A 246,432-nucleotide genomic window follows, 5' to 3' on the forward strand; every position below is an offset into this window, starting at 1 on the left:
ACAAGGGTATTTATACAGGACTCTTGTCTCTCTTCTGATTTCATGGCTTTTAAACTGGCTTAAGGGGATAGCGGCTTTTCACACACATCATTTTCTCTTGGTAATAACTAGGATTTTCGTTCCCATTTTGCAGAGGAAAGAAATTGAAACCCAGAGATTTTTTTTAAATCCACTTGTGAAAATTAGCAATGCCAGGAATCAAATCTATAACTTCTATCCCCAAATTCTGTGTATTCATGAGGAAGAGACTAAAATACAAGCTGCCTTTTGGGAAGAATTTGACATCAATGAAGGTTGTAAGGCCTGGGGATGAAGAGCAGATGTGTGTTGTCTTTTAGGCCCACATGTTAATATCTGAGAAGTGACAGAATAAGAGAAAGCTGGGCATAAATCCTGGTGTTTGTGGCAAAAAAGGAGGCAGAGGGCAGTGGGGATATGACCCAACCACATCTCAGAAATTAAACTGACACTTGGAGAGCAGAGTGTACGCACAGTTCAACATCACTAGAGTCTGACTGCACCATGGGGCTGAGATGGGGGGCGCTGAGAAGGGGACTGACGGGCTGTCGGATCCTTGTCTGCTCCTCCTCTGGGTCCACTGAGGGCTGGAGTTGGGGTTAAGACTGTGAGAAGCTTAAGAGGCATCTCAGCTAGTGGTTCAGAGCTAAGACTATTGTGGAGATTGTAAAAATAGCCTTTAATTCTTCCCCTCCTGCAGTCCATGCCCTTGGGGGTCTCCTCCCATCCTGATTCTGGGCTGCTTTGACACTGGCAAACGTAACACAATCGGACACCCAAAAGTCCATTTCTCGTTGAGTCGTCCAGTCTCTTTCGTCTTGGTCCCTGTGACCACCTTCGTGAGACATCTGGGGGAGCTTCCAGCTGACTGTGGAGATCAGTCGAGGAGCCCAGACTGGGAGAGCCAGCTGCCAGCCCATGCAGTCACGAGGAACAGCCGTGTGTGCTGTTCAAAGCTGTTCTATTTCTGGATGGTTTGTTAGGTAGCACGAGCTAATTGATGCCATTATGGTGCACATTTGTTTAAGGGTGAAATTTCAGCCTCACTATTTGACTGTTTAACCTAAGAAAAGTTGCTTAACCTCCTTGTACCTTAGTTTCCTCACCTGTAAAATGAAGATAAAAATAGATCATGTAATTTAAAATTTTAAAGCACTAAATTAGTTAATATTTTAATATTGAAATTAATATTAAATTTTATTTAATTTTATTAAATAATAGTAATAATAATATTAATATTATTTAATAATATATAAATAATTTCATAATATGGCCTGGTAGGCAGTAAGCCCTACACACAAGCATAGCCAGTATAAAAGATTATATTTTTACCACTTATCCCATATGTAATGAAAACAAAAAATTAATTATGTAAGGATGCCTACAAAGCATGTTTGGAGCTACTGAATGCTAGGTGCCATCAGCACTCCCCCTGCTCTCATTTTGTCTATACCCCCATGATTTCGTCCTGTGGTCCAAGCCTGGGGGAGCCCCAGCTGAGACCCCCTGGGTGGAAAGCTTCTCCTCTGTCTCCTAGCTAACCTGACAAAGGCTTGAGCAGCCCTTCCAGCAGCACCACTGTGGCTCAGAGGCCTCATCTGTGTTCAGGCAGGGGAGCCACAGGCCAGAGCAAGAAATTCCAAGGCTGATCTGAGACCCTGGGGGTCTGTTCTCTGGACCTTGACCTGTAAAGAAGGCAGAACCCTTCCCTCTAACCTGAGTCTGTTCCCTCCCTCCATAGGGTTTTGCTCAGTTAGTGGGGTGCTCCTCCAGCTGGCTGAGCCCTGGCGCATGCTCTGGATGCATAGACTTGCAGGGACCAGTCTCTGACACTTCTCCACCTGCATGAGCTGATGCAGGGCTGTCCCTTCAACACATTTCCACTGAACATTATTAATAGAGATAGAGTTGACTCCCAGCTTTCATGTGATATCATAAAGCTGCCTGCTGGGGGGAGGGTGCCATTGCGAGCAGTCATCTCTCCTTCAGGCCCTCAGTTCACATCCAGCTCACTACTTACCAGGCCCCTAACATCCCAAAATGCTTAACAGACAGATGCAAGATGATAAGATAGAAAGAGAGAGGTGGACTGAAAACCCCTACTGGGAGCTGGGCAGGCAAAGGGTTCACTAGAATGTCTTTTAATCAAACCCACTAAGCCCAGGCTGCTGAAACGGCCCACACAGAAAAGGCAACAGGCTGAAATCAATCTGAAGGTGCAGCAAGACAGAGCCTGGGGACCTAGAATCAGAGGACAGGGTAGGGACTGAGGAGCTGGTGGTGGAGCAGAGTCTAACTCCCACAGAGTGAGCGCCTGACAGCGACACCTCTAAGGGGAGTGACACCCTGAGCTACACTAGCCACCCTGCACCCTAAAGACTCTACAGAAGACTCTGGAGCAACACCAGGAAACTACAAGTTTGCAAAATAGCTGACAAGAAGAGATGGTCCATGGAGAGCCTCAGATCAACTGTCTACCTAAGGACACCAGAGCCAAACCTGGATGCTCCTCACATTGGCTGATACACAAGCACCTCCCAGGAGAACGGAAATCAGCCCACAAAACAGTGAGCCTCAGATGACATAAGCTGCCCAGAAGAAACTCGCCTAATTGACTGTTTTTCTCTGTTTTGTTTTGTTTTTGTTTATATATTTGTTTGTTTGTTTTTTCTCTTTTTCTCTTAGGAAGAAGGGAAAGGGAAAAAATTATTTGTTTTTTTTTCTTTTTAAATTTTATAATTTTTTAAAAACATTTTTTAACTAAATTTTTTTCTTTTTTTATAAAAGAACTGTTTTGCTTAGCTTCTTTTTGTTTTATTTTGATGTTTTGTTTATTTGCTTTGTTTTATCCTTGCTTCTTCTATCAAGACTTTATTGATATCCCTGCTTAACGACTGGGACTTTATCATTATAGCCAACAAGTTTACTGCTTTCCTCTATAGTTTCCCCCAAATCTCTTATCAGACTCCCTCCCTGCCTGGGCTTTATCTCTCTCTCTCTCCTCTGGATCCATTGGCAGAACTTTTCTTCTTCTTCTTCTTTTCCTTTTTTCTTTTCTTATCTTACCTCCTGTCTTCTTGTCTTTTTGTTCAATTGTTAGATTCTCTTATTCTCTTTATTACATTTTTATTTTCTCATCTTCAACTATTATCCTATTCCTATTCTCTCCCTTAATTTTTTGCTGGCCCTTCTTTTAGAATCTTTTCTCTGCCTCTATTATCTCCTAGTAGCTTCTCTATTTTTTACACTTTAGTTTATTATTTTTTAAAAAGAATTTTCATCACTATTAACAACAATATACTAGTCTCTCTCTAAGCATTACTTTTCTTTCTCTTTTTTAAAAGCTTTGTGTGTGTGTGTGTGTGTGTGTGTGTGTGTGTGTGTTCTCCCTTCACTCTCCCAGTTCTGTTTTCACTTGGGTTGTTCTCATTGTGAATATCAAGATATTTTGTAAGATACCCCTTCCTTCCTAGAAGTTTAGTTGTGTATTGTCTTGCCTTGCCAGCACCCGTACAACAGCTTACACTGCGAGGTTGGGGCTGAGACACACACTTAGCCAACCTGAGAGGATAATCCTCCCAAGAACTGGTCAACAATAATCTAGACCCAACTACAATAGGAGAACATAAACCACAAAATGGACACTCACAAGAGGGACATGCCTAGAACAAAGAGCTCAGAGGTATAAGGAAAACACACCTCTGGGCTCCACTGGACTCACAAGACAAAATCTCAACCCACAAGACTGAGAGACAGAAAAATATATCTAATATATAGATACAAACACTAAAAGCCAACAAAATAGGGAGACAAAGAGACAGCCCCCAAATTTTAAAAAAGGAAAAATCTCCAGAAAAAGTGGTTGATGAGATGGAGTTAAGCAAGTTATCAGAAACAGAGTTCAGAGTATTGATTATGAAGATGTTCAAGAAACTTAAGGAGAAAAACAAGGCAATAAAGGATAAGATCGAAGACCTTAGTGAAAATATGAAAAAAGAGATACATAACAAATAAAAATCAGACAGAAATAAAGAATGCTGTATCTGATATCAGGAATACACTGGAAGGAATTAAAAGCAGGCTCAATGAAGCAGAGGATAGGATAAGTGACTTAGAAGACAAGGTAGAAAAATCACTCTATCAGAGAAGCAAAAAGAAAAAACACTTAAAAAGCATGAGGACAGTTTAAGGGAGCTTTGGGAGAACATGTAATGAAACATTCGCATTATAGGGGTGTCAGAGGGGGAGGAAAGAGAGCAATGAATAGAGAACTTGGTGGAGGAAATAATGACAGAAAACTTCACCATGCTGATGAGGGAGAAAGCCACACAAGTTCAGGAAGCACAGAGGGTTCAACATAAGAGGGACCCAAAGAGACCCACTCTAAGACACATCATAATTATAATGGCAAATGTCAAGGACAAAGAGAGAATATTAAAGGCTGCAAGAGAGAGACAAGCAGTGACTTACAAGGAAACCCCAATAAGGCTAACACTGATTTCTCAACAGAATCTCTTCAGGCCAGAAAGGAGTGGCATGAAGTTCTCTAAGTAATGAAAGCAAGAACATGCAACCAAAACTGCTTCATCCAGCAAGGCTATCATTTAAAATTGAAGGTGAAATAAAGAGCTTCCCAGACAAAAAAAGGCTAATGGAGTTCAGTACCACCAAACCAGCATTGCAAGAAATGTTAAAAGGACTGCTCTAAGAAGGAGGAAGAGTGAGAGAAAGGTACATCAGCATAAAGAGGGAAAATGATATTAAATAAGTATATATCAATAGTAACCTTAAATGTAAATGGAAAAAAATGGTCCAATCAAAAGAAATAGGGTAGCTGAATGAATAAGAAAACAGGACACAAATATATTCTGTCTACAAGGGACCCACGTGAGAGCAAAACACTCACACAGGCTAAAAGTGAAGGGATGGAGTAAAATATTCCATGCAAATGGAAAGGAAAAGAAAGCTGGAGAAGCAATTCTTACTTCTGACAAAATAGACTTCAAAATAAAGACCATAACAAGAGACAAAGACGGTCACTACAGAATACTAAAGGGATCAATCCAACAGGAGGAAATAACCCTTATAAACATTTATGCACGCAATACAGGAGCACCTAATATATAAAAAACTCTTGGTGGACCTTAAGGAGATCGACAGTAACATAATCATAGTGGGGGACTTTAACACCCCACTGTCAGCACTGGACAGATCATCAAAACAAAAAATCAGCAGGAAAACACAGACCTTAAATGACTCACTAGACCTAAGGGATTTAATTGACATTTACAGAACATTTCACCCCAAAGCAGCAGAATACACATTTTTCTCAAGTGCACATGGAACATTCTCAAAAATAGACCACATGTTAGGGCATAAGGCAAGTCTCTACAAATACAAGAAGACTGAAATCATATCAAGCATCTTCTCAGATCACAATGCCATGAAACTAGAAATCAACCACTATAAAAAACCTCAAAAATATTCAAACACATGGAGGCTAAATAACATGTTGTTAAACAATGAATGGGTTACCAATGAGATCAAGGAAGAAATCAAACATTTCTTAAAAAAAAATGAAAATGAACAAACAATAACACAAAAACTATGGGACACAGGGAAAGCAGTCCTGAGAGGAAAATTCATACCATTACAGGCCTATCTCAGGGAACAAGAAAAAGCTGTAATGAACCATCTACCACCACAACAAAAAGAACTAGAACAAGAACAGCAAGAAAAGCCCCAAGGAAGTAGGAAGAAGGAAATAATAAAGATCAGAGCAGAAATTAATGGGCCAAGGATGTATCTGACAAGGGGCTAATTTCCAAAGTGTACAAAGAACTCATACTACTCAGCAAGAAGAAGACAAACAACCCAATTAAGAAATGGGCAAAGGACCTGAATAGACACTTCTCCAAAGAGGACACACAGATGGCCAAGAGACATATGAGAAAATGCTCAACGTAGCTAATTATCAGAGATGCAAATTAAAACCACAATGAGGTGTCACCTCTCACCTGTCAGAATGGCTCCATCAACAAATCAACAACCGACTTGTGCTGATGAGGGTGTGGAGAAGGGAAACCCTTGTGCACTGCTGGTCAGAATGCAGACTGGGGCAGCCACCATGGAAAACATTATGGAGGTTCCTCAAAAATTAGAAATGGAGCTGCTTTTTGACCCAGTGATTCCACTCCCAGGAATGTATCCTAAGAACCTGAAACACTAATCAGAAAGAACTTATGCACCCCTATGTTCATAGCAGCACAGTTTACAATAGCTAAGATCTGGAAACAGCCCAAGTGCCCATCAGTAGATGAGTGGATAAAAAGCTGTGGGACATTCACAGCATGGAATACTACGCAGCTGTAAAGAAGAAGAATCTCAGACCTTTTGGGACCGTATGGAGGGACCTGGAGAATATTATGCTGAGTGAAATAAGCCAGGCAGAGAAAGACAAACATCACATGATCTCGCTTATACCTGGAATCTAAAGAACTTAATAAACTGATGAACACAATAGATTCAATGACATGGAAGCATGGATGAGACTGACGAATGTCAGAGGGATGGAGGAGGGCGGGTGGGTGGAGGGGAAGAGAGTAACCAAAGAATTTATATGTAGAACCCAAGGACACGGACAATGGTGGGGAGAGGGACTGGGGAGGGGGATGGGACGGGGTGGAACGGGCCATTGGGGAGAAAAAGGGACATCCGTAATATTTTAAACAAAAATTAAATTAAAAAAAAAAAAAACCCCTCAATCTAAAGAGTAGTAATTGCTTACTTTAGAGGGGTCACTAATAGTAAAAGGTTTTAATGAGTTAAGGATTTTAATTAATTGGAAAGAAATTGTATGCTTTGGATAATAGAAAGTATAAGGTATGGAAACATATTTTGAAGGGAAAAATGAAGTGTGTTGTTCAAAGCTGGCTATTTCTGAACGCAGCGCCTTAGACCGCTTGGCCATCCTGACTACAAAGCTGGCTGTTTCTGAACGGGTGAAAGGTTTGAACTTAATAACAAACTCAAAAAATATAAAAAAGTCTTACAAGGGAAAATAGACAATTTTATAATCATAATAGATTTAATCGTAACACACCTCTCATTCAGGGGCAGAGCCTATCTCTTTCAGAACCAATAGATTCCCACTAAAAACAGAATAAGGTTGTAAGAAACTTCAATAACATGACCTGCAAGTGGGGTTCAACATTCCCAGATAATCCACTCTAGGCGGCAGCCTCTCCGAGCTCCTGCGCCCGGCCGGGTGTCATTCCCCAGGCGCCCAGGAGAGGGCAGCAGAGAAACACGCCTGGAATCCCCTGGGCAGTGGCGCGGCCAGGGCGCCTCACCGAGGCCCGCACGCTCTGCGCCGAGGTCCGGCGGGAGCTGAATCTGCCGGGCCGGGCAGACGCGCAGGGGATGCTGCTGTCCAGGGGCTCCCCGACTCTCCCCCCGCTTCACAGACGAATGCCATGAGGGCAGTCAGCAGCCAGCGCCCTCCCGAACCGCGGTGTCCGTCCTACGGGCGGCAGGCCAGGGGTCAACCAGCATCACGTGGGCTAAGAAATCACTGGGAGCAGAGGTGTGGATCAGACTGTTAACCGTGACTGTGAAATGGCGAGGGCTGGCTGAGGGCCATGGGAGAAGATGGAATGATGATTGAGGCGAACAAGGAATTTCCCAGATAATAAAGAAAACTCCCACCTTGAGATGGGAATGACTCTGGGAGAGAAAGGAAAGCACCATCTGCAGGTTCAGATGGGAAGGCTTCACTGGCCGGACTGGAGACAGACCAAAGCGTCCTGATGAGGAGGCAGAAGCAGATTAGCCATGGGAAGCACACCATGGCCTACGACCGCAGCACTAGAGGTCCCGAGGCACCTTCCAAACATGGCTGGGCCACCGAGCCCACAGCATTTATCAGCAGAACCCCCGGGGAACTCAGGAAATCTCCCCTTTTCATCAGGATATAGCTGTGTAACTTGTGCTGAATGGCTGAAGGTCCACACCTGCTTCCCCAGGACACTAGGCTGACTCTGAGAGGCGGCTCAGCCCAGGCTTCCCCCTGAAAGCTCAAGGAGCATCCTGACTCCCCAAAAGGCATCGTTGCAAACCTGGCAGCCCCCTGGAAAACCAACACGGCATTACACAGGCAGATGTCCCCTGCCTGACTCCCCCTCCCCCTTGGACATCCCTGTCCCCCACTGCACGCCCCTCAACTCCCATTTCAGTGACATCCAGCCTTGAGACCTCCACAGCCTGTGTTCATCTTTGGCCTGCTAATTCATTCCAAAGCCATGAGCTAATCCAGGAGTTAGGAAGGAAACCCATAGTACTTCCTAGGAAAGCCTCACCTGGCTGGATGGCAGGGGCTTGCTCAGCTCCACAGCAGTCACAGGGCTGGGAAAGGTAGACGGGGCAGGTGTGGGCATTCCTCAGCACACCCCTCGGTTCCTCCTGTCTGCAGGTTCCTGGACTGTTGTCCTGGCCCCAGGGCCAGTCCACAGCACCCACGATACCCATGGCCCTTCCAAGCCCCTTTAAGACTACAATTTAGGTATGAATCCAGGATCTTTATGCTGCTAAAAAACTGACAGCCCTTATCTGGGGAAAGAAAATGGCAGAAAGAGGCTGCAGGAAAATCCCAGGACAATCTCAGGGAAGAGGCCTGAGCACCATCCACGGGACATATCCTGTCTGCCCTCACGTTTCTGGATCCTCATTTGTCTGAGGGAAAAACCACCCTCTTCTTTTTGGGAAATGCTGGCTGGGGAAAGCTGTGGTTCCCAGCAATATGTAAGCAAAGGGCTTTATGGGCACCGTCTTGGTGGGCGTCTATAAACCAGGTGACACTCCCCACATAGCCTGTGGATAGTGTCGCCTGAGCCATGAGGTTTTGCTGCCTTACCTCTGAGGGAGGACCAATTCCAGAGCCTGCGGTGAGGGCTGTTTCACCAAAAATCTGCCCACCTGTCTGCCTGCCTGTCTAACACCAGTGCCCGGACCCTCCTCCCGGTATGTGCCCTGGGGGCTGTTGCTGGGTGGGTCTGAGAACACTGCACAAAAGGAAAGTCCACAGCCCGGGGGGGGGGGGGGGGGGGGGGCAGCTCACATGCAGCACAACCAAGGCAGAGCTTGGAATTCTCTTAAAATACAGAGAAATATGTCCAAAGAAAATATTGGAAGACAGATTTTAAGAAACACCCTCAAAAGCATGTCCAATAACAAAGAAAAGAAGACCTAAGATACAAGGTAATCATTTTGGAAGATTGGTCCAGGATTTCCAACATCCACATCACATCTGTGCTCCAGAGAGAGACCTGAGAACATGGAGGGAAGAAATTATCGAGGAGACTATCGAGTCAGATGACCAAAAACTGCCCAGAGCTTAAAGGAGACCTTGATGTCTTATTTAAACTCAAAGGCTTAGCACCAAGGTGAGTTAAAAGGCCTCTTACCTAGGACTCAAAAATCAAAACAAAACCCTGTTTTTCAGCCTTAGCCATTTACTGTGGATGGAGTATTAAACAAAATGAGTAACTAATGAACTGACAGTAACAATCCAACTCATAGATCCAAATCCCATAATGGTGGTTACCAGGAGAAGTGGGAAGTGGAGGGAAAACTGCGTAAAGGGCTCAAAATATACGATAACAGCCCAGGGGGGGGTGACTCAGTGGTTGAGCAACAACCTATGAACCAGGAGGTCCCAGTTCAATGCCTGGTTAAGGCAACATGCCTGGGTTTCGGGCACGATTCCCAGTTACGGCATGCAGGGGGCAGCCCATCAGTGACTTTCTTTCATCACCGATGTTTCTCTATCTCTCACCCTCCCACCCTCTTTCCTTCCTTCTCCATTCCTCTCTATGAAATCAATAAAAACATATTAAAATACATATATACAGTCATAGAAGGTAAAGCACACAACTGAGTATAAAGATACCAAATTATGATGAATAGTACCTGCTAATTATGTGATGTTAGTAAGCAATGTTACCTCCATAATTTTAATCTTTTCAAAAGCTCCAATAAAGGAATCACAGGTGAGCTTCAGTGAAGGAAATGTCAGAGCGACCTGTGACTTCTCAAGGATCCTGGCTGCCTCAGTGATATGAGGCCTTCAGGTTTTTAGTGGTAAAAGTATTTTAAACTCTTGAAGCATGTAGCTCTCATTTTTCAATCATGAAGCATGTAATCCTCATTTTTAATCTGTCAACCCTATTCTATAGCTAGGAACACACAGTTACAAGCTACTGCCAGAAAATAGCCAACTGTAAAGGTTAAACAGTGCTCACCTTGGCTTCTGTATATTGCTTATCTAAGTTCCCACCCCTCTCAATGCCAACCAGGATGCATTTTTGCCTTTAAATTCTCCCTGTGAAGACTGTTCAGGGCTGCAAGCCTGTTGAGGACAGGAGTCCTCTTACAGCGCCAGCTAATGAATTTCCAAATGCTCAATTTGGTCTCTGAGTGAATTAATCTTGGGAACACTGGGTATAACATTTGGAGGCCCCAGCAAGATCAGTTATAAATTTATCCAGACTGCTGGGCCTCCATGACTGACCTGCCATGGAACTTCCCCTCATTGGGGGTACCCCTGATGATGTTCCAGGGTCCTGCAGCTAGGACTTCTCCCCTTCAGGTCAAAAGCTGACACCCTTTGGCCCATCTATCAGTTTGGAACCTCTCATGACACCTCTGAAGGTAAGAAATAATTTTAAATTATTTCCTGGTTATACTAGTCTCTGGATTCTCACCAATGAGGGCCAGACGTGGCCGTTTTACTTTTTATTTTTTTATTTTTCTTAAACATGAAAGGTGATAGGATACACCTTTCTGAATGTAGTTGGAACTTTTTTCTTTATTTTTAAATATATCTTTATTGATTACAGAGAGAGGAAAGGAGAGGGAGAGAGAGGGAGAGACATCAATGATGCCCCTGACTGGGGATGGAGCCCTCAACCTGGGCATGTGCCCTCACCGGGAATCAAACCCCGATTTCGTGGATCCTAGGTTGACGCTCAACCGCTGAGCCACGCCCGGCCAGGCAACATGGCCGTTTTAATTGGGTGGGGTCCCTCTTCCCATCGGGATGTGGACGGAGGGATTTACCTGGTTCTGTAAATCTGTTTAAGGGGGACACTGGTCACCTCCCCGGACCTATAGAGGTCCCATTCAGATTTTGTTGGGTGGGAATGTGATTACCTCTGAGTGAGTGTTATGGGAATTTGTCTGTAGTCTCACGGCTTTGACTATGGGACTTGAGTGGGCCCTAATCTGCTTCCTTAGTCAGCCACAACGATATAATGGTGACTGAGATTTAGCTGACCGGGCCCAGGGATTATACAGGTGCACCTTAGTCTAGGCCGAACAATGTTGCTGTGAAGCATCGGACAGACAGGCATCAGACTGGGTCCCTTTGGTGGCTTTCTTTCTTTTTGTCTGTCCTCAGCACCAACCACAAAAGACACACAGGGAAAAGGAGTACAATCCAGTTTAGTTCACACTGCCTAGATTAAATGTCTTGTCTCCTACTCCAGGACTTTTTGTTTTGTTTCACTTCATTTGTCTCAGGTATATTAAAGGACATTTCTAGGTTTGGTCCTACTTTGTTCTCTGTTGAATCTATCTTCTCTGGATCACGGACTTAGTATTCCAGGGAAGCCTCAGTCTCTACTTTCCGTTTGAGACTCAATTCTTTACCTTCCTTCAGATCCTCTGTCTTACACTCCCTCCCTCCTAATCACAGGACGATGAGACTGCCTTAGTCTTCTTCTAGACGACATCAAGCATCCTTCTCATTCTCTTTCCCTGGACCACACTAACTGTTTCACTCAGTTTCGCCATGACTGGAGGCGGCTCAAAGACTAATACTCCACTCCAATGCGTATTAGATTATTAGGAGGAAGCTGGATTTGGCACTGGAGGATATGGGGAACCCCTCTCAAAGGGTGTTCTCAGAACACTCTGAGTTAGAATGGCCAACCTTTGGAGTAGGGTGGCCTGACATTGGCTCCTTTGACCCAAGGATGACAAAACAGGTTTAGAATGTTGTGACAGGTCACCCAGGCCACCCGGACCAGTTCCCATATATTGACATTTGGCTATATCTGACCCAGAACCCACCTCCTTGGTTCATAAAGTGTGCCAAGGACATGGGTATAAAAATTCCAGTCACACAAACTCTTTTTCAAAAGACAAAAACAAAGAAAGAAAAGTCTCCCCCTATCCTCCAAGACCCCAAGCCAGAAGACCCTCTGCCCTATAACCTGCGGCTCCTCCCTCTCTGGCCTCTACCTTCCTCCTCAACCGACCCTTCAGTGCCACTGCCTTTCTCACCTTCTCAGACGCATAGCTCCACATTAAGGGCCATGCAGGAGGCACCTTCTTTCTCTAGCACTGTCCTCCCCTTAAGGGAAGCCCCTCTGGCTGATGGGGATCAGGAGGGAGGCCTCCTTTACTAGTCTATGTCCCTTTCTCATCTAGTGATTTATAAACTGGAAAGCCCAGAATCCCCCGTTTTCAGAAAAACCACAGCTCCTCTTATGACTCCTAGAGTCCGTCTTTCATACCCACCGTTTCACATGGGATGATTGTCACCTGAGAGGAACTCAAAAGAATTAAGCAGGAGGCCCAAAGGCAATCCTAGGTCCTGGGGGAGGTTCCCTAGAAGAAAATAGAAACTGAATAGAACAATCTTTTCCCACAAACAGGCCAGAGTGGAACCTGAATACTTCCGCAGGTAGGGATGCATTGAACAGTTTTTATCCCTACTTCCTAGCAGGCCTAAAAAGGGTGTCTAGAAAACCAATTAACCTATCCAAAGTAACTGCGGTTTCCCAAAGCCCTAGAAATCGCCCACAGCATTTCTGGATATGTTACAGGAAGCCTATCAAGTCTACACTCCAATAGATCCTGCCACCCCAGAGAAGAGCAGGGCAGTCAATCTAGGTTTTGTCACACAATCAGCACCTGATATTAGGAGGAAATTACAAAAATTAGAAGGATTTTTGGGAGTGAACTTAACTAGTAGAGGTAGCTCAGAAAGTTACCTCTGAAAAACAAGAAAAGAGACTTGCGAGAGGAGTAGTAGTGGCCCTAAAGGAGTCTAGTAATCAGCAACCAAGAGAACTAAAGGAAGAGGGAAGCCAGGGCCTATAAGCCAGAAAAAGAGCCCTCATAGCCAAGGGAGTCCACAACTAGGGGAAAAACAGTGTGCTGATTGTAAGGAAGAGGGACTCTGGAAAAACGAGTGCCCGGACAAGCCAGAGAAAAAACAAAAGATCCTAAACCTGAACACCGATTGAAGAGGCCAGGTGTGCATTCCACTAAGCCCCAAGGAACCGATGGTAACTCTTAGCACAGGGGGCAACCCGGTAGAGCTCCTAGTAGATTCTGGAGCTACACACTCTGTTCTCACCACTCCCCTAGGGCCCCTTTCCAAACTCTGCACAATACCTTGGACCTCCCAACCGAGTGTTGACCTAGGAAAAAGTACTGTTACCCAGTCTTTTCTTATAATCCCAGACTGTCCCTACCCACCTCTAGGAAGAGACCTCCTCCCAAAAACTCCAGGCCACTATATCTTTCACAGAGGATTCAGCTACCCTAAACCTTCCAGAACAACAGGCTACCCGAATCATGGTTTCTCTTCCCCTTTCTGAGGACTCTTTTCTACAAGGTAATTCTCTTACTCAGACTAACACTGATCCTTATCTGTTAGAGCGTAGCAGCACTACCCTAAAGTCTGGGCCGAGACAGACGCCCCGGGGTTAGCTACACATCAACCCCCAGTACTCGTTCAGTTCCAGGCAAATGCCACACAAGTCAGGATACATCAGTATCCTATGAGTCAGGAGGCAAGGCAGGGAATAGCCTCACACATCAACCACCTGAGGCTGGCCGGAATCCTAGTTCCTTGCCAATACCCATGGAACCCCCATTACTACTGATACCCAAACCTGGGATGAATGACTATCAGCCAGTACAAGACTTACGGGAGGTAAACCTTTGGGTTGAAACCATACACCCCACTGTACCCAACCCATATGCCCTCCTCAGCCTCTCACCGCCTAACCAGCATCATTATTCCGTTTTTTACCTCAAGGACCCTTTCTTCACTGTCGCAACCTCCTGTCAGCCAACCAATCTTTGCTTTCCAATGGTTAGACCGTGTTTCTGGATTCTCTGGTCAGCTTACTTGGACAGGGCTACACTAGGGATTCAAAAATTCCCCTATGTAATTTGACAACACACTAAGCCAGGACCTCATTGATTTCAGGGAGAACAATTCTCCCTGTACCTTACTACAGTATGTAGATGATCTACTCCTAGCTGCAGACTCGAGAAAAGGGTACAAAACAGCAACGGAGGATTTGCTACAACACCTACAGTCTCTTGGATATCGTGTCCCAGCCAAGAAGGCCCAACTCTGCACCGCATCAGTAACAAACCTTGGCTACCAGCTCCAGGGAGGTAAGCGAACACTTTTGGACAGCCGAAAGCAAACCATCCTCCAAATTCCTACACCTACCACCAAACAACAGGTACGGGAATTCTTAGGAGCTAACAAATATTGCCGACTCTGGATTCCTGGATTTGCAGAGTTAGCAAAACCCCTTTATACCCTAACTGGAGGGGAAAAGCATCTAGACTGGACTGAGACTGAACAAAAAGCTTTGGAAAACCTAAAGCAGGCCCTTATATCAGCACCAGCCTTGGCCTTACCGGATTTATCTAAGGCATTCCAATTGTTCATTCATGAGTCAAAAGGAATTGTTAAAGGGGTCTTACGGTAGACTCAAGGACTGTGGAGAAGGCCTGTTGCTTACCTGTCAAAGAGGCTTGATCCCGTAGCATCAGGACAGGCGGCTTGCTTAAGGGCAATAGCAGCTACAGCTATTCTAATTAAGGAGGCTGATAAACTGACTCTTGGGCAACAACTCACCCTCACTGCCCCACATGCAGTTGAAACTCTTCTAAAAGGAAGCCCGGAGAAATGGATATCCAACTCACGGGTAGCCCAGTACCAGGCTCTCTTCAATCAGCTGTTCATCCACTTTAGTAAGACGCAGGTTCTGAACCCAGCAACCCTGATGATAATCCAGTACCCCCGATACAAAACTGTGAGGATCTCCTAGATTTCACTCAGCAGGTCAGGCCAGATGTTACAGATGTAGCATTCACCAATCCTGACACAGAATTATATACAGATGGAAGCAGTTTTATAGAAAAGGGAATTCGGTTTGCCGGGGCTGCTGTAGTCACACAGGAAGAAACCATATGGGCCCAGGCCCTACCTCATGACACCTCTGCCCAAAAAGCCAAATTAATTGCCCTAACACAGGCGCTCAGATGAGCAATGGACAAAACTGTCAATATCTACACAGACAGTTGGTTTGCTTTTGCTACAGCCCACAATCATGCTAATATTTACAAGGAAAGAGAACTATTAACTTCAGGGGGAAAGGAAATTAAAAACAAGACTGAATTCTAGCCCTCCTATAAGCTATATGGCTCCCTAAAAGGTTAGCCTTAATACACTGCCCAGGGTATCAGAAAGGACAATCCAAAGAAGCAAGGGGAAAGAGAGCCACTGACCTGGCAGCAAAGAAGCTGCAAAACTCCCCATCCTGTCACTAGACATCATTCTAACCTTACCAGACCCAGTCCTACCTGAATGCCCCCATTATTCTCCAGAGGAAGTAAAACTAGCCTCAACTAGGCAGGCCACTAAACACAGAGGATGGTTTCACTAACCTTCAGACCAGGTATTTCTATCAGAAGCTCTAGGAAAAACACCTTTATCCCAATTATAACAGAGCTCTCACCTACGGCAGTTTAAGTTATCAGAGCTCCTCAGAGATAGATACTTCTTTACTAACCAGAAGTCCATAACTGTGTCTACCACTTCCAGGTGCCTAGCCTGCACTCAAGACAATGCTAGACAAGGAAAGCCTCCCCGGTTAGGAATACGGTCACGAGGATCCACATCAGAAGAACACTGGGAGCTTGACTTTACTGAAGTCAACCCCCCGTCCGACAGGAATAAGTACCACCTAGTACTTGTAGAAAACTTTCTGGGCTGGGTCAATGCTTTCCCCACCCGAAATGAAACCACCATCACAGTACTCCAGAAACTCCTATCTGAAATAATTCCGAGATTTGGCTTACCCTCTTCCCTCAGGTCAGACAACAGATCAGCCTTCACAGCCAAAATATCCCAACTCATAACAAAGGCCTTACAAATTAATTGCAAACTCCAATGCTCCTACCGACCTCAGAGCTCAAGGTAGGTTGAACACATGAATAAGACTCTAAAAGAGACCCTAACTAAGCTCATTCTAGAAACCAGTGAAAACTGGACCAGTCTTTTACCCCTAGCTCTCCTATGAGTCAGATGTACTCCCTACAAAGCGGGCTTTACCCCCTTTGAGATTATGTTTGGGAGATCACCCCCTCTTCTCCCTAGGCTACAGGCAGAGCTGTTAGCTGAAATCCATAACACCTCTCTACTCAAGTTTCTCCAATCCTTACAGGATACACAGACTAAAGTACATCGTTAAGTTTGCCAGTTCCTCCCCCTACGTTCCTTGGACCCTGTACACCCGTTCCAATGCTGGGACTTGGTGTGGGTTAAAACTCACCTAAAGGACAAACTACAACCTACCTGGAAAAGGCCCTTCCTCATCATTTTAACCACGCCTACAGCAGTCAAGGTCGAACACCTCTCCACCTGGATCCATCACTCCTGCCTCAAGGCAGCAGATTCCAGATGGACATCCCAGCCGACTGGCAACCTACAAAAAATAAGGCTCAAGAAAGGGGGTTCTCCTTCTTAATATCTATAACCATCGTTTGTCTCACTTGGTCCTCGGTACCTACATCTGGAATATCCTATTATTGGGAAGTTTGAAATGGAATTTCGGGAGCAATTCTAGCTAACCAGACAGATCCTAACCCCAGCACAAACCTCACCATTCAGATTGAGCTATATGCCCTTTTCAAAAATTTTCTCCCCTCAGATACCCTTAGCAACCCATAGTACTAGTACTCCTGGGTGTGGGCACCCCTTCCCAGAGTGAAATTTACAATCTATTGATTAATCCCTCACAGTACTGCTGCCCTAGCTGGGGTTGGGAAACTGTTGCTCCCTGGAGTAAAGACATGGACAAGTTTCTAAAACTTAGGAGAACCTCAAGACCCACCAAATGCATGCTAGGACAATGTAAACCTCTTTCCCTCCATCCCCAGGATAGAAGCCACTCCTTTTGGCTCACAGACCGGACATGGGGAATCTGGTTCTGTTGAACTGGTTATGATATTGGGTCCCTTCTTACCATCCAGAAGAGACCATGTCTCTGACCGAAAAGGTCCATAGGTCCCATAGGCGAGCTATAGCATGACCAAAACCTACTACCCTAAACCATCTAAGTCAACAGTATAGGGCTACTAATCCAGCACCTGCAGAGGTGCCTCTACACTCCCTCTTGACACCTATACACCACATAATCAGTTCTACACACCCTGACTTAGCATCCAACTGTTGGCTATGTTTAGCCTCTAAACCCACTTACTATTCAGGCATAGGGGTATCTTTCCCTCTTACCTTGACTTCAGATCAGTCCAATTTCCATCAAGAGCCCTATCGACTTACATTAGGAGATACACAAGGCCCAGGACTATGCCTCCTCACTGGAAACAGTGATATTTCCAAACCGTATTCTAGCCTCTGCAACACATTATACGTCAACTCCTCTTTCCCCTCCTCTAGACAGCATTTTCCGGCCCCAAACAATACATGGTTTGCATGCACCATGGGCCTAACTTGCTGTCTCAATTCTGAGGAACTACAAGACCCCCGTAATCCTGTTTCTTTGTCTCCTTCTGTATGTCTTACCACAGGTCTCTATTTACAGTGAGTAGGAAGGGTCCACCCTTAATTTTCCACCTGAAAGTTTAACTCTTTGGATACTAGTGATGCTCCTCCTCCTGCCTGTTCTAGCTGGACTCAGCATAGGTGGATCCACAGCCATAAGTTCAGCTGCCAGAGTGACCTCTGATCTCCACATCTGCAAACTAATTGAACAGGTTAATACAGATCTTAGCCACTTAGAAGCCTCAATATCTGCCCTTAATGACCAGATAGAATCCTTAGCAGAAGCAGCCCTCCAAAACTGCAGGGGGCTAGACATTCTGTTCCTATAGCAAGGCCGCCTCTGTGCCGCCCTAGGGGAAACATGTTGCTTCTACGCCAACAACACTGGTATCATCCAGAAATCTCTGTCCCTTGTCTGGAAAAATACTGAGGAACACAGAAGGCAGCTCGAGAGCTCGCAATCTTGGCATCACCGTGTATTGAACGGTCCCCTTGGATCACAACCCTTTTATCTGAAACAGCTGGAACCCTAGTCCTCCACATACTCACCCTTATCATAGGTCCCTGCCTCCTTAATTGTCTGGCTTCTTGCGTTAGAGATAGAATCAACTCTGTAAAATTAATGCTTCTTAGAGCTGAGTTTAATTCTCTACCCCCCAAAGAAGAATCAAGGATTTAATTCTCATCAAAATTTAGAAACAGGACTGGGGAATGAAGCATGTAACTGTCATTTTTCAATCATGAAGCATGGAACCCTCATTTTTAATCTGTCAACCCTGTTCTATAGCCCTGAACAGAGTTACAAGCTTGTGCCAGGAAATAGCCAACCGTAAAGGTTAAACAATGCTCACCTTGGCTTCTGTATGTTGCTTTGCTATGTTCGTACCCCTCTCCATGCCAACCAGGGTGCAGTTTTGCCTTTAAATTATCCCTGTGAAGACAGTTTGGGGCTGCGAGTTTGTTTACGGCAGGAGCCCACTCGCAGCCACCAGCTAATATATTTCCAACACTCAATATGGTCTCTGTGAATTAATCTCTCGAAAACTGGGAATAAAAAAACTATAGAAAAACTATCCTGAATAACCAACTGCAACTGAAGACAAGCTGGAGAGCACCCTCATAACCAAGGGGGTGAAGGAGAGACCACATAGAGAAGTGTAGGAAGTGCGGAGGCAAGAGAGGGCTGGCTGGGCTCTCACAGGCAGCAGCTGAAAGTCCGCAGGGAGATCTCAGCTGTGGGGGATTCCCACTGAGGACTCTGGGGCCTAAACCCATGGTGAGGATCACCAGACCTGAGACAGGGGCCCACATAACATCTGGCCCTGACAAGCACCTGGGTTTCTATCTGCTAGGGAGAGATGGCTGGAAATGCAGGCACCCTCTTAAAGAGCCAACACACAAAGTTTCATGTGCAGCCACTCACCTTGGGTTCCAGAAGAGGGAGGGAAAAGTGGACTGGACCTGTGTGAGGAGAACCTATGGCTGTGGGCCCTGGACATGGAGCTCAAAGCGCACCCCTCTGGATTTCTGTGCTGAGTCACTCCCTCATACTGCAGAGGCACATTTTCCTTCCCAGCAGCTTTTGCCTGAGGAGGAAGCAATTGCCCCACCCTGCAAGAAAACCTCTAGTCCTACCCCCTGGACTTTCTACAACCTGAGGCTCAATAAGAGAATCAGGTTAATCAACGTGTAGGCAGAGGCAGAGCTCAGAGTGCTTTGAGTCTTTGCCTGATCTGCTTCTGGATGAGGGCCTTGGAAAAGCAGACTTTGGTGTGCATCTCTGTCCTGTCCAAGCACACTCAGCTCCAACAGAGGGGACTTCAAGCTGTGGGTTGCCGATAGCTCCAAACAGGACACTCAAGGCCACTCACAAACAGCGTCTAGCATTGGCCTACGTTATAGACCCTCCACAAGGACAGCTTGCCCTAGGAGGCCAACCTAATGAATAGAAACAAATAGGCAGCTATTACGGCAAGCTTCAGTGGCTAACTGACCCTGACATGGACCCTAACACAAAACCTAAACCAAACTTTTATCCTAACACTAAACTAACCTTACCCTAAACACTATCCCTAAACCAAAACTTACCCCTAGACGTAAACCTAATTCCAACTCTAACCTTAAACCTAACCCTAACGCTAGAAATAACCATAACACTAATCCTAACCCTAAACCTAGCCCTGACTCTAACCCTCACACTAGACAAGCATATAGCCCTAGCCCTATCCCTATCCCTAAACCTAACCCTAGCCCAGGACTGCAGTATACCTAACCTTAAAACCTACCCCTAACCTTACTCCTACCCTTAAGTCTACCCCTACCCCTGACCTTAAACATACCTCTAACCCTAACCCTAGCCCTAACCCTAACCCTAAACCTAACCCCTGAACTTAGCCCTAGCCCTAACCACAATAGCCCTAACCCTAACAAAAACCCTAACCCTAACACTACCCTAACCCTAATCCTAACCCTAATACTAACCCTAACCTATCCATAACCTTAACCCTAATCCTGACCCTAGCCATAACCCTAAGCCTAAGCCTAGCCCTAACTCACATTATAGCCCTACCCCAAGCCCTAGCCCTAGCCCTATCCTTGGTCGTAGCCCTTATGGTTGTCTTAACCCCAAAAATTCTAACCCTTATGGTTGTCTTAATCCAAACACCTAGCCCTAGCCCTTGCTCTAGCCCAAACCCTAGCCCTAGCTCTGGCCCTAGCCCTAACTAACCCTAATGCTAGCCTTACTCCAAACACCTAGTCCAAACCCTAATCCTAGCCATAACCATAACCCTAACCCTAACGCAAACTGTAGTCCTCACTCTAACCCTAACCCTAACTTTATCCCCAGCCCTAACCCTAACCCTAACCCTAACTCTAGCCATAACCCTAGGCCTAAACCTAGCCTTAACTCAAACTATAGCCTTAACACAAGCCCTAGCCCTAGTCCTATCCTTGGCTGTAGCCCTAATTATAACCCTTACAGTAGTATTAATTCAATCACCTAGCCCTAGCCCTTGCCCTAGCCCAAACGCTAGCCCTTAGACCTAGACCTAGCTCTGGCCCTAGCCTTAACTCTAAACCTAATGCTAGCCTTAGCCATAATCATAACCTTAACCCAAACTATAGTCCTAACTCTAACCCTAACTTTAGCCCTAACCTTAACCCTAACCCTAACCCTAACCCTAACCCTAACCCTAACCCTAGATGTAGCCATAGCCCTCATCTTAGTCCTAACTCTAACCTAAACTTACTCCAGCATGGGGCCTAAAACCAAGCAGGGGGTGAACAGATTCATGTTCAACATCAGAGAACCATTGAATACCCTGCCTTCCATTCAACTGTTACCCTTCACATCTATTCCTTATGCTTATCTATGCCACTCGATTGGAAAATAGGCTCCCCAGACTTCACTGGCCTCTAGCTTTCAGCTAAGTTTGTCCAACAGGAGGCATTGGCAGGGGTCTCCTAAACAGGAGGATGGGATGACGTGGAACATTTCTTCCCTGCTCTACTTTAGAGGATTCTCTGGAAGCTTCTGGGCCCCCTTTGGTCTACTTTGGTGCATTCTCTGGAAGCTGAAGGGGACTAGAATCTTCCAGAGAATCCACCAAACCTGCAGTGGCTCCTGCTTCCAGGAGTGGCTTCAAGTTCCCCAGAAAGAACATGTCCTGTGCCTCCTTCCCCCCTCAGTCCCTCCAGCCCCAGGGTCACTAGCAATCCCTTCATTGTGTAGATATCTGCCTTCAGTCACATCCTTTGTCTAATTTTCAGCTCTTTCCTCTCATGTACCATTATCTGTGCTAAATTTACTGGTGAAAACCACATAAAATTGCTGGTACTAAATTGAATGTTTTCAAAAATTACAATCACGGCTGTTTGAGTAGACATCCAGGGAGATGGGGAGGGCTCTCTCTCAAAGAGGAAACAAGGGAGAAAACAAGTTCACTGTAATTTTGAGATAGGTATTGTTTGAGAGATAGGAATGAAAGGTAACACACTTCTTGGGTTTTGATAACTGGAATTTGGAAGCCCATGCAGAGCACATCCCTGGAGATCTCCAGGAGACCCTGAGAACATGGGGTTTGAGCTCAGAGGGTAGATTTCCTGTGAACCACTCCCATCTCATTTTCCACTGTGACTTAGGGTGAAGTACTTGGCTTTCTCAGCTGCAGGTTTCTTATCTGTAAGATGTGGTGGTCAGAAAGTTTCCATGGCTTGTTGGAGGATGAAAGATAGAAGCCATGTAAAAGAGCTTAGTGTCTGGTGCTAAAATTATTTACTATCTGGTGTTTGTCATCATGGTTACTGCAGCTGTCCTGAGCAAGTCATGTAAAACGTGAGGTGGGATTCTTCACTTCCTCCCTAAATGTTCTCCTTATTCAGGTGTGCGGCAAAGAAATCCTCAGAAAAATGAGGGCAGGAAAACAATTCTCAGCAAAAGGATTTAAAGGGTATAGAAAATTTAACTTCAAAATAAAAATCTAAGGCCCTGGCTGGGTGCTCGGATGCTTAGAGCCACACCAATCGTCAGGGCACATACAAGAATCAACCAGTGACCTCGTAAATAAGTGGAACAACAAATGTATGTTTCCCTGTCTCTCCTTCTCTCCCTTGCTCTGTCTCCCTAGATCTGACTTGCTCTCTATCTAAAAATTAATAAAAACATATCCTCGGATGGGAATTAAAACAATAAATAAAATAAAAGTCTAAGAATAAAAGGGATTTTTGAGTAAAGAACTTGATGAAGGGTAAATGACAACTTCTGTACATTATTAATTTGTTGCTAGAGTTGAATTGATACATGAGCTAGAATGGTTTCTACTCCTTCACAATGGTCCAGTCCTGAGAGAGTGCTCTTAGACGGATGCGTGAGATCGTTGAGTTCAACACTGCGCTCTTTGGACTATAATGCTGAATCTTGAATGAATATTTTGAATATTGCAAGAAAGTCAAGATATTTCTGTAATTTTTTTGGTGTGGTTTTATTTGTTTTTCAATTTATTTTCCTTCCTTTTCTTGAAAGTGTAATCGAGAATATCTAGCTATTCTGTTCTTCTGGATCATAACATTTTCTCAATAATCGGTGCTATTTTAATCCTCAGACTTGGTACATTTGTTCTTGTGCAAATACACACTAATTATAAATAATTAATGTGCCCTTGCCTCAAAATGTACCTATGTGTAATATGATAAGTATTTGGCACTGTGAAATCCAAACCTCACATTTCTGTATTTCCTCTCTACAAGGAGATGAATGGGGTGCTCTCCCCTGCCATCTCCACTGAAAACAAATTCTCTAATGGCAGTATACAGGAAATAGCTGTCCCAACAAGGACCAAAATGGTACCCAGAGAGGCCGAACCCATGGACATGCACTTTCCCCATCATCAACAGCATCTTGCTACCCAACAGAGATTTAGTGATGTGTGCTCCCTTGTCCTGCCTTGAGCGTGTTCACCAGCCAGCCTCTGGTCAACCCATCCACTATGTCTGTCTTCTGTGGGGAGAGTGTGGGCCACCTTCCATTGTGTCCCAAGAGGGGTTCATATAGGCCAATGGCCCTGTGTGAGCCTACAGGTGGGTCCAGCTGGTCAGGAGGATCCTCTACCCATTATTGATAGTGTGTTCACTTCTGAAAACACCTTGGAACCGCATGTGGGTTAACTCTCTCTCTCTTTTTGAGTTTGTTTTTTGTGTGGATGTGTTTATTTTTCTCCTCAATCACTCATTCCACCCCTTCCTACCCCCCTCCCCAGTCCCTTTCCACACCATTCTCTATGTCCTTGGGTTGTGCATATATGCATATAAATTCTTTGGTTAATCTCTCCCCCTCCACCCATCCACCCTCCTCTGTCGCTCTGAGATTTGTCAGTCTGATCCATGCTTCCATGTCATTGAATCTATTCTGTTCATCAGTTTATTAAGTTCTTTAGATTCCACATATAATTGAGATCATGTGATGTTTTTCTTTCTCTGCCTAGTTTATTTTGCTTAGCATAATATTCTCCAAGTCTATCCATATTGTGCCAAAGGGTTTGAGGTCCTTCTTCTTTACAGCTGCGTAGTATTCCATGGTGTAAATGTCCCACAGCTTTTTATCTACTCGTCTACTGTTGGGCACTAGGGCTGTTTCCAGATCTTGCTGCTATGAACATAGGGGTGCATATATTCTTTCTGATTAGTGTTTTAGGATTCTTGGGATATATTCCTAGAAGTGGGATCAGTGGGTCAAAAGGCAACTCCATTTCTAATTTCTTGAGGAACCTCCATACTGTTTTCCATAGTGGCTGCCCCAGTCTGCATTCCCACCAGCAGTGTACCAGGGCTCCCCCTTCTCCACACCCTCTCCAGCACAAGTTGGTTGTTGATTTGCTGATGGAGCCATTCTGACAGGTGTGAGATGACACCTCATTGTGGTTTTAATTTGCATCTCTGATGATTAGCGACGTTGAGCATTTTCTCATGTGTCTCTTGGCATCTGTATGTCCTCTTTGGAGAAGTGTCTATTTCAGTCTTTTGCCCATTTCTTAATTGGGTTGTTTGTCTTCCTCTTGCTGAGTAGTATGAGTTCTTTGTACACTTGGAAATTAGCCCCTTATCAGATACATCCTGGGCAAATATGTTATCCCAGACCATGCGGTTCCTTTGTATTTTGAGGCTGGTTTTTTTGTTTGTTTTTTTGCTGTGCAGAGCTTTTTAGTTTCATGTAGTCCCATTTGTTTATTTTTCCTTTGTTTCTCTTGCCCTAGGAGATGTATCAGTGAAAATTCCACTGCGTAGGGTGTCTGTGACTTTACTGCCTATGTTTTCTTCCAGAAATTTTATGGTTTCATGACTTACGTTTAAGTCTTTTATCCATTTGGTTTATTTTTCTGTATGGTGAAAGTTGGTGGTCTAGTTTCATTTTTCTACATGTATCTGTCCAATTTTCCCAGCACCACATATTGAAGAGACTGTCTTTACTCCATTGTATGCTCTTGCCTCCTTTGTCAAATATTAACTGACCATAGCGGCGTGGGTCTATTTCTGGGGTCTCTGTTCTGTTCCATTGATCTATGTCTTTTGTTGTACAATACCAGGCTGTTTTGATTATATGATGGCTTTGTAGTACAGCTTGAGGTCCAGTGAAGTTATCCCTCCCACTCTGTTCTTTTTCTCAAGATGGCTGAAGCTATTCGGCGTTGGTTTTGGTTCCATATAAATGTTCAAAATGTTTGTTCTAGGTCTGTGAAATATGCTGTTGGTATTTTAATAGGAATTGTATTGAATCTATAAATTGCTTTATGTAGTATGGACATTTTAATGGTATTAATTCTTCCAATCCATGAGCATGGTATATTCTTCCACTTGTTTATATCTTCCTCTATTTTTTTTTTTTCAGTGTCCTATAGTTTTCCAAGTACAGGCCTTTCACATCCTTGGTTAAGTTTATTCCTAGGTGTCTTAATTTTTTAGTTACAATGGTAAATGGTATTATTTTTTTAGTTTCTCTCTCTGAAAGTTCATTGTTGGTGTATAAGAACGCCATTGATTTCCAGATGTTGATTTTGTATCCAGCTACCTTGCCAAATTCGTTTATCAAATCTAGAAGTACTTTGAGGGAGTCTTTAGGGTTTTCTATGTACAATATCATGTCATCTGCAAATAATGACAGTTTTACCTTCTCCTTTCCAATTTGGATACCTTTTATGTTTTCTTCCTGTCTGATGGCTGTGTCGAGGACTTCCAGTACTATGTTGAATAAGAGGGTGAAAGTGGACATCCCTATCTTGTTCCTGTTTTTAATGGAAATGGTTTTAGTTTTTGCCCATTGAGTATGATGTTGGCTGTAAGGTTGTCATATATGGCCTTTATTATGTTGAGGTATGATCCCTCTATTCCCACTTTGCTGAGAGTTTTTATCAGAAACGGGTGCTTGATTTTGTCAAATGCTTTTTCTGCATCTATTGATATAATAATATGATTTTTGTCCTTCATTTTGTTTATGTGATGTATCACGTTTATTGATTTGCAGATGTTGTACCAGCCTTGCATCCCTGGAATAAATCCCACTTGGTCGTGGTATATGATCTTTTTAATATATTGCTATATCCGGTTTGCTAGTATTTTAGTGAGGATTTTAGCATCTATGTTCATCAGGGATATTGGCCTGTAATTTTCTTTCTTTGTAGTACCTTTATCTGGTTTTGGGATTAGGATGATGCTGGCCTCAAAAAGAGTTTGGGAGCCTTCCCTCCTCTTGAATTTTCTGGAACAGTTTGAATAGAATAGGTGTTAAATCTTCTTTGAATGTTTGGTAAAACTCTCTTGTAAATCCATCTGGTCCAGGACTTTTGTTTGCTGGGCGTCTTTTGATTACTGCTTCAATTTCATTAGTTGTTATCAGCCTATTCAGGTTTTCTGCCTCTTCTTGACTCAGCTTTGGAAGGTTGTATGCTTCTAGGAATTTGTCCATTTCACCCAGGGTGTTCAGTTTGCTGGCATATAGTTGCCCATAGTATTTTCTTACAACCCTTCATATTTCTGTTGGGTCGGTTGTTATATGAAATTCATTTCTGATTTTATTTATTTGGGTCCTTTCTCTTTGTTTCTTAGTGAGTCTGGCTAAAGGTGTATCAATCTTATTTATCTTTTCAAAGAACCAGCTCTTGGTTTCATTGATTTTTTGTATTGTGGTGTGTATTTTTTTTTTGTTTGTTTTTGTTGTTGTTGTTGTTGTTTTTAGTCTCTATGTCATTAATTTCTGCTCTGATTTTTATTATTTCCTTCCTTCCACTTCCTCAGGGATTTTCTTGCTGTTCTCGTTCCAGTTCTTTTTGTTGTGGTGGTAGATGGTTCATTACAGCTTTTTCTTGTTTCCTGAGATAGGCCTGTAATGGTATGAATTTTCCTCTCAGGACTGCTTTCCCTGTGTCCCATAGTTTTTGTGTTATTGTTTGTTCATTTTCATTTTTTTCGAAGAAGTGTTTGATTTCTTCCTTGATCTCATTGGTAACCCATTCATTGTTTAACAACATGCTATTTAGCCTCCATTTGTTTGAATATTTTTGAGTTTTCTATAGTGGTTGATTTCTAGTTTCATGGCATTGTGATCTGAAAAGATGCTTGATATGATTTCAGTCTTCTTGAATTTGTAGAGGCTTGCCCTGTTCCCTAACATGTGGTTTATTTGTGAGAATGTTCCACATGCACTGGAGAAGAATGTGTATTCTGCTGCTTTGGGGTGAAATGTTCTGTAAATGTCAATTAAATCCCTTAGGTCTAGTGAGTCATTTAAGGTCTGTGTTTCCCTGTTGACTTTTTGTCTTGATGATCTGTCCAGTACTGACAGTGGGGTGTTAAAGTCTCCCACTATGATTGTGTTGTTGTCAATCTCCCCCTTAAAGTCACCCGAGAAATATTTTAAATACTTAGGTGTTTCTATATTGGGTGCATAAATGTTTATAGGGTTATTTCCTCCTGTTGGATTGATCCCTTTAGTATTCTGTAGTGACCATCTTTGTCTCTTGTTATGGTCTTTGTTTTGAAGTCTATTTTGTCAGAAATGAGAATTGCTTCTCCAGCTTTCTTTTCCTTTCCATTTGCATGGAATATTTTACTCCATCCCTTCATTTTTAGCCTGTGTGTTTTGCTCTCACGTGGGTCTCTTGTAGACAGCATATATTTGGGTCCTGTTTTCTTATCCATTCAGCTACTCTATGTCTCTTGATTGGACCATTTATTCTGTTTACATTTAAGGTTACTATTGATATCAACTTATTTAATGCCATTTTCCCCCATATGCTAACATACCTTTCACTATTCCTTCCTTTTGTTTAGAGCAGTCCTTTTAGCATTTCTTGCAGTGCTGGTTTGGTGGTACTGAACTCCTTTAGTCTTTTTTTGTCTGGGAAGCTCTTTATTTCACCTTCAATTTTAAATGATAGCCTTGCTGGATAAAGCAACCTTGGTTGCATGTTCTTGCTTTTCATTACTTTGAGAACTTCATGCCACTCCCTTCTGGCCGGAATAGTCTCTGTTGAGAAATCAGCTGTCAGCCTTATGGGGGTTCCCTTGTAGGTAACTGCTTGTCTCTCTCTTGCAGCCCTTAATGTTTTCTCTTTGTCCTTGACACTTGCCATTTTAATTATGATGTGTCTTGGAGTGGGTGTCTTTGGGTCCCTTTTGTTTGGAACCCTCTGTGCTTCCTGAACTTGTGTGGCTTTGTGTGTCGCCAGCCTAGGGAAGTTTTCTGTCATTATTTCCTCCAAGTTCTCTATCCCTTGCTCTCTTTACTGCCCCTCTGGCATTGCTATAATGCGAATGTTTTTTCACTTCATGTTGTCCCAAAGCTCCCTTAGACTGTCCTCATGCTTTTTTCAGTGGGGGGTTGGGGGCTGGTGTGTGTTTTTGCTGCTCTGATTGAGCAATTTTTTCTATCTTGTCGTCTAAGTCATTTATTCTCCCCTCTGCTTCATTGAGCCTGCTTTTAATTCCTTCCAGTGTATTCTTGATATCAGATACAGCATTCTTTATTTCTGTCTGATGTTTACATTATGTATCTATTTTTTCATGTTTTCACTAAGTTCCTTGATCTTACCATTTTTTGCCTTGTTTTTCTCATTAATTTCCTTGAACATCTTTATAATCATTATTCTGAATTTTGTTTCTGATAACTTGCTTAACTCCATCTCATCAAAGTCTTTTTCTGGCGATTTTTGTTTTTCTTTAATTTGGGGGTTGTTTCTTTGTCTCCCCATTTTGGTGGCTCTTAGTGTTTGTATCTATATATTAGATATGTTTGCTGTCTCCCAGTATTATGGGGAGGGATTTTGTATTGTGAGTCCAGTGGAGCTCAGAGACGTGTTTTTCTTATACTTCTGAGCTCTTTGTTCTAGGTGTGTCCCTCTTGTGGGTGTCCCTTTTGTGGGTTCTTTGGGCTCTCCTGTTGTAGTCGGGTGTAGATTGTTATTGACCATCCTTGGGAGGACTCTTCTCTCAGGTTGGCTAACTGTGTCTCAACCTCAACCTCGTCGTGTAAGCTGTTGTACAGGTGCTGGCAAGGCAGGACAATACACAACTAAACTTCCAGGAAACAAGGAGTATCTTACAAAATATCTTGACAATCACAATGAAGGCAACCCAAGAGAAAACAGAACTGGATGAAGGGAGAACACAAACTCTCCAGTACAAAAAAAAAAAAAGGTTAAAAAAAAAGAGAGTAAGAAAAGTAAAGCTTAGAGAGCGAAAAGTATATTGTTGCTAATAGTGATGAAAATTTAGAAAATAATAATAAACTAAAATGTAAAAAATAGAGAAGCTAATGGGAGATAATAGAGGCAGAGAAAAGATTCTGAAAGAAGGGCCAGCAAAAAATTAAGGGAGAGAATAAGAATAGGATAAAAGTTGAAAATGAAAAAATAAAAATACAATAAAGAGAGTAAGAGAAACTAACAATTGAACAAAAAGACTGGAAGACAGAAGGTAGAAAAACAAAAGAAAGAAAGAAAGAAAGGAAAAGAAAGAAAGAAAGAAAGAAAGAAAGAAAGAAAGAAAGAAAGAAAGAAAGAAAGAAAGGTTAAAAAATAATTAAAAATTATACCAATGGATTGAGAGAAAAGAGAGAGAGATGATGCCCAGGCAGGGAGGGAGTCCAATAAAAGATTTGGGAGAAACTATATAGGAAAGCTGTAAACTTGGTTATAAAGTCCCAGCAATTAAGCAGGGATATCAAGAAAGTCTTGATAGTAGAAGCAAGGGTAAAACAAAACAAAACATAGAAACAAAACCAAACAAAGAAACAAAACAAAAAAAGGTAAGCAAAATAAAAATCTTTAAAAAAAAAAAAAAAGGAAAGAATGTTAAAAATTTTTTTTTATTATAAAATTAAAAAAAAAATAAATTCCCCCTTTCTCTTCTTCCTAAGGGAAAAGGAGAAAATAATTTAAAAGATTAATAAAAATAAAAATAAAATAAAAAATAGGAAAAAAAAGACAGTCAATCAGGTGAGTCTTTTCTGGGCAGCTTGTGTTGTCTGCAAGTCACTGTTTTGTGGGCTGATTTCTGTTCTCCTGGGAGGTGCTTGTGTATCAGCCAATGTGAGGAGCATCCAGGTTTGGCTCTGGTGTCCTTAGGTAGATGGTTGATCTGAGGCTCTCTGTGGACCATCTCCTCTTGTCAGCTATTTTGCAACCTTGTAGTTGCCTGGTGTTGCTCCAGAGTCTTCTGTAGAGTCTTTAGGGTGCAGGGTGGCTAGTGTAGCCCAGGGTGTCACTCCCCTTAGAGGTGTCGCTGTCAGGCGCTCGCTCTGTGGGAGTTAGTCTCTGCTCCAGCGCCAGCTCCTCAGTCCCTACCCTCTCCTCTGGTTCTAGTTCCCCAGGCTCTGGCCTGCTGCAGCTTCAGATTGATTTCCGCCTGTTGCCTCTTCTGTCTGGGCCGTTTCAGCAGCCAGGGCCCAGTGAGTTGGATTAAGAACACATTCCAGTGAGCCCTTTGCCTGCCCAGCCCCCAGCAGGGTTTTCAGCTTTTCCTCCAGCCCCCAAACAACAGTCCCTGAGAGTCTTATTCTTGTGATGTCCTCCTGTGAGCTGCTCTCCTTCCCCTTCAGGACTGTGCCCTGCGGGTGATGTGGGGCCTCAGTGAGTGGGACCCGCCCCTTTCCTGTTGGGGGCGGGGCTCCCGGGTGCAGGAGAGGCCCGCAGGCTCCGCCCCTCCCTGCTCAGCTCTGGTTGGCTGGTCGCACCAGGCCCGCCCCTCAGATCGTCTACTGTGCAGCCCCCAACCCCAGCATCCGCTGGTCTGTGCGCAGTGCACCCCGGGAAGGTGGGAGCCAGTTCCACGATCAGACTCACAAATGCCCAAAGCAACACACAGGCAGAGACTCCGCCCTGCAGGGTCCCACCCTCCGCGTGCCAAGGCCCCCAGCGGAGGGGACGCGCAGTCAGCTCCACGCAGCTCCCTGCATCACAGGTCTCAGCAAAGCTCAGGCGGCTTCACGCGCCATCATGGCATCCTCAGGGCTGGTCACAGATCCCAGACTCTCCGCACTGGGAGCTCAGGGCGGGAGGGCTTCTCCCCTCCCCCGCGCCATGCAGGTTCAGTGCTTCCTGGGGCTCAACACAGTGCCTTATGGGGGCAGAGGGTCCCCGTGTGCGGCTGCTCAGTGCACCTCTGGTTCTTTACTACCAGGGTGCCACATGCTTTGGCACAGCCTTTCCTATCGGCAGCCTGAGTGTAAGATGCCGATCCTGGCCACCATGAGAAGCTTTGTTTCCTAGGAAGGTGCCGTCCCCTCCTCAGGGACACCCTGCTGCCCTTGGTCGCTCTGCGCTCCGCAGGGCGCTCCTTCCCCCTCCTGCGCTTGGGGTGTGAGATCCCTGCTTGGATGCCCGTCCGCCCTCCCGAAGGGGAGGGAACTTTTCAGCCTCCAAAGCCTTGGGGCTCAGAGCCCGGCATAGGCTTCAGGGGAGGACTCCCCCTTCCTACGCCCCCCCCTTTACCAGACTCTATGATGTTTCTTCAGTGCACCCCACTTGCAATATGTCCACTCACGTATGTTTCTCTATAGTTTTTCCAAGCTGGTTATGCAGTATTTTAGGAGTCAATCGAGTCCGTGGCTGGGAGCAGGGCGGGGCGCTCTGCTTCTCACAGTGCTGCCATCCTCCCTCTTCCATGGACTATTTTTAGCTCCATTTTATGGCCTCTGTTGACCTATTAGCAATAGTTTTATTAGGAGTATTTATATTGTTTTTAGGAATATTATTCAGTCATTGGTCTAAGGTTTATCATATTTGTCTTTAACTTATTGAAGCCTATCTTCACATAATAATATGCTACTTCACATACACTATTAAAAACTTATAATACCGTACTTCTGTTTTCTCCTGCATTGTCCTTTTTGCTGTATCTTACATCTATATATGTGATAACACCATGATTTGTAGTTATTTTAAATTTAATCAGCCAATTTTCACTGAAAGATATTTAAAAAAAATAATTTTTAGTTTCCACATTTTACTATTTTTAGTGATTCATATTTTATCATTTATGGCACTTTTATTTTAAAATTTTTTTCAGTTTAGACTTTTTGTCAGAATATAATAGTTAATGTACTTCACATTGTGTTGTGACAAGAGGGATGCCGAGTTTGATAACTTCATTAGGTGGCTCCGTCCAGATTTATACATTAAAAAATACCTTGAGTTTATTAATATTTCTGTTCCCCAATTAACTTGTATCCACTGGCTATAGCACCCACTGATGATTCTTGCCTGAATAAATTATGATATCAGTGATTGCAAAAGGGTGATTTTGTAATATCATTAATTACATCTTTTTTCACCCAACATTCTTCTGGAGCAAAACATGTTCCCTTCTCCCTCCCTTCTCTCTGTTGGTGGGTTCCTAAACTTATTGTTATTCACTGTGTTAAAATTCATTGTAACTAGGTTGTTTTTATATTTAAATTCATTTTCTCCATTTTCTGCATTCTCCGATCTCTCCTCATTCTCTCAGTGCAGTGTTAGAATTAGGGTTAGGACTAGGTTTCAGGCTGTGGTTAGGTTTAGAGTTAGATTTAGTGTTAGGATTAGGGTTATGGAATGGTTAGTGTTAGGTTTTGAGTTAGGGCTAAGGCTAGTGTTACTGTTAAGGTTAGGTGGTTAGGTATAGTGTTAGGGCTAAGGCTATTGTAAAGGTTAAGATTAATGCTAGGCCTAGGATTTGAATGAAGGTTAGGGCTAGAGCTAGGTTGTGTTCAGATTAAGGTTAGGGTTAAGGCTAGGGTTAGGGATAGGTTTAGAGTTAAGAGTAGATTTGGTGTTAAGATTAGGACAAGGTTTAGGGTAGGGTTAAGGTGAGGGCTAGGGCAAGCTCTATGCCTAAGGCTAGAGTTAGAGTTAGGGTTAGGGCTAGGGTTAGGTTTAGTGTTAGGGTTACAGCTAGGGTTAGGTTTAGGTATAGGGTGAGGGCTAGGACTAGGACTAGGGTTTGATTTAGAGTTAGAGCTAGAGTTAAGGCTGGGCCTACATTTTAAGTCTACGGATAGTGTTAAGAGTTAGGGTTAGTGTTAGTGTTAGGGCTAGGGCTAGGCTAGTATTAAGTTTGCAGTTATGTTTAGGTTTGGGGTTAGGTCTAGCATTAGTGTTAGGATTATGGTTAAAATTAGGCCTAGGCTTTAGGTTATAGTTAGAGCTGGAACTAGTTTTAGGTTTAGTGTTAGTGTTAGGATTAGGTTTAATGTTAGGTCTGGGGATAGGTTAAGGGCAAAAGCTAGGGCCATGGTTAGATTTAGGGTTAGGTTTATACATAAGGATAGTGTTAAGAATGGGGTGTTAGGGTTAGGTATAAGGTTGTTAGGATTAAGGTTAGGTTTATGGCTAGTGTTAGGGGTATTGTTATTGTTAGGGGTATTGTTGGGTAGGGTTAGGTCTAGGGCAGGGTTAGTGTTAAGGTTAGGGTTAATTTTAAGGCTAGGGCGGGAGCTAATGTTTGGTCTTGGGTTAGGTCAAGGTTAGGACTAGGTCTACATTTAAGATTAGTGTTAGATTAAGGCTAGGGCTAAATTTAGGGTTAGTGTTAGGGTTAGAATTTGGGTCAGGGTTAGGTTTTGGGTTAGCCCTAGGTATAAGGCTAGGACTAGGGCTACGATTAGGGTTAGTTTTAGGGTTAAGGTTTGGTTTGGGTCTATGGCTAGGGTTAGTGTTAAGATTAGGGTTAGGCCTAAGGATAAGGATAGGGTTAGGGTTAGGGTTAGGTTTTTGCTAGGTCTGTGGTTAGGTTAGGGTTAGTGTTAGCAATAGGGTTAGACATAGGGTAATGGTTGTTAGATTTATGTTTATGGCTAGGTCTATGGCTATGGCCAGGGTTAGGGCTGGAACAGGGTTTAGGGTTAGTGCTCAGTTTTCGGTTAGGGTTAGGTTTGTATTAGGACTAGGGCTAGGGCTAAATCTAGGATTAGGGTTAGGGTTAGGTATAGTGTTAAGGTTAGGCCTAGGGCTGGTGTTAGGTCTATGTCTAGTGCTATGGATAGGGTTTTAATTAGATTTAGGTTTAAGACTAGGTCTAGTGTTAGAGTTAGGGTTAAAGTTAGACCTTAGAGCTTGAGCTAGTTCTAGGGTTAGGTTAGAGTTAGGATTAGTGTTTGTGTTAGCATTAGAGTTAGGGAATAATTTGGTTAGAGTTTGTATAGTGTGAGGGCTAGGGTTAGGGTCATGTTAAAGTTAGGTTAAATTTTAGTGTTAGTGTTAGGTTATGGCTATGACTGGGACTAGGGTTAGGTTTAGAATTAGGGTTAGGTTTTGGTGTAGAGTTATGGTTAGGTTTAGGGCTAGGATTAGGATTTGTTTCAGGTCTAGGGCTATAGCTTGGGCTTGGGTTAGCATTAAGGTTAGAGATAAGTTTAGGAATAAATCTAGGGCTTGTGCTAGGGATGGGGTTAAATTTAGGGTTAGGGTTAGGTATTGGGTATAGTGTTAGGGCTAGGACTAGGTCTCAGATTATGATTAGGCCTAGGGTTAGGGTGAGGGCTAGGGGTAGGTTGTGATTAGGGATAGAGATAGGGCTACAGGTAGTGCTAGGGTTATGGTTAGGTTTAGGGTTAGGGCTAAGGTTAAGGTTAGGTTTAGAGTTATAACTAGGGTTACAGTTAGGGTAAAGTTTATGGTTAGGAATACAGCTAGGGCTAGGTCTAGAATTAGTGTTATGTTTATGGTTAATTTATACCAAATGGGATGTGTGTTTATTTTTATTAATTCTCACCTGAGGATTTTTATTTTATAGAGATTTTAGAGAGAGAAAAACATCTATGTGAGAAACATTGGTCTGTTGCCTCCTATACATGCTCCCAGCAACCTGGGCATGTGCCCTCAACCTGGGCATGTGCCCTGACCAGGATTTTGCAAACCATTTCAAGCACAGAATATAATCACTTAAAGAAACCTCTGCTAATTATGTAATACATATCCCAACATGCTCCCTCATTAAATGGCATTATATTGTAATATTTCAAAAGATTCCATACACTAGGTTTAGCAGAGTATTCTTTCACAGTGTGAAACACATTCCCACTAGGGAATGCATGTGGTAGTCTATGACACAATGTATAATCAATACTTTTATAAATGCTATGAGCTAACTGTGTCTAGAACAGTTTACCTTTAGTATTAAATCTGTTTTGCATTGTGTAAAATCTGTAGTGAATTGTTTGAACACTCTTAAAATTAATCCATACCAAATGAGATGTTGGCAAACTGTTTCCAGCCCAGAATACAGTCACTGAATGAAAGTCCTACTAATTACGTAATGAATGCTCTAAAATGCTCCCCCAGTAATTGGCATTACATTATAATATTTCAAGGAAGCTAACAGCATTTCAACATTAAGTTCAGTTGTGTATTCTTCTGATGCAAAAATCCCCAACAAAGTATTAGCAAACTAAATTCAGCAATACATTAAAAAGATTACACACCACAATCAAGTGGTTTTTATTCCTGAGATGCAAGGTTGGTATAATATCTTTGAATCAATGTGACACACCTCATTAATGAAATAAAAAATAGAAATCATATGATTCTGTCCATAGCTGCAAAAAAAGCATTTGACAAAATCCAGCACCTATTTATTATTAAAAATCTCAGCAAAGTGAGAATAGAGAGGACATACCTCAACATAATAAAGACCATGTACAACAAACCCACAGTTAATATACTCAAGGGGTAAAAACTAAAATCATTTCCCTAAGATGAGGAAGACAGGGGTGTCCACTCTCACCACTCTCACTCACACTGGAAGGCCTATCCACAACAAGCAGACAAGAAGAGAAATAAAAGGCAACCAAATTGGAAAGAAGTAGAATTTTCATTATTTGCAGATGAGATAGTACTGTATATAAAGGACCCTAAAGATTCCACCTAAAAACTACTAAAACTGACGAAATTTAATAAAGTATCAAGATACAAAATAAATATTCAGAAATAGGTTGCACTTTTATACACCTATAATGAACTATCAGAAAGGGAAATTAAGAAAATGATCCCATTTATAATTGCCTACAACAAACAAACAAAAAACGTGGAATAAATTTAACCAAGAAGGTAAAAGATATGCCCTCAGAATATTATAAGACACTGAGGAAAGAAATTAAAGAAGATATAAATAAATGGAAGCATATATCATGCTCATGGATATAAATTAACATAATTAAAATGTCCACACTACCCAAAGCAATCTATAGATTCAACACAATTCTTATAAAAATACCAATGGTGTATTTCACAGAACTAAAACAAACAATCCAAAAACTGACATGGAATCACAACAGACCCCAAATAGACACAACAATCTTTAGAAAGAACAAAGTTAGAGGAATCATGCTACCTGATATCAAAATATACTACTAGTCTGCAGTAATCAAAACAGCATGGTACAGGCATAAAAAACAGACACGTAGATCAATGGAACAGAATGGACATCCCCAAAATAAACCAACAACTATATGGTCAATTAATATTTGACAAAGAAGGCATAAACATACAATATGGTAAAGACACTCTATTCAATAAACTGTTTTGGGAAAGTTGGACAGGTACATGTAAAAAACTGGAACTAGACCACCTTCTTACAATAATAAATGCAAAATGAATTAAAAACTTAAATGCAATACCTCAAACCATAAAACTGCTAAAAGAAAACAGGCAGTAAAATCTCAGACATTTCTCTTAGCTATATTTTTCTGACATATCTCCTCTAGCAAAAAAAAAAAAGAAGAAGAAGAAACAAACAAATGGGACATCAAACTAAAAAGTTATTTGACAGCAAGGAAACCATCAGCAAAACAAAAAGACAGCCTACCAAATGGGAGAACATATTTGTCAATGATACATCTGATATCAGGTTAATATCCAAAATTTATAAAGAACTCAGAAAACTCTACACCAGAAAAACAACCCAATTAAAAATGGGCAGAAGACCTGAATAGACACTTCTCCAAAGAGGACATACAGATGCCAAGAGACATATGAAAAGTTGGTCAACATCACTAATTATCAGAGAGATGCAAATCAAAACCACAATGAGATGCCTTTTCACACGTCTCAGAAAAGCAATCATTGGTAAATCAACAAACAAGTGTTGGCAAGAACATGAATAAAAGTGAGCCTTTGTGCACTGCTGGTGGGAATGCAGACTGGTGCAGCCACTGTGGAAAACAGTGTTGAGGTTCCTCAAAAATGAAAAATGGAGCTTCCATTTGACCCAGCAATTCCACTTCTGGGTATGTTTGAAGAAGCCCAAAACACTAATTTGAAAGTGCACTCCCATGTTCATACTAGATATAGAATCAACCCAAGTGTCCATCAATAGACCACGAATAGACAAGTGGATGAAAATGTTGTGGTACATAAATACGATGGAATTTTACTCAGCCATAAAAAGAATAGAACCTTACCACTTGCAACAGCTTGGATGGACCATACAGGGTATTATGCTAAGTGAAATAAACCAGACAAAGTTAAATACCATATAATATCACTTACATGTGGGATCCAAAAAAATAAACCAACAAACAAAATAGAAAGAGTTACAGATACAGAGAACAACTGATGGCCAGGGGAAAGGGGTGTTGGGGGAACACCACCACCACCACCACCACATGTTGGAATTGAGAAGTAGTAATTGATAGTTACAAAATAGGCATGGGGATGTAAGGTAAAGCTAGGAAATGTAGTTAACAGTATTGTAATAACTACCTGTGGTGCCAGGTGGGCACCTGAATTATTGGAGGGACCCCTTTGTAACTTAAATGAATATCTGTGCACCTGAAGCCAATAGAAAAAGGTGTTGAATACAAACTGTAATAAAAAATAGAATTAAAACAATTATATAATTGGATTTTTTTTTGCTACACACACAGAACAGTATTAGAAGAAAAAACATTTACATCTATGGAAGTATCAGAATCATACTCAGATTTACAAAGAAACAATAATCTGTTTATTGTGTAACTAGCCATTTGTGAAATTTTAACAGTTAATAGAACAAAATTTTTATGAACATAGTACTAATGTGTAGCAAATTACACCAATTAAATAAGCAGCTCAGATTTATAAAGGGTAAAAACCCAACATCCCTGAATTTCCAAGCATTTGCCTGAATGTTAACTTTGTTTCATCTAAATGTTATGTGTTTAGAAGAGATGCTTAAACATTGCTCCCCTTACATTGCCATACTTTCAGAAGTGGAAAGGGAACAATCCAGTTTCCCTATCATTTTTACCATTTCCATGAATCTGATATTAGTTTTATTGCCATTTAGGCAAAATTAAGTCCTCTAAAGTATCCCGTGAATTTAATATCTTGGTTCTGAAATTAAGCCTGTCTATCAGAAATCCATGTCCCTGGTTGAAACATTTCCTGGATCATTGATTGAGAAGCTAAGGCCAGCGGCCAATGAAGACAGTCTCCTGTCAGCTGAGAGAGAGAACTTTTCTATCACATTAAAATTTCTTAGTGAACAGGATTATGTCTCATTTTTTCCTGTATCCTCTGTAGCACCTACTAAAGTGTTGTGGGCCTGAGGACCACTTGGTGGACAATATCTGGAAAAGGATTTTTCTTTTTGCTTCAAAGAAAACACCAATCCACCATATGAGATACTTTAACTCCAATAACACAACTTACAGATTCATTAAAAATCAAATTAAATAGTATCCATAATGATTCTCTCTGACATCACTTGAAATTCATTTCAATATTCAAACATTGGCATGAGGTATAAAATAATCCACAAAGGGAAGTATCCTCAAAATACTGAACTCAGTTTAAAGCCATTAGCCGGGAGGGAAGTGAAAAGATACAGCTTAATGTATTCTGAAAAAGGAGAATACATATTGTAAAATATTCATAAAGATTATGTAACAGATGTTTTGTTTTAGCCATCAAGTTTATGTTGCCATTTTCCCTAAATCACCTCGATGGGAATATAGGGCCTCTTCACTTGAATAACTGATCGAATATGAATACAGGGTTTAAAACTCTAGCAAGATAAAAGAAATTATCCACACTTAAAATAATGTACTTTTCATAAACTAGCAGCACTCCACTGTACCAAAACATACAGATTTTGCTTCATGGACAAGGGAAAATGTGTATAGGTCCAAAACAGCTCACTGCACAAGGGAAATGTGAGGCTACAATTTTTCCTTAATAACTCTCTCAGGTGATGTGAAATTACTGGGACGTTAACTTGCTGGTAGAGAGGCGGGAGCGTGCTGAGGAGGGCTGTTTCCTGCCACAGTGGCTTTACAGAGGGGATTTTGTAAAGTGAACAGTAAAATTAGGGACAGTTGGAAAATGCTGACAGGAATAACTATGGCATCACCAGTTTTCCCAGCGGTGGAGGCAGGCATCGGACGGCACTCCAGCACACGATGGTTCCTGTGCAGACTAAGATTTGAAAGCATTGCATCATAACACTTTTATGCCAAGGTGTCCCGGTTAGAAATGTTAAAACAGCAAAAATTAGGAAGTGCTATATAGTTGAGGGCTAATAATATGAAATCTTTAGTACAATCTAAACATAGGGAAGGTAACCAACTTGTCACAAGAGAATTAGGAACTTTAACACACTTAGGAATATGACAACTATGAAATAAACATAAGGCTCACACAGCTTGAGCTGAGTTTACTAGTTTGGTCCCAGGTCTTAGGAAAGGCTGTCTGCCATGAATGCCATCTGTTTTGCCCAAGCAGTTGTATGCTCTGGACTTCAATTTGAGGTATTCTATAGGCTGGGATGTCCAGTCAGGCAAATGAGGTGCAAGTTTTTTAAGTGAAAAACATAAATCCATGAATCAATTCTGTTTAACTTTGCAATGCAGGGATTTTTTTAAACATTGCTCATTGTGTTCCCTTCTAGGGAGACGGGGGTGAGCCCTTGTGGAGATATTCCTCTCCATGGGCCATATCTCCAGATTTGGGGATGCACTGTTTGGTGTCCTTGTTTACCAGGAGTATGCTGTGAAAGGATTGCTCTATAAACTTTGAATTAATTTCCAGAGCTTTTCTAAAAAGTTCTTCACAAAGTCAAAAGTTATTAATAAGGCAGATTTGTACATTCCCTGATCTAGCTTCATAGTTGTTACAGTAACAATTTCAAAATGGACATTTGATGTTTACCTAAAGGAGTAGATTTTAAGTTAAGCAATACCAAGGGAAGGACTTTAGGATAAGGCAAAGTAAGAGTTAACAAGTTTTGCCCATTGTATTTTAACTACCTTGTTGGTTTGCTCTATAAAACCAAAGGACTGGGGATGATAAGTGCAACAGAAATGTTGCAATTTTGGCCAAAGTTTGCCTACCTGGTTTAGAATTTGTCATTTAAAGTGGGTCCGCTGATTGCTATGGGGCTCTGAAATTTTCAAGCAGGAAGAATCCTTTCTGAAGTATTTTAGCGATGCTGTGGATGTGCCCTTTGACATGGGAATGCCTCTATCCAACATGAATACTTGTACATGCAAATCACCACCAGTACATCTTTATTCTTGAAAGGGTGGAAAATGAATTGAAATCCACTTTCCAAACCTCAAATAGGCCGACTTATCTTATTTCACCCTTTTGTAGAGAGAGATTCCTTCTTTTATCCATTTAATCATGGTGACAAACACATGAAAGCAATTATAAACTTTTAAATGGTTAGAAGAAAAATTTAGTTCTTTTGGAATTAGAAAGGTTTGGTTTACCCAAGCAAAGATCTGATGAGACAGAGCATAAGAAATATTCAGACAAACACAAAATCCTTACTTTTCCCTTACCCAGAACACACCATTAGTACAGGAAAACTTTGTCCTTTTAACAGAGAAATAAACTCAAATTGTATCTGTACCAGTGTATTTTTTGAAATTACAATCTTGGCCAGTCTGACCATACCCAGTATTTCTTCCATCAAGACCCTTCCCCACGGACCTGCAACTCGCACAAACCTTTCAACTGCTGTCCATTTTCCTTTCTCATCGTAGAGCAATCATTTTACTCTAGAACAAAATCATTCTCTGTTCCTTTAACGAATGCACATCTGTATTCATTATACCTTCTCTTACCAAGCACACTGCTTATTTTCCATATGCCATTTTTTTCACTCACCATAACACCTCAATCAGGTCTCATCACTAGTATCTGGATCTTAATGAGACATTTTGTGGCCCCATAGCCTTGCAAGATGACACACAGTTTCCAAACTTATTATCCCACTTCTCATCTTGTCTGCCAGCTAGCAGAGCAGTGGACAACCAATATTTTTAAGCTTGTTTTTATTTACTAAAGACTAATCGTAGATGACATGCACTTGAAAAGCAACTGGGTTAGTTTCTGTTATTTCTCCAATTTGTATGAGCACTAATTTGTTTTAAGCCAACTGAACAGGGCTCCTTTAAAACCTCATTTTGAAATTACAATTTTGGCAATGCCATTCAGCATCATAAATGTACCTTACCTATTACATGCATACATAGACACACATAAACACAGACAGCACAATAATACAAAACTCAAAAGAAAATTAGATCTAAATTATATTTTCTGGTTGATTAAGTTAAGGTTTTGCTGAGATGAAAGTTTTTGTATGTTATGAGAATTCCTTTAAAGATATTTTAAAATAAAAATGCATTATACTGTCTGAGAGGCCTGAGCCTCTTGTTCAAAAGTGCCCCTTAACAGGTAGGTGGGGGGAAGTGTTGGGCAGGTTCAAGTGTTGTTGGGTGCAGAAGGGCTATAGAAACTTGCTAGAGCAAGAACACCCACAGACAATACTTAAGGTTAGAAAGAATATTAAATCCTTCTATACCTGTCACACTATCATGAGGACAGAAAAAGGCTGTGAAGATGGCAGCAGATTAAGTGGAAGCTACTCTGACACTCTTCCAGGACCAAACTGAATTACAACTAAAATAGAGAAAAAACATTCTGAATAATCAACTGAAGACGAGCTAGGGAGCACACTCATAATAGAGGACCTAAAGCAGAAACCATATAGAGGCTAGTAGAAAGTGCGGAGGCACGAGAGGGCTGGCTGGGCTCCCAAAGGCAGCAGCTGAAGGTCCAGAGGGATATCTCAGCTGTGGACTCTGGGGTCTAAACCACAGGCTGGGTTCCCCAGCCCAGAGCAACAGAACTGAGAAAAGTACCCACATAATACCTGATTGTGAAAAACAGTGGGGGTTTCTGTCTGCCACGGAGAGATGGCTGGAAATGCAGGCACCCTCTTAAAAAGCCAATGCACAAAGTTTCATTTGCAGCCACTTACCTTGGGCTCCAGAAGAGGGAGGGTAGAATGCACTAGAGCTGTGTGAGAAGAATCCATGTTAGGGGGCCCTGGGGACAGAGCTCGGATTTCTGTGCTGGGTCATTCCCCAAGACTGCAGAGGACATCTTTCTCAGTCAGACTTATACCATCCAGGAAGCTTTTGCCTGGGGTGTGTGTGTGGGGGAGTAAATGCCACACCCTGTTGGAAAACCTCTTGCCCTACCCTGTGGAGTTTATTCCTTGCTGTGGTCTACAGCATGGGGCTCATTCAGAGACTGAGAATAACAATCAGCCTGCAAAAAAGTGTGGATCTGTGGGTGCTCTGAATCTTTGCTTAATCTGCTTCTGGACCCGGGGCTAGGAAAAGCAGACCTTGGTGCACATACTGGTCCTTTCCAAATGCACACAGCCACAGCAGAGGGAGCCACAAGCTATGGATCACGGACAGCTCCAAACAGGGTATTCAAGGCCAGTCAGAAACAGCATCTGACAATGACCCGCACCACAGATCACCCAAAAACACTGGGAGGCCTACAATCCCTACCTAATACATATAAACAAACCCAAACTTGCAGCCAAAATGGGGAGGCAAAAAACAATCCATAAATGAAAGAACAAAAGAATTCTCCAGGAGAAGAGCTAAATGAAATGGAGATAAGCAATCTATCAGATATAGAGTTTGGAATGCTGATCATAAGGATGCTCAACAGCATGAGAAAAGATATGGAAACTATGAAGGAATTAAGATTCACATAGAAAAAATAAAGAATACAAATTAGAAGACAGGGTAGGGAAAAAAAAAATCACTCAATCAGAGACTCAAAAAGAAAAAAAATTAAAAACAGGTGGACAGCTTAAGGGAGGTGTGGGACAACATAAATCATAAAAATATTCACATAATAAGAAACCAGAAGGTGAAGAAAGTGAGCAAGGTATAGAGAACCTGTTTGAACAAATAATGGCAGAAAACTTCCCTAATCTGGTGAAGGAAAAAGTCACATGAGTTCAAGAGACACAGAGAGTCCCAAGCAAGAAGAATCCAAACAGGCCCACACCCAGATATATCATAATTAAAATGCCAAAAATTCAAGACAAAGAGAGAATATTAAAGGCAGCAAGAGAAAAGCAATCTGTTACCTACAAAGGAGTTCCCATAAGGCTGTCAGCTGACTTCTCATCAGAAACTCTACAGGCCAGAAGGGAATGGAATGAAGTATTCAAGGTAATGCAAAACAGGATCTGAAACCAAGACTACTCTATCCAGCAAAGCTATCAGGCAAAATAGATGTGAAATAAAGAGCTTCCCAGACAAAAAAAAAAAAAGGCTAAAAGAGTTTATTACCACCAAACCAGCATTGCAGGAAATGTTAAAGGGACTGCTGTAGTAATAAGAAGAAGAAATAGAGAAACATAGGCATAAAGAATTAAAATGGCAATAAATAAGGACCTATCAATAACAACCATAAATGTAAATGGATTAAATTTTCTAATCAGAAGACATAGGGTAGTTGAATGGATTAGAAAACATGACCCAAATATATGCTGTCTACAAGAGACCCCCTCAGAACAAAAGACACACAGGATGAAAGTGAAGGGATGGGAAAAATTTTTCCATGCAAATGGAAACCAATAAATAAATAAATAAATAAAGCTGGGGTATCAACACTCATATCTGACAAAATAGATTTCAAAATGAAGGCTATAAGAAGATACAAGAAAGGTCACTATATAATACTAAACAGATCAATCCAACAAGAGGATGTAACTCTGATAAACATACAGGTACCCAATATAGATGCAGTGAAATATATGAAAAAACTTCTGGAGGACTTTAACAGAGAGATCGACAGCAATAAAGTCATAGTCGTGGACTTTAACACCTGCTGACTTCACTGGGTAGATATTCCAGACAAAAATCAACAAGAAAACAGTAACTCTAAATGGCACACTAATCAGATGGATTTAACTGACATTTACAGAACATTCCTCTGTAGCAACAGAATATACATTCCTCTCAAGTGCATATAGAACATTCTCAAAGACAGACCACATGTTAGGGCACAAAACAAGTCTCTACAAGTTCAAGAAGATTGAAATCATATCAAGCATCTCAGATCAAAAGGGCATTAAATTAGAAATCAACTACAGTAAAAACACACAAAAACATTCAAACACAGGGAAGCTAAATAACATGCTTTTAAACAATGAAAGGGTTATCTAAGAGATCAAGGAAGAAATAAAAAACTTCCTGGAAACCAATGAAAATGAACACAAAACAACCCAGAATCTATGGGACATAGCAAAAGCAGTCCTGAGACGGAAGTTCATAGCACTGCAGGCCTATCTCAAAAAGCAAGAAGAGCCCTAGTCAGTTTGGTTCAGTGGCTAAAGCATTGGCCTGCAGGCTGAAGGATCCCGGCTTCAATTTCAGCCAAGGGCATGTACCTTGGTTGCAGGCTCAATTCCTGGCCCTGGTTGGGAGGCAACCAATTGATGTTTCTCTCTCACATCGGTGTTTCTCTCTTTCTCCCCCTTCCACTCTCTCTGAAAAGCAATGGAAAAAATATCCTCAGGTGAATATTTAAAAAAAAGCAAGAACAATTTTTTAAAAACTACTGAACTCTACAACTTAAAGACTTAGAAAGAGAACAACAAGAAAGAAAGTCACAGAGTATGTAGAAGGAAGGAAATAATAAAGATAAGAGCAGAAATAAGTTACATACAGACTAAAAATCAATATAAAAGATCAATGAATCCAAGAGCTGGTTCTTTGAAAAGATAAACAAGACTGATGAACCTTTAGCCAGATTCATCAAGAAACAAAGGGAGAGGACGCAAATAAACAAAATCAGAAATGAAAGAGGCAATATAACAACCAACCCAACAGAAATACAAAGAATTGTTAGAAAATACCATGAACAGCTATACGCCACCAAGTTGGAAACCTGGATGAAATGGACAAATTCCTAGAAAAATACAACCTTCAAAAACTCAGTCAGGAAGAGTCAGAAAACCTGAATAGTCTGACAAATGCTGATGAGGTTGATGCAGTAATCAAAGGGCTCCCAGCACACGAAAGCCCTGGTATGGATAGCTTCACAGTGGAGTTCTACCAAACATTCACACAACGAACACCTGTCCTCCTCAAACTATTTCAAAAAATCTAAGAGGAAGGGACACTTCCAAGCTCTTTTTATGAGGCCAGCATTACCCTAATTCCAAAATCAGATAAAGACACTACATAAAAACACAATTCCAGACCAATATCCCTGATAAACATAGATGCTAAAGTCCTCAACAAATATTAGCAAATCGAATCCAGCAATACATTAAAAAGGTCATACACCATAACCAAGTGAAATTTACTCCAGGGATGCAAGGCTGGTACAATATTCACAAATCAATAAATGTGATAGATCACATAAGTAAATTGAAAAACAAATATCACATAAAGATATCAATAGACTCAGGAAAACCACTGACAAAAACCAGGCCCCATTTTTGATAAAAACTCTCAGCTAAGTGGGAATAGATGGAACATACCTCAACATAATAAAGGCCATATATGACAAACCTACAGCCAATATCATACTCAATGGTCAAAAACTAAAACCATTTCCCCTAAGAACAGGAACAAGACAGGGTTGTCTGCTTTCACATAGTAAATTCAACATAGTACTGGAAGTCCTTGCCACAGCCATCAGACAGGAAGAAAACATAAAAGGCATCTAAATTGGAAAGGAGGAAGCAAAACTGTCGTTATTTGCAGATAACATGATATTCTACATGGAGAACCCTAAAGACTCCACCAAAAAACTACTAGATTTAATAAATGAATTTGGCAATGTAGCAGGATACAAAATTAACAACCAGAAATCAAAGGAATTTTTATACACCAATAATAAACTCTCAGAAAGTGAAGCTAAAAAAACAACCCCATTTACCACTGCAACAGCAAAAAAATTAAGATACTTAGGAATAAACTTAAACAAGGAGGTAAAAGGCCTCAGAAAACTTCATGATGTTGCAAAAAGAGATAGAAGAAGGTATAATCAAGTGGAAGAATATACCATGTTCATGGATTGGAAGAATTAACATCATTAAAATGTCCATCCTCCCCAAAGTAATCTATAGATTCAATGTAACTCCTATCAAAATACCAATGGCATATTTCACAGAACTAGAACAAATATTCCTAAAATTTATATGGAACCAAAAACAACCCCGAATAGTCTCCACAATCTTGAAAAAGAAGAACAAAGTTGGAGGGGGTCACAATACTGGATATCAATTTATACTACAAAGCCACTGTCATCAAAACAGCCTGGTACTGGCACAAGAACAGACACATAGGTCAGGAGAACAGAACAGAGAACCCAGAAATCAACCCAAGCCATTATGGTCAATTAATATTTTACAAAGGAGGCAAGAGCATCCAATGGAGTAAAGACAGTCTCTTCAATAAGTGGTGCTGGGAAAATTGGACAGATACATGCAAAAAAATGAAACTAGACCACCAACTTTCACCATACACAAGAACAAATTCAAAATGGATAAAAGACTTAAATGTAAAACATGAAACCATGAAAATATTAGAAGAAAATGTAGGCAGCAAAATCTCAGGCATCTCTCATAGCGATATATTTGCTGATATATCTCCTAGGGCAAGGAAAACAAAGGAGAAAATAAACAAATGGGACTGCATCAAAACAAAAAGCTTCTGCACAGCAAAAGAAACCATCAACAAAACGGAAAGGGAGCCCACTGTTGGGAGAACATATTTACCAATGACACATCTGATAAGGGGTTAATTTCCAAAATATATAAAGAGCTCATATAACTTAACAAAAAGAAAACAAACAATCCAATTAAAAAATGGGCAAAGGACCTGAATAGACACTTCTCCAAAGAGGACATACAGGTGGCCAAGAGACATATGAAAAGATGCTCAGTCACTAATCATCAGGGAGGTGCAAATTAAAACCACAATGAGGTATCACTTCACACCTGTCAGAATGGCTCCATCAACAAGTCAACAAATGACATGTGCTGGCGAGGATGTGGAGAAAGGGGAAGCCTAGTGCACTGCTGGTGGGGTGCAGACTGGTGCAGCCACTATGGAAAACAGTAATGGAGGGTCCTCAAAAAATTAAAAATGGAGCTGCCTTTTGACCCAGTGATCCCACTTCTAGGAATATATCCTAAGAATCCCGAAACACCAACCGGAAAGAATATATGCACCCCGATGTTCATAGCAGCACAGTTTACAATAGCTAAGATCAGGAAACAGCCCAAGTGCCCATCATTAGCTGAGTGGATAAAAAGCTGTGGGACATTTACACACATGGAATACTATGCAGCTGTAAAGGATTTCTTACCCTTTGGGACAGCATGGAAGGGACCTGCAGGATATTATGCTAAGTGAAATAAGCCAGTTACAAAACGACAAGTATCACATGATCTCACTCATAGGTGGAATCTAAAGAACAAAATAAACTGATATAAACTGATGAACAAAATAGATCCAGAGACACAGAAGCATGGAACAGACTGAGAGATCTCAGAGGGAAGACAGGGGGTGGGGTGGGGTGGGAAGAGAGTAACCAAAGAAAGTTACATGCATATATGCATAACTCAGACACAGACAATAGTGTGGTGAAGGCCTGGGGTGGGGTGGGTATGAGGTGGAGGGGGTCAATGGGGGAAAATGGGGGACATCTGTAATACTTTCAGTAATAAATTTAAAAAAACAAAAAATAAACAAAAGTGCCCCTTAAGGTAGACTTTTCAACAAACACAAACAAAATAATATGGACAGCAAGTGTGCGTAATAAAGTTAGAAAGCTCAGAATGCAGAGAGCGGCATCAGGAGGCTTGAATTTAAAAGGGGGACTTCCCTCAAGGAAGGAAGGTGGCACTCGGGGCAGAGCCTGAGCACAAACAGCTGCTGCTAACCTCCCCCTCTGAGAGGTAAAGAATATGGGGGGGGGCGCCCAGAAGCCATTTAAAATATGCATAACACTTTGTTTTACTTTAGAGCTCTGGAAGTACTAGTTTAAAAAGACTTCTCATTGTTTTGGGAGATACAGTATTTCCTTTGTTATGATTGAGAATGCAAATAAACAAGCTCTGGGTTTCAAAAGGAGCCTCATTTTGACCAACAAAGCTTAAGATTGTTCCATATAGTTTTCCCAGAGGTCTAGCCAATTACAATTCTCTGGACTTAATTTTTGCTGTACATGTAATCAGCCAAATACCCCACTGCTGCCAACAGGAGGCAGCTGACTAACATGAGAATTTTAAAGCATGTGTACCCATTTGGCAGCTCTCCTTATGGGTGGCATCCCCACCCCTTGGTGCTCCTCAGCATGAGAGTCCCACAAACCTTATGGACAAGGCCGAATCTTAATCTTCAGAAACCCTCCCAGGTACCAAACAAAACTGGAGGATACCCTCTCTAGGCACCAAATGCAATGGAATAAAGGTGAACCTGAATCTTATGGAGGGGCCTTCTTTGTTCAAACATATGAACCACGTCGCCAAATGAGGGTCCCCTACCTAAACTGAACAGAATCTCTAAGACTTCAACCAAAAGCATGGGAGATCCTGGATCTGAGAGGACTTATCCAAAACCCTCCCGGTGCTCCTGGGAATATAACTGAGCTCAAGGGGCCATGCAGATGCCAAAGCACCGCTTTAAGGTGGCCCTGAGATGAAAGTCTAGCTGTCACTTCAGATCCCACCACTGCCACCTTGTAATGTCAACAGATGGTCCTTGGTGCCAACTCAGTGCCAACAAGAATCCCCAATTTGGAATGTGGTGAAGGGGGAGATATATTCAGTGCAAAGAGCTCAGTTGTGATACAGCTCAGTTGTAGAACAGCATGGCTATGAGGCAGCCCTGGGCATGAGGTGGTCCTCATGGAAGGCGGCCCTTGAGCAAGGCAGCCCTGGTGTTGCAACTCGGCCCCTCTGGTGAGCTTCCCTCTGCCCCACTCCAGTGAGAGAGTTTTGGTGTCACAGCTCCAGCAAGGGTTCCCACAGTAGAAAGGAGGGCTGACTTAGATGTCCTCACCCTGGTAGAAATTCGGTATTAGGAGCTCTCTTATAAAGGTTGTCTCAGGTGGTGGGAGCACAGTGCAGGAGGCAGGCAGCCTGCTCTGTGGCTCCACCCTGAAATGCAGCCTGCATGAGGGACCTCTGTAATCAATGGCTGGTAGACTCCAGTTATGAATTTGAGCCCCGTTAACCACAATGAGTTCTTTTTGACAGATAATTTTTCGCTGGGTCAACAGAAAGTAACCTACTTAGTAGTAAATTATGAACCTTCAAGTTGTATTTTCGGATATAGGCCAGAAAATTACCCTCCTGCTGTGGCTATGTTTAACAACCACTCTGCCATTCTGTTTTTGTTTTTTGTTTTTTAATTTATCGTTATTGTTGAGAGTATTACAGGTGTCCCATTTTTCCCCCCCCAATTGACCTCCTCCACTTCACTCCCACTCCCTCCCCAGGCCTTCACCCCGTTATTGACTGTGTCCCTGGGTTATGCATATATGCATATAACTTCTTTGGTTAATCTCTTCCCACCCTCCACCCCCCTTCCCTCTTTCCTCTGAAATACGATTGTCTGTTGCCTGTGTCAATGTCTCTGGATCTATTTAGTCTGTCAGATTCTTTTGTTCATTAGCTTCTTCTTAAAGAAGACCCTTCAACTTTTCCTGTAGTGCTGCTCTGGTGGTGATGAACTCCTTTGGCTTTTCCTTGTCTGAGAAGCTCTTTATCTGACCTTCAATTCTAAATGATAGCTTTGCTGGGTAGAGCAATGTTGGTCATAGTTCCATGTTTTTCATCACTTTGAATATTTCTTGCCCCTCCCTTCTGGCCTGCAAAGTTTGTTGAGAAATCAGCTGACAGTCTTATGGGAGCTCCCTTGTAGGTAACTAACTGCTTTTCTCTTGCTGCTTTTAAGATTCTCTCTTTGTCTTTAACCTTTGGCATTTTAATTACAATGTGTCTTGCTCTGAGCCTCTTTGGGCTCCTCTTGTTTGGGACCCTCTGTGCTTCCTGCACTTGTAAGTCTATTTCTTTCCCCAGGTAGGGGAACTTTTCTGTAATTATTTTTTCAAACAGGTTCTCAATTTCTTGGTCTCTTCCTTCCCCTTCTGACACCCCAATAATACAAATGTTGGGCCTCTTGAAGTTGTCCCAGAAGCTCCTTATGCTATCTTCATATTTCTGAATTCTTTTTTCTTTTTGCTCTTCTGGTTGGGTGTTTTTTGTTTCCTCATGTTCCAAATTGCTGATTTGATTCTCAGCGTCCTCTACTCTACTGTTGATTCCATGTAAATTATTCATTTCAGTTCATGTAACCTTCATTTCAAATTGGTACTTTATTATGTTATTGATTTTCTCAGTTATTTCCCTAATAGTCTGCTTAAACATCCTTATAAACAAAATTCTGAACTCTGTATCTGTTAGCTTGCTTGGATCTATTTCATTTAGTTCCTTTTCTAGAGATTTCTTATTTCCTTTGTGACATGTTTCTTTGCCTCCACATTTTGGCTTCCAGGTGTTTGTTTCTAGGTATTAGGTAGAGCTGCTATGTCTCCTGGAATTTGTAGAATGGCTTTGTGTAGTAGGTGTCCCGTAGGGTCCAGTGGCTCAGCCTCCTCCGTCCCCTGAGCTGGGCCTTCTAGGTGCTCCCCTATGTGGGCTGTGTGCACTGTCCTGTTGTAGTTGAGCCTTGGTTGCTGCTGGTGTCACTGGGAGGAATTGACCCCCTGGCCAATCAGTCGTGAGGACCAGCTGCAACTACAGCCAGAGAGCTGCTGTGCTGGAGACACCCCTATGGAGCAGGATTTACTTCAGTGGAGCTTTGGTTCACCAAGTGTGCCCCTTGAGTGTGTCACTCATGGATGTGGTAGGGTTGTAATCCGTCGTGGTCAAGTCTGACCACCGGGTGCACTGTCTCTGGGGCCTCCTGGGAGGTGCAAAGACAGCCTGTGCCAATGCCTTGCCCAGGGCCACCCAGCACGAGCTACACAGCAAACCGTAGTTGGCAGCTACTTGTGCTGGGCTTGGCGGTGTCCAGGAGAGGCCAAGCTATGAGCCAGTGCAGGCTGCCGCTAGTGCCAGGCCTGGGGCCGCTTATCAAGCTGTATGGGGCCTGCTGCTGCTTGTTTGAGAGATTTTAGGAAAGTCCTAAGCAGGACGCTGGAGAGGCCACTTGCACAGAAAAGCCCCTGGAAACAGCCTTGGTGAGACTGCAGGTGGGGAGGGGAGGGGCCTCCGAATCACGGGAGCGGGGCCAAAGGTGAGAGTCAGGTGCTGGAGACTCAAATATGACGCCTGCCTGCCAGCTGTGTGCGGGCAGGGCTCGCCAAAGGAGCCAGGGCCTCTGCCAGCTCCTCTGTCTGGGAGGAAGCTACCCCTCCGCCTCTTATCCCAATTTCAGGCAGGTTAGTTCCTCCACAAGTGTCCCAGGTCCTTTTAAGCTGCTGGCCGGTGCTGGGCTCAAAGGCAGCGTGTCCTAGTGAGTCCGTGAGCGAGCCCTTAAGAAAGCCTGGGGATCCAGCAGCCTCTGCAACCCTCAGCCACAGTCCCCACTGGTTTCACAGCCCGGAGTTGTGGGGACCTCTCTTCCCGGCCCTGGAGCCCGGGGCTGGGATCCCTCCCTCCTCCGGGAAACCTCCACCCCTGAGATTCCCTCCCGGGTTTAACCCCGGCACTGCATGTGGGCCCGGGGTGAGTCTCCAGGATTCAGCCCTGATCCGCCTGCGTCTCCACCCCTCCTACCGGTCTTGGTGCTTCTTCAGTTCCCTGGTTGTAGGGCTTCTGCGCAGCCAGATTTCAGGAGGTTCTGAGTGGTGGAGGTTCTGTATTTTAGTTCTAATTCTGATGTGGTTGCGGGAGGGGGCGGGTGCAGCTGTTACCTACGCAGCCAGCTTGTTTCTCCCCCGCCATTCTGTTTTACTACATGTATAACCTCAGGTACAAAGTATTTAACTTAACAAAACTATGCCATTTCTTGTCTAAGCTACAATCCAAACTCGTGCTCCTTCAAGTTCAAGGCTTTTTCCTTGTAATGCAGCCAAGTCACTCACTTTCCCTTGGGCCAAATAAGATCTGAACATTTTTTTGGGAATGAAACACATAGGTGAAACCAAAATAGCTGAAAAATTCAACCTAATAGCAAAATTCAATCTAAGAGTAAAAATTAAACCTTCTAAATCTTACCTTTAAAGTAAATTCCAGTGCATTTTAGTTATCTCCCTTATTTAATGCCTTGTTTTAAGTCTCCTCTAGGTGCAGAGTTTAATGTTTATTAATTTAACAGAAAATATCTGGAAACATCCCCTAGGATGGCACACACTGCATACACTACAGTTTTCAATCACTATGGCTGGAACTAAACTCACGTGCATCCTAGATTCTTAACTGAGGCAGAACCATGCTATTCTTTGTGTTTAGCAGAGCATATGGTTGATATTTAATAAGTGTTAGATAAAATAAAAATAGAAGCAGTACTTCAAAGTAACTATTTTAAGAATCTCATTAATCACAAAGTAAGGTAAACCAGCTACCATCGCCCATTTGGATTTGTAGACAGGGACATTCCTCCAGCTATTACAGGAGCTGGAATCCTACCAGACATGCTGGACAGTATTTCTTACCCAATAACATGGAGGGAAAAAGAAAACATAGGCTCTTTTGTTCAGGTCTCTTTCCTAATTATACCCTGGATATAAAAAAACACAGTATACATAATCAAAAATAATTTAGAAATGAAAAGCAATGCAGTGGAGGGTTTAATTACATTATCAGTGGCAGGGTTGGAGGAAATGACAGAAGGGAGTGTCAAATTATGTACAATGACATGAAACAGAGACAGGGATTAAATATCAGAGATGAGTCAAGAAATTAAGCTTGGTTTTCATGTTAATTCAGAACTGTTTGTGGGCTGAAGCAGCCCTGAAAATTCCAGCAGGAAACCTGCTTATTAATATCCTAGCAAAAACAATAACCTTACAAAGTGGGAAATAGTATGATGTCTCCAGAGAACAGAAAGAAATTCATGTTTACCCTCCCTCCATGGAGTTCAGTTAATAGAGCATACTCAACAGAGCTGAATAAATACCAACAAGGTTAAAACACTGATTAGGGGAAGTACTTCCCACTGGACATTTGGAAAAACACGAACCAGCTGAAAAAGCCAGCGGGAGATTTAGGTTGTTCTACTCCTGATTTGTGGCTGCAGCTGCCCAGGGGGGAAATGAGCTCTGGGTGGGAAGCAGAATCGGAGGGAGGGAGAGAGGAGGGGACACTCCTCTGCTGCAGAGCTAAGAGGCTGCCACTGTTGGGTCAGTGTTTATGCAGCAATACAAGAGACTCCCCAGGCACCGTCAGCTAACACCAGGAGTGCACTAGACACTTAATGTAACAGACAGCTTACAGAAGGTTACCACATCATATAGGTAAATGAACCTAAATAAACCGCCTCCTGTCCAGGACTTGGGTAACCACATTATGATACTTGTCTAACCTTAGCTGAAGCAAGGATAATACATCTGCGGTGAGGACAAGAGTCTAGGAAAGAACTCCTCCTTACTTTAACACACTTTACAAACTATCTGTTTATATCTTTTAGTAACCAAAGAGCATTGAGATATTAGAAAAGTTTGGGTCAGCTGCCTTTGCTAAATGAGGCTGCTCTCATCTCTCCACATCCCTGTATCTGTTGTGGATGGGGAGACACTGATGCTGAATGCAAAGGCGTCTCTCAACTATCATGCTGCTGTGGAGATCCAACATCACCCGCCTCTGGCCACACTGCGCACATGCCTCAGGAGGGAAGAAAATTCGGGCAAGTTGACCTCACTAACAGTAAAACATCAGTAGGTTCTATCAAGATTCTTAAAAAACAAAACTACTAACAAACCCTGTATTTTCACAGCTTATTCAAAAAGTGCCATTGCCCTATGCTTCTTAGCTTGGTGCTGTACTTTTTGGGCGATGGGACAATGGAAACACAAAGCAGTCATTGAGCTCTCACTAGGGACTGGGTGCTGTATGTAGTAAAGGGCAGGCAAGCAACTGCAAAAAACTCAGTTACCACTTACCCAGGGTTTACGATGTGCTAGACACTACGTGCTGCACACACATCGTTTCATCAGTAAAACCCCAGGAGGGAATGACTGTGATTACCCTCATTCTGCAGATGATAACACTGAGCCTTGGTGAAGTTAACTAACTTGCTCAGTGTCACAGGAGTGAGTGGCAGAGCCAGGGCTCTCTAATGTCTGAAATCCATGTTCTTTATCCGCTATGCCGAATGACACCAACCAGAGCCCAAGTGGAGCTGGTTACTGTGGGAGACAGCTCCCTACAAGAGATGTTCAAGCATTTTCAGTGTACGGGTGGGCAAAGGCATTGTACCACTGGCATGGGGACAGAGTGGGTGATCTCTTGGGGTAATTTTTTATTCCGTTTTAAAGATGTAATCTACATGCCAACATTCACTCTTTTAGACTACACAGGTCAATGGATTTTAGAATATCTGCAAGGCTGTGTAATGACCTAATTCCAGAACATTTCCATCACTACCAAACATTCCAGACTATTTTAACCCCTTATATCCATTAGCGTTCTCTCTTGTCTGTACTCAGTCTGAACGGATTTACCTGAGGGCATCTCACGTAAGCGAGCATGGAACACGGGGTCCACCCTGTAAGGAAGTGCCCCCCTCCCTGTAAGGACCTGCCACACTTGTTGACCCCCCCATCAGTTGGTGCACTCTAAGCACTTTCAGCTCTTGAGGTTTTTATGAATACGGTCTCCTGTCCTCACACTGTATGACCCAACTCAATTCAGCTCCAGGACCCCGTGTGCAACTTCTTGGACACCCTTAAGTTGATATACTATTGCCTGACACTCAGCATGGCCAAATTAAAGGAATCCTCCCCTCAAAGTCGATCTGTCTTCTGTGTTTCCCCACTTCCATTGTCAGGTTCATCAAAGTCATTTTTTTCTACTCCTCCCTCTCCTGTATGTTGCATATTAACTTACATGCAAACATCTGTAAATTCTACTTCAACAATATCATTTTCCCCCAATTTTTCACTTTACCAATTCTTAAAAGTTTTTACTTTTAGTTTAGAGAGGAAGGGAGGGATTGACGGAGGGAAGGAGGCAGAGGGAGAGGGGGAGAGAGGGAGAGAGGGAGAGAGGGAGAGGGGGAGAGGGGGAGACGGGGAGGGGGGCATCAATCAGTTGCCTCCCTTAGGCACCCTGCCCCAGAATCTAACCCACCACCCTTCTGGTGTAGAGGACGACTCTCAACTGAACCACACGGGCAAGGGCTCGCCTTACCATTTTAAGCCTCATATTGGACGTTACAGTAGCCTTCCATTAGTCTACCTTCTGACTGTCCCTTTATGCTCTATCCTACTCATGATAATTCAGTTGCAGAATTAATCTTTTCTTATGTTCGGCTGTGTCCAAACCACTCCCAAGATCAAACACCTTAAATAAAGAGCAAATTTCTGCCTTAGTCCAATGTAACTGCTATTTAGAAAGGAATGAAGGAAGAAGAGTGATGATATTCATGTAATTGTTTTCTCCATTTGAATTGTAAATACTTTTAAGGGCAGAAACGATTTTCACAGCAGGGTAATAAAGACAAAGCTCTGGTGGAGGTTAGACGTTGTCTTAAATTCTGGCTGTTCCACGAAGGGCATCGTAATCCCCACTAGCTTCACTTGTTACCTAATCTGCAAAGAAAGGAGAAAAGCCACTTACATCAGAGGTGATGTACATAAAGGGTGCAGCCCCCGACATGCTGCTCACACTCCATAAACGGCAGCTACCACCTTTCATACTCATCGCTGAAACCTCCACAAGGTACTAACCTGCACAAAGCGTGTCCTCAAAAATACTTACATTGCTAAGTGGAAATGCAAGTCAGGTGTGGTGTGAGGGAAACCACAGCTGCAGGGGCATTAGGCAAAGAGGCCAGTAACTAGCGGTTCAGGAGCTGAAAAGGTGAACTTGAAAAGATGAGTAGAATATGCACAGACAGGGCAGGAGGAGGTCACTTTAACAGACATAAGAAGCAAAGGCTGAGGCAGAACCTGGAATGCCAGGCGGGGGAGCCGTGGAGGGAGCTGAGGCCCACGGGAGGACAGCTGGAGATGCCTAGCAGAGGGAAACAAAGCTGGTTAAACCATCTCCAGCAGCAATGACCTTAAAGCCATTGTAAGTTCTTGGGCAGCAAGTGACATGAGGGGTCGTGCTTCTGGAAAACCAGACGGGCAGCGTGTGCGTAACGGGAGGATGGGGGCGTGAGGAGGCTGTCCCAGGCCCACGCGAGGCAGCAGGCCCGGCTCCAGTAACAGAGGAAGGCTAGAGCAGGCAGGCACTTTTTGGGGAGAAAAACCCCACAAAACCATATGCCCTGGTACGAACACTGTAAATGCTCCTAACCTTTAGCCTCCTTTCCCTAAGGCCTACATTTTATTTTTTCTCAAACCACCTTCGAACACCGTTTCTCCAAGTCTTTGTTTTTCTAAACCAAACTGGAAATAAGTTAACCAATTACTTAAACAACTTTTTAGCCACTGCTGCCAATGTATTCTGGTGCAAGACAGAGAGGTTCCTGCTGATTTTACTCTGCCTAGGTGAGCCTAGTCTTAATTGTAGTTTGGCTCACACTTTCTCTGGAGAGGAAGAAAGCTGAGAACGTAAGCAAACCAATCATAGCCCATGTTTAAAGAATCTTCCCTACTTGGTCCTATGAATATTGCTAAAATAGTCCCACGGGAAGCAAACTCTGTATGTAATGCAGCTAAATGTCACTAACTCAGGTCAGAATCTGTCCCAGAGGCCCACTTCTAAGAGGAAAGCAGCAGGATACTGGGATGTGCCGTCTTCTACTATCAGGAGGCAGCAGAGCAGCACCTCGCCCCGCCTGCTGGCCTTTCACTTGAGCTGTTGGCTGATAAAAGCTTTGGAGTTCGCTGGGATTCATTCTTGCTGGCTAGACAAGTGTTTCTGATGGTGCATTTGCTTGCTAAGTAATGGACCCAGCTAGCTCATGTTCTGGGCACTCAGCTTTTGTGAATTCCCTAAACTTCATAAACCTTTCGGAACAGGCCATTGCTCAGGACATGAGCTGGAATGGAGATAAAAGCTGTCAGTCTCTCCTCAGCCAACATTCAAGTCTCTTCTGAACCAGAAATGTAAAATCTTCTTGCACAAAAGCCCCCATTTCTTGTAAACTGGTAGTGAGATCAGGATAAAAGAAAAAGTTGAAAATAATGCTGTCATTAGACTGTAGGTAATAATGAACTAGAGAAAACTATCAAAAGAAAGAGATTCCACAGAAGAATATGAGACATTTCCAGGGACAAACTTTAGCAAATGATATTAACATTATACCCTTATTTGGAGCAAGCGCCAAGGTTGATTAGCGCTTACCTGACACTACCCAGTGAGCAGGAGGTAAACTCCACCTTGATGTCCCTGTTGTCTCAGAGAGAATCGCCACCCAATCTCTTCAGGAGGCCCAGATAAAGTAAATGGCTGGTTCTAAGTGTGATGGCCAGCTAGTCTCAGAACAGAGAGCTCAAAGGCTCATTTCATTTCGTCTTGTTCCCTTGTTCCTGTCGACGGCCCTCTCCCAGCGGGCAAGAAGGGAAGATGGAGAAACCCCAGAAACCCTGCCACACCCCACTTCAGGCCATGATGTCTGGGCTGTAGGGCTCGGGGTCTTCGGAAACAGTCTCAAAGTGCAACCGGGATTTGAATATGAAAACTGCTTAGATCTCTAGTGCAGAAGACATGTAGTCAATGCATTTTTACTAAGTAAAATACAACGCTCACCAGTAACCACGCTGTGACTCAGTCTCCTATTAATTAAAAAGAATGAAAGCAGTTCATATACTTTGAGAATAAAAATTGTTTCAAAACTGCCAAGATCTAGCTTTGACTGGAAGATAAACCCATATTAGCACAGAAGTTTCTGGAACATTTCCTACCACCACACTCCCCCCTATAACAGTAGCCCCCAAACAGCACAAATCCAATGTACAGGTTTCTCAAAAGCCGATGTTCTTACTGAACCATATAGTTTTTTCTGTTACATTTTAAAGAACAGTTAGGTTAGTATGTTATTACAGGTCAGGATAACTTTTTACAAAATGCACACACCACATACATCCACACCCCGAGCCCACAGTTTAGACACATAAAACCATTATAAAACATGAAATATGACTGCATTAGTAAAAGATATTTACATATTCTACATTCACTAACCATTTTTCACCTTTCCTAAGTACTCAGATCCCAGGATGGAAAATAAACTTTGGAGACACACCAATCACATCCTTGGTAATTTATTCCACACAACTCTAGTGGATTAAGTATTATTTACCCTAATTTATAGAGGAGAACACGAAAATCGAGAGGGTAACCTTCTCAAGGTCACGCAGCAAGAAAAACTGGAGCTAAATTAGTCTTTCTTTGCCACATCAACAGTTTCCAATGTGGTCCGCAAAGCCCTGGGATTTCCGACTCTTGAGGGGACCCAAGGAGTCAAATCTATTTTCATAAGGCTACTAAGACACCATCTGCCTCTCACCGTGTTAACAACTGTACTAACAGTGAAAGGGCAACGGAAGGCGAGGCTGAGGGGCTGAGCCGGAATCAGGCAGTGGCACCAAACCTCAGGGACAGTCTTCACTGCTCCTCACTTGCAGTGTAGACAGGGCCAGGTTCAGTTAGGGATGCCCTTGATCCAGCAGCAAACATTAACAGTAATTCTATTAAAGCTGAACCCCGGGCTACATGTCTTTTTACTACTTTGTGACTGAGAAGCATGTGTAAGGTACCTTGGTTGTGCCTGGAGGAAAAGACTGTGCAGTAGTTAGAGCCAAGAGCTAAGCTGGCTTTTTTGGTATTTCAAACGACACTTTACAGAACGGTAAGCGATGGCTACTCAGACTTTCTCAAAAGTGAAGTGAGCCTGTTCTTGAAGGAAAATAACTGTATTTGTTGCCAATGATAAAATCTGAGCTTTCAAGCAACACTTAGTTGTTTTAGAAATATGCATCCAACACCAGTAGACTTTTCTGATGAGCTAGATTGCTGGTATTAACAAATGTGATTTTTTTGGTATTATAAACAGAAGTGTGCCAACATTTGGAAGACCTGCATGATTCAGTAAACCAACAATACAGGTATTACAGAACCATGCATGGGCAAAGGATTCCATTCTCCACACACGTACAGCATGAAAGGGACGGGTGAATTTTAGAGGGGCCCAGCACAAACGTTTCATTGATGTGGCTGCTGATCCTACTGCAGCAACAGGACCTACCATGTGTCAAGTTTCAGTGTAGCATCAAGAGTAACATCCATAATGACCGGAAAAGGTTATTAACATTCATTCCCTTTTTAAAAATGTGTTTGTGTGAGGCTGGATTTTCTTCACAGACTTCAACCAAAACAACATTATCACACCAGACTGCAAGCAGGAGAAATGGGAGGGAGGATCCACTTGTCTTCTGTGATGCGAGACAGTAAAGAGACTTGAAAAACTATAAAACACTCGTCTCAACAAACATTTTGATTGTGGAAAATAGAGTAATTTTTCATAAAAACATGCAATGGGTTTACCATTATTTTTAAATTAATTCATATTTTTATAAATTTTCTTTTTAATGTCTAATAAATATACAGATACAACTCACATGAAGATTAGCTTCACCATATGGTCCCCAATAATTCTTAAGATGCAATGCTGTCCTAGATGAAAAAAGATTTGGAACTGATGCATTGCGTCATACTATCTGCCTTTAATATGTATTTAAAATAACAGTGGACATTAAAAAAATACTCTCCATATAGATAGTTCTCCAAAAACTTTTAAAAGATTACCAAGATGTAACCTAATTATTGTTACTGTTCATAACGTGTTAAGGCAGCCCCAATCCTGTGGTCACATGTACAAAGAAAGGGATTCCCTGAAATAAAATGCTATAAAGGAAGCCTTAAATTGTAGGCGGATCCAAAAACACTCTCATCAAATCAGGAGAAAAGACCAGAATAGAGAGAGAGCTAGACCTACCTTACATGATTTCAAACCAAGGCCTCAGCTGACATCCAGGGAATGATTTCTCACTAGAAATAACAGGCGGCCAAGCAAACATATTTCCTAACAGCTAAAATCGAGGAAGTGTTTTCAATTAGTAACTAGAACTATACCTGACACTACAGAAAAAATGAGAACACTTACATCTAACTGTTTATCTGTAATGTTCTATGACATTCATCATAGTAGGGAGACGTCAAGTTCAACTGAAAAGCAACTTCATCAGGATAGATCCTCTTATCTTTCAAGTCGGTATTAACCTTTGGTGAACCAGTCACTTGGAAGCAACTGCTCACATGCAGACACTTACCTCCTCCATTCCTAGTACACACGGCCATCTAGGAGCAAGAAGAGATGATATAGGTCTTTATTTGTTCTACTAGTTATATCTGTAAACAGAGAACTAAGAGTATAAACAGGTTAATTCTGCAAAGTACATCTGAATAATACTTAATTTTTAAAAGTTCAAACTAAAAGACCACACAAAATACTAAGCATTTTTGTTATGCTTATTAGATCTATCAGCCAAATGTGCCCGAGTGACTGAAAACTAAAATATCATCCCACAGTAAGTCAAGTTATCCCTCTATGTCAGAACCAACAAAAAAGCTTCAGCTCAGCGAGTCATCTGAGCTGGAATGAAATCCATAACAGGATCCAGCCCTGGGGATAAGAGTGGCAACAGACATCATGCTTTCATTCAGGGGAGCACCAAACAAAAGTTACCTTCAAGTGAGTCATAAAGACTGCCCCATTAGCCCCACTGAATTGTACACTTACAAATAACTCAAAGGACAAATTTTATATTACATATATTTCACCACAATTTAAAACACATAATGTAATATACCCAAAGTCATTGCATTGTACACTTTAGCCGAGTGAATTTTATACATGAATTATATCTCAATAAAGCTGTTTTAAGAAAACAACAAAGTTGCAAAGATGGTGAGGCAGTCCCAGCTCCTGGTGTCCTCACCGAAGCTTACACACTGCGGGAGCCTCACTAGTAAAGATGCTCTAATAAGCTGGAAGATGCTGAATCACCACTGCCAGGCAGGTTAATTAAGACCTCCTTTGCACCTAAACTTTTCTGGAATTTGTGTAAGACAAATCAAGAATGCAAATAAAAAGTCACATACTTGGTTCCTTTAAGCATATTTAATATTTGAACTTTCATTTTCTATTTTCCCAAACCCCAGAAAAAAAGTTTTTAGATGACCAGTATTTTGTTCCAGAAACATACAGCCTTATCAGCTAATTCATAAAAGAGCTATTTTACAAAGGTACATCTGGACAATTAGAACAATAAAGTCTTTTAGGTATTTCAAAATATGATGAGTAAAAATACATGATTATTAATAAAGTTTTTTTGAAGATAGTTCCAGATTTTTACAAGTAATTTCTGTTAAGAGCACATGATTGTAGGCTGAACAAGGAGAACCAATGTTCTGGGAGGAAGAGGAGCACTGGCCACCAGCACGGCACCTCTGCCTAGGTGTGGGCCTGGAGCCCGCAGGCAGCGCTTCCTTGTAGGTCCACTTTTCCCGCCCAGTTATTATCAACACCATCAGAACCAGTGGGGAGGCATAAGGAATGAAGCAAAGGAACTCTTCTCGAGGAAAGAACAATTTTGCAGAACGTTTTGAAAAGGGGCAGGAAAGTGTGAACAAAACATGATTTACAAAACAAAAATTGTAATATTAGGAAGGAAAGCCAGCAGAGATGATAGAATGCCCTGTGATTGTCTGTTTCCAGGTCCTCTGTGCTCAGTTTCAATGGTGCCTCAGTGACCTCCAGGGACGGAAATACTGACCAGAGCTCCAGCAGTTCAGAGTAACACCGCACCACCCACCATCAGAGCTTCAGGCCGCCACACAGGAGCTCGTGTAGCACACCAAATGTACCAACATCAAAAAGGAAAAAGTATACAAACTAAAGACAACCCATAAAACGTATTTTCTTTAGCTTCTAAAAATAAGAAAAAACAGATTTTCCTCCTCTGCTCTCACCTTAGTTCCCTACCCTCGCCTCCAAAATCAAATAAAAACTTCTTTCCCTTTGTGCCGAAATTGTAACTGTTTATTACTCTGCAAGAGAGGTACATTTCATAAAAAAGCAAAAAGCTTATGAGATATACCTCCCCTGCCGGGCAATAGTTACAGCTTAGGCTCGACAAGCCAAGGTGACTGGAGCAGTGCAGGGGAGCGGGCGTCCAGGTCTGTAAGGCGCCGGCGCCCAGGGCAGTCGTCGCATCTTCAATTAGAGCACCGAGTGCTGACGGGCCTGCTTTGATTAACTCTTGTTCTCTGTCCTCACTTAAAATGTAACTTGCCGCTTAACAGCAAAGGAGCCGCTAGGCCCTGACCTGAGCGCACAGGCCACAGCAGCCCGCCAGGCGCTGAGCCCCTCTCCTGCCTGGGGACGTGGCTCTGCCCTACCCTGGGATTCTTCTGTGTGGAAGCGATTCCAACTGCTAGTCTTGTGACTTTGAGAAAATGACTCTGATTACCATTTCCACTCAAGGACAGGATGAACCCCATCATCCTGAAAGGCAGATATAATGTCAAAGTAAAATGGATGTGATTACAGTGGCCAAAATAAAATGGAAGGTGCGGGCGGCCAGGCTAGAGAGAAGGAGGGAAGAAATTCAGCTGGTAAGATGAAAAGAACACTCAAAATTGTGGGATCTTTTCAAAATTAGACTTCACTTTGGGACTTTGTTTGAAAATCTAGATATAAATTTATTTGGAAGTACTAGAGCTGTGGTCAAAGTATGTTCCCAGTGAGCCCTGTTATGGTTCCAAGGAAAGGCTAAACTGCAGGGAAAGGAAAGCAAACCGTTGCAAAAGACAAGATATTGGTCGAGCCAGAAGAGAAACCAAAACTTTGCTAACCTACAAAGTTTCTTAAACGCGTGCTAGGGAATTATGTAATTTCCCTGTAGTGTCTGAAGGTAAGATGAAAGTTCTATTTATATTTACCTTTCTCCTGATTAACTGTCCATTGATGGCATTAGTGTCAAGTGGCGAAGGTGGAACCCTTTAAGTTGGGAGTGAATGCATTATCTCCAGCAGCACAACATAACCATTTAGTTTCTACTTGCTTCTCTTAAGAGATCAGAAAGTTCAAGTTCCACTTACATAGGAGTTTCTGCTTCTAAAATTTTAAATCCCACTCTGATGTAATTTATACTTGGTCTACAATCCAAAATATGATTCTAATTTATAAATGAGGGTCCAACAATTCAAGCTGGTCAGTCTACTTAAAAACAGATCAGTTTTGAAAAGATAAAAGCAGGAATCTGGACACTGATGAGCCTATTATAAGTTGTAGTGGTGTTTATAAAAGTAATGGGAATCCTTACCATTTGTGATGAGTACACACACACATACACACACATTTGGACTGCAGAGAATAATAAAATTACATCCTGACTACCTGGAGTTCAGAGGGCACAACTGAGAGATAAGAGCAGTAAATGAACTCCCTGCATATTAACTGAATTTTAAGATTTGATGAATGATTTAGTTTTAGTTGGCAAAACTACTCCAAAACATATATACCTGATGCACCAAGAAAGTCACAGAAAACCAATATAATTGAAGGAGTTCTTGAGTTACAAATCTGAAACATTTATCCCCTGTAGGGCGGTTACCAACACCCTGCCTGCAGGGTCCAGTGTGTCTGGTTTGCAATGTTCACCGTTGGTCAGGCACCAGTGTGGACACAGTTCCAGCAGCAAAGGCAGAGGAGGTGCTTCTGAGCTGGTCTGAGCAGCACTGCTTTCTCCCCACATCTCTCCACTCCACTCTTGGCTCTCCTTCTAACTCAAAGAGCCCTTTGGCACCATCAGTGCAAAAATTAGAGTCAAACCTCCAGGTACTAAAATTTTACTGGCCATATAATCAGCAGTACCTGTGGCTAATGACAGCCATTGTTCAACTCAGTAGTGATTCAGTTACATCAGCTTCCCAAACTCTTTTACCTGCTCCCACCCCACCCTTCCTCGGCAACGCCCCCCCCCCCCCCCCGCCACCATCTGAAACATCTCTATTTGCTTTTTATTTTTACTTCCTGCACAATCTGCAGGAATAATTGTACACAAGTGCTGAAGTCCAATGTATAATTATAAAAAATGAAACAATGTTAAGAAAAACAAATTTACAGTCAAGAAAATAAAATTTGCTTTCCTTTCCCTCCCAAATCTCAACCCTCAATAGAAAAGAAAACAACAGAAGAAAACACCCATTTTCAAGTGTCTGCTGTTTAGTACATTTGAGGATTCTTGTCACTGGGGGCTGATTCCAGCTAGAGAAGAGGTGCTTGCCTCAGATGGGAGGAAACCACCTACTCTCCGCCCACCTGGGCGGCAGACAGCTCAAGGCCCCTGCACACACGAGCCACAGGCACTACCACGCCTTTGAGGTCAGGGTCAGCAAGCAGCCTCCGGGACAGCAGAGGGCATGGGGTACAGTGCAGAAGGCTGCTGCTCCTCCCTTCTCACTGCCTTCCCTTCTCTTCCTCTCTAGTCAACCTCCTAGTATCCTGTCCTGAACTCTCTGCTTCAGGCGCGACTGATTCTTGGGTGTACTAAATATAAAGGGCTAAAATTCTCACTATGCAATTAAAACAAAACACAGCAAAATTAAAATTAAAATGTGCCTTCAAATATGGAATGAAGTCAAATAAATACATCTGATTTTATCATTTTCTTAAGTCTAAATAAAATTTCATATCCTACACCCAAAAATCTATACATTTGGTTTTTGTTCTGAATCAAAATGAATTTCTGATAGTGAGGAGAGCAGAGTAGGGAATGGACTCCCTCAGTGACAGAGCAGTGCACCTGCCAGGCTGTGAAGAACTAGTCCTGCTTGGGCCCCTGGGCATGGCCAACCCCAGGGGCTTCACAGGCAGATGCTCTGTCATGCTCTCTGTTCATCCACGCTGGGGCCAGGATGTGCTGGTACATGGCCGATGCGCAAAATCCGACAGCTTCTAGGACACGCAGCTCTAGCTTTTTTCTGGGAAGAATAAAGATACATGGGGATAAAATTAAGAAGAAACAAATCAACACTCAGAGAATACCTATGAAATCTGTGGGCGGGTTATATCCTCGTTTCTGGATCACAGCAGCCTCATCCAAGAGCAAATGAATACAAATGGCTACACTGGACACATCCCCCTGCAGTCCTGGGGAGACAAACGGGCAGCAAGGCCTGAGGAGGCCAAGCTCCCACCGCCAGGCAGTGACCGGAGCACTGGCAAACCTCATGGGGAGTTAGCGTCACCAGGCTCACTGCCACTCTGCCTTCTGCTTTGCCAACGAGAAGAGGGGGTGGTTTTTGATGTTTGGAAACAAAGTTTTTAAAGACAAAAAAGAAAAGGAATCTCATAAGGCTTCTGCTTTAAAGAGAAATCATTTCATCCAATGTATTGGTTCAGGCAGAACAATCCTAGAGTTGGAATCGGCAACTTCCACGTACCTGAGTGTTTGTCTGTGAGGGCTGATCCTGCGAGCCTTTGGCAAAGAATGGTATAACTTTCCTCCACCTTCTGCAAAATAAAATGCCATAAAAAATTATTTTTGAAAATAATAAAAATGTTTTTTAATATTACAGGTACGTATGCTTCCAAATTTTAACATAAACACATATAAAATTTTGTTAGTGGAGGAAAAAAGTAAATTTCTTTCCTTTTCCCTGTTTATGCCTTAAACGAGTAACCTAAAAAGAAAGTAGAGGAGAGAGCAACTGGTAGAAGTGACCAGTGACTCTCCCACCCCCAGGAGTTGCATGGCCTTTTTAGATGCCCCCTCTCATCAGCCCCAGGATGGCACTCCCACATGAAGAAGGGGAACCTATCGCTGGAAGTTAAAAGAAATACTAACAGAGACCAGCCTTTAGCTACAGGCTAAGAACATTTTTAACACTGTCCCTCAAGCCTACAACTGAATGATGTGATGAAAAGACAGATGGGCTCTGGCAGCTGTCCTCCTGACGCACACTTTAAATGAAGTCCTTTCCTCAGAAGTCACCAAGTCTGTCAATTTTGAAAAGGAGGCTAGTGCATTGACAACTTCAACTACAAATTTACAAAAATCTCATTCATGCCCAGGTCTTTAGATGACGGGAGCCACAGGGGCTGGTTGCTATTTTTACAGCCTCTGGGAAACCAGCACTATCACCTGATAACTCAGCCTAGACTCGCAGCTGCACAACCCACAGATCTCAGCTATTTGTTCACCTCTTCTCACCGTGGCCGGCCAACAACCTCAAAAGCACTTAGGTTCTTAAATTTAGACCCCACCCCTCCCATAAATAGTTGACAGTGCTACAACTTTTTCTGTTTTTGTGATTTGTAAACAGATGAACAATGCTAATTTCAGCTTTTCATGCTGGCCCTTCCATGGCTAACGGTCAGAGAAAACATACAAATTCACAATCTTAACGAGTTTAATACCATCCTATTTCAATCCCTCTATCCTTCCTCTCTATTAAACGTGTTTTGCATAACTGAGTCCTAAGGATGCTGGAGTCTGAGGTACCTTTAGGTGTTCGAGGTCAGCTTCTATCTTACAAATGTACTCCAGGACCTGGTCTTGTGAAGCTGCACAAGTGGGGGGCCTCTGCATCTCAAAGCAGGAGTCCCCTGTTGCTCCCCAGTGCTGCAGAGCCAGGAATTCTGGGGTGAGCGGTGAAGTTGTGTCATCAGAAAAAGCATTCTGGGGAGAATGCTGCTGCTGCTGCTGAGTGGGGTCCACAGAGGGGAGGCCTGCGGTGGGCTGCAGGGTGAGTGAGGAAGCAGCCTCCTCGTCGGTGCAGCTCTCCTGCACTGTTTCATAGCCATCGAGGATCAAGTAGTTTCCTGGTGACAGAGACAGAACAGTTTGTGAGATGAGCGGTGTCATCCACACCCCAGAAAATAGAAATAGGGTGATATGGTGACAACTTTAAAAGCTATTAAAGAGGGTGAAGGCATGAATTCCCAAATTCCTGTTTACTTTTAAGTACCAACAGAATTTTCTCACTTCAGGTTTAAGGTAAACTTAGCGAACTCTCATGGTACTTTCCGAATAATTTCAGGTAAGTTAGCATTCTAGAAGTTAAAAGCTGGAAACTACAAAGCCCGTATATGACCCTGCTACCACTTCCCTTGCCAAACACCTCTCTTGCCTCACCTCTACCATTTTTCCTCCGCACCGTGTCCTCCAACCACGAAGCGCCTGCTCTCTGCACAGCCTGTACTCGCCTTGGCTGGAGCTCTGCTCAGCCACCGGGAGCTTCTTCCTGGGTCCCCCTCCGCTCCCTGCTACCTCATCGGAGGCCCCTTCCCCGGTCACCCTGTCTGCCCCCGTTACTCTCTGCTCCCGAGTCTGTGAGCTATTTCTCCTGTGAATACTTCTTCTATCTTACGTCTACTTACTTGTTTACTTATTTATCATTACTCTCTCCCCTACCAGCACTCAAGCTTCATGAGAATAGTTGATTTTTATGTTTGCTGAATTCTGTATCTCCCAGCACCTAGAGTCGATTCAATAATTATGGAGTGAAATAAAGAATGCCACACACACACACAGCGCTCGCAGGCCCAGTGTGTGGCAATCAAAGTCAAGGTGTAGATGAAAGAACTCGCCTGAGATGTGTAGGGTAACACCCTTCTCTTCCTTTTGAACTGCTCCATCGCCTCCTGGTGAATAATCATCACTATGCACTTCACGGGCATCAAAAAAGTGCTCTCCACTCTCATCCAGACCTCCTTCTGGCTCTGCAGGAGGAGCCTCTGGGGTCACCACCATGGGGCTCGTTACTGAAACGCCGCTTGCCTGGCTATGGTGGAATGCCAGTGCCACAGAATCCCGTGGAGCACAAGACTCAGCTGAAGTCCGTGGACTGTAGCAAGTTGAAATGACACCAGTTCCAGTTCTAAGGGGCACCTGTCTTTCACCAGGAGGATAGGCCTTAATCATTTCACAGTTCTGGGTTCCCCTGTCTGCCTGCACCCCTGGAGAGGCCATTCTGTATCTTGAGAACTGTGGCCAGTCTTCTTGAGTGCTCTTCTCAGCGAGACACAGCTTCTGTACCAGCAGCTGCTTCAACAAACCCACTGAAAGATTTAGGAAGGAGGGAAAATGCAGGTTCACAGCTGTAAACTCAGACTGCCAAAACTAAATCAGTGCAATTAGCAGTTATCTCTAAAAGTAAGCACCTTTTAGTAACACAGAGTCAAAATATTAATTTCATATATTATTTGTTTTGTTTGAAAAATGAAATAAAACACCATCTACAGATAATAGAATATTAAACGAGGCTCGAAACACCTAGATATTTGTGACATGGAGGGCTTCTCCTCAGACCTGCTCAAGAACCAATACCATGTCTTCTTGTATTTCTTTCTTCCATGTAACTGAAATAATACCTAAGGATGTTGAAAAAGTTTGTTAAGCTAGACAAAAATACCCTGAAAGTTCTACTTTTCCAGAAGCAGACACTATACACACAGGCATTATTTTTTCTAATTTTATTAGACACACAGAATATAAATTTTATCACTTGTAATAACCTAAAGAATTTCCTTAAATGGTGAAGTAGAAAATAAACTTTCCTGAAAAGAAAAAAAAATTAATTCTAATGATTTGGCAGTGTGTATAATTTCAACAGATAAGGAAACATTAGGTTTTAAAAATGACCTTACTCATGGTGTAGCTTCCTTAGGTAGTTAAAAATAGAACCAATTTAACTTTGAATGGGCAAGTGTAAGCTGTAAGGTCATTCATACAATAATAGTTACTGGGACAAGGTCCGTCAAACCATCAGAAATCCTAATTGTACTTATAAATGCCTAACCACTATGTCATACACCTGAACTAATGTAATACTAAATGTTAACTGGAATAGATTAATAATAACAAAAATTAAAAAAAGAAATCATTATCAATGTTAATTCAGGAGAATCTAGAATTAGTCAGGTTTTAGAGAACTATACTAACTCCCTACTTTCAACTTTGGCTTAATCTCTATCTTCTGTTTCTCCCAAAGGTCTGAGTCTCTGACCCTGTCTTTCTGCCTGAGAGGGGCCCAGAATGCTTACGGCTTTGACATGCAAATCCATCCCTCTCACTAGCCCCTCTCCAAAGTTCCAATCTTAAACTCCAATTTCCTGCTCATCACTTCCTCTTAAATGGTTCGCCATGCATTATCTTAAACTCGACATGTTTTAAAATTAAGCCCATAATCTCTGGCAAATTAAAAAATGGGGGGAAAGGGTGATGGTGGGCAGTGGTGGTCCTTTATTTCCGATAACAATACTAAAATTATCTCTAACTATTTCCTTTCCTTTGTCCTCACATCCACACAAGTCAATTGTTCTGAATACCTGCTGAACCCTCACTTTATGTTTATCCCTCGGACACAGTTCTAGTTCAGACCATTCGCCTCGAGCCCAGGCTACTATACAAGTCTAAAAGTGATGGTGTCACTTCAACCTCCTTCCATTAATCTGTTCACAGCTCTCAGTCACACTAACCTTTTTCATTTGTCATAACCTTAAGAACTTCAAGTGCATCTCCACAGCTAGAGCACTCGTTCTCAGCCTCTCTCCAACTCCAATGTGCCTGAGAATGTGGCACACTCCCACTTGTAACTGACTGTCAACGGCTGGAGAGGAAGGGGTAGCTCACAGAGCAGCCAGGACCATCCACACTCCTAGGGATGTGCACGTGCACAGATGCGTGTGTATGTCTGTGTGTGAAAAGGGTGGGACTTGGTAGAGGACACTACAATTTCCACAAGAATATTAGAAGACTAATCTGTAGTTTGAAAAAGCCCTCTAAACAGTGTGATGTGCCATCCTAAAGTTCAGAAGACTCAATCTCATATTCAAGGCTCACCAGCTGGGCTCAAAAACACATCTGGCTGCCTTTACAACCTTGCCTCCCACAGCTCCTGTGACAGACACGTCTACCACAGGCAACTGGTCCACTCACCGCTCCCGGAACACCCTCAGCGTCGCTCTCCTCTGTGCTTTTGTCCTACCATTATTCTTGTCTGAACAACTTCTATTCTAAATACCCATCAGTAACTTCCCCATTCTCCAAGGCATTAATCACACCTCTCTCGTTTCCTGACGCTTCTCTTCCCTGGTCACCCCAACCAGATCACCTCTCACACACCTGTATTGTTTGTTTACGTAAAAAGATGGGCAAAGTTTCTATCATCTTCCCAACTAGATTGTGAAATTCTTGCAGAAAAATGTCAGTTATACTTCTATGGATTCTCCCTAAATGACTGCAGAGTACATTATACAACTCTGGTACTTAGTATCTGTATTAACTTACAAATAAAACTTACAATTCCGTAGTGCATCCAATGCCCACCGCTCTTCTGAGATGGGTAAGTGTGGATCTGGGATTGTGACTTGATAATTTACTCCAACTTCCTTTACAGTTCCATCTGCATGCTGCTCCTTTGCGAAATGTCTCTCAGCCACAAAGAGATCGTCTATCTCTGACTTCTCAGAGAAGCCTAGTGAATGAGAATGAGGTTTCCATGATAATAAGGGAGACTCTAATACCAAATCTCTGTCTGTTCAATGGAATAGAAAAAGTAAAATATATCTTTTAACTTTTAACATGAAGCATTCAGGAAATACTTGGAGGAAGATAACCACACAAACTACGGAGCTTGTCTGTTGAGTGAGACACAGTGAGAACAGGGCTACAGTGGCACACAGAAGGGTCATAGGCAGAGTTTGCTAAAGTGAACAGCCGATGCCAGAACCTGCCTAAACACAAAGAGTTAAAGGTTTCTGTGCATTTTAGTAAGTAATACATGGACTGAACTCTCCCAGGTAAATAAACAGGCACGTTTACCTGGGCTCTGCGGGCCAGTGACCGACGCGCCCTGATCCTCCACTTTTAACTTTGAAGGCTCTTCATCATTGTCTCCTCTGCAGAAGAAACAAAACCATCTTTAATCTTCACCAGGTGCCTGAACGTCATCGCAACAAAATGCAAAAATTACCCATTCCTTTTCTGACCAAAAGAGGACAAATAAAGTCAGTCCTCACACAGGCACACTCACTCGCAAGGTGGCGGCTGTGGCAGTGGGATGGGCCTCGTGGATTGCTCCTTCACTGATGCAGCCATCTGGCAGATTAGGTCCTGCCAGCTGTGGGATTGTGAAAAGAATCCAAAATACAAAGGGGGAAGGAGAAAAAAAAAGTCCTTTAAATACACTGAGAAAGCAAAAATAAAAACAAATATACCAGAAACCAAAACAAACCAAACCAACAAACAAAAAACTCTACTTCTGCCAGAGAATATATTTATTTTGGCAATAACTATTAAGCAGAGATTACAAATACTCTACACTTTAAAGAAAAACCTAACGATATAATGGATATACTACCCATTAAAAAAATCCACTTGGCCCTTCTGAATCTTTTCTTTAGAAAATATACTTTCAGTAGAACAGAATCAAAATAAAAAACATCAATCTAAGTAACAAGTTCTTAGAAGAACATATCTAAAAGAATATAGAGAAACTGCTTGTTTTTTGGTTTTCAAAGTCCTATTGCAAAAACAATGTTAAGTTTGTAAAAGATTATATTCAGGGTATTACAATTTCAGAGCACCAGGGGTGGGGGTAGGAGAGGGTAAAGGGGGTCAAATACATGGCGATGGAAAGAGACCTGGCTTTGGGTGGTGGGCACACAATGGAGTATACAGATGATGTATCACAGAACTGTACACCTGAAACCTATACAATCTTATTAACCAATGTCACTCCAATACATATAATTTAAAAATTAAAGAAATGTATCTATATTTAATACATACACAGTTTTTTCAGAAACTGTCTGTGCCACCAGTTCATAAATTTGGGCTCCATTGTCTGACATGGAGATGACGAAGAAAGCTTTGTTATCTGGAAAAAACACGACAAAAATTACTCTCCTAATATGACCGACAGAGGCCATTTCTAGGGTCCTTATTATTCTGCATCTTAATCTAGGTAAAGGTTACATGTGTTCACTTTGTGAACATGTGTTCACTCTATAAAAATTCACCAAGCTATAAACTTAAAATGTGTGCAACACAGATGTTATACTGTGTTTATTATACTGCTATAAAGCAAACATGATAAAAACTAGCGCTGATTCCTCAGTAATTTATTCTAAACAAAAAGTCAAAGTATCTACATTACTAAACTAAACACTGATTCTTTTGCATTTATTCTGAACTGCCCTTTTGCTAAACAGTTAGTTAATATTCAGTGTCTGTTAGAGAACAGAGGTCATAAATCTACCCTGCCATCATGGAACTAACGCGTTTTATAAAGGATCTCATTTTTAGTACTGTTAATATATAATCTGCTAAATTAAACTGATTTCAAAAACCCAAACTACACACACCTCTTCAGGTTTTGCCCTTTTTTCCCTCCACCAAATCAAAAAGCATACCACTCTAATGAAAGGCTTTTGTCTGTCAATTACCTGAACGTGGAAAAAAAGGTCAAAGTGATATGCAGAGATTTTTTTTTTTTCAAATGCCAAAAATTACTGAGAGTCTAGGTATCCTCATTTGGGAGTATAAACTCTCTGTTAATTTTTCCAGGCAGTCAGTAAATTTCACTTAATTTGCATAAGAATATATAAAGAACAAAACTTGATGCCAGTTGTTCTATTTAAATAACACTAAACATCTTATGCAACTTTACAATGAACCTGAAGGTCAGCAACACTCAGACACACTCGCCTGTGGCCACCTGTCGAACCAGCACTGTGCTCAAGGTAATGACAGGGCTGAAGGTGTGCCTGCTGTCACCCGTGGATGCCAGGACCTTGCTGTGGCACCTCAACACCAGCCTGTCATCCTGCTTCTGTAGCAACACGAGGATGTCCTCCAGCAGCAGTGTATACAGATCTAGACAGAAAAGCGCAGGAAAAGGTGATTCGTACAGAAATGGAGACGCGTTTTATAAACTTCATAAAAATTCGACATTTCTGTAAAAAAGTGATTTGTTATTGTCTTTTTAAATAATTCTTTTTTACTGTGTGACACTATTACACTGAAGTATTAGTCTGTGACCCAGACGGCTTTAGATTTTGTGATCTAATGAAATCCCAGACTCATTCGAATGCGAGAATGACGGAGACAGGACTGATGGAGTTTCCTGCTTCCCCCTTAAACGACTACACAACACACTTCACATATGACAAAATCGCATGAATGATACAAAGTAGCACTGCTAGCTGCTGTAACTGGAAACTGAATGGCTCTCTCCTTCTAGAAACTTTCCTACTCTCCTTTCTTCACTCTCCCCACAGCGAGCGGACAGACACCAGACCTACCGATGGTTTTATCTCTGTTCACCTTCCAAACCAATGGCCCTTCATGAATCATCTTCCTTTTTGTTAGATCCAAATTCTGTCAAAATAAAAAGAATTATACACAAGTTATTTCCAAGCACTTAGTGAGAAATATTTCAGTCTCTTTTCAAGAAATTCTTAGTATAAAAATACCATTTACATTCACTATTATTATTGATATCTGACAGCTATTGAAAATGAACTAAAGAGCAAGTTAAAAAGTTAAAGTAAGATGCATAACTTTTTTTAAACAGGAAAGGTACCCTAACGACCATTCGGGAGCACTGCCTTCTAAACCTCACTCTAAACAGGTGACGTGAGCTTATAGAAATTAAGCTGTAAGCAGTCAGGCGTCAGATTCTCAGCCCACCCTGAAGTTCTCTGTACGTAACTAGACGAGGGTGATGCACAGCTGGCTTGTGAGAGGCTTCTGAGTTCCAGACTCTGGTACCAAAGAAACTTCTAAGGAACAGCATTTAGAAAAAGTCCGGGGAGTACTCAGGTTTGCTCTAAATATTATTAACTTAGTAAGAGAATCATCTTTTAGTATAAGCAGCTCCAGAAAAACCTCGTGCTCTGGTCAGGGCGCAGCGCATTAGCAAGCTTCTTGATGAGCTGCTCTATGTGACAGAGAACTGCATTTTAACAGCCACCAAATAAATCTGTCAAAACCACCACCTCGTCAGACAGTGTAAGGAAGATTAAAAATCCTAAGTAGTTATTAATAGAAAAGCCTCATGTACTAGACGTGACAATCAGTATTTTACTATCACTCCCATAACGGTTTCAGCTTTCTGAAGAGCTTCATGGAAAAATAATTGTTATCTTGCTTTACTCAATAATCTGGAAAGTTTCCATAGTAAACAGCCCTACTCGTCTTTAAACTATACAACACAATAACATTAAACTTAATAAGTAATGTTTAGTCTTCTGCAAATTTTTGTCAAAAAAGTTAGTCTCACAGAAAATATTCCTTTAGTGAAAGACTAAAATATTCCTTTAGTGAAAGCAACCCTCACACAGATGAAACACTTGAAAGAAAAAAGAGAATCATGGTACAAGAGCTCCTTCAGCTGATGTTCCCACTGAGATGTTAGTAAATTTTATTTAAAAAATTATTGTTAGACCATCTCTCACCCTGAGCTCTTCAACATTTAGGTACTCTGAGAACTTCAGATTGGAGGTATCAAGGCGACGCTGGTAATCTTCTAAACGCTGAAAATCAGACAGGATAGAGTGACGGTTACCGCTTTGGATATCAATGACCTCCCTGTTCCTAAATCAAATGGACATTCTAAAACTACATTTTACTAAGCTCTGTGCAGTATTAGACAAAACTGACAACTTAATCTTTCTTAAAGTTTTCCTTTGGTTTTGAAAAGTCTCTCCTAGTTTTTGTCCTATCTCTTTGGCTGTTCTTTTCCAATCTTTTCAAATTCACTGGCCTCTAACTAGTTTGTATTTATTTTCTGAACATGTAAATCACCTACATGGTACAAAAATCAGAAGGTGCTGCAAGGCGCACAATAAAACGTCAGCCTCCCTCCAACCCTGTTCTCTTGCCTCCCCACACCCAATTTTCTCTAAAGGGATACCCGTTTCTTGGGTAGCCTATGAGACAAATAGAACACATGTGTATGCTTGTCTCTGTAGGTGTTGTGTGTATACAGCCTGCAACAAGAAGATATGGCAGCAAATATACTTGTATCCACCTTTCCCTGTCTGTCTGCCACTGATCACTTTCTCTGGGAGACTGCCCACGTTTACCACCCAGACAGCGCTCCTGTGTTTTAATGGCTGCATGTACTCAGCTCCGAGCGAACTACAGCTTATTTAACGACAGCTTACTGATGGCAATGGGGTGACTTCAAATCTCCTAAACCACCAATACTACAGTGAAACGGTCTCACACGTGTACTTCTGTGCACGTACAGACAGAGCTGTAGAATAAATCCCTGAAGGAAGAACTGTTACATCAAAGGGTCTGTGTATTTCCCCAAGATTATAAAAAGTCCCACACACCCAGGGAAGTTTGGATGTGTACACTGAATACCCACCGCCCACCGCCTGCCTTGTGTAATTAACACTCGCCTCTGTTCTGTCGTCTGTCCATCCACCTAGTCATTCCTCTACCTACCCATCAATCCATTTTATATTTTGGATGCTATTTCAAAACAAATTACAGACATAAGCATGCTTTAGCTCTAAACATTTTAGCATTCCTGTAATTAACAAGAGTTCAATTATTTGTTCATAGCTTTTTATAATAAAATTTACAAACAGTGAAATGCACACATTTTAAATGTACCTTCCCACAAGTTTTTATACCTGTGCAAACTCCTATGAAGATATAAAATATTATCACTGCCCTCACACTCTTTCCTAATTAATATCTGTCCCCACATGCCCAGTGACAACTACTTTTCTGACTTTTTCCCCCTACCAGATTAGTTTAGCCTGTTATGGAAGTTTATATAAATAGAATTATATGTATAGACTCTTTTTTTTAATCCTTACCTGAGGAAATATTTTCATTGATTTTAGAGAGAAAGGGGAAGGAGAGAGAGGAACATCCTTGTGAGAGAGACACATCCATCAGTTGCCTCTCGTACGCGTTCCAACTGACTGGGGGTCAAACCAGCAATCCAGGCGTGTCCTGACTGGGAGTCGAACCTGCACCCTTTCAGTGCAAGCATGATGCACCAACCAGCCGAGCCACCAGGCCAGGCTGTGTGCACCCTCGAGTCTGGTGTCTGTCACTCAGGGTCGTGTTTGTGGGGTTCATCTGTGTTGTTTCTAGCAGTGGTCACTCCTTTTTATTGCTGGTATTACTTTCGTTTATGATTATGCCACATTTAGTTTATGTTACAAAAATTCTTGTACAGGTCTCTGGGCGTAACTTCACTTCTCTTGGGTAAGTAAGCAGGAAAAGAATTGCTGGGCCAAAGAATGTATGAATATGTGTGTGTTTAATTTAGATAAGTGTTGCCAAATTATCCTCTGGGGTTTAATTATTTTATACTCCAAGCAATACAATTGGAAATACCCATTCTCCTATAGCCTCACCAACAGAGCCGTCATCACACTCAATTCCTGAAAGCTATGCCAGGCCCATGGCCTCAGCAGGCCATGCTGCCGTCTTACCTCCAGTGCTGTGCTGAGAGGCGGGTCCCTGTGGCATTGTCACCTGATATCACAAACTGCACTCAGAACCTGCCTCACAAATCTGGGGCTTCTCCACTCATCCTGTTCATCCAAATGTGCACACCAGAGACCTTGGATTTATTCCTCACACCACCTCTCTTCAATCCTTCTCTAAATCAGGCACCAAGTACTGTCAATTTTGTCTTCTAAATACTTTTCCAAGTCTTGCACTTCTCTGAGCCACCACCATCAATCCTGGACTGCTGAGAGAAGACTAAGGGAGCTCTTCTATCCATACTTCTCTCTTTTCAATCCACCCTCCACAGAGTAGATGCGTGATACTTATGAAGTGACGAACCTGAGCATGTCACTCCCCTTCCAGAATGTCTACAATGAAGTCCTACCGTTCTTAGAATAAAAACCAAAATCTTTAACATAGTCTACAGGGCCTGTAGGTCTGGCCCCACCCTACTGCATCTCACTTTATATCACTACGACTGCGTTTCAGTATGATGCACACTGATCTCATCTTGCAGCTCCTCAAACAGACCATACTTCTTTTCACCCCAAGACTTTTCTACAGGCTGTTTCCTCCACCTGTAAGGCTGTCCCTTCCACATCATTTTGTTTCATTGCCACTCATCCTTCAGAGCTTGGTATATGTCAATTCCCCAAGGAAGCTTTCTCTGACAGCCACCACCTACCATCCTCAAATGAGATAATCCTGCCCCCCAAGTTATACTCCTGGCATCCTGAAATTCTCCTTCACAGCAGCCATCACAACTGATATAAAATACTCACACTCTACTCTGTCCAATGACATTCTATCCTGCTAGAAAACAAGCTCCGTGTGGGCAATTTCTGCACTCCTTTTTGTAAGCACTCTATACCCCACCCTCAGCAGACAGCTATCGTCACCAACTCAATGAATAAATGAGCAGACATGCAGCTAGAGAGGCTCACAAAGGTCAAATAAAACGTGGATGTTCTGTCACAAGTTGATAGAGACCCATCTGCTACATGAACAGTTGACAAATGTCTACCTTCAATTATGTAATGAGACTTTCAGTTATTGTTGCCAGACTCAGGGCAACACTGACCTAATATCCTCACTGCATCTTTTATTTTCCCTTCTTACCTGCTTGTTTTCTGCCTCTTTGACAGCCTGATTTACATAATTTAAGATCTGACGACAGTGATCTGCAGCTTTCTTGACCTTCTCTCTTTCTGTCGGCCACTCTAAATAAGGGCAAGAACCCGAAATATAAAATGGAGGAAATCAGAAAAAAAAAGCATATATGTGATATCATTTTAACAGTTATAAGGCCATAATAAGACCTTGAATATTTTTATACCAGGCTGAACCTATGTCAGAATCTCAATTCAGGTATTCTTTAGACAGGTAAAACCTCTTACGACAGTACTTCAAAATGTAAATACTACTCTTTAAAAAGAAACCATAGTATAGAAAACCAAACCCAAGGACAGACACTTTACATCAAGTATCAAGCCCACTATGTTTGTTTGTTTTTTTTTAAATATGTCTTTATTGATTTCAGAAAGAGGAAAGGAGAGGGAGAGAGAGAGGTAGAAACATCAATGATGAGAGAGTCACTGATCAAGCCCGCAACCCGGGCAGTGCCCTGACCGGGAATCGAACCCCGATCGCCTGGATCCCAGGTCGACCCTCAACCGCTGAGCCACGCCCGGCCGGGCAAGCCCACTATGTCACACACTCCAGGGAGTGGGTCTCATTACATTGTAAGCAGTGTAAGTGGGGCCCTCCCCCTAGAATTTCAGTGCACAGCCTATGTGATTATGTCCAGTGCACTTGTTAAGCAGTATTTTTTTTTAATGGAAATACAATTCAAAGTAACTCCAAAATAAGTTTATTTGAATTCAAGGTTATATTTGAAGAATGAAAATACATGAGGACATTCATATCATTAAAAGATGAAACTCCCCACAATGTGGTGCGGTTACAAGGAGGTCTACAATGTAAATACCAAAATCAGAATATTCGAAATTACAATCGTCCAAACACAGTCCAACTATAATGAGCAGATATATTAAAGTATAAAATTTAACGTGTATGATCGTTTTCAAATTCTCAGGCATAAGAAATAGGAATTTGGTTGTACAGGATTATTAATGAGTGGGGTGGGGTGGGGTTGATGGGGCCAATGGAGAGAAAAAGAGGCATCTGTAATATTTTGAATTAAAAAAATTTAAAAAAGCGCCTAAGGCTCAACTGACAAATTTGAATTCATTACATGCTTTAAAACAGGAGAGTTGGAATTATGAAGCTAATGAAAATACATGTATAGACACAAAATACCTCTTCAATCCAGTACAGGCCTTCTTCAAAGGAAATACGATACATGCTAGAGGAAGAACTGGCAACTTCCATGAAGGGCCAGTAATAAATATTCTACAGTTTGCAGGACAAATGGTCTGTGTCGTAACTACTCAATTCTGCCGTCGTAGTGCGAAAGCAGTCAGAGTCCAAGGCCAACAAGTGAGCATGACCAGAGTCTAATAAACTTCACAGAAAGAGGTAAAGAGCTAGATCTGGCCCACAATCCACAGACTGCCAAACCCTGCGCCAGACTCACTAATGGAGTTCATTCAATCAAATACCCTAAACTGGACTGAATCTTATTAACAAATTTTGCTCTACTATTTGGAAACCTCCAGGCACCAGAATGCTGTGAGAGAATTCTGTTTTTTTTCCCTTAAGCTTTTTAATTTCCACGAAAGTGCTGTACCTGTGTATTTAGCAATGTTGTCCAACAGAAGAGGGTACTTGGTGAGCCTCTGCATTTGGGTGGGAATGATATCCTTCAGCTGCAGACGCCGGCACAATGGATTACTCTCAGCATCCTAAAATTAAAGTGAAACAAGTGAATTTATAACTGCTATTAGGAATATACCTAACGCACCATATATTCATCATATAAGTGTCTACAGCATCACAGTTCAGCAATTAAATAAAACTTACAACATGCCGAGACAGACCACTGCCACACTACACTTCTGCTTTCCCTTTCTATCACTAACCCAATGGATTCTTTGTCATCTGTTTAAACAATGACTTCGAGCATCCACAATCAACGCGGAGAATCACTTTCTCAGGATAAAACAGTTTTATCTTCACATGTTCAGGAAATCTAGTCACATCTGCTTACAACTGGCATTCCTACCGAAGTCATGTTAGCTAATACGCTGGCCACCATTCCAAGTAGGCACAATGGATCCCGTCTGGATATACCAGCTCCTCTAGAACAGGTCTGCAGCCTTTTCAGTCAAGTGCCAGACAGTAAATACTGCAGGCTCTGCAGGTCCTACAGTCTGTCGCAACTCTCAACTCTGTTTTAGAACAAAAGCAGCCACAGATAATACGTAAAGGAATCCACATGGCTAAACTAAGTGTATTAAAAGTTCTAACATGGCCCCCCAAATTCCCTCTCTAGTATACACAACCTACATAACCTTTCCCTCACATGTGGACAGAACCTGGCATATGATGGGATATCACACCTGTGATTAGGTTACTATCAGTTGACTTGAAGACTGTCTTCGGTGAGTCTGACTTAATCAGAGAATCTTTGCTTTAAAAGAAAGCTCTGTCAGGGAGATGCATCCTTGCTGGCTTGGAAGAAAGCAAACATCCATCTTGTAAACTGCCTACAGGGGCCGTAAGGCAAACAAATATGGGCCTTCTCCAGGAACCAAGAGTAGTCTGTAGCCGACAATATCAGGACAAGGATCTTGCTTACACACTTAGGGCGACGTGAGCTCTGCTAACAGCAAGGGAGCTTAGAAGAGGACCCAGGTCCCAGGCAAGAGCCACAGCATGAAAGGAGGGCCCACCTGAACTATACCTGCCCTCCTCTCCACAAATAACACGTTTGCATTGTTTTAAGTTGCTATGCTTATTGTAATTTACTATATGGCAATAAAAAACTAGTACTGTTTTCCAATAAAACTGTTTACAAAAACAGGCAAGAGGCTGGATATAGCCCATGGGCTGTAGTTTACTGACCCTAGATCTATACCAATATATACTTCGACAAGTATGAGTGCTGTTACGTTCTTCCCTGGGCTTGACATAAACCCATTCTCAGGTTTTGATGACATTATTTTAGTAGTGTACATGGACCATTTCCGGACAATGTCTCCATGGCAATGTGAATGGCTATGTCAGGCATTATGATCAGGTTGTATTCTCTTTATTTCTCAACATTCCAAAATCTTTATACCATCTAGTAATTTAAGAGAGCAGTGATAGCTTTAAAAAACATTAACATAAATATAACCCTTGTAAAAGACTTTGGTCTTAGAATTCTCCCAGTTTATTCTATAATTGATTAAAAAACTGCATTATTTTTTCTCTTACAGGACACACACAACTCACTTGCACAAAAGTCTGGAATCGAGAATCCTTTTTCTGACGAGATTTGATCATTTCCAGGGCAAAAGGCTGGTTACTGCAGAAGGTCGCTGCTGCCTGCTTCAGCCTCTCCTCCCCCGGCCCACTGAACTGCAGGGAGGAGGAAAGAGCACAACAGGGAAGGGGGTGCAGAGCTGATCAAAAGGCCAGACAAAGTGAGAGAGAACCACAGTCCTTTTGAAACTCCAATAAGTATTCTCAAAAGACAGGAAACAGAGCTACATGTACATGTGGAGTATGGCTGTGTCTATCAGAAACACCTGACACACCCAAGCCTTTTCTAATTATATTCTAATGTTTTCCTCCTTGCGGCCTCCCATACTTATAACCTGTTCAGCCTACACCACTTCTCTATTAGACAGAAAGGCTGACACGGGAATTATGAGACATAAAACACTTAAAAAAGACTTTGGGTGGTGGGCACACAATGCCACATACAGATAATGTGTCACAGAGATGTACACTTGAACCCTATATAATTTTATTAACTAATGTCACTGCAATAATTTTAATTAAAATAAAGTGTAAAAATAATGAGATTACAATTTCATTTTCTTAGAATCTGACACTGTCACAAAAATGACTCTCCTGTTGCTCTGGGAAGAAAATCCTCAAGATCAGAGCTGCCTTCTTACTGTGAAACCTAGGTCAGGTTAAAACTTTTTGAGGTTGCAATAAAACTAAATCACCCACTGTTTCACTGTGCAGAGTCCAGACATCCATGCCACCCACCTCTCTTGGGGAAGATCCATGAGCCTATGAATCTCTTTTGCTAAAAATTATACCTTTTTTTTTAACTGATATTTTTAATTTATAAATTTAAGTTTGTATATGCCCTAATTTTAAAGTTTCTGATGAAACATCTGATAGTGCTTTACTCATAATAGGCAATCTTATAAGTAGAGGTCAGATAAGTTTTTTTAACAGGCTTTATATTTGTAACAATTGCTTCTATGATTTACAAATGAACTTTTCCTACAACCTTCCCTTTAAATCCGTATTTCCAAAAGTTTGTACATGAAGATATTTTGTTAAAAATCTTTTTGTAGTGCACTTGCAGATAAATTCAGAGTATTTTTTCAACTAGGACACATACAAAGTGGCATCTTAATAGGCTGCCCCAATGCTGTATACATACTCTATTGCAAATGTGACACTCAACATATTAAAAGGAGAGACTGACAGCACTTTGGAATTTTAATTCTCTCACAAAAATATGAACAGCAGCTGGGTTTACAAAAGAAAATAAATGCCCCTCAAACTCAAGCAGTTTTAGAGTAGTTGGTATCCCTAAGGTGATATTAATGGATAAATACAAAAAAAATAGTCTCCAAAAGTACTTCAAAACAGAGTAAATTTAAAGGTCTATTTATGATTTTTGCTTTTACTATTTCTGGCTGTTTTCCTCTAAATTAACCATCTATACCTAACAGTTACTAACTAGATTGGCTGGTCCTTTCCAATATTTTTACAGGTACATCACACTGGTCAAAAACGCACTTCTCTTGGGAGAGCCAAGATGGTGGTGGAGGAGGTGAGAGTAACACTCACCTCCTCCCAGGCCCAAACCGGAATCACCGCTACATCGCAGAACAGTCATCCTGAATAACCAACTGAGAACCAGCTGAACACAAGTCTTATAACCAAGGATTTACAGAGGAAGCCACATGGAGACAGGTAGGAAGGCTGGAGATGCAAAAGGCTGGCCCTGCTACCATGTGCAGAGGTTGAGAATCTGGAGGAATGCCACAGCTGCAAAGTCCCTCAAGGAGTGAGGGGTCTCAACCCCACACTGGGTTCCCCATCCCAGAGCATCAGAGCCGGGAAGCAGTGCCCACATAACATCTTGTGTAAATCAGTGGGGATTCTGCTAGAAACTCAGGCACCCTCTGAAAGGTCCAACACACAAAATCTTGTTAGCGACCACTCTTCCTGGGCTCTGGTGGAGGGCAGACAGCTTGGAGTGGACTGGAGCCATAAAGGGAGAGGCTGAGTTATGTGGCTTCAGGGAAAGGGTTGAAGGGACAGCCACCAAGGTCCCTGTGCTGAATTGCACTCCAACATGGCCCACAGATGCCATCTGTCCTGGGCTGAGCACTCCCTCCATAAAGCATTACCCTGCAGAAATGCAGTAGCTCTTCCTACCGACTTCCTGTGGCCCAGCCCTGCCAAACTGGTGTCCAGCAGAGAAGTATGCAGGAAGTGTAAAACCTGGACCCACAGTGCACACTTTCTTGGAAGGCTCTTGAGGAGGTTGGGGAAAATGCAGATTGTGTCAGAGACTCACAGGGCAAGACTGAGTAGTGTGGCAATAGGGAGTGGGCCATTTCCCTTGTCCCACCGACCAGCACCACTCTTCCAATGCAAAGCCCTCCTTCCATACAGTCAAATCTTTCTCTTTTTCAGCCTGATGAACTCTACTGGCTTCATGCTAACGAATCCCGAGATCCCACCCAACCACAAAAGTCCACGGGTGGTGCTGGCCTTGGTGTACCCTGAAACTTTTGCTGAGTGACCTCAGACCCAACACTGGTGCCAAGTTTGAATCTGTATCAACCTAGTGGGCACCACTTGTCCTACCTGATACTCACTAAGAACCTATCTCATACAACTCGAGGACTGCCAGAGGCTCTTTCAGTGACGGCCCAACAAGCAGCCAGTAGGTAGAGTCAGACCTTGGGCTGTCCTGGGCCTTTTGCTGAACTGCCCCTGGGCTAGGAGCCAACGGAAGCTGGCTTTGTCACACAGTTCTGTCCCTCCCCCACACACAGGCCCAGCGGCAGATACAAACTGTGGATCTCTTCATAGCTCAAAGCAGGTAATCCAGAGCCAGTCACAGACTCTGATACTGACCTGCACTGGATTCCCTACCAAAATCCCCATAAGCGAACACACGGTGGTGAGCTTCAGACCAAATCAGAGCATAGTTGAATTGGCTCCACAAGAAGCTCACCCAAAAGGAGATCTCTGTAAGCACCGGACCCTGATGGGGGGAATTCTACTTCATGGGGTCAGACCCAAAACAGCAGACCATACACTGTGGGTGGGGTCAATTCTCACAGTCAGCGAGCATGAGACTCAACTCCACAGCAACAGAGAAGTGAATGGGAGCCAGTGTACTATCAAGCAGCGGGAATCTGCGGGGATTCCGTCCACCTAGGAGGCTCAGACCACAGTATCCCAGACAAAGAGAGCGTTCTTTGTTCTCCCACCAGCCTGGGAAATTAGCTCCAATCTGGGGCTGCTGGAGAAGCCATGCAGCAGAACTCTGGGCCAGTCAGGGGGGTCTGCTTGTACACCAGAACGACTTTGAGGGGCTTCTACCTTCTGGAGGAACTCTGGGAAGAGAGCCGGTAAGATGCCAGGCTGCGGCCTGGGAAAGGGGAATGACCCGCCGGCTCGAGCGCACGGGCGCCCCCGCGCCCCACCCGCTGAGCTGCTGGGTTTGCCCCATCCTGCTGTGACCCCGCAAAGGGGAACCGCACTGGGCTGGGAATCCACGGGCTCCTGGGAGTCGACCATTTGGCCCCATTGTCAGAGGCCTTGTCCAGCAGGGAGCCAGCCACAAACAGATTAGAGTGCGAAGGGGAGCCAGTTATTTTTTTAAGTCCACAACCAAAGACACTTTTCATTGACTTGAGAGAGAGGAACATCGATCAGTTGCTTCCTGTACACACACCGACGGGGGACTGAACCTGCAACCTAGGTATGTGCCCCGACTAGGAATCAAACCTGCAGCCTTATTGGTGTACAGAAGTACACTCGACCAGCGGAGCCATCCGGCTGGGTGCTTATTTTTTTGGTCCCCTCCTACTCGGTTTGGTGGCAAAGGAGGGTGCCAGGGAGCCAGGAAGAGCTGTGTCTCCAGGGTGGGCTTCTGTCTGGGAAGAGACAGGAGTGTGCTGGGCCCTGTGGTAGAATCACGGGGAAGCAGATGCGAGCTCCCCAATGAGTTCAGGCCAAACAGCCCTGGGAAGGAGAGGAAGTACCCGCCCCCTCCTATGGGTTACGGGCACCACTCCCACCAGGTCACAGATACCTCCAGAGTGCAAATCTGTGGGGGAAGGTAGTGCAACTCAGAACAGGGACATTCGAGGTGGGAGGCCCAAGGAAGATCGAGCCTCTGGGCTACAGAAGCCCCACTCGCCTGACGATTAGGGGCTCTGCCCTGCCAAGCTGCAGACAGGTTAGTGAGGGCCAGGCAGGGATAGCAAGTGACATTGGTTTGCACCAGATAACTACCCAAGGGCCCGGGACTGGCTGGCACACCGGGTGACCAGTTTCAGACGACATTTGAGAATGATCCTGCGAGTTCCACAAGTAACCTATCCAAAGTGTGATCACAGGAGGCACCAAGATCTGCTGAGAAAAACCCTGCCTTTTATTTCTACACTTCTTATTTTCCTGCTCTTTCCAGTTTTCTCTCCATTCTTTCCTCTCTTATTTCTCTCTCTTTCCTTATTCCATTTTCCTTCTTTCTTACTTTTTTACTGTTTTACTTTTCCTACTCTACATTTTATTATTACTTTAAAATTATTTCATTATTTATTTATTTAAAATGCCATTAATACATCTACTTTTAATTATTTTTTTGCTAATCCTCCCCAGAGGATTTTTTTTTCTATTGCTTTTTCAGAGGGTGGGGTGGGGGGAGAAGGAGAGAAGGAGAGACAGAGGCAGAGATATCGACTGGTTACCTACCACATGCGCCCCGACTGGGTCCAGGTATTGAACCTGCAACCCAGGTATGTGCCCTGCCTTTGACCAGGAATTGAACCCATGACCCTTTGGTGCAAGGGTCAACACTCTAACCAGAGACGCACCAGCTAGGGCTTTATTTCTTATTTTTATTATTTTACTTTCCTTTTTCCCTTTATATGCTCTGTATTGCTTTCTTTTATAAAATTTGTCTTTATTGTTGAAAGTATTAGATATCCCCTCTTTTTCCCCTCCCATGATCCCTTCCACCCCACATTCACGCTGCCACTCCCCCCAGGCCTTCACCACACTATTGTCTATGTCCATGGGTTATGCATATATGCATATAAGTTCTTCGGTTAATCTCTCCCCATCGACTCTCCTACCCCCGCCTTCCCACTGAGATCCCTCAGTCTGTTCCAAGTTTCTATGTCTCTGGATCTATTGTGTTCCTTAGTCTGTTTTGTTTATTAGATTCCACGTATGAGTGAGGTCATGTGAAACTGAATAGGGAAGAATCAGAAAACATGAATAGGCCAATAACTGATGAAATCGAAGCAGCAATAAAAAAACGCCCAGCAAAGAAAAGCCCTGGTCTGGACGGCTTCACAGGGGAACTTTCTAATTCTTTAAGTTGTAGAGTTAGATAGTTTACTAAACATTTTTCTTGCTTTTTGAGGTAGGACTGTAGTGCTATGAATTTCCCCCTTAGGATTGCTTTCCCTGTGTCCCATAGATTTTGGGTTGTGTGTTCATTTTCATTTGTTTCCAGGAAGTTCTTGATTTCTTTCTTGATCTCATTGGTAACCCATTCATTGTTTAATAACATGCTATTTAGCCTCCATGTGTTTGAATGTTTTTACTGTAGTTGATTCCCAATTTCATGCCATTGTGATCCGAGGTGCTTGATCTGATTTCAATCTTCTCGAACATTTAAAAATCCCTTAGAATTGTTAAATTAAGGTGTTGGGGCCTTTCCCTCTCTTCCATCCTGAAACCCTGGTTATTCAGAAATCCTTATTATATTCAAAGGTCCTGATGACTGACATTTGCCTATGCTGAGGCCACTTCAAAAGGCCCTAGGCATGAGCTCAGACACTGGCTCCATCTCAGAAACCAGGCCCAAGAAATCACTCCCTATTGCTTTCTTTTATTCCTCTCTAATGCTTTCCCCTTGTCTTTTACTGCTGTTTTTCTTCTCCTTTTTTCTCTTCTTATTCCTTATCTCTGTTGTTGTTGTTTTTTCTGGCTGTTGGGTTTTTTTTCATGTTATTTTTGGTTTGGTCTTCTGTTGTCTTGTTTTGTTCTGTCAAAACCTGTACAACAGTTTGCACGACGTAGTCAGGGCTGAACCTCAGAGTCAGCCAGCCCACGAGCCCAGCCCATCCACGAACAGGACAACAGCCATCAAGACCCAGTACAACATGGGGACCCACAGAGCCCATACAAGAGACATTTCTAGAACACCCAGGTAAGTTGATCAAGGAAACTACACCACCAGACAACACAGGACAGCCACTATAGTAGGACACCCTACCAAGGCCGCGAGTCATGGCAGTTCTACCTAATACATAGAAACAAACACAAAGAAACAGCAAAAGTGGGGAAACAAAGAAACAGGTCTCAAATGAAAGAACAGGAGAAACCCTTAGAAAAAGAGCTCAATGAAATGGAGGCAAGCAATTTATTCAAAATGGAGTTCAAAGTAATGGTTTTAAGAATGCTCGACAGCATGAGAAACCTTAAAAAAAACCAAAAAACAAAAAACCCACTCAGAAATGAGGAATAACGTATCTGAAATAAAAAAAGACAATGGAAAAACAAACAGATTAAACAGATCAGATGAAGTAGAGGATCAATCAAGGAATTAGAAGACAAGGTAGAAAAAAATGACTCAATCAAAGGAGCAAAAAGAAAAGAATTAAATAGCCTGAGCATTGTTTTAGGGAACTTTGGGACAATATGAAGTTGAACAACATCCACATCATAGGAAAACAGAAGAGGAAAAAGGTGAGCAGGGCATAGAGAACTTATTTAAAGAAATAATGACAGAAAAATTCCCTAACTTGGTGAAGGAAAATCTCACATAAGTTCAGGAGGCACAGAGAGTCCCAAGCAAAAAGAACCCAAAGAGGCCCACAACAAAATGTAATAATTAAAATGGCAAAGGTTAAACACAAAGAGAGAATCTTAAAGGCAGCAAGAGAGAAACAGTCAGTTACCTACAATTTAGTCCTCATAATGCTTCCAGCGCATCTCTCACCAGAAACACTTCGGGCCAGGAGGAAATGGCACGAAGTATTCAAAGTAATGAAAGCAAGGATCTGAAACCAAGACTACTCTATCCAGCAAGGTTATCATTTAAACTTGGATGTGAAATAACGAGTTTCCCAGACCAAATACAAAAAGGCTAAAGGAATTCATTATCACCAAATCAGCACTGCAATAAATGTTAAAGGGACTGCTGAAAGAAGAAGAAATACACAGAGGAACACAGGCATAAAGAATAAAAATTGCAATATAGAAGTACCTATCAATAATAACCTTAAATGTAAATGGATTAAATGCTCCAAATAAAAGGCACAGGGGTGGCTGAGTGGATAAGAAAACATGACTGATCTATATGCTGTCTACACGAGACCCACACTGGAACACAAGACTCACAGGGTGAGAGTGAGAGGGCAAAAAAATACTCCATGCAAATGGCACTGAGAAAAGGTAAAGCTGGGGTAGCAATACGTGTATCTGACAAAAGAGACATCAAAACAAAGACCATAAAAGAAACAAAAAAGGTCACTACATAATACCAAAAGGATCAATCCAGCCTGGCCACTGTGGCTCAGGGGTTGAGCGGTGATTCCATGAACCAGGAGGTCAGGGTTTGATTCCTGGTCAGGGCACATGCCTGAGTTGCAGGTTCAATCCCCAGTAGGGGGCGTGCAGGAGACAGCCGATCACTGATTCTCTCTCATCATTGATGCTTCTATCTCTCTCCCCCCCTACTTTCCTCTCTGAAATAAATAAAAACATATTTAAAACAACAACAACAAACACTAAGCAGATCGATCCAACAAGGTGATATAACCCTGGTCAATATATATACAACCAATATAGAAGCACCCAAATACATAAAAAAAATTTGTTGTGGACTTTAACACCCAAATGTCATCCATGCAGAGATCTTCCAGACAAAAAAATCAAGGAAACAGTGATCTTAAACAACACACTAGGTCAGATGGATTTAACTGGTATTTATAAAACATTTTATCCCAAAGCTGCAGAATATACATTCCTCTCAAGTGCACATCGGTTATTCTCAAAGACAGACCACTTTGTTAGGACACAAAACAAATCTCTATAAGTTCAAGAAGATTGAAATCATATCAAGCATCTCAGATCACAATGGCATGAAATTAGAAATCAACTACAGTAAAAACACTCAAACACATGGAGGCTAAATGGCATGTTATTAAACAATGAATGGGTTACCAATGAGATCAAGAAAGAAATCAAGAACTTTCTGGAAACAAATGAAAATGAACACACAACAAACCCAAAATCTATGGGACACAGGGAAAGCAGTCCTGAAAGGGAAGTTCACTGCATACAAACAAGTAGAAGCATATACCATGTTTACGGACTGAAAGAATTAACATCATTAAATATCCATAATAATAAAAGCAATCTATACATTCAATGCAATTCCTACTAAAATGCCACTGGCATATTTCACAGATCTAGAAAAAATATTCCAAAATTTTACATGGAACCAAAAATACACCAAATAGCCTCAGCAATCTTGAGAAAGAAGAACAAAGTTAGAGGGACCACAATACCAGATACCAAGTTATATTACAAAGCCACTGTAATCAAAACAGCCTGGTACTAATATAAAAACAGGCATATAGGTCAGTGGAACAGAACAGAGAGCCCAGAAATCAACCCACGCCTTTATGGTCAATTAATATTTAACAAAAGAAGCAAGAGCATACAATGGAGTAAAGACAGTCTCTTCAATAAATGGTGCTGAGAAAATTGGACAGATACATGCAAAAAAATGAAACTAGACCAACAACTTACACCACACACAAGAATAAACTTAAAATGGATAAAACACTTAAATAAATATAAGTTGTGAAATCATAAAAATCCTAGAAGAAGACATAGGCAATAACATTTCAGACATCTCTTGCAGTAATATTTTTGCTGATATAACTCTGAGGGCAAGGGAAACAAAGGAAGAAATAAACAAATAGGACTACATCAAACTAAAAAGCTTCCTCACAGCAAAAGAAACCATCAACAAAATGAAAACGAAAACCACTATATGGGAGAACATATTCGCCAATGATAGTCCTGATAAGGGGTTAATATCCAAAATATATAAAGAACTTACACAACTCAACACCAGAGAGACAAACAATCCAATTAAGAATGGACAAAGGACCTGAAGAGACACTTCTCCAAAGAGGACACACATATAAATAGCCAGGAGACAGATGAGAAAATGCTCTGCCCATTTCATCTGGTTGGAGCGTCGTCCTGTACACAGAAAGGCAGCAGGTTCAATGCCTAGTCAGGGCACATACCCAGGCTGCTGGTTCAATCCTTGGTCAGGGCGATGAGGGAGGCAACCATTGATGTTTCTCTCTCTCTCTTTAAAAAAAAAAAAAAAAAAAAAAAAGCTCAACGCCACTAATCATCAGAGAGATGTAAATTAAAACAACGAGATATCACCTCACACTTGTCAGACTGGCTCCATCAACAAATCAACAAACAACAAGTGCTGGTGAGGGTGTGGAGAAATGGGAGCCTTGGTGCACTGTTGGAGGGAAAGCAGACTGGTGCAGTCCCTGTGGAAACAGTAAGGAGTTTCCTTAAAAAATTAAAAATGGAACTGCTGTTTGACCCAGTTATCCTACTTCTGGGAATATATTCTAAAAATCCTGAAACACCAATCAGAAAAAAATACATGCAGCCTATGTTCATAGCTACATTATTTACATAGCTAATATATGAAAACATCCCAAATGCTCATCAGTAGATGAGTGGATAAAAAAGATGCGGTACATTTACACAATGGAATACTATGCATCTATAAAAAGAAGGAAGTCTTACCCTTTGTGACAACATGGATGGACCTGGAAATTATTATGCCAAGCAAAATACGCCAGTCAGAGGAAGAAAAATACCACTTTATCTCACTTATGTGTGGAATTTAATGAACAAAATAAACTGATGAACAAAACAGGACCGGAGGCATTGGATACATGTAGCAGACTGACAGGTCTCAGAAGGGAGTGAGGTGGAGAACACTCAAAGACATTAACCAAAGAACACATATGTATATATGAATAGCCCATGGAAACAGACAATAATGTGGTGAAGACTGGGGGGGGAAGGGGGAGGTGATGGGGCTGCACAGAAGGGGCAAAGGGGTGGGAGAGAGAACATATGTAACAGTGTCAACAATAAAAAAAATATTTCATGCAAATGGAAATGAAAAAAAGCAGGTTCGGCAATACTGATATCAGATAAAACAGACTTTAAAATACAGGCTATAACAAGAGACAAAGAAGGACACTACATAAAGATAAAGGGAGCAATCCAACTAGAGGGTATAACTCTGGAAAACATTTATGCACCAAACACAGGAGCTCCTAAATATATAAAGCAAATGCTGACAGATGTAAAGGGAGAGATCAACAGTCATACAGTCATACTAGCAATTTTAAACACCCCATTTATCAGTGCAGAGATCTTCCAGACAGAAAATGAACAAGTAAACAAAGGCCTTGAAAGACACACTAAACCAAATGGATATAACTGATATTTTCTGAGCATTTAACCCAAAGGCAGCAGAATATACATTGTTTTCAAGTACACAGAAAGACCACATGTTGGGACACAAAACAAGTCTCAATAAATTTAAGATTTTGAAATCATCAAGCATTTTCTCTGACTACAATGGTATGAAACTAGATATCAATTTTAAAAATAAATAAATAAAACAAAACAGAAAAACACAAACACATGTTGGCTAAATAACATTTTACTAAACAATGAATGGGTTAACAATGAGATCAAGGTAGAAACCAAAAGATACCATGAAACAAATAAAAATAAAAACTGTACAACAATCCAAAATCTATGGGACACAGAGAAAGCAGTCCTATGAGGAAAATTCTTAACAGCATAGGCCTACTTCAATAAACAATAAAAATCTCAAATAAACTATCTAACCTTACACCAAGAGAAGAATGAGGGAAATTATAAATATTAGAGTGAAAATAAACAAAATAAAGTCTAAAAAACAATTCAAAATATCAATAATATCAAGAGCTGGTTCTTTGAAAAGATAAACAAGACTGATAAACCTTTAAGCAGACTCATCAAGACGGAAAGAGAGAGGACCCAAATAAAATCAGAAATGAAAAAGGAGAAGCAACAACTTACACCAAAAAAAATGCATAGAATTCTAAGAAAATATTATGAACAACTATATGCCAACAAATCCAACAATCCAGAAGAAATGGATAAATTCCTAGAAACATACAACCTTCCAAAACTGAATCAAGAAACAGAAAATTTGAACAGACTGATTACAACTAATAAAACTGAAGCAGTAATTAAAAAAACAAACAAACAAAAAAACACCTCCCAAGAACTAGCACCTACTTTTCTTAAACTTTTCCAAAAATTTCAAGAGGTGGGAAGAGTCTCAAGCTCATTTTACAAGGCAAGCATTATTCTAAATCCAAAACCAGATAAAGACACTACAAAGGAAGAAATTTATAGACCAATATCCCTGTTGAACACAGATGCAAAAGTCCTCAACAAAATTATTAGCAAATTGAATCCAGCAATACATGAAAAAAGATCATACACCTCCACCAAGTGGAACTGTATTTCTGGGATGAAAGGCTGGTATAACATCCACAAATCAATAAATGTGGTATACATCACATAAACAGAATGAAGGACAAAAATCACATGATCATATCAATAGATGCAGAAAAAACATTAGACAAAATCCAGTACCCATTTATGATAAAAACTCTCAGAAAAGTGAAAACAGAGGGAACATATCTCAACAAAACAAAGGCCTTTTATAACAAACCCTCAGCCAACATCATATTCAACAGGGAAAAACTAAACGCATTTTAAGATCAGGAACAAAACAGAAATGTCCACTTTCCACCATGGTTACTCAGCAGAGTACTGGAAGTCCTGGCCACAGTGATCAGACCAGAAAAAATAAAAAGCATTCAAAATGAAATGGAAGAAGTAAAATATCATTACTTGCAGATGACATGATACTGTACATAGAGAATCCAAAAGATTCCACCAAAAAACTACCAGAACTGATGAATGAATTCAGTAAAGTAGCAGGATACAAAACTAATATTCAGAAATTGGTTGCTTTTATAAACCAATAATGAACTATCAGAAAGGAAAACTAAAACAACAATCCAATTTACAATTGCCTCAAAATAATAAAATACCGCCTGGCCGGGTGTGGCTCAGCAGTTGAGCACTGACCTAGGATCCAGGCGATCGGGGTTCGATTCCCGGTCAGGGCACATGCCCAGGTTGCGGGCTCGATCCCCAACCTCGGGGGCGTGCAGGAGGTGGCCGATCAATGACTCTCACATCATTGATGTTTCTATTTCTCTCTCTCCCTCTCCTTTCCTCTCTCTGAAATCAATGAAGATATATTTAAAAAAATAAAAAATAAAATATCTAGGAATAAATTTAACCAAGGGGGTAAAAGACCTGAATTAGACACTGAAGAAAGAAACTGAAAAAAATATAAATAAAAGCATATACTGTGCTCATGGATAGGAAAAATTAACATCATTTAAATGTTCATACTACCCAAAGCAATTTATAAATTCAACTCAATTCCTATATCAAGATATTAATGGTGTGTTTCACAGAACTAGAAAAAAATAATCCAAAAATTTCTATGGAACCACAATAGACCCCAAATAGCCACAGCAATCTTAAGAACAAAGTTGGAGGAATCATGCAACCTGATATCAGACTATACAACAAGGTTAGAGTAATTAAAACAGCAGGGTACTGGCATAAAAACAGGCGCTGGTCAATGGAACAGAATAGGAAGCCCAGAAATAAACCAACACCTACACGATCACTTAATATTTGACAAAGGAGGGTAAAAACCACCTATTCAATAAAGGGTGCTGGGAATACTGGACCGATACATGCAAAAAAATTTAAACCAGACCATCTTACAACACACACAAGAATAAACTCAAAAAGAATTAGACTTAAATGTAAGACCCTAAACCATAAAACTCCTAGAAGAAAACATAGGCAGTAAAATCTCTGGTATATCTTTTAGCAACATATTTTCTGACTTATGTCCCTGGGCAAAAGAAAAAAATAAACAAATAGGACTACATCAAACTAATAAGTTTTGCACAGCAAGGGAAACCACCAAGAAAACAAAAAAACAACCTACTGAATGGGAGAAGATATTTGCCAATGATACATCTGATGAGGGGTTAATATCCAAAATTTATGAAGAACTCGACATCTCAATGCCAAAAAACCACAAACAATTCGATTAAAAAATGGACAGGGGAACTGAATAGACATTTCTCCAAACGGGACATAGAGATGGCCAACAGACATTTTAAAAGATGCTCAAGGTCACTAATCATCAGAGAAATGCAAATTAAACCACAACGAGATACCACCTCACACCTGTCAGAATGGCTCCATCAACAAATCACCAAACAAATGCTGACAAGGAAGTGGAGAAAGGGAGCCCTAGGGCACTGCTGGTGGGAATGCAAATTGGTGCAGCCACTGTGGAAAGGAACATGGAGGTTTGTCAAACTATTAAAAATGAAACTACCTTATAACCTAGCAATGCCACTCCTGGGTATATACCCAAAGAAACTCAAAACACTAATTTGAAAGAATACACGCACCCCTATGTTCATTGCAGCATTATTTACAATGTAATAGCCAAGATATGGAAGCAGCCCAAGTGTCTATCTATAGATGAGTGGATAAAAAGATGTGGTACGTATGTATACAATGGAATATTACTCAGCCATAAAAAAGAAGGAAATCTTACCATTGGCGACAGCATGAATGAACCTAGAAGGTATTATTGCTAAGTGAAACAGTCAGGGAAAGACAAATACTATGTTACTTCACTTATATGTGAAATCTAAAGAGCAAAATAAAGAAAACAGAAACAGACTCATAGACACAGAGAACAGACTGACAGTAGACAGAGGGAAGGGAGTGTTAGGGGACTGGGTGAAAAAGGTGAAGGGATTAAGGAGTACAAATTGGTGGTTATAAAATAGTCATGGAGACATAAAGTACAGCACAGGGAATAGAGTCAATAATTTGTAATAACTATGTATGGTGCTGGGGCTACTGAATATACCAGGACAACACTGTCTAACCACTATGCTGTGCACCTGAAGCTAATACAAAATAATACTGAATGTAAACTGTAAACTGAAAAATAAAATTAAAAGAATACACTTCTTTTCACACATACTAAAATAATTTTTTCGTCCCACTCTGTTAACAGGGTTCTCCACTTTGTTTCAACATGTAGATGAATTTATGCAGTCCAATGGACTCTGAGGAGAGGACCAACTGCACTCAGACCCTAATAATGATGAATCTCACTGGAGACTTGGTTTAAATACTATTTTATATGTGGTGCAAATTAAACTGCTTAGGAATCAAGACTGTATCAAGTCCACATGGCTTACAACTTTTTAATCCACATTTGACATGAAAATTGATGCTATACTATGTTGTACTACAGATTTTTGATTCAAGTTGAGTAGTCTACTAAGAAGCCAACAGAACTCAGTTATAACTTTCACTGCTACACTGACATCATGAAACAAAGTGAGTCAGACTATCACAGAGTAGTCACAGAATAAGCTGAACTTCTCAAAGGAGTAAACTCCTTAATAACAATAATTCTAGAGTGGGCCTAAGGGAGAAAATGCTTTGGAAGGTTCAGTAAATGCAAGATAAGACTGGAATATGACTCCCTAACCCTGTTCTGTGAGTCAAGTGGCAAAGAGGAGACCTATGAGTGGATTAGTAGATTCTAGGCCACGATTCCAGCATCAATGAAAGCAGTAAGGTAAAGATTCTTTTAGTGAACTACTAGTATTTAATCTTTTAAAAATTTATCATTGTAGAATTACCAAAGTCTCATGGCAGCTACATATTGAAGTAAATGTCTATGGGCGTATCTAAACAGTTTATGTTCAAACCTGTGTTAAGACTTTGCAGACTACGTGATGTACTTTACTATTATCCACAGCCTTAACTATAGTGCTTTCTGTAAGTGTTTGAATCAAACCCCCTTTCCCGTAGGAAGATTTTCTGTATGATCTAGTTTAGGCCTTCCTGCTATACGTTCCTATAACAACCTGTACTTTCCCCTTCTAATACGCATCAAGCTTGAAATAACTAACAACAGTTTTCCCATTAATTACAAGCTTTGCGAGGGAAGAAGCCCTGTCCGCTTTGATTCCTGCTGTACTCCTCAGCACAGTGCTTGGTACACCGGTATATATTGTGGGGTACATACTGAAAAATAGGGGAAAAATAAACACAACTTGATAAAGAGCTACAAGTCTCTGAACTCTTATATCATAAATAAGATGAAGTAATTCTGACTCTCCTTCTGTTGTAACGGTAGTTCTGGATCGACACTGTCTAATGCTGTGCAGGATAATTCTGAGACTTGGACAACAGAAGAGAGCTTAAAATTCTACATCAGGTGAATTATTTTTATGAAGATCCATTTTATGCTATATTCTTTAAAACACAAAGAACCAGTCCTTTAATTTGGTGAAAAAAGAGCACTTTGATTGAGCACTTAATAGAAGACATTAACCACAGAATACATACTGTGGATTCTTCTCATCTTTACATTAGCTTTACAAAGTGGATGACTTTGCATATTTGGAAAGGTTAATTACTTATCCTTGAATCTAAGAACTAAATATCTATAAAAATATTAGAAAATAGCAAATTTCCTTACCCAGGTCAGCAAATCTTCCCCAATTTGATCAATAACAGAAGTCTCATTTCTCTTTCGAACAGTCTTCATTTGCTCATTCAACCCAACTCAAGGGGAAAAATAAAATGGAAAAAATTAAGCATATACTCATTTCAGGCTGTTACTGGCAGTACCAAGAACTTAAATTTTCAAAAAAACCAAACAAACAGATTCATAGTAGTACAGCTACTTCTAATCTCCTTAAATATGAATCTAGACACAATTCTTATACATCTAGATATCTGTGAGCTCTGAGAAACAGATGGCAAAGCACAAAACAATGTGAACACTAGCAAATTACATACAGGATAGGTACATCAAATATTCATTTAACTTCAAGACTCCATCTATAACCATGCTTGTAAAGCACTTAAATTTAAATAATGCAGGTGATTCTGCCCACTGTTCACAGGCAGTGGATATATCAAGCCTGAGCCAGTCAGGGCAAGCTGGTGAAACACCCCCACTGCCCAAAGGAGTAAAAGGCACTAATTTGGTGGGCAGGTGTTGAAAGATGATGATGGCACCCTGATAAAAGAAAGGTGAAACATTAGAGGTCATGGAGAAACAGTGACTTATAAAGAGAAACTGATACTACTGACTACAAAGTCTGAGATGAGTACAACCTGGGAAAGCCAGCAAGAAAGAACTTTCCTATATTTACTCAAGTGTTCCAAGCAAAAACAAAGAATAATTTAATTCTGAAAAAGGTACCATCATGGGGTTATATACTATATATTACTATTTTCAAAATGCATTTATAAATATGTATTATATGGGATATATATTTTTAAAAACATATACACTGTAACTGATAGGGAATTTTCAAGGGTAATTTTGACTACTCATGTTTTTCATCTAAGACACTGACATTAGATCCCAAGTCTTGTGTGAACACTGAATATAAAAGGCTGGTACAGGATTAGGGTGGAGGGGATATTCAAAGATCCAATCATTTCTTTATGTTGTGCTTACATACATAATTTCAGGAAAACTAACATGGGTACATTTACAAGATTTTACTGTTATGGTACCTTTACATACTCACAATATTTTATATATTGAAAATGTTAGGGACAAAGATCAGAGTCAATCTCTTACTGTGAAGTTGAAGAATATCTTCCAAGTTTGAAAAAATTTTCCGTATTTCTGAAGGTGACAGAATTCCTTCTCTGGACACTCGCTGATAGAACACTTGATCAAGAACCTTTAGTGTTCGAACATGAGCTCTTTCAGTATAAAACAATTCTAAACAGAAAAAAGGTAAATATAAAAGGTTGCCTTACTTAGAATAATTCCATGAAAAGTCTAGTACCTATCTTACACCATACATAGTTATTACAATATTATTGATTATATTCCTATAGGCTTTAGCTAGAATTAGCTAGCAAATAAGTTATATTTATTTATAGTTTAGAAAAGATATAGTATCTCTGAAGTCACTTTCTTGATTCCACAGAACTCTTCTACAAATTGGCTCTAAGAGTTTAATACTGGCAAATGAAAAATATCATTAAAAACTGTTTTGTACTTAAAAGTTAACAGTGTATTCTAAAACTTACCTGTCTTTTTACAGTACTTCCCACCAATCGTAACTACATTAGAAACTGTCAGCCCCACATCATAGGTTTAAGCTGGGCCCTCCTCATACACAACAGTACTCTTGGTTACCTAGCTTGTCTGTAAGCCCTCATTTCTGAGGCCAGACCTGTAATTTCACTATGTCTCAATGTTATCAGGGACAAGAAGATATTCATTCAAGTCATATCCTAAAGATAGTAGAGGGTGCAGCACCCAGGTCACGTCTGTCACACACACGCTTGGGTAAATAAAGAACGCTGCATTCAGGTGAAGGAGACCTGGAGACTAGTTTTCTCCCTATCACCTACTAGCTGTATGTTCTTGATTCATTCAAACCACCACTCTGAGCCTTAGCATTCTCACTTATAATCTATCAACAAAAGTCTGATAGTAAAGTCTGAAAGTAAAGTCACGGGGCAAATGTCTCAGTGATTTTTCTAGTTTTTAAAGTTCAAGGATCATCTATATAGTTTAATTTCCTCTTTGTTTAAAACAAAAGGCAAGCTGAAACTTGGAAGCAAACACCAACACTCCAGGTATTTTCTGCTCTAATAAAACTCAGTATATATGAACAACAAAAACTAATTAAACTCACCATTAATTACTTCCTGCCTTTTGATTTCACAAGGCTTTAGTCCCAATAACACTTCTCGACTAACGAGCTGTTGCCAGTTGGGTGGATCTGTCTCTAAGTCATTTTCAAACTGTTCATCCTCACTTTGACTTTCTCCAAAAGCTATGCTGTCTAACCTAATAAAGAAAAAAATGATGATGAATCCTATTTGAGGACATCAAATGGACAATGGAAAACAGCATAAGTTTTTACATTATAGTAAATCAGTCTGACAGATTGTGTACAGTGTTTCTTTTCTTTTAAAAACTTATTTTTCAATGACAGTTGACATACAATATTTTATTAGGTTCAGTTGTACAACAGTGATTAGATGTTCATATAACTTGCAAAGTGATCATCACCCTGATAAGTCTATCTTACACCACACAGTTACTAACTATATTCCCGACGGTGTACTTAATATTTCCATGACAATTTTATAACTTAACCCCTTCACCTTTTTCACCCATCACACCAACCCCACTCTCATATGGCAATCATCTATTTGTTGTTTGAATTTGTGGATTTGTTTGTTTTGTTTGTTCATTTATTTTGTTTTTTAGATTCCACATATAACTGAAATCACATGGTATCTGTCTTTCTCTGTCTGACTTATTTCACTTAGCATAATACCCTCTGGATCCATCCATGTCACAAATAGCAAGATTTCATTCGTTTTATGGCTGAGTCATATTCCACTGTGTATATGTTCCACATCTTCTCTATCACTCATCTACTGATGGGCACTTAGGTTGCTTCCATATCTTGGCTATTGTACATAATGCTGTAATGAATATAGGGGTGCATATATCTTTTCAAATTAGTGCTTTGAAATACCCAGAAATGAAATTGCTGGGCACATGGTAGTTCTATATTTAAACTTTTGAGGAACATCCACAGTTTTCCATAGCAGTACACAAGAATTTCCTCTGTTCCACATCCTCTCCAGAACTTACTGTTTGTGGATTTCTTGATGGTAGTCATTTTGAGGGATGTGAGGTGATATCTCATTGGGGTTTTAATTTGCATGTCCCTGATGATTAGTGAAATTGAGCAACTTTTCATGTATCTATTGACCATCCTTTTTCTGGTGTTAATATGTATGATTTCCCTATATATTTGGATATTAACCACGTATGGGATGTATCATTAGAGAATATTTTCTCCCATTCAGTAAGTTTTTTGTTTTGTTGATGGTTCCCTTCACTGGACAAAAAGTTTTTAGTTTCATATAGTCCCATTTGCTTATTTTTTTGTTTCCCTTGCCTGAGAAGACATATCCAAAAACCTATTTACTAAGAGCGGTATCAAAGAGTTTACTACCTATAATTTCTTCTAAAAGTTTTATGGTTTGGGGTCTTAAAGTCTTTAATCCATTTTGAGTTTATTCTTGTATACGGCCTAAGAAAGTTATCCAGTTTCATTCTTTTGCATGTATCCTTCAAGTTTTTCTAACACCATTTATTGAATAGACTCTCTTTACCCCATGGTATATTCTTGCCTCCTGTCATAGATTAATTGGTCATAAAGGCATGGGTTTATTATTTCTGGGTTCTCTATTCTGTTTCATTGATCTATGTGTTTTTTATGCCAGTACCATGCTGTTATTACTACAGCCCAGTAGTATAGTTTGATATCAGGTAGTGTGATACCTCCAATTTTGTTCTTTCTAAAGTGGTTCCATATAAATTTTAAGATTATTTGTTCTAATTTGGTGAAAAATGACACTGATATTTTGATATGATTGTATTGAATCTGTAGATTGCTTTGGGGAAGTATTAACATTTTAATGATGTTAATTCTTCCTATACATGAGCATGGTTTACACTTAACTTATTTGTATTTTCTTTAATGTCTTACAGTTTTCTGAGTACAGGGTATAGGTCTTTTACCTCCTTGGTTGACTTTATTCCTAAGTATTTAATTTCTTTATGGTGCAACTGTAAATGGGATTGTTTTCTTAATTTCTCTTTAAGAAATAATTGTTCATTATTATTGGTGTATAAAAATGCAACTGATTTTTCTAAACATTAATTTTGTATCTTTCTATTTTATTGAATTCATTTATTAGCCTAATAGTTTTTTGGCAGAACATTTTAGGGTTTTTTATATACAGTATTATGTCATTGGCAAATAATGAGTTTTCCTTACTCCTTTCCAAATTGGATGCCTTTTATTTATTTTTCTTGTCTGATTGCTGTGGCTAGCAATTCCAATACAATGTGGAATAAAAGTGGTGAAAGTGGATATTCTTGTTTTGTTCTTGATTTTAAAGAAAAAAGCTTCAGCTTTTTCTGCTGAGTATGTTAGCTATGGGTTTGTCATATATGGCCTTTATGTTGAGGTATGTTCCCTATATCACGACTTTGCTGACAGTTTTTATTACAAATGAATATTGCATTTTGTCAAGACTTTTCTACATCTACTGATGGGATCATACAGTTTTTAACCTTCATTTTGTGTATGTGGTATGTAACCTTAAATGATTTGCAGATATGAACCAACCTCGAGTGACAGAGCTAAATCTAACTAGATCATGGTGTATGACCTTTGCACTGTATTGCTGTATTTGGTTTGCTAATATTTTGTTGAGGAATTTTGCATCTAGGTTTATCAGGGATATCGGCCTATAATTTTCCTTTTTTGCAGTGTTTGTCTGGTTTAGGTATCAGGGTAATGCTGGCTTCGTAAAATGATTTTGGGAGCCTTCCCTCCTTCCATTTTTTTAGAATAGTTTGAGAACAGGTATTTCTTTGAATGTTTGGTAAAATTTTACTGTGACACCATCTGGTCCAATGCTTTTGTTTGTTAGAGAGTTTTTTGATTACTAATTCGATTTCCTTAGTTATTGGTTTGTTCAGATTTGTTTCCTCCTGATTCAACCTTGGAAGATTGTATGTTTCTAAAAATTTACTGATTTCTTCCACGTTATCCAATTTGTTGCAATAAACCTGTTTGTAGTACTACTTTATAAACTTTTGTATTTCTGTGGTGTTAGTTGTCTCTTCTCTTTCATGTCTAGTTTTATTTGCCCCCCCCCCCTCGCTTTTGTTGTTGTTGTTGACGAGTCTAGCTAAGGGTTTATCAATTTTATCTTTTCAAAGAACTAGATCTTGGTTTCAATGAGTCTTCCTTTTTCCTTTTCTTTTTTTAAATTCTATTTCATTTATTTCACCACTGATCTTTAATTTTTCCATCCTTCTCCTCACTTTGGGGTTTACTTCTTCTTCTCTGTCTAGTTCCTTTAGGTGTATAGTTAAGATTGTCTGAGATTTTTTTTTTCTTGAGGTATGCCTGTATTGCTATAAATTTACCTGTTAGAACTGCTTTGCCCCAGAGATTTTTGGTCATTATGTTTTCATTTTCATTTGTCTCAAGGTATCTTTTGATTTATTCCTTGATCTTGTTGTTCATTCATTCATTGTTTAGTACCATGTTAATTAGTCTCCATGTGCTTGTGTTTTTCAGCTTTTTTCTTGTTATTAATTTCTAGTTTTGTACTTCTATTATCGGAGAAGATAATTATCTCTGTCTTAAATTTATTGCGACTTGTTTTGTGGCCTAACGTAGTTTGTCCTGGAAAATGTTCCATATGCACTTGAGAAGAATGTATATTCTATTCCATGCATCCATGTCTCCGGACCGATGGAACATACTGACAGATCTCAGAGGGGAGGGAATTGGGGGGGAATGGAAAGAGATTAACCGAAGAACATATATGCATAGCCCATGGGCACAGACATAGTGTGACGAAGGCCTGGGGTGGGGTAGGGGTTGAGTGGAGAGGGGCAATTGGGGGGGAAATCAGGAACACCTGTAATACTGTCAACAATAAAAAAAAAACAAAGTAGGGGAGAAAAAATAAAGAATGTATATTCTGTTGCTTTGGGTTGAAATGTCATAGGTATCAATTAACTCCATCTGACCTAATGTGTCATTTAAGGCTACTGTTTTCCTTGTTGATTTACTCTCTGGATTATCTATCCAGTCATGTAAATGAGGTGTTAACATCCCCTAGTACTATTATCTTATTATCAACCTCTCTGTACTTGTCTATCACTATGTATTTTATATAGATATTCCTACATTGGGTATGTATATGTTTACAAGAGTTATGCCCTCTTGTTGATCCCTTTATCATTATGAAATGCCCTCTTTGTCTCATTACAGCCCTTGTTTAAATTCTATTTTCTCTAAGTATTGCTATACCAGCTTTTATTTTCTTCATTTCCATTTGCAGAGAATGCCATCTTCTATCTTTTTACGTTCATTCTGTGTGTGTCTTTAGATCTGACGTGGATCTTATTTTTTTTATCCATTCATCTACCCTATGTGTTTTGCTTGGCACATTTAGTACATTCACATTTAAAGTAATTATTGATATAGGTATGCAGTTACTGTCATTTTATTAATGGTTTTCTAATTGTTTTTGTCATTATTCTCTGTTTCTTGCCTATTCTCTTCTTATATGTTGATGACTTTCTACAGATTTATGTTTGGATTCATTTATTTATTTATTGTATATCTCATAGATTTTTGGTATGTGGTTACCACTTGCTTCATATATATCAAGGCTGTTTATAGCAGTCTATTCTAAGACATTCTAATACCACTACAATTTTTACTCAACCCCCCCTCCATATTTGTTTTTGTCATTAGTTTTTACTTGTTTCATGTGTGCCTTTGTGTGTATCCCTTAATTTATTGTTATAATTACACATGATCTTCCTACTTTTGCCTTTTATACTTTGTACTAGCTTTATAGTTGATCTTCGGCTTTTACTAAGTATTTGCCTTTGTCAGTGAGAATTTTTTCTTTCCTGTATTTTCTTAGTTTTATTTTTTATCTTTTCTTTTCTACTTATATAAATCCCTTTAAGATTTTTTACAATGTGGGTTTATTAGTGATAAAGTCTTTTAGCTTCTATTTGTCTAGAGAGCTCTTTCTTTCTCCTTCAATTCTAAATGATAACTTTGCTGGGCAGTGTAATCTTGGTTGTGGGCCCTTGCTTTTCATCACTTTGAATATTTTGTGACAGTCCCTTCTGGCCTGAAAAGTTTCTGTTGAGAAGTCAGATGAAAGTCTTATGGGAGCTCCTTTGGACATAACTGCTTTTCTCTTGATCCTTTTAAGATTGCCTTTTACCTTTGGTATTTTAATTATGACGTGTCTTGGTGTGGGCCTCTTTGGGCTCCTCTTGTTTGGGACTCTCTGCACTTCCTGGGGCTGTAAGTCTATTTCCTTCTCAAGGCTAGGGAAGTTTTCCGTCATTATTTCTTCAAATAGGTTTCCAATTCCTTGCTCCCCCTCTTCTCCTTCTGGAATCCGCATGATGTGGATGCTGATACACTTGTTGCTGTCCACGCACCATCCTCATTCTTTGTTCCTTTTGCTTTCTGCTGCCTTGTTTTCCAGATTGAAGATTTGATCCTCTTCTTCAATCTGCTGTTGACTCTTCCAGTGTTTTCTTCATTTCACTCCTGTGTTCTTCAGTTCCAACTGGTTCTTTTTTATGTTTTCTATCTCCTTATTTCTCTCTTTATTTATGTATCCTCTCTCTGTTAATTTCTCACTGAATTCATCTACTCTTCTCCTAAGTCCATTGAGCATCCTCATAACCAGTGTTTTGAACTCTGAGTCTGGCGGATTATTTGTCTCCATTTTGTTTAGTTCTTTTTCTAGAGTTTTGTCCTAGTCTTTCTTTTCAAATATACTATTTCTTTGTCTCTTCATTTTGGCTGATTCCCCATGTTTGTTTCTACATATCTGCTGTCTCCCATTCTTGGCAGAGTGGCCTTATGCAGTAGGTGTCCTATGAGGCCCAGATGTGCAGTCTCCCTGGTAACCTGAGGTGGGTGCTCTTGGGGTGTCTTCTGTGTGGGTTGTGTGTGTCCTCCTGTTGTAGTTGAGTCTTGATTGCTATTGGCACATCAGTGGTGGGACTAATCCCTAGGCCAGCTGGATGTGAGGGCTGGCCATGGCTTTATCAGATGAGCTGTTGTGCGAGGGCAGGGCTGTGGTGGCAGCTAAATCCACCCTTTGAATTTGTTGTTTGTGGAGCTGGTTGGGTACTGCTCTGGTGTGTTCTGAAGCCGGCCACGGGGTATGTTGGTTCTGGAGCCTCATGCAGTCTTAAGTCAGCCGCTGTTTATGCTCAGTTTGTGCCACCTAATGGGAGCTATAAAGCACTCTGTGGTTGGCTGCCTCTTATGCTGGAGCTGGAGACACTTTGAAGAGGTTATGCTGCCACACAAAGTTGGCTGTCAATAATGCCAGGCTTGAGAACCTCTGATGGTCACCATGATGTGAACTGGGGCCAGTGGCCACTTGTGCTAGGCTTGTGACCACTCAGTTGAAGCTACTTTCCAAGCCAACACTGGCCACAGCTTATGCCAGATTTGGGGCTACCTGATGGGAATTACAATGCAAGTTGAGACTGACTGCTGGTTGAACTGTGCTTGGGGCCACTTAGCCAGTGGTACAGGGTATGCCATGGCCAGCCCCTACTTGTTTGAGGTTTGGGGACCCTTCAAGGAGTTTAGGAAAATCTGCAGCATGAGCTAAGGCAGATGGCTTGTATGGAAAAGTTGCTGGAAGTGGCTGAGGCTGCCAGTGTAAGTTGCGTGGGGCAGTGTCTGAGTGAATCAACACGGCCGGGAGAACAATGTTAGCCAGGTTCATAGAGAGCACAGATTTGCAGCCAACCTGAGCCTGCCAGATAGGTGGGGGAGGAGTCAACAAAGGAACTGTGGTGCCTGCCAGCACTTCTGTCCCTAGAGAGTGTTGTTCTGATCTCTGTTCTTCTAGCTCTCAACCCTAACCTACTCAATTTAGTTCCTCCCCATATGTCCCTGGCACTTCTTGAACTGCTGTTCCTGTGTGGAGTCCAGAGTGAGTGAATTCATGAGTGAGTCAGTACATGGTCCTCTCAAGAGGAATGCCTGGGACTCTAGCAGACCTCTGCTTCACTCAGATTCAATTCCTGTTGGTTTTCACAGCCCAATGTTATGGGGACTCCTCTTCTCAGCACTGCAGTCCCAGGCTGGAAAGCCCAGTGTGGTCCTCATTCCTTACCAGAGATTTCCATAACGAGATATCCGTTCTGATTCTTAATCACCACACTGTAGGTGTGGGACCTGCCCACTTTCTGTCTCTACTCCTATCAGTCTCAACAGGGCTTCGTTATATTCTTAGTTATAGCACTTCTAAGTTCAGCTATTCTTCAGGTAGTTCTCAATGATGGTTGTTCTATAATTTAGTTGTAACCTGATACGGTCATGGGAGGAAGCAAGCACAGCATTTACCTATTCTACCATCTTGACCAGAAGTCCTGAGTCTCTTTTCCTTTAAAACAGGATGTCAGGGCAAGAAAATGTATTTCTTAAAATATGCCCTATTAAAAGCTACTTTAGGGTTACTTACTTTCGAAAGGGCTTTGGTGTCCCATGTTCAGTCATTCTAAAACAATGGAAAATAAAGAGTCAACATAAAAACAAAACAGTAATCAAGAAATTTATGCCAAAGTATTCAAAACTGGGTTAAACTACAGTGACTGATAAATAATTCTTCTGGATATTTTAGATTAATATCAAGTAAATTGAAAAACATTTAGTATCTTTCCAATATTTACTACCAATTAAAGTTCTAGTTCCTTCCCCAAAAAACCACATTTGGGGAAAACTATGTAAAACATAAACATATTATACAATCAAAAAACTTGAAGCAATGTCCTAAACTTAAACCTAAGTTATTACTGAATTACCTTTCTACTTCCCATTCCTCCTCTTGCACCTGGTCTAATGGAGGAGGCAGAAAATCAAAGACGGTATTGGAAGTACGAGGTGTGCCATCTAAGGAGTCTCCAGATGCTGGTGCTTCTCCAACTTGCTTTGATCCTGAGAAGACAAATGTCACAGACACTTAATTCGGGTTATATACATGTAACAGTATATACATATTAAGATGATGATTACAAGAAATATATTAGTACCAAAAGAGCTTCAACCTAATCCATAGTCATATTCGTATTTAAACAATTGTGGGTTAGGTAGAATCAAAATTCTAATATATAAAATTTTAAAATACACTAAAAAATAAGAAAATCACTTTTAAACAGCTTTTAAATGTCAACACAAGACACGGCAACAACTCAGAAGAGCATATGATGTGAGAAACAGTCTCTCACCGATCCTTTTCTACCCCAGTCCTTTCCATTCACATTTCAGATACTATGGTGATACAACAGTGAACAGTAACTTCATGCTTCTGTTTTTACTTTATTATCCTTAAGGAATAGCTACTTCTTGCTCATTCATGTTTCCTACCTTCAATTTTCCATTTCTTCCTAATTTCAATAATTATATTATTAGTTAGGTTAATGGCTATTACCTAAGTTTAAACAATATAATTATATCTATATTTTTGTTCCTTGGAGAAATTTGCATCTTAACTTATGTCAGATAAGGTATTCAGTGTACATTTCCTTCCTTCTAATTATATTTCTTTACTTCTACCTTCATTTCTTTCAACTTCAATTTTACTTGTACGATTAAGAGGACTTCTTACATTTCCATTCTGATCTGTAGCCACAACTAAATAAATATTCTGGGCTTTGCTTAAGAGGCTGATTCTAAAAGTCTGAAAACCAATATAGTGCTTACAATGTTATGACAATAAATACATATTGTCATATACAACATACATATACATTATTCCTGCCAGGTTAAAAGGTATGCTAGTTAGGATTATATGTTCTTTTCTTCTGAGCCAATGATGTAATTCCTGGACCATTTGAAATAAAATATTTATTATATTAAAGTCTTATACTCCATCAATTACTTTAGGATTATGCCACTTATTTTGCTTCATGTTTAAAATCATGACTTAACTTTCTGAACAACTGTTTTTCTAAGTGCTCTTCTATTATTACTGCCAAAGTAATATAATTTCATCAAGTGTCAAATGTTTTCATCAGCCCCATCATACAACAGTGTGCTTAACATCCTCATGTTCCAATCTGAACAGCTTCTCCCTTGGGCCGTGACACAATTATCACCCTAGAACTGCCCTTCACCACTCTCCTGGGTTGTTTCCACTTTTTCCTGGATTTCATGACATTTTCTTTCTTAATATTACTCTCAATTTGCGGAAGTGGGATCTTCAAATAATTTTTAAGTAAAAGGCCATGTCAGTTAAACTTAATCCTGGCATATCTGAAAATGTCTGTATATCTTTCTTCATATTTTATGGATAGTCTGAGTGAATAGAGAATTCTAAGTTCAATACCATTTTCTTTCAGCAAGTTGAAGACTCTGCTCTTTGTATTCAAGCACCTTGTGTTCTAATGAGAAATGTGATGCAGTATAATCCCATTCATTCTCTTAAAAGCTTTTAGGATTCTTTTTTTTTAATCTTTGGTGCATTGACATTTCCAGGTATTTTAGGTACAGATCTTTTATTTTTATTATTCACTGTAGTTGGTTCCAAGTGAGCTCTTTCTATCTGAAAATGTGTACTCTTCTTCAACTCTGGGAAGGTTTCTTCTGTCATTTCTCTGTAGCTTCTCCATTTCATCTACTGATGTTTTGTGAAAGAGGCCTGTAGTGATTGATTTTCTACATAATTCTCGTCTCTTTAATTTCTACCTCTTGATACACATTCTGAAATATCTCCTTGATGTTCTTTTCAGAGACTATTTTTTTTCTTTACATATGGGCAATCTGAGAATATGTCCATATATTCTTTGATACTCTCCTATTCCGTGGTAAAGCCTACTTTTTCTGTCCTGAGTGTGTACTAGGGTTAGTGACTTGATTCTAACTTGCTAAGGTGACAGTACGAACCCACAGACTAAAGTCATGAAGGACACGGGGGTTTCTTTCTTGCTCTTTCTTTTGGCTCATTCTGGGGAAAGTCAGCTACCATGTCATGGAACACTCAAGCAGTTCTATGCGGAAGTCCACGTGGTAAGAAACTATTAATATAATAATTATTGTACTGTATGTAGTAGCTTATATTAAAACTTTTTAGGTCTCTGAATGCTTTTTCATAGCATCCTATTCTTGTTTTATAGATATAAGTGGAGCTCTGGTTCTGGAACTTAATTCATTCTGGAAGGTTGTTCAAGAACTGACTTGTTCAAAAACCAAGTCAGTAGCAAAAGCAAAAAAACTCGAAATATTCACAGGAAAATTTCCTGAGATACTAACAATGCGAGGTGTGGTGGTAAACTGACTCATACTCACACATTCTCTTTTGTCTCCTGAGACACACGTGAATAATCATACAGGTATCAGCATGAAAGGGTTTTCAGGTCAAGAACCAAAAGTTTTGTTCAACAACTGAGACTTTTTCCCGTGAACAACTTGGTCAAGAACCAAACTGTTCAAGATGGGAGATGTTCCAGAACTGAGGTTTGATTGTAATAACCTTTCTTTTCCCCAAGTATACTATCTAACTGAAAAGGCATTATTTCGAGTTCTTGTCTATTATGAAAATTATTATTTTCTGCGAGGGGCAGTTTTTCTGTTCATTTTGGATTCTCTTTTTTATACCACTGTCTAATATGCTTGGCATTATACATTATCTTAGATGTTGACGCTAAGAAGCACATTTTGCCAAGAGGGAGTAATGCTGTTCATACTTAAGAATGCAAGACCTGGCAAATGATGTGGCTTTCATCTGTGCTATGTGGAAGTAGATCCATTTCAATTGGGATTCTCTAAGCAGAGTGAGTCCCTGGCATTTCTACTGTCAGGTTTTAGGCCCCCAAATGTTAGAACTCCAGGACATCATACTGTGGAGACTTAACTCTCTCTACACAATTCATTCAGCTTCCCTAAAACAGAGCACACTTGCTTGCTTCAGGTACATAAACGACAGACTGCTTATATTCTACAATGCAAGGATCAGAAGCTGCTGACATAATTGTTTTGATTATAGTTTCAACTTATTCATCCTTTCCAGCTTTCCTTCTTAGTCACGTACCCAAAACCCATGCCAGCTCTGAACCTGAAGTCTCTACAGGGCACACTGGCTACCACCTTGGATTCCTTAAACAAATTATGGGCTCCAGTTTCCTTTATGTTGTTTTATTCATCAAAGCACTATTGTCCTCTTTCAATCTCCCAACCATCTGTTGAAATCTCTTACTTGTTGATAACATCTTATTTTCCTCTCCTTTTCTCTTTACGGTTTTTGTTTATTTGCTACTTTCCATGTTTGTATTTCAGTGAGACACGGGAGCCATGAGTTAAAGCATGCACATAATTCAGCATCTTCAGAGTTCTGCATCAGACAAGATCTCCATACTTCTTTGTCTTAAATAAAAACCTGCCTAATCCATGGGGAAGCTACTTTATTTGCAACAGCCCTCTCAAATGGAGGCTTGTTTCAGTCACCCACTGTGGACATGAGGGTAGAGATGATGGATACCCTTCTTCCTCAGTATGTTTTAGAGCATTACTTTGCTTTCTTGTAAAAGCCCCCTTGCTCCCTGGATGTTACAGGTATCATCATCATCTAGTAACAACGAACCTTTGGCTGCTGTCTCAAAGTTTTCTTCTTCATGCTAACATCACACGAAGTGACCTCAAAACCCACATACATACTAAAAGTGACTCCTGTCTCCTCAGCTTCTTACCTTCCTTTGTCTCTAGCAACCTCCTCTATGCCACCTGAATGACACTCCACAGCTTCATCCTTGATCTTGATCATCAGAAACTGAACTGCCTCCCAAATCACTCACACAGGCATTCCCTTCTTCAAATAAAACCACCTTTCTCCCAGCTCACTTGGTTAAGAAACCCGTTATAACAAGTATAAAGAAATATGACAATTAAGCTCTTTTCCCAGTTTCACAACTCCTTCCCCTCTCTCTGTCCGTTAAACCCTGTTCTCCCACCCGAGCCCACTCCTGGGGCACAATGCGTCTCTCACATGAACAGTGCATCGCACGCCTCTCTCCTCTTCAAAACTTTGTTCTGCTGGTTACAGTTTATCTCCTGCAGCTTCAACCTCTTCCTTACAAGTGGTTTCTCCTTAGCATTTAAAAGACATCTCCAGTGTCCTATTTTTAAAGTCATCTTTAGATCTCCCACATCTACCCAAACACTTGACTAGTCCCCTCAACACTCCCCTTACCCTTCCTCTGCTGGACTTGGCACAATCTGAATTTGTCTGTATATCACTCTCTCCTCATGAGACTGAGCTGCATGGGGCGTGAGCCTACGTATAATTATCCTATGCTAACATCCAGTATGAGCTGATGCCTAACAGAAAGCTCAGTAAGTATTTTTTGAATGGATGAGAACTTAAAAAAATTACCATTTGGCACAGATTTGCCACTAGCTGCTGAATATTAAAATACTAAAACTAAATTTAACTGGGATAATCTGCCACTCTATTTCTTAGTTAGTGTGACTGTTTTAAAATCCTGATACTTAGTTAGCTGAACTACAGCTCACCCATATCATTCTCTTTCCCTCCGTCTTGGGAAAGAGTAGCCACTGTGGCCACCGAGGACATGGGACTGGCCTGCAGGTACCCAGCGTCTGCTCCTTCACTTGCCAGCCCGCCCTGGCGTGACTTAGCAGCATCCTGGGGTTCAGGACTCACAGGTGAGGGTGTGGATAAATGCTTAGGGTGGCGCTGCTTCTGTAGCTCCATGGCTCTGCCAACTGAACAGAAAGAAGAGGTCAACAATTTGTGTTTCCAAACAGCTAAAAAAAAAGATGTAAAATATCTGGAAAAATGTCTAAAACATGGTGGAGCCAGGAAAATATAGGGCTAATTATTACACAGTGAGAAGGGAAAGGAAAGGGAAGTGAGGAAGACAGAAAGAAATGAAAATAAGAGAAAGGCAGAGGAAGGTGGAGCAGGCAAGAAGAGGGGAAAAGGGAAAGAAAGGGAGATGGTGCAGCACGATGGGAGGAGAAGGGGGAGGAAAAGGTGAGTCATGAGAAAAGGAGAGGAGAGCGCGGGAGGAGGGGAGAGGGAATGCTGAGAGACCCGGCAGACACGTGTGGACTGGACTCATCTGTAAGAGCGAGGACGAAGCCTTTTAGCTCTGTGACTCTTGGAAGCTGCCCATTCTCCAGAACTCACAACTGCATCATCACACCCTGCCTCAGACACCATCAGGCGAATCCAGGCCTGTTCCCATCCCTGTTGCACCAGTCACACCACAGAGGTCAACCCCTCTCAGGTCATCCTCCTCCAGAGCACTGCACGTCCTCACAGAGCTTTCATAGCACTAATCCTAAAATTCTTCCTTCTTAATTCCAAAATTCTTCTTCTGTATCCCCTGGAACGCACGGTTAGCATCTGTGAAACACTCCATCTGCTCAATTTCTTCTCTAAAAATTTCCTCCGTCTTCTCAGTGTTTCTTGACAAGTGCACCAAGGGCACTGGGCGGGAAGGCCCCACTGCGTAGGACACTAGTGCCACCACACCACACCATCCCCACTCCAAACACACCAACATATTCAAACGTGGCACTGCACCGCTCCCTGAGCCAGCTTTTTCCCACAGCACCACTGTTCCCGTTTCTCCCACAGCCCTCGCTAGTGGGCTGATCTCTCAGGAGGCCGGATGGTGAGGGAGGTCAGAAAACAGAGCACAGCGGAGACGTGAAAAACTGTACAATTATGGAAAAAGTAACATATGTATAAAAAGATTAAACAAAGTATGGCGGGGAGACCCATTCACATTTTGTGTTCATTTTATGTTTTTGTTTTTAATTTCATAACCAGGACAGGTGGATAAATTATCTTATGAATAACTAACGGAATGCTCTGCTGCCACCAAAGAAGATGTTTACAACAATTATGCAGCCACTGGGGGGGGGGTTAGTTCAGATATAATATGGAGGGGAAACAAGGAAGTTCACTGGAATCACGTCAAGAACACTTTTATCCAGCAACTCATTCTAGCTGGATGGGCCTAACAAGAGGCGGCCGGGAGGAGCAGGAATGCGGCTCCCCAAGCACAACGTACTTGCGTTGTTGTCATGACGGCTTGGTCTCCTTGGGGGTCCCAGGATGCTGGAGAATCCTCTTCGCTTCCCTTTTTCTTCGCCTTCCCTATCTTTCTTCATACTTTGCTAGAGTTGAGGTACAATCAAAGAGATAAGGAATACGTAACATTGTTGCTTTCAAACATAGAAATGAAATTCCAATGGTCATTTCAAAGAAATTGGTTAAATGTAAATGAAAGACACACACGCAACACTCATTAGAAACTGGCACACAGTACTGTGTACCCATCCAACTGAAGATATCTGTGGGGAGGTGGAGGAGTGCACATGGGCGATAGACGGTGATGGAAGGAGACGAGACCTGGGGTGCTGAACGTGTAACACAAGATACAGGTGATGTGTTACAGGATTGTACACTTGAAATATATAATTTTAATAACCAATGTCACCCCAATAAATTTTTAAAAAAACCTTAAGATATTTTTTCAAACGCTTTAGAGCTGATAATTTTGGAAAATATAAAGGTAGTTTTGTAACATGTTTACTGGGAGCTTGTCTAAATGATTCATTTATCCACTGAACAAATATTTACCAAGCTCATAAAATGTGAATGCACTGTGCTAAAAGCTGGGGATGCAATGATGAAGGAGCTCCTTGCCCTCATAGAGCTTGACTAATAAAAATTAAGCAAAACAAATGATCACAAGCGGTGGCGGCACCGCAAAAGAGAAGGACGCGGCCCAGGAGCGCGGCCGGCACACGGCGTGGGCTGCTCCCGCCAGCTCCTCGTGTCTGCTGGTTAGCGCGCACGCCGCATTTCTCACTAGATTCTCGGTTTCTTGACAGCAGGAGCCACTTTTCATCTAATAAGCATGCCTACCACCAATTTGCTGAAAAGTAAATACTAAGAAGGAAAGCACTGCACCAAACCTGAGGACGCGCAGAGGCTCTTCCAGCCCTACCTTGATTTTTGGAAGGAATCCAATCCGACCCCGCTTATGCTCCAAATTTCGAGGTTCTTTCACTTTTACTCCCAAATGCTTCATGTACATGAAAATAACATACTGCATGGTTGAACTGGAGGAGAACAGATTAAGTAAAATAACACTTCTGAAAAAGGAGGGTGGGTAAAATAAAGATAGCAAATGACTTTCAAAACCTCAATGATGAAATTCTTGGAATTCATTCATTAAATAAAAAATAAGGAATTACCAGAAAAGAATTCTACTCAAGACACTAGAATATTAGTCAAATAAAATACAGGCCACCAGAAGGGGGCAGTCTATGTTTTTTAAGTTAAAAGAAAGAAAATATAATTTAGGACTGATAAAAGAAAATATAGTTTATCTTTTTTCTTAAAATCCAGAAAAAAGCAGTTATATTACCTCTTATCTTCTTCTATAGCCTGAGCAGTCATCCTAAAAATAAAACATTTACAAATGAAATATTAAAGTTTAAAAAGAAGAGTTGCTATTAAATCCAGATACCTGAAACAACAGGGCGGAGCGGAATGCTCTGGGAGCCCCTCTGCATCTCTGCCACATGGAATGTAATTTCAGAAACCCTCTAATCCCCAAAGGAGCTGCCTGCTTCTCACTCTCATGTCATCAACTGTAAGTGTCTTATAGAAAGAAATATTATTTCCAGAATCTCTGAATTTAAACCAATGAAAGTATTCAACCTGTTTTTGATCAGTTAGAAATTTTGTAGTTGCTCATTTTGCTAATACCCAGAAATAGAAAATCAAGAACTTTACTTAAAATAAAATATCAAAAATATAACAAATTCCAGTTTCTCAAGTGTTATGACAAAAGAAATAGCTCCACATACCTAATCTGATACCCTTCTAAATTTGTTCAAAGTATACTTTCAGCATGATTAGCATCTAAGGAGAGAGGGCATTTTCACATATGCTTCTGTTACTTACAACACTTCTTCAATTTTGGCAACAATCTGTTCTGCACATGCCCGTTCCTTCTCCAAAGTTACCCGGTCCTTGTCTCGCTCTACATCAAGCTTAGTCAGTTCGCTTTCAGCCAAGGTCAGGCCCATGCTCCGTTTCTGCCTAAAGGGAATAGGAGGAATTTTCTGAGGCAGCCGAGAGAAAAACTCTCCCCCTCGTTAGAGTTTCCATAGCTACGGGTTTCTAGCAACAGGCAAAATGTCAGTTTTTTACTTCAGAACACCATGTCACCTAGGACAACAGAGGCAATCACTCAACAGAACACACATCCTGAAGGAGCATACTTAGCAGAGACAAAGTACTGAGCTCAAATGCTGGAATCACATGGAATGGGAACCAGGAACTCTCTACTATTCTAACACTTTGACTCCAGATGTTTACTATGTTTTAATAACAGTGATAAAGACCACATGCTAAACCAAGGATTTACTGTGTAACCTTTACTATGTAAAAAAAAATTAATTCAGAATAACCACATCAGCTTATATCACCAAGCTTACCGAAAATCTTCCAAGTGCCTCTGAATTTCTGGGTGGACTCTTTCTTGCATAGTTTGAATATAGTGGCGATGTAGATCCTCAGGAATTAGCTCGGGTCTTCTTTTTTCTGAAAAAAGAAATGGGTAAGAATTACTTGATCTAAAGGTATAATCTGTGCATTTTAACTGGCAACACATCAATGCTATGTGGTGCAAACTTATCTTGGAGTAAGACAAAGAGAGCTTCTTCAATTCAACTTGTGTATCCCATCTCTCATTCAGATTTCATTCACCCTTAAATGTGGAGGTCTAGTTGCCACATGACACACAAAACCTTTAGAAATGAGCTGAACTACACAATTATTGAGATATAATTCTCCAGGATACTGGTGCTCCAAACTTACCTAAATCTACTGATATTTCATCAGGAACAGGAACTTTCAAGTGCTATAACAAAAATGAAATGAAAAAATGAGACAGCAGTAAGGAATTTGCAAGATATAGAGAAGTGTCTGTATAAAGTACATTAGTAGAACTTAGACACATATTTTACAAACATATTCATGTAAAAGTTCATTTACTGTGCTCCTCCCATCCAAATTTCACAGCTCTGGTAAGTTCTGCTGTTTAAACTTGAAAATAAGCCCTTTCCCAAGGATCATGCTATAAAGGAAATACCTGCAGTATTTACCAGATGACTAAGTGCTTCTGTGCCTTACTTACTTTCACTGGCCTCAGCCTTCTGGAATGAGTGAACATGGGCTTTGGCTTCCTAGAGTCACTGGTTAATCTACATTATTTGAATGTAGGTAAAAACTAAGTTATGTGTATATATTATCACATGAAAAACTTACTCATATATAACCCTACTATCTGTTGTACTTGAGACACTCCCACTACAGATCATGATGCTCCCAGTCACTTTCCTTAAAGAACCCTCACAATAGTCACACTCCCAATCAGAGTACTGGATGTCAATTCTGAGAATTTGGAGACTTAAATACCTAGTAACCATCTGTAGTACTTACACTATGAACTAATTATAGTACCTGTGTCATACTTTAGTTCTTTATAGCTAGGATTTTCCCCATAATAATTGCAGTTTCCGGTACCACTATCAGTTAACAGTGTTTTCCTTCCCATCAATTTGGGAAATGTCTTGAAATACATATATATTTTGCATTTACAAGAAATATCTTAACCTCTGTACACTTACTTTGTATTGTACACCTACTTAAGTCATATACTTCCAGAATTTAAACAATTCTTGTAAGATCTGAAGTTTTATATTTGAAAATAAGTCACTGCTAAAAATGATGAGATCTCTAACATTCATTTGAAGGGCAGGGAAGTGGATTTCAAAGCATTCTCTTTGACTGAAGCTGCCATGCTGTGGCTCAAATCAACCTTCCTGAAAGTATTTCTAGCACAGATGCAAAAAAGTAAATAAATGTTCATTTATGTATGTGGGTACTTGTGTGAAAAAAATATCACCTGTGGTTTAAAAATAATTATCAAATTAATCAAGGTTCTTACACTTCAATGTTAATAATCTTATATAGAATATAAATTATAAAGTTTTAATTATAAAGTTTATAAATATAAAATATATGAAATATAAAATATAAAGTTTTAACTTAGCATGGAGCTCTCTTTAAAAATGTGTGGGGTAGAAGAGGTCGCTGGGGGAAAATGGAGACATGTAATACTTTCAACAATAAAGATAAAAAAATAGTCTGTGATCATAAAAAAAAAGTGAAATTCAAATACACTTCAATATACTGTCATTTATTCACGGAAGCAAATTATCTTAATAAATATAATGTATAATATTTTAAACAATGGCAGTAAAATCAGAATCCTAACTAATTCATTCAAAAAGTATCTGAATGACCACTCTGTACCCCAATCTATGAGTACTGGGGAAACAGCCGAGAACGCACAGAATACAAATGTCTGCCCTGATGCAGCTTACATTCTGGGCAGAGCAGGAACACAAGTAAACAAAATAAGTTAATAAGATGTAAGATCTATGGACAAAAATAACAGGCGTGATAACATAAAGTGAAGGATAGTGTTAAGTAGGCTGGTCAGAGCAGGCCTCAGTGAGAAGGTGATTATGTTCAGCAGTGTAGGCAACTTTGCAAAGGAATGCAAAGAAAATGGGAGCTGGAGAAAGAAGCGGAGCCACAATGTCTCTGTGCGTGTCTATTTGCTTCAGGATACGTTTGCATGCGAACGTAAACGACTCAACAGAAAACAAAAAACTAGTGATGCAGGAGAGAAGGGGCTGCAGTTAAAGTAGCATCTTTCAGTAAGTACAAAGAAACACAATGCACGTGATGATGTATCTGTAGAAGTGCACTTCCTTACACTATTTTAAATTTCTCAAAGAAAGAGCCAGGCCACGAGCTGAGAAAGGACTGGAAAAGAAGGTTGAAACAGTTATATAGAGAACTGCAAATGTGAAAGAACCAGGGACATGCAGAATGGCAATCCAGGAAGCATTAAGGGCTAATTCTTCTTTAAACTACAGCAAAACTAGTAACAAAACTCTTAATTTAAAAATGTATTAAGATTTCAATTTACTGTCATTTACGTGAATAAGATCTTTTCCACCACCTTTGAAACTTGTACCTACAAACTTCCAAGGGGCCAAAAGAGTTACTCTTTGGACCCTACCATGTAAACGCGCATCATCTGTGTTCTCTTCTTACTCCTTCATCCTGACCACACATGTACAACCCAAATATACATACACATCCCTCAACACCTGTGACGGTTTATATGCCTAAAACTAATCTAGAAATGATAAAAAAAACAGTCAATAGTAATCAATAAGTGACAGATGCCACAAAGCACAATAAAGTCCAAAAACACGGGAGGGAGCCCTGGCTGGTGTGGCTCAGTTGGTTGGAATGTTGTCCTGTACACCAAAAGGTGGCGGGTTCAATTTCTGGCCAGACCACATACCCAGGTTGTGGGTTCGACCCCAGGTCAGGGCATGTGCAGAAGGCAGCTAATCGATGTTTCTCTCACATCAATGTTTATCTCTCTTTCCCTTCCTCTCTCTGAAATCATAAATTATAAAAAATGTCAAAAACAAAACAAAACGTGGGAGGGAAAACTGGAAGTAGGAGCCCAATAATTCTATGTACTGGAACAAAGAGTTTAATATTAAGTTGGTAACTTACTGCAGATCGATCCAGGAAGAACTGATGAAACTCGAGGAAGACACGCCGAGTCTCCTTGGAATTGGTCTGTTTATAAAGGTCTGAGTAGAGATAACAGAGCTGTAGTAAAGAAGAAAAAGGAAACGATAAAGTGAGAAATCTTGAAAAATGTCAACATAAACAATGTAGCTACTAACATTCAACCAAGTGTTTAAAAAAATAACAACATTTTAAGTATCTTTCTAAACATCCTTATATGTTTAGAAAAACAGAAAGAAGTCTGTTTGCTTATTTTGCAGGAATGAAAAGTTTTATGGTTTATGAATCAATGTAAAAACTCTAAATTTGTTAAATCGTAAAATGTATTACCAATGTTGCAGGGTCAAACTGTGACACTACATGGTGTACAAAAACAGCCAAGTGAGCAGGGCGAGATTTTAGCAGTTCAATGCTCTGGAAGCAGCTGCACTGCCCATTGATCTAGAAAAAGAAACAATTATACATCAATAACTCCAACACAGATGCAAAATATAATGTAAGTTCAACTAAACCTAACTATTGAAATTTCACTTTGATCTACCCTAAAAAATTCAAGGTTTAAAAAACGTCACTAGAATTTATTAGCAACACAGACTATGGAATCTCTCCCTCTGAAATGAATAATTTCTTGGGGATAGGCTGGAAGTAAGACCATCTTGGGAGAATGCAAATTTAGAAGATGATTATAAAGGAGCTGAGATATCTACAAATCAGTATTAAAAAAACTGTCTAACAACAGTTCTAAAAATGTGGTAGAAGGCTCTTTGTCTAATAATGAAATAGCTGTGTTCCTTTTCTTTTGGGCTGATCACAGAAATGGTGGTAGAAAATGGAGTTGTATGATTTTAAGTAAGACACCACCTACAATGCATGTATATATTCCCTAACCTACACTGAAAACAGAATGCGGTAATAGTTAAAATTAAGGTAACTAGAATCACAGTTTTCACATAATTTTTCATATTTAAATAAAGTGAGACTTAATCTAAACAAACAATACCAATTCTACACAATCTCTTCCAGAAAACACAAGAGGAGGTGATACTTCTTACTCATTCCAAGCAGCCAGCAATATCCAGCTATCAAAACAAAGAAATTACCAAAAAACCCCAAAACTACACACCAATATCCCCCATAAACACAGACACAATCCATACCTAAAAAGGACATTACATTATGACCAATCAGGGTTTATCCCCAGAATGTAAAGCTGGCTCAACATGCTAACATCAATCCATGTAATTTACCATATTAGGGACTAATACAATGATCTGACTCATTCAATAAAATTCAATATCCATTCATTATAAAAACTCTTAACGAACTAGGAACAGAAGGAAATGTCCTTAACCTATAATAAATAATATCTATGAAAAACCTACAGCTAACTTTATTATACTTTATGGTGAAAGATTAACCTTTCTTCCTAAGATTAGTAATAAAGCAAAGATGCACTGTCTCACCACTCCAATTCAACCTCATGCTGGAAGTCTTAATTGGTGCAATGAAGATAATGACAAGAAATAAAAGATAAAAAGATTGGAAACAAAAAAATAAAAAATTGTCTCTATTCATAGACAATGGTTGTCTATGTAGAAAATTGCAAAAGTTATTTTCCAAAGCTCCCAGAAGTACTAAGGGCAAAAATCAAGCCAATGATATTCCTCTATACTATCAGTAAACAACTGGAATTTGAAATAAAATTTAAAAACCTTTACAATAACACCCCCTCCCCAAATGAAGTACTTAGGTATACTCATTGACTTCTTATCAGTTTTAAAAGGAAAGCCATTTCTATTGATTAAAAATAAAATAAGCCACTAACCCATGCAATTAACCAATTAATCTTAGTTCTAAGATTGAGCTTCAAATCCTTAAAAATATGTCAATCTCCAGAAAGTATTCATTTTACTAAATCAAACATCTCAGAAAATTAATGGGTTTTTTAGAAAAAATATCATCACCTGCTCATGTTCAGTACCAAAATCATCATCCTCTGCTCCAATAATATGAGGTGCTACACGGGTCGAGGGACTCATGGTAAGTGACTGAGTGTCCTGGTAATATTCAGAGAGAAGAAACAGAAAAATTATCTGGTTGTCAAATTCAGAGAAAGAATAAAGCCAAAGCAAAAGCCAAAAGACGTGGTTCACCAAACGTGGGATGTCTTCACTTATTATTTTATACATATCTAGACCTTGTTATAAAGAAAAATAGTTTCTATAAATTGTTAAGATTTTTAAAAGTTAGATTTTTGAGTGAAGACAACAGGACAAAGGAAAAATGAGAGTAGAAATGATAAGACAAAGTTAGGAGAAGTTAATACAAAGATTTATATTAATGTCACATACTGAAAGCTGTCAGTAAACCCTATTTTTTCATTATTAATTCTTTTCCCTAAGTACATAATGCTGGGTTTTTCAACCCTGGCACTGTTCATATTTTGGGCCAGATACCTCTTTGCTGTGGGAGCTGCCCTGGACATTGTAAGGTATTTAGCAGCATCCTTGGCCTCTACATACCCACTAGATGCCAGAAACAGCCTCCCAGTAGTGACACTCAAAAATGTTTCCAGACTTTACCAAATGTCCCCAGGGACAAAATCACTCCTGGCTGAAAATCACAGGCACAAGGCAAAATAAAATTTAAAGTAATCACATAAAACACTGCTACAGAAACAAAAATGACCAAATTACAAAAATAAATTACAATCTCACTCCATGCAATAGACTGACCATTTGTCAACTCTCACAGTAAAATGTAGCATGAAATAGGCAATGTAGAAGCATTAATGTATAATTTAAAAAATATGGAATTTTGAAAGACCACAAATACTAAATTCAAAGACCAGAGAGCATGAAGAAAAATAAAAATTTTGGAAGAAATAGAAAAGAATGAGTTTGGCTTACACCTGACAGCAGTTAGCACGGAAGATCTGCAGCTGAGCAAAGAGTAGGCTGTAATGATTTAGGAGTCAACTGCAATGTAATTATAACTGAAACTATGTAAATAGTCCAGCAAGCTATAAATTAAGTAAATAATATGTAGCTATAGTTCTTCCTCTTTAAGTGCTATCCTGACACTATGTATCTGCATCTCCTAAACTTGATTCTGCCTTTTTTACTACTTGATTTTTAAACCTCAAGGCGGTAATAATTTAAGAAAAAAATCAGGTGAAATAATAGAAATGTGTTTATAGTAGCAGCAGACAAATTTTGATTTCTCTGGTTTTTAAATTTGTAGCTAATAATCAATGTATCACAATATTACGTTGACTTTTACTATGAAACTTTATACAATTCAATTAAAATTAAAATCAAAATGCTAAAAGTATTTAGTTAATAATATACAAGATCCAGCATTTCCACTTCTGAGTATATACCCAAAAGAACTGAAAGAACTTGAACAGAAATTTGCACAGCCATGATCACAGTAGCATATTCACAACAGCCAAAAGGCAGAAACATCCCAAGTGCTCACTGACGAATGGATAAATAAAATGTGGTCTACGCACACGATGGATTCTGCTTGAAAAGGGCGGAAATTATGACACATGCTACAATATGGATGGACCTTGAAGACACTGTGCTAAGTGAAGCAGGCTGGTCAACAAGAGGACAAATATGGTATGATGCCGCTTATATGAGGTTCCTAGGGTAGTCAAGGGCACTGAGACAGAAGGAGGAATGTTGGTTCCTGAGGCTGGAAGGAGAGGCTGGTGTTTAATGAGGACTGAGTCTCAGCTGTGGGCAGATGAGAAGGCCCCAGAGATGAATGCTGTGACGGCTGCACAGTGTGAAGGTAACCTATGTCAATGAACTGTATACTTAAAAATAATTAAATGGTAAATTTGGTTATGGATATTGTACTACAATAAAAAAAATTAAACCACCTAATAATACTAACTATGGAGTAGCCCTCCATTATCAAAAAAATGTATTAAATTCCTTTAAAGCTTAAGCTAATTCTCTCAAAAATAAACAAACAAACAAACAAACAAACAAATAAATAAATACAAGCAGCAGGTGTGCCTGTCACTTTAAGCACAAGGAAAGCACTATGATCTATCAGATGTCGTACTCACAGTGTCCTGAATTACTTCATTTTTCTCTGGGTTTTCCTCGAGATAAGTCCTCTCTTTCAGGCCACTCCTAGGATTCTAATATAAAAGAAAAAAAAAAAGATACTCAGTTCATTTCAACAAGCTCACCAAAAGGACAGGAAAAAAATGTGAAAAAATAATATTCTGACTTTCATGTATGTATCTGAAGGTACTAAATATCTTTCATATAATACCTTGCTCTGATAATTTTTTTCCCTGACTTTGGCAAATCAGCTATTCCCTCAGCTTTTTAGTTTAATATTGATAAAACAATACAGAACCGCCCTGGATGGTGTTTCTCAGTGGTGAGAGCGCTGGACCACACACCGAGGGGTTTCGGGTTTGATTCCAAGTCAAGGCACATACCTGGGTTGCACGTTAAATCCTGGCCTGTTCGGGGTGCATTTGGGAGGAAACCAATTGATATGTCTCTCTCACAGTGATGTTTCTCTCTCTCTCTCTTCCCCATACCCTCCCCCTCCTTTCTACTCTCTCTAAAATTCAATGGAAAAAATGCCTTTGGGTGATGATTAACAAAAAACACACAAAATAGAACCAACGCAATAGCTTTACTTCAACTCCAGGCCTGAGGGCATATTTCTATCAAATAACTTTAACTAGATGTATTACAAATCTCAAACTCATTATATCAAAATAAATATCTCTATCCACTTCCTCTAATCCTCTCTGTCCCAAGTAAAAAACATTGTAGACTATTTATATCAATGAAATTAAGCTTCTATTTTGCTGTTACTAGCTCATGTGAAACGGATACGTGTATTTTTATAAAATTTACATGGTGTGTTTGATGACCTTATGCAAAACACAATTTTGGGAGACAGGGAATACACCAAAGAAATGGGAGCCACTCTTCAGAGCAATTGAAAATAAATCACAAGAGACTTGTGTGTGACTGCCAGCAGGGAAGATACATGCTATCTGTACAAATACCAAAATACCACGAGGTGGAGAAAATGGTAAAACTACCCAATCTACTGGGGAGTCATATCAAAGAATACAGAAGACAATCTGAGGGGGCTCCACTGGCCAAAAAAAGAACAATTTAAGCATAAAAAAGTATAATGACTGCGATGGAACGAAATACACTAAGCCAGTATGTTAAAGTCTATGAACACAAAGTATCATGCACAAGAGTGAGTTTGCACATGCATCCCCACGCTGGAGCCTCTGGAGTTGTCAGGGCACCCACGCTTCTAAAACAGACGCGTGACGGAGAGGGTCAAACAGGCACCCGAATTTCCTACAGAAGCAGTATTTTAGGGTAATCTAAAGACCATTAAGGGAAAACTATCCTTTATACAGTAATTCCATCTAGTATGTAAAGGAGAAATGACAAAACCATAATATTATCATTTTGAAAAAACTAATGAAATAATGGATGCAGGCATTTTCGCCATTAGGGGAAGGTAAAAACATGAGATAAAAGCTTAAGCAGAATCCCAAGCAAGATGAATCCAAAGAGGCCCACATCCAGACACACCATAATTAAAACGGCAAATGTTAAAGACAAAGAGAGAATCTTAAAGGCAGCAAGAGACAGAGAGTTACTTACAAACGGAGCTCCCATTAGACTGTCAGCTGATTTCTCAACAGAAACACTTCAGGCCAGAAGGGAGTGGCACAAAGCTTACAAAGTATAGAAAAGCAAGGATCTGAAACCAAGACTACTTTATCCAGCAAGGCTATCATTTAAAATAGATGGTGATAAAGAGCTTCCCAGACAAAAAAAGGCTAAAGGAGCTTATCACCACCAAACCATTAAAATGGCGCCCGGCAGGGAGTGGCTCAGTGGTTGAGCATCCACCTAGGATCCAGGCGATTGGGGTTCAATTCCCGGTCACAGCACATGCCTGGGTTTCGGGCTCAATCCCCAGTGGGGGCTGTGCAGGAGGCAGCCGATCAATGACTCTCTCATCCTTGAAGTTTCTATCTCTCTCTCTCCCTCTCCCTTTCTCTTGCTGAAATCAATAAAGATACATTAAAAAAAAAGAATTAAAATGGCAATAAATAAAGACCTATCAATAATAACCTTAAATGTAAACAGCTTAAATGTTCCAATCAAAGGACACAGGGTAGCTGAATGGATAAGAAAACATGATTCATATATATACTGTCTACAAGAGACCCACCTCAGCAAAAAAGACTCACACAGGATGACAGTGAAGGGATGTAAAAAAAATTTCCATGCAAATGGTAACGAAAAAAACACCCTGGGGTAGCAACACTCATATTAGACACAACAGACTTCAAAATGAAGACCATAACAAGAGGAAAGAAAGGTCACTACATAATACTAAAGAGATCAAGACAAGAGGATATAACGCTTGTAACCATATAGGTACCCAATATAGGAACACCTAAATATACCAAAACAACTTCTGGAGGACTTTAAGGAAGAGATTGACAGCAATACAGTCATACTAGGGGACTTTAACACCCCACTGACATCACTGGATAGATGTTTCAGACGAAAAAACCAACAAGGAATCAGTGACCCTAAATGACACACTACATCAGATGGATTTAACAGATGGATTTACAGAACATTTCACCCCAAAGCTGCAGAATATACATTCCTCTCAAGTGCACATGGGTCATTCTCAAAGATAGTCCACACGTTAGGACACAAAACAAGTCTCTACAAATTCAAGAAGACTGAAATCATATCACGCATCTTCTTGGATCACAATGGCATGAAGTTACATATGAACCACAATAAAAAGACTAAAAAACATTCAAACACACGGATGCTAAATAGCATGTTATTAAACAATGAATGGGTTATCAATGAGATCAAGGAAGAAATAAAAAACTTCCTGGAAACAAATGAAAATAAACACACAACAACCCAAAATCTATGGGGCACAATGAAAGCAGTCCTGAGAAGGAAGTTCATAATATTACAGGCCTGCCTCAAAAAGCAAGAAACCTTTTTAGTAAACTATCTAACCCTACAATTTAAAGACTTAGAAAGAGAACAGCAAGAAAAGCCCAGGGTAAGTAGAAGGAAAGAAATAATAAAGATCAGAGCATAAATACATGACACAGAGACTAAAAAAACAATACAAAAGATCAATGAAACCAAGAGCTGGTTCTTTAATAAGACTGATGAACCTTTGGCCAAATTCATCAAGAAACAAGGAGAGGGCCCAAATAAACAAAACCAGAGATGAAAGAGGTAAAATAACAACTGACCCAACAGAAATACAAAGGATTGTAAGAAAATACTATGAACAACTAACTGTATGTCACCAAGCTAGAAACCTGGATGAAATGGACAAATTCCTAGGAACATACAACCTTCCAAAACTCAATGAGGAAGAGTCAGAAAATTTGAATAGGCCGGTAACTGCTGATGAAGTTGAAACAATAATCAAAGGGCTCCAGGCACACAAATGCCCCGGATGGATGGCTTCACAGGGGAGTTTTACCAAACATTCAAAGAACTAACACCTACACTCCTCAAACTATTCCAAAAAACCCAGGAGGAAGGAACACTTTCAAGCCCTTTTAAGACACCAGCATTATCCTAATTCCAAAATCAGAAAAAGACACGACAAAGAAAGAGAATTACAGGCCCAAACCCCGGATGAACATAGATGCTAAAATCCTCAACAAAATGTTAGTAAATCGGGTCCAGCAATATATTAAAAAGATCATACACTATGACCAAGTGGGACTTATTCCAGGGATGCAAGGTTGGAAAATATTTGCAAATCAATAAATGTGATTCATCACATAAACAAAGTGAAAGACAAAAATCACATGATTGTATCAATAGACACAGAAAAAGCATTGGACAAAATCCAACGCCCATTTTTGATAGAAACTCTCAGCCAAGTGGGAATAGAAGGATCATACGTCAACATAATAAAGGCCACATATGACAAACCTACAGCCAACATCATACTTAATGGGCAAAAATTAAAACCATTTCTCCTGAGAACAGGAACAAAACAGGGATGTCCACCCACCACTCATTCAACATAGTACTGAAGTTCTAGCCACAGCAATCAGCCAAGAAGAAAAAATAAAAGGCACCCAAACTGGAAAGGAGGAAGTTATGTACATACACAACCCTAAAGGCTCCACCAAAAAACCTACTAGATTTAATAAATGAATTCAGCAAAGTAGCAGGATACAAAATCAACCACCAGAAATCCATGGCATTTTTATACACTAATAATGAACGCTCAGACACAGGGGTGCATATATTCTATCTGATTAGTGTTTCAGGATTCTTAGGATATATTCCCAGAAGTGGGATCACTGGGTCAAAAGGCAACTCCATTTTTAATTTTTTGAGGAAACTCCACACTGTTTTCTGTAGTGGTTGTACCAGTCTGCATTCCCACTAGCAGTGTACTAGGGCTCCCTTTTCTCCACAGCCTCGCCAGCACTTGCTGTTTGTTGATATATTGATAGTAGCCATTCTGACAGGTGTGAAGTGACACCTCACTGTGGTTTTAAATTTGCATCTCTGACGATTAGCAACATGAGCTTTTTCTCACATGTCTCTTGGCCGTCTGTATGTCTTCTTTGGAGAAGTGTCTATTCAGGCCCTTTGCCCATTTTTTAACTGAATTGACTGTATTCCTGGTGTTGAGTTGTATGAGTTCTTTATATACTTTGGATATTAACCCTTTATCAGATGCATCGTTGGCAAATATGTTCTCCCACACAGTGGGTTCTTTTTTCACTTAGTTGATGGTTTCTTTGCTGTGCAGGATCTTTTTAGCTTGATGCAGTCCCATTTGTTTATTTTTCCTGGGTTTCCCTTGCCTTCAGAATCCTATTGGCAAATATGTTGCTAAGAAAGATGTCTGAAATTTTACTGCCTATGTTTTCTTCTAAGATTTTTATGGTTTTGTGACTTACATTTAAGTCTTTTATCCATTTCAAGTTTATTCCTGTGTGTGGTGAAAGTTGGTGGTTTGGTTTCCCTTTTTTTGCACGCATCTGACCAATTTTCCCAACACCATTTATTGAAGAGATCGTCTTTACTCCAGTATATGTTCTTGCCTACTTTCTCAAATATTGACTATAAAAGTGTAGGTTGGCTTCTGGGCTTTCTGTTGTGTTCCATTGGCCTATATGCCTGTTCTTATGTGGAAACCAGGCTGTTCTAATTTCTATGGCCTTGTAGTATAGTTTAATATCCAGTGCTGTGATCCCTCAAACTTTGTTCTTCTTTCTCAAGATTAGTGAGGCTATACAGGGTCTTTTTTGGGTCCATATGAATTTTTGGAAATTTCTTTCTAGATCTGTGAAATATGTCATTGGTATCTGAAGAGGAATTGTGTTGAATCTATAGATTGCTTTGGGAGGTATGGACATTTTAATGATGCTAATTCTCCCAGTCCATGAACATGGTATATGCTTCCACTTGCTTGTATCTTCCTCTATTTCTTACTTCAGTGTCATATAGTTCTCTGAGTACAGGTTTTTTAACCCCTTGGTCAAATTTATTCCTAAGTATGTTATTATTTTTTTTATTGCAATAGTAAATGGGGCTGTTTTCTTAGCATCCATTTCTGATCATTCATCTTTGGTATATAAAAATCCCACTGATTTTTGGATGTTGACTTTATATCCAGCAACACTTCGGATTTATTAAATCTAGTAGTTTTTGGTTGAGTCTTTTGAATTCTCTATATACAGTATCATGTTAATAATGGCAGTTTTACTTACTCCTTTCCAATTTGGATGCTGTTTATTTCTTCTTCCTCTTTGCTGATAGCTATGGTACAACTTCTGGTACTATGTTGAATAACAGTGGTTAAAGTGGACACCCCTGTCTTGTTCCTGATCTTAAAGGAAATGCTTCTAGTTTTTGCCCATTGAGTATGATGTTGGCTTTGTCATATATGGCCTTTATTACACTGAGGTATGATCCCTCTATTCCCACTTTGCTGAGAGTTTTTATCATGAATGGGTGCTGGATTCTGTCAAATGCTTTTTCTGCATCTATTGATATGACCATGCGATTTTTGTCTTTCAGTTTGTTTATGTGATCTATCACGTTCATTCATTTGCAAATACTGTACCAAACTAGCATCCATGGAATAAATGCCACTTGGTAACGGTATATGATCTTTTTAATGTATTGCTGGGTCTGATTTGCTAATATTTTTTTGAGGATTTTAGCATCTATGTTCATGAGGGATTTTGACCTATAATTTTCTTTGTAGTGTCTTTATAGGGTTTTGGAATTAGAATAATGTTGGCCTTGTAAAAAGAGCCTGGAAGTCCTCTTTCCTCTTGAATTGTTTGGAATAGTTTGAGGATAGGTGTTCGTTCTTTTTTGAATGTTTGGTAAAACTCCCCCGTGAAGCCATCTGGACCAACATTTTTGCTGGGAGTTTTTTGGTTACTGCTTCAATTACATTAGTTTTTAATCCATTTATTATGTTTTCTGATTCTTCCTGATTTTTAGAAGACTGTATGTTTCTAGGAATTCGCCCATTTTGAACAGGTTGTCTATTCTGTTGGCATAGTTGTTCAAAATATTTTCTTATAATCATTTGTATTTCTGTGATGTCAGTTGTTACCTCTCCTCTTTCATTTCTAATTTATTTATTTATTTGGGTCCTCTCTCTGTTTTTTGATGAGTCTGGCTAAAGGTTTATCAATCTTGTTTATCCTTTCAAAGTACCAGCTTTTGGATTCAGTGACCTTTTATATTGTTTTTTTATTTTCTATGTCATTTCTTTGTGCTGTGATTTTTACCATTTCCATCCTTCTACTTACTCTCAGCTTTTCCTGCTACTTTTCTTTTCCTATTTTTTAGATCCAGGGTTAGATTATTTACTAGAGATTTTTCTTGCTTCTTGAGGTAGGCTTGTAATGACAGGAACTTCCCTTTCAATACTTCTTTCACCATGTCCCATAGATTTTGGGTTGTGTACTAATTTTCGTTTGTTGCCAGGTCATGTTTTATTTCTTCCTTGATCTCCCTGGCAGCCCGTTTGTCCTTTAGGAACATGCTGTTTAGCCATCACGTGTTTGAATGTGTTTCCTTCTTTATTGTGGTTGATTCTGTTTCATGCCATTGTGATCTGAGAAGATGCTCGATACGATTTCATTCTTCTTAAACTTGTTGAGACCTGTTTTGTGCCCTAACATGTGGTCCATCTTTGAGAATGACCCATGTGCACTTGAGAATGTATATTCTGCTGCTTTGGGATCAAATGTCCTGTAAATATCCATTAAATCCATCTGATCTAGTGTGTCACTTAGAGTCACTGTTTCTTTGTTAATGTTTTGTCTGGAAGATCTACCAACAGATGACATTTGGGTGTTCAAGTCCCCCACTACTCCTGTATTGCTGTCAATCTCTCCCTTAAAATCCACCAAAAGTTTTTAAATATAATTAGGTGCTCCTGTATTGGGTGCATATATGTATCCTCCTGTTGGATCAATCCCTTCATTACTATGTAGTGACCTTCTTCATCTCTTTTATGGCCTAATTTTGAAGTCTATTTTGTCAGATATAAGTATTGCTACTCCAGCTTTTTTTGTTCATTTGTTTCCATTTGCATGGAATATTTTCCCCCATTCCTTCACTTTCAGCCTGTGTGTATCTTTTGTTTTGAGGTGGGTCTTTTGCAGGCAGCATATATATGGACTGTGTTTTTTTTTTCTTTTCTTTTTAAAAATATGTCTTTATTGATTTCAGAGAAAGGAAGAAGGAGAGAGAGAGAAACATCAATGATGAGAGAGTCATTGACCGGCTGCCTCCTACACGCCCCCGACTGGGGACTGAGCCCACAACCCAGGCATGTGCCCTGACCAGGAATCAAACCCCGATCGCCTGGATCCTAAGTCGATGCTCAACCGCAGAGCCACGCCCGGCCCGGGGGACCGTGTTTTCTTGTCCACTCGCTATCCTATGTCTTTTATTGGAGCATTTGATACACTTATATTTAAAGTTTCTCTTGACAGGTACTTATTGATTGCATTTTCTTTAATGCCTATTCCCCTGCCCCCTCTACTCCACACAGTCCCTTTAGCATTCATGCAGTGCTGGCTTGGTGGTGATGAACTCTTTTACTTTTCTTTTGTATTGGAAGCTCTTTTCTTCACTTTCCGTTTTAAACGACATCTTTTCTGAATAGAGCAGTCTTGCTCATAGGTCCTTGCTTTTCATTTCTTTGAATACATCATGCCCATCTCTTCTGTTCTAAAGTGTTTCTGGTGAGAGATCATCTAATAGCCTATGGGAACTCCCTTCTAGGTAACTGTTTCTCTCTTGCTGCCTTTAAGATCCTCTCTTTGACTTTACTCTTGGCCATTTTAATTATGATGGTGTTACGGTGTGGGTCTATTTTGATTCATATTGATTAGGACTCTGTGCTTCCTGACTTGTGCGACATTTTCCTTCAACAGGGTAGGAAAGTTTTGTTATTAATTCTTCAAACAGGTTCTCTATCCCTTGCTCACTTTCTTCTCCTCTTGGTAGCCCTAAGAAGTGAATGTTGTTATGTTTCTTGTTGCCCCAAAGGTCCCTTAAACTATCCTTTTTAATTATTCTGTCATTTTTCTGTTGATTGCGTAATTTTTTTCCTAGTTTGTCTTGCAATCCATTGATTCAACCCTCTGCCCCACCCAGCCTGCTGGCTCCTGCTCTCGGTGTTTCTGCGCTTCAGACACAGCGCTCTTCCCTTCCAGCCAACTTTTCCTCACGGTCTCTGTTCTCGTTCTTGCTGCTGCCCTCAGGTCCTTGGGCATCCTTATGTCCATTACCTTGAACTCTCTGATAGATTACTTGCCTCCATTTCATTTAGCTCTTTTACTGGAGTTTCCTCTTGTTCTTTAATTTGGGGACTGTTTCTTTGTCTCCTCATGTTGGCTGTCACTTTATGTTCACTTCTGTCTTAGATAGCCCTGCTATGACTCCCAGCCTTGGTGGGTGGCCCTCTGTAGTAGGTGTCCTGTGGCTCCTAGCGGTGAGCCTCTTTGATCTCTTGAGCTGGATCCTCTAGGAATGTCTCTTGTGTGGGTTGTTTGGACCCTGCTGTTGTAACTGGGTCTTAATTGCTGATGGCCCTTTTGTGGTTGGGATCGACTCTCAGGTTGGCTGACTCTGAGGCTCAGTCCTGACCATGGCGTACAAACTGCTATGCAGGTGCAGTCTTGAGGTGTCTTGATGGGCTCAGTGGCACAATCGTTAAGCCTTCAGACTAGGTGGCTATAGAGGTGAACCTTTATCACCATGTATTAGACACTGTGCAGGGGCTCCCCACAAAGCAAGGTTGTTTCCAGCTGGGTCTGGAGCCTGCCAGGATCCACCTTTGGGTGTGTCAATTGTGTGTATAGTTGGGTTGAGCTCTGGTATGGTCTGAGGCCCACCACTGGTCATGCAGGTTCTGGGCCTTTTGGGTGGGTTTCAGATCAGGTCACTGTCACACATTTGTAACTGGTCTTGGGCTACCTGCGTGTAGTTACCACTCTGTTCACTGTTTGTGTCTGCATCTACTTGACCTATGTCTTCACGGGAGGGGGCATTCTATGTAAATGGGTTAGCTTCTTTTAGCTTAGAGTCGAGGGCAGATCTGTGGTTGGACCAAGGCTCCCTGAAGTCTGTCTTCACATGTCACCTATTCTGCCTTCCCCATGAGGTTTCCTGGTCTTCCTCCAGAGCCTTCGGAGAACAGTCTGTAGGGTGGACACAGGCTAACCTAGCTCACACCAATGGGTCCTCTGTTTGTAGATTACAGGGTCAGGCATTCAGTGAGGGAAAATCAGTCTCTGCTTCAAAGCCAAACTCCTCAGTCTTTACCAGAGATTCCAACTCTAGTTCCCCCCAAGTGGGCTTGCTGCAGATTCAGGTTGGGTACAGCCTGCACTCCTCTGCAGGTGCAGTTTCAGCTACTCTGGGCTGGGGAGCATTGATCAAGAGTCTTTGGTTGAAGATGTTGTTGGCCCAGCCCACAGGAGAGGGCTAAGCACTTCCTCCAGTCCCAGAAAATAGCCTCTGAGGGTCTCACACTTGAATTGTCCTGCACAGAACTGTGCCCAGCAGGGAAATCTGGAACTTCATAGAGCTGAACCAGTCTCCTGTTTGGGGGGGGGGGGGGGGGGAAGGGGGTGTCCACAGCCTGCAGGTGGTGGAGATTAATTCAACCTCTCCTTCCTGGGGCTGCCTGGCCAAACTCACAGGGAGTTCAGATCAGCATCCCCACAATGCAGTCACTGAGTCCAGCACTAGCTCCTGTCTCCCCAATAGAAGACCCCTGGGGGATACAGTCCAAAAATCCCAGCTCTGTGCAGAACCAGTGCCCTCATACTGCCAGTCCAAGCAGGAGGGGTTATAAAATCAGCTCCCCACAGAACTCCAATCTCTCTGTGTGGCTGATCTCAGGAGAGCTCCACTTGTGCTCTGAACTCTGCAGCATGGGCTAAAAATCCCCAACCTGCTCTGCTTCCCCATGCTGTCAACCCAGCAGGATGGAGCAGTCGAGGGTCCACAGATCAGGGAAAGGGTTCCAACCCCACACTTGAGGTGGGAGAATCCTTTCCCCTTTCCCTAAGCCAAACAGTTTAGTCACTAACTGGGGATCTGCACAACGCCTTTTTTTTTTAATTTTTATTTTTTAATATATCTTTATTGATTTCAGAGAGAGGAAGGGAGAGGGACAGAGAGAGATAGAAACATCAGTGGTGAGTCATTGATCGGCTCCCTCCTGCACGCCCTCCACTGGGGATCGAGCCTGCAACCCGGGCATGTGCCCTGACCTCGATTTCCTGGATCCTAGGTCAATGCTCAACTGCTGAGCCACACCCGGTCGGGCTGGCACAATGCCTTTTAAGAAAGAAAAGGGCCCCACAAAGTCACTGCTGGACATAGCACGCAGGCCCCTCCACTGGACCCAAACACAGCAGCGGAGCCTTTCCAGTAGTCAAGAGCCCAAGCAAACTTCTCAGACTGGGACTGCTAATTATAGGAGTACTCCTTCACTGGGAAGCTGAGGTCTCCATCTCCGAGGCAGATAGAATTCCCCTGGTTCCCTCTGCCTGATGCCACACGTGCTCTTCTTGCCATCTCTGCTGCTCGGGGTTTGGGATCCCTGAGCGGGGTTGAGACCGCACATTCCCAGGGGGAGGGAGCTCTGCAGTCAATATCCCTTGGTCCTGTCAGCTGCTGGCACCCCTTTCCATGACTCCTCTCCTTTTACCAGTTTCTACATGGCTTCTTGTCCAATCAGCTACATTTCACTTGGTTTTTCAAGTTGACTGCATAGTATTTTAGCTGTAAATCTGGTCCCTACCTGGGAGCAAGGGCACGCAGCCTGCAGCTACTCTGCGGCCATATTGCCTTTCTCCTGGCTAAATTTTTAAGTCTTCTTTTCTCTTAAAGATGCATATTAATGAACTAATGTCTTGTATTTTACTTTAAAACAATGTAATATTTGGCCCGGCCAGGTGTGGCTCAGCGGCTGAGCCATAGGATCCAGGAGATTGCAGTTCGATTCCCGGTCAGGGCACATGTCCAGGTTACAGGCCCCATCTCCAGTTGGGGGCGTGCAGGAGGCAGCCGATCAATGATGACTCTGTCATCACTTATGTTTCTCTCTCTCTCCCCCTCACCCTTCCTCTCTCTGAAGTCAATAAAGATATGTTAAAAAAAAAAAAGCAATATGTGGAGAGTGAAGAATGGGAGGTTTGAGCACCTGTTGATGACTGCTGAGGCTGGGTAATTAGGTACATGAAGGGGACCATTATGCTAGTCTCTACTTTTCAATAGGTTTAAAACTTTTCATAAGATATTTTTTAACTCAATTACAAATTGAAAATCAGACAGGCACATGCTCTGAATTTTAGATGATTCTTTGTGAGAACTGGGTATGTGAGTATTCTTTAAAGTCACCTCTGAGGTGGACAAAGGCAGGGGATTTTGCAATGAGAATGGTATCACAAACACCACAAGGAGGTTACTCTGCAAAAATGAGCAGAAAGAGGCAAAAATTAAAAGCATTGATTTAAAAGATAAAAACACTGACTGGTTCCTACAATCTTAATATAGTACCACTGAAACAAACATGAAAACCCATAAGCTAAAAAAAGCAGCACATCTTAGTTTCAAAAACACACATGTAGAAGTTAAGCTAGTTAGTTATGTGTTCAGTAAATATCCTAGTCTACAATATATCATCTCTCACTTGGATTTCTACATAATCCATTTATTTATTTGGTCTCAATTTCATCTATAAAATGCTAATACTGTTTCTTGAAGATTATTATGAGAGCTAAAAAGAGTGTGTAAAGTATTAGGTACAACTGCTTACACAACACAGGTATTCAATAAATGATAACCATTTTTTAGCCATTCAACACACATTTGTTAATTTCTTACTAAGCCAAGCACTCATCATCACCCGAGGATATGTTTATTGATTTTTAGAGAGAAAGGAAGGGAGGTAGACTAAGAAAATAATAATTATGTATATATATATATATATATATCTTCAATAGGTATCTATATATGGGGGGAGGGGAGAGAGAAACATCAATGTTAGAAACATCGATCGGCTGCCTCCTGTACACACCTGACCACAGATGTGCCTGCAATCTTTTGGTGTGTAGCATGACACTCCACTACTGAGCAGCCAGGGCAGCAGTCTTCCTCTCTCACAGATCTCCCTGTCTCTACTGCAGTTCATCTTCCACACTGACATGTTTGTGACTGTGTCTGTCTTTTGCATGTAAGACAAAACCCAAACTCTCTAATCATTCACTCTGCTGTTCATTCAAATACTTAAAAACACTAATTACATGTCAAACAGTCTTAATTCATTGGAATGCCTGTTTCTACATTTGCTAATTCTCTCTTTCTTATAAAGGTATGTATCTATGCCACAGATTTTATTGTAACACTCGTCTAAACACAAAATAGAATTCAAATTTTTCTTTCTTATCACTTGTTCTGAATTCCTACAATCTGCCAGGCTTTGGAAACATAAAGGTAATAGGACAGGCCCTGTGCCCTCAGAAACTTGCCATCTAATGGTAGAACCAAGCCATGAAAACAGAAGGAAGTAGCACTAAAATATAAAAACGAATATGAGAATTCCCAAAACCAATACTGCTAGAACAAGTTAAAGCTCTGGACTCAAGACTGTTTCTAAGATAAACTATAGGCAGAAATTTTACATTGTTAAATATAGTATGTGGGTGTGTCTCTGTACGTGTGTATACATATATATACACACCCACACACATATATACATATATATACAAGAGTCACAAGAAGTAACACCACTTCTACATGTAAAGCACTCTTATTTCCTATTCTTTTTTTTAATATGCTGGTTCCAACCAAAGTGATTTCATGAACATTTTTAAAAACACTGGTTTAGACTACTTTCCTCGTTACTTTTAAAGAGGGCAATCTACTTGTAAGTCCTTGTTCCTATCACTGCATGCTACTTACAAAGCTATGCTGAGTGACAGTGGACTTAGCTTTAAGTATTCATATGTCTATGAAGCCACAGTAAATTCAACTTAAAATATGTTATCTTTTAACAAATATCTATGTCCCATCTGGCGATTTCTGGGTTATGAAGAAAGTGTCACTAAACATGGGCTCTAATTGAAGCCTGTCTAACAGAAAGACGTCTCTTCCTTTCCTTAATGCAAAGTGCCCATATTTCAAGACTGAGTCACTCTGACCACAAATGGAATATTAACATGTTCTTAAAGATATCAACAACGGGCCTCTCCGTTCAGTAAGAAAGCACTAGCATTATTAACTTTTCTACCCTCAAATAAGATGCCTTCTGGGAAATTCCATCTCCTGTAAAGAGACATTTGGCAATGGGTGTTGAAGGGAAAACGTGAACTCTGGAATTAAAAGCTCATACACAGTGTTCAGAATTTCTGCTACATTAAAGATGGCAATGACAAAAGGTTATAAGCAGTAAGAGAACACAACTCTACTCATGTAACTTAAAACTAAAGAGAGGCTTTAAGAAGAACAGAAGATAAAGATGTGGAACACTTACATCCGCATGGTCACTACTGGGCCATGAAGCATCTCCACTGCTACAGTCAACTCGGCCCAGTCCATCCCCAGGGTCTGCTTCGACCTCACTGACTGCTGGCGTATCACCTCCAGGCTTGGAGGGTATAATTACGGTTCCATCCTGAAACAGGTCAGACACACACAAACACATTAAACTTTCATTAGGGACTGCATAAACAGACAGAGCTGCGCTGCAATCTAAAGAAGACTCCTAAAATTTGGCCAGTTTGATGTGATCAAGGGTGCTTAAAGATCTAAAAGTTAAAAACATAAATAACTACTAATTCTGTGGTTGTAAAATGGCAATGACAAAAGACAGTTTAGTAAGAGGGGAAAGTCTGAACTTCCACATAGAACATAAAGATAAAACAGTTTGTTGAATTATATTATTTCTATTTCCTGCCCATTGGTAAAGACTATTACACTATAACATCTGGTCCACTGCCTTTTAACACTTTAGAACTTCAGTAAATCACAAATACTATAACATGATTATAAGCTTTTAGACCAGCAACCACATTTTTACTATTTGAAATGGGTAAGAATGTTGCCTTTGCTCAGTAATGACAACTTAAAACTGTCAACATTACTGAAGTATAATTCTCAAAACTTCATCTATTTAATGGGACTGAAAGTGATGAAAAAATAAGTAACGTATAACAGAAAGTAGACCAAACTAGCAACGCAGGACACCTTGTAACTGTGACCTTGTACAGGTCACAAAACCAGTTTAGGCCCTAGTTTTCACAAACATCTTAATTGGAGTAGATGATCTCAAGTTCCTTCAGTGCCATGAATCTGCTCACCGACAGACCTAACCGAGGAGGAGCAAATCCACGGTTTCTACTCGTTTTAAATGGTACAGGCAATTTATTTTGCTTTAAAATGAAGTAAAAGGAGCTTTTTTCATATCCCAAATCTGACTATTACAGACTATAAATCTGGTTGAGATATAAATACTGAGCTATTTTTTTCTAATGACACCATCATCTCCATACTTATACCTATGTAGCAAATTCTGTTGAAATCTATTTTAAAACTACAATGAAAATATAGTCATTAAGAATGTGAATGGGCTTTGAATTCATCAGATTGGGCTTAAATTCCAGTTCCATTGCTTCTGAGCTACATGATCTCAGCAAATTATTTAGTCTGTCTGAGTTTCTTTAAGTGTATCTGTAAAATGGGGGGAAAGAACAGAGTATCTAATCTCAGAGGGCTGCTGTGCAGACTAAGAAAAATAAATGCTTGTCCAAGTACTTAGCACAATACCTGTCAATTTGTAAAATCTTATATCCATACTTAAAAACATAATTATAGGAGGAACCTCAAAAATATAAATATATGTATCTAAATATATTTTAGTAATTTGTGACATCAAAGCCAAAGCATTCTTTTTAAAATTACTGTGGAAAAAAGAAACATTAAATTATGAACAAGGCAATAATCAAAGTCCACATTTCTTTTAAATAATCATTATTTCTGTAAGTCCTACAAAGGACCTCCTGTTAGAAAGTAACTATTACAAAAGGCAACTGCAACATTCTCTGACACATTCACAGGAGACTATGCTCCAGCAAAAAGTTGGGTAGGGTTTTTAACAGTGATGCTACCTGAGCAGAGCCCGTGGCTTTGGATAACTGCTCTTGCAGCTGAGGAATGTGTTTCTTGGCCTCTTGGATCTCTTTTAGCAATCTTTGGGCAGGGGTTCGGTTGTAATCTTCCTGCAGTAACTGAAAAGTTATAAAAACATTTTGGTAATTGGTTAGTTATGTCAAGAAAATATAGGAAGACTATTCTTAAACAGCAATGGCACTGATCATGAGAAATACCCACTCACATCTGACTGGCCTGTAAATAGCCCTTTCCTAATTCAGTACCTGTAGCCGTTCCTGTTCTTTCTGTAACATTTTCCTCAGAATTTCTACTTTCTGGTTATGAACCACATTGTTTTCCTCCTAGAAAAAGATAAAAAACCAACAAACAAAAAAGAACTGATACAGGGAAAGCGAAGCTAAAATAAATAGCGAAAACAAGACGTATAATGTTATGCCCCAGCTCTAATTTTCAATATCTGTTAAGATTTTCTTTATTTCCAGCACTTATAAGGACAAACTTTTAGACATGACACTAAAGATAAAAGATTACAGGGAAATTTCAGTCCTTTTCACTTTTACTAAACTAGGTTCAAGAAAATATTAAATACTGATATTAGCTGGGAAAATGAAGTTGGCTTAAGTATAAGAATAATACTTCTACTTTCCCTTCCTTAGATCTTTACTACCAGTCCCCATGCATGGCTCACATCCTAGTACTTCCCACCTGAAATATTAAGGCAGCTCCCTAGCTCACCACATGCCATCTCTCCTTGTTCCATAACCCTTTATTTAATCAAATTAGTCTTCCTAAAATCTTGTTATAATCACATTACTCTGTTGCTCAAAAGAAATTTTAATGGGTCTCACTGACTATCTAGTTACATGTAAAGTAGCCTGGGAGTTGTGGATTGATTGATTGATTGATTGATTGATTTATCTTTATTGGTTTCAAAGAGAGAAAAGGAGAGGGAGAGAGACAGAAACATCAATGATGAGAGAGTCACTGATCAGCTGCCTTCTGCACACCCCCCACTGGGGATGGAGCCCGCAACCCGGGCCTGTGCCCTGACCAGGAATCGAACCCCGATCTCCTGGATCCTAGGTCGATGCTCAACCGCTGAGCAATGACGGGCTGGACAGGTGTGATTTTTTAAAAGAAATAGCCTTGCTTTTTTCAAGCTCCTCTCCCGCTACATAAATTCTTTAACAAGCACCAGACGAAGAAGAGTCTTAGCTACTTCCCAAAACACTTGGTGCTTCCTTGACTTTACCTCTCCTTCCTCTACCTGGGTTGCCGTCATTTCCATTCCCACCACTTACATGGTACCTGTTTTCAAGGCTCAATTAAAAAATAGCTTTCCACAAGCACTTCCTTATCACAACTGGGTGTACTTTTCCCTCCTCTGAATTCTTATAGAACTTAATATTTTTTCCCTAATGTCACATTCTGCCTTTGTAATTACTTGAATATTCTGGATTCAATCTCAAACAAAGGTTTATTAAGCACCTACTATATGCCAAGCACTAGGTATTTTTTTTCAGGCACTAGGGACTCAACAATACACAAAACAAACAAACAAGCAAACAAACAAGTAACCAAAAAACCCTGTGTCCTTTTAAAGTATATATTCTAAGATAATAAAGACCTTGAACAAAGGATATCTTAAATATTTTTGTGAGTGGCAAACTGTTTTGTGTATAGAAGGTGTTTAATATTTGTTGAATTAAATCTCCTATCCCCATACTCAGTAATCATCCCAAATTACAGTTGACCTTTGAATAATGTGGGGTTAGGAGTGCCAACCCCCTGTGCAGTCGAAAATCTGCATGTGACTTTCACTCCCCCAAAACTTAACTAATAATATCCTATTACTGACTGGAAGCCTTTCCAATAACATAAACAGCTGATTAACACCTATTTTAACAGGTATGTTACCTGTATTAAATGCTGAATTCTCACAGTAAAGTAAGCTAGAGGGAAGAAAGTGCTATTAAGAAATACATAGGAAGAGAAAGTCCATTTACACTGCTGTGTGTAGTCACTGAAAACATCCGTGTTATTCAAGGGTCAACTGCATTACGTGAATATTATAAAGTTATTTTTTAGAATCTTGAACTTAAATTTGTTTATCAGTTCAATACTTCAAAATTCTGAACATACAGCGAAGGAATTACGCAACTGAGCATTTACAAAGAAGTGTTCCCACTCTTACCCCCATGAGCACAGGACTGGTGATTCTCTCCATATTCCCCGATGCTCCCGGTGAGTGAGGGGATGTCGTGATGGGCGACAGACGTCCGGTGGCTGATGGCTCTACTTCAGAATCAGCAAGTGGAATCTGGGGCATCCCAGGTGGGCGTCCCTGAACAGTGAGGGCTACATAGGAACCAGCTTGGGGTGGGGAGATAAAAGAAAGGGAAGCGAAAATAACATTGTAAAAAAGCTTTTATAGCATTTCACTACTCAGTCTGTGACAATTCTAAAAACATCCAGTCATGTGAGAAAGCACCGTCATCTGCTAACCACTTATCTACATAAAAAGAACCCAATTTGTCTTTTTTATAAATCCTATAAGAATCTAAAAGAACAGTGTCATTTTCAGATAGCAAGTTACTACTAATATTACTTAAAAGCAAATAAAATGTATAGCCCCCAATTTTTTAATTAGAAAAGAGTGAATTAATATTAACCACCTACTAATAACTATGTTTAATTACTTTCTTAAATGCAAATTTAAAAGTCATATTTTAAGATGATATTAATTAGGCAGAACTTAACTAATTTTATGGAACATAATGATGCAATTTTAAAATTAATTTACAAAGTAAAACTGACAAAAAATATCCCACAAAAACATGAAGAAACCCTCAGTAAATTAGTGAGTTTTAATTTTAAAAACCTGGAGAACACAGAGCGGGGCAAGATGGCTGGGTACTAGCAGGAGGCTGCTGCCCTTCCTCCCAGCCACAGACTGATTTACAACTAAAACAACGTATGGTCAGCTTGGAAAACAAGAGCAGTGTAGCTGACTGGACACATTCGTCTAAAGAGAACTGAAGAAACAACGTAGAGGCCAGTATACGGAAGAGAGTCGTGGAAAGGGAGGGCCCCCTGGAGCTGGGATGAGAGGCCCGAGGGATAGTGCAAAGCTCCCTCCCCTTGGGGGTGTGGGACTTGAGCCCATGCCGGAATCTCAAACCCGGAGCAGCAGAGACTGGAAGGAAAGCCTGTGTAGCATCGGGCAGAGGGATCCTGGGGAAGTGTCTGCCTGGGAGGCTGGGTTCGTCCCTTCCTAGAGAAGGAGCACACCGAACGCTGGCAGCCTAGCAGGTGAGGTTCTCCTCCGGCTCTGACTGATGGAAAGGCTGTGCCCCGCTGTGTGGCTCCAGAAATAAGGGGGGCCTGAGGGCTGCACCCGGCAGGCGCTTTGAGGGGCCCTCTGCTTTCCTGAAAGGCAATGTGCCTAGCCCCAGAAAGTGACTAAACTGGTGTTGCATGAGGAAGGGAGAGACGATTCTTCCAACTCGAGTGTGGGGTTGGAGCCCCTCCCCCCACCTGTGGAGCCCAAGGACTGTCCAGCCTGTGGGGTCAGTGGCAGGGCAAATCGAGACGCTGAACCTGCACGGAGGAGAGCTGGGAGTGTGAGCGGAGCTGGGACTCTCGGCCCCAGCTTTACTGAGACCAGATGTGCAGAGAGATCAGAGTCCTGCTTAGAGATGTGGCACAAGGGTGCCTGGTCCTAGCAGAGCTGAGTTTTTTTGATGGCATCCCACAGCACCCCCCAGGAAGGCTTATGTTGGGGAGACAGTGGAATAAGAGTTGGGCTTTGTGAGTACATGGTGGGGAGGCTGATCCGAGTGCCGCAAGTTCAGCCAGCCAGGCCCTGGAAGAAGGGGTGGAAGCCTCTCCTGCAGGCTGGGAACACCACCACCAACAGAAAACTGTTTGGATTGGCTCTCTGAAGCCCTAGACGCTCCCAGTGGATGCAGTTAGGTGGGGGTTGGGAGAACAGCTCAGAGCAGATCATTCGAATAGTAAGACCCTCAAAGGCTATTGTCTGGGACTAGGAAATGCTTAGCCCCTCCTGTGGGCTGGGCAGGCAACATTGTCCACCAGAGTCTCTTTTATTCAATTACCCTGAGCCCAGGGCAGCGGAAACTTCTCCTGCAGAAAAGGTAGCAGGATGCATCCAACCTGAACCTGCAGCAGGCCAGCTGAGGGGGCACTAGAGTTGCAGGATATGGTGGAGGCTGAGGAGCTGGCTTTGAGGCAGAGGTTCATGTCCCCCCAGGGAGTGCCTGACGGTGAAGCCTCTGAGTAAGGGGCCCACTAGCCTGAGCTATGCCAGCCTGGCTCCACCCTGAAGACTCTCTTGGGAAGACCAGGCACCCTGGGGGGGCAAAGTCGCTGACAGGAGGAGGGGTGCTACAGCACCTCAGGCTGACGGGCACGCCAGGACTCCAGGATCCAAGTGTGGACTGCTCCTGGCATTGGCGAGCACAAACTCCGCACTGCACCTGCCTGGACGAACCTCACCAGGCTGGATTCTGTTCTCTTACGGCACTTTCCTCCTTTACTCCTCAGCAGTGTTGCTGATGTTGCTTCTCCTCTCTCGTCTCATTCCCTGCACTGGCCTCCTTCCTCTCCTCACCTTTTCCTTCCCTTCCCCTTTCTCTCTTTGCGTCACCTCTCTCTCCTTTGAACCACTGCATAGTGTTTTTTCTTCTTTTCTGTCTTATCTTTTTTTACCTTTTTCTTTTCCTACTCTCTACTCGTATTTTTTGCTCTCCCTTCTTTCAGAATCTTTTTTTCTGCTGCTTTTCTCTTTATTTTTTATCTTATTGTTAGTGATACTATCTTTTCCTCTCTTCTTTGTTTACTGCTTTTGTTCTCCTTACTCTTGCCTAATTCTCTTCTCTTTTGTGCTGTTTCAACAGCAGTGCTGTTGTCGGGATCTACTGTATGCTGTTTGTTTGGTTTGGTTTTGTGTTCCCCTGTCAGCACCTGTACAACACCTTGCACAGCATGGTTGTGGCTGAGCTTTACAGTGAGCCATCCTGAGAGAAGAGCCTACCCACAAATGGCACAACAATCAAGACCTAATTGCTAAAGGAGAGCCCAAAGAACCCACAAAGGGTCACTCCTAGAACATCCACCTCAGGAGTTCAAGGAGACCACACAATGGGGTCCCACAGGACATTCACTACAAAAGCCCACCCCACGAAGACTGCGAGTCCCAGCAGGTATATCTGATAGATACAAACACAAAGAGACACATAAAATGGGGAGACAAAGCAACAACCCCCAAATTAAAGGAAAGGAGGGACAGCCAGAAAAACACCTAAAAGAGATTGAGGTAAGAACATTATCAGACACCGAGTTCAGAGTAATGGCTATAAAGATGCCCAAGGAACAGTAAGAACTACAAGAAACTAAATGGGAACTAAAAAGAACTCAGTGGAAACTACAAGAAACTTAGTGGGAACTACATTAGCATGAAAAAGGATATTGAAACTATGAATAAGAACCAGCTGGAAATGAAGAACACTGTATCTGACATCAAGAATATGCTGGAAAGAATTAAAAAGCAGGCTTGATGAAGCAGAGAATTGAAAAAGCAATTTGGAAAAAAGATAGAAAAAACGCTCAATCGGAGCAGTAAAAAGAAAAACACTTAAAACACATGAGGACAGTTTAAAGAAACTTTGGACAACATTAAACATTACAACATCCGCATCATAGGGACACCAGAGAGAGAAGTGAGCAAGGAGCAGACAGCCTGTTTAAAGAAACGATGACGGAAAACTTCACTAACCTGGTGAAGGAAGCACAGAGAGTCCCAGTCAAGATGAACCCAAAGAGCCCTCGCCGGTCTGGCTCAGTGGTTACTGAGGGTCTCCAGTTCCACCCCGCCCTCAGCTGCAGACTCGACCCCAGCCCCGGGCAGGGCGAGTGCGGGAGGCACCCAAACGATGTCCCCCCCCTCCACTATCTGAGAGGCAACGAAAAAACATCCCTGGGTGAGGATTAAAAAAAAGATGAACCCAAAGAGACTCACCCCAAGACACATCATAATTACAATGGCAAACGTTAAAGACAATTTTTGAAAAAAAATATGACTTTATTGATCTCAGAGACAGAGAGGAAGAGAGAGAGAAATGTCAATGATGAGAGTCATGGATCGGCTGCCCCCTGCACGCCCCCCCTGGGGATCGAGCCCGCAGCCCGGGCATGTGCCCCGACAGGGAACCAAACCTCAATCTCCTGGATCCCAGGTCAATGCTCAACCAGCCTCTGAGCCACATCAGCCAGGCCAAAGGGACAATCTTAAGGGCAGCAAGAGAGAGACTGTCAGTGAGCTGCAAGGCCGCTGCCCTGAGACTGTCAGCTGATCTCTCCACAGAAACACTACAGGCCAGAGGGAATGGCATGAAGTATTTAAAGTAATGAAAAGCAAATGAAGTATTTAAAGTAATGAAAAGCAAGGATCTAAAACTAAGACTACTCTATCTAGCAAGGCAATTATTCAAAATTAAAGGTGAAATAAAGAGCTTCCCAGACAAAAAAAAACAAGTCTAAAGAAGTTATCACCACCAAACCTGCAAATGCAAGAAATGTTAAAGGGACTGCTGTAATAAAAAGGAGAGAGAGAGGAACATGGCCATAAAGAATGAAAACGGCAAGAATAACTATCGATAACCTTAAATGTAAATGGATTAAATGTTCTAAATCAAAAGACAGAGAGGGTGGCTGAATGGATAAGAAAACAAGACCCAAATATATGCTGTCTACACGAGACCCACCTCAGAACAAAAGACTCACCCAGGCTGAAACTGAAGGGATGGCAAAAATTTCCATGCAAACAGAAACAGCAACACTTATATCAAGAAGAAATGAGACTTTCCAAATAAATGACTTCTTTAGGTAACTGACCTTTAATTGACAAAAATCTTTCTCTTCGACTTTTCAATAGAACTTTTAAATGTATTTCACAACTTGTTTGCAATTTAAGCCTACCATGGAACTCACTGTAAGTTATTTCACAATGTTTGAGGTTCTGAAAACTATTTTTCTTTTTATACTTAATGGTCACAAGTGCTATGCTTCGGGGGAATTTTTTAAAGGTTTTCCAGTTCATTTGGCCACTGTGTCCAGTTTCTCAATCTCCTCCCTCTCAGGTGGCTTAGACATTTCTTTCAAATATATGCTTTCAATGTTACCAAGATGACAAGGATATTATAATCAACCACATATAATGCAATTATTTAGTTACGAATTTTCACCTCAGACTTTCCTTTAATGCAGGAGTCATCAAACTCTAGCCAAGGGACTTAACCTAGCCCACAGACTGTTTTGGCAAATAAAGTTTTATTGAAACACAGCCAAGTTCATTCATTTACATACTGTCCATGGTTGTTTTTCTGCTACAACGACAGAGTCAAGTAGTAAACCATGGGGCCCACAAAGCCTAAAATACTGTCTGGTCTATTATAGGAAACATGTGCTGATCCTTGCTTCAGGGTTTCAGAAAACAATTAAAACAATAACATTCACCTACATTTGATTAACTTCACCACCTCCACGTGATTTGAATGAGTCACCAGAGTCCCATTCACCTGCAGGAAAATGAAACAGTGTGTGTGAGATGCATTCTATTGACACAATGGGCAATGTGATTTCAGGAATTATTATATGGAGTATACCCAGTTATAATACAGCAGGTGGGGCTATGTAGATATTAAAATATGCATATATCTGATTCAATACTCACTTTTTCCACTATTCCATAAGGCATACTCAGCAACAAAACGAACTTGAATGCAAAGTAAGCCTTGATTGAAAGGGCGTTACAATGTATTCCCATGACAGGCAACCAAACGTACCACTGAACAGACTTACAAATCCTTCACAGTCGAGGGTCTTGCAAACAGAAAGTATCTCTTTGCTTTTAATTACAAATTCAGTGATTTGTCAAAATCATAATGTACTTTTAAAAGATGAAAAAATAAATATTTCCAAAATGATATTCAACTTGCTTTTAGTTTCCCAATTATGACCTAAATCTTTACAATGAAATTTATTTTTCGGAGAGGCTAAATGTAGGAAATGTTATGCAAAGTCTCCACTAAACAAAACAAATTAAGGTAAAAACATTAAACATGGATCTAACATGAAATTTTTTTTCTCTGACACAATACTGGTTTTATTAAGTTCAATGCTATCAGTGTACAAAATAGAAGTAAAGGTGTACTCATCACGCCCAACAGAAACGACCACTGTTAACATGGTTATTCTAGCATATACATATCACATGCACAGACACATATAAATATAAACTATAACTGCCTTTTTTCTGCAAATAAATAAATGCCTTTTACTGTATGGTGGGTATCTTTCATTATAGATACACACATTTTTAAAAGCTGCAAATAAAATGTAACTTATTTCTCCAGCCCTCAGTTTATGCATATTTAGGTTGTTTATAAGTTTTCAATATGATGAAGCCAAAATGAATTTCCCTGTATATATATCATTTCACATATGTACACTTATTTCCTTTAGACATGTTCCTAAAAGCAAAATTGTTGGTCAAAGGTTATATACTTAAAGTATGTAACTTTTGATACATGTTCACAAATTTCCATCCAAACATATTTTACCTAACTTATACTCATTACAAGCTTCTGACTGTAGCCATTTACCACAACCAAACTATACCTACTGTGTATTATCAATCTCTAAAATTTCTGACAACCAAATGTATTTTCACCTACCTTTATCAGTGAGGCTGGGGAATTGCCTGATAAAATTATCTGCCCATTTTCCTATTAGTTTATTCTTTTCTTAGTAACTGAAGAGTGCTCTTTATAATTAAGGATACATTCTGTAATATGTTTCAAATACTTTTTTCCAGATTGTGGTTTGTAAATATGTTCATGGTGTCTTTTCCTGTATAGTAATGTTGTTTCAAGAAATCAAATGAATCAACTGTCTCAAGAGTAATTACTGACTCATTGTTTCCTTACTGGTCAGAATTGAAGGCCTGATTCTGGATTTGTTCCACTGATAGGTCTATACCTAGACTAGTCACTTGCTTTAGATAATCCACACCATGTCACCTCACACAAACCTATATTTATAAATAACATACTTTTTTCATTAGCTATTTTTATACCTTTGTGAAGTTCATTTGAAAGAATAATCAGTTTAAGTAATAGCACACCTTCCCAATTTTAATAGTATATTTTGATGAGAATTACTTGCAGAAATATTAATACGGAGAGGAATGATCTTCACAACAGTGAGTTACCATCCTATCAGGAACATATATGACTCCATTTAGTCAGACCTTTTATGGTGCCTTTCAATATAGGGTAATATTAATTTTTTAATAAATAAAATAGCCCGGCCGGGTGTGGCTCAGCAGTTGAGCATCGACCTAGGATCCAGGCGATCGGGGTTCAATTCCCCGTCAGAGCACATGCCCAGGTTGCAGGCTCGATCCCCAGTCCGGGGCATGCAGGAGGCAGCCGATCAATGACTCTCTCATTACTGATGTTTCTCTCTCTCTCTCTCCCTCTCCTTTCCTCTCTCTGAGATCAATAAAGACATATTAAAAAAATTTAAAAAAAATAAAAGTTTTATAGCCCACAAATCCATCATATGCGCTGCTTTTTCAAAAATTCAAGTGAAAAAAATCAAAATATGGTTAATACATGCTGTTTTTTTAAATTCTACCATAAACTCTTTAATAGTTTTTTCCTTACCTTGATGATTCGATCACCTGTCTGTACTCCGGCCCGCATGGCTGCTCCATCTGTGAGAGAAATTCATTACTGAAAGTGTAACTTACTTGCACTCACGACAACCTTCTGGGAAGAGGGGCGGCACAGCAACGTGCTCAGGAACATGTGCTGAAAGTCAGACAGACGGGTTCAAGTGCCGACCCTGCCACTCGCTAGCTGTGTGGCCTTGGGCTGATTTTATGCTTTTCACTCTAAGCCTCAATATCTCCTATAAAATCGGTATAAAAAATACCTACCTCAAATTACAGCACCCAACATAAAAGAAGTATTCAATATATCGTAATAGCAGTAAAAGGTATTATTGTTGTTCTGGAAAAAGAATGGATATTTTTGAGCCTATAACCGTTTGTTTAATCTGTCTCTACCAAAATATCTCTAAAGAAGTAATATTCCACAAACTTCTATAAGTGATGATGCATAAAGTATCATGACCAAAGAGTCATATGATTTCTAAAACTTTAAAGCACAAAGAAAACCAACTGGGGGAGATTCATGCCCAAAACTGCGACACTGAAGATAAATCTAGCACCAAAGGCACCTAACCTGCAATACATATGATTATTTTATTCTGGGCAATACATACATTTCATTTAAACTTTTCTATTCTACTCTGTTTGCTCTTAAGTGACAAGACAGTTTTAAAAAAATGCCTTGCCTTCTTTGACAGACTGTACGAAGACTGGATTGTCTCCACTGACCGTCAGCCCAAATCCATTGTCATCCTTCTGGATGATCACACAGCGCTGAACAAGACCTGCACAGGAACCATGAGAAAGAGAAAAGGAAGAGAAAAACAGAGAAAAATGATAATAATTACATATTAGCAATGAACTGTACTCTTTCTCGAGAAATACAAGGGAGCACATGAAACCCATATATAAAATAAGAGCACTAACCCCATGAACAAAAGAAACACAAGAATATCACAAAGTCATATATATCAGTGTCTCACTGGAGAGGCAGAGTGGAATTCCTCCAAGATTAAAAACAGCTATGGCAAACTGGAAAAGATGAAGTATTAGAGAGGAGACAGGTATAAGAAAAGCCCATTCATATCTATGCTATTATTTGTAATATAAAATCCTCCCCTACCACCCTGGGTTTTGGTGTTCTTACTGGTGTTTCACCACCCTCCCCCCGCAGCCAAAAATCAAAATATTTTGGGACATTAAGCTAGAAGTATCCCAAAGTAAATTCTAGAGAAATTCAATCTCACTCTCAGGAAAATATACTCAGAAAAACAGATTATATAAAGGGGGAAAAAAAGTGGGACATTTACACCATGGAATACTATACAGCAGTCAAAAAGAAGGATCTCTTGCCCTATGACGCAGCATGGAGACCTGGAGAGTATTATGCTAAGTGAAATAAACCACTCAAAGAAAGACAAGTATCACATGATCTCACTCATATGTGGAATCTAATGAACAAAATAAACTGATGAACAAAACAGACCCAGAGACATTGAAGCATGGAACAGACTGACGTTCTTCAGAGGGAAAGGGGGAGGGGAAAGGGAGGTGGGAAGAGATTAACCTAGGAACTTATATGCATATACACATAGCCCATGGACACAGGTTTTTGGTGAAAACCTGGGAATGGGGTCAATGGGGGGAAAAGGGGGGACATTTGTAAAACTTTCAACAATAATTATTTTTAAAAAAGGAGATGCTTGCAGAGCACCAAGAGTGCTTCTCCTGAAAAAGAGAGAAAAAGTTCAAAGGGAAGACCTTGGCTCAAAGAAAAAGCAAACAGAAAGGAGAAAAAATAGAAAAGATAAAGAATCTGTGAGCTCAACCAATTATTTTATCTCTTTCATATGCTGACCTGATTCCTACAGGAGAATTTATTTTCCTTCTAGTTAAATAGCAAACAAAAGCTGTCAAGGCAAGGTGAGAAAAAGAGGGTCCAATCAAAGGAACAGGGACGTCCCATAAGAGAAGCACCTTAACACCCAGCTCTTTTATTATGGGTCAGATATGAAGATCCTGAACTCTGTGTTAAGCAAAGATTTAATATATACTTTCAGTTTTACAGAATCTAATCACTTCACCAAAAATCAGTATATAGCCCTGGCCAGTGTGGCTCAGTTGGTGGAGAGTCACCCCACACGTCAGACGTTGCCGGTTCGACTCCGGTCAGGGCACAGGCCCAGGTGGCCAGTGCAACCCCCAGTAAGGGGCATGGAGGAGGCAGCCGATCCATGTTTCTCTCCCTCTCCCTTCCTCTCTCTAAAGTCAATAAAAACATATAAAAATAAATATATTAATACACGTAAAATAACAAGTATAATGATTAGGAAATATTCTTCAAAATACAGACTTTTATACAGAGTCATGATCTTTTACAAAACAAACCTAAAACTTTTCATGAGAAAACACAGAAATAAATCTTCAAGACCTTAGGGTAGGAAGAGATCATTTAGGATGCAAAATGCACCAACTATAAAAGAAAAGGACTGGTAAACTGGACTCAAAATTTAGAACATCTGCTCTTCTAAAAGACACCAAGAAAATGAAAAGGCAAGCCACAGACTGGGAGAAAATATTCACAAAACAAGTATCTGATGAAGAACTTATATCCAAATTATATTTTTAAAAACAACAATTCTATTATTCAAATATGGAAGACATTTTAAAAGGGACAAAGCCCGGCCGGGCGTGGCTCAGCGGCTGAGCGTCGACCCGGGATCCAGGTGATCGGGGTCCGATTCCCGGTCAGGGCACATGCCCGGGTTGCGGGCTCGATCAATGACTCTCTCATCATTGATGTTTCTGTCTCTCTCTCTCCCTCTCCTTTCCTCTCTCTGAAATCAATAAAGATATATTTTAAAAATAAAAAAAATAAAAAAATAAAAGGGACAAAGATTTGAATAAACACATCACAAAGAAAGAAATACTAATGGGCAATAAGCACATGCAAAAGTGCTCAATATCTGCAGTCATTAGAAAAATTCAAATTAAAGTTACATTGAGATACCACTATAGACTAACTGAAATGGCTAAAAAAAAAAAAAAAAAAGAAAGAAAGAAAAGAGTGACAATATCAAGTGCTGACCGACGTGGAGCAACTGGAAAGCTCACACATCCCGGTGGAGTGTAAAATGGTACACTTTGAAAAACAGTTCAGAAACTTCTTAGAAAGTTAAGCATGTATTTACATATGACCCAACAATTTCATTCCCAAGAGAAACTAAAACTCATGTCCACATAAAGACTGGTAAACAAATGTTTATAACAATTTTTTGTTCATAAAAGCCCAAAACTAGAAAATAAAACAAGAACTAGTCATACATGCAACAAACATGAATGTATCACAGAAACATTATGCTAAGGGAAAGACAGTAGATACAAAAGACAGTAAACACTACCTGATTCCAATATAAAACAGACAAAACTAAACTACAGTAACGAAAACCAGATTAGTGGTAGCCCACGGACAGGGTGGGGAGAATGACTGCAAAGGAATATTAAGGAATTGGGGGGGGTGGAAATGCCCTATATCTTAATTAAGGTAATGGTTACATGAGTACGTTCATTTGTCAAAACTTACTGAACTGCACAGCTAAAATGGGTGCATCTTATTTTATGTAAATTACACCCCAAGATTAAAAAAATGCGTTACCCCTTAACTCAAGAAACTACTAAATTCTGAAAAGTATTTGAATTCACCACTCCCACAAAACAGTCAATTGTAATGGGGCAGGGGAAAGACAGCCCATCAGAACTTAACCTTTTTCCTTTGTTTAATGTTGCTCCCTTCAAGTAACTAGGAAAAACTATAAATGGAATGGATATGAATACATAAAAACAAGAAAAAAGGCATTCTTTATTATAAAGTTCTAATACAGAATGCGACAAATATATGAATCAGAGAACTTCAAAATAGATTAAGAGCAGCGTTTTATAGGAATCTTTTAAAAATCCTGTGTTTTGAAAACATAAATATCCGATGTCCTCCTTTACAGTTATTTGAAATTTCAAAATGAATTATAGTCCAGCTGGTGTGGCTCAGTGGTTGAGCATCGACCTAAGATACAGGAGGTCACAGGTGGTATTCCTGGTCAGGGCACATGCCCAAGTTTCAGGCTCGATCCCCAGCAGGGGGCGTTCAGGAGGCAGCTGATCAATGACTCTCATCATTGATGTTTCTAACTCTCCCTCTTCCTTCCTCGCTCTGAAATCAATAAAAATATATATAAAAAAGGAATTGCACATTGTAACTTTAAATAAAAGTCGGGACAACTGCAAAACTGAATATATATTTTTTTCATACTATATCCATCTCTCCCAGTTCTCCCAAGAGCTGCAAATCAGTGAATTAACGAATATTGGTGTTCATTGTGCTAAGCCACTGGGCAGACTCAGTTTCAGGTCACTCTAGAGAACAGGGTGCTTGTAAAAAACGAGGGTGAGCAGTAGTGAGGGTTAAGAGTCTGCATGTTTGTGTATTTCACTTTAATATAATGAACATAAGGTAATTAGCTTAATGCCTAACACATGCTAAGGGCTCATAAATGTTAAGTATTATTTTATTATGATTGAAGGTAGGTTGCCCTTGGATTTTCCCAATCAGAAATATATCAACTAAAAATCAGTTAAGAACACTTTTGTGTTCACAAACTCCTGTCGTTTTTGCAAATTCTTCTCTAAAAGGATCAGTCCTCATTTATGTCTTTGTCTAAATTTTGTTTTAACAGACAAGCAAAGCCATTTTAAATGGGGCAGGGAGAGAAGGAACATTTAATAGAGCAGGGCTTCTTGTGACAGGTAACTTCAGGAGATGAGAGACAACAGGAAAGCTTTAAGCAACTTATCACTGCCTCTTATACGCTTTCCCTGAATACCCAGACTGGGTTAGTGAGTCCCTGCAGACTCCCGCCACACCTCTATTTACTCAACAGTACCACCTGATCCGTCTCTGTTTCTACCCTTTCACAGGATTATATGCTCCTAGAAAGAGAACAGGGGCCCTATCTTGTTTACAATCTTATGTCAGGACCTGGCATATGTTCCGGCATAGAAAAACTGTTTTAAAAATTGCTAATAAATGAATGCAAATTGGAAAAGTAGGAGTCCAAGGATGGATAGAATCTCAGAAAGGAAGGTGATCTAGAATAAAAAATACCAGCATGCACAGTCAACTTCACCAAATATGCCCAAGGTGCAACCAGACTTAAGGACTAAGTAAACACTACAAACCTGTTTTCTCCAATTCAAAACTGTTCAGCCTGGTAACTTCCCCTTTTAATTCTACATCCAGAGGAGAAGGTGGGGAGCAGAGGGTGACGAGGAAAGGAGGAAGGGCATGTGCACAGCCCACGCACCCTTCTCCTCCTCCCAGCTCCACCACATTGTCCACTTATTATATCCGCTAATCTGAGATTCTGATGTACTTTAAACATAAGAATTACTAGACCAATACAAAAAGAAAACATACCTTATACATACAGCCAATTCAGAATCTATGAAATTCAAATTAATGATACTATTCTGTCCTATGAATCTATGCCATCTGCACAAACTTAGATAAGTAACTGAAAACTAAGCTGTCACATCATTCAAAATTCAGAAATCCAGCCTCTCAAATGCTTAGATCTATTATGTTCCTTCCCATTCAAAATCAAATAAGCTGTTTTTCTTTCTCGAGAGTGATTTCTTTCTATCTGTTGTAGACCAGAAGCTGTTTTAACCCACCACACACAACAAGATCACCCTTAACGCTGAAATCACCAATACTGACTAAATTAGGGTATCTTTGACACGTCCTTTTTGACACACAAAAAAAATCCACTTCTTTGTTTTAGCAAGTTTGTACTGACTGTCTGACTTTAGTTATTTAAAACTGCAGTCTGCAGATGCTGTGAATACAAAACTACTACAAGTATGATCTCAAAAGACTTAAAATCTCAGCAGGGAGAACCACAGAGAAATGACAAGGAAACAATGACAATGTTCTAGTAAGAACCAGACCATGGTACAGACAACAGGCCCTGTGTTATTTAAAAAAAAAAAAAAAGGCGGGGGGGGGGAATAGAAGTGGACTACTACCTCCAAAAGAGCCATTTTCAAATTTCATTTTTCACTTTCTCTGATTTTAACAAACACACAGAGTCCATGGTTTGTTGGTTTGTTTTGTTAAATCCTTTATTGTCTGGTATACATATTAATAACTATAATTACCATATAAATGTGTTTATCTTTCAATATGAATTAGATTTCTGTGGGCAGTATCCAAGCACTCTGCGTGAACACAGGCAGAAAAAGTGTTCAACAAGAGAGTAGGGCCCAGACCTCCCTGAAACTGTCACAGGAGTACTTCATTCTCATCGATCTTAGGGCCAGAGGAAGACTGTTCCACAACTATGTTTTAAGTACATGTAAAGTGTTAGTAAACTAGTGTATATCTCTATTACTGTACTTACCAAAATGTACTGCAATTCTTTCTTTTATGCTAGATTGTGAACTTCCAGAAAATAGCAACGGTCTCCTAGTATCTTTGCACCCCTATGACTTACAGTGCATGGCATATAATAGGTGCTTAATGAATATTTACTAAGTAAATCTAAATGCATTTTAAATAAAATAAATTTTAAATAAATCATACCCAATCACTTTTGGAGAAAACGTAAAGTCATAGATCTGAAAACTATGCAAAGTAGAGAAATACTTCTATAAGGACACTAACCTTCTGCCCTCGCTAAATTCTAACTAAAATAATGATTCCCATCTATTTTAAAATAACACATTTGTCTAGTTACAAATACATTTTTAAATTTTCTATTTTTTAAGGATTATGATATCTCACCTGGAAGCTAATAATTAGGTATCAGGCTCCATCATCAGTGACATAAAGATGATCCATCAGCTTTATATAAACACTACCCTTTCCCAAATCTCATTTCCTCTTTCTAACAAAGGACTTTTCCCCTTTTATAATAATGTGGTATGTGAAAACCAACATAAAAAGACTGTTTCTACCCAGCTGGTGTGGCTCAGTGGCTGAGCGCCATCCATGCACCAAGAGGTGACCGGTTCAATTCCCAGCCAGGGCACATGCCTGGGCTGCTGGCTTGGTCCCCAGCAGGGGGCCTGCAGGAGGCAGCCGATCAATGTTTCTTTCTCATTGATGTCTCTCTCTCCAAAAAAAAAAAAAAAATAAGATTGTTTCTTACTCAAAAGATAATTACCAAGAATTATATTTTTAAAATGAAAAAAATTAGGTCTTTGTAATGCTTTGGAGTGGGGAAGGGAAGAAGACATAAAAAGGTATTCAAAAAGGTGAGAAAGTTCCACTATAATACAGTCCTAGAAAAATGTAACAGCCATACTGCCAAACAGCAAATTAATGAAAATGCAGTGTTAAATTGCTGCCAGACATACATGTTCTATGAGTAAGACCTCAGGCAATCCTTTAAGGAGACTCTTGATTCTAAATGCACAATACTGCTGGCAAGAGGTGCTGTAAGTTCCGAGTATGCTGATTTCACTCTTTTGACTATTACTACCAACAGTAAAGTCTCTTTTCTAAGTTACATTTTCTTCTACCTTAAAATTTTTCAGAAGAAAAATCCAATGAATGAATCCACCAATTCTCTTTATTAAAATACTCATCCCAATTTCAAAAATCCATCAAAACTGAGTGAGTGCCTCCAGTGTGTCAAGCATTACGGGAGATGTGAAGATGAATATAAGTACAAATAACTAGATAAAAAGCAGGATGTCAAGCTCAGATGACCAAAGAAGCTGAAAAGATCTAGGAAAGTCCGAGGAAGGAGGCAGTATTGGAATGGAGCCTGGAAGGGTGAGGAGGATTCTAACAGGAAGTTATAGGAGGCGTAAACCTTTCAAGATACGGAAAGGGCATCAGTCAAGAACGAACACCAAGCCATACTCTGGAAATGACAATCTGGAGGAGAGCCTGGTACATTAGGTGGATAGGAAGTTAAGGTAGAATGATAAACTGGAAACAAATTACAGCACATCTTAATAACTTTTTGAAATTCCTAGCAAGTGAATGCCGGAATCCTTACTTCAGCGATACTAATCTGACAAAATATACAATAATGGAGAATAGGGAGTGAATCAATGTGAAATCAAAGTGAAAGTAAGTTATCAGTCTATTAACATATTCAAATGAAATGAAGAGAAACTGAATAAAGCCGTGGGGCCGGAACCAAATAGTGCAGGATGAGGAACATGGTGATGGTAGAATCAACGGGGCCTCGCAAACAGCTGACCGGAAAGGGCAAGGTAAAGGGAGAAGTCAAAAATAACTATAAAAAAGGCTAGTTTAACAGAACAATGGCAGTGCCACTAAAAGATTCAGGAAAATCAAGAAGCAGCTTTATTTCTAGCCATAGGGAACAATGATGAATTTCAGGTTGTCATTCTGAATTTGAAGGACAGTTAGAGTGAAAGTATTCAGAAAACAGTTAAAAATATGGAACTGGTAACAGAAATATCAGAGACAAAAACTCAGGTCATGTCCACTTTTGTAAGAGTTAAGAGCAACCAAGTAAAGAAAAGACAAAATTATAAAGAATAAAGAACCAGGTTGATACAATATTGTAGAAACCAAAGGAAGGGCATCAGCACTGTCAAATGGTTCAGAGAGAAGGTGAGAACTGAGAATAAGTTCATAGATTTTCAAGTAAATTTTCTAGTTTACCTTCCAGATTGCATGTGTTAAGATGTCGAGTTTCAAGAGGTTAAGAAGCGAATGATTTATAAGGAATAGAAGGTTCACACTGTAGAATGCTCTTTGCAAAGTTGAAAAGGAAAGCAGAGAATCGTAACTTGGTGAGAGTAAGAATCAAACCAAGAGCTTTTCTTTTTACAATATGAGCTTATATAAGAAATAAAATATGGGGAGGGAGGGAGGGAGAAGAAAGTAAAGGGGACTGAGGGATAAATGGTGATGGAAGGAGACTGGACTCCGGGGTTGTGAACACACAATACAATGTACAGATGATGTGTTACAGGATGTACACCTGAAACCTATATAAGTTTATTAACCACTGTCACCCCAATAAAGTCCATAAAAATACATTTTAAAAAAAGAAAAATATATGAATTTAAAAAATATATACTCTGAAATATCCAAGCCAGGATATCTCAAGTGCTAACACTTTGCCTCTGTTATGGACTGTATGTTTGTATCCCCCACAAAATTCATATGTTGAGTGAGCCAAAGCAAGCCAGAAGAGCTCTTACCAGAACCCAACCATGTTGGCACCCCGATCTCATACTTCTAGCCTCCAAAACAGTGAGAAAATAATTAAATTTCTGTTGCTTAGACTGAGTCTCTGGTATTTTGTTACAGCAGCCCCAGGAGAGTAAGAGTTCAAAATGGCACTGCTTATTTTCCTGGACAAAATACTATCGCTGGACTCTGCTCATGAAGCCAGGACGGAAGTTAGGAAGACCACAGTCTAACCCACAATCCCCTTGTTCAATCTCACTCCCCACCCACAAAAGCCACAAAACTTCTCCATCACAATATTAGTGAGAAAAATAGAAAATTAAGTATCATTAAAACTGCAAATCAGACAATACACCTGTATATGATCAACAGACTCCAAAAGGTACAGGGGGGAAAATAAGGTGGTAGGGAACAAATACTGACCTACTATATTAGGTAGAAAATTAACAAAAGAAGTGAATACAAAACAAACACTTGGCTTCCTTTTAAAATAAGCAAAGTTTTGGGGTGGTGGGCACACAATGCAATATATAGATCTTGTAACATAGAAACCTACACCTGAAACCTGTATGATCCTATTAACCAATGTTGCCCCAAAAACTTAATAAAAAAAGAAAAAGAAAATGAGCAAAGTAAATCTATCTGATAAAACAGCTATAAAAATGGCTTAGAAAGTTGGTGGTCTAGTTTCATTCTTTTGCATGTATCTGTCCAGTTTTCCCAGCACCACTTATTGAAGAGACTGTCCTTACTCCATTGGATGCTCTTGCCTCCTTTGTCGAATATTAACTGACCATAATGGCGTGGGTCTATTTCTAGGGTCTCTGTTCTGTTCCACTGATCTATATGCCTGTTGTTGTACCAATACCAGGCCGTTTTGATTACAGTGGCTTTGTAGTACAGTTTGAAGTCTGGTAATGTGATCCCTCCCACTCTGCCTTTTTTTCTCAAGATGGTTGCAGCTATTCGGGGTCTTTTTTGGTTCCATATAAATTTTCGAAATGTTTGTGCTACATCTGTGAAATATGCTGTTGGTATTTTAATAGGAATTGCATTGAATTTATAAATTGCTTTGGGTAGTATGGACATTTTAATGATATTAATTCTTCCAATCCATGAGCATGGTATCTTTTTCCACTTGTTTATATTTTCCTCTATTTCTTTTTTCACTGTCCCGTAGTTTTCTGAGTACAGGTCTTTTACATTCTTGGTTAAGTTTATTCCTAGGTATCTTTTTTTAGTTGCAATGGTAAATGGTGTTTTTTTTTAGTTTATCTCTCTGCAAGTTCATTGTTGGTGTATAAGAATGCCATTGATTTCCAGATGTTGATTTTGTATCCAGCTACCTTCCAAATTCGTTTATCAAATCTAATAATACTCTGATGGAGTCTTTAGGGTTTTCTACGTACAGTATCATGTCATCTGCAAATAATGACAGTTTTACTTCCTCCTTTCCAATTTGGATACCTTTTATGTTTTCTTCCTGTCTGATGGCTTTGGAGAGGACTTCCAGTAGTATGTTGAGTAAGAGGGTGAAAGTGGACATGCCTGTCTTGTTCCTGTTTTTAATGGAAATGGTTTTAGTTTTTGCCCATTGAGTATGATGTTGGCTGTAGGTCTGTCATATGTGGCCTTTATTATGTTGAGGTTGATCCCTCTATTCCCACTTTGCTGTGCTTTCACCATACAAAAAAATACACTCAAAATGGATAGAAGACTTAAATGTAAGTCACGAAACCATAAAAATCCTGGAAGAAAACATAGGTAGTAAAGTCACAGACATCGCACGCAGTGGAATTTTCACTGATACATCTCCTAGGGCAAGAGAAACAAAAGAAAAAATAAACATATGGGACTACATCAAACTGAAAAGCTTCTGTACAGAAAAAAAAAAAAAACAGCCTCAAAATACAAAGGAACCCCACAGTCTGGGAAAACATATTTGCCCAGGATGCATCTGATAAGGGGCTAATTTCCAAACTGTACAAAGAACTCATAGCACTCAGCAAGAGGAAGACAAACCACCCAATTAAGAAATGGGCAAAGGACTTGAATAGACACTTCTCCAAAGAGGACACACAGAGGGCCAAGAGACACATGAGAAAATGCTCAACGTCGCTAATCATCAGAGATGCAAATTAAAACCACAATAAGGTGTCACCTCACACCTGTCAGAATGGCTCCATCAACAAATCAACAAACGACTTGTGCTGGCGAGGGTGTGGAGAAAGGGGAGCCCTGGTGCACTGCTGGTGGGAAAGCAGACTGGGGCAGCCACCATGGAAAACAGTATGGAGGTTCCTCAAAAAATTAGAAATGGAGCTGCCTTTTGACCCAGTGATCCCACTTCTAGGAATATACCCTAAGAATCCTGAAACATTAATCAGAAAGAATATATGCACCCCTATGTTCACAGCAGTGCAGTTCACAATAGCTAAGATCTGGAAACAGCCCAAGTGCCCATCAGTAGATGAGTGGATAAAAAAATGTGGGATATTCACACCATGGAATACTACGCAGCTGTAAAGAAGAAGAATCTCGTACCCTTTGGGTCAGTATGGATGGAACTGGAGAATATTATGCTGAGTGAAATAAGCCAGGCAGAGAAAGACAAACATCACATGATCTCACTTATACGTGGAATCTAAAGAACTTAATAAACTGATGAACACAATAGATTCAATGACATGGAAGCATAGATGAGTCTGATGAATGTCAGAGGGATGGAGGAGGCAGGTGGGTGGAGGGGGGGGGAGAGTAACCAAAGAATTTCTATGCATATATACACAACCCAAGGACACGGACAATGGTGGGGAGAGGGACTGGGGAGGGGGTGGAACAGGTCATTGGGGAGAAAAAGGGACATCTGTAATATTTGAAACAAAAATAAAATTTAAAAATATTTTTAAAAAATCGCTTAGAAAGTTTAAACAATTTGTAAGTGAATAAACTGGCATTTGTGTTAAGTGTCCAGTTAGTGAATTTTACTCCAAGACAATGTATAATCTCCAAAGTTAGAAGCTGGCTTGTTGAGAGACCCTACACTAAAGCAATGTGACCGGTCGCTTTGTTCTACTCTCATACTCCAGTATGTCCAAGCTTTCCTTGGCTCCCTAAAGATTAGAGAGATTCTTTTTCACCCATGCTAACTGCTCACAGTCTGAAGAAGTCTATTCATCAAAGAGGTGATAAAATATTTGTAATGTCTAAGAGATTTAAGTTAAAATGCTCCCTCAGTTCTGATAAACTCATCCTTCTCTAAGTGCTTTTTGGGGACTCATGGCTCAGTTCCTTCCAAAAAAGGCATTTCAAGGGTTCTCAATAAACAAATACCCAAAGAATCCACACCCTGCTTCCCTATTACTACCAGGCTAACGGTAGGTCGGCACGAGTGTCAGTATCACTGGAATACTAACACCCAAATCAAACAGAAGCTTTCATACATACCTATCACCTTATTATCCAAAGCAAACATCCTATCATCTTAAGCAAACAGCAAGCTTTTGCATGCATTGCACAGATCCACAGATCTAGGAAAATGGGTGCACGTGTGTAAAATACAAAATTGCAAAGCTTACTAGAAATGAGTGGGGCTATATCGTGTTCCCACTCCTAAGGAGAGGATCGTCAATCAGAAACTCTCTATAGAGATCAGAGTAAGAGTCTTGAGAAATTCAGAAGCTACTTCTTACTTATGTGGAGCTCAATACTTAGGAAGAAAAAACATAAACCTGACATGTGTTTGGCATGGTACACATTCCTTGTTCAACTACTGTACTGTAAAAGGCTTAATTATATAGAAAAAACACTCACCACAAAAACCCAAGCAAAGAACTATCTAACAAAGAAGCATTTACTGCTTTATAACCAAACACTGAGGCCTCGTAATATTTAAAAGTAACTGATATTACAAGCTGAAGTGTCAGGAGATATAAACTGTAAAATGTCTTGAGGGTTAGGGAAATTTTCACATATTATTTCCCTTTCATGTTTATCAAGCTAGGACACAGCTATACCTGGGAAACTTCTATTTGATAGACTTTGGCTCTATTAGAGAAGACATGATTTTCCTTTGATGCCAAATCTGGAATTTCCTTTAAAAAAAATAACTTCTTAGTCTTTCAGAGATTATTTTTAAAGTCTTGGTTCCAGGCCCTGCTTCTCCTATTCACTTTTCTCAAAAAACAAATTAGATATCAAAACAAGGCCAGAGGGAAAGAAAAAGTAGGAAAAGGAAAAATATGTATGAACTTCACAAATATGGTTTATAGTACCCTTGGAAGACAGGACACAATCTGGAAATATTAGTGTTTCAATCATCTGTTATAAAAGTTGACCATTCTGGTTAAACCTACTCTTTATAAAGATTACTTTAAGAAGGTGCCATTTTGAAATTTTCCCATGCAGAATAAGCTTTGGGGAAACTTATGAAAGGCACAGGCAAATTCTTCAAGTTACAAAAATAAAATACTTAAGGTATTTTTGCTGGTGTGGATAAATTATGTAAGAACAGCATTTCCAGAAGATGAGGCAATTAAAAATAAACAAATAAAAAGTAAAATAAAAATTCCAAAGAACTGCTACCACACATTAAATTACACTAGCACTATACTTAGCGGAAAAGACCGGTAGCATGGATGAAATTCTGCATGATCCAAACTCTGCATGGGGCATGGGAAGAAGTTAAGGAGGATTCCACACCTATTTGTGTTCTACGGAGGACCTCACTCAAAGATTCTAGAGATAATCACTTTCCGAACATGGACAAAATGAAAGAGATGAGGAGTAGTGTGGCCTATTCTTACTCTGCAATGTTAGTTTCTAGCAACCTTAAGCTTCCACATCACAGCCACATTAAAACCCCAGGCTCCCTTTCCCTGCAGATCATGCCATGCAGAGCAGACACGGGAAGGCTGCAGTTGTTTTAAAAAAGGAAAGGGCATGAAGCAAGCTCCAAAGGTGCAAGGCTGAATTCACTATATAAGCTTACCATATATCTCGGATCTACTCTCCTCTGAACTAGACTTTGTCTTCTTGGAGGAGCTATCTGCACAAGAGCGGGAGAAAAGGAGAGAGATATAGAAAATATGGAGACCAATGTAAGGGAAAAATTCATGGGGGAAAAAGAATGAATCATGATCAAGTTAAATCGTGCAAACATAAAGTACGAACATCACAGGTGACAGCACTTCAGAATAGTCACGAACAGTACAAGTAATGACATATTTTAAAGATTTACCGAAGAAAAGACAGTGCTAATAAAAATATGTTCAAACAAAATAACACAAGAATAGTCTACAAAATATATCATCTGACAATTTTAGAGACAGAAAAGCGCTAAAAGCTCTAATTATCTCATTATGAAGCACTGCGTATCACTTTGCTAAACCTGTCACATCACAGATGAACAATACGGAGTAAGTCAATCTAAAGAGACCGTGATACTTTCATGAACATAGGGCAAAAAACTGTGACCCTCATTAGCAAGAGAGTAAGTAATCATGTAAATAAAAGCCTCTGAGCCCCATGATGTCAAAATTAGGTGTCAGAAATTAAAAATTATCGTTTAATGGAGACCCATTATCTTTAATGTAATATGTAGTATGTTACATATCATATACTCCTACCACCAAAACCTCCTAAATTGATGATTGAGGTTTCATTTTTTACCTACTACCAAAGATGCAGGTAAATTATTAGCTATTCACTTCCTATGCTTTCCTTCTTAGATAATAAAAATAAAAGCATAAAGCATCTTAATTAGATACAAAAAATATACTTACTCTCTATTAAAAATTAAAAATTTTATTTCTAAATGAAAATATCTAAAAACAGATACATTGTATTTATGTATCTGGGAACTTTAGCATTCACTTACTTTACCTTTTGTCACAGCAACATACAACTGAATAAAATAGTATATGCACAAACAACACATCAGTTTCAAATGATGGAAGCAAAATTATCAAGCAATTTTTATAAATTAAATCCTTGGTAAATTTACAAGAAGAAAGCAAAAGCCGATATTTTATAAGAGGAGTTCAAACTATGTGTATAAATTACAGAATATAAATAGTAAAAAGTCTGCTAACATAAAACTCTAGGAAAGAGCAACACTACTGAGGTTGAAAGACAGCTCTGAGGTCAGGATACTTTTTACTGAAGAAAAAGGGATTTCTTCATTTGCTTACTCTAAAATGAGATGATAATTAATTTTGAAGTTGCATTTTACCTACTCCAGACTTGAATTTTTAAATGACTAAGGAAATTGGTAGTTGTTATAGACTTGATTTTATGACATACTACTGGTTCATACCTATGATTTATCTTAATACTAGGTCCTTGGTTTTAACAAAATACCTAATTATGGCCTGGCCAGTGTGGCTCAATTGGTTAAGTGTCATCCCATGCACCAAGAGATCACTGGTTCAATTCCCCCTTGGGGCACACGCCCAGGTTACAGGCTCAATCCCCAGTAGGGGTCGTGCAGGAGGCAGCTGATCAATAATGCTTCTCTCTCATCGGTATTTCTATCTCTCTCTCTCTCTAAAATCAATAAAAACATTTTTAAAAAACCAATTATAATGCAAAAACTCTTTCTATTATCATCACTATATTTAAATATAATACACTTTACAATGATGTTTCCATAGTGGAATCCATAGTATTGAAAGTTAAAAATGTTTGCATTTCTCCTGAATGCAAAGGGTTTATGTTGTATAATTGAAGAGGAAGGAGAGTCCTAAACAGAAGTCCTGCTTCTTAAACCGGTGTTTTGGGGAGTTATGTAGCTTAAGCTGTAGTATCCTCAAGTTTACTCCTTTCAATATCCTTTGAAAGAACAAACAGTGTTTTTACCTGTGGGGTCAAAATCATGGGATGCACTGCGCTCAACTTTCTGCTTCTTATCTGTTGGTGACTCTCGGTTCAAAATACTTCCATGCCTAAATTAAATCAAAGCAATCAAACAGTTACTACAAAACAGTCAGAATAAAAACTCGGTTTAAAAATCTCAAGTGTGTCTTACAGAGAGAAACCAAGATATCAGTTTACCTTATACAGTCCCATAAACCTCTCTAATTTATATTTTTCAAGAAGTTTTAAAATTCAGTCTGTGCTACATGTTACTCAGAGTCTAGTTACCTGGTTATAAAAAGTACTTAAAAATTATAAAAATAGTATTCCGTAATAAAGCCTGTTTTATTCTTAGATATAACTGCTTAAATTCTTTCAGTGGTTTTCAAAGGCTAATCATTATTATTTCCATTCAACAGAAAAGAAAACTGTGCCTACAAGTAATTCAGTACATTTCCCAAACCTATATACCATGGTCAGATCTAAAATCACTGTGTAAATATAGCACTGATGTCAGCCATTGAAAAAAATCTCGGGGAAGCCGCACTTAAAGCCTGCCTAGAGTTCTAGTCACAGTTGTCTTAGCCAAGCCCCAATGACACTACAATTATTATTATTTTGCTTATGGGCTACCAAATTATACTGATCAGATAATGGCTGGGCAGTAAATAAGACCATGACTATAAATACATACTCTACTAATTAATTGTAATGCCAAGATTAACAATGCCAAGATAAACTATGGTGTCATTAAAAATGTTAATTAGGAATGGCATGCTACCTACATTTTAAACAATATTTATGACAAGATGAGAGAGATGCTTCAAAGTTCTGAGGAAGAGGCATTTAATCCTGGCAAATTAATAAATGTGGAGACACGGATATGGGTACAGACATTTGAACATTTTGGATTTTTTCCTTTACTGTCTTAAAGCAGTTAAGATTGATCCAGTTTGCCAAAGTTCATTAACTAAAAGCAGATGATAAAACACATCAAAAACTGGAATCCATTTACACTCCCTACGCTATTCACAAGTGAAAATAGTCACAACAGATTAAAATCTGTAAGAGAGACAACAATAAAAATAAATATAAGAAGAAGAAAAGCAGGAAAGGGGGGAAAAATAAAAGAAAAAAAAATTAAACCTCCTCATAGGGAGTGACCTTAAGTACCAATTTGAACAAACTTTTAAAATGCTTATATTAAAAATACTGAAATTATCAAAACAATGCCATCTTCAAGAAAAAATAGTAACACCTGTTACATTTTAAATTTGTAAAATATTTTGAAATTTTAAACTAAAATCCACTTTTTAAAACAAACAAATACCCCAAATGCACCATAATTTCAAAGGAATGCTTCCAATTAAAATTTAACCTAAATGTATGAAGTACAACTGAACAACTTACCTTATAGGTTTTTTGAGGGGAAACCTGAAACAAAGTAAAAAAAAAAAGAAGAAACAAAGGATAAATGTAATTATTTCACTTGTAAGACCGTCATTAAATTTATTGTATTCTATTAAACCAGACTAAAAGATTTAAATTTTATGCTAACTTCCCCAAAGCAATTCAACAAACAGGTGAAGTAAGAAGCTGGATACCATTTTTAATATCCTAAATACTTTGTTAAATAGTAAACTGCAGGTGTATTTACCATCAGCTGTCCCTGAGTATGGGTTCTCTTTTTAAAAATCCAAATAATAATAGCAACAATTAAATGTATGGAGGACTTACTAAACAGTAAGCTCTACTCTAAACTGTTTACATGTATTATCTTATTTAATCCTAAAAAATAACCATGAAGATAGGCAAAGAGAAATATTTTACCATTAAAATATTATACTTAGTTTCCCTAGCAAGAAAATGTTCCTTCTTATCCATCACCTCTCTTCACCCCTTAAAATATCTGGGTGCTGATTACTTGCTCTATTGATCTGTCTACCCTTTGATCATAATCAGATCACAATCCTCAATTATGTATGTTTAGCTTTAATAACAGAAATCTAGAAAAAAATTACCATTGGAGTACTATCAGTTATTAAAAATACGTTCCTAAAGTAGAAAACAAAAGGTATGTTTTTCTTTTTTCAGTTCTGTAAGCTAAAAGAACGAAATAATTTCCTCTTGGCTGTCTTTTCTAAAAGGAGTATTACTGGAGGCTTCTTGGTAAGAGTTTGAGGCTACACATGAAATGCTAATCTAAGTCTAAAATGAGTTCTCAAATTTCCTCCCCTTCCTCTTTATCTCTGTCCGTTGCAGAAATTATCTCAACCTATGGTATTTCATGTATGATTATTTATTCTAGATAATAAGAACAGGGTTTATTATAAATATCAGTAAAATTGGGATTTTGAAAAAGTGTATTAGTAAAGACAGTAAGAAATATAAAACCATGATACTTAAATGACTATTTTATTTGGTATGGAGATAGTTTAGTTAACAGAAAAATGTACAAGTTTAATTACAATTCCCTTTAACTACTATATAAATCACAATTGATTCTAAGAAGACTAAGAATCTAAAAACTTCCCTAATAACATGTTATATGGCATGTTAACTCACAACAAAGTCGGGGACAACAAGGAAAGGGGGCCCTGGGGTAAGAGAACACTGCTCTAGAGTGTACACTGATTGCACAGATGACGAAATCTTCAGAAGTAAATGTTCCTAAGTAGTCCATCCTTACTTGTGGGGGGAGGGGTTAGGAACATGTTTTTTAATTCACAGATGAAGAATATGAGAGTTGGCAGAAAAAAAAAGAATTTCCAACTGAGTTTCTGCAAAGGATAACACTTGCAGCCAGCAACCTCAGTCACTCTGCCTGAGACTCATTACAGAAGTTCCTCCTCCAAAGCAATGCTGCGCGTGTGGGGACTGCAACCTCCAGGGAGGTTCTGGTCAAGAAGCCCGAAGTTCCCGGATTAGTGCCTGTAGGACAGCTTCCTGAGCTGTTTTCTCTTGCAAGGGAAGGAAGAGGGAGTGTATAAAAGAGGGTAAGACTGGAATGAGAAGAGGAAGGACAAGGACCACCCTACAGCGTAACCTGCTTATCATAACATGCTCACTACATTCATAACATCCAGATAAAGAACTTCAAACAAACAAAAATTTTTAAATCATAACATTTTTTCTCTAGTCACTAAATTCCACTTTAAATTATGTGGTAAAACAAATATGTATGTTCATATGTATGTGTAGTTGTAGCTGTATATACACGTATCTAACGATGGCAAGGGCCTTCCTGGCTATTTCACTTGTTCCAGCTAAAAAAAATCACCTACCACTGCTTGATATTGAGATGGAGATAAAATTAGATAGCTGGAAGCAGGAAGCTAGTAGGAAAAAAGCCTAAGGAATAAGAGCACGGTTTACTGTAAGTACCACTAAAATTGGGTTTTTTAAATTGTTTTTTAGAGTCTGTGGATCTGAGGAATCCACCCCTGGGTGTTCGCTAAAATCTGAAACAGCACGTAAAGCTGAAGGATCAAATCCTGGGGGGGCGGCCGTGGGGGCGACTAGCTTCTGAATGACTGTGAACGTGGGACCCAATACAGATTAAGAAGATAAATAAAAAAAGAGTTGTCATAGAGGCCAAGAAAGAAGGGATAATACTATCAAATGCTGCAAAAATGCTGGTATAAAGGCTAATAATTGGCCATATTCTAAGCAACAAATCAGCCCAATACTAGGCTGATAAAACAATTCTGGTGTTCAAAACTCTGTATTTTCAAGTCCCTGTCTATTGTGTAGTAAATAATAAAATCGCAATAATCTCCTTTGGTTAGATATTTACGTAAAACAGCTATATTTGAACGCTGATATAATGTTATATGTGCCTATTCAAACTGTGTCTGCCTTTTGAAAATATCACACTGATGACTTGGACATTGAGCCAACAATGAACATGTCTGTGCACCTATTTACATATTTATGTATGTAGGTATTTTTCCAGATATGAGACAAAATCAAAGTACTGAAATAAATTACCATAATAAATAAAGAAAAAGATTATCAGGAATTTGAGCCATTGGTATAAGGTGACTAGACACCCTTTATTTTAACTATACTAGTGATTTTCAACTGGTGAGCCACAAGAATTTTTAAAACATGCAATACCTGACTATTCAGTCAGGAGCACTGACCTCTTTCCCCTTAGGCTGTCAAATAAAAAAATAACCACAGCCAGCACACAACAGCCATCTGGTGTGAATGAATCCTAATTATACCTATTTTTGTCAGGTTGGCAAAAAATTTATTTTTTAGTGTGCCAAATTTTAGTACTTAGTTTATGTGTTCCATGAGATGGAAAAGGTTGAAAATCACTGACCTATACTAAGCATACTCATACGCCAGAAATCCTAACTAAGGATAGATGCCTTTTTCTTGTTAGTTAGAAAGGAAGGGGGAGAGAGAAGGGGATACATTTATTTTTAGAGAGGCAGGGGGGCAGAGAGAGAGACCAATTGGTTGCCTCCCATATGCGCCTGGAGGAGAAATCAAACCAGAAACCCAAAACCCTTTTTTGGTGTATGGGATTAACCAGAACCAACTGAGCCATCTGGCCAGGGCCCAAATTTTTTATTTTTACACTCTCCCCAATATGCTATTACTGTGCAGAGGGAAATGCGATTAGGTAATTAAATAGCCCTAACCCCAAAATTATATAATGAGTAAAACTGCCATTTTTAACCAGGTTTAACTATTCTACAACATATTTACACATACCAGATCTTATGACTGAAATATTCCTTTAAGAATGGTAAACAGAGTTTCTTCTGGATTAAAAAATTGCAAAGGACTGCAAAAGTTTTGTGTTATCACATATTGATTATAATAAATAGTCTAATAAAAATCTTATTTTTCTTTTATTGATTTTGACACTACTGTACTCCAGTGAAAAGTGTTCTGAAAGAAGAAATAGCGGTATCACACTCAGACCTGAATTCCTATCCTATCTCTGCTCCCAAGGTTTAAATATTTTCTCCCCTGGGTTCAGTTATAATGAGAAATTTGGGAGTCTAGATGATTCTTAATAAGGGATGATTGAAACGAAAGGGAGGAAGTTAAGGAAATTTTACTACAGTGGACAGTGGTCAAGCTTTCATTAGCATTCAAACAATGTTAACTACTAAATTTAGAATTCTCAAAACTCCATTGTAAAATACATCCTGATTTTAGATTTTAGCAATGTTAAAATGCAAGGGTAAGACCCTGTGCATTTTAAGAGTCAATGAAATATAGCACTATTTTATTGGAATTCACTCCAGTGAGGAGAGTTAGTGGATAAAGCACTCTGCAAAATAGGTAACAACTAAGTTAATTCTAAGGCTCAATACTTGTAAATTGATGATAACCATCAGTGCAAAAAAATACTATTCCAATATTGTTACAGTCAATGAAAATTACACGTGAGCAAGGACTCCTCAGGAAAAAAGTTAACTAGCCACATATTCTAATGCACAATTTTAAAAATGCTTGAACTTGGCTAAGTTGCTTAATCTCTATAAGCATCATCTGTAAAATAGTGATAATACTAGTACCTACCTCAAATTTATTTTGAGAATTAAATTAGAAAATAAGCATTAAATGAGAAGCACTACCAAGGCACACAGTAACCACATAATTATTATTAGCTATTAGGAAGAACAAAAATAAAATCTGAACCTTTGTGGCATGACTTCAAATTAAATAGAAAAGAAAAATAAACTTAAAAGACTAACAATATTCAAATAGGTTTTTAGCTCAGTAAAATCCACAGAAAGGCATAATTCAAAGCCAGTAATACATTCAACTCACCAAGTCCTGTTATAATATTATATAAAAGTAACATCAATACTCAAGTTAATAAAATTCCCATATGCTTCAGGGTAAGAAAAAAGATCAGGTTACAACCAAAGCGTTAAATTTTCCTGGTAATTAGCTTTAATGATTTTTTTTTTTAAGCTAGCAAAATTGTGTTGACTACACCTGACACTAAGCAAAAAAAGTCTGTTACCTCTCATCTCTCTTAAAATATCAAGAATGATTAAGACATTCTGTATCCTGGATGTAAGTCAAGTTTTTCGTTTATCTACTGCTACAAAATAATTCAACAGCGTGAAGCAGAACAATTAAATTACTCTAATATGAGTATGAACCAGCTAGCTCTATTATTCTATTATTTTTCACAAAATAACTTAAAGGGTATTTGTAAACAACACAGAAATGCCCTTAAAGTATAGGTATTTAGAATATAGCACTGATGTCAGCTGAACTGTTAATTTAATCTTTAGATCTCTGGACAGTAAGATTAACAGAACTAAAAGTAATAAATGGCCCCTCCCTTGAAAAGAACCCCAGTCATAAATCCTTTCACCACCAATAATTTATAACTGGTCTAGCTTAGAGTCACTTAAAGAACTAAAAATTATGAAACTATCAAAAAAAAAACACACCTGAATGTCGCCTACCTTGGTAGTTTGTTAGCATATCGAGCGGAAGCAATGAAAAGTTGGCAGAGCTGGCAGTAAAACATTACGTTAGAAAGGCTCTGACGCAGAAGCTACGGCTGACAGATGACTCATGGAGGATTTTTCACCATGTTATTAGTTTTAAAACTCTGGACCTTGCAATACAAACCACAGAATGACTAGGACCAAGGAGCTTAGTTCTTGTGTAAAATCCAAAAGTGATTCACTCAAATGCAATGGAAGATTTCAAATTAACATCTTAAATACAGCTTAGTACAAAGAACTTAAACACATGGCAGACCCTTACTATGACATACTGTGACAAATCAAATGGTAAATTCTAGATTATTTTAATTCCCTCTGCCAGAGCTATGATAAATTGGATATTGGTTATTTCTCAACTGGGAAAAGTAGTTCACAATAAAAGTAACAGCTTATTAAAGGCTTTCATTTCCTTATTGACAAACTGGGACATTATCACTTTTGTGAGTACATCCTATAAGGTTTCTAAAATAACTTCCTTTGAGATAATCACTATTAAGTTATATAGTGTCTTTTTAGACTTTAAACTATTCACCTCAAAAAGACAAGAGAAAGAAGAGCCAGAAGAAAGTATAAGGCCTTCCAACTACTTAAGTATGCTCATCCCATTCAATACCATCCAAACCACCAAATCCATGTTAACAGGAGATGTCAATATCATTCCACAAATATAAGTAATAAACTGGACTCTACAATATAACCTCATGATTTGTAAAGTAGGGACAATATATGTTTTTCATTTGATAGGGATTTAAATCTTAATCTTGTTTCACAAACACCTGTTAGAGGATATGTATGTGAAAATAATAAAAATGAAAGGGGGAAAAAGAAGCCCTCTTAATCTGGGATGGGTTTATTTTCCAACAAGATTTTACATAAAATATATTGAGATTGAAGTTCAGATTTTGTAAACTAAAGTGAGAACTCTGCAAAATTTGTTAGGACAAGCTGTTTTCTGCAAATTTGCCAAAAGATACAATCATGCTTCTGAAAAAGTAGAATGTCTTGGTTAGCTTTAACCTTTCACATTGAGGTGTCATTGAGATAAACTCCAGCATTAATCTGATCATGACAATATTACTAAAATGTAAAATTAAAATATGAAAGATGTCAAATAACATTTTATTTTTCTAATATAAAGAAGTTCTACTCAAAATGTTTTCTTTAAATCACATGTATGATGCATTTGCAGTTTGTCTGCATTATTTTATGAAAGAAAAAATTTAAAGCATCAATAAAAATGGTATTCTGTAGCAAGGAATACTGACTGAACAAGGAAGCAAATGATAATAAATTTATCATAAACATTTCTAAACATTTCTATCAAGTACCAACATAATGAAAGGAACAGGAGTCTTTTATTTCTAAAGTCTTAGGAGGAAAAACAAACAAAAGCACACAGTGTTACTAATGGTATCTGCCTATTTTAAGGCATTGTACTTAATATGCATTCATCCCTGAACACAAAAAAAATAATCATCACCTATCCATACCTACAAAGCTAAACAGATAGGATTTGCCCAAAACTCACAATCCAAAGAAACACAAGGAACCACAATTCCCATATACTCACAATTATCTTGAAATAAACCTACATAGGTCGATTCCTTGTGAAGAAATAAAAAACCTCATACACTTTCCAGGAAAATATCTAAAGGAATAGGATATCCCATGTTTTCTACTTTCACATTTTTAAAACTGTATAAGAAATACATTATGGGTAAGTATTCTGATTGCATACCCTTAAATTCATCTAAGTTACATTCCTTAACTGGTGAAACAGTTCTATAAATAAATAAAATTTACAGGCTACATGAATTTTAAATATAGGCAAAGCCTACTAAAAAACTAATCATAGTCAGTACCATTTACAGTTGAAACTTCTACAAAATACACGTTCCATATCCATCAAAGTGTTTTATTTTCTTCTAAAGCAATTGTTTCGAGACAGCAAAGTAGGTAAACTCTGTGCTTGCCTTCTCCCACAACCACATTAAAATTACAACTAAATTATAGAACAACCATCATTGAGAGCCATCTGCAGACTAGCTGGAAGGAAGTCCTGTAACTGAGGATATAAAGGAGCAGCCATATCCAGACTGATAAGAGAGGTAGAGACACATAACAAGCAGGTCCCACATCCACAGAATGGCGATTAAGAATCAGGAGGGTAACTTGGCTGAGGAAATCCCCCTGGGGAGTGAAGAGGCCCAGCCCTACAATGGGTTCCCCAACCCAGGGCATGTGCCAGGAAGGGGAGTCCCCATAACATAAGGCTGGGAAAACCAGCAGAGATTGCATCCCATAAAGAGAAAAGGCTGCTAGACACCAAGATGCTGCAGGTCTTAAAGAGGCTGTGCATAGCTTCACTCACTAACAAACTCACTCGCTCTGGGGTCCAATGCAGAGAGAGCAGCTCAAAAAAGCAACTGCAACATATGGGAAGGAAGTAAACTGACTAACTACAGGGCCAGGACTGGAGGAACAGGAGTCAAGGTAACTTCCTCTGGGGACTGAAGAGCTGGCAGATACCACTGTTGCTATGTTAACCCTCTCCCCACCCAAACAGTGTAGCACAAGTAGGCACCAAATCTGAGTATTCATTAACCTGGCTAACATTATTTACCCCTGCCCCAGTGACCCCCTGAAATCCAGCCCCACCCAAATCACTCCCTGGGCGCTAGCCTATTCCAGCAGCTCCTCCACAAAAGTGGCAAACCTAGGCTTATGATATAGATTTCGAAAAACCTCTCACAGGTGCACAAACCCCAACAAGCAGTGGCCAGCTTCAGCGTGCTATGGGGCACTTGATAAGTGGCCACTAGACTAGCACAAGCAGTGCCACTGAAATTTGCATCACAACTCCCTTCAGGTGGCCTTAAGCCTGGCATAAGCAGTAGCTACTCTTGGGCTCGAATGCAGGTTGAATTAAGTGGCCACAAGCACAGCAGACTGGTGGCTGGACTCAGCTATCACTGTGGTATCCACAAAAAGGTCTCAAACCCAGCAAAAGAGGCAGACTGCCTCGATATGCAAACACAGACTCTCCCCAGAGCCTCCAAATCCAGCATAAGGACTAGCAACTGCAGATCACTTTGTAGCTCCTACCAAGAGGCCGAAAGCCCAACACAAGTGGAGGCTGACCTTGGCCTGCACAAGAGCCCGTCTCAAGAGGTTCCAGAACCAACACACCTGGTGGGGCTGGCTTCAGACCACAATAGAGCGCCAACCAACTAGCTCCACAAATGACACACCCAAAAGGTGAACTCAGAGGGAACCACAACCCCAATAAAGCGACTCCCACTCAATGAATTCAGCCTATGCACAACAGTTCCTTATGGCCCACACCAAAAGCCAGTCAGCCTCAGAGTCAAAAACACTGATTGAGTAGCAACAGTAATCTAGGCTCATCTAAAACAGGAGGGTACACACAACCCAAAAAAAAGGATACCCCTGGAACACCAAATTTGGGTGACCAGGGAGACTGTGGCACTGAGGCAGAAAAAACACCTTCTACTTAAGGCCACCATGTCAAGACTGGGAGACATAGCAGATCTACCTGATACGCAGAAACAAAAACAGGTAGTCGGCCAAAATGAGGAGACAAAGAAGCATGTCCCAAATGAAACAACAGGACAAAACTCCACACAAAAAACAAAATGGAGACAAGCAATCTCCAGATACAGAATTCAAAACACATTTATAGTGATGCTCAGTGAACTCAGGGGAAGAATAGCTGAACACAGTGAGAACTTCAACAAAGAGACAGAAGATGTGAATAAGGAGAATTTACGATACAGAGAATCAACAGATTAGTTGAAACAGAGGATCAAATCAATGATAAGGAAAAAAGGTAGTGAGGGAAAAATTACAGCAGCTCAAAGAAAAAATGAATTAAAAATAATGAAGATAGTTTAAGGAGACTCTGGGACAACATCAAGCATACCAACATCTGCATCATACAGGTATCAGAAGAAGGAGAGAGAGAGCGAGCAAGGAACTGAAAACCTATTTGAAGATACAATGACTGAAAATTTCCCTAACCTGGCAAAGGAAATAGACATAGGAGTCGAGGAAGCACAGAGAGTCCCAAACAAGATGAACCCAAAGAGGCCCACACCAAAATACAACATAATTAAAATGCCAAAGGTTAAAGACAGAGAATTTTAAAAGCAGCAAGAGAAAAACAATTAATTAGGTACAAGGGTCCACCCATAAGACTATCAGCTGATTTCTCAACAGAAACTTTGCAGACCAGAAGGGATTAGAAAGAAATGTTCAAAGTGATGAAATCCAAAGACTCACAGTCAAGATTATTCTACCCAGCAAGGCTATCATTTAGAATTGAAGGAGAGATAAAGAGTTTTCAAGAAAAGCTGCTGAAGGAATTCATCACCATACACCAGTATTACATGAAATGTTAAAGGGACTTTTTTAAGAAAATAAAAAAAGTAAAGATCGAAAATATGAAAAAGAAAATGTAAGAAAAAATTTCTCACTGACAAAGGCAAATATTTAGTAAAAGCAGTGGATCAACCAACTACGATAATAGTACAAGGGTTAAAAGACAAAAGTAGGAAGAGCTATATAAACACACTGATAAATTAGAGCAGCACTTTTCAACCGGTATGCCACAAGAATTTTTATTTATTTTTTATTTTTAAATATATCTTTATTGATTTCAGAGTGAGGAAAGGAGAGGGAGAGACAGAGATAGAAACATCAATGATGAGAGAGTCACTGATTGAGCCCGCAACCCGGGCATGTGCCCCGACAGGGAATCGAACCCCGATCGCCTGGATCCTAGGCTGACACTCAACCGCTGAGCCACGCCCGGCCAGGCACCACAAGAATTTTTAAAACATGCAGTTACCTAGCTATTTAGTCAGGAGCACTGCCCTCTTCTCCCTTAGATTGTCAAATAAAAAAATGACAACAGCCAACATAACAATAGACCTCAGGTGTGAATGAATCAAAATTAGATCTACTTTTTTGTCAGATCAGCAGAGTAAATAATTTCTGGTGTGCCACATAATTTCAGTAATTAGTTTATGTTTGCCATGAGATGAAAAAGGCTGAAAATGGCTGAATTAGAGATATACACAAGCATACAAAAAAAGTAAAAAATGACAAAAACATAAATGTGGAGGTGAATAAAAACTGTAGTGATTTTAGAAAGTGTATGGACTTAAGAGACCAACAGTTTAAAATAGACTTTGCTATAAATAGGCTTGGTATGTATGAAGCACATGGTAACCACAAGCCAAAATCTGTAAGAGTGGTACAATAAAGAGAAAGAAATCCAAACATAGCACTACAGAAAGCCATTTACATGAGAAGAAAGCAAGAGTTTAAGAAAGAGAGAAGAACAATTTAAAAAATCAGAAAACTATTAATAAAATGGCAATAGCTACGTACCTATCAATAATTACAGTGGAATCTCAGTTCTGGAACCTAATCCGTTCTGGAAGGCTGTTTGAGAAGTGATTTGTTGGAAAACCAAATCATTTTTTCCCATTAGAAATAACATAAGCTGAGTAACTGGTTCCAGATCCTCAAAAGCAAAAAAACAACAACATGAATATATTCACAGCACAATTTCCTGTGATGTTAACAACTTGAGCAGTAAACTGAATTGTACTCCGAGCATTCTCTCCTTTGTTGGTCTCCTGAGAGACACATGACTGATCATACAGGTATCAGCATGAAACAGTTGTCAGGTCAAGAACTGAAGTTTCGTTTGACAACTGAGACATTTTTTCTGCAAACAACTTGGTGTAGAAACAAATTGTTTGAGATGGAAGATGGTGAAAAACTGAGGTTTGACTGTGCTTTAAATGAAAATGGATTAAAAGTTCCAATCAACAGACCTAGGATAGCTAAATGGGTAAGAAAACAAGGCCCATACGTATGCTGTTTTCAAGGGATCCACTTCAGATCAAAAGACACACAGAGACTTAAAGTAAAGGGATGAAAAAAGGTATTTCATGCAAATAGAAATGAAAAAAAAACAGTCTGTTATATCAGGCAAAACAGATTTTAAACAAAGGCTGTAACAAGATATAGAAGAGAATTTCATGATACAGCAATCAATCCAACAAGAGGATGTATTCTTGTAAACATCTATGCAACCAACATAGAAACACCCAGACATATAAAACAAATATTGGTGGACATAAAGAGAGAGACTGACAATAAGACAACAATAGTAGGGGAACTTAACACTCTATTGACATCAATAGACAGATTATCCAGACAGAAAATCAACAAGGAAACAATAGCCTTAAATGACACATTAGGCAACATGGACTTAATCTATGATATGTTCAGGACATTACACTCCAAGGCAGCATAATATACATTCTTTTCAAGAGCACATGGAACATTTTCCAGAATACACCACACGTTAAGACACAAAACAAGTGTCAGCCCTGGCTGGTTTTGATCGGTGGTTAGAACATCGACCTGCAGACTGAAGGACCTTGGGTTTGATTCCAGCCAAGGGCACATAACTCGGTTGCAGGCCTGATCCCTGACGCTGGTTAAGGTGCATGCGGGAGGCAGCCAGTCGATGTCTCTGTCTTTGTCTCTGTCTCTCCGTCTCTCTCTCTCTTCCTTTCTCTCCCTCCCTCTCTCCCTTCCACTCTCTGAAAAGTAATGGAAAAAATATCCTCGGTGAGAATTAAAAAAAAACACATACAAAACAACAAGCATCAATAAATTTAAGAAGGAGGAAATCATTCATCTTCTGTAATACAATGGTATAAAACTAGAAATCAATTACAAGAAGAAAACTAAGACAAGCATGTGGAAGCTAAAAAAACATACTAATAAACAATGAATGTGTTAACAATGAGATCAAGGAAGAAATCAAAAGATACCTTGAGACAAATGAAAATAAAAATACAACCACCCAAAATTTACAGGACACAGCCAAAACAGGTCTAAGAGGGAAAGTCATAGCAATACTGACCTACTTCTAGAAGCAAAATAAAACCTCATTAACAATCTAACTTAAACTCTACAGCAAACAAAACCAAAACTGGTAGAAGAGAGAAAATAATAAAGACCAAAGCAGAAGAAATAAGTGAAACAGAGTCCAAAAAAATAATTGAAATGATCAATGAAACAAGAGCCAATTCTTTGAAAACAAACAAAATTGGTAAACCTTTAGCCAGACTAACTAAAGGGGGGGGGGGGGGAAGAGAGTAGGGCCAAATAAATTTAAAAAATCAGAAATTAAGGAGAAGTGACAACTGATCCCTCTCCCGAAAAAACAAAGGATTATTAAAAAATACAATGAACAATTATATGCCAACAAACTGGATACGCTGGAAGGAATGGATAAGTTCTTAGAAATATAAAATCTTCCATGACTGAATCAAGAGAAACAGAAAATCTGAACAAACCAATAACTACTAATGAAATCAAACAAGTAATTTAAAAAATCCCATTTCAACAAACAAAAGACCTGGGCCAAATGACTTCACAGGCAAACTTGACCTAAGTTTCAAAAAATTAGTATCTATCTGCCTCAAAGTATTCCAAAAAATTGAAAAAGAGGGTAGGCTCCCATACTCTATTTTACCAGGTGAGCACTACCCTGACACCAAAACCAGACAAGACATTACCAAAAAAAGATAACTATAGATAAAGATAATATCCCTGATAAACAAAGATGCAAAAATCCTCAACAAAATATTAGCAATCCAAATTTAGCAACACATTAAAAAGATCATACACCAGGGCTACCTGTTCAGGACCCCTCTCGCTGCGGCAGGAGCTTTTGTCTCTCCTTCAATAAACTTTTGCTTTCACTTAAAAAATAATAATAAAAATTAAAAAAAATAAATAAAAAGATCATACACCGTGATCAAGTAGGATTTATTCCTGGGAAGCAAGGCTGGTTCAATATCCACAAAACAATCAATGTGATAACCCACATAAACAAAGTAAAGAATAAAAATCACGTGATCAACACTCTTAGAACACTGTACACATAGAGTATTTGGAAACATAGATTTTTAGCACAAACTACATGTAATAAATGAAAATCCAAAATATGTATTAAAAAATTTAAATTAAAAATTAAAAAGTCACATGATCATACCAATAGATGCAATAAAATCATGTGACAAATCCAACATCCATTTATGATTAAAAACTCTCAGCAAAGTGGAGATACAGGGGACATACCTCAACATAATAAAGGCCACATATGACAAATCTAGAGCCAACATCATACTCAACAAAGACAAACTGAAGCTTTTTCTTTAAGAGCAGGAACAAGACAAGGATGTCCCTTTCACCACTCTTATTCAACATTGTACTGGCAGTCCTGGCCACAGCGACCAGACAAGAGAAGAAATAAAAGAATCTAAATTGAAAAGGAAGAGGTAAAATTGCCATTATTTGCAGATGACATCATACTATATAGACAACCCTAGAAATTCCACTAAAATAACCCTATTAGAACTGATAAATGAATCCAATAAAGTAGCAGGATATAAAATTAACATTCAGAAGTCACCTGCAATTTTATACACCAATAACAAACTATCAGAAAGAGGAATTAAGAAAACAATCAATCCTAGCCCTGGCCAGGTGGCTCAGTTGGTTGGAGCACTGTTCTGAACACCAAAAGGTTGCAGGTTCGAATCCCAGTCATGGCATATATCTAGGTTGCAGGTTCAATCCCCAGTCAGGGAGCATACAGGAGGCAACCAACTGATGCTTCTCTCTCACATCAATGTTTCTCTCTCTCAAAATCAATAAACATATCCTTGGGTGAGGATTAAAAAAGGAGAAAATAATCCATTTACAGCTGCATCAAAAAGAATAAAATACTTCGGAATAAATTTAACCAAGGAAGTAAAAAAACAAACTGTACTCAGAAAATTATAAGACACTGAAGAAATTAAAGAATATACAAATAAATGAAAGGATACACCATGTACAAGGACAAGAAGAATTAACATTGTTACAATGTCTATATACCTAAAGCAATCCACAGATTCAATGTAATCCCAATCAAAATATCAATCACATTTTTCACCGAACTAGAACAAATGATCCTAAAATTTATATAGAACCACAAAAGACCCCAAATAGCCAATTCAATATTGAAAAAGAAGAACAAAGTTGGAGATATCATGCTACCTGATATCAAACTATACAACAAGGCTATAAAAATCAAAACAGCAATGGCAGTGGCATAACAACAGACATATAAATCAACGGAACAAAACAGAGTCCAGAAATAACCCGCACCTACTTGGTCAGTCACTCTGTGACAAAGGAGGCAAGAGCATACAATAGGGTGAAGGCAGCCTCCTCAGTAAACGGTGCTGGGAACACTGTCATAACTATGTATGGTGGCAGATGGGTACCAGGCTTCCTGGGGTGAGCACTTCACAAGGTATGTAAATATCTAATCACTTAAGCTATACACCTAAAACTAGAATTATATGCCAACTGCAGTTGAAAAATAAATTTTAAAAAACATTATAGAAAATAAATTCATTTTCATTTTTTTCTTTATTTTTATTGTTGACACTATTACAGATGTCCCCATTCCCCCTCACCTGTCTCCCTCCACCTAGCCCCCACCCCATTTCCCTTTGGTTATCACCACACTGTCGTCTGTGTCTATGTCTTATGTATATATATTCTTTGGCTAATTCCTTCACCTTCTTTCATCCAGGTGGCCCCCTCACTCCTCCCCTCTGACAGATGTCAGTCTGTTCCATGTATCCATGGCTCTGTTTCCATTTTGTCACTTTATTTTGTTCATTCAATTCCACATATAAGTGAGATGATATGGTATTTGTCTTTCTCTGACTGGCTTATTTCGCTCAGCATAATAATCTCCAGGTCCATCCACGCTGCTCAAAGGGTAAGGCTTCCTTCTTTTTACGGCTGCGTAGTATTCCACTATGTAAATACACCACAGCTTTTTTTTAATCTCCTCATCTGCTCATGGGCACTTGGACTGTTTCTAGATCTTGGGTACTGTAAACAACACTAAAATAGAGAGACAACTCTTCACAAATGCTTTGGTTCTGGCCTCAAGTACTAATAATTCCTCCTAGCTATCCACTTAGTTTACCATGAAACCATACTTTCTGCTGCCAAATCTGAATTCCCTAAAATTTCAAACCACCACAAAAAAAAATAAAAGACCTCTGATTTCACAGGGAAAATGTGATAAAATTAGTTATATGCATTCCATCTTACACTTTCTTCTACAAGAATTTTCCCAAAACCAAGGAATTAGAGCTGGAGTATTCTCTTATCAGTAACAATGGCTCATCACAGCACTGAATTTGGAAAGTTGGAGGGAAGAGGTGTGTTAATTATTTTGACATTCCTCTTAGATCATCCCAGAATTGGGAATCACTAGTTTAGAGTTAAATTCATTTTATTTTATTATTTTTAATCCTCACCCGAGGATATGTTTTCACTGTTTTTTAGAGAGAGGAGAAGGGGGGGGGGGGGGGAGGGAGATCAATCGGCCATCACCCATACATGCCCTGACCAGGGATCAAACCCACAACCTAGGTATGTGGCGCGACCAGGAATTGAACCCACAACCTTTGGTACATAGGACAACGCTCCAACCAACTGAGCCATCGGCCAGGGCAAAGTTAAGTCTAACTCAGGGGAACATGGAATCACTACATGCACTTAGTACAATTCCCATACTGCATAACTGATGCATCTTCCACGTCTACATGTACATTGTTCCAAATGTAATGATGGCGTTGTAATAAATAAAATACAGACTCACTTGAAAATATGAATTCATTGTAGCTTTTTGGCATTTATTCACTTTGCCTAGACTATACCTCTATCTACTATCATGTGATCCCTGTTTTGTTTTTACTTTACAGTCTCTCTCACCTATTTTGTGCCCTACTTTGTTACTCTGGCACCAAAGTAATGTTATGTTTGTCTTCAAAGGTCTGTTCTCAAAAGAGCTTCTTCAGATTCCTGTGGTGTCTTTACCTAGGGGTTAGGCACAAGTCCACGGGAACAGGCTAGAGGACTAGTGCGTCCTCTCTTTTCTGTTTATCTGGGACACATACAAACTCTTTTCTTCCAGTTCAAATGCACTTGTGGATTCCTTGCTAAAGATAAATTCATGCTAAGAAGTAGTCAAGAGAGAACACATAACTAGAGTTACAAGGATATTTTATTACAACTCTGATTATACTGAAAAACTGTACCTAGCCTAAAATATTTACAAAAGTGAATTGGTTAAATTAATTAAATAGCCATATCCCAAAGCACTTTGCAGCTATTAAGAGTTATTCACAGAGCTCTGTTTTTCAAATCTTTATCTCATTTGGAAGTTCAATATATAAAATAAAAGCTTAGCAGCTCTAATGTATGAGGAACCTAGAGCTCCCAATGCCCACTTTTGCTCTCTGAGGGACCTCTTTTGAACCCCTAGGATTCAATGCAGCACAATTTAAAACTGATGCTGTAGCAAAGTATTTAATGATGTAAAATTATGTTGATGTTTACTAGGTTAAAAAAGCTACCAAACAGTGTGTCCAGTATGCTTTAATGTATTTTTTTAAATATGTCTTTATGGATTTGAGAGGAAGGGGGAGGGAGAGAGAGAGAGAAACATCAATGATGAGGGAGTTGTCACTGATGGGCTGCCTCCAGCACACAGGCCAGTGCCCTGACCAGGAATTGAACCTCAATCTCCTGGATCCTAAGCCAATGCTCAACCGCTAAGCAATGCCTGACCAGGCTGCTTTAATTTTTATAAAAGAAATTTTATACACTGTGTTAGAAATCTCTCTCTACCTTGAGAAAAGATAGAGGAAATATTCATTAAAATGCTGGTTATTGAGATTATGGGTGATTTTCTCCTATAAGTTTAATGACTTTCGATTTTACTTTTAGGTCTATGATATATTTTTTAATTTTTTTACATATGGATATCCCACTGCTGTTACTAGGATATCACTGTTTCTAAGTCCTATCAGCAAACAGAGCTGGGAATCTACACACACCTGTAATTGTTTCTGTATCTATCCCTCTCTATATAAAACTCCAAACCATATTTCAATCTAAATTGTTAAATTTATTGGCATAAAGTTATTCATAGTATTGCCTTATTGTCTCTTAATATCTGTAGATGTAGTGATGACACTTCTTTCATTTCTGAGATTGGTAATGTTTACCTTCTCTTTTATTCTTGACCAGCCTGGTTAGAGGGTTAACAATTTTATTGATATTCTCAAAAGAAGCAACTTTTGCTTCCATTGATTTTCTCTAGTTTTCCTATTTCTACTTCATTGACTCCTACTCTGACCTTTAATATTTTTCTTCTGCTTACTTTGATTTTAATTTGCTCTTATTTTTTTATTTTTTAAAATGAAAGCTGATGTCACTGACTTTAGATCTTTCTTCTCTTCTAATAGATGTTTAATGCTAAAACCTTCTAAGTAATGCTTAGTAGCATCCCACAAATTCTAATATGTTGTATTTTCATTTTCATTCAGCACAAAATAATTTCCCATTTCCTTTTAATTTTAATATTCTGCTAACTTGTATGACTGCCTAGAACTTATATTATCTGAAGGTAAGTACCATGTTCTATCTGATTTTGTATTCTAATTAACTAGTATAGTGCCGAGCATATACCTGACAATTCAATACATGTTTACTAAATGAATTCATTCATTCAAAAATTTTTATTTTGAATTATAGATGCTATAAGGATATAAGGACTTCTCAATCCAGAAATCACATCCTTCTAAGAAAACCTCAATTTTATTCAGCTATCTTCTACTTTCCTCAGAGGAAGCTGACCCCATCATGTGCAGCAACAGAGATGGGCTTTTTTGGCTGAATGGTAACTCCATTCTTGGGTAAATAATTGGTTCAGAAAGAAACAATGAGGACAGAAACAAAGTTTACTGGAAGCATCTGTGAAAGTATTTTCTTTCTCTTAAGAGAGAACCAAAAGAAACTTATTTTCCTCTCTCCCACTAGCAGGGTTGGGGAACCTTTTTTCTGCCAAGGGCCATTTGGATATTTAAACATCATTCGCAGGCCATACAAAATTATCAACTTAAAAACTGACTATGAAAAAAGCTCCTAAATGTATTGAATTCTGAGTCCCACATGTGGTTTTCTTGGCAGGGCCAGACCAAATGATTTTGTGGGCTGATGTTCCCCACCCGATCTAGAGGAAAACAAGTAGTCCTGACTGCTACTCAGCATCCATCCTCAAGATCCAGTTTGGATGAAGCTAACACTGATTGTAAAGAGTTGAAAAATGCAAAGAACCTGGGCCCTTGATAGTTAAGGCACTAAATCAAGAATCTCCTACCTCTAGACTTCTTTTTATGTGAGCCAATTAATGTCCTTACTGCTTGTCAGTTTGACTTAGGTTTCCTGTTACAGTGAGCCAAATGCATACTGAGTTACACAAACAGCAATCTGTGCCAAGTACTGTTCCAGACACTGAAGTGAACAAATAAGGCCTCAGCTCTCAAGAATCTTATATTCTACAGAAGACAAAGTAAACAAACAAATAATTGTACCAAATAATTTCAGATAGTGGTAAGTGCTATGAGAAAAATAACAGAGATGTGACCATGACTAAATGAATTGAGTTTATTCAAAGAAGATCTCTAAGGCATTTGATTTGAGGCCTAGATGAGGTGGCGGAGCTAGTCATGAGAAGCGTTATAAGCAAAGGCAATAGCTGGTACAAGGGTCACAGGGAAAAGCAGTTAGTGTATCTGAAAAATGCAGGCTCCACTATACACTGGAGCACAGAGAATGACCAAAAGAGTAAGGAGATCAACCGGTGTACACAGTGGCCAGATAATTTAAGAATGTGAGCCATGTAACAAACTGAGATTTTATTCAAAACCCCCCACTGGAGGGTTTCAAGTCATGACCTGACTTGTGTCTTAAAGGAGAGCTCTGGTGAATGAATAAACCTTTATAGTCAGTCCATAGATTTGAATGCTAAAAGTCAAACTCATTCTATGCTTACAGTTAACAGTGTACTTGGCCCCAAATATCAAACACTTATGATGTGCCTAACATGTGGAGAACACTATGCAAAGTGTATAATGCTGGTACGTCCTGTCCTCACCAAAGCATGAATTCCACATTATCTTGAGCTTAGATTTTAGTTAGGAAAAGAAATACAATGAGGATAAACTAGCAAAACATGGAAGTGGGATGTTAACTTGTTCTTTCTATCCTAAATTCCTCTAGATAATGTCTGAAACTTGCAGGGTTTTTTTAAGCATAACATCACAGAGAGGCAACTTAGAACTAGAGTCCAGCCACCTACCTATCTCTGCCCAGGCAAGTGTTTCAGCCCTGCTCTAACACAAGTATTTGGATTTTTCCAAGAGCTGATGTCAGGATTTTTTCACAGAAACAGAACAGCATTTACAAGCCAGAGAAGAAAAAAGGGTTTTCCCAGCAGCTATGTTCAATGTGGCCTTTGTACTGCTCTACTGCTAAGGGCAGGAAGACATTGCTAGATAAAACTATTCAGTTCCTGAAACAAATTCTACCCTGGTGTGTGTGTGGGTGGGTGTGTCCAGATTCCCCATTAAGGGAACTCATCTCTGTTCTCTATCAGTGTTCAAGCCTAAAGTTAAATGGGCTCATCAACAGAACAAAGGTTTCCGAATTCTTCTGGGGGAAAAAAACACACACCAAAAAACCAGCCAATCAAAAAAAGACACAAATCATTCTGCTGAACTTATATTTAAAGAGGAGGTGAGCCCTGGCCTGTTTTCTAAGTGGTTAGAGCCTCAGCCCATGGACTAAAAGGGTCCCAGGTTCCATTCTGGCCAAGGGCACATACCTCAGTTGCCGGCTCAATCTCTGGCTCTGGTCAGGGCTTGTGCAGAAGGCAACCAATCGATGTGTCTGTCTCACATCGATGTTTCTCTCTCTCCCCCACCCCTCCTTTCCATTCTCTCTGAAAAAGTAATGGAAAAAATATCCTCAGGTGAGGAGTAAAAAAATAAAAATAAAATAAAGAGGAGGTGAATTGGCTAAAAACAAACGTAAATTAGAGAGGTAAAGAATAACACAGTAAGCTTTCCATACTTCCCATGGTGGATTCCGGAAAAACACTCATTTGGGAAGAATGATTAGTTGAGGAACATGTGATGCCTTGAAGTTATACTTGGTAGTCAAAAATTATGCTAGGCAGATTGATCTAAATATATGTCCTCCATTATCCATGATAACAATGATTAACAATTAAAATCATGGTAATAACATATAAAAGTTATTTGAGTAGCTTTACTTGTGTACTTACCATAGCCAGTCTCTGTACTGAGTAGTTTACACATATTACTTAATTTAGTTCTAACAATAATTCTAAAACATATATATTATTTTAGCCTCATTTTATAGCAGAAAAAATGTGAGGTTCAAATAAGTTACGTAACTTACACAAGGTATATTACTAGATGAAAAACTTTTGATTGAAACCCTCACACTCAAAGGAGAGGCCCTACTCCTCAACTTCTAGACCCCTACCTTTCCACAAAATATTATCTTCCCTTTGTGTAGTTTTTCCACAGTTAACTAAAAGTTTTCACATGCGTGAGACTCAGAAAACTAGATCTGAGTTTTTTGGTACAACTACAAAATATTTAGCTAGGAAATTATTCAGATCCTTTATATAGTTTCAGGCAAAGATAAGCCAATATAAACTGGTTACAAAAACTTCCAATCCCACAGAATATGTCTCTCTAAATCCCAAAGCTCAGTGAATTCAGTTAATATACACCCATTACATGGGTGACTTGCCAGCTACACCTAAAGATTTCCACCTGAATATGTTTCTTCATGGCAACATTCTCACAAATCATGCGTTCCTTCAATATGCATTAAATTCCAGGTAAAGATAAAAGAGAGTAAAAGCAATTTTATTCTACTAGCCTTCCTCAACACTAACAGAAAAAATAGAAGAAAAATTCATCTCCCATGAAAGGGAATGATTATAACCTTAAAATACTAACAACAAAACATACTTGCCAGATCAATTAAATCCTGAATCCATACATAACAAGGCAGGCTTGACAGACTTAAAAAGAAAACAGACTTCCCAAAACATGAGATCACAGATCTGAAATGTAGATCTAACTATCCTTTCATTAGAAAGGCAATACCTAGGTATATGGATAGACCCAGAACAGGAGGAGATAAAATTAAAGGGAAAAATGCTGACACATTCCTAGGTTTGGGGTGCCACTGGAGGTACAGTAGAGATAATGAAGGACAGACAAGTGCCACCAGGACACCAAGAGAACCTGCGACCTCAAGAAATTTGCTGTGAGCAACACCGGCCTTTTGAACACGGGTAAAAACAAACAGTAAGTAATAGAAAAGTGGAAATGCTAATAACTAACACTTACTGTGCATGTATAACTGCATTACACATATTAACTCACTTAATTCTTAGTGTGTACTGTTATCCCTGATTCACAGAAGAAACTAAGGCACAGAAAGATTACGGAGCTTGCCCAAGGTAAGACCATAAGCAGGGAAGCTGAGGTGTGAACCCAGACCTTATAGTTCTAGAACCTTGTTCTCAATCATTATGATGCTTTACAGGAATAAAAAGAATATTTTAAAAATACTACAAAAAAATTATTTAAAAATACAGAATAATTTGAATGTGAAGACAGAAAGAGCATGCTGTACCCTAAAAACAGACACAAAATAATCAACACTACCACATAAACTGTTAGTTATGAAAATTTAAGATTTAAAAATAAAAAACCATATAAGCACCTAGATTAAAAAAAAAAAAGCTTAAGTCATGTGCAAGTGAGAAAGATTCAATTAGCCTCAAGATTTCTCCACAATAATATTCCACATACTAGAAGATAGGACTCTAATGTAAGACAATGTCTAAAATTTCTTTTTAAAGGTTTTATGCATACTGAAAAGACGGATGTAAGGAATATTTAGAGAAGAAAATAAAGCATCTACAAGCCATTTGTGGAGGGGGGAAAACTACTTGAAGACAAAATCCATTCAATAAAAATATAATCAAAATAAAAAACTTAGGAATGTAGAAACCAAGGTAAAACACTGAAGGTAAGCCCTGGATCGATTAACATACAGAAACTAACAAATACAGTTGACCCGTAAACAATGTAGGGGTTCCAATCCCTCTGAGTGGAAACTCTCGTATAACTTTTGACCTCTGTGGATTGGTGCCAGAACTCTCATATACACCAAAATCTATGGATGCTCAAGTCCCTTACATAAAATGGTGTGTAGAACAATGCAGGCAGTCAGCCCTCTACCTCCAGGAACTCCCAACTGTGGATCGAAAATACTGTTTCAATCACCTTGGTTAGCTGAATCCATGGATGTGCAACCAGGGGATAGAGAGGTCTAACTGTGTACTCATTGAAAAAAACTCTGCCTGTAAGTGAACCTGCACAGTTCAAACTCGTGTTGTTCAAGGGTCAACTACACCCATAATCAAAATCACCAGCCCCCACTGCCACCCAGTAAACACTAGTGTTAGCTCAATGGTGATTTCGTGTTGACTCTGTACCCTTACTATACCTCAGATGGTACCTCTCTGCTCACAGTACTCAACAAATAAACACTTTTTAAAAAATGGTAATTTGATATGTCACTCACTCAACCCTCAACTTCACAGAACATCATCTCTTTGATGGCAGGATCCCTGGTTCACTGTTAAATCCCAGGAGAGTGCTACACATAGAGTGATGCCCAGTAAATATTTGTCATGGGCATATGGACTTGCTCTATCTTCTGGGTTCTAACCAACTGTCACCTGGGCATATCCATTTAGATATACCACTGGCATCTCAAATTCAATAAATCCAAAACTAAATTCTTACTCTGCTTCTCAAAACTCGCTTCTCCATCTCAAAAGACATTCATCCACCTATCTGACACCTTCCTCTCCCTCAGGCCTAATATCTGAAACATCCAACTCTCCATCCAGCCAATAAAATTTCTGAGCATTTATTATATACCAGGCACTGCTCTAAAGGATGAGACACAAAATAAATAAAATTCCCCATTTTCATGGAGTTAACATCCATCATCGATGTTATACTGATTTTATCTGAAATACGTATCTCAAATTTGTCTATTTCTGACCTTTGCCAATGCTAGCCTAGAGCTAGCCGCCTGACTCATCGCAAGCCTAGACAGGCAGTAGTTTACTAGGTCTTCCCACATCCTCCAATTCATTTTCCTATACAGCAAACTGTAACATTGAAACACAAATCTTATTGTGTCCTTCCCCTGCTTAAATTCTTTCAATAGCTTCCCACTGCATTTAGGAAAAAAATCCAAACACCAAACATGACATGCAAGGCCCAAATATAAAATATAGCTTTTGTTGCCTGTCTAATCACTCACTGTGCTCCAGCCAGTGGCCTCCTTCAGTGCTTCATACCCTGCATGTTGCTCTTTCTATCTAGGACATTCTACCGACCAACCCAACCCCTAACTATACTTTAGGCATTTGCTTAAAGAGTGCTACCTCAGAAAGGCCTTTCCTGACTTCTGTTCCTCGATTTAAATTAGGTCCTTCCTGTTACTGTCTCCCATAATATCCCTGTCTTCTGTTTTAACCATTTGCCACATTTTATAATTACCGTCAAATAATGTCAGAAGTATTACAGCAAAGAAAATACTACAAATGTTTAGTTATGACTTCCCTTGCAATTCCAGAATACTGACAGTGGTAGAATTCACTTGTTAAAAGACAGGGATATCTGCACTCACCATGTTTACTCAACACTGTACTGTTCTCGCCAGTACAGTATGGCAAAGAATTTTTAAAAAACATCCAGATTGGAAAGAAAGAAGTAAAATGGTCTTTATTCACTGATTACATGATGGTCTATGTAGAAAACTATAAAATCACCAAAAGAGCTACTAGAACTAACTGGTAAGTTAACAAGGTTGGAGAATTGAAAAGGAATTGTGGTTGTGTTTTGTACTAGCAATAAACAATCAGAAATTGAAATAGAGCCTGGCTGGGCGTGGCTCAGCAGTTGAGCATCGACCTAGGATCCAGGCGATTGGGGTTCAATTCCCGGTCAGGGCACATGCCCGGGTTGCGGGCTCGATCAATGACTCTCTCATCATTGATGTTTCTATTTCTCTCTCTCTCCCTCTCCTTTCCTCTCTCTGAAATCAATAAAGATATATTTAAACAAAGAAAAAGAAAGAAAAAAAAAATCTGAAATTGAAAAAACAATACCATTTTTAATAGCATTAAAATACTAAACAGGTTAAATCTGCCAAAAAACGTGCAAGACCTGTAAAACTGAAAACTAGAAAACATGGTTCAGAGAACCTAAGATCTAAATAAATGGAGCAGTATACTGTGTTCATGGATTGGAAAACTCAGTATTGTTAAGATGACATTTATACACAAATTGATCTATGGATTCAAGGCAATTCCATAAAAAATCCCAACAGGCTTTTTTTCAGAAACTGGAAAACTGATTCTAAAGTTCATATGGAAATGCAAAGAATGTAGAAGAGCCAACAAGTCTGAAAAAGAAGAACAAAGTTGGAGGACTAACAAAACAGTATGGGACTGGGGTCAAGATAGACAAAAAGATCAACAGAACAGAACAGAGACTCCCATGTACAACTGACTTATGACAAAGGTGCAAAGGCAATCAGTGGAGAAAAGTTAAGTCTTTTCAACAAATGGTACTAGGATATTTGGATATCCATACGCAAAGAAGATATAATTCAATCTATACCTCATATCCTATTTAAAAATTATTTCAAAATGTATCAGAGACCAAAAGTAAAGTTAAAACTATAAAACTTCTAAAAGCAAACCTAGGAGAAAATATTGGTTATACAAATATTTCTTGAATATACCAAGTATATAATTCATGAAAAAATAACTGACATTGGAATTCAAAGTTAAAACTTCTGATCTTTGAAATGTGAATGATAGCTCAATAAATCTGTTTTTATTAAAAAGAGAGAAATTACTAAGAGAATGAAAGAATAAGCTGCAGACTGGGGAAAAATATTTCCAAATCATTTATCTAATGTAGTCCAAAGAAAACTACAATATGATACCATTCCCCACCCACTAAAATGGCTAAAATTAAAAATGCTAAAAATACCAAGTATTGGTGAGACTGTGGAGTAACTGCTGGTGGGACTGTAACAATACAGCCACTTCAGAAAACAGTGTGGCAGTTTCTTAAAAAGTTAAACACACTCCTACCACACTCCTAGGTGAAATGAAAACAAATGTCCATTCAAAGACTTATATGTCCAAAGAAAACTGTTTCTTGGTCCAAAGCTAGAACGCAAATGTCCATCAATGGATGAATGAACAAACTGGCATATCCATGCACTGAAATATTACTACTAATAAAAAGGTATGAACTATTGGTACACACAACATGGACATACCTTAAAATAATTATGCAGAATTAAAGAAGTCAAACAAAAAAGAGCACATATTGTAAGATTCCAATTATATAACTCAAGAAAACACAAACTAATTCTATAATGACAAAAAACAAGAAAATTCAAACTAATTCTATAATAACAATATCAGTGGGTACCTGGGGATGGGTGGAGAGGTTGGGAGAAAAGAATTACAAAAGGCAAGAAATTTTGGGAGGATGGATATGTTTATTATCTTGATTGTGGTGAACAGCTTTCCAGTTGTATATATATGTTAAAACCTATCAAACTGTATACTTTAAACATAAACAGTTTATTATATACCAATTATACCTCAATAAAGCTGATAAAATCTCAAAAAGCCTAATGTTCAAACGAACCAAAACTACCAGTAATCATTATGTCACACTTCATTACATATCTTTTAAATATAAGATTCAATGGTCTAAATATTATGTACTTCTTATAAATAGCATTTGAATTAACAGATAAAAAGGAGCTTTGCTACCATGTTTTTCTTTGTATATGTGGAAAAAGCATCTAATAATGCTTTAGGAAAGTATTTTTAAATGGAATGTTGGGTAAACCTATGGTTATCAAGTTCTATACTATCAATTATTTTGTATGGGGAAATTCCAGCAAACTTAAGTTTACTTGCCTAAACTTAACTATTGTGTAGGTTTTCTTCTTTTTAATACTCACACTAATTAGTTCCTTAAAGGATCACTGTAATAGTAAAGTGAATAATTTTAGCCCCAAGAGAATCTGTTAGTATTAAAAAGTATGAAGTTACTTAAATTTTTGCCAATGTACTACACAAATACATCATTCGTGAATTTATAACTGCATATTATGTAGCCAGGCACTAGTCTACATCCTTGAAATATACTTGGGAAAAGGAAAGAGGAAGACAACAGACAGTAATCATCTTAATAGATAAATGTATACTGTAGTATATTAGAAGGTGATATGGATTACAGGTACCACCCCCTCCTCAAAGGGAAAAAGCACACAGTAAAGCAGACTATGAAGGATTAGGAATGAAAATTAAATGTATTTATAATAAAAACTTCAAAGTAGTGAGTCTTGTTTTGATAAACCATACGTGAAAATCTCTTACACTGAACAGAAGAGTCATGTAATGTTCTAACTGAACTTTAGGTGACCTAGTTCAACCCTCACACTTTACACATGATGTCAAATTACTCAGTTTTTGGCAGAGATTAAGATCTCTATCTCCTGTTCACTCTATTGGCATCACTCTTTGTGATGTCAAATACTTATGATACAAGTAATTGTGACATCAAAAAGTTATGTTTTAATCTGCTGATACGGAAACAGTGGAAAGAGTTTTAAAGTTTGGCCTGAGCTTCATCGCTTTATGGTTTTGTTCCTTATGGTAAATTACTTAGCCGGTCGAAATACAAATTTTACCATCTATAAAAGAGGGATGGTGATAATTTTGTTCCTGGATTGTTAGGAGGATTAAAAACAGTTTACATATTTTACATATCAGTGTGTAAGTATATAACCAATACTTGTAAACTAGCACCAAAAATAGTACATCATATTCATATTTATCAGAAGATATTTTTATATCCTCTGCTAGACTACAAACTAATTTGTTAATATTCTGAGGGGTCAACCAGCTTTCAAAACATTACAAACATTGTGATAACTCTTATCACTAAGGTGGAGATAATGAAATTAACTGAAAGTTTCAGAGTATGCTTACAGTATTTTTGACCTATCTTTTCTAAACAGAGAAGTATGTAGCACTAAACACTTTTTCAGTGTCAGAAAAACTACTGTCCTGGGTCTTTCTGTCCACAAGAAAATAACTTCCACCATGAAAAAACACCTTAGGAGAAAACAAAAAAGTCTACAGCATTTTATACTATGACTACTTTTCATATTCATGCCTCTGTGCCTGTATTCACAGATATAAATGAAAAAACAAAACAAAACAATGAAATCCTGCCAATGTCATCACATAGTAATCCTGCAGCTTCTTCATATTTATAACCATCATTTCAGCTGACAACAGCAAAATAACCACAAACTGAACAAAGGGTAAAATATTTCAAACGGTTAAGTGTTAGGTGCCATGTATATCACCTTTTCCAAATGACTGTATATTCTGATTTAGTTTCAAATAAAAAACAATCATGAAGATTGCTTAGTAAAAACATTCCCTTCCCCTACTACAAGATTAATTCCTACCCCCAACCCCCAATATCCCATCCAGTGTTCCTTGCGTATAAAAGGGAAACCACCATCCCGAAGCTTCAGGTAATTACGTCACAATTCACAGAATAATCTATCGAAGTCCCTCCCTAGCTAAGATTTACGAGAAGTTATGTCAATTTAGTTCTAAAAAAGTAAAAGGAGGCTGTTGCTTCCTTTCCTTTTGAATAAAAAAATACCCCTGCAATGCTGGATATTAAAACCTTTGTTCTCAAGCTAAGCAATTAAAGCACAGGTTTTCAAAACTAGAAATTTTCCTCCCTGAGGCGTTTTAAAACACGAAGGAACCTTAAAAGCTATTTTAAGAATAATACAAAAATACCCTCGTCCTTTTTAATTTTATTCCTTTGTAACAGACATATCCCTTTCACTGAAGTTATTTTTTCTACCGTTTTGCTAAATTTCACACACCACAGAGAAAACAAAGTATTGATTACCTGGACCACTGGACAAGTCAGCAAACAAGTAAAAGCTCAAAGGTCCACTTCCATGGAGCAGAGGAAAGGGGCGTCCTCACCCAAGCGCCCGTCTTAACAACCCCAGCGCTTTCCCTTACACTTGAGATCTTAGGAAGGCACCTGTCTGATGATATTGCTGACCACAAGAGGGGTTACATGAAAAAACCCCACCTCTTCTCCCACCACAATCAGGCACCATAATCGAGTGAAAGCCAACACTGTACTGTTAATGGAAAGGCAAAGACCAGCGTCCATGCACACTGCCCTAGAAGACCACACTGTGAAAGATACATAAACGATATAAGAAAGCAAAGACTTAGCTGACAATTTTCTAAGAGTGCAAGCCAAACAGCTCCCACAAAATTAAAAATATTTGTTAAAGATCCAATTATAAAGCCACAAAATATTAATTTTTGTCAGAATTTCCTGAATAAAGTATGATTTTTAGAAAAATATATAGTGTCCGTACAAACAATGGAGGTCCTCAAATATCTTAAAAGTTTTGTTGTTGCCCAGCCGGGCGTGGCTCAACGGTTGAGCGTCGACCTAGGATCCAGGCAACCGGGGTTCAATTCCTGGTCGAGGCACATGCCTGGGTTGCAGGCTTGAGGCAGCCGATCAATGACTCTCTTATCATTGATGTTTCTCTCTCTCTCCCTCTCCTTTCCTCTCTCTGAAATCAGTAAAGATATATTTTAAAAAAAAAGTTTTGTTGTTGCTACTGCTCTTTCCCTAAAGCCAAATAAACCAGAAAAATGGATATTTATAAATTTAAAAAAAAAAAACTCCTTTTGTTGGTAGCGTAACCCCTTCAAAGATAATTTGGGGTAGGAAGTGGGAATGAAGAAACAGATTAAAAAAATGGAAGGAGGAAAAACATTTTCTGCTCCTAAAAGCCCAATTGAATTTATAAGCAAGGCTGGGAGGATTGAAATTTCTTCATGCTATTCTGTCAGTCTGTGTTTGATTATTGTAAATCTTTCTCATCTCCAACAACGCGCCAGGCATTATGATGTCTGGCATTCTGTAAACTAGTATCCCTGCCACTTACAGTAAAATAAGGGAGGGACAAGAGACATACTCATTCAGTCTAATCCCTAGAAGCCCTGTAAATTTGCTAAAACAGTAATCTGCTTCCAACCCTGCTGTCTAACAAACGTACTGCACATGAAGACGACTCACTTAGCCTCCACTTTCCTTTCCTGAAACATCAACCCAATTGTCCACATTGACAATATGGATACATATAAGTCCTGGGATCAATATGTTAATGATGAAAAACATATTTTTTGTTTTATAAAACATAGTCCCTAAAATATTTTAATGTATCCAATTTTAAGTTTAAACCCAGTAATCATTTCACTCACATAAACTACTGCCTAAGGTTCTTTGAATTTATAACAGAACCATAGTTAGTGATCTACGATGAATCAGTTTCCAAGGAATCACAATGGCAAATGTAGTTTGTAAAAAATAAAAAAAGAACCAAAAGATAGGTAGATGAGTAGATTTTCTAAACTAAAAACCAACAACTTTAATGTTCTTCTTGGGAATTATTAAAGAACTAATTTATTGAGTTTATGGTTTATAAGTAGTGATACAACTTATCATACAACCATATGACCCAGAAATCGCACTTTTTAGGTGTTTATCCAAGTGATGTGAATATTTATGCCCACACAAAAATCTGTCCCTGAATATTTATAGCAGCTTTACTCATAATTGCTAAAAATGAAGTAACCACAATGTCTTTCAAGGGGGAATAAAGAAATATGATTCATCCATAAAGTGGAATACTCTTAACAATTTAAAATGGACAAACTATTAATTCACACAACAATATCGACAGACCTTAGACACATTTTACTACGTATAAGAAAGCAGTTGCAAAATCCAAAGATTTTCATATCATTCTACTCATACAACACTCTGGAAAATGCAAAATTAGCCCTAGTGGGGTAGCTCAGTTGGTTAGAGCGTCGTCCCAATACACTAAGGTTACAGGTGCAACACCCAGTCAGGGCACGTAGAAGAAGCTACCAAGGAGTGCTTAAATAAGTGGAACAGCAAAATGTTTCTCTCTCTCTCCGCTCTCTCTCAAATCAGTAATTTTTTAAAAATTTAAAGGAAAGGAAAGAAAATGCAAAATTAAAAAAGGATTAGACCAAAAAACAAAACAAAAACACATTTGCAGTTACTAGGGAGTTAGGGTGGTAGAGGTAGGACTCTAATCTTTGTGAGAACCCACAGAACATTACAAAGAGTGAATTTCAATGAATGTTGACCAAACAACTAAAAAACCATCAACCAGAGTGTTGGAAGATTCCAAGATGAAATGTGGACTCTGACAAATGAATCTACCTACATTACAATTAAAGGAGTGGAGGGAAAATGAGCTCACCTAACTAACTTTGGAAAACAATGTTCTGACTAGAAATTATAAAGCTAACAACAAAAATAAACACTATACTCTAGTTGGAAAATTTGTTTTTCATGGGCACGTGATTGGTAGTCCTGAGATAGCTTTTCATGTATACTGGGCTCAAACAAATAAGCAAAGCAATGGGTACTATATGGTTGGAGCCAGGTTTCTCCCCATCAGACTGCAAAGTCATGTACAAACAAGGAAGAAAGATGAGACACAGAACCCTATAACCCTGCAGACTGGATTAAAATCAGAGACACAAATATGAACTCATGCTTAACATAAATATAAAAATGGATACAGAAACAATTATAAATATGTGGGTGAACATAGGTTGGTACATATCCATACATTACCTAGCTCGTCCTTTGGAAAGGCCTACAAGTAATGGCACCTCAATAACAATGAGCACACCCAGCACCCACATTTTGGTTTCTAAACACCATCCCCCAATAAAAGGAATCATAGTTCCTTGGTAAAAGGTTTATTCTATAACAAGGGTAAAGAAAATACAAGATGAACCTGGAGCATCTTCTAGTACCAAAAAGTAAGTACTCAAAAAACAAATGGACAAGTGCCAATCTGAAAGTTTTTCCAATGCTCAAAAAGTTGCAAAAATACGAGCAACAAAATAAAAACGTAGTATTGGATTAGAACTCAAAGTATAAAATAAATATACATTAGCTCATACTGATATAATTGAATAAATAATAGAGGAAAACACAACTTTTCTTTACAGAAGGATTCCAAATCATACATGTAGATACTTCCTCCTCCCTCAAGTGTGGATTGGACTTGCTTCTAAAACATAGAATATGGAAAGAGAGAAAAAAAAAGAGTACCTATAGAGTGGAGAGACCTGGCAAACAGCACCTTAGCCAAGTGGCCACGGTTAATATGATGTCATGCTGACATCACATATCCCTGATACGGTGAAAGGAAAAGGCAATTTGCCTCTCCTGTATTCTTCCCAAAAATGTGTAATCCTAATAATGAGAAGCAGCAGCAGATTCAGGCAAGAGAACAGTCTAAAAATTATCTGGCCCATACTCTGGCATGAAAAACAAAGTAAAACTGAGAAACTGTCACAAACCAACCAGAAGAGACTAGGGAAACATGAAAACCAAATGCTCTGCGACATCCTACACTGGATCCTAAAACAGAAAGAGGCCATTCAAGGAAAAGCTGGTGAGATCCAAATAAAGTCCAATCTAAAGTAGTTTAGTTAATACCAACATCAGCTTCTTACTTTTGACAGATGTACTGGAGTAATGTAAGATGTTAACAATGAGGAAAAGTAGATGTGAAATACACTATCTATACTACTTTTGTAACTTTTCTGTAAATTTAAAATTATTCCAAAATAAGAAAGTTATTGAGTAGTTCTTCTCTGATGCTAAAAGTCAGAATATTAGGTGCTCTCAGGTAGTAACATCAATTGTTGGTTAAAAACATTCCCACAAAAAAAACCCACTCTGGAGACTTCTCACACACATTTAAAGGGAAAGATAATAACATCCTACACAAACTCTTTCTTTCTGAAAACAGGTGACATTTCCCAACTCATATATCAAAACAAGGCAATGACATTACAAGATAATAAAAAGCAAATCCCTTGTGAACACAGATGTAAAATTTTCATCAAAATATTAGCAAGCCAAATCTATCAATATATACGAACAATAATAAATAATAACTAAATGGAGTTTAACCCAGGAATGTAAGGTTGGCTCAACATTTTTGGCTCAACATTCTAATTAAATATAATTCATCATATCACCAGTCTGAAAAAGAAAACCGTATTATCTCAACAGATGCAACAACAGCACTTTACAAAATTCAATACCCATTAATGATAAAATTCTAACAAACTAAGAGAGATGGTAACTTTCCAAAGCTGATAAAGGGCATCTATATAAAACACACACAAAATATCACACTTAATAGTAACAGACTGAATGCCTTTCCTCTAAAATGGAAAACAGCGCAAGGATATCCACATGCCCACTCGCACAGAGTCTACTTAACATGCTAGCCAGAGGAGTAAGTCAGGCACATACAGAGAGGTACAGACTAAAAAGAAAAAAGTGCCATTGTCTTTAATCACAGATAACGTGATCATCCATGTAAAAAACCCAAAGGAGTAAGTTTAGCAAGGTAAGAGTACACAAGATCAATATACAAAAAGCAACTGTAGCCCAGCCAGGCATGGCTCAGCGGTTGAGCATCGACCTAGGATCCAGGAGATCGCGGTTCGATTCCCCGTCAGGGCACACACCTGGGTTGTGGGCTCGATCCCCAGTAGGGGGCGTGCAGGAGGCAGCCGATCCATGACTCTCTTATCATTGACATTTCTATCTCTCTCTCTCCTTTCCTCTTTCTAAGATCAATAAAGATACATTAAAAAAAAAAAAAGCAACTGTATTTCTATGCACTAGCAAAAAATTAAAAATTAATTGTAAACACCACTTAAACTAACCTCAAAACACATGAAATAATAGAGATGAAGTTAAGCTCCATGCAAGTCCTATATGCTGAAAACTATAGAATCTTTTGAGAGAAATTAAAACCTCATAAAATGAAGAGTGGGATTATGTTCATGGATCAGAAGACTCATACTTTGGAGATGTCGATTCTCCCCAACCTGATCTAGATTCAAAGAATCATAATCAAAATCAAAGCATGTTTTTTTAAACAGAAATTAATATGCTGATTCTAAAATTCATATGGAAATACAAAGGATCAAAAAGAGTCAAAACAATTTTTAGGGAAACAACAAAGTTGGAGACTTACACCACTTTAAAGATTTAAAGTAATCAAGACATAAGAATGGGCATATTGATCAAAAGAACATAATAGAGAGAGAATAAATAGACCATATGTACATGGCTGACTGAGTGTTTAACACAAATGCCAAGGTATTCAACAGGGAAAGAATAGTCTTTTCTATAAATAGTACTGAAAGGTATGCCAAAACACATACAAAGCTCAACCCTTACCTCACACTGCATACAGATGTTAATTGGTGTGGACCCTGAGAAAGAAGAGAACTATTAAGAAGGGCTCCTGGTGGTTAACTGGGCTCCAATTTTAAAAAACAGAGCCCAGCAGCCATTTCTGCACAGGGATCTCTCATGCAAATGGCACTCGGAGAGAAGCCTGTGCTGAATTACCTGTCTCTGCACTGAACTGCCCCCCTGCACTGTTTCTCTGTCATCTGAACCAGCCCTTATAAAGCAGTTCCTGGAATCCTATTTCAATCAATGGGGCTGAGGCTTTCCCCATCCTATTGGAGCTGTGCAGCTACAGCCCCATCACCAACCAGGCGGAACAGCTCCATTCTGGCCAATCAGGAAAGTCCCTTTTGGACCAACCAAACTCAAGGATTGAGTCCTCATTTGCACGTGGACATACCAATCAAAAACCAGGGGCAGGGACTTCTGTCTACAGGATGTCCAAAAAGAATGTATACACAGTGTAACAGCTGATAGCTCAATTTTGAAAATGAAATGTATTTTAATAAACACTGCCTTTATAATTACTCAAAGGGTGTGTACATTTTTCGGGACACCCTATATATAAGCCAGCTCCCTTCTGGCTCTAGGAGGGCATCTGCCTTTCCACTGAAGACTGTTTCCCCCACTGAGCTGAAACACTGAAGATGTCTTTCCAGACCAGAGCGGACCAGAACGCGGCGCAGCAGACCGGCACGGAGCAAGGAGCAGAGCAGAGCTGCCCAGCTGGGAGGGGCCACCTCAAACCCGGGCTGTTCCCCAGCCTTGCTGTATCACAACTGAGCTACTCTGCACTGAATACACTTTCCTTTCACTGCACCCCAAATTGGGGATTTCTGTTGGTGCTGAATTGGTGCCAGCCAACGACCATTGGTTTTCACGTGGTACATATCATAGGACTAAACATAAAGGCTAAACTCTTGCCCTGGCCAGGGTGGCTCAGTTGGCTGAGCATCGTCTCATGCACCAAGAAGTCGCCAGTTCAATTGCTGGTTGGGGCACGTGCCTGGGATGCAGGGCCTGATCCCTGCGGGGGATGTGCAGGAGGCAGCCGATCAATGTTTCTCTCTCTCCCTCTCCCTCTCCGTTCATTTCTCTAAAATCAATTAAAAAAATATTTAAAAAAATTAAAGCTAAACTCTTAAACTTCTGAAAAAGTTAGAATTAATTTCTTAAGACCCTGAGTTAGGTCAGGATTTTTCAGATAGAACTCAAAAGGCAACAACATAAAAGAAAAAGTTGATAAACTGAACTTCATCAAAATTTTTTTAAAAACTTCTCTTCTTTGAAAGATACTGTTAAGAAAGTAAAAGGACAAGTTGCAAACTGGGAAAAAAAATTTCAAAACACATACCTGAAAAAGACTCGTATCTTACATTTCAATAAGACCTAAACAGGCATTTCACAAAAGAAAACAATGGCAAAAAGCACCTGAAACATCGTCAACCATAAGAGAAAAACTTATCAAAGCAGATCAGAGCAGCAAACATTTCTTCTGTAGTGCTAGTGTGACTGGATGAATTCACTTGTAATTTATAAGACATTTTTACTGTAGTACTACTACTTATCTAGTGTCCTCTTTCTAAAAAAATTTATTTTTATTGTTGAAAGTATTAAAGATGTCCCCTTTTTTTCCCTCACTGACCCCTCCACCCTGCTCCTGCCCCCTCCCCAGACGTTCCCCAAACTACTGTCTGTCCATGGGCTATACATATATGTTCACTGGTTAATTCACCTCCCTGAAGTACATTGGTCTGTTCCATGCTTTCACATCTCTGGATTTTTTTAGTTCATCAGTTTATTTTGATCATTAGATTCCACATATGAGTGAGATCATGTGTTATCACACATATTGTCTTTCTCTGCCTGGCTTATTTCACTTAGCATAATACTCTCCGGGTCCCTCCATGCTGTCTCAAAGACTAAGAGACCCTTCTTTTTCACAGCTGCATAGTATTCCATGGTGTAAATGTACCACAGCCTTTTAATCTACTGATGGGCACTTGGGCTGTTTCTCTAGTGTTCTCTTGAAAGTTTTAGCGGTTTTAAGGATGCCACCAAAAATTCCAATATTCAAAAGTATGACAGTAAACCAAAAATAAAGTCATAGATTATAATCCAACTTAGTGCCTTATAAATTACATTATAAAAAAAGTAGCACTTATTTAGTCCACCCAAAGAATTAGTTTTGGTGAATTAACCTTTATGCTATTCCTTCAGTATTTTACTAACAGTCATTAGAAAAGACATTAAAAAAGTTGCTTATAACTTGTTATGAAACTCTTGTGAGAGGTACTGTCCCCAGTATTGTCTTAAACACATGTGAATAATAATTTTTATAAATTGAATTTTAATGGAATGTTTATGATTTTTTAAAGTTGGTTTCCTTGTTACAAAGAAGAAAATATACCCGACTAACAGCCAAATTATATTTACTTTTTTCCCACAGCCTTCTGAAAGCAGAGAGGCTTAATCCCAATGGCTGTATAACTGTCATATTTCCATTTACCTCACCGTAACAACTTGATTTTCCACTTTTATTTTAATGTCTTTAATTGTAATATGTATGTACATGCATGTGTTCTTTTTTTATACACCACTTCACATCCATTTTGTAGAAGTGGGGTATAAGCATTATAAATAATTTTTTAAAGTAAAAATAAGTTTATATATTCAGATAATTTCCTTGAATAATTAAGTATTGATTTTAATAAATATCTAGTCTGATTTTGGGGAAATGGACTCCCCGCCTAGAAATAATTCCTTTTTTCATCAAGTTTTTAATTAAGGAAATATCAAATCTCATTTGACCCTGTGTGGTGGATATTATAAAAAGTAAACACCATTCTCCCTGTACAGATTAGAAGAGTTAGACTCATAAAAACATCAAGAGAAAGTTGGCTTAATTGTCATTTCAAGCTTGAGGGACAAAACTGGGATTCCTTTCTGGCAATTCGGACACTCATATGCGTTCCTCTACACCACACTATCCTAAACAGAACTTTCACCCAAGACAACACAAAAGTAAAGCATCTGGTAATAAGGGAGGAAGGAGATAAGAATAGGAAAGGGGAAAGAAGAGGGAGGGAAGGAAGGGAGGGGGAAGAAGAGAGGAGGAGACCAACTGACAACTGTTTAGAACAGCAGCAAAGATCATAAAGCACCTAGGGATAAACTTAACAAAAAATGTTTAAAGAGCTTATGGCTAAAATTACAACTTATTATTGAAGAACAGAAGATTTGAAATTTCTGAAGAAATGCCATGTTCACATATAGGAAAACAATATAATAAAAATGTCCATTTCCCCCAAACTACACTAAATATTCAATTTAATTACAAAAAATAAAAATAAAAATAACAGAACTTTTTATGAAATTTGATAAGCTGATTCCAAAATCTGTATTTTAAAAAAGCCAAACACTGGCCAATGTGGCTCAGTTGGTTGGAACATTGTTCTATAGATGGAAAGGTCACGGGTCTGATTCCAGGTCAGGGCACATATCTAGGTTAGGTGTTCAATCCCTGGTAGGGGCAGGTGTGGAAGGCAGCCTATGGATGTTTCTGTCTCACATTGATCTTTTTTTCTCTCTCTCTCCCTTCCTTTGCCTAAAATAAATAAATAAAAGTCAATTTTAAAAAAAAAAAAAAAAACAAGAATAGTGAGGAAAATTTTGAAAATGAAAAAACTGGGTAAAAGAGACTTACTCTGCGTAGAGAGTAAATTTGGACAGTTTGCTGCCGGTATACAACATATAAACCAATGAAACAGAACAGATAGTTCAGAGGCAAACCCACAAAATAGGGAAAACATGACATATGACAAAGATGGCACTGCAAATCAATGGGTTAAAGGTAGACTGCACACAAATAGGGCAAGGCAACTGGTTATTCATAAGGAAAAATAAAACTCAATCTCTACTTCATACTATTTTCACATTTTATTAATTTAAAAACACCAGTAGGCAAAATATATGCAACATAAATTCAATTTTTATAAAGTAAAAAAAAAAAAAAGATTAAAGATGGCAGCAGACTGAGTGGAAGCTACACTGACACTCTCCTGGGACCAAACTGGAATGACAACTAAACTATAGAAAAGCCATCCTGAATAATCAACTGCAAGTGAAGACAAGCTGGAGAGAACCCTCATAACCAAGGAGGAGAAGGAGAGACCACATAGAGACTGGCAGGAAGTGTGGAGGTGTGAGAGGGCTGGCTGGGCTCCCACAGGCAGCAGCTGAAGGTCTGGAGGGATATCTCAGCTGTGGGGGTTCCCACTGAAGACTCTGGGGCCTAAAGACCAGGCTGGGCTTCCCAGCCAAGAGCACCAGTACTGAGAAAGGTGCCCACATAACATCTGGCTGTGAAAAGCATCCAGGTTTCTGTCTGCCAGGGAGAAATTGCTGGAAATGCAGGCACCCTCTTAAAGGACCAACACACAAAGTTTCGTGTGCAGCCACTTATGTTGCACTCCAGCAGAGGGACGGCAGTGGACTGGAGCTGTGTGAAGAGAATCTAGAGTTGTGGGCTCTGGAAAGGGAGCTCAGAGGGGACCCCTCCATATTCCTGTGCCAAGTCATTCTTCCATACCCTAGAGGCAGACATTTACCTTCCAAGCAGCTTTCCCCTGAGGAGAAAGCAATTGTCCCAACCTGGTGGAAAAAACTCTCCCCCTACCCTGTGGAGTTTCTACAGCCTGAGGCTCATTAAAAGACTGATAACAATCAGCCACCCCTCCCTGTGAAGTTTCTACAGCCTAAGGCTCATTAAGAGAATCAGATTAATCAACCTGCAGGCAGAGGCACACCTTAGAGTGCTTTGAGTCTTTGCCAGATCTGCTTCTGGACCCATGCCTTGGTAAAGCAGGCTTTGGTGTGCATCTTGGTCCTGTCCAAACATACCCAGCCCCAACAGGGAGGACCTCAAACCATGGGTTGCTGATAGCTCCGAAAGGGTCCTCAAGGCCAGTCACAAACAGAGGCTGACATTGGCCTGCAATAGAGACGTTCCGAAAAGACTGAGAGATCCACCAAATACATAGAAACACACCCAAATAGGCAGTCAAAATGGGGAGACAAAAAAACAAGCCCCAAATGAAAGAACAAGAGAAGTCTCCAGAAAAAGAGCTAAATGAAATGGAGATAAGCAATCTCTCAGATATAGAGTTCAGAATACTGATCATAAGAATGCTCAACAGCATGAGATAAGATATGGAAACTATGAAAAATGACCAGTCAGAAATGAAGAATGACATAGCAGAAATAAAGAATAAACTGAATGGAATAAACAGCAGATTAGAGGGAGCTGAGGATCTGATCAGCGAATTAGAAGACAGGGTAGAAAAAAATCACTCAATCAGAGATCCAAAAAGAAAAAACAATTAAAAAACAGGACAGTCTAAGGGAGCTGTCAGACAACTTGAAACATAACAATGTTTGCATCATAGGAGTGCCAGAGGAGGTCGAAAGAAAGCAAAGATTAGAGAACCTGTTTGAAGAAATAATGGCAGGTTTCCTAACATGGTCAAGGAAAAAGTCACACCAGTTCAGGAGGCACAGAGAGTCCCAAGCAAGAAGAATCCAAAGAGACCCATGCCCAGACACATCATCATTAAAGTGCCAAAAATTCAAGACAAAGAGAAAATCTTGAAAACAGCAAGAGAAAAGCAATCTGTTTCCTACAAAGGAGCTCCCATAAGGCTGTCAGCTGGCTTCTTATCAGAAACTACACAGGCCAGCCTGGCCGGGTGTGGTTCAGCGGTTGAGTCTCAACCTGGGATCCAGGTGATCGGGGTTCGATTCCCGGTCAGGGCTCATGCCTGGGTTGCGGGCTCGATCAATGACTCTCTCATCACTGATGTTTCTATCTCTCTCTCCCCCTCTCCTTTCCTCTCTCTGAAAGCAATAAAGATATAAAATAAATAAAAATTAGAAACTATATAGGCCAAAAGGGAATGGCATGAAATATTCAAGATAATGCAAAACAGGATCTGAAACCAAGACTACTCTATCCAGCAAGGCTATCATTCAAAATAGATGGTGAAATAAAGAGCTTCCCAGACAAAAAAAGGCTAAAGGAGTTTATCACCACCAAACCAGCATTGACGGAAATGTTAAAGGGACTGCTGTAATAAGAAATAGAGATAAACTTAGGCATAAAGAATTAAAATGGCAATAAATAAGGACCTATAAATAAATCCTTAAGGAATTTAAGGGAGAGATTTACAGCAATGCAGTCAGAGTCATGGACTTTAACACCCCACTGACTTCACTGGATAGGTCTTCCATACAAAAAGTCAACACAGAAACAGTGACTCTAAATGACACACTAGATCAGATGGATTTAATTGACATTTACTGAACATTTCACCCCAAAGCTGCAGAATATACATTCCTCTCAAGTGCAGATAGAACATTCTCAAAGATAGGCCACATGTTATGATACAAAACAAGTCTCTACAAGTTCAAGAAGACTGAAATCATATCAAGCATCTCAGATCACAAGGGCATAAAGTTAGAAATCAACTACAGTAAAAACACTCAAAAACATTCAAACATATGGAGACTAAATAACATGTTATTAAACAATAAATGTGTTACCAATAAGATCAAGAAAGAAATCAAAAACTTCCTGGAAACAAATGAAAATGAACACAAAACCCCAAATCTATGGAACACAGTGAAAGCAGTCCTGAAAGGGAAGTTAAAAGCACTATAGGTCTACCTCAAAAAGCAAGAAAAATTTTTAGCAAACTATCTAACTCTACAACCTAAAGAATTAGAAAGCTCCCCTGTGAAGCCATCCAGACCAGGTCGTTTGTTTGCTGGTGTTTTTTTTTTATTGCTGCTTCATTTCATCAACTGTTATTAGCCTATGCAGGTTTTCTGATTCTTCCTGACTCAGTTTTACATGATCTCACTTACATGTGGAATTTAAAGAACAAAACAGACTGAGGAACAAAACAGATCCAGATACACAGAAGCATGGAAAAGATTGAGGGATCTCAGTGGGAAGTCGGGGGTGGGTGGGGAGAGATTAATCAAAGAACTTATATGCATATATGCATAACCCATGGACACAGACAATAGTGTGGTAAAGGCTGTGGGGGGCAGATGCGGGATGGAGGGGATCAATGGGGAAAAAAAGTATTGTTGTAATACTTTCCACAATAAAAATAAATTTAAAAATAAAAATAAATAAAACATAAAAATAAAAAAACATAAAAAAAAATCGCCCAGTCTGTGAGGCTCAGTTGGTTGAGTGTCATCTTCTGTACCAAGTGGCCCTGGGTTCTATTCCCAGTCAGGGCACATGCCCAGTTTATGGGATTGATCCCCAATAGGGGGCACACAGGTGACAACCAATCAATGAGTTTCTCATTGATGTTTCTCTCTCTCCTCCCCTCTTCCTTCCTCTCTCTATAAAATCAATAAAAATATATTTTTGAAAAAAAAGTCCCTAAAGTAAAAAAAATCTGTCCCAAAAAAAACTATGTTTGAAGATGCATAACTATATAGCAAAAATGTAAAAACAAGTACAAAAGCAAAAAAACACCAAATTTATCATTGTGCCTACTTATGCAGAGGAAGAGAACAGGATGAGGGAAAAATACATAGGAATCAGTCCCAACTTTATCTGTAATATTTATTTCTTCCTTCCCCCCCAAAAAAGATGCTGGTAGGTAGTAGTTACATACATAACGTTCATTAGATTGTTGTTTTTTTTTTAATTTATGCTTGCAATAGTTCACAACGAGTAAAATAATGGGAAAAATAAAAGTTAAAAATTATGTTGTGCCCAGCAGGCGTGGCTCAGTGGTTGAGCATCAACCTATGATCCAGGAGCTCGAGGTTTGATTTCTGGTCAGGGTACATGCCAGGGTTGTGGGTTCGATCCCCTGCAGGGGGCGTGCAGGAGGCAGCCAATCAATGACTCACTCATTGTTGATGTTGCCTTCTCTCTCTTCCTCTCTAATTACCTTCCTCAATAAAGGTAATTAAAAATAAATTAAAATTAGACATTGTACCTAGGTGAGACTTATATTTAACACCACTGAAAACACAGGTGTGTTTTTTTCTCTTTTTAAAATTTAGAATTAATTCATTTAAAGAATAAAACATGCATATAGACCTCCCCATAAGCACCATGCCTCAGGTCCCACTACAGACTTTCCTGAAATCTCACAAAGGTCCACAAACACCAAAAAAAGCAGTTACTGGCGTCAGCGCACCTTGTAGCTCTTGCTAAGTGGCCCTGAGCCCAGCACAAGTGGTGAATGATCTCAACCTGCACTGTAATTCCAATCAGATGGCCCCAAGACAGTCATAAGCAGCAGAATCTTGACCAGAAACGATTCTACTAAGCAACCACCAGTCCAGCACAAATGCCAGCAGGCCTAGGTTTGCAGCATAGCCTCTCCCAGGCACCTCCAAACCCAGCCTAAGGACAACCAACTGCAAATCACTTTGTAGCTCCTACCAAGAGGCCCCAAGCCCAGCACAAATGGAGCCTGATATTGGCCTATGCAGAAATCCCTTCCAAAAGGTTTCAAAAACACCATACCTGGTGGCAGGCTTCAAACCAAAGCAGAGCCCCACCCACCAGCTCCACAAATGACATTCCCAAAGTTCGAGATCATCAGGCCAGAGAGCAATGCTAATGCGACTCCCACTTCGTGGGATGGACAACCACACACCACCTTGTACTCTGTAGTCAAGGGCAAACCTCACAGCCAGTCAGCCTGACAGTCACCCCAACTACTGTCATGCCAACAGCAATTGAGGCTCAACTACAACAGGAGGGTACACATAACGTACACAGGGGAAACACAGGAGCACCAGCTCAGGTAACCAGAGAGACACATCACTGAGCCCCACATGACACCTTCTATATAGGGCCACTGTGTCAAGACTGGGAGAAATAGCAGACCTACCTAATATATAGAAACAAACACAAGGAGGCTGCCAAATTGAGGAGACAAAGAAGCATGTCCCAAATGAAAGAACAGGACAAAACTCCAGTAAAAGAACTAAATAAAATGGAGACAAGCAACCTACCAGATGCAAAGTTCAAAACACTGTTATAAGGCTGCTCAATGAACTCAGGTAAAAACTAGCTGAACACAGTGAGAGCTTCAACAAAGACACAGAGATAGAAAACATGAATAAGGAGATAGAAAACACGAATAAGGAGATAGAAAACATGAATAAGGAGATAGAAAACATAAAAAAGAACTGGTCAGAAGTGAAGAATAAAATAACTGAAATAAAGAATACACTGGAGAAAATCAATAGCAGATTAGATGAAGCAGAGCATCGAATCGGTGACCTGGAAGACAAGGTAGCAAAAAACACCCAATCAGAACAGCAAAAAAAGAAGGAAAAAAAAAAGATAATCTGAGTGACCTCTAAAACAATATCAAACATACCAATATTCTCATCATAAGGGTATGAGAGGAAAAGAAAGAGAGCAAGGGATTAAAAACCTGTTTGAAGAAATTACTGACACTTCCTTAACCTGGTAAAGAAAATAGACATAAAAGACCAGGAAGCACAGAGTCCCAAATTAGATGAATTCGATGAGGCCCAGAGCAAAACACAACATAATTAAAATGCCAAAGGTTAAAGACAGAGAATATTAAAGCAACAAGATAAAAGCAGTTATATACAAGGGAGCTCCCATAAGACTATTAACTGATTTCTCAACAGAAACTTTGCAGGCCAGAAGGGACTGGCATGATATATTCAAAGTGAGGAAAAGCAAGTACCTACAACCAAGGTTACTCTACCCAATAAAGCTATTATTTAGAGTAGAAGTACAGACAAAGAGCTTCCAGGACAAGAAGCTGAAGGAGTTCATCATCACTAAACCACTATTCTAAAAAATGTAAAAAGGACTTCTTTAAGAAAAAATCAATATGAAAAAAATATAGGAAAGAATAAAATTCTCACTGACAAAGGCAAGGCAAATACCTAGTAAAAGCAGTGGTCTTACCAACTATAAAAATAGTAAAAGACAAAATGAGAAAAATCATGTATAATTACAAAAATAAACTTGGAAATACATACAAACAAAAAACTAACAAAAGAGGTAAAAATAATAACAAAAAACATATAAGACATGAGTAAAAATTGTAATGATTTTAGAATGTGTTCAAATTTAAGCAACCTCAACCTAAAATAGACTGCTATAAATATATGTGTTTATTGGTCTATATGAAGCACATGGTAACCACAAATGAAAAATCTATAAGAGATACAAAAAATAGAGACATACAAAAAATTAAAAGACTCCTAACATAACAATATAGAGAGTCATCAACATGCAAGAGAATAAGAAACGAAGAACTACAAAAACAAGAAGATGGTCATAACTACGTACCAATCAACAATTACTTTAAATATAAATGGACTAAATGTGCCAATAAAAAGACACAGGGTGGCTAAATGGATTAAAAAACAAGCCCTGAACTGACAGCTCAGTTGGTTGGAGCATAGCTCCATGTACCAAAGGGTTGCGGGTTCGATCCCCGGTTGCAGCATATACAGGAGGCAACTGATGGATGTTTCACTCTCTCGCTCTCTCTTTCCCCTCTCTCTCTAAAAATGAATAAAAACCTATACTCAAGTGAAGATTTAAAAAAAAAAAAAAAAAAAAGACCCATACATCTACTACCTACAAGAGACCCACTTCAGACAGAAAGACACACAGAATGAAAGCAAAGGAATGGGAAAAGATAATTCGGGCAAATGGAAACAAAAAGAAAGCAAGCTTTCAAGAGACTAAATAGACTTTAAAACATAGACTATACCGAAAGACAAAGAAAAACATTATGTAATGATAAAGGGATCAATCCAACAAAAGGATATAATTCTTGTAAATACCTATGCACAAAAGGTAGGAGCACTAAATATATACAGCAAATACTGATGACATAAAGGAAGGAACTGAAAATAAGACAATAATAGTAGGACTTTAACATCAAATGGACATCAATAGATAGATCATCCAGACAGAAAGAAAATCAACAGGGAAATAGTGGCCTTAAATGACACATTAGACCAGATATACTTAATTGATATTTTTAGGACATTTCACCCAAAAGCAGCATAATATACATTCTTCCAAGTACACATGGAACATCCTCCAGGATAGACAACATGTCAGGTCACAAAACATGTCTCAATAAATTTAGTAAGACTGAAATAATAGCAAGCATCTTCCCTGATCAAAATGCTATGAAAGCAGAAAACAATTACAAGAAGAAAACTGAAAAACACAAAAACACATTGTGTTATTGAGGCTAAATAACATGTGGAGGCTATTTAAACAATTGAATGTGTTAACAACGAGATCAAGGAAGAAACTGAAAGATATTTGAGACCAATGAATATGAAAATACAACCCCAAATCTATGGGAAACAGCCAAGGCAAGTTCTAAGACGGAAATTCAAGGAAATACATGCCCACCTCAGGAAACAACAAAAAAATCTCACCTAAACAATATAACATTACACCTATAGGAACCAGATAAAGAATGAACAGAGCCCAAAGTGATTAAAAGACATAATAAAAATCCAAGCAGAAATAAATGGAGTCTTAAAAAAAAATAAAATCAACAAAACCAAGACCTAGTTCTTTGAAAAGATAAAGAAAATTGAAAATAATTTAGCCAGACTCATAAAGAAAAAAAGTGAGAGGGCCCAAATAAAAAATGAAAGACGAGACATGACCAACACCACAGAAATACAAAGGGTAATTAAAGAATACTATGAACAATTTTATATGCCAACAGACTGGACAGCCCAGAAGAAATACATTTCTAGAAACATACTATCCTTCAATGCTGAAACAGGAAGAAAAAATTCTGAAGGACCAATAACTACTAATGAAACTGAATCAGTAATCAAAAAACACCCAACAAACAAAAGCCCTGGACCAGATGACTTCACAGGCAAATTTTACCAAACATTCAAGGAAGTAGTAGTAATACTTCTCAAAGTATTCCAAAAAACTGAAGAGGAGGGTGGACTCCCAAACGCATTTTGTGAAGCCAGCATTACCCTTACACTGAAACCAGACAAAGACACCACCAAAAAAGAGAAACATAGGCCAAGATCCCTGACGAACACAGATGCAAAAATCCTTGACAAAATATTAACAAACCAAATTAACTAACACATTAAAAACACACAGTCAAATGGAATTTATCCCTGGGACGCAAGGTTGGTTGAACAACAGTCCACCTGTACGGCAGACCACATACACAAAATGGACAAACATCACACAGCCACATCAAAGCATGAGGAAAATGCATCTGACAAAGTCCAACATTTATGATAAAAAAATTTCAGCAAGGTGGGGATACAGGGGACATATCTCAACATAGTAAAGGCCACAAATGACAAACTCACAGCTAACATCATACTCAACAGGGAGGAGCTGAAAGCTTTTTTCTCTTTAAGATCAGGAACAAGACAAGGGAGTCCACTCTCACCACATTTATTCAACATGGTACTGGGAGTCCTAGCCACAGCCATCAGACAATAAAGAAATAACAGGCATCCAATTTGAAAAGGAAGAAGTAAAACTGTCATTATCTGCAGATGACATGATACTACATAGAGAACCCTAAATATTCTGCCAAAAAACTATCAGAACTAATAAATGAATTCAGCAAAGTAGAATACAAAATTAACATTCAGACATGGTTGCAATTTTATACACCAATAACAAACTAGCAGAAAAAAAAATTAAGAAACAATCCTATTCACAACTGCATCAAAAAAGATAAAATACGTAAGAATAAATTTAACCGAAGAGGTAAAAAATCCGTACTTGGAAAATTATAAAACACTGAAGAAAGAAACTGAACAAGATAGAAATAAGTGGAGCATGTATCATACTGATGGGTAGGAAGAACTAACACCATTAAAATGTCCACACCACCCAAAGCAACTCACAAATTCACTGTAATCCCTATCAAAATACCAACGGCATTTATCACAGAACTAAAACAACCCTAACTTTATACAGGAGCACAAAAGATCCTGAATAGCCAAAGCAATATTGAGAAAGAAGAACAAAGTTGGAGGTAGCACGCTACCTGATATCCAACTATAAGGCCGTAGTAATCAAAACAGCATAGTAAAGGCACAAAAACAGACACACAGATCAATGGGTCAGAACAGAGAGCCCAGAAATAAACCCACACCTATATGGTCATTTAATCTACAACAGAGGAGGCAAGAATATATAATGGGGTAAAGACAGTCTCTTCAATGTATGCTGCTGGGAAAAGTGGACGAATACATGTAAAAAAATGAAACCAAACTACTTTCTTACACCACATACAAAGCTAAACTGAAAATGAATTATAAAGACTTAAATGTAAGACCTAAAACCATAAATTCCCAGAAGAAATCAAAGACAGTAGACTATCTGACATCACTCTTAGCAATATTTTTTTGGATATGTCTTCCCAGGCAAGGGAAACAAGAGAAAAAATAAATAAGACTACATCAAATTATAAAGTTTTTTCACAGAGAAGGAAACCATCAACAAAACAAGAAGACAACCTGCTGAATGGGAGAAGATATTTGCCAACGATATATCCAATATGGGGTTAATATCCAAAATATGAGGAAGTCATGCAACTGAACACCGAAAGAACAAACACTACAATTAAAAAACTCGCAGAGGACCTGAATAGGCATTTCTCCAAAGAAGACATACCGATGGATATTAGACATATGAAGAGGGACATGCAGAGGAAAACCACAATGAGTTATTACCTCACACCTTTCAGAATGGCTGTGATCAATGAGTCCACAGACAAGCGTTGGCAAGGGTGTGGATGGAGAAAAGGGAACCCTTTGCACTGCTGGTCAGATTGCAAGTCGGTGCAGAAACTATTTTAAAAAGTATGGACATTCCTCCAAGAATTAAAAATAGAACTACCATATGACCCAGCAGTTACAGTTCTGGGTATTTATCTGAAAAAATCCAAAACACTAATTTGAAAAGATATATGCCCTCCTATGTCCACCGCAGCATTACGTACAACAGCCAAGATACGGAAGCAACCTCAGTGTCCACTGCTAGACAGATAAAGACAAAATGAAACATAAATATAATGAAATATTACTCAGCCATAAAAAAGAATGAAATCTTAACATTTGTAACAACATGGGTGGACCTAGAAGGTATTATACTGAGTGAAATAAGTCAGACAGAGAAAGACAAATACCATCTGATTTCACTCATCTGTGGAATCTAAAAAAAAACACAACAAAATAAATGAACAAAACAAAACAAATACATAGATACAAAGAACAAACTGATGATTGCTAGATGGGAGGGGGCTTCGGGGCACAGGTGAACAGGTGAAGGGATTAAGAAGTACAACTTGCCAAATATAAAAACAGTCAGGCGTAGAAAACATGGCATAGAACACACAGGCAGCAATACTGTAATGACTCTGTGTGGTGGTGTCAGACGAGCACTGGACTTGTCGGGGTGATGCTTTTACGAGGTGCACAAATGTCTGATCGCTATACTGTACACCTGAAGGTAATACAATATTGTACGTCAACTGTCTAGTACAACTTCTTTTTCTTTTATTGACTTTTATTTATTTATTTTTTAATTGAATTTACTGGGGTGACATTGGTTAATAAAATTACATAGGTTTCAAGTGCACAACCCCACAACACATCATCTGTATGTGGTGCTGTGCGTTCACCACCGCAATCCAGTCTCCTGGGGCCATTTCCCTACACCTTCTCCTACCTGCCCGCCCCCTCTCCCTCCAGTAATCTCCAAGCTGTTGTCTGTGTCTATGAGACTGTTTTAGGACTTTCTGCAATGATTAAAATGTTCTGTGTCCAATGTCCAATACAGTAGCCACTGGCTACATGTGGCTACTGAATGCTTAAATGCGGTTAGTGTGACTGAGGAACTAAATTTTCCATCTTAATTCACTTTAACTAACTGGCTACCATGTTGGATCACAAGCTGATTTACGCTTTGGAATCACCTCTCACGCTGTAAAACAGAGTTCGGCGCCTTGGACTCAGTCTGTCCGGTGCTACAATCTGACCCCTTCCGCACCTTTCCTCCTGCCAGATGCACGGACGTAATGAAGCAAGACCATGCTGACTCCCACTCGCTGGCGCCCCAGGTGGCTATCCCCGTGGTGAATGGTACACACGCCCGATATCCAAACCCGAAAGGCCCTCACTTTCATCACCCACCCTTTCCATACGACTGGCATTCTTAATATCTTAATTTGTCTCTAAATACCTCTATTTGTGTCTTCTATTTTAAACTGTTACAACAAACTGTTTTTACAACTCCAGCTTAGTTGTATTTCTACAACTCACTTCAGGCTGTCATCATTTTTCATCTGGATTATTGAAAAGTGTCCCCTTATTGGTCTCTCCCCTCCTAAAACTTTCTCAAGACTAACCTATCCCTCACGCTGCACTGCAGGATCTCTCTATAACCTAACACTGATCTTACTACCCTTTGATTAAAGGCCTTCAGTAGCTCCCCCAATCCAGAGGAAAAACATAAACTCCTCAGAAAAACATAAGAACGACCTGGTACGTCTCGTTACTGCAACATCGCCAACTGCGGCACCCATCATCAGCCTCCACGCTTTCACTACACAGCTATGCGTGTTTCTAGGAACTGTGAGCTATCGCACCCTGTGCCTTTTGTTCACGTTGCTACTTCGACCTTGAATGTTCTTCTATCCCTCACTTGTGTGGTAGCTACATTCCATCTTTCAGGATTCAATGAAGAATTCATCTCCTCTAAGCGGTTTCTAACCTCTCCACAGAGTATTCACCCTCCTTCGAGTCCCCACCGCACCCTGTGCACACGCTGCCCACATGTCTGTCTCCCTCTTTCCGACTACAAGTTCCCAGAAAGGCAGAGGGGGAGAGAAACTGTCAACAAAACAAAACGGCAACCAACCGAATGGGACAAAATATTTGCAAACACCACCTCTGATATGGGGTTAATATCCAAAATATATAAAGAATTCATACAACTTAACAAACAATCCAATTAAATGGGCAGAGGACCTGAGCCTCGCCCAAGAAGACAAATGAACAGCCAGTAGAGATCTGAGAAGACGTGCAGCCCCACCAGCAGTTAGGGAAATGCACATCAAAACTACGCAGAGACGGCACCTCACGCCTGTCAGGGTGGCTGCTGTCCACAAGACAGGTAACAAGTGCCGGCGAGGCCGTGGGGAGACGGGAGCCCTCCCTCGCCGCTGCGGGAACGGAGGCTGGGGCAGCCGCTGCGCAGAGCAGGCTGGCGACTCCTCCAAACATTACGAACAGAGCTACCACGACCCAGCCATCCCTCTCCTGGGTACGAGCCAGGAAAGCTCGGAAACAGGTGCATACGCACCCGTGCTCACCGCGGCGTTATTCACAGTGGCTGAGACACGAGACAACCAGTGTCCCGCGGGAGAGGACGGGACAGAGACGTGGGACATGGACAGTGGGATACACTCAGCCATGAGAAAGAACGGAACACTGCCGTCTGTGACAACGTGGATGGACCCTGAGAATACCACGCTGAGTGAAATAAGTCAGGGAAAGCTAAGAACCAGATGATTTGTGGGATATAAAACTGGAAACAACAAATGAACAAAGACGACAAACAAAAAAGCAGAGACAGGGACAACAGGGTGGCGACCCCGGGGAAAGGGGCAGTGACAGCAGTAAAGAGAGGGGGGGCTTGACTGCGTGACAAGAACGCAGCGTGCACATGATGTGTGACAGACTGTACACCCGAAACCCGTATGATTTCATTAACCCAATCACCCCCAAAATTTAATAAAAAATAAAATTAATATTTTTTTACAAAGAGCAGAAACAGTACCTGATTCAAGGCTCACTGCACCTGGCAGCACAGCAGTGTTTGGGAGGGCAGGATGGGGAGGGAGACAGACTCCGACTAAAATCCCAGTGTTACACTCAACAGGCATGCTACCGAAAATCTGTAAGCCTGGTTCTTCACCTGTAAAATGGAGGTCATGTAATAAAGCCTATTACCTCAAAAGGTAATTGTGAGAAAGTAAAACATGTAGAAAATGTTGAATGGGGAGATTAATGGTTGGGTTACCACCTGCTAGGTAGGTAAAGGAAAGGGTGAGAAAGGTCAAAATAGAAAGTATCATCTTTGAAATAACCTTTGCTAGGCTATTCTAAAGAAAAATAATAAGTAACCCAGGAAGCCTATTGGGTATCTACTATGTCATCAGTAAATTGCAGGGAATGGCAAAAGGACTCAACTAGAAATAGATTAAAGGCTGAAGAACAGAGGCCACAGATGGGGTCACACAGGAGAGTTTAGAAGTCCAGTGATGGCAATAAAGGCAAAGAGTACATGTAAAAATGGGGGCGAAGTAGTAGTAGAGGTTGAGAAATAGAAAAACACAAAGTCTGAAAGCAGAACCCTCCAAGCAATGACAATACCTAAGATGTAGTCATATTGATAGATAACTCCAGGATAAATCACACGAAATTGCAAATATTGGATGTTTTTGATTAACAGTTTGAACCATTTTTTAAATAGTAAATTGGATCTTTTTAAAATAATAAAAGTGGGGAGGGGTTACACGTTAATTCCATTTTACATTCTACGTTTTGCTTGAGTGCCTAACATAATGCAGGGCTCTTAGGACAATTTGGCAAAACGAAAAGTTACATTACTATTAAAGTGTCCTCCACGTTCCAAAAACACAATTTAAAAGCCGCTACTGTAATTTATATTAAAAGACAAGAGACTAAATAAATAACCTTCTTTGGCTGAAACTTCTCATTTGAATTTTATACTTTGTATTTGAATTGTAACTTCAGAAAAATGATAGCTACTGTAAATAGTGTACAGTATATCAAATAAAATGAACCAAGAGCCAAAAGACCTGGATTTTTTTTTTAGAGAGGGGGAGGGGGGGAGGGAGGGGGGGAGGGAGGGGGGGAGGGAGGGCAACAGAGAGACACGTGTACTCACCCTGACCAGGGAATGAACTTGAAACCTGGGTATGTGCCCTGACCAGAAATAGAATCTGCCACCTCTGGTGTACCAAAGGATGCTCCAACCAACTGAACCACACCAGCCAGGGTAAAAGGCCTGTATTTTATCTTTTTTGTTTAAAGTATTATATACGTCCCCTTTTTTTTCCACTGACCCCTCCACTCAGTCTCCCCAGGCATTCACTGTACTATTGTCTGTGTCCGTGGGTTATGCAAATATGCAAATAAGTTCTTTATTTTTAAACCTGGTTCCAAAAATGTACTAGCTAGAAAATACTGGACTAGTTAATGAATGTCTTTGAATCTAAGTTTTTCTTCACTTGAAAATGAAAATAACATCTGCATTGTAGTGTTGTTATATTTATTAAATATAATAATCATAAAGCACCTAGAACAATGCTTAATAAATAGAAGCTGCCCGGCCGGGCATGGCTCAGCGGCTGAGTATCGACCTAGGATCCAGGAGATTCTGGTTCGATTCCCATTCAGGGAACATGCCGGGGTTGAGGCTCGGACCCTGGGTTGGCATACAGGGAGCAGCCGATCAATGACAACTCTCTAATCACTGACGTTTCTCTCTCTCTCTCCCTCTCCCTTCCTCTCTCTGAAATCAATAAAGATATATTTAAAAATAAATAAATAAAAGCTGTCTGCTATTGTTATTAAATGAGTTAACAGTTGCAAAGGTATAGTAAATGTAATTTAATAGTATCATACAAATAAATATATGAAAGTGACAATAATTTGACTTGTTAGATGTGACAAGACTGAAGTGAATTATACTATTTGATAATAATCTTTTCACTTTTAAATACGGAAATATAAGCATGGACAAATGTTTCTACAATAACCAGATTATTTACGACTGTGAATGGGTTGTTTACCTCCTCATTATTTTTTCCGATCTGATATTTTAACTTCACCAACCCTCAAATATAACAGAACATTCTCCAGACTAGGCACATCAATAATAGTAAACTTCTCAAGTTGGATAAGCAAAGATTTCCTTATTGCTAACAGTGTAAGGAAGCAACACTAGCTAAGATGAGATATGGTAAATATTTATGCAAAATTAACAGACCTTTACCCCACAGGCTGGCAGTGAGCATGGGAAAAAGCAGCTTCCCAGGACTCAGCATAGTGGACGTCTGTGAAACTCCCTAAGGGCTATAAGAATGCTTCAGAGGGCACTGCTTTTTGCATGTAGCCTCTTTGTAAGTCTTAAGCCTAGTAATATTCTCAAATTATAATTCTCTAGTCTTTCTCTACTGAGAAACAGTAGTTATTCATTAAAAGATTTAGTTCGTGAACTTCTTTTAAACCATCTGCCTACCTCTGTTGTGGCTACTCTGGGGTTACTAAGAAAATGCAAGAAAATTTATAGTTAAAAGGGTTAAGTTAAAAAATTATGCACTTAAATATCTCTTAAGCAAATTTTCTTTCTAATATTATGGCATAAAAAGTAGCTAAAGTGATTCACACCACAGAATTCTAGTAGCAGAAAAAAAAACATTTACAAAGAAGAATGAAGGTTAAAAGTAACAATGTTTCATGGCTCAGAAGATAAATCTAGAGCTAGAATCAAAAAGATTACTTATCTAAGTGACAAAATATAAACTAAATGGCACAGGGAAGGTCATTACTGTATAGCAAGAAATCTTGAAAAAGAAAACATCTCCAGCCCAGCCGGCATGGCTCAGCAGTTGAGCACTGATCTAGGGTCCAGGAGGTCACAGGTTCAATTCCGGGTCAAGGAGGGCACGTGCCCGGGGTTGGGGGCTCAATCCCCAGTAGGGGGTGTGCAGGAGGTGGCCGATCAGTGACTCTCATCATTGATGTTTGTATCTCTCTCTCCCCCCTCCCTTCCTCTCTCTGAAATCAATAAAGATATATTAAAAAAAAAAGAAAACGTCTCCACTGCCACTTAAGCATAGACTCTTGCTAAGAAACTTAAACCAAATTTGTTTAAATTGTTTATGTTTCACAAGGCCTATTATTAAAATCACTCGTTGCCTTTTCTTCCTCTTATATACTCAGTATAACAATTTTGTGAGTCACTTCTTACTACTTCATGTGCCTATAATACAAACAAAAAAACAAAAACTCCACAAAACTTGTATTAGATGGACCTTAAACTTATGAGAACTTTAGTTATAACAGAAAATGATTCATAAGCAACATATATTAAGCTTCAAAAAAGTTCAATGTTTACAGGTGTGTGTATATCTAAAGCAATGAATTAAAAAACCAAGCCCTGGCTGGTGTGGCTTGGTGGTTAGAGCGTTGGCCCATGCACCCAAGGGTCTCAGGTTGAATTCTCGGTCAAGGGCAGGGCATGTACCAGGATTGCAGGTTCGATCCCTGGCCCCAGTCTGGGCTAGTGCAGGAGGCAACCAGTAGAAGTGTCATTCACATTGATGCTTCCCTCTCCACCCCCCATTCCACTTTCTAAAAATCAATGGGAAAAATATCCTCATTCACTCCTAGGGTGAGGATGAGCAGGGAGGGAGGGACGGAGGGAGGGTAGGAGGGAGGGAGGGAGGGAGGGAGGGAGGGAGGGAGGGAGGGAGGGACGGAGGGACGGAGGGACGGAGGGACGGAGGGACGGAGGGACGGAGGGACAGAGGGAATGTCTTAAAGCTTCATTTCTCTCTCTTTTAAAATGAGGACAATATTTAACTTACGCAGTCGAGATTTAAAAAGATAATGCACAGAAAGTAGTCCGTGAGACAGTGCCCAGAACTTAGTATGCATTCAATAAACATAAAATCCTTTACCATATCCCAAATTTCTTTGTAACATTAAATTTCATCTATTTTTAAGTGCTCATTTCCACCTACATTCATCTTGACACCTTTCTGAAATGTAAAATATTAGAGAAAGGAGTCAACATACTTAAGCATTGCCCTCCTGTCATTTTCAGAATCCTTCTCTGATCAAGTCACCACTGTATTTATCACTGGATCCACCGACTGGTCAATGGGTTGCTATCTTCAAAGACATAGCTAATGAGTAGAGAGGTTCTCCTTCAAGTAGTGACTAAAGCAAAGCACATCAACAAAATGTGATTCCTTCTATTCAAAAGCAATGAACACCTAAAGTTTCTTAAATTTCAACTTATACCACGTACTTTTCTTTTTACTTTATATAACTCAACAAAATATAATTAAAAGGAAATAAATAAATAAATGGTATGTATTAGGAGGTAATATTAATTTTTTTAATTAGGAAAAAAGAAATTCAATCATTAATTATGATTTACATACCACTACTTCCCCAAAATACACATGACTTCTCACCTTTATCTTCAGCACTAATCAATAAATATCACTCTCAAGAGGCAAATTTCTTAATTTTTAAACATAAATCAACAAATAACAAGAGCTTTGCCAAAACAATGACCTGTACAGAGCAGGCATTAAATAAATAAACAAGCTAATGTTGTAAAGATAGAACTGGACAAATCCTGAGTGACTGAAAGCAGATTTAAAAGTTGATTAACAATCCCAAAAATCTTTCCAATTCTGCAACTCGAGATGTTACTGTATCAGTCTTAACTGAAATAACTATATCTCTTAAATCTCTTCTTCACTTCCAAATGTACCTTAATTTTAAAAACTGCCTATATTATGAAACATAAAAGGACTATTTTCACAAGGAAAAAACAGTCACAACACCAGCAAGTACACACGAATTCAAAATCGTTTTACATGCATAGATCAAAGTTTTAGAAAAACATAACTGATTTCTGAGGTTTAAACAGTAACAGCTACTATAATCTACTGACCTTTATGTGCTAGGCATTTAAATACATTCTCATTTAATCTTCATGACAACTCTGCAAATTAAGAAGTATGGAAGAAAAAGAGCCACATGCTAACCTGATTAGTTCAGGGGAGGCCTGCGTGGCAGCCTTGCAAACTCAGAGACCTGAAGTAACCACAGATGGTCTGAAATTAAAACCTATTTAACTAAAAGCAGTTTAGGGTGGGTAGTCATGTCCTAGGCCAGTATCTTCCCTGACAAAGGTCCATCTTTACCTTCACTGAACCTGTCTATTGTCTTTTTCTATCTACAATAACATACCATGGGAATGTCAGAGTCATCTTCCTTTTTTGGGACCCCTCAGAGCACAGGCACCGCTCTTCGGAGACCACACATCTCCTTGTTATTAATTGTTGTCTGTTAACTATCCTGCACCAAACTAAGTATGACTCTACTTTTTATCCAATCTCAGAGGCTTCCCTGCTTTGCTTTCTCCCGCCTCCCTAATCCATCACCAGTGGACTTCATGTAACCCACTTGCATCTCCTCTTTTGACTGTAATGTACAGAACAAGGTGAGAAACAGCCATTCTGCGGGGCGTTATCTCAATGCGCTGAGATCCTGCTTCCCGGCACGTGTTGACAGTTCGGCTCCAATAAACTCACAAAGATTCTTCACAGGTTGGAATGTTTCTTACATTGACAGTATTACCATTACTCTCAGATTTACTGCTGAGAGAACTACACTGTTTGCTCAGGGAGGTAAGTCTGCCTAAGGACTCTCCGCTGGTAAGCAGCAGACAAGCCTGACACAAAACCCAGGCCGTTCGCTCTGCATCCACCTCGTTCAGTCCCCATCTGCTGCTCCTCTGACAAGACTGAAACTAACATACATAAACTTAAGAGTGGAAACAACTTTTCCTTTAAGAGTTACTTTTTATCTATGACAAACAGGATAGCCTCAGGAACAACTTTGTCAGGGAATAAAAATTAATATAAATACTAATATTTATCCACATAATATTTTACTTAATTCGTATTTTTGGAAACAGAATTGTACCTTGTATCCTAATCCTATTAAGCAATAATTGCAGTGATAAGATTTTTTTTTTCCTCACTACCCACAGGCAACATAACCAATTTACCTTCATTTAAACCCTGTCTCGAGAATTGTGATCCTGTAGGGCTTCTGGACAAATACAGTAACTGAAACCATGAACCTTTCCCCAAATTGCGCAGCTAACAAATACAACTAAAATAAAAACAAAATACAAACGTGTGTGTGTTTGTGTGTATTCTAAAGTATTCTAAAGTATAGCAAACTATCTCTGAAAATAAATGTTTTTCAATCATGATACAACATAAAAATAATATGAACAATGGCAAGTCAGATTTACACTCCATGGAAAAAAACTATTTCTATTTTAAACGGACTATATTGTACCAAGCAGCCAAAGTCGAAGTCAATTCAATGCCAAGAAAAACTCAATTAAGTAAGAATCTTATTTATAAGTCAATGGCAGCGGTTTTCTACTGCAGTCACATGGGCTCTGAAAGGAGCTTAACAGCACACTCAATCGAAGACATCCAAAACTGTGCAGATAGCTAGAAAGACCACTTTAAATGTCTCTATACAGTGAAAGATGCCAGTCAAAAAAAAACAGAATTAGACAGTAGTGAACTATTTCCATGTTACATACAATCGTGTGTTTATTCACTTGCTGTATAAATCCTCTCTGATCACCTCATTGTCACCTGCCAATCTACAAACTAAAGAGGGGATCGAGGCCGTTTTATTTGTTTCCCACTGCTGATTACATAACACACCCTCGCCAAACAACGTCCTGTGAAACCGATGATCCTCGATCCACCATGTAATGCCGGTTACTCCCGACAGCCACAGACGTGACAAGGAAAGGTGTTGTGTTACACCGCATGCTGATAAAATCTGAGCAGTCTGCAGCGAAAGCGGAGGGCTAACAAACTAACAGGAGCCGCTGCGAGTGGCCTTACCCGTGGAAGGAGCCTGGACATGGGGCGATAAACACCACAGTGTACAGGTGATGTACTGTAGCACTGTATACCTGAAACCTGTAAAATTTTATTAACCAGTGTCACCCCAATAAATTCAACTAAAATAAAATAAAATCAGATAGACTCCTTTCCTTACTTTCATGGCATCCTAAGGATCTCCTTAAGATCTGACAGAGCCGTTTTCTGCACAGCAGGTAGCACAGGTGAACACAGGGCTGTTATAAATGACTCCGATAGTCCCCTCCAGTCAACACACCCCTGACTGGGAGCTCCCCACAGACTTGGAGCTGTTAAGGGCTGGGATGCCTTTCAAATGGCATCATTCATTTCAACAGACACTCAGTGAGAAACGAAACCTCCTGCAAATCAAATCTGTTGCAATGTTATTTTTTCCAGAGGCTTATTACCTGCTTCTCTACACACACACACACACACACACACACACATTCTCTCTCTGGGAGAAAAGATGATGCTGGAAAAATAGATGATATTCTGCTGTAAGCTTCCTCCAGAAATACTCAAAATGAAACAAATAAATTACTGGCTGTCACTTCCTGAACATCCTCTGCTGCTTGACACCTGTCAATCCACAGTGCCATCATCTCAACCTACTAGGCAGTGAGAATTTACTAAAAGAAGTGATGCCTTATCTTTCAGAGAGAATAAAATATATTTTTTTAATATATCTCTATTGATTTCAGAGAGAGGAAAGGAGAGGGGGAGAGAGAGAGAAACATCAATGATGAGAGAATCATCGATCGGCTGCAGCCTGCAACCTGGGCATGTGCCCTGACCGGTAATCGAGCCCCGATCTCCTGGATCCTAGGTCTATGCTCAATCGCTGAGCCACGCCCAGCCGGGCGAGAATAAAATATTTATGAGTAAAATTATGATATCCAGAAACTGCTTCAAAATCCAGTGGAGAAGCCGAGCAAGGAAACAGGTGAACCAAGATTGCCCACGCAGACGACGACTACAGCTAATGGTGTGCACAACACGGGGTCCATCACACTATTCCCCGCACTTCTGTGTATGTTCGAAATATTCCATTAAAAAAACATCCACAGATTCAAAACAATGCACTGACCAAACCCTTAGTGAGCACTTCCCTTTGGAAATACATTCTTGTTCCCAATGCTTCTCCCTCCCCTTCTTAAGAGGGTTTACATGAGGACATGCTGAGCAATGCCGCCTGGGAGAGGAGGGTGCATCCCTGGTCCGCGGACAGTGAGCCCGGCCATACCTGTGTGAGCTGATGGGACTGACGTACACCGTGACTGAGCAGAAACTTTAAGAGCCATCATATGCTCGCATCAGTTTTCCTGCTCTCCCCTCTAACAGGACAATGGAATATCCCAGAGAGGGGCAGTCCCTTCAGCCAGCGTTCCAAAAGCGCTGCAGCCAATCCAGAGCTGATGTGATATAATATAAGCAAGAAATAAACCACTGATGTAAGCCACTGAAATTTGAAGGTGTGGCTATAGTAGCAGAACCTAGCAAAAGCTGATTGACGCATCTACTAGAGGTTAAGTACTTGTGTATGTCTTTAAAACCTGAACAACATCTAGGTACCTGGGTAATTTGAGCTATTTTTTCTTATGATTTTTAATATTAAAAAATAACAATACTATAAAGCAAATAGTAATTACTTAAAAATGATTAAGAACTATCCTCCTACCCTTGAGAAACTAAAAAATTAGTTGATAATTTAGCTTTTAAAAAGCCTCTTCCAAAAGGACCAATCATTGTTAATTTTTTAGGATGGCAAAGACTGAATAAAAAAATATATATATGTATAGGAGTATGACATAGGTTTCAGCAAAGCAAATATAGGGTTTTGTATATGGGTCATGCGGCTACTGATCTCAAAGGAAATTCTCTCAATTACATTACTTTAGTATGCCAGTTAAACTGGTGAAGAGGCTTGCTCTAGGCATTAAGTTTTCTGAACAAGCCTAAACCAGGACTACTACAGACAAGGTATTTTACTCTACTAAGTTAGCCCATGTAGGTTAAAATTATTAAAAAGAGTTAGAAGGGAGGGAAAAAAGGAAAAAATTCTAACCATGATTCTTGCAGTGATTAAACAACACTTGAATGGTTATAGAAGTCAAGTTCCGTAGAGTAGGACTTTACTACACAAACACATTTTTACTTAAATTTGAGCAAGATTTGAACACAGCATTACCCTGCAAGTATGACTAGGAAATGTCCGCACTTTTCAGGCTAGCATCTCAAAGCGCTTCACAAGCACTGACCCTCATGTCACCTGAGAGGGAGATATCACACAGCATTATAATCATCTGTCCTTTCACTACAAAATATGTAAATACCCCATCAGCAGTATTTGCCCTGAGAAGGTCTTGCCCATACAGCCAATAAAACAGGAAATAAGCTGACAGTGCCTGTGCCACCAACAATCTCTGAAAAGATCAGACCTTCACCCACAAGAAACACTTCCTCTGAGCAAACCACAGACTGCACAGGGCAAACCACAATGTCTCAGTGTGTGTCTGAACACAGATAGACAACTCATCTAAAATCTGTGGAAGAATACCTCTGAGCACCTTCACAAGATTTCCTTCATGTTTTAAGTGTACTGAGGAGTTATTACTCTTCTGGACAAGATTACTCTTCTGCATTACATGATCAATTTCATAGTTTCTTCAGATGCCAATGAAGTCTTCAGTTTTTCAAACAATAGAATAATCTCCATTTTCTAAATCCACAGCAGACCTACAAAATCTTCTTTAATGTTTTGTATGTGAATCTAAAATCAGTATTTAAATATAACATTTGACCAAAACTGTAGTCTCGGAGCAGTATCTTTAAATGACAATAGGCTATATAACATCAAAAGGAAAAGAGTGTGTCAAATGACTAACTATAAGCATTAACTAAACCAGATTTTCTTATATATTTTCAATTTCTTCATGAACTTGTACTCACAGTCCCAAGATAGGAAATCCAATTTTTCACTGGCCATTATATTTGAATGTTTCTCAACACTAGGAAGTCAGTAAGAATCTAAACTGTCAACTACGCTGGTGCATGCTAATTCAGTAAGGTAAACTTAGTGTATCTCTCCTTTTATTAAAAGTCAATAATGTCTGCTTACAAAATTTAGGCAAAGCCTCTGGCCTTGGGCATCACCATGTTTTACCTCTGCAGAAGCAAAAAGTTGAAAATTATTCTAGGCATTAGCTTCAAGGGCTTTTCTTAGAAGCTATATTAGAAGCTAACAAGAGTTAGAAGCTGTCTTATAAACTTCTTTCATACACGTCTATCTTGGTACTCTAGATACTCTAAGTTAAAAAAAGTAAAATGCCCTAAATCTGGCATTTTTCCAAAATTCTAAACTTTGAGGACAGAGTCAATAACAAAAGCATCCTGATTACAAGATCAGACTGCTGTGGAGTCTCCTGAGGAAGTGGCCTAGAGGTACTTAAAATTAGAAAGGATAGGTACTAAAAAGTATCCTGTTAGAGACAAAATCCCACTCAGACTCGGTCAGGTTGGAAAGTTATTAAAGGAAAATAGGAAAGAAAAAATAATGTATATAGAAAGACAATAATTTAGAGTGAAAAAGTACAGAACTTGAGAGCCAAAAAACCTAGATTAAAATCTTGGGTCTGTCCTTTCCAGTTTTATAATCTTGACTTAAACTTTATGAGTTGCCTAAGGTACAAATGGTGATCTGCCCTATGCTGAGTTGAAAACATTGTAGATGCTATAGAATTACAGGATATCAGTTTATGTATAAGGGCATTTTACTCAAAAGATAAAATATTTACAATTTTGCTGATTTTATAAATTTAAATGGCCCTATTTTGAAGAGTTAATTATTAAAAGGTGAAGGAATATGTCTTCAAATGAAACTTAAAAGCCAAGTTTTAATGGATGAGACAAATGAAGTTAACCTCCCTATTCCTGAAAATATGGCATGGTCAATTTCTAGGAGATAAGAAATTATTTAATAAGAAACATTTCTATTAACTTTGTCAAACAACTATGATGTAAAAGAGTTTCTCCAATTACCTCTGGAACCTCATTAAAATACCTGCTGTTTCTGTGACCATATCACTTTAGTAGCAATTCACAGCCATCTCCAGATAGAACCAGATGTGCTTATGCAAAGATTTTTCCCAACTGTTTTCCCTGGAATCACAATGCTCCACAGAAAAATACATAAAACACACCACTTATGGATTCCATCAATGTCTGCCTTGAATTTCATTTTTTAAATTGAAAACTCAAACTTAGTTTTTAAATAACCCTATATGTTAACTCAATACTATATAAACTTTAACAATTGGAAACCACGAATGTGTTTGTTATGCGGTATTGCCAGGTTAACGTATTTTTGTACTGATTCAAATAAAGCTTCTCTTGTCATCTCATTGAAATATGAAAATCTAGTAAATGTGTCATTTTTCAGGAAGACTACAGCTCTATATTTTTTTTTAATTTACTTCGGATGGTACATGTTTCTCATGTAAAACTGTACAAGTGGGATGTACTACCGCATGCCTATATGAATCAGGGTTTTATACTGAACTATTAGAAAAAAAGATAACTGGGATCCTGATTCCCAATTTCAATTTTGTATTTATCAAATGACTGACTTTTTAAGTAAATATTACAAATAATTTCACCCTACAGATTATTTAGGCAACCTTCAAAACAGCACACTTACAGTTTTTTTGTTTTGTTTTTTAATCAGAAGCATTATATGGCAACGTTGGCAGAAAAAGTATCATGAATGAAAATGCTAATTACTGGGTATATGCATATAAAGTCAAGGGTTTCCACATTCACTTTTAAAGTTTACTTAAGTTAAACAAGCTTAACCCTTTGCGGTCGTTTGTCTACTCTCAGCCACCACAGCAAGGAACCCTACGAATCTTAACTCTATTCATTCATGTTTCAGTTCATAAATCTTGTTTATCCTTCATAATCTTGCATGTTATGTATCACTGCTCTTTCAATGGAAATTAATTCCGACCAGCACGACACCCATGTCCAAATTTAATACGACCGCAAAGGGTTAAAGCTGAACTCAGTACTAAGAAAATACCAATACATCAAAAACCTTTGTTTATCTACAAATCAAAACAACAAAATCCGTAAGTCCAAGACAAGACAAAGGTACATTTATTTCAAGGAAGACCCTTATAACAAAATCCCACCTGTGTTGTCCCTAAAAATTCACTGTTCTAGAATCTAGCCTGAAATCATTTACTGAGTCCCCCCAAAAAATCATTCTCTTCTTTCTCTCAGAAGAAATTCCAATTGCCGTAAGACCCCTAAATTCTCAGGGACAGAAGGCAGGCATCTAGCAGGATTGTAAACAACGTATGTTTTAGGACTGAATGTGGTAATCAACACAAACTGAAAAGCAGCAATCAGATATTTCTACCACTTTTATTTATCTTTATTGTTGAAAGTATTACAGATATCACCTTTTTCTCCCCCTTTGATCCCCTCCAGGCCTTGACCATACTATGGTCTGTGTCCATGTGTTATGCATATATGCATGTAAGTTCTTTGGTTAATCTCTCCCCTGCAACTCCCTCACCCACCCACCTTCCCTCTGAGATCCCTCAGTCTGTTCCATGCTTCTGTTTCTATGGATCTATTCTGTTCATCAATTTTGTTCTTTAGATTCCACATGAGTGAGATCATGTGATACTTGTCTTTCTCTGGCTGGCTTATTTCGCTTAGCATTATACTCTCCAGGTCCAAAAGTTGAAAAACTGTAGTCTCCAGGTCTCACAGAAGTTACAAAGCAAGAGACTGGAAGGTAAGCTACTTATATATATTTTTAAGCTGTTCAGATGTACTACATAAAAACAGTAACTACCATAATCATAGTTTGGCTTTTTAAATGATAAGTATGCCTTTAAAAAGTGAGGTGGGAGGTTTAGGGAGTAGATGAAAAGGAGAAAAAGAGAGTAAATAAATGTGCTAATTTAACTGCACAATAATAACAGGATATTAGTTCTGAGTATCCAACGTGGACCAATCACAGCCTAAACATGGCTGAATTCATCCCAGCCCCAGCACTTCCCCAAGACAAGTAAAAAACTTTCTTATCTTGTTCAGGCATGTGTCCCCTGCCACAAGCTGCAAAACAGAGTAACGTCCCAAACCAGCTAGTCTGATTTCAACTAAAGGCAGACTGACTCTAGCCAGAAGCACCACAATGAAAGAACTCTAACTCTCACAGCTGGCCCAGTGGGTCTGTACACTCTACAAAACAAAGCCAGATCGCGTAACAGTGCTTCGAACTTGAAAGGATTTTTAAAACGCTACACTGGCACTATTAATTTGCCAACAGCTCTAGAATCAGCAAGAGAGACCTCCGTACATGCAGTTAGTGAGAAAGAGGGTGAGGTCCACAAGGCTGAGAAAGCAGGAACTATTTCATTAGCTTGTTAAGGCATCCTGGCACAGAAGTAGTAACACTAAACCAGACTTTCGCCCCACATACATTCAGATCAGGGACAATTACTCTCCTAAAGAGCAAACAAATGCTGGATATTTATGGGATATGTTTAAAGAAAAAGTAACGATCAAGTATGAGTAATTCTTATTTAAAAAAACTATCAGTAAATTTCCAAGAAACAGGTTTCCATACTGTCTCAGTAGAGCTTCTTAAATTAAGTGATCTTTAAAGTTTTTTTTTCTTCTTTTAAAAAACATGTAAAATCAGGCAACACTTGAACCAATTCAAGGATATTAATATCCAAACCAATGTGCAGATTCATCTTATACTTAGAATCCTCATCTTTTAATTCTTTGGGCGTAGCACAATGCCCGGCAAAGAACAGGCATTCATTCACGGCATCTTTATTGTATATTTATAGCTCACTGAAGTTATAAAAAAAGGCACAAGTACCAAGATTTTATTTCCAAGATAATGGAAATAGTAAAAAATCTCTGAGAAGCAAAGAAAAAGAAAGGGCCTTACTGGGGGGGGGGGCTTGCAGGTGACTTTTGTGTGGAATGAACTGACAACTCTAAATTCTGTTTCTACACCCCTATTATCACAATTAAAACTACCAACAGTACATTAGTTCCTAACAAGACTTCTTGTCCACAGGTTCAACAGAGTGGGAGGGAGCTGAACCAACCAGGATAACATTTACCCACACACCCATGAAAATGATTTCTCAGAAGCAAAACACCCTGAGAAGGAATTTGGAGAACTAGAAGAAATCAAGGTGAGTGCTGCTACTCATGTTAAGTGTATTTTCAAAAAGTTGAAAATTATTTCATTTCATTGAAAACTAAAACATTTTTTAAAATATGCAATCTAAAAATAAATACAGTTTAAATATTTAATGTTATCTTTTTTAGGTAAACATTCACTTGACCCTGGAAAGCATCAACAGGAACAGGAAGTTCTGTTTCTGGAGTAGCTATTATGGTATGATAATGGAATTTGGCTCCTTTAAAATCAACAAATGAGTCTTACAATTAGGTGAAACTCTTAGGAAATTCAACTATTTTCGGCAGGAGCACTATTGTTGCAGTTTTCATCAAAGAGCTTTCACTGGCCCCTAATTCAGTTATTTGATCTTTTTTTAACGATGTAACAGTTTGAAGGGTGACTGAGAAAAGCAAGCTGAAATCTGGGACAAGGACACAGTGTCATAATTAAATCGAGAAGATTCTTTTACTGCTTAACCTTATATTCAAAAGAATAACTATCAAGAGAACGCCACTTAAACCACAAACGGTCTAGCAAATTCACCAGCCACCCCGGCAACACACAGTCCCGCACAAGGCGCACAGAGCCTCACAATCCACCTGCCATGCTCGCGCCACACCATTCGCTTGGGGTTTGTACGCCTTAAATGCAAATGTTTGGGGAAGATAAAATGCTAATAATGCAATAATTAAAATACATAAAAGCCCCATGATTTTCCCTCACTTTTTTAAAGCTCCTTGATATTGTCCCCAGCGAGCGTCTGTGATTTACTGGTAACTTCAACATTCTGGAAAATTATTTGATAAACACTGCGCAGGAAAATACTTGAGAGATCAAGTTCATACATCATCACGCAGCAGTCTCATAAGGAAGTTCAAAAACAGAAATTCCTAGAGCGTCTAGAGAACCAAGGGCAGGAGTGAAACGGCCGCCGACCTCCCCCCAGGCCGCCGCCCTCGGGTCCCGGCCGCGCACGGGCCCAGCGCACCCTCCGGCGGGCGGCGGGCGGCGCGCGGCCTCCGACGGGCGCCTGCCCCGGGACTCGGGAGGAGCTGCGTTTCCGACCTCCGTGAGGCCAGGACGCGGCCGGCGCGGGGCGAGCGCGGGCGTCCACCCACCTGTCGGTGGCAGTGGGCTGTGTGCCGCTCATTGGGCCGTGGCGAGAGGTCCTCCTTTACCCAACGTGCATTTTACAGCGGCAGCTCCACCCTATCCCGCGGCTCTGGGGTCGGCCCGGCTCCGTAACGGACAGAAAGTCCACCTCGAGGCCGCCTCGGTCATCCGGCGCCGGCGGCGCGGAGAGTCCCGGGCGCGCGCCGCTCGGCCGCGGAAACGCCGCGGGGCGCGGTCGTGGCGCGGGGCAGGGCTCGGGCCGCTCGGGCGCAGGGTCGGCCCCGGCGGCGTCCGCTCGGCGCCCGCTCGCCGCCTCTATCTGGGGCCGGTGGGCGCTCGGGGCCGCGGCCTCGGCCGCGTCTCTGGCCGGCCCGCGCCGGGCTCGCGCGGCCCCATGTCCCGCCCGGGCTCGCTGTCGTCCTCCTGCCCCCGCGCGGGCTCCAGGCGAGGCGCGGTGCGGGGCGCGGGGTCGCGCGGCGGTGACAGCAGCCGCCTCTCGCGCCGCGGCCGCTGCCCGCTCGCCAGGCCCGGCTTCCGCAGTCGCGGGGCGGCGCCGGCTCCGCCCAGCCGGCGGCGCGGGATCCCGCGAGAGGCGCGGGCCGGCCCGGTCCGGCCGGGGGCGGGGCGGCTCGCGGGCGGCCTCGGGTCGCAGCCTCGCGGGAGCTGGCGGGGGGCGGGGGCGCGAGGGGAGGGGGAGGGGAGCGGCGGCCGCCGGCGCGCCGAGTTCCGGTTCCGGCGCTGTCTCGGCGGCGCTCGGCGAGCGGGCGCGTCCCTCCCACGCTCCCCGCCGGCGCCCGGCGCTCCGACGTCGGGCGGCGCCGGCCCGGATCCCTCCGCCGGGGCCGCCCCTCCCGACGGGCGCCACGGCCCCGCTCGGGGAGCGAAAAAGTAGTTCCCGGGGCGGGGGGCGGGGAGGGCGCGCCCGGGAGCCCCGCGCACCACCCTCGGCCGCCCCAGCCCCGGGCGGGCCGGAGACCCGTGTTTTCGAGCCCGGATCTGCCGAGACCGCCAAAGGGCACCCCCCAACCCCCGGGAATTGCAGGGTGAGGCTCTGGTCCTAGGCGCTTTCCTTCTTTTCGGGGATGCACGCGCGCGCCTTCTTTCCCGTCCCGCGGGTGGTCTGCTCCTGACCGACGGAGACGCCACGTCGGGGCCTGCGCGCCGTCGGCGCTCCGCGCACCTGGCGGAGCCGGGCCTGGCGTGGGCGCCTCACCTGGGCACCTGCTGGCCCGGCCCCGACAGGGCCTCCCCGCCCAAGTCTGGGAAGGGCTGGAGGACCGAGGGTGTAGGGCTGGGGAGAAAGAACGTTTGGAGTCAGGATTGCTTAGTAAAAATATGGCTTTGGCTGCTTCTGCTCTGGCAAAGTAGAACGCATTATTTGCCAGATTCAGAAAGCATGGTGCTTTCCACAGCGACTTAACAAGCTTGCTGTGGAAAGAAATGGGAGTAGGAAATAAAGCGTATTTATCAAGTAACTAGCAATAGTTCTGAAGATTTTGCAAAATAAAAATTCGTGCTCCCCCCCAACCGGGTAGAATTAGATAGCCATCTAGTTTTGTAATTGCATAATTAGCGATAGTAACAATTTAAGTAACTGTACCACATACAACGTAGTTCCTTAATTCTTGCAAACATCTCAAGTGGCTATACTTTCATCCAAATTTTTTCAGATTTTTTAGTTTAAACCTGTGCTGATGGGTACTGAACCTCAACGTTTTTGTGGAAGTCAGGTGGCAAAGCAAATATAGTAAACAGTGGATGTGGAGAGGGGAAACAATTACCTCTAAATACTGCTGTTTCTAAAAGTCAGTCCCCAACAGTTCATGCTTTAAAGGATCATTATCCCAGAACAGATATAAGAACTAAGGCTGGCATTAGAAGGGTTAAGAAACAAAAAGGAAAGGATAAACAGAGGCCAAAGATGACTCTTTATTGCTTGAGTTTTTTAAGTTCAGGGCACAGCCAGCTAATTTTGTAATGTTTATTTTGGGAAAGAATAGGAGGAGCTGGGGTTCTAGGCCACTTTCCTAATGATCAGACCAGGACACGTTGCCACCTGCTGGTAGCGTGACGATTCTATCCTGAAAACACTGAATTGTTTTTCTACATGTCACTGGAAAGAGTTCCATCCATCTATGTACAATGACCAAAATGCAAACCTTATCCCCAAATTTGTATCTTTCTTACACGTACTAAATACGTATCTTTTTCTGCCCTGTCATAATTTTACAGCGGCCCCAATGACTCATCAAATCATGCATTTTAAAAAAGAGTTCCTATTTCCCTTAAAGAATGCCTCACTACTTGAGCTTCGGGAATAAAACAAACTGGGAACGTTTCCTGATTCGCCTTCTTTTCCTTGCATACAAAACCTCTTGGCAGACCGTTCTCAAGATCTCTCCAAAGTTAAACAGACCCAAAGTTCTAGCTGTGAGCAAAGGCCTTTGCTGTGGGAAAATTTCACAAGATGGTAAGCGAAGGATTTAATTAAGCCAGTTGTTATTCAGTCCAGAACTATTTTTTAAATAAGGAATCTCTGTATTCGCCTACAAAGCTCTTACGGTAAAAATGTCCCTGAAAGCTTCTTTACAGGTGTTGGTAGCTCTAGATTGTTCTAAAGGCTCTATCTGTACAATCCTGTCAGAAAGTCACAACACACTCTCCTGTCATTAGTTCTTTATCTAGAAAAGCAACAGTGGTGACCCAATTCACTGCACATGCTCTTTGAGGTTTTACAGTGGAGCTTATTCTAAACCACACTCTGGTCTTACCCATGTTTTCAACGAGTTTATTGAACACCTACTACTTAACACTGTTGTGGGCATTTGAAGTACAGTTCTGAAGAGAGCCAAAGGCCCGGTTTTCATGGAGCCCACTCAATATCATTTTCAAGCAACTACCCAAAAGAAATTAAGTTCTTCCTCTCTTGCCACAGTTTCCTATATATGAATTGCTGCTCCCAAAAGTAAAGAATATTAGTAATGGTTGATGACAAGCAGCAGGTAAGAGGTATTTCAAGAAGCCCGACCGGCATGGCTCAGCAGTTGAGCTTCAGCCTATGATCTAGCAGACTGAGGTTTGATTCTGGTCAGGGCACATGCCTGAGTTTCCAGCTCTATCCCTACTGGGAGTGCAGGAGGCAGCTGGTCAATGACTCATCATAAATGTTTCTCTCTCTTTCCCTCTCCCTTCCTCTCTCTGAAATCAATAAAGACATATTAAAAATGGGTATTTCACGGATACGTATAAACATTTTACAGGCCAAAAGACTTTTTAAACCTCATGGCAAAACCACAACAAAGATAAAAAGGCAGACTCTGGACTGATAAAAAGTTGTTTATTTTTATAAAACAATACAAATCTTATTGAAATACAAATCCTCTTGAGCAGTATTACTACACAGTAATCCAAATGCCAATGAGTACTTCGTTTTATCTGACTATACCATGTGTTAACTAGCCCTTCATTTACCTGTGATGTGAAAACTCAGCATCTTAACTGCTGGTCATCTTCATTTCACATTTTTCTCTCAGAGAGTTTCCTTCATAGTTATTAGTTACAACATCAAGAAAAACTTTAGGTTTCTCAAAATTCAAAAGAGCTACTTACATTCATGAGAGTACCCCAAAACAGCAAGATCTGCAATCCCCAATCCCTTTACTTGTGAGGAGAGCTGGTACCAGATTAAGCCTATTCACGAGTCTGGTATGGAACAGGTTGCACTGTGCCAAAATTTAAGAGCCAGCTTTTTTTTAAAGCTCACGCTCCAAGCCACTTTTTGCTAGGCTCTTGCTAAACTCAGCATTCCCCAGGATCCTACTTTGACCACAATTTTGTTGGAAAGAAATTAGCATTTTAGGGATTCTGAACATAGAAAAAAAGAGATGGAGATATTACTATTAGATTATTTCCATGTCCAGCAAAACTCTTTAACCAAATGACAGTCATTTTAAAAAGATCCACTGTTAACATGCCTTTCAAGTTGCTTTTCCCAGAGCAATGATGACTTTATGTGGTTCCAACCACTCTGCCCTGCATGGCCAATGACATCCATTTCCAAGAACTCTCATAAGGTTAATATTACCAGTAACCTAGGATGAGCTGACACTGCCCACTGACCTTCAGCCTTTACTTCAATAGCCTTGTACACTTGTGTTCACCAACAAAGCTAGTCCATCACCACTGATCTAAGTAACATAAACAAATAGCAAAGACATAAATAATGCTTCATTTTTTCATAAAAGCCCTCCATTAAAGAAACACTACATGTCTCTATGAAATGCACAATGGGGTATTTCATTCATTCACAACAGGATTTACACTGAGGCAAAGAGTAAGTGACCTGCCTAAATGATTGGGCCAGTGAGTAGCAAAATCTGTAAAAGAACCCAGGAGTTCTTGATTCCAAACTTCCAGTCCTTAGGCTTACATTCTGGCTTTTCCTAGGTGAGATTACAGTGTATCTCACTGAATTTTTTTTCCTTTCTAGACTGGCCTTGTCATAATATTTTGTCCACAGATAGTGGTACCTTTTCCAGAGAAAAGAAAAAATAGTAAGAGGACTAAAAGGGAATGTATCCAAAATGAAAAAACTAGTCTCATTACCCTGAGGCCAATTCATACTTTCATCTTTGGTTCTAGTTTGCAGCAAGCAGAGCAGACCTGAAAACTCAGCTGCCATGTATCTCAAGCACAGTGGAGTCCACAAAGTAAATCCCTATAGAATTTAGTCACTGCCCCTCATGCCTAGGAGATTAATGCAGAAAAGCCCTGACAACTGGCATTTTTTCCTGGTAGAGCAGAACCCATACAACAGGGCTTGGTAAGTTTGCCCACACCTCATTCATCTCTCATCCGAGCCCCAGCTCTGTGGTTTTTGTGCAGAAGAGTTAACATAACAGGCCTGAACTGCTGTCCGGGGAAAGGCTGGACCTTGGCTGGCAACTGGGAACGCAGACTTGGGGAGGGCGCCAACCATGAACTGGTCGGACCGTCTCACTGTGCCCAAGCAGTCTGTGCGAACAATATGGTTTCTGCTGAACACCTGCTTCCCTGCTGGGAGTCAGGAATTTATTACATGCCAGGCAAAGGCTGCCTGCGTGACCAGCCCCCAGTAAAAGCTGAGTCTCTGATGAGCTTCCTGGGTAGATGCTCCGCACGAGCTGTCACAAATCACTGTTGGAGGAGTTAGCACATCCCGTGTGGTCCCACTGAGAGAAGGCTTGGGGAGTCTGGGCCTGGGTTTCCCCTGGACTCTGCTGCTCCGGGAGCCTTTTCCTGTCACTGGTCTTTGTGTCCTTGCACTGCAATAAATCAAAGCTATGAGTACAACTGCATGCTGAGTCCTGGGAGTCCTCTCAGTGAAGTACCAAACCTAATGGTGGTCTTGGGGACCCCAACACAGTTGGAATAGTGAGGCTAAATAAATAGCCCACCACCACTGCCAGCTTCACCCCCATCTTCTCTGTCTTCCTCCCTCCCTCCGTTTAAGCAGATCCAGTTCTGATTCAACGCTCAAAATTCCAAAGGCATGTATCTTCCTAAAAGTTACTCACTTTATAGTAAACGGCGTAAATTTATTTAAATTGCTGCATGGACAGCAAGGTGGTGTTTGTTGAAGTCGTCACCTCTCAAAGGAATAAGGAAGACCTAGCACTCCTCTTTTTCAAGTTCCTTTCTAAGCTGTCTGAGCGTCAAGCTTCCCGGGAACACCACCCCCCAGAATCACCACAAACTAATAGGAATGCGGTTCTGATTCACTGAAACTACCACTTATTAGTCCGACTTCCTACCACTGTACCAGTGTAGAAATTAGTGTTTTAATGCTGGTATGTGCTCCACTTGAAAACTGATCGATAAATTTAGCCCCCTTTTGAAACCTGAGTTTGTTACATAAGCACGACTCCGTAACAGCCAGATTTCCAACCTCGCTCCCAGAGCTAACTTAACCCAATCCGTTAACTGCAGTAAACATTGGCTAGTGTGTCTTGAGATGTCCATTATGTTTTAGTTGCTGCTCCTCACGCCTCCTGCTTCTCCAGGCATGGTACTTTTTTATGCTTTTCCTCCAGGCAAAGCGCCAGATGCTTAGCATGAAACACCAAGACACAGCATACATAGCTATCCCCCCAGCCTTCATAAACCACTTGGGCTTGGGTGAGACTATTTCACAGAAAAGGAGGTGGGCTCCTAAGCCAATCCTCACTCCAGTGAACAGGGCCACAAAGAGGAAGTCCACCACATCTCCAGTGAAACTGTGGTAGTGCCCTGTTTCACGAAGAAACCAGCGCATCTGTAGCAAGGGGTTGGTAATCTCACTTCCAAAGAGGACTGCATTGACCTCTGTGCCTGACTCTCCAAGCACCAGGGCCATGATGATGCCTAAGATACTCAGCGTGTGGTGGGCCAGCATCAGGACACTCTCGGACTGGAAGTAGATGCACCAGCCCAAGTCAAAGATGAAGTAGCCCAAGGTGAGACACAGAACATACACTTGAAGAGGTGTATTGGGTGAGCCTGAAATAAACCAAGACAGAAACAAATTGAATGACTGGGGATTGTGCTGCTTTATACAGGGATCCTGTTATTGTCTCTCAAACCTTTGTAAAATATTGAAATAAAATGTAACGGTAATCACATGCTTTTTAAATGACAACCAAAGAAAGACTAAAATCTAAAACCTTGGTCTTTATCAAACCAAACAATGTTCCAGTCCCCAGAAATGCTGTTCCAATGAATCAGATCTCTCTCAATAAATGATTTAGGCACCAGCAATGATCTCAATATCCTCTCTCCGTAGCAGCATAAAATCAAAGTATTTTGTTCTTTCAATTAAAATCCTAGTTTTTTTTCTTTTTCTTTTTTTTTTTTTTACCAGCTAAAGTTCTGTTTCCAAAGCTTTTAGTTATCCTGTCCTGAATGTCATACTAATTTCATAATTTACTGAGTTAGACTGCTGGACAATGGTGACCCTAACCCATCTTAAAATTGGACTTCGGAAAGAACCCCAGAAATTAGGGTGTTCCATGTCCAAGAACATAGGGTGCAAGGATCTGACATGTTCAAATCCATTAAGAACCTTCAGATAAAACACAAAGCTTTAAGATGCTTTCATATCAGTTTGACAGTTAAGAGGGAAACTCAGAAGTTCAATATGGAAATCTAAGAAAATTTAAAGAATCTAAAGTATTTTTTAAAATCTTATTCTAGGGGACTTATGGACTGAATTATGTCACCCCAAAATGCTGTGTTGAAGCCCTAACCCCCAGAACCTGAGAATGTGACTGCATTTGGCTATAGGGCCTTTAAGGAGGTAACTAAGTTAAAATAGGGTCCTTACAGTGGGCCCTAATCCAATGTGGCCGGTGTCCTTATAAAACAAGATTAGGACAAAGACATGCACTAAAAAGGGGAGACCCTGGGAGGACCCAGCAAGAAGGCAGCCACCTGCAAAGGAGCAAAGCCTCAGAAGAAGCCAATCCAGCCAACACCTTGATCTTGAATTTCTAGCCTCCAAAACTGTGAAAAAAATAAATTTCTGTTGTTTAAGCTACCTAGTGTGTAGTATTTTCTGATGGCAGCCCCAACAAATAAAGCAAGGGGATACAATTTTTGCATTCTAAGAAAGTAACACTTGTAGTACAGCAGCTGAAAAGTTGATACAACTGCCCCAACTAACGAGGCATTGGTTAAATAAATGATGGTAAATGCGTACAATACAATATTACTTAATAATTAAAAAGAAAAAGGAAGATCTATACACATAAATGTGGAAAGATGATGTCCTCTGAATACACAATCAAGTAAAAATTGCAAGTGACCCCAAAGCATGCGCAATGCTGTCCATTTCTGTCTGTCTGGGCGCTGTCAGATGTTGATATCAGCTTCGTTTCACACGTTTTGATGGGTTACATTATAACAAGCATTTAAAATTTGTTTTTGAGATAGAGGGTTATGAAAAGCAGACACAATAAGTGACATATACAATATCAGAGTTAAAAATGAGGACGGCCGATACACATCATCGTGGTGACTGTTTCAGTGTCTTCGACACTACAAACCGCAAGCCCCTCGGGGAGAAGCCCTGCCTCCGCCTACCTGGGTGGGTGAAGGGCCAGGGCCCGTCCACGAAGCCGACGTGGGCCGAGAGGCCGACAGCCAGCACGCCGTGGACGAGCGCGACCAGCCGGCAGCTCCACTCGCGGCTCCGGTGCCCGTGCGCGCGGCGGAAGGCGGCGTAGAGCGCGAGCCAGGCGCCCAGGCTGCCCAGCGCGCGCAGGCCCGCGGCGGGCGCCATCTGCGGAGCGCAGCCGGGACCCGCGCCTCCAGGGCGCCGCTTCCTCGCGCCCCGCCCCTCGGACGCTCGGGGGCACCTGGGCGGCGGGAGGCCGGGTCAGGGCGCAGGCGGAGGGCGGCTCGGCGGCCCGGCCCCGGGAACCGTCCTGGGGACGCCGCCGCCCGCCGGCCGCTCACAGGGCGCACGAGTCCAGGCGGGGTCGCGCTGCCCCAGGCTCCCCGAGGCCCGGCCGGGCGACAGCCGTCAGCGGGACCCGCGGCCGAGCCGAGCCCGAAGGCGGCCGCAGCGGTAGGCGTCCTGGGGAGCCCGGGCGCTCGGCTCAGGCCCACTCCGGCGGGCGGGCGGGAAGCGAGGCCTGGAGGTGCAAGTGGGACATTTTTGTTGATATAAAAATGTCTTTAAAAATATATACCTTTAAGACAATTATTTTACTGAAAAGGAAACAAAACTGCACTTTGGGGTTCTGGCTGCTGATAAAGACACGGGGACGGGAGTGACGTAGGGAGTCCGCTCGGCCGCGGCCCGGATCGAGGACCCCGGGGCGCCGCGGGGACTCGGCTCCTCCCGCCCCGCGCCCCGCGCCCCGCGCCCCGCGCCCCGCGCCCCGCGCCCCGCGCCCCGCGCCCCGCGCCCCCGCCCGCCTGCCCGCCCGCCGGCGGAGCCTCAGCCGCGACCCACACGGCGACGCCGAGGACGGGGCCTCTCGCGTCTCCCCCGAGGTGGAACCTAAAGAGTAAAACAAAAGCAAACCACAGGCGCCGACTCCCAGGCAGCGCCTTCGGGCCGGGGACCTGGGGCGGCCGGCGGGGCGCCGGGTGCAGCCGCCGGGGACCACGGAGCCATCGCGTGAGCACGGGCGCGTCCCCGCCACGCACAGGAACCGGCAGCAACGACCGCGCGTGCATTTGGGGGCGCCCCATATAATAATACTGAGCGTCAAACGTCATGGGAAACATTTTTAATTGACACGTTAAGAAGAGAGGAGAGAGCGGGTCTGCGATGCGGCCCCGCCCCGAGTGAGAGGCTGCGGGCGCCCGGGGAGAAGCACCCGCGCCCGGCCCTCAGGGCCCCGCCCGCGGCCCCCAGCGCGGGACCGCGCTCCCGCTCGGAGCCCCGCCCGCCGCCCGCCCCGGCCCCGGCCCCGCGCCCGCCCGCGCCGTTACCTGGCCGCGCTCCTCCCCGCCGGTGGGCGGCGGCCGCGGCCGGAACAGGAAGCGGCGGGAAGAGCGGCGGCGCCGCGCGGCCGGGAGGACGGAGCGCAGAGCCGCGCGGGCGGCGGGCGGGACCCCCGCGGCCTGGAGACGGGCCCCCCGCGGCCTGGAGACGGGCCCGCGGGCGGCCGCCCCTGCACCCCCGTCGCCCCGGCGCCGGCTGGTCGCGCGCCCCCCCTCCCGGGCCCGCCGCGTGCTGCGCCCCGCGCCCCAGGTCCCACGGCCGCTCGCGGCGCCCGGGCGCTCGGCCCGCGCGTCAGGGGTCGGTCCTCGCGTCACCCGTCGCGGGGCCCGGGCGCAGCGTGAGACGGGAAGGCCCGGCCCGAGGGCGCCCGGCGCCCGCCCCCGTGCCCCGCGGCCGCCGCCCGTCGGGTCGCGGCGGGGGCTGCACGCGCGTCACGCGCGCGAAGCGCTGGGACCGGGGCGGGTGCGAGGCGCCGTCGCTTTGGGTAAAGACGCCGTTCCCGCGGGGGCCGAGCGGAGACCCGAGGGCGCGGGGCGCGGGCGGGCGGGCGCCCGTTCCGGGCCCGGGGCGGGCGGTCAGCGGCCTTATCCCGGCCCCGGCCGGCCGGCCCTTCGGGCTCCTCTGTGTCCCGGAGCCGGTCGCGCGGACTCTGCGCGGTTGCGGGTCAGCGGGAGGGGGGTGGACGGAGGCAGCGCCGGCCGCAGGGGCCGCGTGGACGGGCTCGTGCAGCGCCCGGTGCGCCCCCGCGGAGGACGTGCCCGGGTGGGCCGTGGGGGCCGGGAACCCGTCCCTCCCGCCCGCCCGGTCCGCCGGCGGCCAGCGGTGTCCGGAGCCGCGCGGGACCGCCGACGGGAGGTGCGCGCCGGGGGCGGCCCGTGGCCCGCGTCCCAGGCTCCACGCCCTCGCTCCCGCCGCGCGTGGGGCCAGAGAGTCCCGGGCCGAGGGTTTGTGAGGCGCAGCCTCGGACCCCAGTCCCGACCTGCCGGGCGCGGCCGCAGGGCTCCGGCCCGATGGCGCCGGTCCCCCGTGTCCTGCCCACCCCAGGGAGCCCGCGCCCTGCGGGGCGACCCGAGGGGCAGCCGGCGGCAGGACTCGGCTCCACAAACACCAGCCGGACACACCGGGAAAGCTGGTGGACAGTCTGAAATCCTCCCCGGGACCCGCCCTGGAGCTCGCGCCCTGGACCCCGAGGACCGAGGCCCCGCGCCCGGCCCCTCCCCAGGCGCCTCCCTTCACCTCTCCCCTAGGCCCCGAGGGCCCTTCTGCCTCTGTAACTTGTCTCCCGACGCCAGGCGCAGCTGGCTCACTTTTCCCACTTCTGTAATTTTGTAAATAAATTGTCTCCTATAGTTTGAGCCTTGGCTGTGAATTCTTTCTTAGCTAGAACTCAAGCAGAGGCTGCTGAACTTGAGGTCTGTCTGACTCCCGGCCTAACGCCTGCTGCCGGTTCTCCACCAGCAGTGCCAAGCACTTTACATACAGTAACTCTTTTAATTCTCACAACTCTTCAGGTTCCTCTATTGTTACCCCCATTTTACAAGCAAAAAACTGAGGGACAGAGCTTGCCCAAGGTGACTGATGAGTGGGCGGCAGGTTGGGGTATGAACCCAGGCAGTGTGGCTCTGGAGGTCATGGTTTTAATCACCAAGATACACCCGTTACTGGACGAGAATCTCCCCAGATATGTACTGGATTTTTCCGTATTCACAGCTCCTTACCTTAGTGACAGGCATTAGAAGGGCATTAGAAGTTGTTTAAAAAAAAGTAATAAATTCAATTTTGAAAAATCTTAGTTGTCTATCATATACTAGTCACAATGCCAGCCATGGGCCTACAAAGGCAAAGAGACAGCCTCAGCCACAAGGAGCCCCCACAGGAGAAGCTGCGGAGTCAGCAAAGGTGCTGCAGAAGATACAACAGGAGCGTCCTGAGTGCACAGCAGGACAGGCCCGCGTGGCCCTGCGTGCTCAGGGCGGGACTCCTAATTTGAGACCTGCGGCTAAGCTCATTCTCTGAGTTGGACCAAAAATCCTTAGTCTTAGGACCCCACAGCGGGGCCCACAGATCTTGAGTCAACTGAAGATCTAAGTATGAGATTTGAGAAGCGACAGCAACAGTTTTCCCCCTTTCTTTCCCCAACAACAATGACTGGTGGTTGGCCTTAGATTCACTTAGATTCACTTTTGCCTGATTAGATGCTGAAGAAGCTAACCAAGCTTTGGTTAAACTTTACTGGAATTGTGAGTTTTATGGAATCATGCAGCATAAAATGCTAATCAACGCTCACTTTCAGGTTTGAATCTATTCGACAACCGTCCAAGTCAATGGATAGTGAAAGTACTAGAGGCTGAGCAGTTAGACTATAATTCTGTTTTGTTTTGTTTCTTCATTAAAAACCATGGTCAAGCCCTCACTGGCTGGCTCAGTTGGTTAGAGCATTGTCCCATAAACCAAAAAGTTGTGAGTTCAATTCCTGGCTAACGGACATACCTAGGTTGCGGGTTTGACCCCTGGTTGTGGTGCATATGGGAGGGAGCCAATCAATGTTTTTCACATCAGTGTTTCCCTCTCTCACTCTCGCTCTCTCCCCCCCCCCATTCCTTTCTCTCTAAAAAAAATCAATTAAAAAACAGATCCTTGGGTAATTATTTAAAAAAACTAATCATGACCAAATAAAGAGCCCCAAAATAGACCCCCATAAATAGTCTCAGCTGATCTTTGACCAAGGAGCTAAGGCAATATAATGGAGAAATTATAGTCTTCAACGAATGGTGCTAGAACAACTGGACATCCACCTGCAAAAAAAAAAAAAATCTAGACACAGACTTTACAGCCTTCACAAAAATGAACTCGAATGATAGACCTAAAGGTAAAAAATAAAACTCCTAGCCTGGCCGACATGGCTCAGCGGTTCAGCATCAACCCAGGATCCAGGAGATCATGGTTCGACTCCCTGTCGGGGAACATGTCAGGGTTTCGGGTTTGATCCCCAGTAGGGAGTGCGCAGGAGGCAGCCGACCAATGACTCTCTCATCATTGATGCTTCTACCTCTCCCTCCCTTTCTCTTCCTCTCTGAAATCAATAAAGATATATTTAAAATAAAATAAAACTCCTAGAAGATAACATGGGAGAAAACCTAGATGACTCCGGCTATGATGACGACTTTTTAGATACAACACCAAAGACATGATCCATGCAATAAATAATTGAAAGTTGGACTTCATTATAATTAAAAACTTCTGCTCTGCAAAAGAAAATATCAAGATAATTAGAAGACAAGCCACAGATTTGACAGAAAATATTTTCAGAAGACATGTAGGACAAAGGAACATTATCTAAAATATACACAGAATTCTTAAAACTCAACAGTAAGAAACAACTGGGTTGAAAAGTGGGCCAAAGACCTTCACAGACAGCTCACCAAAAAGGTACACAGATGGAAATAATGCATAAGAAGATGCTCCACACCATATGTCACCAGGGAATTGCAAGCTAAAACAACAGTGAGATACCATTACACACCTTCCAGAAAGGCCCAAATCTGGAACAAGTCAACAGCAGATGCCGACACGGGTGCAGAGCAGCAGTAACCCTCGCTCCTCACTGGTGGGAATGCACCGTGGAGCAGCCGTTCTGAAAGCCAGCTTGGCAGTTTCTTATAAAACTAAATGTACTCTAGGCTCTTACCATACAATCCAGCAATCATGCTCCTTGGTATTCACTCAAAGGAACTGAAATTTTATATTCACACAAAAACCTGCATACAGGTGTTTATAGAAGCTTTATTTATAATAGCCCAAAGCTGGAAGAAACCAAGATGTCATGTCCTTCAGCAGGTGGACAAATGGTAACTAAACAGTGGTACATCCAGGCGAGAGAACGCTATTCAGAGCTAAAAAGAAATGAGCTCTCAAGCCCGAAGACACGGAGGAACCTTAAATGCCTATGACTAAGTGAAAATCAATCTGAAAAGGCTACACACTGTATAATTCCAACTGTATAACCTCTGAAAAAGGCAAAACTGTGGAGACAGTAGAGAAGTCAGTGGTAGGCAAGGGTGTAGGGAGCAGAGACAAACAGGCAGAGCACGGGGCCTTGAGGGCACCGGCGACTGTCAGTATGATATGACGATGGCGAACGTGTTCTGCTTTGTCCAGGTCTAGAATGCACAACCAGCACGAACGCTAAGGCAAACACAGACTTTGAGTGATTATGTGTCAACGTACATTCATCCTTCGTTAAAAAAAAAGTACTTCCTGAAGAGTGATATTGAGAATGGGGGCGGCTGTGCGTGTGGGGGCAGGCAGTGTGTGAGAAATCTCTATGTCATCTCAATTTTGTTGTAAATCTAAAACTGCTATAAAAATAATGTATTATTTTAAAGTTCAAATGGATGTAAACCAGAGTCTTGGACAGTGCAGATCAACTTTTAGCACTCACCTGAGCAAGCTGTCAGGGCGGCCAGGGTTTCTGCAGGGAAGGCCCGCTGGGCGCGTGAGTGTGGGGCGAGTGCGTGCCCGAGTGCACGCATGTGGGCCGTGGCTCCCGGGCGGCGGCCCTCCGCAGACTTAAGTCCCTGCTGAAGGCTCCCTTTGCTGTCTTTTTTTACATACCAAGCCTCTTTCAACTAGCACTTTTCTTGAGAAACTAACTACTAATAGTCCTTGCCCCACTTCATGGCAGGATATATTAATTTTAATATGAGCCCCATTCAAATATCAAGAATAGTTAACTCACCCGGCCAGCCTGGCTCAATGGCTGACCGTCAGCCTAGGATCCAGGAGATCGGGGTTCAGTTCCTGGTCAGGGCACATGCCCGGGTTGGGGGCTCAAACCCCCATGGGGGGCGTGCAGGAGGCTGCCAATCAGTGACTCTCATCATTGATGTTTCTCTCTCCCTCTCCCTCCCACTCTCTGAAATCAAGAAAGACATATTAAAAAATAAAAAGAACAGTTAACTCTTACTCATTTATGTATAGATTTTCCACTTGGATATTATTATTTGCAATACATGTCTAATCCCAATTTCAGTTTTCCCCCTTCAGCCATTATATTTTTGAAGGGCCCCCCCTTTCCCACAGGTCATAGTTTACCTCAGGAATAGTAACTATTTAAATTTTTATTAACCGAAGAAAAAAACACAAGACAGTTTCCCTGTCCCT

The 246,432-nt window shown here is 40.3% G+C and overlaps 2 protein-coding genes across 4 annotated transcripts; both read right to left on the bottom strand.

The window, feature by feature from the left end:
* Positions 1–64,438: 64,438 nt before the first annotated feature.
* Positions 64,439–232,033, bottom strand: ARHGEF12 (Rho guanine nucleotide exchange factor 12). Of its 3 annotated transcripts, XM_087821471.1 has the most exons (41): positions 231,803–232,032; positions 165,923–165,946; positions 164,516–164,601; positions 162,648–162,704; positions 149,109–149,207; positions 148,415–148,464; positions 146,206–146,263; positions 140,860–141,038; positions 138,929–139,006; positions 138,662–138,781; positions 137,029–137,169; positions 122,987–123,061; positions 120,867–120,959; positions 119,233–119,343; positions 118,885–118,983; positions 116,095–116,137; positions 115,713–115,818; positions 115,177–115,314; positions 114,635–114,667; positions 114,212–114,326; positions 113,270–113,375; positions 111,738–111,950; positions 107,036–107,168; positions 106,696–106,731; positions 99,255–99,409; positions 98,180–98,326; positions 97,061–97,146; positions 81,262–81,387; positions 79,613–79,727; positions 77,983–78,083; positions 74,838–74,915; positions 73,683–73,758; positions 73,087–73,254; positions 72,169–72,256; positions 71,411–71,497; positions 71,200–71,276; positions 70,679–70,852; positions 67,965–68,435; positions 66,877–67,196; positions 65,816–65,885; positions 64,439–65,353 (listed from the first exon to the last, which is right to left on the bottom strand). In XM_087821471.1, exons 1-41 carry the CDS (start codon positions 231,832–231,834, stop codon positions 65,343–65,345), a joined length of 4,575 nt encoding a protein of 1,524 aa, XP_087677597.1. In that variant the 5' UTR covers positions 231,835–232,032; the 3' UTR covers positions 64,439–65,342. The 3 variants fall into 3 exon arrangements, with proteins under 3 accessions (XP_087677597.1, XP_087677598.1, XP_087677599.1); XM_087821472.1 differs by lacking the exon at positions 162,648–162,704; XM_087821473.1 differs by lacking the exons at positions 149,109–149,207; positions 162,648–162,704 and having other exon boundaries at positions 231,803–232,033.
* A 4,804-nt stretch (positions 232,034–236,837) lies between these two features.
* On the bottom strand, positions 236,838–240,093 carry TLCD5 (TLC domain containing 5). The gene is made up of 2 exons (XM_087822163.1): positions 239,895–240,093; positions 236,838–238,313 (listed from the first exon to the last, which is right to left on the bottom strand). The coding sequence occupies exons 1-2, from the start codon at positions 240,091–240,093 to the stop codon at positions 237,775–237,777; spliced, it is 738 nt and encodes a 245-aa protein (XP_087678289.1). The 3' UTR covers positions 236,838–237,774.
* Positions 240,094–246,432: the final 6,339 nt, after the last annotated feature.

Source organism: Miniopterus natalensis, chromosome 11 (assembly GCF_054644295.1).
Source record: "Miniopterus natalensis isolate mMinNat1 chromosome 11, mMinNat1.hap1, whole genome shotgun sequence".
NCBI classification, from domain to species: Eukaryota; Metazoa; Chordata; class Mammalia; order Chiroptera; family Miniopteridae; genus Miniopterus; species Miniopterus natalensis.

What these genes read in the sequence shown, in the direction of transcription:
- ARHGEF12 (XM_087821471.1), bottom strand. Translation starts at nt 231,834, where the DNA reads ATGAGCGGCACACAGCCCACTGCCACCGACAG. An exon ending in CCGTCATGACAACAACGCAA is followed by an intron (nt 111,951 to 113,269) that starts GTACGTTGTGCT and finishes CTTTCTGTTCAG; the next exon opens with TTGGCAGAGCCATGGAGCTA. An exon ending in GAGGAATGGGAAGTAGAAAG is followed by an intron (nt 106,732 to 107,035) that starts GTAATTCAGTAA and finishes CCATTGTTTTAG; the next exon opens with AATGACTGAACATGGGACAC.
- TLCD5 (XM_087822163.1), bottom strand. Translation starts at nt 240,093, where the DNA reads ATGGCGCCCGCCGCGGGCCTGCGCGCGCTGGGCAGCCTGGGCGCCTGG. An exon ending in CTGGCCCTTCACCCACCCAG is followed by an intron (nt 238,314 to 239,894) that starts GTAGGCGGAGGC and finishes GGTTTATTTCAG; the next exon opens with GCTCACCCAATACACCTCTT.